The sequence below is a fragment of the Lethenteron reissneri genome, chromosome 8 (assembly GCF_015708825.2).
Source record: "Lethenteron reissneri isolate LAM-NWPU_2019-01 chromosome 8, ASM1570882v1, whole genome shotgun sequence".
Lineage (NCBI taxonomy): Eukaryota > Metazoa > Chordata > Hyperoartia > Petromyzontiformes > Petromyzontidae > Lethenteron > Lethenteron reissneri.
In genome coordinates, this window is record NC_083786.1 from 12,921,827 (window position 1) to 13,186,221 (window position 264,395).

At 45.0% G+C, this 264,395-nt stretch overlaps 2 protein-coding genes across 3 annotated transcripts; both read left to right on the forward strand.

Moving 5' to 3' along the window:
* The first annotated feature begins 14,275 nt into the window (after window positions 1–14,275).
* Window positions 14,276–155,639, forward strand: LOC133339274 (potassium channel subfamily K member 2-like). Its single transcript, XM_061547413.1, is given in 10 exon segments — window positions 14,276–14,542; window positions 16,832–17,365; window positions 26,811–27,061; window positions 27,063–27,131; window positions 36,713–36,830; window positions 72,364–72,524; window positions 95,360–95,546; window positions 104,133–104,275; window positions 150,301–150,573; window positions 154,090–155,639. Coding segments are annotated over 9 exon segments (1,713 nt in total). The 5' UTR covers window positions 14,276–14,542; window positions 16,832–17,298; the 3' UTR covers window positions 154,534–155,639.
* Window positions 155,640–187,518: 31,879 nt separating this feature from the next.
* LOC133361557 (pantothenate kinase 3-like) lies at window positions 187,519–222,331 on the forward strand. 2 transcript variants are annotated; one of them, XM_061580484.1, is made up of 8 exons: window positions 187,519–187,914; window positions 196,214–196,566; window positions 198,036–198,289; window positions 198,834–199,010; window positions 206,574–206,697; window positions 210,750–210,875; window positions 213,852–213,903; window positions 220,846–222,331. In XM_061580484.1, exons 1-7 carry the CDS (start codon window positions 187,611–187,613, stop codon window positions 213,900–213,902), a joined length of 1,389 nt encoding a protein of 462 aa, XP_061436468.1. In that variant the 5' UTR covers window positions 187,519–187,610; the 3' UTR covers window position 213,903; window positions 220,846–222,331. The 2 variants fall into 2 exon arrangements, with proteins under 2 accessions (XP_061436468.1, XP_061436475.1); XM_061580491.1 differs by lacking the exon at window positions 220,846–222,331 and having other exon boundaries at window positions 213,852–214,706.
* The last annotated feature ends 42,064 nt before the right edge of the window (window positions 222,332–264,395 follow it).

Below are 264,395 nucleotides of genomic sequence, written 5' to 3' on the forward strand. Positions count from 1 at the left end.
CCAGAAATATTAACGTGTAAAGTAGGATCTCTAATATGGGATAATTGTAATTTATAATACTACTGTGTAAATGTTTGCAGCTGTGCTGTATATCTCTCTGATGTGTTACCGGGTTGTCCGACTTTTCGTTCCACAAGCTGCGAGCTTCTGCTGAATTCGGTTCCATAAGCCCCGAGCATGTGGGGTGATAGGTCAGGCATGATGCCGAACAAGACGCTGTAAAAACAGAAAACACATCGGAGAACTTTAATTTATAATGGCAATAATCATTGAGGAATTAAACCATGACATGTCAAACTGTAATGAATGTAAAAATAAGACCCAGACAATAAATGTATTCACCTCATCTCTGCTTTAATAATCAAAGGTCGGGCATTATGTTATTTGAGTGTCTGTGAGAAAGCACTGCTGTTGTGGCCGAAACGTCGTGATAATTTTTATTTTATTATGTTTTTTTTTATTTCCCTTCTACGTGACTTTACCGAAAGAACCAAGAAGATAAAACACACAATCAACCAAAATCAATGTCAATTCTAAGTTAAATGCTAAAATGTGCGTAAGAAATAACATTAAATATTTCGAGCATTGATTCTCTTCCAGAATAACTTGTCTGTTGACTGCTCTGATTCTATACTTTTCTAGGAACTGCCCTTGACACCTCGAGACCGAGGCTTCACGAGACATCTCCCACTTGCTCACTAACTCGCCGTTCTTAGCTCACATTCTTTCCACACTGCCTTTAAACTACCACACCGCAGCTCACTATAATACCGCTTCTTCCCTTGCACGGCTCGACTTTGAAATTCCCTCCTATCGCCTCTTTTCCTAATTTCTTAAACCTTGCTCATTCCAAACTTGTATAAACTCTTATTCATTACACCACCAGTCAGTGCTGTTTATTGCTGGCCATTTGGTGTTTTGGGCATGTGCTCAGCAACTGTGATTTAAAACAACCCGACCGGTAGATGCACCATTTCCTTCCCAGCGTGGTCGATAGCTATCGTGATGACAGACCCATGATGCGCGTGTGTGAGTGCCGTCACTGCCAAACTGCCACGAATGGGTACCCATTCATTTCCATAAGTTTATCAGAATGTCTTTATTTATTTATTTTGATGTTGTTCCATTATCATTGCTTGTGGAACAAGATGAGCCAGCAGCTATTAAAGTGGGAGAATGAACATTACTGGGACAACATGCACTCGTCTGAAAATATGGAGCATCACGTCTCCACACTACTTTTTTTAGTTAAATCGTGACCCCAATCACATTTGTGATGGGTTTCCACAAGATTGATGTCAAATTGATGATTATTATGCTGCTAATAATCATGCTCATTAGTGGCATACGAGTCACCAGTGATGGTGGAATTGATGAGCAGGGCTAGTTTAATCACAAGTGCTTGATTCTGATTGGCATAGACATATTAGATTTATGATCATAACGTAAGCTGTGTGGTGACTAATTTTTCAAAGTACTGCAAACAAGTGCACGCACGCTCGCAGTGCACGGGAATGAGACATTAACAGAGTTAGCATCCAAGCTGCTTCTGTCCCAGTTTGACTCGTACCAAACCCTGGGACCGTCCGTATGGTTAAATAACAGGAAACACGGAACAGAAACACAGATTACTGCAGATTACTACAGATTACTACAGATTACTACAGGCGCGCACTGTGGTGGCGCACGCCCTGTAATCCAGCACTTGGAACGCAAGGGTTGGTGGACCGCACAAACGTTGGAGAGCTCCTTCGCCCGGGCGACAAGGAGGTGCCGTGCCTTGGCTCGCCAGGAGACGGCAGTGCGGTGCAACTAAAACGTGGACTCCGTCACAGTGCGGGGCCGTGTTTCTGTTTCCCGCTGGGATGCGTCGGCTGTGTGCCCGCCGGTGCCCTGTGTCAATGCATTCATTAGCCGGAGACGCCTTCGTGTGTAGAAGACGGCCGCTTGGGACATGGTTGGTGTCGACCCATTGTGTGGCTGCCTTCCGGCGTGTCCGTGATTGCTCGTGCCTGTGAGTTGTCCTGTGTTAACGAGAGGGAACGACGCTGCGAGAGTAAACTGCGACTGTGCGTGTTACAACGCCAAAATCATTATTATTGAATGCCAGTTGTGATGAGGTTAAGAGGTCATAGTGCTGCGCTGGTACTGCTGAGATCCTGGGACCCAATCCGGGTGGGTGCCTGTGGACAAAATTATGGTGTCAAGTGTGGTGAGTTGATGGCCTCAGTTCAGTCATCAATGGATGCACAAAACACCCCATCTGAGAATTTTAAACATGGGGTTTATCACATGTGCCACACATTACTCTCAGTCGCAGAGCAGGAAGGAGAGTTCTGAGCCGCACTGCGTGGAACAGGTCTCACAAAGGCATCTCAGATGTAGCGCGAGCGTATCAACTTCCACGGGCCGTTTTTATATAACACAACAGGTGTGCACTGTTCTCTGAGGGGTCTCAATGGGTGTGCTTCCTCTCATGAGATGACACCGATAGCACAACCGGACTGAAACTGTGGAAGATGACCAAAACGAAAAATATATCTATTGGATATCATGGCAACTGAGTTTGGCTGTATCCCTCATGAAGATCCATAGGTTTGGCGTTGGTCAAATTGGCACTAAAACTGCTTAGGTTTTCACTGTGTTATCCAAGTGCACTTCTGTTTCGAGAGCACTTACAATGATGATATTTGTGAAGTCGCTTTAATCTATTTTCACGGAAGGATGAATTCATGTTTTTTTGGGATTACAGTATTTATATGAAAGTATAGTCTTCTTTACAAATGCACAATTTAAATTATGTCATCTGCCTATAGAAAAGGGACTTGCAGATCAAACCAATATATTCATGGCAAAGAGTTTGCATTTGGCACTTATACATTGGAAGGCGTTCCACATATCTCAAGATTAATGTAATTTTGGCCAAAGCCATTGATGCCACCACAACAACGCCTGCTACCCTCCGTCAAAACCCACAGCTGCTGCACAGTCGACATTCCACCTCCCAGACCTGGCCAAACAGTGTCCCACCATGAGGGCGCACTCGTTACACACACAAAGTGCTTGCCACAAATAAACTACAACACCTTGCTGATCTCGTCAAGGAGCATAAACCATCACTCGTACTCGGGTCATCCTCGCAGCTGCTTTTGGCTCGCCATCGAACAAAGACGGTCACTGCATCGCGCGATTTCAGATGCGCTTCTGCGGCCGTCTGGAACACTCTTCCTTCCGAGATGAGGAAGCCACTGGAGTAATGCACTTTTAGATCGAGATTGAAAACTAATTTCTCTAGAACTACTTGTTGTATTTAGTTTGTTTTGCCTTACCCCTCACCTCCGACTAGCACGCTTGGCTACGTATGGTGTGAAAGACGTTCAGCATATACACACACAAGTCTTCCCGTTGGTCACCGGACTTGTGGAGACCAATCTGATGCCTCCCTCTCTTGGTAAGCTGCCCACCTCCATCCAGCACACATGTCCTTCTCAGCGCAATCTGTCTGCCTTATCGTATTTGCAACACTTACCTGGCAAGGTCTCTGCCTAGTTGTCGAATAAATGTGTATTCTATGAAAGAAATTTAACTATCAGTCTCTGCTACAAGCTACAGAACAGTGGCCTCTCTTGCAGCACTGTTGATGTTTTTTTCACTAATGGCTAAGAGTTTTATATACATATCAGCTTGCATGATTGCACTGATAGCATTGCCATTTTCTCATGCTCTCAGTGGGATTAATAGCGTTGCATTACCTGTCGAAGGGAGGATTATCACGCATCGACACGAAATACTGCTTTAAAATCAATACAGTAGTGGCTTGTGCCATTTTCCAGCATTCACCTTCAGCATAATAAAACTGTTTTCCACCATTGTACCACGAGGCACATCCACGGTCTGTCTTAAAATGTGCCGATAGCCAATGCAGTGCCAGAAGCATTGCGCGACAGCTGAAAGCGACGATCTCTGTACTTTCGTCTATTTACCCTGGAGTATATCTCACTGAACAAAAACATATTTTATAATTTTCTCTCTTTTAGTTGTGCACCCAGGAGCTAAGAACCAACATCATGCGGGTACATGACAGGCCAGCCAAACCAAACAGATGATAAAATCTTCTCCTGTGTCAGAACGTATTTATTGCAATAACCATGCTGCATGTATACATTCATACTTAAATATGGTTACACACATACCCCAATACATGTGTATACATAGATGCTTCGTATAATATGTGAAATTATATATATGTGATAATTATATAGAAGGTTAATTATGTTCTCGTATTAGAAATGTGAACATTTGCATAAATATGCTCACACATACAGTATATGCTTGCATCTATGCAAAAGTCTGGGCCTCCAGGAACTATTGTGCAGCGGTTGATTGGTTTCCATCAAAGGGAAGCACTCGTTTCAGGTTTTATATGGCTCTGCCTTAAAGCAAATGTCGACAAGAATCATGATACAAACAATACATGATCCCATCGCTAGTAAACCAAGTAAGTTGTCTACCGTGGAGAATGAACCAGGCCAAGCCAGTTATTTGTGCAGTTTTAAAATAGTTGACTCAACGCTTCACCAAGCTGAACTGACCAGCATGGTGAAGTATGGTCAAATAATCTCCATGCTCAGCACCGCGTGGAGAGGCCCTCGTCCAGCAATGGATGTCCAAAGGAAGGTAAAAGTGCAAGAACAGAGATTCACTGAATTCTGTACTATTGCAATGTTCCCTGTTCTTTTTTAATGACAGTTACCAATCCCCTTTGCAAAAGAATTGACGATTAACAAGCTTTCATCTTTAAACAAACTTAATACGTCAACATTATTGTAGACTCCCCATAACGTGCCTAAAGGCAATTAGAGGGGAAATTGTATTTTATGAAAAAGAGCAATATAGCTCAGTGGGCCTTACCTGGCAAAATAAAAGGTTAAGTTTTTAGTTTGTTTAAAACATAGTCTTTCGCGACCAGTATTATTCATAATAAACGTTATTGGGTTAGATCGCGTTATTTATAAATGTGTCGTAACTCTCCACCACCCGACACGGCCAATCAGTAAAAAAGTGTCACGTTGACAAAAGACAAATTGATAATTGTTTTTTTACCCTTTAATCTGGCAATAAAACTGACACCTTTTTTTTACAAGGAGTCATGTTTGCATTGACTGCAATACCTGCAGTCGGAATGCAAACAAAAACATAACTCTGATAATGTATGGAAAAAAAGGTGTCAGTTTTATTGCCAGATAAAAGGGTAAAAAAACATTATCATATTTTGCTACTGGCAAATGAGGTTCAAATGGTATAAAAGACAAATTAGTTCACTACTTTAGCCCACCGGTGTGTTGAAGAGTGAATCCACAACAGTTACAATTATGAGTTTTTAGTTTGTATGCGTGGGAGGGGTTTCTCTGGGGTTTTCAGCTTCATCCACATGAAGCCAAACTTGAATAGACGTTGATTAGACATCGCGATCCAGGGACATTCCCTCTCTCGGCCTTTCCCACATCCACATAGCCACGCCTATTCAATGACTAGCTCCGTCCGTGCGGTGAGCGGCCCAATGAGTGCGCTCTACCTGATGCCGATTCCACCCACTCCCCTGCCAACCCCGCCTACTACTCTAGTAGCCCCGCCCTTCACCCGTATCGCGAATCTAACGTGAAGTCAGACAATCTCAAACTGGGACAAAACCCCCAATTTTTACAAACGCCTTTCTGAAACTAGGCCATCCAGGCCAAAACTGTATGTGTGCTCGGGTTAGCTGTAAACAAAACTAATCCTTGAAAACTCGGTGTGGCTTTCCAGGATCAATATTTGTTTATTTCTTACAGTCGAACATTCGCTCCGGTGAGGTCTGCCACCACGTAGTTTTTGCACGTTGGCATTTGCTGCAAAGGGCATCTTGGGACATTCACAATAGTAATGCATGGCGCTTAAGGGCGTGCGCAGTCATTCCAGTGGCCCTTTTGTTGCTGGTCTGCGTCGATTTGTTCACAAGAGACCAGGAATTTGTTTCCTGAGTAAGCTTCTAACACGGGGCACATGGGGAGCATCTGAAATAAAATCGCATCATAGCAAACGATGTGTGCCGTGTCAGCCTCATGTGCATGCGCGTTATAACAGTAACCGTGTGTTTTAAATGAAGCGCTGTTCATTGCAGTTATAATAATCCGCCCGTCATCCCTTGAGGTTGATAGAATAAGTTTCACGTTCAACGTGAAGAAGTGCTCCATCGACAAAACCTCACGGGACACAGAGTGACCGCATTCCAGAGAGGTCATTTTGACCTTAACGATATGCCGTGCAGAATGACAGGCGTCTAATTCGCGAGCGTGTACGATAGACGCATAGGTGAGGCACGCGACATCAAAGCGCACCGTCGGCGAGAAGTGCGGCGGCAGGCGACATCCCCAAGGGGTGGATCTCCGTCGAGAGCATCGCGCCCTCCTCTTGTGAGAGGCCTCCAACCCGCTCAGCGCCAGAAACTCCCGCGTCGCAGCAGAGAGATCTGCCGCTCACGCACGAAGAGTCCACGGGAGTGTGGAGACCCTTGTGTGTAGTGACCACACATTACAACCCCAGGACTGCACATCCAAAGTGAGCGATGTGGCCACGGGAAAGCAGCACTGATTGCTCGGACTGTCCCTTCGGTTGAGCTCACGGTGCTTGTCCGTTATTCAAGATCAGAGATAGCACCGCACCAAGTGCGCATGAGCTTTGTTGGTGTCTCATTATTCGCAGGGGACGATGTTGAATCGTGTCTTCAGAACTACCGAGGAGGAATATTTTGTTGAAAAAAAACGCCACAATGAACGCTCCTATCTAAGTAAGCCTTTGATCCCATATTACACATTCTCATTTGAAGTGTGTTTTTTTCTCCTTGACTGTGTTTGGTCACAATAATTCCTGTTTCTGCAGAGGATAATTCATGACGACATTAATCATGCCTTTCACCCGGTTAAAGCTGATTAAGTTTCAAGACTCCTTTTCAGGAGGATCCTTCGTTGGTATGATGTGGCCATGTCTATTAGTGAGTGTTGTTGTGCGTGGGAGGAAACTAAACCCTGGGAATTATCTCGCATCACAGGGGTAATGTAGCAAGCTGTCCACAACGAGTGTGTTCAATTGTGCACATTGCCATGCAATGTACATGTTGTACCAGATGCGGTTGTATGCAAACTTTGTTCATCAGAATGGTGGACCACCAGTAGAGTCAGTACCTAGCACCCTGCAGATGTACCTCACAAGCGACGTGAGGGCATCACAAAGGTTGACCAAAGTCTGTCCCAGCAGCCAGCAAGGAGGCAATGGACAATGGGATGCTGCCGTGGTGATTCGATCTCCTGGCCCGGCAGTTTTAACAATGCCCAGGTATCTTAAATGCCCCCCGTGTCTGCCCCACGAGCAGTATAAATGGGTTACACCACAGGCAGTCGGCAGGTCGCGTGTGAAGGGTGCTCACACCTCTCCCAAACATATCTGGGCAGCATAGAAGAGGAAACCAAAAACACCCTCTAGAGGGGCCCTACAGAGCTCTGGGATTGCAGCGTTCCCTCTCGTGAGTGGAGGCCCTTCTGCCGGAAGTGAGCAAGGGATGTGCCCTAATGCGTTTACGACCATTAAATACCTCGTTTGTTAGTTGTGAAATATTGACGTTTGTGTCTTTGTTTCGTTATTGCTGTGCTCACGCACCACTGATCTCCCTTGTAAAATAGCCAGGCAACTCGCTAAACGGGATGATCCGTGTAACGAATCAAATGAACTCAAACAATGCTGGAGGAAGGAGACGTGGGAGGCGATCCGGTCGCTTCCGGTAAGCTCTGCCGGAGGAAAACGGAAAACGTGGGTAGGATCATACGGAGAGATGTGGAGTGGTGACAAGAGTTGGGGTGTGGGGCTGGACACACCTGGCTGGAGAGAGTGATGAGGTCACGGCAATCGTTGTCTATCGCAACGTTGTACAGCACTGGCGGTGTTCATAGGACACAGTTGAAGCTTCTCTATTGTTAAGGACATTGTTTTACGGGGATTGTTAAAGGCTTCACATTTTATTACATGAGCACTTACAGCTCTACACAGATAGATTCAATAATCTATTGCTGGCCACCTCTGCAACACCCTGCTATGTTTGAGGCCACTCTATGATGCGTGCCAATCAATCAATGTGTATTTGTGGCACGGGAAGTCCCATTTAGCGAGTCACCCAGCGAGTTTGGGAGTGAGAGCCATTGCGCGTGTCATCTCTTTTTACTGATTTATCCACGTTGCAGCAGCACATTGGCCGTGAGCAAAAAAGGGTTACCACCTCCTACCGACATCAAAGCCACGTGAACGTTGTTTTTTTAATTGTTAAAATGTCACGCTGACCCCAAAACATGTACTTTCTTTTAGCTTCCAAATTTTAGTCACGCTTCCTCCTCATAGATATGTACTAATACTCAGCAACTGCCCTGATCTATAATAACCTGATATGCAATGAAATCCTGCTTTAAATTGCTTCTTGTGAGTGTTTTTCAGTTTATTTGTTCTCCAATGTTCCATTTCGGTGAAGTGTTATATGGCTCTGTAAGGTGGGAGTAACGTATTCCATATTTGCCCTTTGATTTATCCAGGAGGTCAAGTTTATTTTGTTTAACCAGTCAAAAACTCAGGAGACCAGGTTAGCCTCCTTTGCAAGAGTGGCAGGTGGCAGAGCGGTTAGCACATAGCAATACGAACACTATGAGTCCAGATCACTTCCCTGTCACAGCTAATATGTGTGTATGGATGCTGCCGTGTGTATGTTGAACTTTTGCACCGTACGCAGCCAACCGTGCTAATAGGAGGTGCAAAATCATTGACGATTGGCATCATGATACGGTCCTGGGCTGACCCTTCAGCAAACCTGCACTGACCAGAGCGGCGAAGTATGGTCACACAACTTGATCTCATTCGCTCTGTCGGGTGGCAGAAGGGAAAACTGAAAATTGGCATTAAACTTCCACGATCTAACCTCAAAAGTTAACTATGAATCATAACAGTGTTCGTGAAAGCCGATGTGTACAAATCGCCCCACTGTTTCAACTGGGAGATATAATCTATCCGGCGACCTTTGAAATGTAAGTTCCAGCGTCGATAATAAAAATGCTTATCGTGACACCACGGCAGCATCCATGCACGCAGGGCCAGACCAAAACATTCCCACAAAGAAGCACGAAGCCCGACTCCATCACACCCAATTAGGGGTCGACAACCAACATGACGACAACAGCCATTTCTCCTTAGTCGGTAAAACAAGAGAGCCACTCAATCGTCCAAAGTGCCGCACAATGCGAGTGGTGAGCACGGGCGGTGGAGGGAGCTTCACGCGGCACCTGCTGGGCAATGCCGCGTCTCGTTTAGACGACCGACTGCGGATGGAACCCCGGGGCACGTGGCCCTCGCGGCGCCTCTGCCGTGCACCTCTCGACCGAGTCCCGCCCCAACATCTCTCTCGGCAGCGGCCTCCTCATCAGAGTCACCGCCGTCGAGGGCTGCGCCGTGGGGGCTCGACCAGACGCGGGCGCCTCCTGCCGCCGGCCGCCCGTCGACCGCGTGGCCGCGGGGCCCCAAGTTGCCCGAGAAGCGCCGGGTTCATGAAATAAAATGCCGACAAAACACCAACTCCCGAAGCGAGCCACGCCGTCACTTCCTTTCAGCAAGACGCGGCATGCTGAGTGGGATCAAACCTCCTCCGTGACAAACACTTAGGTGCGGAGGCTTTCATCCAGCAGTGGATTGACATATCGCCGTTACGTTGTGACCATCACGGGGTTAACAAGACGGCTTCGCCCACGCGCGCGTCTGTCAGCCAGCGACACACTTCTAAACTATACGCGCTATAAATTTGCACGAAGCTAAAATAGCACCTACATGCACAGCCTTTCACACCACTTAATACTGATGTATTATTATTATTCACAGCTCAAATAATACCTATATATATCGCTTTGCTTGATGTGTTTTGCACTGAAATAGTTTGCGCATGTTCCTCCCGACTGTTTCGCCGGACTTCGCCACGAACCATCGCGGCAAAGCGCGGCGATGTAATGCGCCAGAGGAGTGGCATGTACATTATCATCATCACGATATCACGACGACGTCATTTGTATTCATTCCGGGTCTCCACTGCAAAATAAACACAATACCTCGCTGACCTCGTCAAGGAGCTTAAACCACCATCACGCAAACACCGATCGCCCTCACAGCGGCGGCTTTTGGCTGATGGCCATCGAACAAAGGCGGCCACTGCGTCACGCGCTTTCAGATGCGCTGCTGTGTCCGTCTGGAACGCTCTTCCTTCTGATATTAGGAAGCAATTGGAGCTATGCACTTTTACATCATCTAGATTGAAAACTCATTTCTTTAAAACTGCTTTTCGTGGTTAATTTAATGTCCCTCCCCCGCACCTCCAATTCGCACGGTTGGCTGCGTACGGAGCGAAATAAGATCAACACACATGGGATCTCGCTGGCATAAATACAGTGGCTTACGAACTACACTTACCATTCTTGACGCCTCTGATAAACAAACGATGGCCAAGTAAAGTAGCTTAGTAGCAGCCAAGGAGTGGAATACGTCCAAGTTCGTGTCCACCGACGACACGGATCAATCAATCGGCTCGTGTGTGGGTGCGAGGTGGAGTAATACTCCAGGCCGGGGAGCGGTGGTGTAGCGGTTAGAGCGGTGGTGTACCGGTTAGAGCGGTGGGGTAGCGGTTAGCGCGGTGGTGTAGCGGTTAGAGCGGTGGTGTAGCGGCTAGAGCGGTGGTGTAGCGGTTAGAGCGGTGGTGTAGCGGTTAGCGCGGTGGGGTAGCGGTTAGAGCGGTGGTGTAGCGGTTAGAGCGGTGGTGTAGCGGTTAGAGCGGTGGGGTAGCGGTTAGCGCGGTGGTGTAGCGGTTAGAGCGGTGGTGTAGCGGCTAGAGCGGTGGTGTAGCGGTTAGAGCGGTGGTGTAGCGGTTAGAGCGGTGGTGTAGCGGTTAGAGCGGTGGTGTAGCGGTTAGAGCGGTGGTGTAGCGGTTAGAGCGGTGGGGTAGCGGTTAGCGCGGTGGTGTAGCGGTTAGAGCGGTGGTGTAGCGGCTAGAGCGGTGGTGTAGCGGTTAGAGCGGTGGTGTAGCGGTTAGAGCGGTGGTGTAGCGGTTAGAGCGGTGATGTAGCGGTTAGAGCGGTGGTGTAGCGGTTAGCGCGGTGGTGTAGCGGTTAGAGCGGTGGTGTAGCGGTTAGAGCGGTGGTGTAGCGGTTAGCGCGGTGGTGTAGCGGTTAGAGCGGTGGTGTAGCGGTTAGCGCGGTGATGTAGCGGTTAGAGCGGTGGTGTAGCGGTTAGCGCGGTGGTGTAGCGGTTAGAGCGGTGGTGTAGCGGCTAGAGCGGTGGTGTAGCGGTTAGAGCGGTGGTGTAGCGGTTAGTGCGCTACGCTGCGAAACCGGCGAGCCGGGTTCGATTCCCGCTCACGGCCAACACCAGTGACAATTATTTGAATGGGACATGGGCCTCCCCTAGGTCGACTCAGCCTCAAATTAGTATCTGGTGTGGTGTGTTAACATCACCAGTGGGGAGACAAATGCGACCGGTCGTGGTGTTGACCACCCACCCTCTCGTGTGCCGTTTCGGCCTTCATAGGCGCTCGCTAATAGCACTTGCCCCAACAGTCTGTTTAGGCTGTACGGGGGATCTGTGTCTGTCTTATTGCTAGAGGATCATGAGAGATGGCTACTGATGATGGTAACCCAGACAAACATCATTATAACTCCATTCCAAGGACTAACTCACTCTCACCAACACCGCAAGTGACGTGCCAAGATCGGTGCTTTTCGAGGCTACGTGAAGTGTGGACGCCTCTTGCTGCTGACAGATCACGGCACAGACGCAGGTGGGATGGGTTATAGCTGACAGATGCACAAACTTTGCTTCCCACTGTGCTCCCTCTATCCACAGCGCGTCGATTTGTAGCGTTTATTTTCATTTGTTTGCTGGTGACTGTATTTCATATTGAAATCGCCTCCAGTGCTTTTGCTGCTGTCGGCAATAAAAGTTGCTTAAAAGTCAAAGTCTCTTACCAAGACCTCTGGGCAAGTGGAGTGACCAAGCACCCTGATGGGGGTGGTGTGGCAAGATGCATGCCCGATCGCCTTCGTTTCACCAGTTGTGATGTCTGCACGTCGCACGAGGTTGTCATGTCGGGCGTAGTCGACCAAGGGGAGGACCAGGATCGTAGCGCTTTGCGCTCACCGGGACGACATACCTCTGACCACCACTCAATCACTCAAAGACAAAGGTCCCCCGTAATTCTTAACAGACGTTGAAGCAAGTGCTGTTAGCGAAGTCGCATGAAGGCCGGCACGGCACACGAGGGGTGGGTGATCAGCGCCATGCCCGGCCACCTTTGTCTCTCGTGTGGCGATGTTTATACATCGCACATGGTGCTCAGTTTCGAGGGGGCCCAGAACTGGTTGTGAGTGGAAATCGAACTCGGGTCGACAGGTTCGCAGCGCGCTAACTGCTCGACTACCGCTCCGCACTCCCAGCCACTCAACCCACTCAGCCCACCCAGCCACTCACCCACACACTCACCCAGCCACTCACCCACACACTCACCCAGCCACTCACCCACTCAGCCACCCAGCCACTCAACCCACTCAGCCACCCAGCCACTCACCCACACACTCACCCAGCCACTCACCCAGCCACTCACCCACACACTCACCCAGCCACTCACCCACTCAGCCACCCAGCCACTCACCCACACACTCACCCAGCCACTCACCCACACACTCACCCAGCCACTCACCCACTCAGCCACCCAGCCACTCAACCACACACTCACCCAGCCACTCACCCACACACTCACCCAGCCACTCACCCACACACTCACCCAGCCACTCACCCACACACTCACCCAGCCACTCACCCACTCAGCCACCCAGCCACTGACCCACACACTCACCCAGCCACTCACCCACACACTCACCCAGCCACTCAACCCACTCAACCACCCAGTCACTCACCCACACACTCACCCAGCCACTCACCCACACACTCACCCAGCCACTCACCCACTCAGCCACCCAGCCACTCAACCCACTCAACCACCCAGCCACTCACCCACACACTCACCCAGCCACTCACCCAGCCACTCAACCACTCAGCCACCCAGCCACTCACCCACACACTCACCCAGCCACTCACCCACACACTCACCCAGCCACTCACCCACTCAGCCACCCAGCCACTCAACCCACTCAACCAGCCAGCCACTCACCCACACACTCACCCAGCCACTCACCCAGTCACTCAACCACTCAGCCACCCAGCCACTCACCCACACACTCACCCAGCCACTCACCCACACACTCACCCACTCTCTCACACGCACCTTGTCCTGTGCCATCGCACTCCATGTACTCGACAGTACAATCCACAGAGGGTCTCTTTTGCTGTGCGGCTCAGTCCGCTGCGCGTGGAACAACAGCAGCAGTGGCCATCGAGCGGTGCAACTTCTAGAGGGAAGCGAGGCGGGCTCCACCGCGTGAACAACAACAACAGCCGCGTGAACAACAACAACAGCCGCATGAACAACAACAGCCACGTGGCCGCGGTGCACCTCCATTTGTCACGGTTGGCTGCGTGCGGTGCGAAAGAAATTGAACATGCATACATGCACATGCGAACATTAGAAAAACGCATCCAGCGATCGCACTGCATAAGAAGGAAACATAATTGGCAACGTTCCGGGCAATGGGTCTTTTTCACAGCACACATTAAGCAACATTTGTGGTCGTGCTATAGCATGGGCAGTAATGCATGAGGACAAACGAGAGACTCAACGCGTTTGTCAACTAAACTGCCCCAGAGGGGACATCGAACAAGACGCGACGTTTCAGGCAACGGCCTTCCGTCACCACGTTATTATCTCTCTGGTGTGAAGAAGGGCCATAGCCCGAAACGTCGCCTACGCATGCCTTGTATGGGCCGTGGTGTTGATGAATGCGCTGTGCTCTTCATGTTTGTGTTTGCCGAGTTCGTGCGATCACGTCGCTGGGAGCGTGCCCTGCGCACGCCCTGGGGGCTGCGTCACTCTCAGCGCGTGCCACTTGAAGCTGCTGCTGCTGGGGGGGGGGGGGCGCGCTCTCGGTCTTCCCTCCCCATCAGCCCCCTCCTCCCCTCCCTCCCGCCCCTGTCTTCTCCTCCCATCCCTGCCCCCCGATCCGCCACTGGGCACGAATCATCCACCACCACCACCCTCCTCCTCCCATGCTGGGCTCCTCGGTTGCTGCGGGATAAGAGCGCGAGGGACGAGAGGCGCCGCTGCAGTGCAGGCGGCAGCATCACGCGGTGCTGGTGCTGCTGCTGGTGGTGGTGCTGGTGGTGGTGCTGGTGGTGGTGCTGCTGGTGGTGCTGCTGGTGGTGCTGGTGGTGCTGCAGAAGGATGAGGAGTGCTCTCACGTAGACCTCGCGCAAAGACAGCAGCAGCAGCACAGCACCAACAACGCTCTCTCATTTGCAAGCATCTTCATATCTACACGCTCAGGTCGGTACGTGTGTGTGTTTGCAGTATGTTTACTGAGTCAATGTTTGCACGTCTGTTGATGTGCATGTTGTGTTGATGTGGATGTTGTGTTGATGTGCATGTTGTGTTGATGTGCATGTTGTGTTGATGTGCATGTTGTGTGTGATGGGGAACGGCAGTGTGGTGGTTCCCGCGCCACGCCACGAACCGGGTTCGATACCCACTCACAGCCAACACCAGCGACGATTATCTGAACCGATCCTGGGCTGCCCCTAGGTCGACTGAGCCTCAAATGAGTACCTTGTGCGGTATGTAAACATCGCCACTAGGGAGACAAAGGTGGTCGGGCGTGGTGCTGTGCCGTACCGGCCTTCATAGGTCCTCGCTAACAGCACTTGCCCCAAGTGCGTTAAGACTAGACGGGGGATCTTTGTCTTGTTTAGACTCGTGTGGGCACGCGTCGTGCTGAGCGCACTGCGCTACGAACGAAGCAGCCCGAGTTCGATTCGCCAGAGTGGAGCGCGACATCTCAACCGGTCCCGGGTCTCCCCTCGATACTCGGCCTGAAACGAGCGCCTCCCTGTGCATATCAGCAGCGGGGAGACAAACGCGGCGTGGTGCAGTGCACGCGTCACCTGCCCGTGCAGCGCGCCCTTAATAGGTGCTCACTAACAACAGCGTGGAGGGCGTTCAGGCTGGACGGACGATATTTGACGATGTTGTATCGTAACCACACATCACGTACCCATCAAAACGACGGCTGCGGCGATACAGAGCGCGGCAGGAGAGGCCGCATGCCAACAACGATCTCGAGGTGAATGTTGTGGAGGATGAGGAGCGGGCACAGACGACGCACAACACTGCGCCCAGACAGACCGGAGCGTGCCGAGGCTGCCGCTGCTGCTGCTGCTGTTCAGATCGCCGCTTTTGGCGCTGGTGGTGTCTCCAGTGAACGCCAGCGAGAGCTGCCAGCCGCATTCACGAAGCCACTCGCGTTATCTTCGTGTGAACGGGGATTCATTTCTCTCTCGATATTGTTTTCCGGAATGCTGCTCGGCTGGCTTGGTGTATGGAATTATCGGTTGGCAAGGCACTACCACTAGAATACAGAGTGTGTCTAGCCACAATAATCGTGTATTACCTGCATGCTATATCACTACAATCCCTTGAGGACAAACCGAGTATCAAATCAAGCGCAGTCTCCAACCTCGATCCCTGCTGTCTGTGTACTATGAAGAAGGACCATTGCCCAGATCGACGCCGATCACACGATGGACACATTTTATTAATTTAAAACCACTGAGTCTTTCTTGACGAATGAGACTCTCGTGAAGTGTTCAATAGCTCCCGGAACAGCGTTCCAGACTGTGTCCGATCGAGATGAAGAGCTGCGTATGTGTGTCAGTGAGTGAGTGTGTGAGTGTCTGTGAGTGGGTGTGTGGGTGAGTGAGTGTGAGTGAGTGAGTGTCTGCGAGTGTGTGTGAGTGTGCGTGAGTGAGTGAGAGTGTGTGTGTGAGAGTGAGTGTGCGTGTGTGAGTGCGTGAGTGAGTGCGTGTGTGTCTGTGAGTGTGCGTGAGTGAGTGTGTGAGTGCGTGTGTGAGTGTCTGTGAGTGTGTGTGTGAGTATCTGTGAGTGTGTGTGTGAGTGTGCGTGAGTGAGTGAGAGTGTGTGTGTGAGAGTGAGTGTGCGTGCGTGAGTGTGTGTGCGTGAGTGAGTGCGTGTGTGTCTGTGAGTGTGCGTGAATGAGTGTTCGTGAGTGAGTGTGTGAGTGCGTGTCTGTGTGAGTGTGCGTGTGAGTGAGTGTGCGTGCGTGTGTGTGAGTGTACGTGTGATTGCGCGTGTGAGTGTGCGTGTGAGTGAGTGTCTGTGAGTGTGCGTGTGTGAGTGTGTGTGAGTGTGTGCGTGAGTGAGTGTCTGTGAATGTGAGTGCGCGTCAGTGAGTGCGTGTGAGTGTGTGAGTGCGCGTCAGTGAGTGCGCGTGCGTGTGTGTGCATGTGAGTGCGTGTGTGAGTGTGTGAGAGTGAGTGAGTGCGTGTGTGAGTGAGTGCGTGTGTGAGTGTGTGTGAGAGTGAGTGAGTGCGTGAGTGTGTGAGTGCGTGTGTGAGTGTGTGTGAGAGTGAGTGAGTGTGTGTGAGAGTGAGTGAGTGCGTGTGTGAGTGAGTGCGTGTGTGTGAGTGTGCGTGTGAGTGTGCGTGAGTGTGTGTGCGTGAGCGCGTGAGTGTCCGCTCCTTTATCATTACTGGTGCTGTGCTCCTGCTGTGTTTTTAAAACGCCCGTGCTGTGTGCGTCTGGTTGCGTGCTGTCGAGCAGCCTCTGTAGGGGTCATAGACCGTGAAGAAAGCCGGCGACACCAGAGGCGAGGGACATACCCCGAGGAGCTGGGGACAGACAACAAAACGAACAAAAGCCAACACAGCAGCCATCCTGCCCAAGGGCGGTGGGGGAGGGGAAGACACACACGTAATTAGCACAAATCAGCGGCTGCTTTCAATCCTCTCTCACTCCGGGACTGATGGGAGGGACCTTGCAGGGGGAGTAGACCCTCGCGCTGAGATGGATCAATAAGATGTGAGGACGTTCCTCCGACAACACATCGCACGGGCCCATGTCCTTCACGAGCCACGAGCTGCGGCCGGCGTTGGCCCTGGGTGCAGGTCCACCAACTCCGCCGCGCGTCGTCCTTGAGAGGTCTTCTTCTCCTGCTGCTGCTGCCCCATGCGGGCGCGTGGCTCGGGGTGGAGGAGGGCCGCCGTCTCGACACTGAAAGTGGCCTCACCATGGTGTGTCTGGAGACGGCGATGGCCAGCGGAGCGATGGTGTGCAAACCCGACTGCTGCATCAAAGGTGAGAGAGAGCGAGAGGGAGAGAGCTCATTCACTCGATTGGGACCTACAGAACGGAGTCGTCGTAGCCGGCGGACCACTTGGCAAGACGCTCCTGAAACGAGTCCAGGAGACGAGGTGAGGCTTTGCTGGGTTACCGAGCGTGAGGACGAACACGAGAGAGAGAGAGCGAGAGGACGGAGCGAGTCTCTGTGTCCGAGCCCACGACTGGCCGGGTGAGATGGATGTGGGTCTCTACGGTGGGTTCTCGGGGTATTCCGCGGCGACTTTTGTTGTGAACGATTGGGCGGCTGCAGTTCGCCGTGGATGTCTCGAGTCGAGACGAGTCTTTGGAGAAATGTAATTATATATATATATATATACGTGCCTAGTCAATACGCAATAAGTTATTGTTATAGAATCAGGGCTTACATGTTCATCTTCATACATTTTTCCGGCCCCTCCCCTCAACTAAACCCACAACCCCTGGGACTGAAATATTTTCCGGAACTCAGCCCCGGAAAACTCTGGCTGAAATTAAGCCGATTCTGTCATTTACAATAACAACGGCCGGTTTTTATTTTACGTATCAATGAATTCCCAACCGGACCTTCTCAATAATCTTCATCAGAGGGGTTCTGCATTGGAATAGATAGCCAATAGATAGCCAATAGCCAATAGAGAGCCAATCAAACAAGTGCACCTTGTCTCTGCATTGATTGCGATGTTTGGCCAGTTGATGTAACAAGTGGTGTGGCACGTGTGGGGGAAGCGCGGAGAGAACCCACCACTATGCACACAGCAGGTGCGTAACAAACAAGTGCTGCACAGATGGATTCATGACACTCGCTCTACTGTCATCTCCTGGCCACCTCGCAGCGCACAAACCTTGACGTGGTCCACCAACCCTTACATCCAGAGCATAGCGCGGTGCTACTCTCTACTGGTAGAGTCAATGTTGACCACTCCACGTTACCCTGGTGCGAGCCAGTTTATCCACAGGACAAGGGGTTGGTAGATGTATACAGTATACATATACAGTACACATGCCTGTACAATATATCGGTGTCAAGCTTCTGCTGCAGAAATGAGTATTTACATTCGCGGTTTTATTTTATTCAAATGATATGCATGTGTGTTGAACTTCATGCGCACCGTACGTAGCCAACCGTGCTCTGATAATGAAGTTAAACATTGACAGAGGTTACAACTATTAACTTTACGCCCTCTAGTGTAGATATCTGCCAGTCTGAAATTTTAAATGATCATATAATCTTGTTTCTTTCGGTAAAGTCACGTAGATAGAAAACAAAAAATAAAAATAAAAGACAAAAATAATGAAATAAAAATAATGCAAAATTAAAAGAATAAGTTGAAACTAATAAAGCAAAAAAATAGTTCAATAAAACATTTTTTTTACTATTTTTATTGTGGTTTTTTGCTTTTATAATTTTCACTTTTATTTTTATTCTTTTTTATTATTTTAAATTTAAATTAAATTATTTGTATCTTTAATTTTTATTTGTTATATTCTTGGTTCTTTTGGTAAAGTCACGTAGATAAAAACAAATTCAGAGCAAAAAAACCCATGATCGAAACGTTGGGGGTTTTTCGCTCTTTTTAAAATGTTATTATTAATAGGTTTTCCCCTTTTTTACTGGCAACAAAACTGAAACCTTTTTACAAGGAATCATGTCTGCATTAACAACAATACTTGTGGTCAAAATGCAAACAAAAAACATACTCTGATAATAAATGCATTGTCTTTTAAACGGATTGGTCCACACTAGAGACAGCTTTCTTTTGAGCCTCGTCTCAATCGGCGTTAGACCAGAGGACGCCAAAAGGCGAACAGCACAAAGACAATACACTCTCAGAGTAATGCGAGCTCGGGTGATCATCTACATCATGGGACCTCCTTTGCCAGTACCAAAATGTAAAAATAGATTTCGCCCCTTTTTTTCTGGCAACAAAACTGAAAAAAGGGGAAAACCTATTCTTATATTTTGGTACTGGCAAAGGATGTCCCATGATGTTTATTATTATCATTATTTTATTTTCTATCTACGTGACTTTACCGAAAGAACCAAGAATATTAATTTCTGCAGTCACAAAAGTTTTAAGTCAAAAATGTAAATGATCTTATAAACGGCTTACTTTTCACTAAAGCTTGATTTTACTAGCTCGGAGTCAGCGTTTTGTTAATTTACCTATTGTATGTATCTATAGGGCGCCACGGTGGCGAGATGTTAACAACTTCGCTTGGTATACAGGAGATCGTGGGTTCGTGAGTTTGCGTGTCTCTCTCCTCGTGGTCACGTGGATTTTTCTCCAGGTCCTCCGTTTTTTCTCTCCACATTCAGAAACACGAGTATTTGGCTGCTATACATTTCCACATGATAAGCCACTTCATTGGGCTATCATTTGTGGCCAGGTCACTTGTGAACAAGTGCTATATAGCTCAGTGCGCCTTACCTGGTAAAATAAAAAGTAGTACATTTGTTTTACGTTGGTATGTTCAGCCCAGAAGATTAACAGAACAAATGTAGCAGTCTTTTGAAATACGTGGTCAACCAGGTTAGTGTCTGTGTTGTTGGTCGACTGGTTTGCATCGCATTGTGTTTCTAAGGTTTGTTGAGTTGTCGTCTCCTATTTTCTTGCTGTATTTGCCTCCATGCAGTTTGCCGTTCTCTGTGTGCTATGCACGTGCTGTCTCCCTGTGTGTTCCCTCGCTTTGTGTTTTACCCCAATTCCACCTGATCATCAACACTTGTGTTGCGTTCGAAACGTCGTGAATTATTTTAACTTTATATATTTAAATAGTATTTTATTTCTACACACGTGACTTTACCGAAAAAAACAATGAGTATAATTTCTGCAGTCATGAAAGCTTCAATTCTAGTACATTTGTGTACTGTATATCAACGTGTGAATGCATCTGTGCAGAGCTTTGTGTGTGCATGGTGGGGTTTCCTCCCCCTAATGAAGTGAAACATGAATGGAATTGGCAAGCCCTGATAATGCAGGACCCTCCTGAAAAAACCTACATACTCCGTGAGGAATTTCAGGGTAAATCAGGGGGCAGCATTATTGTATTGTAGGCTGTGCGATTGGTGATCAACTAAAAAAAGTTATTTTATTTAAAATGTACCATTACTGTTAATATTTTTGCTGTTTTCCAATTATAAATTCGGCTGACTAGTTGGAAAAAGCCAGCACAATTAAGTGGAAATCAATCAAATAACATTGACTCTTCAATGATCTTGCTGGGACATTATGGCTCCATCCCATGCTTTAGGTACATCCACTCTTAAGTTTGTTTCCAGCTCACTATCCAGACCACGCGTGTGATCCCAAAGAAGAAGACTATACTCGCTGTTGAAATGTAATGATGGTTATTGATGACATCGGTAACGCCTGTTGGCATCAGCATCGCATAGCCCAATATACAATCGAGGATGGATGGACTGCATAATTGGAATGGATTCCCATTTATCAGGTATGAGATGTGTTTTGCCCAAAGTCTGTCAAATTTTGTTTTCACGTTTGACCTCTAAGCAACATTGAAAAAAACGACAATACTGTATTTATAACTGTGAGTTCAAATCCTGGTTGGGTGTTGACTCAGCCCATCATCCCTCTGGGGTCGACAAAATACATACCACTTTACGGAGAAGTCCAACAGTGAGCGTCACATGGATAGACTCTCTCCTGCCGTCGGAATGTGGAATTCCGACCGATGGCTCGGGCCTGTTCACACTTGAGCACAGCCTGAGTACCAATTTCAGCAGGGGGCATCACTTTGACTTTGAGTAGTCGCAACTCTTTATTAACATCAGTGTTGGTATATTGGTGTGTTTGTTGGCACCTGCAGTATATGCAGTACTGTGTCATGTGTGCAATGATTTACTCACGTGGCAACGAATCTTAACGACATCCGGATGATGGAACGTTTGTCATTATGAGTGTAACCCTGCGCAGTCTTGGCCATGTCGATATGGGGATAGAACGCGCTGGTTCTAGAAGCGATTGCCTGTCTGTGCAAGAACCTTTAAAATGCCACATTGCGAAAACTCTCAATGTTGGTCATTATGTGATGCTCCTAAACGCATGCCAGCCCCTTTATCATTGTCAGTCGTTGTCTCTTTAGCTTTTGCCATTTGTATAAACACATATATTGATACTTTGATGTACAGTTTATCAAATGCACATTCTAAGCATGCAATGTTCTACGTTATGTTTAATATTGAAGGCGATAAAGTGCCACGATAAACTAAATGGATACATTCTAAAAATAATGTAAAAATATGCATTCAGTATAAAGCATTTGCTTACAATGTTGACTTAAAACTTTCGTGACTGGAGGAATTCATATTCTTTGGTTCTTTCGGTAAAGTCGCGTAGCTAGAAATTAAATAAATAAACTCACGACGTTTCGATCGCAAGACGAGCGGTCGTCATCAGGCGACCGCCGGATGACGACCGCTCGTGTTTTTGTGTCTACGTGACTTTACCAAAATAATATATCTGCTTAAAAGTTAAACTGCAGATTTTGTCTTAAATTGTCTGATTCTGATATTTTATTGACAATGAGTGTATGGAAACATTCTGCCGGGGACTAATGTTGCTGCCTATGATGCATTAATTTTACACGAAATAGAATTACCAGGGAAACAAAATGTCATGCTGGGGGCATTTTTGTGCTAAATGTTTTTTTTTTGTGGCCAAAGTTAAAGTGCCTAATTGAAATCGCACAAAAACCCAAACACATGACATCAAGTAAAGCATTTAATTAAGTAAGCTTTTAGCTTGGACTTTATTTTAACAAAAAATTTACTCACTGGTCCTTTTTGCATTAATGAAATTCATAGCAGTGAAAGCACTTATTAAGGACAGCCCAGACAGGAGGCAGCAGATTAAAAATTCTGGGCTCAAACATCGTTTAAACAATCAACTGCAGATTAAATACTAAAACTATTAAACTATGTTCTATTTTACCAGGTAAGGCCCACTGAGCTGTATAGCTATTTTTGAGAATCAAACTGGCCACAAATGATAGCTCAACGAAGTGGATCATCACGTGGACATTTATAGCAGCCAAATACTCTAAACGCACGTTGATTCTAACGCGTGTCTGTCTCCCCGTGGTCGCGTGAATGAAAATCCACGTGACCACGGGGAGAGAGACACGCAAACTTCAAATATACAGCAGGCGTCAGGGTTGGGATCGAAGCCACGACCTCCTGTAGATCAAGCGAGGTAGTTGACAACTCTGGTAACGTCATCAGCAAGCCGTTGTGAAATCCCTGGAGTTTAACTTTTGGTGGCGCCTCATGAAGACTGTCAAGGAACGGAACGTATAACACAGAGATGGAGCGATTAATTCGGCTCGCGTGGAGTTGAATAATATCGCAGCATTTCGGCAGATGGTGGCTGCTTGGGGAGGCCTTTATCCAGCAGTGGATTGACCCCATGGCTGATGATGATGGTGACTCTGCAATCTGCTGCGACACTTTGCAACGCGAACATTTACAACTTCTCTTTGTTGGCAACGTGGCTCCTTGTGTGGCATCGAGCAAGGGAAACATCGCTTGACCTGCATCACCAATGGATTTCGCTCTACGTATAACCTCATGTAGCTGCAATTCGGAGCAGGCTTAAACTTCAAAGGTCATTTGTGAAGGAGCTTAACGATCTATAAGTGCTGTCATCCTTCTGCTGAGCATATTATTTATTTAAGAGGTGACGGTAATAGAACTTGGCAGAAAATGACAGGCTGATGCCAGCATTGTGTGTGTGCAGAAAATAGGTCCTGCTGTTGCACACGCATTTTAAGCTGGCGATTGTCAAGTGTTTTAATTCAAAGAAGCACGTGGCCTTTCTCGTGCGCACATTGGCTCGATCCGCCTTCAGGAATGACGGCAGGAAGCATAAAGGAAGGCACTGATCAGAGCCACTGTAACCTCGAGAATGCTTCCACAATGCACGCTAGTCAGATCACGACAATTGTCCCATTGAGTCTGCACACACTGCCTCTGTGGCTGTCATGTCACGCAAAGTTGCGTTAATTCCCTCCATTAAATATTTTCTCACTTCCATTTTCTTATCCCCCCCCCCTCCTAAAGTTACATGACAAGACCCTAGATATACTTTTACATTACATCTGTGAGCTAAAGGTTCCCGATCAGATATATATTTATATTTCAATCACAGAGATGCTAAGAAACAGCTAAAGATGAATGTGATATTCAACGTAAATGAAACGTTGCCGTAATGCAATGGTCAGCACACTGGACTTGCAATCCACCGCTCATCGGTTCCATTCCTTCTGCTGATGTGGCAGCGCAACACCGCGGTGCAAGTTGCTTGGAAGCCGCCGCGTCTGTCCACCCAGCAGCGTGAAGCGGTTCGCCACGGTGGAGTCAGCCGGCAGGTCGCGTGTGATGGGGTCAAGTGGGAGGAGTCCCAGCTCTCACAGAATGTCGGGTCTGTGTGGGAGAGTGAGCCGAGGGAGGAGGGGCTCTCTCGAGCTCCCTCTAGTAGAGCTCCTTCTGACGCGGTGGCGCGAGCAATCGTGCGCGTGGCAGCCCCTCTGCCTTCCGCTGTTCACGTACAACTACGACGGCTCTCAAAGTGCTTGATAAAGAAGCGTGCGACTTACACGATACGGGGAAAAGAGGGTACAGACGATAAGAGAATAGTGGGACTGGAGCAACAGGCACAAAAACTACTTGGTCACCAGACAAAACTTTCGTTAATGAATTAATCGACATCCTGTAGATGTAGCCATTTGTAGAGCTCTCCAGTGCCACTATCAAAAGTTAAATTGCATCCTCACTCGAACGACGAATAGGACAGTGCTCCTCTCTGTTGATGGCACTAGGCCAGTGGTGGAAACTCCACGTTACCATGGTGAAAAGCAAGCAAATCATATTGTAATAACAAATTGCCATCGCACCAATACATTACTTTCATAAAAAAACGTAAACATGCGGGTGATCCTTTTCCATTGTTACTCCCACGTATTAATGCTTTGAAATTTACATTTCCCTGTGTGTTGTTCGCCAGTTTGGCGTCCTCTGGTCTCGCGCTGGTGCTGAGACAAGTCCATAAAGGAGGCTGTCGCTGGTGTAGGCCAATCGGTGTAAAGGACAATGCACACATTAATTATTATTAGAGCATGTTTGTTTGCATGCTTTCCCACAAGCATGTGTGGTTAATGCAGATTTTATGCCTTGCAATAGGTGTGTCTATTTGGTGTTTAAAATATAACACCTCCTGTGTTATGCCGGAAAGGGTAAAGGCTGTTCTTTCTTCATCATCTTGACTGTGTTCTCTAAGTCATAGCACAATTGCATTGTGTCGCTTCAACCCAGTGATGTTGGGATAGTGATTTTTCCATGATATCTGATAACTATAACCCAGTGATGTTGGGATAGTGGTCTTTCCATGATATCTGATAACTATAACCAAGGTTGATTAGGCAATGAGTGGGGCAGTGTTCACGGGAAGACTAAATCGTGATACAAATTAGACGCAGATTATTTTAAATGCTGCCGGGTATATGCCAAGTTGTAACTGAATTTGCAGAAAAACCTCAGCGCAATCAATAGAGGTAATTGAATGATGGATAGTTCTTTATGCAGTTCACATTACATGTATTGATTGTGCCTGACAGGAAACAATCAACAATTAAAAAGCCTAGAAAAGATTCTTCTTTCTTGAGGTTAATTTAAATTTGCACTTTTCTCTCAACGTTATTTCCGAATGTCCTGTTGTCATGATGCCATAAGATGAAAAATCCATTCGAATCTCTTGCAGAGCAGCCCTTCATGTTAGATCGCAGTCCACGGAAGTGGATATTACAGAGCTACCTCTGAGATTTCTTCAAGTGACCCCTGGGCCACACGCAGTAGGGGGCAGCACCCTGCCACGGAGAATAATGTTTGTATGTCTGTTGTATGTCTGTTGTACGTATGTTATATGTATATATGTATGTTGAATTTCCTTTGCACCATATGTAGCCAACCGTGCTAATTGGAGGTGCGGGGGAAGGACAACAAACTAAACGCAAAAAGCAGTTCTCAGGAAATTCGTTTTCAATCTCGATTTAAAAGTGCATAGCTCCAGTTGCTTCGTAATATCGGAAAGAGGAGCATTCCAGACGGCCGCTGAAGCGCATCTGAAAGAATTTGCTGCATGACAGTTAAATCGATATTATTTATTCTCTCCAATTTTGCCAATTGTAAGTACGAAGACAAAGTTAATGCGACTGTTTTTGTGCAGTCATTCGTGGTTGGGCTAAGACCACTAACCCAGTTTAATCACTGCCTCGATTTTTAACCAAGAGTCTCAGTGGTGCCATCTCAGCCATCGTGTCTCCAGGCCAACCAGTGATCAGTTCGATCAAAAGTAGAAACAGTGGAGTTCAGAAGTCGCAGAATAGACGGTAACACCGAAGAGGTGGGAGTAACGCACACAGAGGGCTGACATGGTTCATCACAAACACTGCCCTACCTTCTAGATTTGAAGCTTTCGTGACTGCAAGGATATAAGAATATACTGCCCTACCTTTTCAATTCGTGCTCATATGAATGTACTTCTTTTGCCAGAATATTCTTTAAATCCTAATACATATTATCTTGGCATTTTATTATTTAAACTGTCTGCTTAATTTCAGTGCTCCGACTCAAGGATTGTGAGATGAGCGGCAATGACAGCTGTCTCTTATTTTTTGTTGCCGAGCAACGGGCTCTCTCGTAGCAAGGATAAAAGTGGTATTTATAAAAGTGAGGAAAGCCTCTCCGAGTCTCAACACTATTTCAGGACGGTCCTGCACGTTGCTATATGACCTCTCCTCCATCAGCGAGTTGGTGGCATGTGGGAGAAAACTGTTGTGCTTCCCCATACCTCCGATGAGCACAGTTGGGTTACATACAGTGCCAAAGAACATAAATACGCAGAAACAAAATCCCAAAGTATGAGCGTAAGGCGCCTCACAGATCAAATACGCTTCCTGTACCATCACCTCTTGGCATCCTCGCAGTCCGGCGGGTTTGGGAGTTTCACAATTTCGTTTGATTCACCAATCCGTTCCTCGAAAGCGGTGGATCACAGGTGCGTGCGGTGACAAGTGCCCAGGGCGGGATGAAACCGAAGTGCCGGGAGATGAGTAGCACTCAACAACTTCTGTCCGCCGCAGCGCTCCGATCTGTTTCTGATTTGTGCCACGTGCCGTTCGGCAACTGATGTCCGACGTTTCGCTCCGCATGGCGAGAGCCGAGGAAGTTCCGCAGACGCCACGCGAAACGCGGTAACGATCGCGACGTCGAACGACACGCGGGAACAACCCAAAAAACAAACCGGTCGCCCGCACCGCAAGCGCCTCCGTTTCCCGGCCACCTCGCAGCCACGACCCCAACGCCGTTCCGCTCCCCCCCCCCCCCCTCCCGCGTGTGTCCGCGCAGTTGAGACGCCACAGCGGGGCCAGCCCAAGCGGCGGCTGGGCGTGGCCTCCAAGGTGCGAGTGATGGGTGTGGCGGCGGCCGCGGCGGCCGCGACCACGACGGAGGAGCAGGAGATGGGGGCGCGGCGCAGGATGAAGTGGAAGACGCTGCTGGGCATCTTCGTGCTGGTGCTGGGCTACCTGGTGCTGGGCGGCGCTGTGTTCCGGGCCCTGGAGCAGGGCAACGAGAGCGCCCAGCGGGACGCCATCACCAGCGCACAAGGCGACCTTCCTGGTGCGCCACCCGTGCGTGCCGCCCGACGAGCTGGAGAAGCTCATACAGGTGAACGAGACTCGGCGGGCTCGGCTCAGGCTCGGGGGTCGCCGGCGTAAATGCGACGTCGACCCCGAGTTGCGTTCGCGGTTCGTGTGACAATTTCGGTTCGTTGCGATGGGGTTGGCGGAGGGGCGATGCACGGTGGCGGGTGTGGTGATACAGAACCTCTCGTTCAAATGTGCCAGCCCAGGGACAATGTCGAGTTGCAGCCCTGCAATTGCTGGCTTGTGCTCAGGTATTTTGGTGCTTTGCGGCAAGGGTACCATCCTTGCACCCGCTCTGGTTAAATGATGAATTGGACAGCGCTCATCTTCTGTCCGTGGCCTTAAGCTAGTGGTGGAATTTCCACATCGCCATGGTGAGGGTGATGTTATTCGTAGAATGACCATAATTGGCATAGCACCAATGGAATAAAGAGATGTCCTGCTCATGTGAACATTAAGGCCTTGCTCATTTCCCATTTACAGCCCTGAACCAGTGGTGGCAATGCCACAGTTTGATGGTGGTGGCGAGACACCTGTTGTTGGCTTCCCCACAAAGTGGTACTTATTTTTATCAACCCTGAAGAGGATGATGCGCTGAGGCAACCTCTCCCCCCCCCCCTCCCATCGAAAAAGGATTTGAACTCTCGACCTTCCGACTGTGAGCCACTCGCTCGACCTGTCGAGCCCCTTGGCGGTTTGGTGCCAGACTATTTTAGTAGCGCTGAGCATCGTCACTCAGCGCAGCGGCGGCGGTGGTCGGATCCTCGCCGTCATCACCGCCGTGGGGCCTCTGGCGGCTGTTGGTTTTTCTGGCTCACGACCCGATGGGAAGAGCCGCGTGAAGGCGCGGCAAATGCGGTTCGATGTTGATGTTGCGATTGCTGACACGGTTTAAACTTTCCGCGGCGCGGACAAGGAGGAATGTTACGGAAAATAAGTTCTCTATGCTTTCAAAACCATCCGATGTTATCGCGCGGGAATTAGAAATTCCTTTCGTGCTCCCTACATTTTTGGAGTGGGTCTAGAAGAATCGCAGTTACGTGGTTTTATCTCCTGTCTGTGCGTAGTATAAATTAACATACACACATTACACGGTATAACGGAATAATACCTTGGTGTAATGGTTGCCCGTTCAACTCGATCTCCTCGTGCGGAAGTTGAAACAATGGCGGCAAGTTTCTTGAATCCCCGCCCGCCCGCCCGCCTCAGTCCACCGAGCAGTGCAAATGGCACACCACCACGACCAGCCGATCGGCAAGTCGCGCGCAGTGGGGTGAAGTGTGGGTACCGCCACTTCTTCCGAGACGCCTCTGGCCAGCGTGGAAGCGTCGACCAAAATACCCACGAGAGGGACTCTCTTGGGCTCTCTCGAGTTCTGCCAGGAGTGGCCTGAGCATGAACTTTGCACAGCCGCACCGCCGACGAGCGCGGTTGGCTACGGAGGGTGCGATAGAAGTTCAGCATGCACACGTGCATCTCGCCGTACCCTGGTCGGAAGTCAAAGTGCTGCGCTGCTCAATGGAGCGTGCGGTGGGCGCTTCTCCCTTTGTCGCCCCGAGCCAGTGGGGGAATTTCACATTGCACGTTAGGGGCAATTGTCTCCCGAGGGCAAACACTCGCGGTCGATGATAACCTCCAAATATCCCATTTCGAGTACTAAACCTGAGGTGATGTGCGACGTATATCCGCTGACATTAACCTCACCCAATGGCTCGGCTTAGTTTAAATTGTGAAGAAACATAAAAGGGCCTCACCATTTTGCAAAATATAGGACATAAATAGAACGTTATGTTCTTTTTTAGCAATTCTCACACTTGTAATAAAGACTTGCACGGAACTATCCGGTAAACGTGCGAGGCATTTACCCCCTGGCTAGGCAGATCGCGAGTAAGTGTTCCTTCTAACGACCGAACACTTTATCCATTAGGCTTCTTTAGCGCAATGAGTTTGGAGCTTGCGCATAAATCGCTTGCAGGTGGTCATAAAGCTGCAACAACATCTGGTGTTACCACGGTGAACTGCAAAGGTCAGGAGGTCGCACTATTTGAAACTTAACTGCTTCCAATTCTTTCCAAAGAGGTAATGGTTAAACCAATGTAAGTTTCTTCTTTTGAAAAAAAATCACGGCACCATGCCCCGCAAGGCGAACCTTTCTGCCGATATCGACATTTGACGTGACCCCCTCGCGAATCGCCGAGTTGGCACGCACGGCGAGAACCGCGGCCGGGTGACAGACGTGGAGCTGAGAGGAGCTCACCGCGGTGAATGCAGCGCTCGCCACCTCACTGCCTTGGCCTACACCGTGCCATTTACAGCCCTTTGGCAACCTTTACTCGGCATGAAACAGTCCGGTTGAGTGACGATCAAGCACCCACTGATTCACTCCACTCGCTCACTCATTCGCTCACTCATTCGCTCACTCGCTCATTCAGTCCTGTCCTTCGCTCATTCATTCACTGCAGTCGCTCGCTCACTGATTCACTCCACTCACTCACTCATTCACTCCACTCACTCATTCACTGCAGTCGCTCGCTCACTGATTCACTCCACTCACTCATTCAGTCCACTCGCTCGTTCACTCATTCACTGCAGTTGCTCGCTCACTGGCTGGTGGTGGTCAGTCGCGCCCTTATTTATCACTCTTCATCATCGCTGTCGTTGCTGTTCCCACGAACTTCACTCAACAGTTGCTCCACCCATGCTGCCCCCATCACCCACACTGCTGTGGCATCGCCCACACTGCTGCCCCATCACCCACACTGCTGCCACCATCACCCACACTGCTGCCCCCATCGCCCACACTGCTGCCCCATCACCCACACTGCTGCCCCATCACCCACACTCCGTCGCACCATCACCCACACTGCTGCTGCACCATCACCCACACTGCTGCCCCATCACCCACACTGCTGTGTCATCACCCACACTGCTGCCCCATCACCCACACTGCTGCGTCATCACCCACACTGCTGCCCCATCACCCACACTGCTGCCCCCATCACCCACACTGCTGCCCCCATCACCCACACTGCTGCCACCATCACCCACACTGCTGCCCCATCACCCACACTGCTGTGTCATCACCCACACTGCTGCGTCATCACCCACACTGCTGCCTCCATCACCCACACTGCTGCCCCCATCACCCACACTGCTGTGTCATCACCCACACTGCTGCCCCATCACCCACACTGCTGCGTCATCACCCACACTGCTGGGTCATCCACCCCCACACTGCTGCCACCATTCACCATCACCACTGCTGTGTCATCACCCACACTGCTGTGTCATCACCCACACTGCTGCCACCATCACCCACACTGCTGCCTCCATCACCCACACTGCTGCCCCCATCACCCACACTGCTGTGTCATCACCCACACTGCTGTGTCATCACCCACACTGCTGCCCCCATCACCCCACACTCGGTGTCATCACCCACACTGCTGCCCCCATCACCCACACTGCTGCCCCATCACCCACACTGCTGCCCCATCACCCACACTGCTGCCCCATCACCCACACTACTGCCCCATCACCCACACTGCTGCCCCATCACCCTCACTGCTGCCCCATCACCCACACTGCTGCCCCATCACCCACACTGCTGCCCCATCACCCTCACTGCTGCCCCATCACCCACACTGCTGCCCCATCACCCACACTACTGCGCCATCACCCACACTGCTGTGGCATCGCTCACACTGCTGCCCCCATCACCCACACTGCTGCCCCCATCACCCACACTGCTGCCCCCATCACCCACACTGCTGCCCCCATCACCCACACTGCTGTGTCATCACCCACACTGCTGCCCCCATCACCCACACTGCTGTGTCATCACCCACACTGCTGTGGCATCGCCCACACTGCTGCCCCATCACCCACACTGCTGCCCCCATCACCCACACTGCTGCCCCCATCACCCACACTGCTGCCCCTTCACCCACACTGCTGCCCCATCACCCACACTGCTGCCCCATCACCCACACTGCTGCCCCATCACCCACACTGCTGTGTCATCACCTGGACTGTCTTCAAGAGGTCTAAAGACTTCTCATTTCTTCTCCTTACCTCGCACTATTCGACTTTGGAATTCCCTCCCAACACATGTTTGTTTTTCCCCAAACGATTATAACAACATTGCTCAATTCAAGACCCGTGTTAACTCTGATCTATTTCGCCTTGAATGGTGGTGCTTGTTGCTAGCTGTTTAGCCATTTTGGCCATTGCCTGTTGCTCTGCAACTGTGAACAAGACAACATCTACTGCCGTGGCCCTCTCCGAGGGTGTGTAGCCACTCAACCAAACGAGAGTTTCATTTGGCGTGATCTCCAGTGCGAGGATTCGCCGTCGAGCATCTCGGCTGCCAGGGCAACGTCGTCTGCGTAGTCGAGGTGAACGAACGCCTCGGGTTCTCCTCCCAGCACTCCTTGTGAACTGTGGGATGCACGCTCCAGTACATCGGGGCAAGGGACAGCCATCCGAGTGGAATTGCCATTGAAATGGTTTACATAGGCACAGGCCATGTACTTCATTGGTGATTTCGGTCAGTAGTGGAATCGAACCCCGATAGCAGCTGGCCGTGAGCAGTGTCATAGTCATCACGAGGTCATCAACAGTGTCATAGTCATCACGAGGTCAACAACAGTGTCATAGTCATCACGAGGTCAACAACAGTGTCATAGTCATCACGAGGTCATCTTGGCTGGGCAGCGACATTGGCAGAGTTCCACATGTGACGTCAGGTCCAAATATCCTGTAGACTTTGAGGGAGGTTTGCTTCGTACCGCTTTGGTAAGGCGTTGTAAATTACTCTCTTTTGTGCATGTAAACATTGTCCCAACGACATTGATACTGCTGAAGCTAGATATGGGCTCATTCACAGTTTCGCAACGAAACACGCTGTTGTCTTACTCGCATTGGGTTTAACGTTGCACTTGGCTCAACTGAACGTGCCGCTGGTGACAACTAAAACGCATGCCAGAGCATGAGGCCGTGCTGTGAATCTACCTGCACGGGGGAGAATGTCATCGGTGCTTTAGTGCAGATTGTATCACATTGGTGTATCATGGGTGATGCAATGGATCCGACTATAATTCATTTGCACCAGCAACCGTTTGCTGAAATGTATAAAATAGCCGCAATACACGAAGCCCCGTGTATCTGTTTTGAAGCATTCCCAAGAAACAAATATATTAAAAGTTTAACATTCTATTGAGACTTTAATTTTACTTGTCGCAGTTGTATGAATGGAAACCGTGGTGATTTGGTTGTCCACTCTCTCTGTGTAACAAAATATGGTCATCATTGGGAAATGTAAATTGGTGTCTTGTTGGGGGAGGGGGATATTTTTTGAAGTGGTTTAGAAATTTACAATGCCAGCTAACTTATATAATTGGAAAGGACATTTTGTTATTTCATCCACACATGTTATAAGTTGAACATAGGAAAAAATGTGAGTGAGAAAAAGTAAAGACATGCAACATATTTGGATATGAAATCGCATCCAAGTATGTTTAAGCGAGTGTACGAGCTGCTACGTTCACAATGGGCCGCTCTGTTTTCAGCATCCACCCCGGCTTGTGCTGCCTGGGATGATTCGTCCGGATAATTGAGGCTGGGAGTGGTGGTGGGGGAGACGATGGTGCTTGTCGGTGCTCTGTCTGTGCTCCTCAGTTCAGATTATATGAGCAGTCCCTGAACAGACTCAACATAAAAAATGAAATAGTACGATTCTTACAGATGAACCGTGTGCAATTTAAAGCAATTTGGGAAAAAAAAGTGGACATTGTAATAGAGCTGCCCACGTCTTCCAATTGTAGCGTCTGTACATTGCTCTTCATCTCTGCCTGCATGTGCAACAACGATGATACTATCTCTAATAATAATAATACCTTGTTTGCCGATCTGGAAAATGATCCCCAATTCTTGAGAATATTTTCCAGGAGAGTCTTGGGATATTTGACCAATGTTCCGTGCCAGAGAACATCTCAATGCAATGGGGGTCTCACCCACAATATGAGAACATTCAAACTCGAATCGTAAACATTACACAATGCAGTACAATGCAATTTCCATTTATACAAAATCCAAATGCAATCCCGTCTGAAGACGCCATACAAAGTAGCAGTACCTGTATCAGGGGGACCTGCCAGCAAAGGGAGGTTTATCTATAAATATATATTTACATATATTTAGAGATGTGTCCGTGGTGTAATAGTTAGCACATTGGTTTGCAATGCAGAGGTCGATCTCCTGGCGCGGCAGTTGAAGCATTGGGCGCAAGTTTCTTGAATCCCCTTCCACCTCTAGCCACCGCAGTGCACATGGCTACACCGCGGTGATTCGAAAGGCGAGTTGCATGTGGTGGGGCAAAGCGTGGGTACTGTCATCTCTTCTGGCGAACGTGGAAGGGCAGGCAAATATTCTTAGGTTTTTTCGGTAAAGTCACGTAGGTAAAACATCAAAATTAATAAAAATAAAATAAAACAAAAATCACCGTGATTTTTGTTTTATTTTATTTTTATTAATTTTGATGTTTTACCTACGTGACTTTACCGAAAAAACCTAAGAATATGAATCCTTGCAGTCACGAAAGCTTCACATCTAGAATGGGCAGGCAAATGTTGTGTCTAGAGGAGCTCTCGGGAGCCATGTCTGCAGTAGTGGGGTGAGAGCAATACATCGCAGGCCTGCACCTTTGTCTTTTACCATTTTTAAAATTCCATTTACTTCGAAGTGCCGACTGCGTGGAGGCAGCTTGCACACATCTTTGCATGATCCACCAACCCCCTGCTGAAGTTCTCAGTGAGGCATCTTATGATTTGGCGACTGCAGTTGCTTGTCATGAAGTAGCTGTGATGAATTAGAGTCTTGGCATTACAATAATAGAAAACATGGCATTACCTCGATGGAAAACAATCACGAAACGGCAAAGGTAATGTAAAAACAATGCCAAGCCAGATTTGAAGTTTTCGTGACTGCAGGGGGATCCATACTCGCTGGTTGTTTCTGTGAAGTCACGTAGGTGGGAAAAAAAGCAACCGTGTTTATTTATTTATTTTTATTCTATTTTTTCACCTACGTGACTTTACCGAAAGAACCAAAGAGTATAATGCCAAGCCTTTACCTCTGTCAGCATGTTCTTATGAAATTGTAAAAATCTGCTTGCCCGATTGCTTCATCAGCAGTAAAATCTGACGAAGCTGCAGACACTGCGGATCCATCGCTCACCTCTCTGCCGTTGAGTGCCTCTAACGCAATAACAACAGAGACGACCAAATACTTATCTCGCATTTTAAACTTCCACAAAGGGAAACAAATGCTATTAACATTTAATCACGTGCAATAGATACATTACTACATGAAGCTGATTTTGTGGCGTTAATAGTCCACGTGATGTATAAAACCTTGGCCGCTGATCGTAGCAAAGGAATCGATTTTCAGCGAAACCTTTAAACATTTGTACGCCTGCGTTCGGACGATTGCGTTTCAAGTTGTGCAAAGGCGCTGACACAACGACGAGAAAAAGAACCCACAGCCAGACGTCCTCCCCCCTTCGCAGTGACTCGCACATCCACTCGGCAGTTGCGTCATGACGTCTCGCACGCACACAGACGCCTGGCACGGACAGCCAATGCAGCCAACATTTAGAATTTGAGCTCCCTTATCCATCTCTAACCCATAGTCATGCGTTGAATTAAGGTGCTTTAGACGAGCTCAGATTGACCAAATGGCTTTTGTAACATGCTTTCGTTTTTAGGATACAATATTTGTCCCGCACTCCTCTTGATCATGGTAATAATCAGGGATATAATCTCCCACTTGATATTTTAGCGGAATGCTGTTGGGTCTGCTTGCAGTAGGGATTATCGGCATCAGGCCGCTATCGCCATGAGTGTACGAGGTATGCCTATCCGTAATATTCCTGTCAATGTACTCGATGTCCCTGTAATCCTAGTGAGGACACACCGAGTATCGTGTGAGCAAATAAGGTGAGATGGGTACCGTGTGCCATGTTAATTCCTCGTCTGATCAGGCTGAAATTCAATCACTGGTAATCAGAATAATAATAATGATGGGAACAATGTTTTTTGCGATGCTTTCCCTTAAAAGGCGTGACTTGTTTTGAGTGAATCGCAGCTTCCACTGATTGTTACTTCTCGGCTGCCACCATGAACACACGGGGATTGTGTTTTGCCATCCAGTGCTCTAGATAGCTGGAGGGGATATTACAATAATCTTGAGAGCAAAGCAAGGGGCTGGATTAGGCAGTCATTTATTTGTGTGACTCATCACCATCATCATCCATCCCTTGTTTATCCACTGCTGGATGAAGGCTTCTCCCACGCCGTCGCCATCCTTCACATTCATTCGATGTCACGAGTCGTCATCTCCCTCCTGCACGGATCTCGTCGGCGGAGTCCGGACAAATGTTTAAAACCATTCAATAACGAGGCGTGTATCGTTTGCTCCAACATAGATCAGAAAGCCTCGCACGTAGAATTAATACTCGCACGTAGATGTCATACTCACACGTAGATGTCATACTCACACGTAGATGTCATACTCACACGTAGATTTAATACTCACACGTAGATTCAATACTCGCACGTAGATTTAATACAGCTAATAAGAGGCATCAATTGATTTGGATTTGGGTGAGGCGATGTAATGATCTGGCCAGGTTTAAGTCATAAGCCCTCCACCCCTGACATAGCCAAAGAGATTAAAATGCTTGTTTAACGCGTAGTAGGCTTTCCTGACCAATATCATCTATAATACAGGTTTTTTTGGGTTGGATCGTGTAAATATAAATGTGTTGTTAACCCAAATCTGGCTGTCTGCCTGATGATGCTAGCCGTGTTTACTCGGATGGTAAATGTTGTGGATTTACTCTCCAGCACACCGTCGTGCTGTACTAGTAACGAATTTGCTCGTTCTGTTTACGTGACAAACATTACTAATTGGCTGTGTCGGGTGGTTGTGGGTTTAACGACACATTCATATTTACGCGATCTAACCCAAAAAAACTTGCGTTATGGAAAATAAAAATGTTACTTGCTGAAGTGTTTTTCTGCACCAATCATTATTGCTTCAGCTCACCAGTAGTACGTTGGTATCGGAGATGTGGAAGAGTCAATGTATTGTTGCATCGCAGAGCCACGAGAGATGGCAGTGGCTGAGAGAGGCCATCGTCCACCACTGATAGATGATGGCTGATCATGAAGATAATAATGGCCGTACTGAATTAGCGGAATTCCACCAAATAATTTATCGTCGTGTATTTGGGTTGTGCCGCGTGTTGTCCGGCACGATGTCTGACGTTTCGCTCCGCGCGCTGGGAGCTTCTCTCTGTCCAATTCCCGAAGAAGCTTGGCAGGCGTGAAGCAAAACGTCGAACATCGCACGGTACGAGCCAAAAATAAATTGGAGAAATAACATAGTTATTAATTTAGCTGGCGCGCGCTGGCTCAAGCTGAAGTCCGTTGTTGTTAGCGAGATGTTAATTTCCTGTCATTTATTTATATTTGTATCCCCATGGGCGGATGTCGCAAGAGATCACGTGTAGTCGTAATTGATTGTGTCTCTCGCTGGCAGAATGTGGCGGCTGCCCTCAGTGCCGGTGTGAACCCCTCGGGTAACGCCACGAGCCAGAACAGCCACTGGGACCTGGGGAGTGCCTTCTTCTTCGCCGGCACAGTCATCACCACCATTGGTACGAACACGCGCACGCACGCACGCCTAACGAACACGCATGCGCGTAACGAACACACGCGCACATGTACGCACGCACCACTCGCTCGCACCAGCAGCCCAGCTGCTTTGCGTGCCGTGGGCATGAGGACGCCCCAAACACTGCAGTAGACATGGCCACGAAGTGTTTAATATGCCGAAGAGACACACATGGACATTGACAAATATATATTTTTTTCCCTTCAGCAAAGTGACATCATTGCGGATTATGCCGATGACGAAACCTGTAAATACACAGTTGCACGCAAACAGCAGGCTCAGCACCGAGTCGGTAGCCAGTAGTTGCACAGAGTTCATTTCATTCTCGTGCAGCAGAACTGCTTTCATCCGCGATGACGTGGAGGAAGGGAGGCTGCACTTCACAGATCCTATCCGTAATGTTACCAATAATTCAACGTGAGCCATTCCCTTAAAGGTCACCCAGAACTTGACACACGCACACAAACACACGCACACACAAACACACGCACACGCACGCGCTCTAATTATGACCGTGAGCGTGGACCGAAACGCAAGCACTCGCGCACACACGTATGGACAGACGCCCACACGCACGCAGAGATAAAGATCCCCGTACAGCCATGCGGACTGTTGGGGCAAGTGCTGGGGAGTGAGCCCCTATTAAGGCCGGGGCATGAGGGTTGGTATAGCCGGCACCACGCCTGTTCACCGCGCTGGTGAGTGAGCACCTATTAAGGCCGGGGCATGAGGCTTGGTGTTGCCAGCACCACGCCTGTTCACTTTGTGTCTCCCCAGTGCTGAAGTTGTGCAAACTGGGCAGGGGAGACTCATGACAGGCTCTGTTACCACTTTCCATGGTTTGGGAACAATATCCTTGTAGTCGGGTCCGTAGGCAATGCAGTAACTGCTGTGCCACTTTTCCCCACACATGAACTCGCAGACAAAGATTCCCCGTATAGCCTTAACAGACTGTTGGGGCAAGTGCTGTTAGTGAGCACCTATGAAGGCCGGCACAGCACACGAGGGGATGAGTGGCCAGCACCACGCCTGACCGCCTTTGTCTCCCTAGTGGCAATGTTTAGTCACCGCACCAGGTACTCATTTGAGGCTGAGTCGATCTAGCGGAGGCCCAGAACCAATTCAGATAATTGTCACTGGCAGTGGCATGAGCAAAAAACAAACTCGGGTTGCTGGGTTCGTAGCACAGCGCGCTGACCACGATATTACCCCTCCCGCCCCATGTGCACACACATTCACACAGTACAATCATCAAACCGTCGGTGTGAATAAACCCATTTAATAAACTTTGTTGAGATGGTATCACTGATATCCAGTATCTATTCAAATATATCTTATTCCATCTAATTTGCATTTAAGAATCGTGACAGACGAACTCTGTTATCATCAGAACCAATGGTGCGAATCATCACGCGTGCATTGCAAATACCCAGAGGCACCCACACGCCATACCACCTCGCACACACAACACAGATACGCACCGTCTCGTCGGCCATCGTCAACCCACGGAGGCCTTGTCAAGCCCTCACCGTCCACCTAGCGGACGTCCTCCTCTGGGATTGCGTGCCATTATACAGCACAACAAGAATACGTCAACGTGACTTTCTGCTCAAATGAGTGTTGGGGCGGTGCTCTGAGCCGGTGGTTATAGCGGGGATGAGTCTACTCGCATGACACCCGCTGCTTGGCTTCCCAACACATTTTTATTGACATCGGAGGGATGGTGGTCCGAGACAACCCCAAGACGGGATTCTAACGCCGAACCTTCCGACATGGAGCTGCTCGCTGTACCGCCCAGCCACGGCCAGATTGCATCACGTGGGCCGCTGATGCTCTCTTGTTTTCCGTGCAGCTTGGCCAGACGGAGCGCAGCGCGGCACGCTGGTGCATAAACGCACTCTGCACATAAAACGGCATTAGCGTGTTTGCGTACACAGCGGTCGTGCGTACACACACGTGCACGGTGCCGTGCCATTACTGACGCTCCTCTCAGAGCGCTGTTGTGGACCGCATCGGAGACCACGGAACCCCGAGTATAAAACCACAAAACAAAGCGCAGTGTCTCTTAAAAACCTTTCTGCGGCCACCTACATACACTGATTTACCACTTATTGGTACTCTACACACAAAGACAAGGACACGAGCATTCGCAATAAGCCACTCGGTATACACGCAACGCACGATAGACTCGCTGCAATGAAGTGTGCTGGTTTCTCTGTTTGTTTTATGTGCTCTTAAACGAGATGCACTTTCCAGCACAAAGCATCGTCTCCGATTGTCGCATTTGCTCACGAGGAGAGGACGCCACGTGCATGCCGGCGATCGTTCGCGCGACGGTGTTGCCCGTAACGCACCCCCTGCGCAAGCCAGAAGCATGCTAATGGGGGTGTCGTCAGCACACAACCTACTGGCGATGTGCGCTTTCTGAAGTGCTTCTGTGGCCGTCTGGAATGCTCTTCGGATATTAGGAAGCCACCGGAGCTCTGCACTTTTAGATCGTCTCGATTGAAAACTCTTTTTTTCGTGTGTTTAGTTTGTTGTTCTTCCCCCGCACCTCTGATTAGCAGCATGGTTGTCTACGTACGGTGCGAAAGAAGTTCGACATACATACATTATGATTAGGGGCTGCTTCGTGCTTGACACATGTAAGCAACATAGAGAAAACGTCTCCAAAGATTCTGGCTTTTAGACGATTATTGAGACTTTGTCTTTAACTGCTACTCCTGGTATGACATTAATGTCATTACTCTGCTTGTTTACCTAGGAAAGCCTCACCGAGTCTCGTGACTCTTTTCAGGAGGGACCCATCACGTTTCCCCAGTAGCAGGGGGGAGGGCGGGGGGGGGCAGCGGGGGGGGTCTTCGAGGGCGGTGGCAGGGGACGGGGGGTTTCAGGGGAGGGGGCGACGATTGGTGCGTGCATTCCAATCGAGTTACCTTGCAGGTAATTTGTACATTTTTTGTGGCAGATTTAGACCGTGACGCGGCCCCACAGCGCCCTCCTCTCGAGAAAGACGTCACAGGATCTTTAACGTCCACTGTGGAGCAGATAGCACGTCATGTTACGGGTCATCCATTCCGCATTGTTAATCTGGGCAGCCACTGGATGTGAACACTGAACCTCTGCAGCAAGCGGTGAACAGGTGCCCGCCGAGCCGTGCCAGCGCGGTGGCTCTGTGTGCGTGGGAAGCCCGCAGGGCACCACAGGGCACCAGCAGGGCACCGCAGGCCGAGCATGGGAGAGTAGTCCCACTGTGGTGTACAACAGCCTGGGCACTTTATTTACAGTTTAAATGTCTTGCACGGAATTGAACATCATTTGTCTGTTTCTAGAACCCAATTTGCAATCCACAGAGAGAAATCACCAGTGTCTAATATAATCTCTGCTGGTGTGTAATATATGGCCCTTTCTAGTTGAAAGAAATTTCCAAACTTGGACAATAGGATTTATTTTTAGCCAACTGAAAATTATTAGAAGTTTCTGGACTTAGATTTATGCAGCTGCCTTGGGTTCTCTGCTATGAAGGCATTTGTATTTGAAAACCATAATAACTTAGAAGATGCCACGTGGCTTATTTTGCAAAGGGACTCTGCTTCTGAGAACAATGCCAGTCTGAAGCACTTATGTCTGGTGTGAGAAACTCCCAAGTCCACAATGCAAACGCTTAATATAATTGGATAAAATGGGCTTTCACGTTTCCAATTAAATCCAAACAGTGAAGAGTGGTGTTTATTATGTTTTTTACAAAATCAGTGATGGAAATATAAATAAATTTAGAGTTTTTTGTTTTGTTTTATCTTGTCAACGATGACTTTGACTTGATGAAAATTGTCAGTCTTGCTGGTGACTATGACCGCCCACCAAAGGCCTAAGACTGACTGACTCTGAGACAAATCAATGAGTCTTAACAAAGACCCAGATTAAATCATTTTAAATTAAACACTTCATAACTAAGAGTGGAATAAATGTTTGACTGGGATCGTCAATTAGACGAAGAGAATGACTGAAACATACCTCGACAGACAAAGACTGGACAAACATTGCATTGGTTGTCATCAGCTGGACTCGTGCTATGAGTAAATGGAATTTTAAAAAATTCTGGCTAAATTTACGGCAGTGAAAGCCGAACTAATGAGTGCCAGGGTCAATGACAACGCAACACAACACTCGCAACACAATAATCGCAACACAACACACCGCTGTTCCTCCCGTCCATACAAACGATCCTAGCGTCCATCTGTGCCCTGAGGTTAGACGCACGTCCGCCTCTCACCCGCTGCTGAGCAGCACCAAGCTGTACCCTGCTGCAGGTCGAGGTGCCACTCCACTGGCCTTCAGGGTCCACGGGTATCAGATGTTTCCTGAAAATCACGCGGCGCTCGCTGCATTTGTGCGGTCGCAGCAGCGCTTCATCTCGGTATTTGAATCGGGGACCCACTGATCCCTTTGTGCAGCGAGACCGCAAAGGCGAATTAATGGTCACGGCAGAGTGGACGTGGGGGTCTTGTTGCTGCAGTCAATCAGAAAAGCTAATGGAGAGCTTACAAGTGAAATGCGTTCGTTTAGTAAGGGTCACGTGCTCGCGCGATCGGTCTCTTAGAGTATACGTTATTGCATTTTATATTTCCAATGAATATGGTTTCTAGAATATATATTACTGTATTGCTTTGCTTCTTTCTTGGATGTAGTGGTGGCGCAGTGATTAGTGTGTTATACCATGAACCTAGCCACCTGTGTTCGATTCCGGGCTGCTGCTAACATCAGCGGCGAGTTCTCTAAACTGGTCCTGGGCCCACTCTTCACCAATCCGCACTGACCAGTGTGGTGAAGTATAGTCAAACCACCACCGAGACCGTCATGTCACAGGCAGGCCTTCATCCAACAGCGAATTTACAACAGGCCCTAAATTATGACAGTTTTGTTAATTATTTACACATACAAACCTTCGTTTGTGTCACGACTTCCTCAAGTGAGTCCAGGATGCTTATTACATTCCAGACTCCTGGGAGGAAATCGAGGTGTATGAGATGAGAACACTCAAACAGCACAGCACAGATAGCCTGCCAGAAGCCTCCTTGCTGTGCTGCTCCATATGGGCACCTTGCCACCATCCACACGGCTGCACGGTGCATGCTTGATATGAACGATCCATCAACCCTACCTCCAGCTGTGTTGTACCCATTACTGTTTGACCATACTTCACCAAGATGGTAAAGTGCGACTTGTCAAGGTGGGAGCATAGACTTTGGAGCATAGATGTACAGTACAACGATCGATTTTGCTGCACTGCTCTCTGCTGCCCACAATGTAGCCCCTTCGTTTAAACTTGCTGCTCACCCATCCAAACACCGTCCAGGCACAACCCTGCTTAACTTCCCGAGATCTGACGAGATCGGTCACATTCCTCGTGATTCGGCCAATACAAGATCTCACATTGCGAAATAATGATGCGTGGAATATACTTAATATCGTCATCAATGTGAAAGCCCTATTTTTCCCATTCTGAATGTTCGGCATTGCTAATAGATTATCTAAATTCAAGGTCACACTGGTAATAGAAAGTTGGCATGGGTAATTGCCTGGGAGACGTGCTCCCCATAATTGCTGCCGCTATATTTAAATGTGGTGGCTCAATTATCGTAATGTTGTGATGTCATAATTTACCTCGCAGCGCTTGTGAACCCACTTAAGATCACAATTGTGTCGCCATGTGGATTTTGGAAAGCACGATCAGACATACAAGTAGTGTGTGTTTTATTTATTGTTTAGTTATACTGCCCTTCCATGGTGTTTTCAAAAGGCCGAGTGGCAATTGCACCACCGATTGCGATGGCGCAATTGATGACGTGTTTCTGACACTGTGTTTTGTTGAACATTGAAATTGGTTGCAGGGTTCCAAATAAGAAAACGTCTAAACTCATGTCTATCAGCAAGGCCCACGGGGTAACGTGGGGGGCTTTTGGCCCCCTCCCTCCCCAAAAGCCACTTCTTTGTCGTGGTTGATGATACTGGAGCACTGATACATTCTGTAGATAATTTAAATAATTTAGATAATTTGGTATTTGATCAATTAAAGCCGTAGCTACCTCGCTGTTGAAGCAGACACACCCACTGTGGACTTTTACTTTTGATGCCTGACGTTCATTTATGAAACTGGTTATTGAAGGATTTTCATCAATTCAAATCCGTGCAAAAGTTATCCACAACCACGAATGATGAATGTATTCATGCATACTCATGAATATGAGTGAAAGGGCGTATTTTCGCTCATTGGAATACAAATGCCTTAATTAGATTTATATCGAGGTAAAGCCGTAGCTTTAGCCATCACTTTACCTTGGCATAGGGCATGGTAATATTAAAGCCATATATTTAATTAATTAGTTATCTATATGGCCTTCAGGGGTGTATGGCAGTAATACACATCACTATGTATAAACTACCTCCATCGAAATTATATAGTTTTGTGAATGTTTTTGTTTGATTTAGTTTTACAGTTTGTATGTCATGTTTAATGTCATATTAAAATAAATATGATTAGGGCATTAAAAACAGGTCAACTGGGATGTTGAGTGCAATTTGTATTCCTTTTGAGCTATGATATGTCATATCCATGAGCATCGATGAATACATTAAGTACTCTTTTGTGTTTGTGGATAACTTCTGCACGGATTTTAATTGATTAAAACCCTTCAATGACCAATTTCTAAAGTTAATGTTAGACTTCAAAGTGACAATCTAAAGCATGTGTCTGCTCAAACAAGTCTGATGCGTATTCGGGTTGTAACGGCATAATCTGTGACATTTCACTCCATGAGCTGAGAGCTTCTCATCCTGGAAGAACATTTCTGTTCCGCACAAGGAGTGAATCGCTGGACATGAGGCCCAAGAACCGGCAGTACAACTCGAAAACAGCGGAGAGTGGTGTTGATTTGCGCAATCACAACAACCTACGCGATAGTCGTACTCCTTGCGTTGATCGGCCTGTGCCAGTGGTGTTGATCTGCTATGCTTGTGGTTGCAAGCCAGTCGCTCTGTATGAATAGTACTGTTTACTTCCCTCGAATTGGTGCGGAAGTCATTTAATCAATCCTCAAGGGATGCTAGGCAAAGTGCACAGTCTGTCTGACATTATCTGTACGTCTCAATTTGGCTGTGCAACATTTGTTTTGCATGCGCAGGCAGAATAAGGAATTGAACTTCGTAAATACCGTTGGATAGATAGGGCCCTATTTAGCTCTAGATTTACCATGTTTACATTTGTTTATCACCTCATGGCCCAATGTGACCTAAATAAAATGTCACGTTGTCTTAATGAGCTGAGGTTATACTATTTTAAACTGAAGAATGTTGATCTTAAAATGTGTAATTTATCATGTGAGCATTTATGAATGTTTATCAGAAATCCTTAACTTTAATTTTCTATACCAATAATTTATGAATGGGTCATAAAATATAATGGTAATAATTACAGACCACACTTTTAACAGTCCACTGCCTTAGTCAGTGGGGTTGTTTGACCATACTTCACCATTCAGATATCACTGACCACTGACGTTAGCCGTGGCCATGAATTGAAGTTGGATCGCTGGGTTCATTGCACAGTGCACTAACCACTGCACCACATCTCTACCCCTGGTCAGGAACTAGGAAAGGAATATAAAATGTGAATACAAACGAATCTCAAATAACTGAGGAATGGGTGTTTATTATGTAAATGTAATGGGTGAGTGAATGCGATTGGAATAATGCGTCTCTGTGGAGAGTGAATGGTAATGATTTCTAAAAGGCGCTAATGTAATGGAAGCTTGCCAAAATGATCAACTTGAGAACACAAACGTATTTTGCTCAGTTTTGAACTTAATAAATATATACTCAAGCAGTTAACATGTGGCAAATTAATATGTTGCAGTCTCTAATACAACTTTATATTTCCTTTTGGTATAATCACAAGTCAAAATAAACATTTCGAATACTTTAATGTAATTTGTATAATTACAGAAGTTTAAAACTGTTACAAAAACATTCGAATGCTTTTCGATGAGAAATGCTGACCGAGGAAAGTAAACAGAAAAGTCCATGTCTCGATATAAGTTGACCTTGTCCAAATGGAAAATTCGTGAAATGACGTTCACACAACTATCGTTTGGCTATTCTATTGTGTAGGGTTTAGCGGTCGCGCTGAAGCAATACGGAACGTCGGACATCATTCCAAACGATATGCGGTACAAGTATAAAACGGGATGGATACAATGTTGTTCGTTCCTAGAAAGGTCTTGGTGACATTATCCAATGTATTCATTTCACTTAATCCCAAGAATCCAAATATGAAAATGTCCTCTTTAGTATTTACTTGGCTGTTTTAATAAGATAATATTTACACATTTTGGCAGTATTGGCATAGGTTTCGTTTATGCACAAGTTTTTTTAATTGTTGTATTTGTTGTTAAAGATCTCATTACTTAGCAAGTTTTCTCTCATCCTGTTAATAATTAAAAAGGCAAGTTTCAACACATACACCCTAAAATAGCAATAGTTGCATAAAAAGTACAGCTTGGAAAGAACATTTAAACCCAGAGATGATATCTTTAAAGTGGTTATATTGCCAGCCACAATGTCTAAGCCAAACAAAAGCGTGGAGTGTTAAATTGCTCACAAAGATTCCGCAAATTTAGCATCCGAGCCCAAATTCCGTATTGACACGGAATGATAAATGTCTTAAAACGACGCCAAGAAATGTTTACAATCTCCAATTAAGGCATAATAAAAAAAATCATAACAAGTGGAGAAAAAATCCAGTGAGCACAACTCAATATCGGTATCGAAACGTATCTTTGAGCAAGTTCTCGATATTATTTAGTGGTTTAATTAATGCGATGACCGTTGACTCCCCCCCCCACCCATCGACCCCACAGTACAGAGCAGTGTGTGGTGGTGTTGAAGTGTGCGTCCTCCCGCCTCTTACACATTTATAGCCAGCGTGGAAGAGTAGGCCAAATACCTTTTAGAGGGGCTCTCTTAAGCTTCCTGTATAGGAGGCCCTTCCACCAGCCAGTTGCATGAGCATGACATTGCAGGGAAGCACTTTTGCCTTCTTAAACTAATTAGAACTCTGGAATTTTGTTCAATTTAAGTTTCCATTGCATTTCCACGAGACATACGTTTTTAGAGTGAATACAAATGTGGCACGCATGGACGGTTATTTTAATTTGTTCTATTAATCATCTGGTTCAGCTTTGAAAGCTGAACAAGTCAAAGGAACAAATAACATTACATGTAAACCAACAGTTCGGTGGGTTGGTAAATGAGTGGCAATTGTCTCGATGGCAACACTTTGAAATTGTCTGCACGTGTGAAATCGTGGCTAATGATCGGCTTTCAGGTGGGACCTGTGGAGAACAAATTTTGATTGCGTAAATAGGCCACCACCTTTCAGTGTGATTTAGATTAAGATTCGTGCCCAATAACAGTAATTTACATGAAAGTTAATCAGCCTATTTGTCATCTGCATAAGGATGAAACAGCGTGTGTATGGACAATCCACGATGACTCATCGTCTACAACACCAGGATGTGGCACAACTGGGAGAGCCTCTTTCTTACAGGAATTGCCAGCAATTTGGCATATAAGCATCATCGTAACAGTGATGATAGTGATGCTGCATTTTCTTTACATAAAAAAAGCCTCACTGGGTCTGAAAACTCGTTTTCAGGAAAGTCCTGCATTGTAATCATTTGTCCATTTCCATTCATTGGTGTTTGGTGATCCAGAAATATTGTGTGCTACATATCATCAGCCTTTTTTTACCGATACTTTAAAATGTAGGAAATAAAGAAATGGCTCCGTAGATTTTCGCGGTATGGCTTTAGAGTACTGCTCTCTGATGTGCATTCAGGTTGTACTTCGTTTTGTTTGGCATGAAGTCCGACGTTTCACTGCACCTGCCGGGAGCCTCTCCAAGGAACGCAATGGAGTAGCTCACATTCTCCCTCGCTTATTGAAAGTTGATGAAGAAAATCATGAACATTGGCTGGCTAATGTAGAACAGCAGCATCCGGATTTTTTTTATAATTGATGGGGCCCATAAACCACTCTGCAGTTGCTGAAGAATGTCCCAGGACGTGGAGTGAAATGTCGGACCGCAGGGCTGTGTGTTGTTGTGCCATACTTGTATGCTCCCCACTCTATGTTTGCCACCTTCACCAACCTGAACTGACCAGCATGGTGAATAATAGTTAAACAACCTCCCCATGACGAATATATTGTGGATGGGTCCTTGCCCCCCAGTGGATTGACAAAGGGCTGTACACGTACAAAGCAGATTGCAGAAGAGGTTTGGAATTGTGGTGGAAGCTCTGGTTGTCCTTTGAATGGTCAGGCTGTTGTGGGTCTACAGGCCTAGGTGCTATCCGGCATACTGCCAGTATGTATCGCATTCATCTTGCCTGTTGTTTGAGTGTGGTGCCTATGAATGTGTTGATTCCTGAATAATGAGTGTGTTATTATTTTCGTGGGTGTTGGGCAATCAATTTGATTTGCCACTCAAGCTGTTTGGTTAATACATGAGAAGGCCATCATCTGGTCAACTGACGAACATCAGTATCTGCGTGCATTAGTAAGGTGGCTTTTTAACAATAACAAACCAGTGGCCTCATTTAGAGAGCGGGTTTAACTCTATTCGTCTGATTTCACTTGCTAGTGAAACTCGTTTATCTGAAATTCGTTTTATCTGATAACGTGTGTGCCTCCTTTTCAAAACTTTGGAGAACAGACAATACATTTTGTCAAGATGTGAACGGGGTCTTATATTGTTGTTCAGAGTGGTATATGAAGAAATTTTAAAGGAATGTTCAAAGAATAAGAACAGATCTAATTATTAAATCGCCACTTACTAGCTATTTATTGAAGCATCGTAACTGTGGTTCGCATTCGTCTATTTAGATAAATAGAATTACAACAGGGTGGATGCTCCCATGGTGTCATGGTTAGCATGGTAGACTTGCAATCCAGGGGTCATCGCTTCGATCTTCCGTCATCGGGAAAGTTGCTTAATTCTCCCCATCTATCTGTGCACACAGCAGGACGGATGGGTACATAGTAGTTCGTCGTATGCACGTTCAACTTCTTTCGCACCGTGCATAGCCAACCGCGCTAATCGGAGGTGCGGGGAGATTAGAGGTGTGGGTCGATCAGCAGCTCACGAGTGTGGAGTCAAGTGTGGGGACTCCCACGGCTTTCGAGACCAGCTTGGACAAGAAGGCTAAATACCCCCCTGAAGGGCTTTTCAGCGGCTCTCCATGTCGAAGTCTTTCAGCCAGCAGTGACATGAACAAGCAATTGCAGGGCTGCATCTTTAACCTCTTAATCGAAGTAGTTCGCTTTTGTCTATTGTTATGACAATGTGCAGAAATGTCAACAGATTAAATATTTAGAGATGCGTTTAGTAAGAATATCCCTTTGTCTGGGTTTATAGAGAGCTAATTAGGCTATATGTAAGGGATAATGAAAAGGTCCGTCACCCATGGAGCTGGTATGATATGCAAATGATCATATTAACAAACTTAAGTAAAAAGTTAACTTTTGCAATGGGAGCCGCATTTCATTGAGCTTTCATTTCCCATCAGTTCTGTAAACACCGTGCTCTTTGTGAGAATGAATGGATCATTTGAGAGAAACATTGCATCCACTGGGGAGAGGGGTTATCCACCATGCGCATGCTATCGTGTGTCAGCCTGGCTGAATCACAGGCATAGATCTCAAGGCCAATAAATGAATGTACAGCATCGAATGACCATCATGGGATTTTTATCCTTCGAAATGATGAATGTGAGAACTGGGGGTTGTTGAACTCCCCGCACCCCGGGAGCTTAACATTCCCTTGGGCTCGAAACTGAATTCTGGAAATGGATGACCCTGATGGCTTTGCTTACCCATCTTAGGCGTGCACCTGTGTGTGAAAAAACACGTCTTTATATAATGTTTTTCTTCTGAATATTAAACGTGTCTGGTTTGTATAATACTGTCAGAATTCCCGAATCAGAATTGGCTGGTTGTACGTTAAATTCCTGGTTCCAGGTCGACTCGATCCATCATCCTTCTCGGGCCAATACACCGGTTACTCCTTCGGAGGTGACGAGTCATCAGTCATCTTCTTGTAGAGATACAGACCTCTACCATTGAATTGTGGAGTGTACGCCACTGTTTCAGGGCCATGTATCGCTATGGATGTGAGAACCACCCACTGCATGTTTGAGCAGAGAGATACTCTGACCTGGCTTTGATCCATATTAAAACTTTGTAGGTCTCAGTAAAAGTTTAATTCGCTGAACTATTCCTTTGTATCCAATTTTTCTACCACAATTTTTATATTGCTTTGGTTCTGGCAACTCTGTTGGATGACTTCTTGTATTTGCCGAGTGTTAATATTCTAACAAAATTATGGTGAAAATATTCAAAGTGTTTTTATTCAATTTTAGTGGGTCAGTGGATTAGCATCATCAAGCGTGATGATGACTACTGCCCACCAAAAACCAAAGTGTGAATAATTAATGCTGAGATTAATTAATTTGAGTGAATGGATATCAATACTGAGATACTTTAGTAACATACTGGTAGGAACCTCCTGGTTACACCAGCCCACACGGGATTATTGTGTCCGTCCGTCGTGCAGGGAGGAGCTGGGAGGGGAGGGAGGGGCTAGGTGGGGAGGGGAGGGTGGGGAGTGACTGGGTGGGGAGGGACTGGGTGGGGAGGGACTGGGTGGGGAGGGTGGGGCTGGGTTGGGGGTGGGAGGGGTGGAGCTGGGTGGGGAGCGGCTGGTCACGCCCTTACAAAACTCAACGTTTCACCTACTCACGCCGGCTTGTGCCCGCCCTCACAGTCGGCCATACTTGCGGAATACACCACGCCGCCGTTGACCCTGGCCATTGACCGAGCAACCCAACGTTCCTACCAGCTCCCTCCGCAGGAATGTGTTTAAAAGAGACTGCAGGGCACTTAGGAAGATGATGAATGGTAATTGGCTATATATATGTGTTTTACTGATTTCACTGTTTGGTAGTCAAGATAACTTCACGTAAACAGAAAGCAAAAAAATAAATAAACAACTGAGAACCAAGAATATTAATTTCTGCAGTCACGAAAGTATTAAGTCAAAATTTAAGTCTTGATAACATTGAGCTTGGGGGCAAGGGAGGATTGGGAAAGTTTACCCCCCCCCCCCTGCCTCTCACACCGACTTTTAATAACTAAGACCAGACTCAATGTTGTACTCCTACAGACGACTCAACTAAGAGGATGATTCAAATAAAATAGAACCGCTGACTCGAGGAGTGCTGGCGTTGCCCTGCTGGAGAGAGGACTGAGTGACATGGCGCCCTCGCCCCACCGAGTAGTGGCTTTGGTGACTCGGTGACTCTGGCGACGGGACAGGCGGCTTGCTGAACCCTTCACTTCCAAATTCCAATCACGGCCGGCACGTCCCACGGGGTCGCTGCCCTGGGGTGGGGGTCACAGCGGCACGTCCCACGGGGTCGCTGCCCTGGGGTGGGGGTCACAGCGGCACGTCCCACGGGGTCGCTGCCCTGGGGTGGGGGTCACAGCGGCACGTCTCACGGGGTCGCTGCCCTGGGGTGGGGGTCACAGCGCCGTGGACTTGCGCTGCGCTGCTCGCCGCTCCGCTTAACTCTCCCGGTGCAGCAGTTTATACAACGGGGAACTTCATTCAATCTAACCACCCCTCCCACTCTCACCCCCTCGCCTTTGTACACTCAGAAGTATAAATAAGTACGGCACATTTAGGCGATCTGCAGGTAGTATCTGGTGGGGTAAAATGTGGGTAAGCCTATCTCTTCCTAGACGTCTGGCCAGCGTGAAAGAGTAGGCCAAATACCCTCTGGAGGGGCTCTTTACATATAACTCTATTGGGGGCCCTTATGCCAGCGTTGGTGTGAACAACCAATTTCAGGGCTGTACCTTTACATTTTATGATTTTATCATAGTTTACATAGTATATCATGGGTTTCAGCTTTGTGCTGTCAGTTGACTTTAAGAATTCTGTTAATAATAGACTTGTGAGTTTGTCGAACTGCACGCCCCACAGTCTAACTTTCCCATGGGTTCGGACTGCAGCAGGTTAATGGTTAATCCACTTGGTTTTGATGTTCCTAAGTATATGAACCTTATATGGCGGGACCCCGGGGTCCCATAAGCCCCCGGCTCTCGCATCAACATATTATAATTATAACAAAAACTTTTCTCTTTTTCACCAATGGGTTTGAAGGATGGTGGCAAGTGTTGTCTTGTTAAACTTTGCCTTTAAAACTGAAAACTACTTACCTGCAGTGCCTCTTTAAATACACTATCGAAAAAATAATTTAAACCCCTCTGTCAATCATCGTGTTTCTCAGTGTGGATTTGTGAACACACTTTGTAAACGGTACGTAAAATAGCACGCGTTTTCAATGCGCTCTTCATATGTAACTCTACAGAGTAGTGGGTCGCCGCTCCTCTTATCCACATTGATACGAGCGGTATGTGGGGACTATGGCTTAACCGCAAAAACAACCTATCTGCACAAATGCATACGGACAAGAGAAGTATTATCAAACAGGAGGAACTAACGGTGCAACGCATATCATCTGTTAATTATCTGCAGGTAATAGGATTGCCATCGATTGATCCTGGCTGCAGACATTGGTAGGTCACCGTGATGACAAATAAAGGACTCAAGTGGTGTAGGCAGCTTGAGCAGCGTTGGATAAGACTCATGATCCTGCCCGTACCCGAGCATGGAGTGCAGCATTCGCTTGTTCAGCTCTTCGTCCTCGCTGCTGCGCTTGGACGACACGACAACAGAACGATCCGCGCCAGACGGGTCGCAACGTTCGTGTTTGCGGTTGGACGGAGTCGCCACAAATAAAATAATTAATTACGAGATTGACTTCCGTTTATTCAGGACCCGGGGTCCCACCATAAGGTTCATTTGTGGGGAGTTAATGCTCTGCACCCTACAAACCCAGCGACCTGAGTTTAAATTACAGCTCCAGTGGGAAGGGACATCTGATGTGGCCCTGTCTGGGAACCTCTACTTCACCAACCCTTTCTCAGCCAAGTGGTGAAGTATGGTCAAACAACGCACGTGATCAATATAGGGTGGGAAGGTCTTGGTCCAGGAGCGGACCGACAAAGAGCTGCTTTGAAGAAGGTGCCCCTTAAACGTCTCTGATAGCTGCACTGGAAGTGAATTGTAACTCCGCAGTATGTGCTTACGAGGTTGTGTCATGGGCCTGAATGAAGATACGCGCCTCCGCCTGCAACACGAGGATGTCACCGTGTTATTTGGTCGCTGCTTTCCGACTGTCTTGCACAACAGCACCTTTGGCAGACGGACAACAGAGTCGCATGAGACACGACGCAGCATCTCTTCTTTGTCTCGATCCAGGCGTGTGTGTTGTCGTCACGTGCTGTTAAGCGGTAGGTTGTGGACATTGCTGAAAGAACAATATTGTTTTCTCATCAAGTTTTTATTTATAATTTCAAGTAGCCATTTAACGAAACTTTCTCGTTGATTTAAAATGTGTATTATGCTCACAATACATGCATTATATTAAAGTATTACATTTTTGGCAGACAAATACGCAGTCGTATGCATAGAGAGCATGCTGCCATGCAGTAATGGTTCGCACACTGGGACTTGCGATTCGGAGGTTTAATCACCCAGCTTCTGTCCAGCCAGGAGTTCGAATGGGTGCACCACAGTTTGTCGATAGGGCAGGTCGGGTGTTGGTGGAGTAAAGTGTGGATACTCCCAATTATTCCCAGATGTCTGGGCAGTGTGGAAGAGTAGGCCAAAGCTTCTTCGAGTGGAGGTCCTTCTGCCAGCAGTGATGCGAGCAAGGTATTTCAGGACAGCTCCTTTATCTTACCGTTTCACTATGCACAGACAGAGAAATCTTGGATCACAATAAATGAGTATCGCACATTTGTATTACTTGGAAGCCTCGGATAAGTTTGCTTCGCTAAAAATAAAGCACGCTTGACAGATTCACAGCTTACCTGGGCACTTGGCCAGGAATCTGAAAGCCAATGTCACCCTTGAGGCCTACGGTGATAGAACGCTGAAATCGAAAGGGTTCGTTCACGTGAACGTTTTGTACCTCTGTGTACCACACACGGGCGGCTGAATAAGATCACTGATAAGGCCCAAAATTGTGAGCTTCCCCTCCCCCCCCCCCAAAGTTTATTTCTCTCACCACAACATAGCCCACAATACCTCCCTCTGCCTCTGCGGTTTTGAGTCCCGAAGTGGTGCACTTTGAATGGAAAATAGAGTGGGAGGTCCGCGTGGCCTTTGTGGTTCACCGGTGGCTCACCCAGGGATGGTGTCCCCGCTGGCGGCGTTCACGGCGCGAGAGGCGCGAGCCGAACGTCCACGGCTCGTCGCTGCCGCACGCCACCGCTGCCGGCAGCTTCACAGATGGTGCCCCACCTCGAGGTGTCACCGCCTTGAGGTGTTAAACAACCCAGGAATGTGTCATGGTTATACAAAAAAGAGCTCACAATGACGAGAGAAGAGAGAACTGCATGTAAATGCATTGTCTTGAGAGGTTTATTGTCATTACTGGGGAACGGTGGTGCAGCAGTTAGCTCGCAGCCATCCGAACCAGGCCACCGGGGTTCTATTCCCGCTCGTGGTCAGCACCGGTGACGATTATTTCAACCGGTCTTGGGCCTTTCCTAGGTAGACTCGTCCTCAAATGAGTACCTGGTGAGGTGTGTAAACATCGCCACTAGGGAGACAAAGGCGGTCGGGCGTGGTGCTGGCCACCTACCCCCTCGTGTGCTGTCCTGGCCTTCATAGGTGCTCGCTAACAGCACTTGCCCCAACAGTCCTTTAAGGCTACACCGGTGATCTTTGTCTTTATTGTTATTATCATTAAGAAAACGACAATATCGAGAATGTTTACTGTCCTGGGAAGTCTTATGGAGCTCCCAGGATGGCCGGCTCAAAATGAGGATGATCCTGGGAAAACCAGGACAGGTGGCAACCCGAGGTGTGTACCTCGCCACGGTGAGTGAGCTTCGCGACGAGCGGCTTCACCGGCTTAAGCCTCTTTTACGGCCCAATGAAAGTGAGGGCAGGAAACCGGCCGGGCGAGAAAAGGCCGTTTCATCGGCATTGATTTTTTTGTGTGAATCTCGTGGCTTAAATTCTAGACACTTTCTTGGCAACGTGGCGTGAATGTGAAGGGGACCTGCACGAGTACTCGGAGGTATTGTGCTTCTCTTCGTGCCCCTTGTCATCGGCATATGCTGTCAATATTCCACTGAAAAGGCCTGCGATTATGTTAAAGATAAATGTATCCGCAGTTAGAGGGCTTTGTCAACGCTACCCATTGCTGGAGAAAGGCCTCTTCCCCTTGCCGTGTTGGTCATGATAATTGTTTAACCATAATTCGCCGTCCCGGTCTGTGCGGGTGGGTGATGGAGCGGGTCCCCTAACAGGATCGATTCTGATTTCCCCGTCACCCTGGGCGGGAATTGAACTCGGACGCTGGATTCGTAGTCGAGTGCTCGAACCACGGCACCACCACTCCACTCTACAATCACGTTGCTTACACCGCAGTGCCCTTGGCGTGTTGAGCAAGGTCTCGCTGCGTCGCAGGGGGTTTGTCCAAGAGCAGAAGGAGAAGTTTTATTGTGGCAATAACCAGGCCACCAGGACAGAACCCGCACATCATTAACGCCAATGAATTGGAGAAAAATATCGAGCAGTCTCCAGAACAGTTGAGCTTTTAAATTGCATTTATTCTGGTGTGTCGTGTTTATTGTCGATACAGTACTCTATTGTTTTTGAACATTCGTAATTAGTCAGCAGTTTCTTCCTTACTGAGCCATTCTAAAGAGCCCAATGTTCTGGCTCTCAGAGCTGTAGTCTGCATGGGAGGTGCGGTCTAAATAATAAACGACCATGCACATGAAGACCGAGTGCCCAATAACCCGCTCACTGCTCGCGAGAGTGGTACCCGATCACGGCGCCACGCAGCCTCCACCTACTTCCACTCGGGGACTGAAACATGCTTCGCACCACGGCCGCATGGATAGTTTAGATGACTCATTATCAAAAGTTTCTCCCCGACTCCTTTTTCACGAGGGATTAAGAAACGATTGTCACAATTAATCTCACCTTATTAAGTATCCATCGCGTTCATTTGTCTCTTATTCGATTGTATGCTTATTTATTTGTTACACAGAAAATCCCATTTATCCAGTTATCCAGCGAGTTTGCAAGGGAATTCCGTGGTGCATCGGCACAGAACAGGAATGACAAAGTGATCCGTGCGGAGGAACAGCAACCAACAGAAAACCAACTCCGGTCACCCTCGCAGCGGCGGCTTGTGGCTCGCCGCTGCGCTTTCAGAAGCGGCCGTCAGGAACGCTCTTCCTTCCGATATTAGGAAGCCGCTGGAGCTATGGACTTTAACATTTAGATTGAAAACTCATGTCTTTAGAACTGCTTTTTGTGTTTAGTTTGTTATCCTTTCACCGCACCTCCAATTAGCACGGTTGGCTACGTACGGTGCAAAATAAATTCAATTTGCATACAGCCAAAAATACTACTTAAAGAACAAAACGTGAACAATCCAAACAACATAAAGAGGCACATTGCATCAAAGCAAGGACGGGGCAATGAGTGGTTGGAGAGGAGGTGAGCGCGAAGTGAACGAGAGAGAGCGATTATCACGGTTGACTACGCACCGTGCGCAAGAGGTTTAACGTACACACAAAGCAACAGCAGCAGCAGCAGCCATCACGGGAGCGGGAAACGTAACAGCGGACGGATTGGGTGCAGCAGCCCAACTGTGGCACTCTGAGCCGGCAGTCGATTTGAAGCGGGGGGGGGGGGGCGAGAGGGAGCTGAGCCTCAGCTGTGAGGCATGGCAGTGCTGCGCGTCTTGTGCGCAATCGCAGGACGAGAAGTGCAGTTGCCGATGCTGGTTGTTGCTGTGCTGACGGTCGGCGTTAAAGAACAGCAATTAACGTCTGATTTAATGGTCAGTTCCTAGTAGTTGACATTTGAAAGGACTGCTCTGGAAGAAGGCCCATGTTGTAACAATGTATACAATGAACTTGTTATCGATGTTCTTGGTTCTTTCGGTAAAGTCACGTAGAATGGAAATAATAAAATAATAAAAATAGAACATAATAAAATTATTCTCACGACGTTTCGGCCACAACGCAAGCAGCCGTCCTCAGGTGAAGAACAGGTCTGTTGGACGTTGTGAGAATTATTTTTATTATCTTCTTGGTTCTTTCGGTAAAGTCACGTAGAAGGAAAGTAATAAAATAATAAAAATAAAACATTATTTTATTATGTCATGAAAGCTTTAAATCGAAATTATTTTATTATGTTTTATTTTTATTATTTTACTATTTCCATTCTACGTGACTTTACCGAAAGAACCAAGAAGATGAATCCCTGCAGTCACGAAAGCTTTAAATCACAATTGTTATCGATGGTCTTGCAAAACTTCTCTTGACACGAGATTCATAACATTACTGCCTCTTGCTTAATTATCTGTCTTTTGTGCTTTGTACCTTCGTCACGGCCAATACCCTGGTCTGAATAATCAAATTAATGTATGCATCATCATATGCCTAGCTCTAGGCATATGACGATACATACATGAATTGATTTCATGGATGGGTACGTTCGTGATGCACACCGAATGATGCGTGTCAGAATGCAGTATCTACGATTCATGCAAATTACATGTATATTAAATGTTAGTTTTACATTTCAGCAAATGTAACTAACCAAAATATTTTCAGATGAGACTTTAAACAAGAATAAATAGAAAAGGTTATACAAAATACAGTTGACTTTAATTGAATTGCGACCTTGAAATGTGACAATTCATCAAAGCCCGTGGGTTATGAGTAGGCCAGTAGGCATGTGGACTTCACCAATGTAATGAATTCACCATCTTGCATAATTCTCTCACCTACCGAGTTGCCTGAATGGGGCTGTATGCAAGTCGGGCTCTGCAGTGTTTTCTCTCAATGAGTCGATTTTTGTGGAGGGGGACGCTGGGTATTTTTTTAGCAAAGCATAAATACCCACAAATAAACTGGGTAAGCATCCTAAGCAGGCCTCTCCAGAACGTAAGGCGTAATATTCACGAAGGCATCTACATGTGCAAGATTTCCCCCAATATGGTGCACCCATTTATACTGCTGGGTGTGAGGGGAGGAGGGTGGTGGATTTAATGAACTTGCCATTTAATGAACATTACACGAACTGCCACCCCGAATAAAGCGGGGACTGGTGAGCCCTGCAATGCAAGGCCGCAGTGCGAACCATTACATGGCAGCATCCATTCTTTGTAATACTGTAATTAATTACACCCATGCGGGCTGTGAGATACCTAATGAAGCAGCTGACAACACGTGTTGGGAATTATCTGGGGAGACTTCAAGGTTCATGAGGGTGATGGGTGATTCAGCAATTAGCCCATCACCTGGCACTGTTAATGTTTCCACACTAAAATAGATTTTTTTTTCCCTGTCCCTCCCGAGGGCTTAAGTACAGATTCACGCCAGCAGAAGCTGGCTCAGTATCGTGATCCATTTGTAACCATCTGCCCAAAGACACAAAGCGAATGCGACCAAGTGGATTTTTTTTTGTTGCAAACAAACTGGAAGGTCACTGACACAAGGCACGACAGTAAATGGGTAACGATTCATTTTGTGGGTCATCCTCAGTCGCGATGGATATCGGTCAGCCGGCAACATTTATCTAATGTGCAAACTTTATCTTTCATGGACCCATTCCGTGCTCCGTATTGTGGTGGAAGTTTACCCTGTTTCTAAGTGCCCAAAATGGTCCAGAGAAGCATTCCCAGTCGGAATTGAGTGTCAGTGCATATTACGTTCATGAGTTTCAACAAAATGTATTCAATACAAACACGCTTAAAAATCATCCTGCATTTTGCTGGCAGAATATCATAAAACATTAATAATAGCGATCTACCTTTTCTTAAACATTCACACACACACATTGTCGTATGCAGTGCGTATGTGAGTTGTACGATCCAAATTTTCATTATAGCAATTGACCCGACACAAACAAAAGTGTGTACTATGAGCCTGGGGCCTAAAGTCAACATGCAAATGTATCGCTATGTTCCAACAGTTGCATAGCAGAGTTGAGAGAGCTTACCCGAGAAAGCCTGACTAATGATCGTGGCTTTCCTGTTCACAAGGTGGTCTTTGATAATTATCCCCACGTTCTTGGCATATGGGTCACTAGGTAGAGGACACCTTGTTTGAAGCACCGACATTGCACTCACTCAAGAGACATTTTAAAATGCTTAACAGTAGCATCTATCAAGGGCTGAAAGTGGCTATTGCCTCACCGCACTGCGTCTGTGGTGTGAATCTGTACATCTGAAGAACATGTGGGACGCAGCAAGTTCGAGTCACGCTCGCGGCCAACATCGGCGATGAATATCTGAACCTGTTCCTGGCCTCGCCTAGGTTGACTCCGCCTTAAATGAGTACCTGGTGCAGTGTGTCAAGGTCACCGCAGTGGGGAGACCAACGCGGCTGGACGTGATGCTCGCCGCACCCTCGTGTGCTGCCCGTCTTCACGGGGGCTCGCTGACAGCACTTGCACCAGAGGTTAATCAAGGCTGTAGGGGAATCTTGGTCTTGGCTTTTTTGCATAATTTCTATTAAAATTTACTCTCAAGGAGAGAAAAGCCAGTGCCCACCATTTTTCTGGAAATTTTTGGGGTTAATTTGGGCATAAAATGTTAAGATCTTTTTCAATTAAAAAAAAGAACGCTTTCCACAGTTTACACTCAATAGTGAAATGTGAGTGCTCATTTCAAAAGTTTAGATTTGGCTGCAGTGTTATGGAGAATTCATGTGTGGAAATGTAATTACACTTATGCAGGGTCACTTATTTAATGACCGTAATCTGCAATACATTTATTATGGATAAACGAATCGGGAGCACAAAGCTATTTCATAATTTGTTTGCTTGAGAAAATAACGGAGTCTTTTTATGTCACTCAATTTAATAAGATCAACAATACATATAAAAATTGAAATAGCATTTACACATGTCCCGATGATCAAATAAAAGGAGGGTAAATCATGTTTGGGCAAGGTTTTTTTCAGAGGTAGGTTTGAAAAGGATGATGATGACGACAATGAGTAACCTTGTCACGTACCAAATTGCAAAATGTGTTCGTTATCTTTCTCATCATCACCACCATCGTCATCAGCCATGGTCAATCCACTGCTCATTGAAGGCCTTCCCATGCGCCGCCACCTCTCACCATCTTGCCAAGTAACACTGCGCCCAGGACCTGCCACGCTGCACACTTCGCTGCTCCATCTCCTCGGTGGGCGTCGTCTCGGACGCGCTGCGCCACTGGCTGCCGCTCCTCCGCTCCTCTTGACCGCCGGGCGATCTTCCTTTGCAGTGACGCCCCCTGCCCATGCTCTCGGCCTCGTCTTCTTAACAGTTTGATGATAAATTACAACAAACTATTTCCAAAACTAAAACTCACCAGGTAAGGCCCACTGAGCTATGTTGCTATTCTTCAGAAGCGACCTGGCCACAAATGATAGCCAAGTGAAGTGGCCTATCATGTGGAAATTTATAGCAGCCAAATACTCGTGTTTCTAAATGTGGAGGGAAAAACGGAGGACCCGGAGAAAATCCACGTGACCACGGGGGGAGAGACACGCAAACTCCAAATATACAGCAGGCATCAGAGTCGGGAACGAAATGACGAACCCACGACCTCCTGTACACCAGGCGAGGTAGTTAACATCTTGCCACCGTGGTGCCTGCGTACGTTCTCAAGTCCATATCTTTGTTTGTCAGTGTTCATTCCATGTATGGGCTTCACCATGCTCGGTTGGGCACTTTTATATTGGTAGGGTGTCAGTACCTGTGAGATATCAGTTTCTGTGCAAATCTAGTGATGCTGTTGCATATGATTAATAGCAAAACTCTTGCGGGTGATGCTGTTACTCATAAAGGGTGTCTCTGGGTTGAGGGAGACAAAGCTCTGTGCTTCCATCCCGCTGATTTTCTCTTTCGACTTCAACCTCGCAGCGCTGCAGTTTTATTCGTATCGATCTGCTGCTGTGCTGGTCAGAGGTTTCGCTCGAACGACCCCGGAAGATCAATGCTAAGGAATTATCATATACTAAACAGATTGCTGCATTTCACCCTGTAGTCATTGATTGTTCGCACCTGTTTTGCCAGAACGTGGGGCAATATTTATGAAGCAAGGACAGCTGCTAGAAGTCAACCGGGGTCATAATCCCGTGCCACCTGCGTGACACATTTGTGCAAGCGGTGGTAGTCTATGAAGGAGGAGCTCCGAATACTACACTGCGAGAATTCATCATGAGTGTCTGTATTATTTATATGCGGGAAATTCCTTGCAACAGGGCAGCTCCTGTCATTATTAAGCTCTAATATTATATGACATTCATCTGCCTGTACAGCATCGATGGATATGTTTGCACAAATTAACTCTGAAGCAGAATAAGGTGAAGGTAAAGGTGCAGCCCTGCATTGCTTACTCACATCACTGCTGACAGAAGGGCCTCCACCAGACAGAGCTCCAGATACCCCCCTGCAGAAGGTATTTGGCCTACTCTTTCACATTGGGCAGATATCCTGGAAGAGGTGGGAGAATATCCACCGTTTACCCTGCTAGACACGAGCTGCCGATCAAATTGTTGTGACAACTCCACCTTAATTCTGCTGGGTGGGCAGAGGTGGGGGTGGGTGGGGGTTTAAGAAACGTGCCCCCTCTGTTTCAAACTTCCTTTCCAGGAGATGGAATGGAACCGGGTGACTTTTGAAAAAATGGAAAAGTCTTGAGCCTGGACTTTGAATAGAGGGGAGAGGAGATGAGTACGTGTGTACGTGGAACTTCTTTCGCACCACCACACGTAGCCAACCGTGCTCGCCAGAGGGGACCGTAGCTCACATCGTGGCGCCTCATGGCCACCGCGATGTTGCACGTTCAGACCTGGCCAGGGTAACTCAGTCCATCTCACCTGGCCAGGGTAACTCAGTCCATCTCACCTGGCAAGGGTAACTCAGTCCATCTCACCTGCCCAGGGTAACTCAGTCCATCTCACCTGGCTAGGGTAACTCAGTCCATCTCACCTGGCAAGGGTAACTCAGTCCATCTCACCTGGCTAGGGTAACTCAGTCCATCTCACCTGCCCAGGGTAACTCAGTCCCTCACACCTGGCAAGGGTAACTCAGTCCATCACCAGGGTAACTCAGTCCCTCACACCTGGCCAGGGTAACTCAGTCCATCACTAGGGTAACTCAGTCCATCTCACCTGGCCAGGGTAACTCAGTCCATCTCACCTGCCCAGGGTAACTCAGTCCCTCACACCTGGCAAGGGTAACTCAGTCCATCACCAGGGTAACTCAGTCCCTCACACCTGGCCAGGGTAACTCAGTCCATCACTAGGGTAACTCAGTCCCTCACACCTGGCCGGGTAACTCAGTCCATCACTAGGGTAACTCAGTCCATCACTAGGGTAACTCAGTCCCTCACACCTGGCCAGGGTAACTCAGTCCATCATCAGGGTAACTCAGTCCATCTCACCTGGCCAGGGTAACTCAGTCCATCACAAGAGTAACTCAGTCCATCTCACCTGGCCAGGGTAAAATGCGCACCTGTCTGGTTCCATGGAGTGATTCGCCCAAGCCAGGGGTCAATCACTATTGTCATTGTGTCATTCATGATGAGTTAACATCACTGTGTAATTGTTATTGCAATTTCAGTTGACAACGCTACTGTGCTGGTGATTATAACTGACCCCAGGTTTTGCCCCAGCTAGGGGAATATGGAATTTCCACCAATGTCTCGGGGACCATCAAACGAGCATGGGCACTGGCCCATGCTCGTTTGAGCGTGAGGACACTTTGAATGTTTTAAAATGTATGAATATCCGGAACATGTGCAAAAACTACATTACTGCACCAATGCATTTATAAACTACCTGCCTTAAATTCAAATTTAAGTTGATACTACATTTGCACAAATAGCATCCGATGGCTTGCTTCCATCCTTTGGGTTATTCAGTTTTTCAGTTCAATTACCGGAGGCAGCGAGGCATGATGTGGGCTTGTCCCTTGCGCTGCAGGTGAGTTATTGCAGCATTCCACATGGCCCTGCGCTGGGCTCGCGTGTTTTCACTCTCGTGTAAATGCCCCATATATACAATTCCAAACGGTCCCTGTAGCATATAAGGTAAAAGTGCAGCCCTGAAATGTCTTGCTAATGCCACTACAGGCAGAAGAGTATCGACTAGAGGGAGTTCTGGAGAGCCACTGTAGAAGGCGTAAGGCATACTCTTCTACTCAGGGGCACCGCGGTGGTCAGATGTTCTCTCACTCACCTGGTATGCAGAAGGTCGTGGGTTCCGTCCCAATCCTTCCTCCTGTATGTTTGGCATTTGCCTGTTCTCTCTCCAGGTACTCCGGTTTTTTCCTCCACATATAGAAACATACTTTTAGATTATTTGGCTGCTAACGTAAATTCCCGCATTAGACGACAAGGAATTTCGTTGAGCTATCATTTGTGGCCGGGTCGCTTCTGAAAAAGTGCTAATAGCTCCGCGAGCTTTACCTGGGAAATAAAATAGTTTACTTCGGTTTTCGTTTGGATGTCTTGGAAGAGGTGGGAGTACCTTCGCTCTATTGTTATCGGCTATGCCGCAACCGATGACCGCGGCGCACCTATTTATATTCATGCTGCTGGTGGACAGAGGTGGGGGGACTGGGTGAAGTCAAACTGGCAACGTCTGGATGGTGAGCGCCGTGTGCTTGCCGTTTCACCGTGGCAGCGTCCTATCGTAGTGCAGTCCTGTACGACAATGAACATCGAGCGTGGCGCTATAGATGGATTCCCTGCAGGTAATTGGCACGTGGGAATGATGCGAGGTGAACAACAGCAATATGTTTTGCTGCTGAGCAGGAGACGAATTACGTGTCTCTGCTTTCACAAGTTTTCAAGGAGAAAAGTGATTCATAATTATTCTCAAAGGGTTGCTTGTAAATCGTTAAGTAGGAGTGCAGACATGGTAGCTAACAGATGTCTTTGCTTGCTCACTGTCATACTAATTGCAGAATTTTTGCTTCTCTTCCAGGTAGTTTCGCATGCGATGGTTGAATGGAAAGCACCCAATATTCACACAGGGCAATACTCACTTCCTAGCACTGCAGCATAATTTAAACACTTCATAAAAATGTCGGACACGATATGAATCCAAATTGTTTTGTGTAGTTTTGGTGATTTTAAATCAGATTGTGGGATGCCACTCATCTCAACGATTGGCTGTGAGCCTGCCGTGGAGACTCCACTCTCCATGGTGAGGACCAGCCCTTCCGTGAGACAGCCACAGCTGATGGCCCTCCAAGTGTTCGATGGCCATCACTCTGGCTTTTGGCTTGCCATCGAACAAAGACGGTCACTGCATCACACGTTTTCAGATGTGCTTCTACAGTCGTCTGGAACGCTCTTCATTCTGATATTATGAAGCCACTGGAGCTATGCCCTTTGAAATCTAGATTAAAGACTCATTTCTTTAGAACTGCTTTTTGCGTTATGTTTGCTGTCCTTCCCCCAAACCTCCGATTAGCACGTTTGGCTACGTTCGGAGCGAGAGAAGTTCAACCTACACACACATGAGAGAGCATGAGTGAGTCAACCACCTGACTGGGACCTGAACTTGTGACCCTTCCAATTGCGAGTCAAGTGCTGTGACCGCCGTGCAGCTCCATTGGCTCCTTCAGCAGCATTGCATTTGTGAGGATCCATGTCCAGTGAGCGGTGTGACTTGCATGCTGTCAACTACACGTGCACAGAGAGTTCATCGGATCAAGTAAGATGTTTTAGCGAATTGCATCACGAGAGATGGCGGTGACTTGGGGAGGCTTTCCTCTCCCAGTGGATAGATTGTGGCTGCTGATGATGAGGGGCATGCATCTTGATGACATCACCATTTACGTTAACTTGCACTCCTGCAGTCAGCTGTCGGCGACACAACAACGCTGCTGCCAATGAGCGCAGCAGCACAATTTACTTTCCTGGTCTCTTGGGTCTCATCTGGTAGAAAACAAGCAAACAACAACACAACAAGAACTGGAAACTTGAACCATCACTGTGCTGACTGCCAACAGATTGATGATCATCACTGTGCTGACTGCCAACAGATTGATGATCATCACTGTGCTGACTGTCAACAGATTGATGATCATCCGACGTGCTCCTTACGTTCACCGGAGCACAATGCCCTTCCCAGCTGTAGCCCTGCAGATAAGCACACATCTGGGCATGCGCATCCCGCGTGTCCCCTTGTACACAATTGAATTCTCCGAATAACATTGCACAGCCCATAAAATAAAGTTAGTAGCCAAGACAACCTCGAATGCAATTATGCTCCTACGGGGGACTTGTATTGGAGACACGAAGGGAGTGAATCGGCTTCCAGGGTAGGTGTCGGGGCTGCATCATTGTCACCCCGGTGTGTTCAGCATTCGGCGCTAAAATAGTTCCATGAATCGCATTTGCTGTTCCCATAACCGCTGTGCTGAAGGTGCCTTCTCCAAACCAGATGTGCTCGCTCAAGCTAAGTGGAATACAAGAGCCACACACTTGGGTGTCTGTACCCGATCTGCTCTTGGGGTTTTGGGCAGAGCTGGGGAAGAGGAAGGCGAGGAAGGGAGAATGTGTCCCCTCGTCTTGCAGCCGTGTTAGACGAGGTCATGGTCTCATTCCCGCACTCTGTGACAGCTGGCGCCAAACTGCCACGCGCCCTCCTGCACGGCCTTGTTACAGCCTCGGTACCAATAAAGTTAATTCTATTTTCATTCCGATTCCGTTCCGATGACGAAATCGGACGTACATCATTGGTATGGGAAAGGGTTAACATCTTTAAGATGAGCATGTAAGTGGTGTTCACGAGTGGGGTCGAGCCACATGGTTCCCAAATGGTGAGCTGCCACTGATGTGATGGATGCCTCGGAGAGTGCCTTGGACGGGCTTGCTGCATGCTCTTAGCTTGCGTGGCACTCTCTCTCTCTCTCTCCCTCCGTCATGGCAATACGAAGCGAGCGTCCATAATACCCAAGCACAGAGGCCCTTCACTTTGTTTATTGCTTCTCAGGTGTCCCGTACTTTGACCTTTATGGTTTAATTTTGATCCCGGCCCTCACGCTTGTATATTTGGAGTTTGCGTGTCTCTCTTCCCATTGGTCATGTGGTATTTTTCTGCAGCTCCTCTGGTTTTCCCTCCACACTTAGAAACGTGCGCTTAGAGTATTTGGCTGCTAAACATTTCCACATGATAAGCCACGTCGTTGAGCTATCTTTTGTGGGCAGGTCGCTTCTGAAAAAGAGCTGTTTAGCTCAGTGGGCCCTTGGTAAAATACAACGTTTGGTTTAGCTTCGGCTCCACAGCCATGATATGTATTTCCCTGCTCATTCTATCGCCTAACCCTTCCCCCACAGTGCTTCTGCCAACAGCCCTTTCGGTTGAATTGGGAGCTGGGGAGTCTCATCGTTGTGTAGTTTTTTTATAGCTTTAACATATTTCAGCATAAACTGTCTAGGGGGATTGCACGGCAGGCAGTGTTATGGTTAGCACACTGAACTTGCAGTCCAGAGGTTGCCGATCCGATTCAATTTCCTGGCACGGGAGCTGAGATAATGGCCAAGTTTCTTAACCCCTGCCTCTGTTCACTCAAGAGTATAAACGGACACTCTAAGGCTCCCATTAGTGGAGGCCTTTCTGCCAGCAGTGGTGTGAGCAAGCAATTGCAGGGCTGCACCTTTATGAAACCTCAACATTACAAGAGCCGCAATGCACTTGGTGAATACGAGACTGTGGTGGTCCTGAATAAACAACGTCGCGAAGTGGCAGCCCTGACAGAGCCACCGCATGCGGCTCCGGAGCCGCAGGTCGCCCACCCCTGACCTAAACTGTTCATACTCTCAACTTGTAAGAGGAAGCTATAATTAATACATAAAAATCTTAAAATTTTATAAGTGAATATCCAACACCTGGCGGTGCACAGTTATGTTTCCTGTCTTGTACTGACCTCAGAAAGTGAAACAAATGTTGCTCGTGAATGTTGTTTACAGGCCTCCTGCATGTGCTCCTGTGTTTTATCAGATGTAATGATTTTTCGGTGAGCATTAGACCCTGAATTGTCGAGCAATTTTGACATGTTATGGGTGGAAGAACGGAACTAGATTTATCCGTTTGTCCTTACAGACCGGATCCAAGATACAAATGGGATTTGTGATGCGATATGCTGCTGAGAATGTGCCTTTTGGAGGCTATGTCTAGTCCCCTCGTCCCATTTTGTGTCCGCTTGTCAAATAAAATAGCGGCGATGAACCGAAAGGGGAAACCTTAAACTAGGTCACATTCTAAAAATACGGAAAGCATTTCGTTCGTGAATTTTTAATTCAATATCGTGCCGTATCTCTTGTGAAGGTTGCTTTATGAATATGCTAGAGTGGGGGGGTTTTTACAAGCATGTGCTTTTTCGATTTTTCGTCATGCCTGGCCACCTTTGTTTCCCTCGAATCATTCTCTAACAAGGGGCTATGCACTGCTGTGTAAGAATTCTGAATGAATTTTTCAGTTTTACAATTTGACCGAAAACACCATTTGGATAGGATTGGGGAAAATTACAGAAAAAACGATGGTGCATTTAGAATTATAACATCATTAAAAAGCAATTGAAGTGGCCCACTCGCAATATCTCTCATAAATTGACTACCGATGGTCATAAAACATGGCCACTAATTATAAAAGGTTATTTTATATTGCAATTCCCTTTGCTGTATGGCTGTGTTTTTGTTATAAAATGTACAAGGTTACTAAGCATGTAATGATTCATGAATCAAAAGTGAATTTGTGCTAACGATTTATCGATTCGTGTCAGAATTGTTTCCAAATTTTTGCAAATGGTCTGCTTATGCTGCGTGAAGGCTTAGAGGGAACAAACTGTACAGCGATAATCAACAACGGAGACGAACGTGAATTGTTTCTAGATTTGAATCGCAACCCCAAATCATGAAAAACTATTAATTAATTTACTGTGGTGAGGCAGAGGCAATGAATGATTATACTGGTAGGAACCACCTGGTTCCACCAGCCCACAGGGGATTATTGTGTCCGTCCGTCGTGCATGCAAAAATTGGAGGGGTCGGGCTGGGTGGAGAGGGGAGGGTGGGGATGGGCTGGGTGGGGAGGGTGGGGAGGGGAGGGTGGGGAGGAGCTAGGTGGGGAAGGTGGGGCTGGGTGGGGGGTGGGAGGGGTGGGGCTGGGTGGGGAGGGGCTGGTCACCCCGTGGTGCCCTTATAAAACTCAACGTTTAACCTACTCACGCCGGCTTGTGCCCGCCCTCAGTCGGCCATATTTGCGGAATACACCACGCCACCGTTGACCCTGGCCATTGACCGAGCAACGCAACGTTCCTACCAGCTCCTTCCGCAGGAATGTGTTATACCTGATGGTTGCTTTAATACACCATAAAACATTTACCCGAATTAAGGTGGATCCTTTACATATTGTAAACCATGGGCACTACATTGTCAACAAATATTATTTGAAGCAAAATGCAAATACAGTATAAACCAAATTTAACATATAGAATTTTATCGATCCTCTGCTGGATTAAGGCCTTCCCATGTCATGCCAGTCACGCGAGTTGTTTGAGCGTAGTTCACCATTCTGGTCAGTGCAGGTTTGTGAAGGTGAGCGAGCAGAACCCAGGACCGGTTCAGGCGTCACTCACCACTGATGTTATACCCATGGCTGGGAATCAATCTTGGCTCTTTAGGATTTTAGCACTGGGCGCTGTCCGCTGGAGTGTGGCTACACACCGGTCGAGATGGTGCTAAGTCCATGAATTATTTAAGATTTCCGATATCAATGCTTTGGCAGAAGAAACACAATCTGTAAAAAAAAGAAGATGAGTACTCTTGTGCAGAAGAGTTTAAACGATGGCCTCCAGAAACCCAGCTCTCCTGGGGCTTTTAATCCGGTCTGAATGGGATAACGCAGTGTGACTGCCACAGACGGCATACGGCTGCATTGAGATGCGCGTCAAGAGCCAATGTCACCCACTGCCCCGAAGCTCACCCGCTCGCTCAGAGACGTCCGATTGCACATTTTCCTTTCGCTCTTCCTTCACTCTCACGGAGCCCCTCGAGTTATTCGCGAGCAGCAGCAGACGCCCACCCGAGCCGTACTCAAACACTTTTGGTGTGAGTGGTGGAAATGCGACATTGCGGTCCTATTGTGGTGGGCAGACTCGCCATCGCATGATCACTGTTGAGTTCCCAAACAGTGGCGCCGATTCATCTTCTTGGTTCTTTCGGTAAAGTCACATAGAATGGAAATAATAAAATAATAAAAAGAAAACATAAAATAATTTTCACGAAGTTTCGGCCACAACGTAAGCAGCCGTCCTCAGGTGGAGAACAGGTCTGTCGAGACGTCTGAATGAGACTCTGTCTTCTCGACAGACCTGTTCTCCACCTGATGACGGCTGCTTGCGTTGTGACCGAAACGTCGTGAAAATTATTTTGTTTTATTTTTTTTATTTTATTATTTCCATTCTACGTGACTTTACCGAAAGAACCGAAAAGATGAATCCATGCTGCAGTCACGAAAGCTTTAAATCGAAATTTAGTGGCGCCGATTTCGTCATCCTTTATCGTCCTCAGTCGCCTCCTTGTTACCCTTCTATGGCTACTGCCATGGTTACCGTTACCATGAACGTTACTCATTGATTCCTCCAAACATGCTGAGGAGCCGGTCTAGGGTCGTGACTGTTCCGTCTCATCCACACTGCGCTCCTCAAGCCCTGCAGGCCCCAGCACTCCTATTGCTGCTTCTCTCCGCTCACTGCTCAACTTTGGAATCCCCCCCCCCCCCTAAATTCTAACTCCCTTATGAAAATGTGTCAACTCTTGTCCGTTTACACCTTCGGCCGTGCTTTTTGCTGCTGACCACTTAGATGTTTGGGCCTGTCCTCAGCAACTCTGATTTATATGTGTGTGTGTATACTTTAATAAAACTCATTAGAGGGATGATTGGCTGAGTCATGCTGCCCCGATGAGACTTGAGCACACTGCTGTGGTGCCAACTGGCCGGACATAGTCATCATCTCGGTGACCAAGTTTCCATGAGCTCTGCATATATTGAGAAAGTTTTAGTGTTTATTTACGTTGTCAGACAGGTATAAGGTATATCCGCAAACGCAACTACAACCCAATGCATGCTTGACCAGTGCCAAGCTTTTGTTAGCACAGCCGGGCAGCCAGGCAAGGGCTGAGTTTGGAGCTTATCTCAGAGTCAATTTGAACTATTTCACACCCAACAGAACCCTTTTGAACTTAGAACCACAGGCAAATGTTTTTTCTGCCCGATCTCTCGCTTGGCAAGCAAAATGTGTGTGTTTAAGCCGCATGAGCTTGGCTGATCATATCGTTGCCTGGACAGTCGCTGTTTGTTCACCAGCTTTTCATATAACCTGTCTGTCATGTCTGGTGTAATTGTGCACACACATTGGCGAGCAATATTTGAAAATAACTACACTATTCTCTGATCAAATAACTTTTCTAAATGTAGTGTTAATGGAAGTATTGCTGTTAAGTCAGACGGTATAGTAATGGACGTTCCCTGAAAAAAAAAGTTATCACGAGACCGGATATTTAAATTAAAAGCAATTTTCTTTAAAGCTTAAAGTTTCTTGATAAATCTCCACACATTGTCCCCTTCAAAATTAACTCTACACTGGCACCAACCCGTAAGAGTGGGGTTATCCGAGTTCAAACCTGTGTTTAAAATCAATTAAAATTACATATTTACAGTAGATATTTCAATCGGGGAGTCACGGTTAAGAAACCTCCAAAAATAACTTGTCCCTGTGTAATAAAGGACTCTCTCTCAGATGTCGATCTCCGTTATCCTTTATTGGGTTCGTTGTATCTCGATACCGCGGCGTCTCGCTCGGGCCCGCGTCCCGCTCGACGACCTCTCCACAGCCCTCGGCTGCTCTCGTTATACAGTCTCCCTGCTGCTCCAATATGCAGTCTCACTGCTGCCCCGTCAGGCAATCATTGCAGCCACACCGCTGCCCGCTATCTAGCGTCACTGCTGCCCCTTTCACAGCTAGCCTCTCACTGCTCCCGTTAGCTCTCTCCGTCTGACACCGATGGCTGACGGTGTCGACGTCTCCCACCGCGTGGCGACCGCGCCACTCTCTCCGTCTTGCCCAGCGTGGCCTCCTCGTGTTTCACTCCGTCTCAACTCCCCCTTCCCCTTCCGGTTCTCTCCCTAAATCCTCTCCCCCACGTGACCCTAACTCCACCCACTCCCCACGTGACCCAGACTCCGCCCCCCCTCAATCCTTGCTCGCATTACACCTGTGACACAAAATGAAGCAGTGAACACACACGCTCCAGAACACAGCTGTAGAACACACGCTCTATATAGAACAGTGAGCACATGCCCCGTCTAGAACACACACTCTATATAGAACAGTGAGCTCATGCCCCGTCCAGAACACACACTTAATCTAGAACAGCCCGCGCAATGTTAATTAAAGACCTGTATTATAATTGTTATTGATGTTCTCTAGAGGTGCGTGCAAGCCCTTTGGTCAATGCACCTCTGACGAGGTCCTCCCCAGACCGTGTGTGACGTGAAGGGTCGCGTCTAACCAGACTTCACCCCATCGCTGCCATGTCGGGTGGTGAATGCGAGGAGTGCAAACGTGAGAACATTTAAGTGGCATACCTCTGCTGGAATAGATTGTGTTGTCCTGCCTTTTTGCTGCCCACAACAACCCCATCGCCTATAACACCTTGTATGCATGGCAGTCACCCATCCCTACTCTTTCCTAGCCTCCATCCTGCTTAGCTTCTGAGATCTGACAAAATCGGACACTTTCCGGGTGATTTGGTTCTTTGGAAATACCGTGACAGTAACAAAAAACTGCGATCGCATTAGCAGTGATTACATTAACCTTTCCAATTAAGTGTACGGTATGTTAATCTAAAAAGTTTCCTTCAAGTTCATTTATTAGGTATAGCCCTGTGAGCCATTCGGCTCTTGAATCGGGTGCAACCGCAACAAACAAAAACATGAACAAAACACATCTTAAAGTGTGAGTGTGAGTGATGCCCATAAAAATTGTGTCAAAATTAACGTGAAATTATCAGCCGTGCAATTAACACCGACTTAAACTAATACCTGCTGTGACCATTGTAAAACTCAGGAGCTCACATTTTTTATTTATTTCGAAAGAAGTAAAAAAAAACCCTACTTGCATTGAATAGAAGATGAAATTTCATGCATAATAGGGATTTCGAAATTATTGTTACTTTTGATAAAACATTAATGAGTTCCCGTCACCCACCCTATTCAGTTGAACAATCTCAGCCATGCGTAGCTGATAGCGTTGAGAGAAAAATAATTAAAACGTGGAGACCGCTCGTCAAAATGATACTGCACATTTAACGTGCAGCTAGCCGCACAGTATCCGCTCGCTCTCAGAGAGAGAGAGAATGAATCGGAGGTGCACCGAGGAATCACAGACAAGCGGGAAGACGACGACGACACAGAGTGACACGGTCACCCAAGCTCTGCGGTATCTATGTGATGTGAAGGAGTTGTTTTTGCCAATGAATGAGTGATGACATGTGGAAGGAAAGTGGAACACCCGGAGAAAGCCCACGCGTGTGGGTGGGGGCACGGGGTGTGGGGGTAGGGGGGGTTGAGGCAGCTCCTCTCTGCCCCATACAGACGGAACACCTGCGGTCCACATTTGCTGTACTGCCTTCTGGCAGTACAGCAAATGGATATGGCACCTCGAAGTGACACCCCCTTGCCCACGACGTCTGCATGATCCACCAACCCTCGCCGCCTCCACAGTTCTGGATGTCAGGCGTGCGCCACCACCGCTCAGACAAGTGAGGGGAGTTTAGTTTTTGGTAAATGTCCAAATGTCAACTCGGGATCTCGGTAGCCCTGGCTTCGGGTCGATGTTTCCGACACCAGCACTCGTCCCTGAAGCCACCCAGCTACCTCGTACACTTTAGCAGCAACAAGCCGTGTTCGATCCACTGTTGGATGAAGTCATTGCCACCACACCCCCCCATGGTCCCCGCAATGCAATAATCCATGATGGGCCTGCACATAATATACTCTCGATCACGATCCCTCTCCTGACTGCCATTCCATCACCAGTCTCGTAGATTGGCCATCATCATCATCCCTTCCTGTCCATGCCCACCCTACTCCTGGTGTTCGCTAGTCCTCCTGGTGTTCGCTAGTGCTCTGCTTCACGTGCTCCTCTTTCTGTCTCTCGGACACTTTGTTTTTCTCAATCGTGGCACGTGATTCGTACTTTGTTCCCGTGTCGCCCTCAGGGTTCGGGAACATTGCTCCCAGCACCAAGGGCGGCCGCATATTCTGCGTCGTGTACGCTCTGCTCGGGATCCCCCTCTTCGGCTTCCTGCTGGCTGGCGTGGGCGACCAGCTGGGAACCATATTTGGCAAGAGTGTGGCCAACATGGAGAAGAACAACACGGTGAGTTGGCTGGAGATGGAGACACTGAAACAAAAAGATGGAGTCTCTCTCCCAGGGGCATCCTGCGAGAGCAGCGGTGGCCAACTGGCATCCCCCGAGCTGCTTGCGGCTCTTTAATCCACAACATGACGTAGAACACGTGACATAGAACACGTGACGTAGAACACGTGGCGTAGAGCACGTGGCGTAGAACACGTGACGTAGAACACGTGGCGTAGAACACGCCATCGCAGTCGTAGCAATGTATGTCTCCCGTGTTGGGCCGAAACTGTCAATATGTAAACACACACATATGCATGTACACACACACACACATATACATGTCCACACACACATATACATGTCCACACACACATATACATGTACACACATATATACATGTGCACACACACACGTTACAGGTTGTCCACCCCTGCACTCGAGATGGGTTCTCGGTGGTTGTTGGTTGGATCACAGACGCATGAAATGTTCCTCCCTGTTTTGTCAGAAATCAGAGTGGCTCTGCTTTGCTATAGTTCACAACTGTATCTATCTGTGAAGAACGCTGCACTTTACGTCGTTTTCATGCAGGGGGCGCTGCAAACCTACGCGCCCCCTGCATGAGCGACGGAGGCGCAGTGACAGATGTTCGATCACGTTGGAATCGATCTGCAGACGGCGGTCTTCTCGCACGGCCAGCAGCTCCGTGTCGCCTTATCTCGATCCCACAATCCCATGAAGGTGAAAGTCCGCATCGGACCGAACCCCCAGCAAGGCCATCTACTTAATGTCGAGAGAAAATTCTCACGAAATGTCATTTTCAATTAAGTCTTCCAGATGTAAAATAATATAAGCTTTTAATGAAGAAATACAATTATCTAATTCAAAACAAAATACAATTCAAAGATGTTTAATTTTAAAACTTCAAAACAGAGCATCGGGTGCTTGAGTGAATGCGTCGTTCGCGTGCAAATCTTTCTCGTGACTTTCCTGGTCGAAGGCCGTAAACGGTTGTGAGGGGCACCGCAGGCGCCCCCAACAACCCCGAGTATATTAGAGTTACTCTGTGCTGTGTCACCACGTACACATTCACTTGTTTTCAGTCCATCGGCCTACTGGCTTCAAAGACAAGATCATCCAGCAGAATTTAAATACCCTTTACCCATAATGCTGTACAGCAACTAGCAATAGGTTTGTGTAAATGTATTACATTTAAGCAACGACTGGATACCAACAAAGGACTGATGCTGTTGTTTGTGCACTACAACTGTCTGGACTTAAATGTTCCGTCCTCAAGATACTCGGTGTTCGCGTCACCTTGCTGGAGAAGGAGAAAATCACAGACACAAAGAATTAAATGACTCTGTGATTTTGGTCTAAAATGTAGTGGGTGTCTCTTAGCCCCCCGCCTCCATTGCCCCTCCCCCCGCCCAGCTTCATGGAGCAGTGCAACATCGACTAATTAACTTTGTCGCTGTTTATAGGACGATCAATTCAATAATTGTCTGGTTATTTCTTCCATTAATCATGAAGCTTTCGATGGCGATCAGAGACTTGTGTGCAAAAGCGTTGTGTCTGCGTGTGCGTGATGTGAATTTTAATAGCTAACCAATATCAACTCTGCTCAGTGCATCGTGTGACACTAAAAACAGCTACTCAAGATGTTTGTTTATTAATAGTTTTTTCTGCTACATTACTGTTTTGTTAGCAAATAAAACCCTTTTGAAGAGTATTACTCTTCATTTATGCGTAATGAATTTCCATCCAGCAATTCACTAAACAATGAATCATCCATTACCTCGCATCACACGTGGCCCCTAACCAAGTGAAACGAGGATGTAAGGATTCGCGCTAAAACAACATTGTGCATGTGAGGTGTCGCCATGACTCAGAGGTCGGAGCACTGCGTTGACGTAGCTGACATCCTGGGCTTGAATCCGGGCAGCCCTCTCTGACTAAGCCACGCTCCTCAAGTTTACTCTGTTGATGGTCTCACGATTTGTTGCACGAGAAAACCTTAATATCACATTTTGGATTTCCCTTAATTTGGCTCAATGATAGCTCCCGTGACTAAAATACCGGTTTTCCTGTCATGCAACAAACACCACAGTCTACGAGCAGGGTGTGTGGGGACGTGCGCTGCCTGTTGTTCGGTAATAGAGCACATGGGTTAGCAGTGCTGTGTGAGATGTCCGATTGGATTCTAAATCTCATGACGTGACACCGACAATGCACCGGGAACACAAGACGACAATAAGCTCGGGTAGAAGCAGGGTGGCATTCTGTTAAAAGGCTGCGTATTGATGTGAACACACAAGTGCATTTCATAATTATTCGACAAGCAATGCGGAAACAAACAATTTGTGCCATTTGCGAGGTCAGGACCCACAAGTGACCAACCGTCTGTGTAAGAACGTCTCGGCTCTAGGATTTGTGCATTTTATTTTCAAATTAAATTCCTGCAGAGAACAGGGATCCGTTTCCGCCTGATGCTAGTGTGCGCACACTTCACAAGCCTATTAATTTCATAATTACAGGAAGTGGTTAAGTAGTTTGGTTTATTGAAAAACAAATTGGTTAACTCGGAAAAGTGGCTCCACTAATATTTACTAAATATCTGTGTGAGGAATTTCAAATACCTTTGGCGGGCAACACAAGAGCACACTCTTCCATTGTCACTGCAAGAGATTCATGCAGGGACAGGAGTGACTGAGTGGACTAAAATCATAAACACATGGTCGCCTGGTCAAAATATGTCCCTCTAGTACCCGATTAGTGCGACTGAGATGCTTGTAGTGACGGGATAAATAGCGGGTGTGAGCCTTTTAGAATTGGTTCGCCTCATGTGGCCATAGGTCATCAGACATTAAGTCGTGGGGGCCAGATCCACTCCGTGGGGGCCACAGATTTCCCAGGCTGCTTTTGGGGACATGGGGGTCATAAGAGTAGAATTGGTCACTGGTGCTGAGCTCTCCCTCATGGTTCATAGGTAGGGTGGCTGCTACCTCTTGGGTACAAAAAGCGAGGAAACATCATGGGGAGAAGAATATCTCACAATTCCGGAAGAGGGGAGCACTACGCACGAATGCATTGTCTGGTTTGGTGGACTATTACGCAACTGACAACAACTGGGACTCTTACTGTCCCGGGAAGACTTGCATATTTCCCAGGACAGCAGCTACCTCAAAACGAGGATGATCCTGGGAACACCAGGACAGGTGTAAATTCTAAATGTTAGCCACAAAATGTTATTGTGTGAGCTTAGGGCCCACTCTGGCCATCATTATCGCTTGGAAAGTTTGCTCTCGGCAATGAGGCTCTTTGATATGGATTGCAGTGGTAAAGAAAATAAGTGCCTTTGGTTAATAACACTCGTGAAAAGTGTGAAAATTACTTGGCATTTTCTACAACATCACATTAAACGGTCTCTCCGGAGTTGGTCCCATTTGCTATTATCTGTTGTCAGACGTGTCCAGAGTCGCAAATGGCATCGCATTAATGGTCTGCCCGTGACGTAGAAGCGTGATGAAGTTGTGTCTGAAACATTGACTGCACGTGTGCATGTATGCCACATTATATCCTGATAAAAAAAAATTGTTGAAGACGCGTGCCTTCTGTGGCAATGCAGCCACGATTACAGATTAGAGTAGCCTTGTATAATGGCGTCTCGTACAAGAGTATTAGATGTGGCGTCATCGTTGGCACTGTCTTGGAATGCCAAGACATTGGCCAGGAGACATTGCAACAGCAGTGATTCTTGAAACCATCTGTGCAGAGCCTTGAGTGTTACTTCCTTGTATGCATGTGTGGGGTGTCTCCAGGTTCATGACTGGAATTGGCCAAACATCTCGATGCAGGATCCTCATGAAAAGGATTCTTATGATTCTGTGAGGCTTTTCTGGATAGGCATTTGTCTGTAGATGTATCGTTAAAATCAAGTCAATATGTCTCCCAGCTTGGATGCATTCCCATGAGAGGGCGCTAGCTTATCGATAGCACGACTGCTGTTTACTTCCCACAAAATTGTCGTCATTTTAATCAACCCAGAAGACGTGAAGAATACGTCAACTTTCGACTGTGATTTGGATTCTCCCCTTGTGTAATCGTCGGGGTCAAAGTATTATGCATTGCACTTGCAATGGAGAGACGGGGCAGGCACTGCAGTGTGAACAGATATATTTCTACTGCACTGAACAAACATCGTCAAGAAATGATCACGTGCAATCAATACGAGGAGCACCCTGGAGTTTTATGCCCGAGTTTGGATAATGGAATGTTTTTCACGAGTGAGCTTGATGACCACATCACAGTTGGTTGGGTATCGTGGGGAATATATTGTCAATAAGTACAAGTGTAGATCGAGTTGGCCAGTGGGGGTTTGTTTAACACGTAGGCTTTATATAGTCGCCAAATATCTTACTGCGAACGCCTCTCAAACTGTGAGATCCATGCCTGACGTGCGTTGCCAGATTAGCAAGAAAATGTGGATTTTTTTACGAGTGTGGGTGTAACTGAAGAAGAGGCAATATGTCGGCCAACGTTTGACCCGGCTGAGAGCAGCAAGGGCCCCTGGTGAGGACGAATGTGATGGAGCCCAACATCGGTGTCAGCCGGAGCATTCATCAGGTGCTCACAGAGTCGCATCTCGCATGGCGACAAATTCCCGTGATCGACCTCTTAGACAAAGCTCGCCTGGTGGGCCCCTGCGTCCATCATGCTGACTAAGTCTTGCAGGAACATTGCTAATAAAGTGTATTTGTCCTCAATGCAATGTTGCCCCTGCCGCTGCAATGGTTCGCGCACTGGAGAGGTCGCCACTTCCATTCGATCTGCTGGAACAGCGGCGTGCGTTTCTTAAACCCTCCACAAGCCGCCCTCAGTCGCTGTCCACTCGGCAGTCGAAATGGATTCGTGACAGTCGATCAGCAGATTGCGCGGGTAGTGGCGCTATTCTTGGCACTCCAACGTCTCCCAAAGGTGTCACACCAACGTGGAATAGTCGGCCAATAATATCCTCGAGAAAAGCTCTCTAAAGCTGCCTCCAGTGTAGGGGCCTTCCGCCTCAGTGGCGTGAGCCAGCAGCTGCAGGGCTGCACCTTGAGGTTCACTTCAGTGGAGACGTCAAGCTTGATGCCCTGTCCGAAAGAAAAATAAATCCCAAGACTCCTTTTGTAGAAATGAGAAATTGTATAGCAGGCCATGGTCACGTATTATTATTATTCTACACAGTCCAGGCTCTCTGGTAGGTTTCAAGGGGTCCCCTTCTTAACAGGATTTATGGCGTTGCCCTCTATAGAGATGCAATCACGCGCATGATGATATGTGTTTATGGATATCTTCGCGTGCTTGACTGCTATTTACGCTGTGCGTATGTATTTGTGTGTATGCTAACATTCCTATATGTGGGGAGTGGTTGTGTAGTGGTTAGCACATTCATTTCGATGATCTGCTCACAGCCAACATCAGTGGTGAATATCTGAATTGGTCCTGGGCCTTCCCTAGGTTGACTCAGGCTAAACGGTGGCAGTTAATAAACACAAGCACTGGGGGAGACAAAGTTGACCAGGCGTGGTGCTGTCCACACAACACAGTCGCATAAGTGCACCGTGTTGGCCTTCATAGGTGCTCGCTAACAGCACTTGCCGCACAGGCTGTATAGCCATATGGGCGATCTCTGTCTTTGTGTATGCTAATATACACTGCTCCTGGACACTTTTTTTAGTTAGACACAGGAATAGTTCACCGTCATAGTGACTTTGTAAAGATGTACAGTGTATGTAATCCATTCAAAAGACCATAATGTTCGTGCAATTGGTGTCTGTGTAATCAGTGTGTTCTACAAAGCTATTGGATCAAACACAATAGAGCAGAGAGGGTCATGCATCTGTCTGGCACTCGACCAGTTGGTGTGCATTTTATATTTTCCGTTATCTCTGGCATAAGTAAGATGCGTGCGTGTGACGTAGTTTTTCCCCCTGCTCGATCGTGGTCACTACGTGAGCGGTTTGAGATGACAAACACTTCAAGACTGGCTGAGCAGAATGTGTGACTCATTTCTCGTGGGTGGCTCTTCCGTCATCCCCTTCCTGCCCGCGTAGGTCGTGCAGTGCTGCGTTTATCTGCGTCTGCTTTAAGCAAAGCAGTAGAATCTCGGCACCAATCCGCGGCGTGAACGTGTTCTATGGTAGTATTCACATTCAACGCTTCCCTTGACTTTGAGCTGGATAAATACAATTAAAGTTTTGGAAAATTACGCTTTTGTTTATAGATACCCTTTCTTACGACATAAACTACTGGACATCTATGAATAGGAGCTGCATCGCTCATCAGATTTCTCAAGTATAAATACATTTTATGATTCTGAGATGTTTAAAACACTGATGTAATAATAAATTATATCACTTTTTTAAAATCAAATATTTGGCTAATTGTCCATGAAAGCCAATATATTTTATTGCATGTGTATTGGTTTAGTTTATACTTAAATTGTATTCTGGATTCAAAAGACATTCAAAGTGAATTAAGTTCCATGAAATAAATATGAATAGAGGTGGCTGGTTGGGCCTAGAGCTGGTACCGCTCAGATCCCGGTTTTAAATCCAGATTGTTTTCGCCGCTTGTAATGAAACTGGGTTCTCAACTGTGCCGTTGATCATGTCAGCTTGGTCACTAATGGCGTCACGAAAAAAAACATCATGTCAAATGTGGTCTTTTATTTGGTGAAATGTCTATTCTGAGATTTCTTAAAATACATAAATGAAATGTTTTGACAATGGCCGATCTTTGGGAGAGAACATAATATATATCGTAAGGTAGAAAAATACCTCAGAAGCACTTGATCTTTTTATTTTTTAAATCCAATACTTTATGTTGATCGATGTGATGATGAAACTGACATTTGTTGTCCAGAGAATCAAGATTTTAACTTGTAATGCTCCATCACACCACCCCCGTATCAATAGGCGATTCCTATTAGAATGCATGACTTGTTCTCTAGAGCATGTCAGGATTTTATAACAAACACTTGATTGACAGTCGAGCTTGAAATAAATAGATTGAGAATTATAGTCTGTCCTCCAAAGATAGGCAATACACACAGGCATCTTCTAAAAAAAAGCTTTTGATGGGTATTACCAGTGGCTCAAGTGAAGCATTTACATTCTTTTGTGTGAGCGCGTGTGTGCACACACAAACACACACACACTGATACGTTTGTATATTTGTTTGTGCTTGCCTGAGTGGGGGGGCATCCTTGTAATGGTTTTGTTGTTAGTGCACTCCGCTACAATCTCGGTGACCTAGATTTGTCTCTGTGTCAGTGTACAACGGCACATGGTAGACAGACCTTGGGTCATCTTGACCTGAAAATCAGTCGATTTCCCCATCGGTAGTGCTGGGAGAGGGTGGTGGGTTACCATTGAAACTAAACCTATTGCCTCTCTCCACAGTCTCAATGTGTGCCACACTGGACACAAAAGGGTTTCCGTGAAGAGCGCTTGCATGAAGCACACTACTCGTAGCTCTCCGGTGTGTCTCGGGTTGTGAGGCGCCGTGCTCGGCAGGATGTCTGATGTGATCCCCACGGGCTGGGAGCTGCATCAGAAGAGCAGAAAGATGCCCAGTTCAGCGGCACTGTGGCTGTGGCACGAGACACACATCTGGACAGTCGCTGTGGTGCATATTCTAACTTGGGGTCCACTCAGTCAATCACGCTTTTTGGTCCAATAACATTTGTACTACTTCGTGGGAAGTTAAAAGTGGTCATTCCTCTGTAGGAATTGATGCATGCCATGAGAATGTGGAATTTTCACCATAGGCTCAGGCACCTCAGCAGAGCGAGGAGCGCCAGCCGTTGCACATCTGAGTATATTGGCACTTTAACGGTTTAAAATAAAAAAGTTTTTGCACACCTGTGTGTGTTTGCGCAGGCATTCATTAGGTAAGCATTAGGATGCAGAAATAGAACCGCACATTTTAGTCCTGACAGTGGAGAGTCCCCCCAGGACTGTTGAGCTCTATTCAGCAGCCAGCAGTGGGGTGAAGCTTTTACATGAGAGGGCGCCACTAATGGAAACCCAAAGGCATTGGTGTAGTTTTGCAATAGGCAGGGATAACACTACTAATGAGCCTAAAGGTGTCCCAATACAGCCCAGCACATATCAGATATACGAATTGTGACCCAATTTATTTGTAAATAAACGTTTTTTTCCTGCCACAATAAACCATTTTGGATGGAAACCTAGGGTACAGTGCATGCCATCTCCTCCACATCTTTATTTCTTTCAACGCATCACATTTTGACTTGCATACTTTTCAGAATAAGAAATCTATATTTTTTAAGTCAAGGTCTCAGGTGCATGATTGTCAGTGAACTGTGCACTGAATGCACTATAGTGTTGTGCTCAAATCATGGGTTTCTGTACAAGATAAATATTGACCTATTCTCACTATTGTTGTCACGTTCACCAAGGTTGTGAAACATATCTGCCAGGAGGCCGAATGGCGGTGTTCTTTATGTGAAGTGAAAATGAACAAATAAATAAAAAATCAAGTCTAGCCATTCTGAGTCCAACAACGGATGAAGTCATCCCCATGGTATATCGGTCATGGGGTTTGTTTACCATACTTCTCCACATTGGTAAGTGTCGGTTGGTAAAGGGGGGTGAGGGGAGCAGTGGTGTAGTGGTTAGCGCTACGCTACACTACAAACCCGGTGTCCCCAATTCGATTCCCGCTTACGACCAACACCAGTGACGATTATCTTAACCGGTCCTGGGCCTCCTCTAGGTCCACTCAGCCTCACATGAGTACCTGGTGCGTTGTGTAAACATCGCCACTGGGGAGACAAAGGGTGTGGTGCTGGCCACCGACCCCCTTGTGTCCCGCGCTGGACTTCATAGGTGCTGCTCCCTAACAGCACTTGCTCCAACAGTCTGTTATAAGGCGACATGGGGGCTCTTTGTCTGCTGGGAGTGGTAGAGGAGGGGCACAAGGCCAATTTTGAGTTCACTTTCCACTCATGTCAGCCATGGCCAGGAATCGAACTCAGGTCGCAGCACAATAACCACTGCACCACTACACCGTCCCTTTTTATTTGACTTTATTAACATGAAAATACAAGTTTAATGAAATTATAGTGCTGCTTGCTAACTATGTGTATGGTATTTACATATAGATGATCTGACCTGCATGTCATTGAAATTGTGGAAACGCCCTATTCGGAAACTTTAATTTAATAATCAAGTGAAAATGTATTTTCGTTTAAGTCACTAATATAAATGGTATGAGAACCGTAAAGTCCTCTGGTTGTAAGAAAACAATACATGGTAGCATCAGTGAGCAGCATATGCATGCTTGTTGAAGGTCTTCATTTCAAGGTATAATTTGCATACTATAATGCCGTAGACAATTTTACAGTGACAGTGCCACACATGAATGGGCAATTTCTAAGCGTGTTAAGTGATCCTTGCTTTAGACGGAAATGCATTTATCTTCCAAACCATAGTGAGTGTTGTGATTAAGTGTTAGCAGCCTATCACCAAAACATTTTAAGAGTGGGATGGCTACACAACAGCCCATCCAGTAAACTATGACATGCAAGAAAGCCAGGAGGCTGGACTTCCAGATGATTCTTCATATGTGGAGATTCAAAATGGAATTCTGTCTATAGATGGTTTTACCCATTATACTCCACAGCAACACGTAATGAGTTAGTATACAATTGTTTTTGTTCTATTGAACATTGCCCAATCGTTTCGATGGCATGCTCCTGCTAATGATATCTGGCAACCCAGCAGCATTTGTTTTACAAGCCTGACTGCTGCTGATGTGACTGATAAGGTCGAAATCGGTGAAAGGTTTTCTTGCTTAAACAAATGTTGCTTGATAATATTGGTCTAAAAGGCCAATGGGCTGATTGATTTAAAGACATGTTTCATTTATATTTGGAGACACAGAATGCTGTATTACTTGTATATGCGTTCATCACTTCCAAGAATTACCCAGTTGCATTTGAGAAAAATACTAATTATACACTAACAATGACAAAAAGCAGGCGATGAATTATATACCACGAATCGAGCAGTGGATTTTTTTTTATTCAAAGGGTTTTCTTACCCAAAAGAGTGAGGGCAATGCTCATCCCCCATTGGTGGGTTTCGACAAGAGTTGTCAACTCTCTACAACAACAAAAGTTGTCAACTCTCTACAACAATAACAAGAGTTGTGACTCTCCACAACAACAACAAGAGTTATCAACAACTCTCTACAACAATAACAAGAGTTGTCAACAATTCTCCACAACAACAACAAGAGTTGTCAACAACTCTCCACAACAACAACAAGAGTTGTGACTCTCTACAACAACAAGAGTTGTGAACTCTCCACATCCCCGTGGTGGACACCAGTGGCTCCAGAAGTTGACCACTTTCTGAAATGCCAGAAAAACACAACGCTTATCTCTCTTCAAAATGGTGAAGAGTTGCCAGCATAATGCGTAGATTTGATCTTTGACAAAAACTTCAACTATGACTGTGTCTTGTGCTCTCATCACAATACTTCCCCGACCCACGTGGATATTATAACAATGCCACTGTCCCAGAATGCAGAATACACATTTGCTTCAGAAATGCAAGGTGTCTGGGAATTGTTGGCCTTCACAAAAGGTTGAGGTTGTTGAAATTTGTACGTAGTCCACTTTACGCACATGAGAGTCACCAGATTGAATTGGGGGATGGGCTTTGTCATCAATTCGGGGACCAACGCAACCCCCGCGCCCCCAGACGTCACTACGGTGGCAGTGTTGTTGGATGCTGATTTCATCCCCGGTTTTCATTTCACACTCGGCGGTGTGTGCAGCACGGGGCACGCATCCAAGAGCGAGAGAAGGAAACCACAACCCCCACCCCCAGTCCCCGTCGTCCAGTCAAAGTTGTTTGTTTGGTTTATTAAGGAAATAACCAAACAAACATTATCATTTTTATTGCCGTGCGATCTTCTTTAAAATGCCGACGTGCACCATTTACAGCTGGGGTTTGTGCTGGAGGGCTGATTGTCGGGTGCACGGTGACTGATGAAGTGTCAATCGCGCAACACCAATGGGTATGATGACAGAGGCCAGAACATGGGGTAAAACCAATTATTGTGCTTTTTTTAAAAAGAGAAATACGTAACTTTTCTCTTTTCTTTGACTCACAGATATATCCATCTCAAGTGTTCGGACTTGCTTTCTGTAGGTCATGGTAATGTACACTAGAAATAACAACAAACCAAAGTTAAACGCTCATAAGACTACATTGCATGTTTGCTACCGTTTGTGTATGAAAAGTGGGAATGTCGATCTGAATGAAAGCCTCATTATAATAGTCTCCTCTGAAGGAATAGCATGCCTCGTTTTTTTATTAATAATAATTATTAACTAAATAATAATTATTAATAAAAAATGATTATAATAAAAACTGAGAAAAAAATCAATTTCAATTCACGGGTGGGAGCTCTCTGATATTGCACTGCTTACTTACGTGGAATTTTAATCAGTTAACTCAAGGTATTATTCTAAATATACAGTATATGTAACTTGGATATATATGGATAGTCTTGGTTAGAAAAACATCTCCCAGTTGGGTTTTAACAAGTGCGCCATTGTGCTGACGTCAGAACTGACTACTAAGTCGAGACATAAATGGGTGGCACTGACCTCTGATTGAGAGGCCAAGGCCTATTCAGCTGAGGGGCATCCTCTGTCACCAGATTCCATCTTCACTTGGAAAATGTCACCTCCCATCTGTCCTACTCGCACCCACTCACCTCTGCGGAATGTGCCTGGCTCTGCGTGCTTAACCGTGTTTGTGGACCAATGCATTATCTTGGCTTTACAGACACTGTGATCGTAGTGATGATGCCATCATGCCCAGATGAAAGTTGTTCATTTCATTTCTAGTGAAATGACACCGACGACTGTATACCAAGAGCCTCTTTATTTCAGACACAACAACAACAACACGAGGCCTGGGCTTCGTTCTTCATCTTGAAGCTCCTCGTCCCTCGCCTCGATCATCCCCTCTGCTCAGGCTCTTCCCTTTTGTCCTTCTCTAGCCCCCTTTCTCCAACTTTCCCTCACTGTTTCTCCCGCAGCCAATCCCTGTCCTTCTCCTCCAACGGTTCCCAACCATCGCCTCCGATTTACACTCTCTGTTTCCCGCTTTTTCCCGTTTAAATCTTTCCTCTAATCTTTTCGAACCCTGCCTCCCGACCAATCCTCGTGGAGGCCTTTTCCTGCCAATAGAAGGCCTTGGCCTACTTTTTGAAATACAGTTTGGCTGCACATTGACTTGGGGTGAGTACCCCTTACTTTCGGTAATTACACTAGCATTGAATGCTCTAGAATCTGTATCACATGAGGCAGGACTGTTGATATCAGCATTGATTTCTGATTATGTAACGCAACTTTAAAAGACTGAGTCCAAGAGATGGAAACAAATTCTGCTAGATGCCTTTAAGGAAAACTAAACTAAACTATTTATATTTTACCTGGTAAGGCCCAATGAGCTCCATAGATCTTTTCAGAAGCAACCTGGCTATCACAAATGACAGGTCAACGAAGTGGCTCATCACGTGGACGTTTATAGCAGCCACATACTCTAAACGCGTGTTTCTAAGCGTGGAGGGAAAAATGGGAGCACTAGGAGGAAAACCCACGCGACCATGGGGAGAACATGCAAACTTAAATATACATACATCAGGGTCGGGATTGAATCCGCGACCTCCTGTATACCAGGCAGGGCAGATAACATCTCACCACCGTGGTACTCCTTATGAAGTAGTACAGTGAAATGAAGGTGAAAGCTCAATATGGAACAAAATGTAAGGATGTAATAAGTTGTTATTATACTATGGAATTGTCAGCTTAAAAGATGGAGTATTTTGTTACCTGATATTTCAATACCATACAGTGAACATTTCTGGATCCAGATTGGATGATTTTTTCAACATCCTGATGGTGAATGGCCATCAAACGTTAACCACTCCGCTTCAGAAAAAAGTTTGACTCGTTTCCCCAATGTGATTTCAATTGTACTATCAGCATCCGGTCATGAGATTAAGACATTTTCATTTGTAACTAACAACAAGCAGTGCCAATGCCTTGTCAGGGAAGATATCCACATAACTACGACAGAACTACACTGAAGGCACTTCAATAGGCCTCTTTAGTTTTCGATGAAAGGAAAAAAATAGAAATCATGATGGGGTTTTTTGTGTGCATTCATTGAGCTGACCTCACTCTAAAACCGAGGTGAATATCTTGTGGCTGAATCCTGGGGCAATCCCAGGATGTCATCAGTGATGGCTCAGGGCTCTGGCCTCCTGGCCGCCTGGCCACCTCGACCATTGTTTTTGACTCAAATAGTTAAAACTTCACATTTTCTCCAAAATGTTTAAATAAATAAATAAGCAAAAGAACTTGCCCATCTTATCTATCCTGTTTCTGTAAAGGGCATGAGTCTGAATTTGTTTCTGGATGGTAATAACTTTTTAATCTCACGCTCTGATGCAATGGAGTAACCGATGGAAATATAGTCACCGGGAGTTATTGCTTTCATCACATCAAAGCGTTTATGTGTTTAAGCAGATTGGGGCGAGCCGTGTAATAGTCGCATTCTGCTCCACTTGAACGTTGTATTTCACACTGTGGCGCCAATAAACATTTAATGACCTTCATGTGTAATTGGTAAATCTTGAGCGTTGGCAGGATGTCAGGATGTCTAAACATCTTATGTCGAGGTGACTGTAGAATAATAAACAGATGTGGATTGATTGGAAGCTCAAATGAACAAGTTTTCCAGGTAATGTTTTGCATATATGTTGAACTTCTTTCGCAGCGTGCGTAGCCAACTGATTTATCGGAGGTGCGAGATGCGTAAGATCACTGTAGAAATGCCACTTTAAAGTGTGAATTCTACCACTCAAAAGTCTTCCAAATGGGGTTTTGCATGTCCGTGGATTGGAGCCCATCAATACATACACTTCTCATGCACTTGTTCAAATGCCAAAGTGGGAGATGATTTGAAAGTAAAAAAGTGGCTTATGTAATCGAACAAAGTGTTTTGCTAATTGTTGTTACAGTTTGAATATGGCCATGCCTCTAAACACTCCACTACCACATGCTGTTCAACAACTGCAAGTAAAGATGTGATCCTGACAACTGAAATTGTATGACCCAAAGTAGTGGTGCTAAATTCGCCCTTTCTGGCACCATTAATTTTGAAACTGCCATTGTCACCTACCTCCTCTAGTCACCTACCTCCTCTAGTCACCTACCTCCTCTAGTCACCTACCTCCTCTAGTCACCTACCTACACTAGTCACCTACCTCCTCTAGTCACCTACCTCCTCTAGTCACCTACCTCCTCTAGTCACCTACCTCCTCTAGTCACCTACCTCCTCGAGTCACCTACCTCCTCGAGTCACCTACCTCCTCTAGTCACCTACCTCCTCTAGTCACCTACCTACACTAGTCACCTACCTCCTCTAGTCACCTACCTCCTCTAGTCACCTACCTCCTCTAGTCACCTACCTCCTCGAGTCACCTACCTCCTCGAGTCACCTACCTCCTCTAGTCACCTACCTCCTCTAGTCACCTACCTCCTATAGTCACCTACCTCCTCTAGTCACCTACCTCCTCGAGTCACCTACCTCCTCGAGTCACCTACCTCCTCGAGTCACCTACCTCCTCTAGTCACCTACCTCCTCTAGTCACCTACCTCCTCTAATCACCTACCTCCTCTAGTCACCTACCTCCTCGAGTCACCTACCTCCTCGAGTCACCTACCTCCTCTAGTCACCTACCTCCTCTAGTCACCTACCTCCTCTAGTCACCTACCTCCTCTAGTCACCTACCTCCTATAGTCACCTACCTCCTCTAGTCACCTACCTCCTCTAGTCACCTACCTACACTAGTCACCTACCTCCTCTAGTCACCTACCTACACTAGTCACCTACCTCCTCTAGTCACCTACCTCCTCTAGTCACCTACCTCCTCTAGTCACCTACCTCCTCTAGTCACCTACCTCCTCTAGTCACCTACCTACACTAGTCACCTACCTCCTCTAGTCACCTACCTCCTCTAGTCACCTACCTCCTCGAGTCACCTACCTCCTCTAGTCACCTACCTCCTCTAGTCACCTACCTCCTCTAGTCACCTACCTCCTCTAATCACCTACCTCCTCTAGTCACCTACCTCCTCGAGTCACCTACCTCCTATAGTCACCTACCTCCTATAGTCACCTACCTCCTCGAGTCACCTACCTCCTATAGTCACCTACCTCCTCTAGTCACCTACCTCCTCTAGTCACCTACCTACACTAGTCACCTACCTCCTCTAGTCACCTACCTCCTCTAGTCACCTACCTCCTCTAATCACCTACCTCCTCTAGTCACCTACCTCCTCGAGTCACCTACCTCCTATAGTCACCTACCTCCTCTAGTCACCTACCTCCTCGAGTCACCTACCTCCTATAGTCACCTACCTCCTCTAGTCACCTACCTCCTCTAGTCACCTACCTACACTAGTCACCTACCTCCTCTAGTCACCTACCTCCTCGAGTCACCTACCTCCTCGAGTCACCTACCTCCTCTAGTCACCTACCTCCCTAGTCACCTACCTCCTCTAGTCACCTACCTCCTCTAGTCACCTACCTCCTCTAGTCACCTACCTCCTCTAGTCACCTACCTACACTAGTCACCTACCTCCTCTAGTCACCTACCTCCCTAGTCACCTACCTCCTCTAGTCACCTACCTCCTCTAGTCACCTACCTCCTCTAGTCACCTACCTCCTCTAGTCACCTACCTCCTCTAGTCACCTACCTCCTCTAGTCATCTACCTCCTCTAGTCACCTACCTACACTAGTCACCTACCTCCTCTAGTCACCTACCTCCTCTAGTCACCTACCTCCTCTAGTCACCTACCTCCTCTAGTCACCTACCTCCTCTAGTCACCTACCTCCTCTAGTCACTTACCTCCTCTAGTCACCTACCTCCTCTAGTCACCTACCTCCTCTAGTCACCTACCTCCTCTAGTCACATACCTCCTCTAGTCACCTACCTCCTCTAGTCACCTACCTCCTCTAGTCACCTACCTCCTCTAGTCACCTACCTCCTCTAGTCACCTACCTACACTAGTCACCTACCTCCTCTAGTCACCTACCTCCTCTAGTCATCTACCTCCTCTAGTCACCTACCTCCTCTAGTCACCTACCTACACTAGTCACCTACCTCCTCTAGTCACCTACCTACACTAGTCATCTACCTCCTCTAGTCACCTACCTACACTAGTCACCTACCTCCTCTAGTCACCTACCTCCTCTAGTCACCTACCTCCTCTAGTCACCTACCTACACTAGTCATCTACCTCCTCTAGTCACCTACCTACACTAGTCACCTACCTCCTCTAGTCACCTACCTACACTAGTCACCTACCTCCTCTACTCACCTACCTCCTCTAGTCACCTACCTCCTCTAGTCACATACCTCTTCTAGTCACCTACCTCCTCTAGTCACCTACCTCCTCTAGTCACCTACCTACACTAGTCACCTACCTCCTCTAGTCACCTACCTCCTCTAGTCACCTACCTCCTCTAGTCACCTACCTCCTCTAGTCACCTACCTCCTCTAGTCACCTACCTACACTAGTCACCTACCTCCTCTAGTCACCTACCTCCTCTAGTCACCTACCTACACTAGTCACCTACCTCCTATAGTCACCTACCTCCTCTAGTCACATACCTCCTATAGTCACCTACCTCCTCTAGTCACCTACCTACACTAGTCACCTACCTCCTCTAGTCACCTACCTCCTCTAGTCACCTACCTCCTCTAGTCACCTACCTCCTCTAGTCACCTACCTACACTAGTCACCTACCTCCTCTAGTCACCTACCTCCTCTAGTCACCTACCTCCTCGAATCACCTACCTCCTCTAGTCACCTACCTCCGCTAGTCACCTACCTCCTCTAGTCACCTACCTACACTAGTCACTTACCTCCTCTAGTCACCTACCTCCTCTAGTCACCTACCTCCTCTAGTCACCTACCTCCTCTAGTCACCTACCTCCTCTAGTCACCTACCTCCTCGAATCACCTACCTCCTCTAGTCACCTACCTCCTCTAGTCACCTACCTCCTCTAGTCACCTACCTACACTAGTCACCTACCTCCTCTAGTCACCTACCTCCTCTAGTCACCTACCTCCTCTAGTCACCTACCTCCTCTAGTCACCTACCTCCTATACTCATCTACCTCCTCTAATCACCTACCTCCTCTAGTCACCTACCTCCTCTAATCACCTACCTCCTCGAATCACATACCTACACTAGTCACCTACCTCCTCTAATCCATGGCAGCATTTATTTGCCTTGGACACTTTTTGTCAGCCTGTGCTAAATGACAGGATTTGGTTATACTCTTATAAGTATACATGGATATGGGAATATATTCCACGATTTTAACAAAGTGTCAAGTTCTCAATAAACGTTTAAAGTGAGTAGCCTCATCCTTCCACACACGTGATGTGCTGATGACCTCAACATAAATACACGTCACCAAAATAGAACATTCTGACATAGGCACTTATTCATATAATTCCGAAATAGAATGTATTAGAATTCATGCTTTGACGTTGCACCATATTTTAATTGCCATATGGGCGAGTACAATATCGTCTTTTTTAGGAAAGTCACTGCACTCTCTTGCCCCAACACGCTCATCTTCAGTTCCGCCACCCACCGGGTTTCTTGCACAAGCAGGATAAGCGTGCTGAGCAATACAAAGTACGCGTCAATAAGCCAATAGACTCCAGATGTAATGCACTGGGATGTACTTAATATTCTCCTGGGAGCTGAATGAATGCATTAGGAGGCACGAGAGCACATGTCTCATACTTTATAAGTTGATCGTGCAGTGGCTTGAAAAACAGTTAACGGGGGGCATGGTTTTTTTACAGCTGGCAAATTGTTTTAGGGGGGGGGGCGGGGGGTTTATGGCTTTATGTCATTGTGTTTATGTTATTACGTTATTGTGTTTGTGTTATTGTGTTTATGTTATTTGTTATTGTGTTTAAGATGCGTGTTGACAATTATGGGTACAGTGGGATTGCAATCCAGAGACCATTGCTTCAATCTCTCGGTGTGGCAATTTAAACAATTATGCAAATGTACGTATGTACATTGCTTATCTCCAGTGGCTTCCTAACATCAGAAGGAAAAGTGTTCCAGAATCTCCTAGCCTCTGTTCACGCGGCACAAAGTGTGCGAGTACCTCCAGTGGAGGTCCTTCTGTCAGCAGTGGCGTGATCAAGTAATTGCAGGGTTGCACCTTTACCTATTACTGTAAAATTAATTCATAATGAGATGTCGAACTTGTGTACAAATATAATAACGTGTATTTATTCTGTTAAGAATAAATAAACTATAATGCTTCCAAGAGGAATCCAACGAGATACCATTGTAATTCAACATGGCGTACATATATTTTAATCTGCCATGGAGACTGCCTTGGATTGTTTTACTTAAGGATCTATAAAACAGAATCAGAATATGTATTGATACTGGAGGATCTATATTGCACTAATGTATTTACTGTAAAAAAATGTAATCAGATTTTTTTGTAAAAATTGGATCCATTTTAATTCCGAATTAAGCACGCAATCATGAATACAGTGTATCATAGTTATTTCAGTTAATTAGGGCATTAAAACATCTGCGTGTCACTTCTTGCTGTAAGATAATGGCAGTGGGTGCTGTATATGCACACGTTACAGTGCAGTTATTTTTTCAGCACAATATACTGATGACGTTTTAAGTTTTGATATCCAGTCGAGCTTCTTCAGCAGATGTGGAGTGAATTTCAGAGATATTTCTAGGGAATCGCTGGAGTGGACGGATTTTCGATACAAGTTCCACTGCTTCCTGATAGATTTTTGCTTTCGGTCACACAATGATCTGGCCAAATTTGTGTGGTTGAAGATGCCTTCTCAAACCGACAGAGCAAATCATATAATGTTGGCATGTGTACATGTAAACGTGCGCTGTGGCCGAGGGGTGCGGAGCCGCGAGGCTCCAGCATCGGCTCTCCTCTGGGGCTCTTATTCTCACCTCAATGTCCACTCGGTAAACTTCCCCGCATCTCTTCTGCGTATGTCAATACGTACGTGTGTTGAACTTCTTTCGCGCCGTATGTAACCAACCGTGATAATCGGGGGTGCTGTGGAACGACAACAAACTGAACACAAAAAGTAGTTCTTCAGAAATTAGTTTTCAATATAGATAGCTCCAGTGGCTTCCTAATATCGGAAGGAAGAGCGTTCCAGACGGCCGCAGAAGCGCATGTGAAAGCACACGATGCGGTGACCATCTTTGTTCGATGGCCAGCAGCCAAAAGCCGCTACTGCTGTAAGGTGGCGTTCCTCGTCGGAGCTTCACAAAATGGTCTCGGCAACTTTGAAGCAAGTTGCTGGTGGGTGACTATCGAGATCTTTAGTGGGTGTGCAGATAATGCTCGATTATAATAATTTTTCATCGCCATACCATGAAAGTCTCAACGAGTCTCGAGACTATTTTTCTCAAGGAGGGTTCTGTCAGATTTTCTCACTCGGGGGACGATGTCGCTCCGTGTAATCCCAGTCGAGTAATTTGCAGGATCTTGTCGTACGCTCGTACTCTTGACCTACTTTGGCATATGGCAAGAGTCGGGTTGTTGTGTGCAAGTGTTTGCAGTGATATGTTAGAGTCACACAGTGTCCGTAAAAATCTCCTTGTGTCACTGTATAATCTTGGAACACTTCGTGGGTACAATATGAGTTTTGTTCAGTTTATGGAGGATATGTCTCTCGCATTTACAAGACTGAATATTTGCAATAATATTGAAAACATGGCACTTTCATCAAATGCATTTTTAGTACTATTATTTTTTTTGAAAATACTTCTGAAAACATGAATACAGATTAAAAGAACATGAACAACAATAGGCATTGACAATGTGGAATAACAAATTTCCAACACAGCAACATTGGTATTATTCAAATTGAGTGTGAATTTCAGCTGGCATTATTTATAAAAGAAAAAACTTTGTTGGTAAAAAAAAATCATGAAAAAATTTGAAAATTGGTTTATTCAGGCGAAAGGGGACTTTGTGTATAATTAGGGCTGTCTTGTTGTTGTTTTCCTCAACTTTTCTACATTTTGTATGCATGGTTTGGGAAATTGTGTTAATCTGGACTTTTTTGGCACATTTTACCAGCCAGCCGCTATCAAATAAAAAAGTTATTTTTGCAAATATCCCTGTGGGTATAAAGTCAAAGGAGTGTCATTCATGGCAGCTTAATTTACATTCCACAGTGTGAAACAAAAAAAGGCCTCTACTGTTCTGTTTTAAAATGATACGTGTTGGGCACATTGAAGAAGATTATACGAGATCAGTATTTAAATTCCTCATGGTCTTTGCTAAAGGGAATTTGAATAAGCCATGTAACCATAGACAGCCAGTAATACACATTACCGAATAACAGCACTTTGCAAATAGATGTACCTTCAAAGTTAAAAGCAACAACAAAATTACATAGCACTGGGATGATGCTATTTGTAGATTGGAATCAATATTTGTGCTCAAGCCAAGCTATATATAAACTGGTTATAAATTGGTGTCATAGACGTTCAAACCTCGGGCAGTATTCCATTGTGCATTCCAGACAATCCAAGACACCTTAGCCAAATTACCAAATTACCGCTCTACTTAACATTCTAACAGCGCACAGGGTGGCCACTATTATTTATACGTTTCCTTCCACTGTCTGGTAACAATTAGCGCTCTAAACGTGCTGTTGTTGTTGTTGGGCAGTTGAGTTTTGTATTTTCCAAAAAAAAATCACGTTCCAGGTCTTCCGGTGCAAATAATGAAAGTGATTTTTAAATATAAATAGATGGTGTTTAAAACGAGTTTTGACCGTTCAAGATGCCTCTCCTTTTTCAGAACCTTGAACACATACTAATGAAACTCTAAACGCATCTTATCATACATTTTTTAAAATAAATTCATATTGTCGTGTGGCAGCTGAAGAACCGGGCAAATGTTTAAAATCCCCCTGCATCTGTCCATCCAGCAGTATAATTGGAATATAATTAGGTTCACTGCAGTTAGTTATTCTGCAGATTGCGTGCAGTGAGATGCAAGTGTGGTTACTCTCACAGCTTACTCGACAGTTGGCCATTGTGGAAGACTAGGCCACATACCTTATGCCCGATAGAGGGCCTCTCTAAAGCTGCCTCGAGTGGATGCCGTTCTGCCAGCAGTGGAGTGAGCAAGGAATTGCAGGACTGCACCTTTACTTTATATAACAGCGCAAAGTGCAGACTTATGGGAAAGTACAACAACTAAATCTACCTCTTGCAGTGGATAAAGCCTGGTAAGGGAGGATAAGCAGGGAGGAGAGGGATTGTTAAGCCCTCAGAAGCTACAGACATCTGTCCAACACGAGATGTCCCAAACTGGCAATCTGGTGAGGGATTTTTAGGTTTCTATAAGCAGGTGTGGTCATTAGAATTAATGTGAATTTAAAGGCATGCGATCAGTCATTCAATTAACTGTTTTAGCCACAGTCGACAATGGGAATTTGAAATTCTGAAAACGCTGCACGGTGCTAGCCACTCGCACAGGCATCATCGTGAGCCTGATGAGTGCACTGCTAATGAGTGCACTGCTGATGAGCGCACTGCTGATGACCGCACTGCTGATGAGCGCACTGCTGATGAGCGCACTGCTGATGAGCGCACTGCTGATGAGCGCACTGCTGATGAGTGCACTGCTGATGAGCGCACTGCTGATGAGTGCACTGCTGATGAGCGGGGCACCGTGGTGGCAAGATGCGTCCGGCTGCTCTACATCTTCATGAGCCACCTTCGTTGTGCTGCAATCTGTCACCAGGTCGCTTCTGAAAAAGAGCTGTGTAGCTCAGTGGGCCTTACTTGTTAAAAATCTAAATAGCTTACATAGTTACACAATCGTTTTCCGAAGTAAAAAATTCATGAAAACCGTGATGTTAATGGTGTGTTCCATTTGTTGGGAATTCGTACAGGGCACGCCAACGTGAAGACATTTGTCACGTGTTTTATAACGCATCCTCCCAAATGACAACAATCGATATGGAATGTCGCGAAACATCGCCAAGCGTGATCGTTTTATGAAAATGTTTCGAACTCCTTGACACTTGGGGCAAATGGAGGGCCGATTATAATTCTCGCAAGCGAGACGGTGGAAGAGGAACACCGCGTCGATGAAGACGGCGATGTTTTCTCTTCCATATACCGTTGCAGGAAGTGAGCAGATCATCGTTCTTCTCGCGTAAAAAGTCAAATACCTATTGGGATATTTACATCCGTTGATGACATTTGTAGATCCTGTGTTTTGCTCCTTCGTTTCTCCATTGAACGATCGCTTGGGGCAGTGGTTTAGGATACGGTCTATGGTCATTGTTCTGTGCAGACTTCTCTAGAGATGAGGGCTGCACCATTGCTTCTTGCTTTGTTTTTCAGCACTGCAGGGATCTTCAGCAGTTGGAAATTATGCCTCCTGAAAATGGCCACAGCCGTGGTGCGTGGTGGGAAAATCTTGAGAGAAGAAACGCACAACGCACGGCCTAACCCTGTAGATCGCACTTACCAGGCATTGTATTTATCGTTCCGTTTATAGCTCGTTGTAGTAGTGGTTGTAATTACCACCACGCCACATCACTGTAATGGTAGTGCTCCGCCTATCTCTGTTCATGATCTCTCTGTGTGTGTCTCCACCCCCACCCCCATTGCTGCACGGCGCAGCACAAGCACCTGAGCCAGACCAAGTTCCGCGTCATATCAACGGTGCTATTTCTGCTGGCCGGCTGCCTCTTCTTCGTGGTCATCCCCACCGTGATCTTCATGCACGTGGAGGGCTGGACGACACTCGAAGCCATTTACTTTGTGGTGGTCACCCTCACCACCATCGGCTTTGGGGACTACGTGGCGGGTGAGAGCATGGACGCGACCTGGCGGGTGGCACGGCTCGCGCTCGTTGCCGGAGGTGTTCGCGGTTCCATTCCACCGGCCACGCTTGGTTAACGCTGCGGGTGTGGTGGTGGTGGTGGCCGCCATAAAATACGCTCGCCGTCTGCTTTACAGTGGACGTTATTAAAGATCACGTGACATTAAGAATGATTTTGCGTTGTTAAAGATCACATGAAGTTGTTAAAGGTCACGTCACGTTGTTAAAGATCACGTCACGTTATTGAAGATCAGGTGACGTTATTCGAAAGAGGGTAGGGGCACATATGCTGGCGTGTAACCACTTCGCAGCATCATCTCCCTACTTACAGACCAATTCCCGCTTTGCTGGCCAGCGCTGTGGTGACCTAGTGTTGACCTTGTTGACCTTGTGTTGACCTGGTTGACCTTGTGCTACACAGGTGCAGCCACCGCCAGGGTGCCTCAAAGTGTACTGCATGGGAGGTGCAGTATTAATAGTCAGCGAAAATAATTATTAAAAAATTTCCAATGTTATTGTACAATTGTTTGGGAGCCAAATTTAAATAATTTCATACGTTTAGGGTTAACGAAGTAGGCACTCATGTTTATATGCACAGTCCTCTGTCAGTCCACTGCTGGATGAGGGCCTCCTCATGTTGAGCAAGTTGTGAGCGTGATTGGATCATACCTCACCACGCTGATCAGTGACGGTCAGATTAAATATTCAGGTTACGTCCTGCTTGGCTTCTGAGATATGCTGAGATTGGGTGCATTCTGGGTTATTGGGTCATGGACAGAAAGTGAGAATTTCCCATCTCTCTCTTTGGTGCCTGGGTGGTCTTGCGGTCAGTGTGCCCGCCACTGAACTCAGTCTTGTTCGACCATAGTTTTAAATTGCCCACCAAGAGCTCAGAATTTGTGGGAAATGACCAATTTACCTAAATCGCTTTCAAAGTGGGCATTACCACGTTAACCAATAGAACATGAAACATGTGTTCCACAACCTTTTCTCCAGAAACCCCAAACTCATCAAATAGAGGTTGGTTTTCAAATATGCTCTTAAAATAGAACCCTTATGGTCTAAATAAATGTGACTTGCAGCATGAGCCACAACCTTATTAAATTAAATAGAACACTTTAAGGAGTGTGCAATGAAAGTGCCGGAGAATAATGAAATGTTTGGTCGTTGAATGTCTGCAGACTGCTTAATGCCTCTCGAGTCTGTATGCATGTTGAATTTCCTTTACACCATATGTAGTCAACTGTGCAAATTGAAAGTACCTCCCCATACCATGTGGGTCTTGGGGGTTATTTGAGCATACTTCACGACGCTGGTCAAGGCTGGTGGCATAGATGATGGAGCATGATACAGTACAGACATTTTTGCTGTACTGCCTTCTGCTGATATTGTAGCATCCAATGAGTTGTTGGTGCATTTGAGGTCATTTGTTTATTTGCAGAGTTGAAGTGATCAGATGTAATAATAATGTAAATGTATTTATGTATTCATCAAGCAGTCAGAGTAAATGCTTCAATGTGTTTAGTCATCATCATCCTTATTATTATTGCCAGCCACACTCTATCCACTGCTGAATGAAGGCCTACCCAAGTCATCAACATCTCTTCATGTATTATTTTTGTACTTCTACCACACTGTAGCATATTATTTCCTGCACCAAACATTCTGATGTGTTCTTGAGTAAATACAACAACAGCAACAACAAAAACAGGCAAGTAACAAGTGTTCTTTCTAGTTTACACAGCGCAAAGTACGTTGTGTGTGTTTATTGCTTAGAAAGCCTTGCCATATGATAGAACCTACCGTTCACAGTAATTTCCTCTGCACTGTGAGAACATTACATTTCCTTCTTGTTTTTATGAAAAATGGCCCCTTTGGATCGCTGTGACATGGGTTAAATTATTCCACTACAAGGAGTATTTTTTAATCAAATCAATTGCTCCAGCTTCTAGTTACCATTTTAACTCTGTCAAGGTTTGCAGGTAGGTTGATATTTCTATTACATACGATGGTTTGGGAATATATTTTTTCTTCCAAATTACAGTGTGTAAGTGTGCTGTATTACATTTGATAGCACGTACAAATGTTATCAATCATTTATTTAGTACAGCTTCCAGGATTGCTTGGGTAGCATTTTCCATTTAAAACCCCTAAAGTGTGTGCAGTGCAAAATGCTCTGACGCATGTCTTTAATCATCCAGCATTGCGGTGGTGAGGGTTGGCGGATGATACAAATTTAGCGAAACTCCCTGCCTGCGGACACTGACCTGCCACACCACTGACGTGGCGTACTATGAACTGGATCTGCTCTATCTGTGTGGGATAGAGTGTGTTCCCCTCCAGGTGCTCTAAATTCCTCCCACATTAATGGAGTTGGCCAAATATTGTGTGAACGTGCGCGTGTTGAACTTGTTTCGCACCGCACGTAGCCAACCGTGCTAATCGGAGGTGCGGGGGAAGGGCATCAAATTAAACACGCACACAAAATGTCGGTCCACAGCTTGGCCAATTGTTGTCACGGGTTCTGGCTGCCCGTCACTTGTCTGTGGTTTCCTGCGCCTCTGAATGTCTAGAAACCATGCACGTGACAAATGTATAACTTGAGTTTTTACATTTATCAGTTCCACCTCATTGCTTGTTTGAGATGGAAGACACTTTGGTTTTGACCATGACGATGCCCTTATATGGGATATCATCAATATAACTTACAACCCCTTTTGTTAGTCTGCGTGCATGAGGAAAGCCTCCCTGGACCGTGTTGGTCTTGGGCGTTGTTTGACCATATTTCACCGTGAGAGTCAGTGTGGGTTGGGGAAGGGGGTGGAAGAAGCATCCAGGACCGTTTGAGTTATCACTCGCCACTGATGTCAGCTGTGGCCAGGAATCAAACTCGGATCACTGATTTCAGAGTGCAAAGTGAGGACCACTGCACCGCAGCCCCACCCCATCATCATTATTTCAGGTTCAAATATTTGCTGGCACTAAAGATCGCCCGACACTGATTGGGAAGAAGTGACCCGCACATAATTGTTGCCAGAATCAGCTTGGTTGAGTGCAATACATCACACAAGTGCCACACAGGACTAGGAAAGAGTGTTGTTAAATCGAATGCCTTACTCGGTTACGCTCGGCGAGCTAAACTTATACAATTGAATAACCGTTGCTGTGTGTTTTAAATCAACACCACAAAATTGAAGTGCAGTGATGTAGGGAGGAAATACATACCGCAGTTTGAAAATCGGAGCTGTTGTTGACATAGATTTCCCATAAATTGCCTGGATTCTCTTGTCTCTCCATCCTCCCTACGTCTGCTAATCACGTTTGTTTCAAACTCGCCTGTGTTCTCATTAGTTGAATGAAAGTGATCAATTTCCCGCCATTTTTGGTGCTTTGCAATTAAGGATGAAGGGCATTCATGAATTGACTGTCCTGCCCAGCCGTCTATATTGGGTATGGGGGAGGTGGGGGCATCGAAACGCTTGTTAAAGTGATTGAAACTGCAGTATAAAGTTGTCTCGCTGCTGGAACTTTACCTATAAATAAAATCTGGTGAAATTGATCAAAGCAACGCGAAAAAACTTTCAGACACAAACCAGAACAAAAAACACTGGAAGTAAAGACGCAAAACGCATTCTGCCCCTGACGACTCCCCGTCGACTTCTGTACTCATAGATAATTCCAGGGACAAATGCATGTTGCAATGCATGCACATGCACAACTTGTTTAAATATCTATCTGCTGATTGCCACAGGTGTTAAGATAATGGTACGGTCTCACTGTGTACTGTTAAGCCACGCTTGCGAATTAAAGTTGACTACATTATTTAACGAGTGAGTAATAAGAGAACTCTCAATGAATGCCCTATGTAAAATGGCACCGCACAGCATTCGTACTAACCTTCGCTGTAGTGTCTAGATTCAGGCATGAAACGAACAAAAAACAAATGTACAAAGCAATTCAAAATAATCATCATAACGTTTTTATAGTTGAAAACGTAATAAAGATAATTGTACGCGTGAGAACTTCTTTGTCAACTCATTGCTGGATGAAGGCCTCCTCACTCCATGTCGGTCATGGGGGTGTTTGACCATACTTCATCTCACTGGTCAGTGCGGGATGGTGAACGGTGGTGCAGGACCCGTTTAGATATCACCCGTCACTTGGTAGAGCTTTGGCCAGGAATCAAACTCAGGTTGCTGGGTTCTTCGGGTGTGACGCGCGAGCCGCTGCACCACCGTAGTAATGCACATGGAAGAGGTTGCATGACTTAGCACAAGGGTCGCTCTAAACCACTAACATCCACTTGATTGCTTGATCTCAGACACATGTTCCTTACACAGTTGTTATCTGTATTGCATTATCACTTTTATTCATATTAATTGTGTTTTTCTCTATGTGCATATTTATCATAGTTTCTTTGATCTGCTTGTTCCAGTGTTAATATTGTTTTATCCGAGTGGTTGTGTTTGGGACAAAAGGGTTCATGAGATCTCTTTCCAGTCCGAGACTGACTGTGTTACCATTAAAATCCCTGCCCAAGTGTGTTGTATTCGTGGCACGTGAGCACATGGCCTCAGCCATCCGCCTGGCGAGTGAATGTTCTGGATCCCAGGTAAATACTTGTTATGCTAATGTGATGGCCATATTGTGATGACCATCGTGAAACACACGAGCTTTTTTAAAATAATCGTCAATCATCATTGCGATCCATTAGTACATGTGTGGACTTGGGGGTTTCTTTCTTTTATTATCATACTTCACTGTGCTGCTCAGTGCAGGTTGATGAAGGGACAGTGGGCTCATGACCGGTTCAAATATCACTCGCCACTTATGGTAGCCATGGCTGGGAATCGAACACAGGTCTATCAATTTCACAGCACAGTGCATTAACCACTGAACCAACCGGCCATCCTGTTGTTGATTGTGGATTATAGACTATGATGATGATGGTGGTAGTGGTTCCAATGTAGTTACAATGAAGTGGTTACGATGATGATGGTAGTGGTTACAATGAAGGGCTGTAATTGGAAGGCGAGGCTGAATTTACATTGACTCCAGGTTGAACTCATGGCGGTATTATTGGGGAGCCTGACAACCACTCCACCAACTGAGATGTCTCAACTTTTTAAACGTAATTTCTGTGACGGCACAGGATGGAAAATGATACGCACACCACTTAGTCGTGCAGCATTATGCAAGAACCATTACAAAACTCTACCGCAACAGAGTCGTCAACAGTCATCCACAGAGTCGTCAACAGAGTCGTCAAATGTGTAAAATTAATTGGAAGCAAAACATATGTGAACCATAAAAAATTGACAAATGCTATTTGTATTGTGTTGTGCATTGTAATTTGAAACCTATTCAGATCTCTGGCATCAGCATGTTACACTCTAGGGACTTAGCATATTATACCATTGACAGACGAGTGGTGTGGATTGACTTATGTGTGGCTGCCAAAACTAACCTGCCACTTGCTTGGACAGGAAGCTTTCTGTTACAGGATTCAGTTTGATGTAAAATCTATTGACAATGACACGAACGCTAATGCCGTCACTTTGTTCGTGTTTCAGCAAAGATTTCTCTATTGATTGCTGTTTAACCGACGTTCGTGCCCAGCACATTTGTCAAACACTGCTGGATAAGGGCCTCCCCATGCTGTGCCTCCCCACATACTGCACATGCTGGTCAGTGTGGGTCAGTGAAGGTTGGCACCTTATCCACAGGATCACAGAAGTACAGTACAACGTTGTATTTTGCTGCACCACCCTCTGCTGCTAACCACGCAGTCCCATAGCAGCCTATAGCAACCTGTTTGTGCGTGGTGGTCGTCCATCCATCTAACCAATGACTTGCGCTCAATAATCCTCAACACCCAGGTCATTTTGAATGCCCATGATGCATGTGTAGTGCAGTCCAACCACGCGGAGACGGGGAATTCTATAAGGGCTGGCAGCCGTTTATTAATACATGCCCTCACACTGAATCCTACACTCACACCAGTGTAGATGCACTCTGTCCTTCACTTGGACCTGGGATAACTATATACATCGGGATCTCTTCAACTACCCCCGGCCCTCTCACCCCTCTCCCCGGGGCGGGGAATCGGCCAACACCGCCCCGCGACGAGGAGAGAGACCTCTTCCAGCCATCCTCACCCTGGCTCCCCACGACGACCACGTGTCCCTCACGTGGTCCCCCTTAGGAACCCTCTCGGTAATTCCTCCCCCTTAGCTCGGCCCCGCCCACTTTCTGGAAAGTGCTTTCCCCTCCGTGGCTCGTGACGTTCCGTCATCCTTGGCCTCCATAGCTCTCCATCCACTCGGCCTTCCTTACGCTCATCCCTCATTGGCTACTCACAGTACTCCTCTGCACGTGCTTTACTTTAAGTTATGAAAAAGTGAGAGTAATATGGCATTTTGTTGTCATACGAAATACGCATTGTTTTTGTTTGGATTACGCTGACTATTTTCATAATTTTACAATGTGTGTGATGCGAGTGAGAGTGTTAAAGTAACTGTGCATCTATTTTTTGTCAACTTTATCATTTTTTATCAAGGCCGTAGCCATGGAGCCAACATTGGGGGGATCCAAATCTTCCAGGGGGTCTGGGGGTGTCCCCCCCAGAAAAACATTCTAAATTTGAAAGCTAATTTCCTGCCTAAAATATAAAAATTTGTACTAATATCCAAAGTCACTGTTAACCCAATAAGGTGAACTTGTTTTTCGAGTTATATTGTAAGATGTCTTCGAGAATGTGTAAATATTGCATTTTTATAGAAACATTCACGAGACTTGCATGTATATATAACGATTCCATCTGGGTGGTGGTGACTAGTCACGGGGCCTGTGATCCAGCATTGTGGAGGAAGCGAGAGTTGGTGGATCTGAAAAATGACAAATCTTGTGAAACTCCCAACTTCGCGAGTTTAGAGTATTTGGCTGCCATACACTTCCGCATGATGCGCCACTTCGTTGAGCTATCATTTGTGGTCAGGTCGCTTCTGAGAAATAGCTCCATAGCTCAGTTGTTTATAGTCAACACCCTGGCTTACAAGCAGAATGCAGTGTAGCAGAGTGTGGACTGACATCATCTATCTCGTCTTTGATGGGATTGATTGTTTCCCCCTCTAACGCACGGGGTTTCTCCGAGTGCTACGGCAGTTTCCTCCCACGTGTATAATAGACACTCGCTAAGTGGCTGAAAACATCTTAATATCGAGAGAACTGCAGAGCTTTTGTTGGCGCTGGCCCACCATCTGGCAGCCTTCCAGCTCGTATCTGCGGTTCCTCAGCGATTGTGAGATGCAATTTGCATGAACGATGGTATGTAAAACGAATCATTGTGTTTTTATTTTCCAGAGTAAACATATCTACATAACATAGTTCTCTGATGTGTGTTCGAGTTGTTACCGAACAACACCGGGTATACAACCAGAAAGCGCATCGGAGAGCTGCACAGCATTGCCGTAGAAACCGAGACGGTGGTATGTACAAACTGAAGGAAAACTTATGCAATGCCATGGTCACCGTCCACGTAAAATTCCTGGCTGTAAAACTTACTGGTCGTGTGTGTCTTTGGAGTCCATTAAAAAGAATGGGAAATAACTAAGCGTATTTAAATAAATATTTACGAAGAGTAAGTTAAGTAGCGTGCATGATTCCACGATAAATATTTTTCTAAAACATTAACTCTTTACTTGGGGTACTGGCATTTCCATGTTGCGTTTGCAGTAGCATCCTGATTGTAACTGCCTACAAAAGGATGAAATCCATCACATGCAGCATATATCTATCGCCTTAACACTTGGACCTGTTTAATGTGGCTATGTTGGCTGCTGTTCTTTGAGGAATGAAATTCACATGGGGCAGATTTTGCACAAATTACTCACCCATTCCACCGTTGTTCGTTCTTCACAGCCAGCGTGTCCCATGGCGTTTGGGGTTAGGAGCAGGGTTAGAGCACAACCACCAATGGGGATGAACAAAAATATTTCCCAGGAGCAGAAACTTTCTACCAATGTGCAGAATGGTGTCGATCAATTCACTTAAAACTAATTCCATGATATGGTCAATGTCAGGCTGCTTTGTTTTGTATGATGCTGGCTGGGGTGCCACAGTGACGAGATGTTAAGTACCTCGCCTGGTATGCAGGAGGTCGTGGATGCGATTCTGACCCTGATGCCTGTATTATTGGAGTTTGCATGTTTTTCCCGTAGTCGCGTGGATTTATCTCCGGGTCCTCCAGTTTTTACCGCCGCATTTAGAAAGATGCATTTAGAGTATTTGGCTGATATACATTTCCATGTGATAAGGCAATTCGTTGAGCTATAATTTGTGGCCAGGTCGCTTCTGAAAAATAATTTATAGCTCAGTGAGCCTTATCCGGTAAAATAAAAAGTTTGGTTTAGTTTCGGCTCCACAGCCATGTTATGTATTTCCCTGCTCATTCTATCGCCTAACCCTTCCCCCACAGTGCTTCTGCCAACAGCCCTTTAGGTTGACTTGGGAGCTGGGGAGTCTCATCGTTGTGTGTCTGCATTTGTGCGTGTGATATTGCACGATGGCCAGGTGGGAACTTGCAGATGCAGTACAAGGAGTGGTACAAGCCGCTCGTCTGGTTCTGGATCCTCGTTGGCCTGGCCTACTTCGCCGCCATCCTCAGCATGATTGGGGACTGGCTGCGTGTGCTCTCCCGCAAGACCAAAGAGGAGGTACCCGCTCGATTTGTTTGGCTTCACAGTCGCTACTCACTGAAACTATTTTTTAAACTCAACTTTTGTTTCACTTTACCATGTAAGGCTCACTGAGCTACATAGCTCTTTCTCAGAAGCGACCTGGCCACAAATGACAGCTAAACAAAGTGGCTTATCACGTGGAAATGTATAGCAGCTAAATGCTCTAAATGCACATAAGATTCTAAATGTGGAGGGAAAAACTGAAAGACCCGGAGAAAATTCCATGCGATCACGGGGAGAACATCCAAACTCCAAATAAACACGCATCAGGGTCAGGATCGAACCCACGACTTTCGGTACACCAGGCGAGGTAGTTAACATCTCACCACCATGGCAGCCACTTGTTTTTTTGTGCTGATATCTCTTTACTTCATGGCTGTACTTTATTTCGATTGTTTTGCATTTGTCAATTTGGTGATGCAGGTCACTCTCTATCCTGGTCTCTTGAGTTCACACCTGGTTAAACAAAATAAACTTTAAACTTTACATAAATTGGTTAATTAACACTTGAAATAAATAAATAAAAAACACAGTGAAATCGGAATGCATACCTCCTTATTAAGCATAGACCTTGTCTGTGTTTGCAGCCATAGCCCTGGGTTTTTTGTTAGTCGATGTATCATTGTGAGGCTATGGATCTCTATGTGAGTCAGTGGGTCTCTGTATGAGTTCATTGTTTTAAGGGAATCCGTCTGATTCTGTGAGATTTTTGTGAGTCATTGTGATTATGTGAAGTCTCTATCTGAGTCTATGGGAGTCTATGTGAGTTTATGAGTCGATGTGCATATCAGCCCAAAATGGCCAGGTCTGTAATCATTTTGTCTTGGCGATTTGAAAAGCTTGAATAATAGACCACATTTTCTGGTGGATTATTTTGTCAGTCCCAGCAGATGACATGTAGGTTATTCTGGAGCTGTCTTACTGTTGGGCGAAGGTGGAATAATGAGGCTACATATTCTTTTTAAGAAGTTTTTGAAGTGTCTGAATTGTGTTTAAATGCACGAGTCTCTGAACTAATACAGAGGTCAACTCACAATCCGATGGTCTGAGTTCAAAACCTGGTTGCGAATTTATTCACATTGATCAGACCGCCGCCGCTGTCTGAAGTTAACAGTCATGGCTACGAGGATTAACAGGTCCCTACCATAGGAACGTGACATTTCCACTACTGACTCAGGTTCTCCAATGGATACGAGCACAGCCTCCACGCTCGTTGGAGCAGGACAAAAACACTCAGACTTTTTGGCTCAGATTCTGTGGTGGAATTGATCTTGCCATTACTTTTAATATTTATACCAATAAAATCGCACTCGCACCTTTCAAACCGACAGTAGAAGTTGCACAAAGGCCGCTCGTTTCAAAGTTCAGTGACCACTTTGTCGCGTTTACAGGCTCTGTGTGTCAGGGTGGAGAGTGAGAGCTCAAGTCTGCGGATCCCACGTCTACCGCATACCAATGGCGCTGACCTTTCCCAGACTTGGGGGGGGGGCAGATGCCAGATGTGCTAAAAGGCATTTATTTTCTAAAGCCTCGATTATCATACAAACCAAATGCCCCGTGGCTGCCATCGGTGCAATGTGAAGGTCTGCTTGACGTTGATGTTCCAAATTGAGGTGAACGAGTGGCGATGCCATATTAGTGAGAGGTCCATTAATAATGAGGCGGGAGGCTGCCTCATCTTCTGTTGACACGGAATGAGTATCCTCATTACGGGGTCCTTCTTGACCTCCGATGTATAATGTTTACGCGCCGGCAAGAACACAGATACATCTGGCAAAACACGTTACCCTTAGTTGTGTTTATTGTCCTCTTTATGAGATTATACATTGCGTATTATGGATCTAATTTTTTTATATTATAAGCACACATCGATTTACACTGCTTTACTGGTAGGTAATATATTCCATAATTTAATCGATAAATGTGGATCATCAAGTTTATCTCATTTTTTTCTCCTGTTCTGAATTTGTTAATAACAGCTAAATGTGCAGAAAGTCCAAAACTATTAATTGCTTCTGGAGATAATTAATATTTAATTCTGAATGTTTTTTTACATGTGCTTTTGATATACTTTCATGAAATAGTATAACACAGATGTAGCATGACTACTCTAAAAGTGCAGCAATACAAATTCACGTGTTTCAGGTTCACAGTCCAATACTGCAGGATTCATAATCTTCTAGATATGCGCTCTCCACTTCACAGTGTATCCCTTTATGTCATTCACAAGAGGAGGGGGTCAGTGCGTGCCTGAGCGTCATGGTCCAAATTTGCCAAATAACAAAAAATCACACGCAAAATTATTCAATTGGAATGTACATCGCAATTATTGCCATCGACTGAAAAAAACTACATTGGCAGGAGCCACTCCTCAAAGTGTCAGGAGACTCAGTGGGGCTTTTCTGTGTATACAATTATCATAATGATACTAATTAAATAATAATAATTTGGCAGATTTCCATTTCATTCTCAAGCAGACTTAAGCACATTGAGGTCCTTTATCCTTTTCGTTCCTGTTGAGCGTAATGTGAAAAGATGTTTTCCCTTGTATCGAGTGTTTATGTTGAATAAGGCCGTTGTGCGTGAACAAACAGCATGCAGCAATATCGGTTGTGTGATTGCTGTCAGGACATTTAAATGTTTGATCCAAATTTTTTTTAATTCCCACACCTAGATTGTCTCATACTGTAAGGTTGTCTGTTTTGTTTGTATGTTCCTACGAAGCTCGATTCATGTTTGTATATTGGCAAAGCGGCACATTAATCTCAATCGATTGACATATATCCAGGCTGAGCTATGTATAGATACCCAATAATGTATAATGACCTTGTTTCTAATGACTTCAACTTTACGCATCATTCAATGTTGGATGCAAATCCAACTGGCTATTTTAGACAAACGGCATGAGGAGTGTGTTTAAATATTTAAATGTTTACTCAATGACACTATAATTTAGTGGGGTATCTATAAGACATAACGCCTTTGTGTAGTTTCTGTTTCAATATTCCAGTTTGTGTGTGTCACTATTTTTAGGTGTGCATTTACTTTAAAAATGTTATCACACCTAAACATATAAATATACATACTTTTTAAATTGTTGCTGGAATCCAACCACAATGCACAACCTTGCTGCCTTATACTGGAACTTTGAGACGTATATCGCTTCTGTAAATGGTCTCAAGACAACACTTGAAACACACTTCACTGGATTTGTGTCTTGGCAGGAAGTTATGAAAGAAATAAAAGTATTCCTTCACAGCCTCCCTCCCAGTGTGAATTTGGCATGGTCCATGCGGTTTCGTCGCATGACGCACACAAACTGTTTCTGACCCGGGGCACGGGTTTGGGAAGTTTTACACGATTAATCTGAGTTTCCGGTTCCTCTGGCAAATGAAGACGTTTCACCTGCGGGCTTGTGGTCCCTGGTTTCTGTATTTTGCTTTCCAGAATTCATTGTCCTTTGAAGTAGTTGCTATTTATTTATTAATGCGTTATACTTGAGTAAGTGGCCAAGTTAATTATGGATGCATGACTCCATCCCTATGGTGATATTTTATTACAGTAAAAATCCATTGAATTCTGACGAGCTGTTTTAGAATGACTTACACCTAATTATAGAAGAAACTCCTTTCCTGCAGCTCATGCAAGCAGCATTGATTTATTGCCCTTTCTTTAGCCCCAGAATAGCTGCAGAATGCCCCATCCCCCTCTGCAGTTTCCATCTGTGATGGAGGCATTCCTCCTCGACTTTTTTACCAAGGCATGAATCAGCCCTGTGATGTTGTTCACTCGTAGGGCTTATAAAAGGTGCAATTCCAGATTGCTGTGACCAGCACGGTGATTTGTCTCTCTGCAAGTGCACGTCCTATTTGGAGATCACTGTATTCCTCCAAAATGGATCTACAGAGTGCAGATTACAACGGTCTCCATGAATCTGTCGACCCAGGGGAAGACCTAAGACCAGATGGTGAGACACTGTTAGGGCAGATATTGAAGGTCATGCATCTCCTGCTGCAGGATCTGGCAGTAGGTAGAAGGGTGCCGCTTGGCACTAGAGGCTGTAATATCAACTAGACCTTCTTGTGAGCAGCCCAGTGAATGCTGTGTCTGGAAATGCAAGGCTTCATCTAGAGTCCATTGTGTTACTTCCAAAGGAACCTGTACTCTGACCATCGAAGATATTCCGATTTTGCTAATAAATCAAATTAATTGGCATCCACGTGTCCACGTGACAACTTGATTGGATTGTCTTTGTCATGTGGTAGAGGGATATAGTTAAACATTGGCATTATACCTACATGATGATCTAACGCAAGATAAACTAATTGTGAATCATTGCAGTAGTTGTGCATGTTAGCCCTGCCACTATTTCATGACTCTTCACCACCAAGCCTTGTTACTATGACGGACGCGAATGTACATTTATGTGGAGGGGAGAAGATAAAGTTTTACACTTGCAAGTTTAAAAAATTAGTTTTGCATGTCAGCCACACTGTGAACACCATGACTGTAAACAATCTTAAATTCACAGCCGTATCATGGCCCTGAAGGCAGTGGTGTATCAGCAATAGGGACAGACAAAACAATAGTAAATATATAAATAAAATCGCAGCCAAACACAAGCTCCACAATAAATAATGTATGCACAACTAAATGCACACTGGCTGATGCCTATGTGTTCTTTAAAAAGTAGAGGTTCAGCCCTGCAAGTACTTGCCCATGCCACTGCTGGTGGAAGGGCCTCCACTAGAGGGAGCGCTACAGAGCCCCTTGCTTCGGGTACGTGCACCACTCTTTCAGTGGTGACCAGATGTATCGGAAGAGGTGGGGGGCAGTTTGTGACAATTCAGTATATATTATATATTTTAAAAAATGCATCCGATCACTCAGATATGCCAAATCTAATCAGTGCTTCAATGAACCTGAAGAATCTCTGTCCATGTGGTGCTGCAGTAATCTGATATCATATATTGCATTCACTTTCCCAGACCATGGGAAATGTTGATGTATTGAAGTGCAGCGATTTGAGAGTATGAGGCAGCTCGAGGAAATGCCGACTCTACTACCAGACGACAGCTAAACACAGTCCTTCTGTGAACACGTTAATCTCGCCGCACTGCCAGCCAACAAATCCTTACGATGAGATAAGAGTGTTTTTATTTCATTTTAACAAGATCTAGTAAAAGACGGGATGGTGTTATAGAGTGTGGAAAAAACAATCACATTATCTCTTGTGTGTAGCGACAGTTTTCACATCAGGCATAAGAGAGCACGGGACTCTTTGCATTACTTGCGCAAGCTGATCTGACAGCTGCAATTGAGTTGCTCTGTCTCTCTGGACGGAAAGGAACATCATTGCAAGAAGCTCTATTAATGGAGGCAACTTTATCTTGTGAAATAACGGTTATTGCTGGCCTGGAAGGTACAATATGGTTCTGTATTCCTTCTCCAAGGACAGGCGAGAAACGAAAAGCCCTGCATCGCCCAGGTGGTATGGATACGGTCACCGTAACGAATCATAAAGTGAATGGAGAATCACAGCCCCATAGTTCACATGCTGCTTGGCGAAGGCCGCCGCCCACACGCCGTGCCGGCCCTGGAGGCTGCCCGAGTCTCTACCACGTTCCGGGTTTGTTGATGGGAGCATTCCCAGGACTAGTTCAGATATCACCAGGAGTCAAACTCAGGTCGTCAAGTTCATGGCACAATATGTGAACCTTTGTGCCACCTATCCCGCAGTTGTATTTATTTGTTTATCATTTAGCATTACATGTGCATGATTTTACATTATTCAGAGTCCGAATCACAATATATATTTATACTGGAGGAATCCGACGTGCAGTAGATAAAATACTTGCTATAGCTATGGGACCATCTGCAATGTCTACCAAGTCAGTTGTCCTCGATCTTTACTCAGCGCTACTTCCACTGCCCAAAGTTTGTTTTCCTCTGAATCATTGAGCAAAACCAAATGAATTGGTTACTTGATAGCCATTTCCTATTGCGAAAGCTCCTGTTTCCGGCAAGCTGTCTTGCATTCGATTAGTTTACTGACTTCCATGCTCACGGTGTAATATGCCACAATCATACAAGAAGGGCCCATTTCACTTGTGAGCACACGGGATTTGTACCTGCTAAAAAAATTTATTTCGGTGCAATTAAATATTTTCTAGGAACCTTTGGCTATGATTTTGTGATGAATAATGTGGCTGAAGACGACAGGTCGATAATCCTCACCGAAATTAGTGGATGAAATTAAAACAATATTTTACGTGCAAAAATACACAAACACTATAATAATGATCATGTAATTGTCTAAATGCTACCGCGTTTCAGGACTGTACAGAAATCAAGGGACAAAAGGGGAGAAACAGTGGAAGCAGAGGGAAGTGTGTGGCAAAGTCTGGACAAAGATTTGGACAAAGTCCCATCGGTGAGCTCCTCCAGCAGACAAGGCTGCGTTCGCTGGGTCATGTAGCCCGCATGCCCAGCCACCGCATGCCGAAACAGCTTTTGTTCGGCGGAATAGAGGTTGCTAAATGGGCACGGCACGGGCTAGAGAAGCGATGCAGTGATGTGGTACAAGAGAATGTAGAGCTGAGTGGACTTGCCGATGACTGGTACCAGAGGTACCAGTCATCGGCAAGCCTCTGTGAAGGAGGAGACTCGTGAAGGACGTTACTGGGCAGTTTGAGGCAGTCGCCCTCCAATAACAACGGAGGGCAGAGGAGCGATGCTCACAACAATGAGCGGAGCACCGGGCGGCTCAAACAGAGCAAGTTAGCACAGTAGGGGGCACTAGCACCTGGGTCTGCCCTCTGACCTCCTGCCAGTGGGTGTTAGACACTTCACGTGGCCTCAACGTGAATACAGCCTGTCACAAGCGCTGTGGTGATGTCACCGCCACTTAGTGGTGAATGGCGGTTGTTGTTGTTATGGCTAAACAACACTTGGGCAACAGCTGCCAGTGGAGGGAGACTGTGGGGGCCTGAACATTGGCAGCGAGCAAGGGGACAGCATTCTGGACCCATGCCATCTCCAAAATTCAGCAGCAGCAGCAGCATAGGTTTTCCATCTCCTGAGGTACAAGTAACCGGGACACATCATGGGAAGAAGTAAATATCTCACAATACCAGAAGAGGGAGCACTACGTGTCATGCATTGTGTGAAGCTGTATATTAGAATACTGCTAATCAACTGAAAAATGCCAGGATTGTTAATTCTTTGGGAAGACTTGCAGTATTCCCAGCATGGATGACTCAAAAAGAAGAAAATCTTGGTGCAATCCAGTGCTCAGCGGTTCATTCTCCCCGAGCAGCAGTTTAAATCCATCCCACCTCTGTCCATGCAGCAGTATAAATTAGGTACACCACAGTTAGCCGACCGGATGGTCGTGTGTGGGGGATTAAAGTGTGGATACTCCCACCTCTACCAAGATGTCTGAGCAGCGTGGAAGAGTAGGCCAAATGCCTTCTATCAGGGTTCTCTAGAGTTCCCTCTAGCGGAGGCCCTTCTGCCTGCAGTGGCATTAGCAAGTAATTGCAGGGCTGCACCGTTGCCTTTTTTAACATGATGATCGGAAAGGGAATCGCGGTTTGGCAGTGGTAATATATGAGCACTTAGCTGCTTCAACACTGGTGGAGAGGTCACGCGGGGAAGCAGGCTCACCCGAGCAGCGGGCAACTTCCCACGCCGCACTCTAATCAAGTGCAGCCCGAGGTCAATCCACTGCTGAACGATGAAGGCCTTCCCACACCATGTCACTCACTGGCCTTGTTTATCCATACTTCAGTTTGGGGGTTGGTAAAAGGGGACCTCAGGGCTGGTTCAGAGATCACCTGCCACTGATGTTAACCGTCACCACGAATCAAATGCGGGGGTCGCCGGGTTCACATCACCGTGCGCTCACCGCTTTGTCACTGCTCTAGCAATTAGGACATTACATTAGCATTAGGCTGCAGGGAAATCTTGCAGGCTGGAAATTGTAATAATGTCCTAATAAGAGTATGGGGTTGTAGCTTGAGAATGTGTCATCAAGGGTTAAAGAGAGAGGGGATAATGGTGATGAAAGATTTAGAGAGTGGGTCATTTGAGTTGAAGGGCAGGTCATGGGACAGAAACTGTCGTATTGAAAACACTCAATATTAACACGTCATATTGAGTAGTAAAATAAAGCGCCTCTCCGTGTATATGCATAATGCACAAGCATGCAGTGCAGTACACTCACTGGTATTGGACTCTATTTCACTGTTGTCCTGAACACGGCACATCATTTCATTGTTCCTTTCTTCCCTTAGCTAGAGCAGTCAATCTATTAAAAAAATAAGATGAGAATATCATTGTAAAAACACACACACGCCTACATATAATATGCCCTGGCATGCCTGGACCAGAGGCTAATGGAAAATTGCCACCACAAACGTGAAAATTCCGTGCACCTCTAAGCTCAGTATATGTGCATGCACAAGGATACAAAGGCTGTCACTGAATGTGCAAAAGTAATCCCTGTTTACAGATCACGCCAGGTGATACAGTGACTCAACACCTACAGCTATGTACACGTTATATATTCTACAAGCCATTGCTCGTATCTTGTATAAATATACCCAGCGTTACCTGCGAGCAGAGATGGCCTTTACCCATGGTAAACACGACAATACTGAGGGCAAGATGAGAACAATGATAATTAACAATGATAATTAACAATGATAATTAATGAGTCTGGGGACTCCCACGTCTTCCAAGTGTGTATGGGCCACGACACCCTCCAGATGGGCTCGCTGGAGCTCCCTCTAGGGCAGCCCCTTGCACGAGCAGTGGCGTGAGAATGCCATTGCAGGACTGATAATTAACTTTTATTTCTGCGAACATGATAGGCGGTGGCAGTCTTACGCTGTGGGCTGCATTTTCTGTGACACGCAGTGGCTGAATAATTGTTCTGTATTTTGTCTGTGAGTAAAAAAAATGTGCATCTTTTCTGGTACATGGTGCCTGAGCAGGGCTCCCCAGTGTCACTAAGCCAGATCAACTAAGAGGCAATCCTAAAATCAATTTTTTTATTTTTCAAGTGAAAGTGGTAACAGTGCCAAACAGGTCAATGGCTGTGGTGGCCCCATCAGCATTTACCACGGGAGATCTCAAGAGCCCCCTCCCCCATCCCCCCTTCCCCACAGTGGGCGCTATAGTCTTAGACTGCATAATGCATAAAACCCTTCCAAACATGCTACCCACACCTTAACTGCCGTGTGAAAGGTTAATGAAGCAAGGGGAACGGGACCTATTGTTGAGAGGCCTCTGTGGAGATTGCTAACACAGTGTGAGACTCTCACGTGGACACTGCCCGAGGGAAGCAGAGATGTAATCATCCTGAACACCTGGTCACGCTTGATAACGACTCGAGTCCTTCACTGTGAAAGGTGTTTAAAGCCACCGCCTATCATGTGTTGGGCCAGTCAGAGAATCTGTAGTTCTCTGCTGGTTTTTCGGGTCGTGCTGCTTGCTCGGCATGATGTCCAACGTTTCACTCCATGGCTCTACATGCCGATTGCTTCTTCACTTCTTCAGTTCCTTGAATTCAGTTCCTAAAGTGGCTCCCAGCATGTGGAGCGAAACGTCGGACGTCATGCTGACCACAGCACGCGGCACAGCCTGGGAAACACAGCGGAGAGTTGTCCAGCGGGAGCTCCGATGAGCACGGGTGGCTGCGTAGGGAACGTCTGCAGGGAGATGGAGCAAAGAAATCAGCTCGTGTGCAATAGCTCGGTGGAGTGTTGCATCACACGATATGAGAGATGGTGGTTGCTTGGGAAGGCCTTCATCCAGCAGTGGATTGATCATGGCTGATGATGACATATCGGTGTCGTGAATGATTGCCAGAGAGCATTGTGTATGTTAGCCCCGTGTGAATGTCTTATAAATGAATGCACCAGCTTGTTAGCCGAGCGAAGGATCGAATGGCCGATATTTCCGAAAATGCCGTGCTTGTGTGGTCATCCTTGTCAAACTAGAAATTCCATTCGATTGCGTACATGTGAGATGACTGCTTCGCGCATTACCTTGTGATATCCACTTTATACATTTGTATTCTATTTTATTGGGAGATGTAATAAAATGAAAATTTATTTGAAGGTTTGCTGATGAAAAAAAATCAGACGATTAAATTCAAATCCTGGAAAAAGCAGAGGGGCTTGCTTGAGGCAAGGTCAGATCGTGATCTTATTATTTCACAGCAGACGGCTCGCAGTGCGAGAGATTGTCTGTCATTTGTGTAAACAACAGGTGTGCGTTTTGAAATTCCCGTCAAATATTTATTTAAAGGCCATTTATTAAAATTACATTTCACTCTTTAATTACGTACAAATACTTAATGTGTTCACACCGGTGAACATTAGTTACGGTTAGGTTCTAGGCTCATGGTTAGTTTGTAACAAAAAATAAATGAAGGGGTATAAATACATATTGTTGTGGGAACAAGCATGTGGAAGAAACCTTCTCTGATAGCAGGGTAACTGAATAGAGGCATTTAAGAGGATAACACTGGAAAGTTCTGCACAGATGGGTTCATCAATCCCTGTACTGGTCCTGCTCAGTGGCTGTTTGGGACCCAAGCTACAGGGGGGGGGGGCAGGAGGGAAAGGTTGGGGGGGGGGCGTTTAATTATTCTTACCGGGGCCCACATCCCACAAGGCAATCACACTGCACCGTTGTGTGCTGCTATCTTCTGGCTGCCTCGCAAGCCAGCGGGTTTGGGATTCCCACAAATGCACAGATCTGGTTGGATTCATTAAATGCATCTGCCACGAGGCCTGGTTAAAACCAGCACCTACAATTATAGCACATCTATTGATGTGCAATGAAATACACCAAATAAACATTATGTTGACGTACTCTCACACGAGCCATATCTTTCTGCCTTTGAGTGCATCCGTATTAAATTAAGTTTCAATGGTCATAAAACAATGTCCTCTGTTGATTACTAAGGGACTTACATAACCGACTTAGGGCTGCAGAGACAGACAAACAATACCACCATGACTATCGCACAAAGTGGCTGCTCCTGATTCAAATGTAAATGATCTGAATGTTGTCTGGCATTTGCTTGCTTCACACTAACAAAGGCAGAATGTGGTGGTTGGTCTCTAGAGATGCAATGGAATTTTTTTTTTATGTTTTGGGGCTCTTACAGTAACCACTTCTTCCTGCCAATTCAGTTGCCTGGCTTTCAATTAAGCCCATTTTGTGCAACTTGATTGATTACCATTAAATCAATATGTGACTTCCTGTATTGATATTGATTAAGCATAGGACTTATAAGAGTAGGGGTCTTGCCAAAATCAGTTATAAACAACCTTGGTATACTGTCTGTGACGGTATACTGTCTGTGACGGTATACTGTCTATGACGGCTCACTTATTCACAGTTAATAAGGCACATCTATGTTCTCGATTTCATTATTTGAACCTTATGGCGGTACCCCGAGGTACCGTAGTACCCCGGCTCTCGCATAATGTCCGTGATATAGTAATTTTTAGTCTGGTGATGGTCGGCGATGCGGCAATCGACTCATCTGGACGAGCTATGCACGATGCACCACCACCACGGTGCGTACTGCGAGCGTTCAGGGTTTCAGCGCAATCGTCCTCGCTGCGTTTTGACATCACGGAGTAGCACCGATTCCGGATTGATTGGTATCCGAGTTAAGTACACCCCTGGAAAAAAATAATGTCCCAGAAATAAATGAATAAATTGCCTCGCCCATTTGGTATTATTTGGTACTCCGGGTACCACCGTAAGGATAATTTACCCACTTTCAATGAAACGCTGCGTTGCTGTAAAGATTGTCTCACTGCAATCCTATGGACTGCAATCCAAAGGTCGCTGGTTTTATCTCCAATGTTGTGCAGTCGAGACAATGGTGCAAGTTTCATTGATGCCACTCGCCTCTGTCCACTCTGCAGCATAAATGGGTTCACCACAGTTGATCGGCGTGTTGCATGTGGTGGGGTAAAGTGTGGGTTCTCCCACCGATTCCAAGATGTCTGGCAGGATGAGCAGTCGTCCGAAAGCCCTCTCGAGGGGCTCTCCAGAGCTCCCCATAGTGGAGGCCCTTCCACACGTGGCGATTTGCGCAGGCAGCTGCACCTTCACCTCGCACCGTCTTCAAGGACGGTGCGAGGCCCCACGGGTGCGAGGTGTTAACTACCACGCCTGGTATACAGGAGGTCGTGGGTTCGATCCCAACAACCCACGCCTGTATATTTGGAGTTTGCCTGTTCTCCAACGTGGTCGCGTGATTTTTGCTCCGGGTCATCTGGTTTCTCCCTGCACTTTTAGAATCAATGTGAATATAGCCGATATAAATCTCCACTTGAAAAGCCACTTCATTGAACTATCACTTGTGGCCAGGCAAGTGGGCCTTAGCTGGTAAAATAAAGATAGTCGAATACATTTTGTTTATTGTTCACATCCATACGCTTGCCTTGAGAGTCGTGAGAGTGGAGGGGAATTGGGTTCGTGTGTACGCTCCCTCCCAGGACTAATAATGTGCTGAAAACGCAAGAGCCAGGAAGCACGCTGCTAAGCATGTAGAGTGCACGTCACCATGCACAATGCACTCATGCACTCATGCACCATGCACTCATGCACCATGCACTCATGCACCATGCACTCATGCACCATGCACTCATGCACTCATGCACCATGCACTCATGCACCATGCACCATGCACTCATGCACCATGCACTCATGCACCATGCACTCATGCACCATGCACTCATGCACCATGCACTCATGCACCATGCACCATGCCGCGTTCCCTCGCGGTGCCAAAGTGTAGGGGCAGCAACCACTCAGGGTCCATCTCCCCTCTTGCCCCCTCTGAACTCGTGTGGTTTTACTGCTCTGCTGGTGCGTGCGTGTGGGACGACAGGCGTACTGGGCTTATTGCAAAGAAGCCCGCCTCAGAGTAAGGGCTGGGAGGGTTTAACGTGTCTTGGGGAATTGTGTTTAGGAATCTGCGCAAGCAAATAAATTATTCAAGTACAATGTAAGAGTACAACAAGAGAGTGCCTGTTCATTACAGATGCGTGTACTTTGTAGCTCTTCTTCAACGAGTTCAATTTCGCTCCAGATTCTCTCAAGTCCAAAGTAGTCCAAGTTTTCCTTATTTAAAATGCGTTTTCATCCTGATACATTGGTCTGCAATGTTTATTTTTCAATAGATTAAGCGGTCTTCCTTTTCCTTTCAGGGAATAAACAAGCTGTATTATTTTACACTGATAAGTTCCACTTTTAAACTTGGCTGAAACCCCATAATGGATACAATTCCAATGATCTTGCCTCTCACTTTCTACACTTCGACATCAGCCGGACGGCAGAATCCTGAAACTTTTTTCGTGCGAGACATTGACCTGACAAACGATGGCGTTGCATTTATTAACAGATGTGTGCAGTGTCTCCATTCGCCAATGCTCTCACGATGCTCGCAGTATCTCCATTCGCCAATGCTCTCACGATGCTCGCAGTGTCTCCATTCGCCAATGCTCTCACGATGCTCGCAGTGTCTCCATTCGCCAATGCTCTCACGATGCTCGCAGTGTCTCCATTCGCCATTGCTCTCACGATGCTCGCAGTGTCTCCATTCGCCAATGCTCTCACGATGCTCGCAGTATCTCCATTCGTCAATGCTCTCACGATGCTCGCAGTGTCTCCATTCGCCAATGCTCTCACGATGCTCGCAGTGTCTCCATTCGCCAATGCTCTCAGGATGCTCGCAGTATCTCCATTCGCTAATGCTCTCACGATGCTCGCAGTGTCTCCATTCGCCAATGCTCTCACGATGCTCGCAGTATCTCCATTCGCTAATGCTCTCACGATGCGAGCAGTATCTCCATTCGCCAATGCTCTCACGATGCTCGCAGTGTCTCCATTCGTCAATGCTCTCAGGATGCTCGCAGTATCTCCATTCGCTAATGCTCTCACGATGCGAGCAGTATCTCCATTCGCCAATGCTCTCACGATGCTCGCAGTGTCTCCATTCGTCAATGCTCTCAGGATGCTCGCAGTGTCTCCATTCGTCAATGCTCTCAGGATGCTCGCAGTGTCTCCATTCGCCAATGCTCTCAGGATGCTCGCAGTATCTCCATTCGTCAATGCTCTCACGATGCGAGCAGTATCTCCATTCGCCAATGCTCTCAGGATGCTCGCAGTATCTCCATTCGCTAATGCTCTCACGATGCTCGCAGTGTCTCCATTCGCCAATGCTCTCAGGATGCTCGCAGTATCTCCATTCGCTAATGCTCTCACGATGCGAGCAGTATCTCCATTCGCCAATGCTCTCAGGATGCTCGCAGATGCACAAACAAAAGGTTTTGCCGTTAATGATCTCAGCGATACAGCGCGCTTGAGGCTTGATGATTTGGCACGGCGAATAGCAGTGGGCCCTTGGTAAAATAAATATAGCAACAGTAAATAATGAGCCTCTCCATCTCATAGGAATAGCAGAGAACTTTAGACAATGATCCTAAGTTGCCAAATAAGCAGAGCAAAAGACTTCAGAATGAGTCCATGCCAACCAGTAGACAGAGCATGCATGTGTGATGCAGTGAGGAGTGTTTCATTTGATCGTGCACAATGATTGCTGGGCAACACATCGTGAGCATAATATTGATGACAGCCACGAGTCTGGTAAATGTGCAGCCCTGCAACTGCCTGCTTATGCCGCTGCTGCGAGAAGGGCCTCCACTCGAGGGGGCTCTAGATAGCCTCTTGAGAGGGCTCCTCTCTGGTCTCCTGCTCCTCCACGCTGGCGAGAGTCCCCACACTTTACCCCACCACACGGGACCCGCCAATTAACGAACTATTCTCCGTGGGTAGTGATGAATAGCAGCAGTCTGTCCACTGCCCAGCGGCTGTTGACTTTTCACATATTATTATTAACAAGGCGGTGCTAAATTTATCAACCCTGGAAGGATGATGGGCTGAGTTAACCTTAGGCTGGGATTGGAATATATGATCTCATCATTGGGAGCCCTGCTGATTTGGCGACTGAGCTACGCCTTGGCTATAAGCAACTTAATTTGCTGTACTTATTTTGTGAATGTCTGTTAAATGTTTTATTACATTTCACTATACATTTCTTTGAGTACATCAACATAAAACTTGGAAGGATTACTTTGACCATACTCTTTTATGAACCACCACTTTCGAAATTCATACAAGTCTCAAATTGCTTGGTTAAAATCTAATTTAGGTTTACACTAAGAAGTCCTCAACTCTGTACAATGTCAAAGGATCGTAAACACAAATGTGTTCAAAGCATTTGGGAAGGATAATGCACAAGTTTTTTTTTTAAAAAGATGCTTAACAGCACTCGCACGGCCATTGTGACATTACATGTATTACCACATTGGGACGTTGAGGCTTTCAAGCACGCATCAAATGTGATTACACGTAAATACACTACTGTATCAGCTTAATGCACCGTCTTTGATGGGTGTACATGGACCTGGTGCAGCTGCTGACGTGCACAGCCCTTGTGTCAATCCACTGCTGGCTGGACGAGGGGCCTGTCCATACCTCCCCATGCTGGTCAGTGTGGGTTGGTGAAGGTGGGGAGCGTAGACACGGGAGCACAGACGTGTACGTGCAGTGCGACAATATACTTTGCTGCACTCAAACTCCATTGTTATCCACATCTCTTCAGTCACCGTGACAACCTGGGGGACGTGGCAGTCACACATCCAGGCACCATCCAGGCACCATCCAGGGCATGGCAGTCACACATCCAGTCACCGTCCAAGCTCAGTGATGAGATTGGAGTCTTTGTGGGTATTTTGGTTGTGGCCTGCCTGGTTTATGCAGCATAAAATACGTTACCCGGCGCATTAAACATCAGCAGATAACAGCGGCCAGATCAGATGTGGTGCTAGACACATCGCTCCTCTGTGAGCGATGTCAGACTTAATAGTACACGCCCTAACCCAAAATAAACTAACTATTAACCACAAGCTCATGCCGTGCAAGAGGTGGGAGTAACAAGTACAGAATGCTAACGCAGTTAATCTCAAATGTCTCTAGAGTTTCCTTTTGTGCTCCTATTAGTGTCTTTTTTCGCAATAATATTATTTAACTCTGAGAGAATATAAAACAAATCTCACAATAGCTACTATTTGGCATTTCATTGATGTAAAAAGCCAATACATTCAGTGCTTCGAGTCGAGGATTGTGAGAATGGCAACTCTCTCCTCTTTTTTGTTGCATAGCAATGGAGTTGCTCCTCGTATCTACATTTAAAATATAATTATTTATAATATCTACATTTATAATATCTACAATTATATCTACATTTATAATATAATTATTTAGAATATCTACATTGATAATATCTACATTTATAATATAATTATTTATATCTACATTTAATATATCAACATTTATAATATCTACATTTATAATATCATCATCTTCATTTCGAGTGTCTGCTGCTGCTGTGTCCTGTACAGCGCTTTGAGATCCTTGATGAAAAGCGATGAATTAAATGGAAATTTGAAACATTTATATTCACGTACAACTGACACATTTTTCACGAAGTTAAATGCCCCCCAGGCAAAAGTTACATTAACCATGTGCCATGTCTTCTTGGTTCTTTCGGTAAAGTCACGTAGAAGGGAAGTAATAAAATAATAAAAATAAAACATAATAAAACAATTCTCACGACGTTTCGGCCACAACGCAAGCAGCCGTCCTCAGGTGAAAACCAGGTCCGTCGAGGCGACAGAGTCTGAATGAAACAGCACACGAGCTTGGAGCATATATATAAGCTGGGCGCATTGACAACGGAATTTGCATATCAAAAGGAATTTAGCATATTTATGGGAAATGCAGGAATGTGATTAGTACTGCATATGCATGTGCATTATGCAGGATTAACAGCATCAAGGGGAGCTGCAGTTACTGCTGCTGCAGCAGTTGCTGCTGCTGCTGCACTTGCTGCTGCTGCTGCAGTTACTGCCTTATCCATTTTAATATAACACTATGTATTATTCTACCCACCCTAATGTGTATCATACTGCTATATGTTTACTGTACAATTACGACACCATACATTACTCTGCACACTGCACCATGCCAGTGAGTGGAACGCGGTCTGAAAGTCACCGTAAACGTGAACACAATCAGTTAAGATCCGAAATGGTTTATTACGTCCTTCCAATGATTGCTAAGCCAGAATCCATCTTCTCGGTTGAAATTGTCTCTGTGTTTGTATATGTGGATGGCCTCATGAACGAATCTCTCATGATAGCCAGATGGCTTGCAGAGAACCTCTGTCTTGGAGAAGTCAATGTCATGTGAGCCCACTGAATTGTAACAGTGATCTGCCACGGCTGAGGTGTTTGTCCTACCGTGTTTCAGGTCTGCCTTATGTTCACGGATGCGGTCTGAGACATGTCGTTTGGTTTCTCCAATGTAACTGCTACCACAGAGGCAACTTAGTTTGTAGACGCCAGGGTACTGTATGTCTGGAACCACATCTTTTACAGACGGGACCAGATCACGGATTTTATGTACTGTGTTGAATCGGACCTGGATCTTGTGTTTAATCAGGATTTTGGAGATCTTTTTTGTGACCCCAGCAATGTAGGGTAAGGTGATGGTCTTGAAAGGCTCCTCAACAGGATCCTTCTTGATGGTTGGAGTGATGGCTTTGCGGATTGTGTAGTCGGAGTAACCATTAGCCTTAAGAGCTTGGCGTACGTGTTTGAGTTCACTGGAAATGTGTTCATGGTCGGAGATGCATTGGGCTCTATGATATAGAGTCTTGATGAGGGAATTCTTCTGGGATGGATGGTGGTGGGAATCCGGTTTTAGATAAGCATCCGTGTGGGTGGCTTTCCTGTAGACAGAGTGGCTCATTGAACCATCAGGTCTCCTTTTGATTATGACATCCAAAAAGGGTAGCTTGCCATCATTTTCGACTTCCATGGTGAATCTGATGGCTGGGTGTATGGAATTGATGTGGTCGAGAAATTGGTCTAGAGCAGGCCGGCCATGTGGCCAGATGACAAAAGTGTCGTCTACGTACCTCTTCCATAAGGTCGGGCGTAGAGTGGCAGTCTGGATGGCGTCCGTCTCAAATTTCTCCATGAAGATGTTGGCTACAACCGGAGATAGTTTCAACCGAGAAGATGGATTCTGGCTTAGCAATCATTGGAAGGACGTAATAAACCATTTCGGATCTTAACTGATTGTGTTCACGTTTACGGTGACTTTCAGACCGCGTTCCACTCACTGGCATGGTGCAGTGTGCAGAGTAATGTATGGTGTCGTAATTGTACAGTAAACATATAGCAGTATGATACACATTAGGGTGGGTAGAATAATACATAGTGTTATATTAAAATGGATAAGGCAGTAACTGCAGCAGCAGCAGCAAGTGCAGCAGCAGCAGCAACTGCTGCAGCAGCAGTAACTGCAGCTCCCCTTGATGCTGTTAATCCTGCATAATGCACATGCATATGCAGTACTAATCACATTCCTGCATTTCCCATAAATATGCTAAATTCCTTTTGATATGCAAATTCCTTTGTCAATGCGCCCAGCTTATATATATGCTCCAAGCTCGTGTGCTGTTTCATTCAGACTCTGTCGCCTCGACGGACCTGGTTTTCACCTGAGGACGGCTGCTTGCGTTGTGGCCGAAACGTCGTGAGAATTGTTTTATTATGTTTTATTTTTATTATTTTATTACTTCCCTTCTACGTGACTTTACCGAAAGAACCAAGAAGATGAATCCCTGCAGTCACGAAAGCTTTAAATCGAAACATGTGCCATGTATTTCACTCCACTGTCATCCTGGTGTTTATAGACAATGTAATGTGTGCACATGTGCCATGGCGCATTAGTGCTTTCTTGCGTGCTTTTATATATGAATGCATGTACGAATTCATACAAAGTGCCAGTGTTCACGAGTGTGAGAGTCGATTTGAATAAGCCGGCTTGATCACACGTATGTATGTACATATGTTTAACTTCTTTTGCACCGTACTTAGCCAACCGTGCTAATCAGAGGTGTGGGTGATGGACAACAGACTAAACACAAAAATCCGTTCCAAAGAAATTACTTTTTAAGTCTAGAGTTAAAAGTGCATAGCTTAAGTGGCTTCCGAATGCAATGTTTGGACGTGGAGCGGTGGCGACGTGGTTACCAAGCTGGAGGACTCTTCAGACCCGAGTTTGATTCCCGGTCACGGCTAAGATCAGTGGCCAGTGACATCCGATCTCGTCAAGCTCCTCCCAACCGCCCTCCTCCCCAATCACCTTTTAAGTTTTTTTGAAGTTTTATTTTACGTGCATATTTAAATAAATTACGTGTGCAAGACGTACTCATGTTTGCACCTGTGCTAAAGTGCCTGATAATGTTGTATCAGGACACGATAAGCAAACACATATAATTGTGTCAGCTGAAAGCATAATTAACATTTAATATGGTTGTGTTGGAACACTGCCGTTCTAGAGTTTCTCACAGTAGCAGTTCCCGGTGGCTGTGTGGGCTTTGCCTCGAGCCGGTGATGCTGTCTGAAGGAACGCAACACTCGAGCCCGCAGTCTAAACAGAGCTGACGCTCTGACACACTGACTCCCACTATCCGTACTCAGGCTGACAACTGCCAGATCTATCTTAGGCAGGCTAAAGTAGTCTCTTTCTCTCATCCATTACTCTTTAATTGGGTTTCCCTGTTGTTAGGCAGTGTGGAATCCCGCTGCTCGGATATTCGTTTAAGCACTGACGTTCGGTCTTTGATTGGGGGGGTTAGTTTATTTTGAAAGCTATTTGACATGATGCATGTCAGTTGCAAACATTAGAGCCGTCTCTGTTTTAGCTTTTTGTTGTGTTTTTCAAGGCAAACTATTTTTGCGTGGGGGGAGAAAAAAACCCTTTGGTGTCCATTTGTCTTTCCAGCTGCCACCAACCACACTCAACCCAATTTTTGTAAACGCCACAGACAATTCTCTCTGGCTGGATGCTGTCTGGCTGGTTTTACATCGTTGCTCCTCGGCTGGTTCTGTTTAATTATTTTGGATCCAGTCTCTTTAGCTGTAGATGACTTGTTGACTTTTGAAGGCCGTGAGAAGGGCAAAAAGGAATTGCCGGAGCATGATAAAAGTTTAAAAATGTATATTTCAATCCTAAGTAGTTTGTGTTTGTGTGGGATGTCACCAGTAAAATAGTAGTACACATGCTTCTTAGATTGACTGCGCACGTGATACCCTTTCATTATAGACACAGGCCAGAGGGATTAAATTCCCATTCTATTTTGAACATAGAGAAAGTCCATTGAGCAAAGTACTTTTACTTTTGCCTCCCTCCATTATCTGGAGGATTGGACACTTTGGTAGCCATTTACAGAGTGCCCGTTCTGCTGTCACTCCTGCACCGCGCTCATCACTTCAGCTGGACGTACGTCCCACCATGCCACCCTCTCGTGCCATCTCGCCATGGCCTTTCTTCCACAAGCTCGACCTTTTGTTTCCCTTTGGCCAACTTCTCTCGATTATAATTGGAGTCAAGTTGCCGGTGCTTCGCCATGCTTTAATGTCCCTAGAAACCAGTCTTGGGTCCTCAGGCCGGAGGTTGTCACGGGATCACTTTCTCAGCTCTCATCCTTGACCTTAGCCTCCGATGTTCTTGGACTGAGGGTTTTGAGACTTGGGTCCTCCTTCAAACTGGTCGCTTGTAATTTCTCATCACTATTCATACAATGTTTGTATTCATGTCACTGTGTGTTTTCTATGTATGCATCAATTGACACCCTGGATACCCTTTGCAAATGAGATGTGACACGTAAAGGGATTATCCAGGTGAAATATTTTAATTAAGAAGTTAAATATAAATGTAAAAAATACCGATCACTTTTATAAAGTTTCCAAATATTAACTGATTGATAATTTGTGGTAAAATTTAGTTTTTTCACGAAAATAAAATTGCGAGGAAGTTAATTTGGTGTAATTCATCAGTTTTGTTACGAAGTGTTTGGCAATGTCTGTACTGTGGACATGAGCTGCAGCAAGCTAATGGACTAGTCGAGAGGACCAGGCCTGGACCCAAAAGGCTCAACAGCAAATACCCAGAGCTGCTCTCAACGATATCACCACAACATCACTGGGCGGATATAAAAACTGAACCGATGACCTCTTGTAAACTGGTTGAGCAGTGAGGATGCTGAATATTGCAATATCTGGCTGCCTCGACAGCTGTATCGTTTATTAAGGCTTACATACTTTGCAGTCCATTCCTTTCACTGGCTTTTTGTAGGATTTAATCCCAAGAGGCATACGATGTGGTAGTGCTCTTTGAGAGTGGTTTGTTAACGCCCCTGAGTCGAGGTAGAATGTCTCTTCAGCAGTAAAACATAGCAGGAATCGGCAGTGTGCTTTTTATGTGAAGATATCTCAACATTCTTGCACACATTCTAAACACAGAATTGTGATGGCAGCAACTCATACAGCTGAGATTGTGACTTTTAAAATGAAAAAAATATTTATTGTAATTTTCCTCCAATTATATACCGACTGTGGTATTGGCATCATGTCAAGATCAGAAGATTTCATGCCGATGTTTTTGTAGAGGTGCAACTCTTCATGTCAGACAATGGTCCATGGAAGCAGATAGCACAGAGATACCTCTGAGCTCCCTTCAAACGGCCTCTGGTCCACACAAAAGGGGGCAGCACCTTCCTAGCCGCTCTGCATGTGAGGTTAACGTTCATCAAATGAAAGCCAAACAAATATCTGCCTAGAATTCACCAAATTAAACGTTGAACCAAATATTTAACGTGCTGGATCTTCATGCAGCCATTGGCGAGCAGCCTCATACAAACTAGATTCGAAGCTTTCGTGACTGCAGGAATTACTCTTTGGTTCTTTCGGTAAAGTCACTTAGAAATAAATAAAATTAAATAATAATTGAATACGACGTTTTGATTGCAACACAAGCAACCATCATCAGGTACGAATGAATGAGAAGACAAAGCATGAATGAGAAAGCAGCCTCATATAGCTTAAATAGACACTCCAAGCCTAAGACGTGTCATTTAGACTCTGTCTTATCGACAGACATGTTCTTCACCTGAGGACGGCTGCTTTTGTTGTGGCCGAAACGTCGTGAGAATTATTTTATTATGTTTTATTTTTATTATTTTATTACTTCCCTTCTACGTGACTTTACCGAAAGAACCAAGAAGATCAGCCTCATATAATTGAGAAAACAGAATTTAATCGCAGGCTGCTGCCTGGATTCGAATCCAGGATCTCAGCGGTGCGAGCTCAGACTGTCATTTCTAATTTAGGCAGCGAAATTACCTTGTCAATACCCATCGGTGCATTATACATCTAATGAGAGTTAAAGGTAATGAAGTCCATGTACTGTGTTGTCTTTCTGCTGCCTCGATCAACAACACCACGATCATGGTGATCTTTCGATCTGGTGACCACCACGAGGAAGTACCCACACTCTACCCCACGACACATGACATGAATGTGGAACACAATCATTGCTGTTGGCTCTAACGGGTATTGAATAAGCATGGGTGACATTGCCTTGACGTCACATCTTTTTCCAACACTAACCCGTGGTTATTATGAAACACGTTAATTATTAATTTTGCCAAATATATGTTTCGTCTTCAGCTCTGGATTCATTGCCATGTTCTAGAAAACACTTAGCACTCAGGAATGAGGAACATGTGGAGTTTTAACCATTGGCTTAGGGCTTCCAAGAGAGCTGATTGCCACACAATTGAATGTTTTTAGGGAGACACCTTGACTTTGATTAATTTCACCTCTGGTATTTTCATCACCATCGTTGCCAAGCAAAATCTATCCACTGCGGGTCAGTGGGGGCTGGTGAGGGGGGAACCAAGGATCAGTTTAGATATCGCTCGCCACTGATGTTAGCCATGACCCGAAATCAAACTCGGGTTATCAGGTTCGTAGTGTGTTGCGCGAACCGCTGCGCCACCACTCCACCAAAAGCTAGCAGAGTTATTAACGCCCTTTAACAAGCACTGATCCTGTCCACGTTTACCTCATTTAATGAATGCACGAGAGTAGAATGGAGTTACTGGCCATGCTTAGAAGAAGGGAGGGCACAACACTTGTATTTCATATGCATTAAATATAAAATAATGTTTACATTCCAGTCACACTTGGTGACATCAATTATTAATTCCAACCTTTGTGATACTCGCTACTAATGCAGATATGCATAAGATCACGAGGATTGATGGGCTTTTTTTCTTATTCATCAAACATTATGAATATGACTTTGAAATTAACAAGGTTTGAGTGATTACGAGATCGAAAGGATGTTCTAAGAAATGACAGCTTGGCTATGAAATAAGTATTTGTCATGGATTGGCAAATACATTTGATGTGGACATTCAACCAGAGTGCTGAGAGTTTGAAATGATAAACCAGTAAGCCGATGGGTAACAAGAATGTTGTCTATTTTGGTATTTAATTTAGACATGTTGGGCGTTTCGTTTTTAATGATTGGATTTCCTTAAACGATTCTACACCTCTCTGATGCCTTCACCACAAAGTACTTTTCAATTGACCCATTTAACCAGTCAAGTAGACAGCACTGTCAAGTTGTGCAGATTGAGTGCACGCGTTGTTCCATTCTACATTAGTAGTGCACAAAGAAGCATGAAGACATGCACGCCCGGAATCACCCTGCGAGACAGAACGAACAACACGTAGACGGGAAAAACGTGCGCAAGTTAGAGATCATCTTATCGGTGTGGGGTGGGCTTGGACAGGAGATGTCACGAGATCATCATATCGGTGTGGGGTGGGCTTGGACAGGAGATGTCACGAGATCATCTTATCGGTGTGGGGTGGGCTTGGACAGGAGATGTCACGAGATCATCATATCGGTGTGGGGTGGGCTTGGACAGGAGATGTCACGAGACGGAGTGTTTGCCGGTAGTTGAGACTAACCATGGAGTGGTCGTCAAAGCATGGAACACCAAGGCATCCTACAGCCCATTGGCGGCATTCCACTGCTCGATGAGGGTCTCCCCACACTGTGCAGATTGTTGTGGTTATTTGACCATACTTCACCATGCTGGTTAGTGCGGGTTGGGGAAGATAGAGAAAAGATATGGGAGCAAATAAGTGCACGACTACAACACATTGTGGTGCGTTGGGGCCTCTGGCCACCACTTAGCCTCTCATCATAGAACATCTGTTTTGCATGATGGTCAGCCATACAAGCATTATCCAACCAAAAAATCCTGCTCATCGTCTGAGATCTGATTATACTGGGCTGATGGTGATTTGTTCATAGACCCTTAATGCTGTCTATCTCACTACATATGTTAATATTTATATAGTATTCTAACTTTGTGGTATTTCAGCAGTGGAAAACAACATCCTTCATTTGATACAATTAGCAACATTGTTCATTATTACAAATCATAAGGTATTCCACATTCAGGTGTGTTGGACGATGCTATTGGTTCCCAATATTTGTTTTGCTAATCTTTCCTAATGTAATTATTTGATTGATGAAGGCTTCCCTATAGAGTGTCTGTCATGGTGGTCACTATGTTGGTCAGTGTAGGATGGTGACGGGGCGACCTAAGACCAATTCAGACGTCACTCGCCACTGTTGTTAGCTGTGGCCAGGTATCGAACTCTTTTCGACACGTTTTCTGGCATAGTGCATGAACCACCGCAGGCTCCAGAGCAGATTGAAATGATTCGCTGATTATTTACACAACACATTCTCGACAGTGGACAATGGACCAACGCATTCACGAGAGAATATTAAGCATGTGGGTGTATGGAAGTGATGCACTCAGGGTGTTGCAAGGAAATGAGTCACATTGCGGAGCTTCACAAAGGCTAATAGACGTGTCCCTTTCAAATACTTTCAGCTGGAAACTCCAATCAATTAGTTCACCTTCAGCAGTCTTCATCCATGAAAATCTGACAGATGTGCGGAAAATACGGAGCGGGCGTTTGGTGAGTCATGCTATTCAAATAAATAACAAACGGCAACTTGGAAAATCAGCAATTAACTCAGACTGAAGCGGTATCTAAAGTGGCAAAGGCAACAGTGTATGTGTGCGATGGGAATTTAAATTTAAAAACAAGGTCTGTTTCACAAGCATTGTATATCTTTTTAGACATATAAGGAAGCAATGGGCAACTTCTCTGCCCAAATCTTACCCTGCACAAAACTGAAAGTGTGGGAGGAACATCACGAGATATTGTGATGTTGGCCAGGATAAAGTTGCTTTGATTTGTGCTGCAATATCGTTTGGGAACGGTAAAGAGGACATGTGTGAAAGCCCTACCTCCTTTGCCCGTGTTGTTGTGGTGCTTCCCAAGTGGAATACCTGAGCAAGTGAGTCATACAGGTGTCAGTTGTGTTGATGCCACATTAAGCATTGCATGTGCGTACCCATTCACATGGTGGTAACCACGGCAGATATGTTAACGTACACTACTACTGTATAGGCTTTCGTGGTTGTGCAGCATGATGTTCGGCATGATGTCCGACGTTTCGCTCCACTTACTAGGTGGGAGCTTGCCCTAAAATGTCTATGTGTGTATGTTGAACTTATTTTGCACCATACGTAGCCAACCACTCTAATGAAAGGTGTGGGGGAAGGACAACAAACTAAACACAAAAAACAGTTCTAAAGAAATGAGTTTTCAATATTGATTTTAAAACGCATAGATCCAGACGGTCGTAGAACCGCATCTGAAAGCACGTGATGCATTGACCGTCTTTGTACGATGGCCAGCCATAAGCCACTGCGAGGATAACCGAAGTTCATGTAATGGTTTATGCTCCTTGACGATGCTCCATAACGTCTCCTTCTGCAGACGTAATGCCGAACAACACGTGCCACAACCTGAAAACACAACAGATCGCTGTGTTAAAGCATAGTTTGATCAATTAAGTGAAGATGGGGGTTTCTTAAACGGTGACATTTTTTAAATAAAAATTAGTCTACTTGTTAAACAGTCATCAACCTCATGGGACCTCCTTTGCTGGTATCAAAATAGAAGAATGGGTTTTCTCCTTTTTTCTGGCAGCAAAACAGGTGTTAAGATTTTGATTTAAAGCTTTCGTGACTGCAGGGATTCATATTCTTGGTTCTTTCGGTAAAGTCACGTAGAAATAAAAAAAAATGTAACAATACAATTCTCAAGACTTTACCGAAAGAACCAAGAATATAGGTGTTAAGATGTTAAAACACCAAACTGAAACCTTTTGCAAGGAATCATGTCTGCATTAACCACATATACTTCTGGTGAAAATACAAACAAAAGGAGGTCCCATGATGTAGCTGCTAACCCCTGGCTCTCATTGTCCTTATAGTGGCATTGTCTTTGTGCTGTTCGCCTATTGGCGTCCTCTGGTCTGACACTGTTTGAGACGAGGCTCTAAAGAAAGCTGTCTCTGGTGTGGACCAATCAGTTTAAAAGAAAATGCATATACCGTCAGAGCATATTTTTGTTTGTATTTTCACCACAAGTGCAGGGTGTTTAAAAAAGATGGACCCAGTTTCAAAGCAGTATATTTCACGATGGCAACATGTTACAATTACACTTACAAAAGGTTTAATGAGTTATCAAGTTTTACTAACCATTTTATAAATGCTCTATGTGCCCTCTACCTGCTGTACGGACAACATCGAGACGGTAGTTCAATTCGTCCCAAATGCCTCTCTTCTCACGTTTTCCTCTGAGGTGCCTGGTCGCCCTGTGCTCTTCCCCTTACATCAACAGCCTGTTTCCTCGAATTGTCGGTACCAATGACGAATGCTTTTTGACATTGGCGGATCAATGCCAAAACGCCGTTGAAACGCACGCTGCACCACAATTACGGATTCAGTCTTGCTGACCTGCAGAACGCAAAACGCCTCGTGTTGCGGGGTCACCGTCTTGCGAATGACTGAGGCTAGGAGCTGTTTATGCGCTGGGAGAGGATTCTAGCGGTAACCATTTGAAACTCTGCGCCTCGCCTTCTCTATGCCCCGCCCTCTATGCCCCGCCCTCTCTATGCCACGTCCTCTCTATGCCGCGCCCTTTCAAGTGGTAAGAGTTTCATTCATGGGCGGTTCGTGGTTGCAGAGATATCGCAATTTCAAATCGGGTCCATCTTTTTAAACATCCTGTGGTTAATGCAGACATGATTCCTTGCAAAAGGTTTCAGTTTGGTGTTTTAACATCTGAACACCTGTTTTGTTGCCAGAGAAAAAGGGGAAAACCTATTCTTATAGTCATCAACCTGTCATTAAAACAAACTTCACCACGATTAGGCGAATGTAACCCTTGGTGGCTTTCAAGGGAGTGTACCAATGCATTTAAATTAAACGGTCGTCTCTTGACCACATGGTATCAAATAAAATTGTGGGATAACACGGTTCGACACTTGTGATGTGGGCACCAGGCAATCCCTGAAAGCTGTCGAGAGGCATGCCTTCTTTCTGATGCTCTATAATTACCTGCCATGGCAGTAAAGAAAGATGCTTTCAATTTGCAACTGATTTTCAGTAACACATTGCTGCTGATGCATTCCGTAATTTTCATGTTATTTCACTGAACATCTTTTTTCTGAGATTAATGGAGCTGGATGTAATTACATGAACTGATACATTTGAAAGGTTTAAAATGCTATGTGTTTTGTTGATGTTGTTGTAGGGTTCTGAGTAAATGCTTAATGGAAAGTTTGCAATAACAATTTTACTCCGAAGAATTTAATATGAGATTGCAACATTTGCAAATAATGATGTTAATGCAAGGTTGCGTACGCCTTTTTTTAGCGGTGGGTGGAAAGCCCATAAAGACATTACGGTGATATATTTTTAAAATATCCCATCAAATTTAGATATGCACTTTAATAATTTAAAGATACCATCTGTTCCATTAACAGGTGCATTTGTGCATGCACATGCCCAAACACGCACGTGCGCGCACACATAAGCAATATAGTGCGCACATATAAAATACAATTGAAGGCATACATTTGTGGTATCTATAATAGCGTGACCGTCAGGCTTGCATGCAGTCTGCCACGTCTACCACCTCGGATTGCTTTCTTCAGAGACATTTACCGCAGGAATGGAATGCATAATTCGGTCGATTCAAATTTATTGTGAAATAATTTAACAGCACAGAGCAGTTAAGTTCTGACACCTGTTATTTATATTGTACATGTTTATATAAAATGCTCGTCATCATAGACTATTGATTATGATGAAAGTTAATACGTTTGTGAGCAGAATTTAAACTTTTCTTTATAGCAAGCAGTTTTTTTTACAGGTGAAAATAAGATGTGTAAACCACATTGGGACACCAAAATAGTAATGGACCTAAACAGAAGAATGTGTTAACAGGAGGGCTGAAGACAGTAGCAGAGGGAGATCGATAAAACAAAGGGACATTAGCCCTGCTGGGCCGAGTTGTCGCATCATAACTCCGAACGAAGAGCACATCTCCCGATATAAATTGGGTTTGAGAATGACCGAGGGAGAGAGATGATTACGGATGCAATTCCAAAGAGGAGATGCCGCTCTTGACTTTGTACGTTAGTCGATGTTAATGTGCCACTGTATTGAGGGACGACTGTGTGGCGTTATCTTGGTGTGGTCTGGGACTGTGCTGCTGTTGTTGCTTGTTCTGCCTTACCCAACCTTGATACTGTGAATGGGACTTATATAATCATCAATTAATTGATGATATTTAGTCACTTGCTCTTTGGTTCTTTCGGTAAAGTCACGTAGGTATAAAATAAAATAAATCACGACGTTTCGATTGCAACACAAGCAATCATCATCAGGTGGGAAAACCACAGCAAGAAATGTTTTTTTGCTGAAGTGGGCGAGAGAGTTGCCGTGGTAAGAGGTTATATAGGTAAGAAAGGGGGAGGGGCAAGGGGGGAGAGGGAGGGGGTGCTGCGTGGATGCTGGGAGAGGAACGTGCGGCTGGGGGGGGGGGGGGGAAGTGGGCGGGGCTGGAAGTGGGAGGCCGAGAGAGCTGGGGATGCGGGGGGGGGTAACTCGGCAAAATAGACCAGTACCCGGCAGATGTGATAGACAACAACCACTATAAAGCAGTTAGGGTTTTACCTGGTTAATAACATCCTTCCAATGATTGCTCAATTTGTATCCATCTTCTCGGTTGAAGTTATGTCAATGTTTATTATATATCTGGAAGGCTTCATGAACAAACCTTTGATAGTAGCCCGAAGGTTTGCAGAGTATCTTGGTCTCGGAAAAAAACAATATCATGCGAGCCCACAACGTTATAACAATGGTCAGCTACGGTAGAGGTATTGGTTCTGCCGTGTTTCAGATCTGCCTTGTGTTCGCGAACACGGTCCGAGACATGTCGTTTCCCCAATGTAACTGGTACCGCAGGTACAACTCAGTTTGTAGACTCCAGGATATTGTATGTCAGGAATGGCATCCTTCGCATGGGATTATATCACGGATTTTGTGTACTGTATTGAATTGGACCTGGATCTTGTGTTTGTTTAAGATTTTGGAAATATTTTTGGTAACACCTGCTATGTATAGTAACATGATGGTTTTGATTAGCTTCTCAGGGTGTTGTTTCTCCATGGTTGGAGAAACAGCTTTGTGAATAATGCGGTCCGAGTACCCATTCATCTTGAGGGCCTGGTGTACGTGTTCCAGTTCACAGCCTGTGACTAGAGACCACAGCCTGTGACTGGAAACCACAGCCTGTGACTAGAAACCACGGCCTGTGACTGGAGGCCACGGCCTGTGACTAGAAACCACAGCCTGTGACTGGAGGCCACAGCCTGTGACTAGAAACCACAGCCTGTGACTGGAGGCCACAGCTTTAGCAACAGCTAAACTGGATTTCCTGAGGCAAGAGGATAGACCCGGTTAAAATGAACCCTCGTTTTATTCATATTTGTTTTATAATAATCATAACGCATTTATGTTTAAGGTGGCTGGTTGATTCTGTAGCGAGAATGCGTTTCACTTCATGGGAAGTCAACAGTTTTTACCGAATGAACGAACTCACCCTGCCCCTTGGAATGTGGAATTTACACTCCAGGCTGGGGGCTGTTAGCAAGAGAAGATAATGGTCACAAGTTCCATTGAACAAGAAATGTCTCCTGTTATTTGTGAGAATTAAATTTTGTAATTATAAATTAATCACTAAATGGAAATTCACACACTGTGTGGGTCATTTTAAATGTAGCGCAGAGCTAAGCTCCTTATTCTACGTTATTTAACATAATTTGATTGAGGATTAGCTTTAAATAACATGCAAACTAAGAGGTGTAAATTATGAAGACAAACTGATGAGCAGTGAGATGGATTGTCTGGCTGAGCCACAATGGGACGCAGCTGGAACTCCCCACGATTTGCTCGCGCCCTCTGACGAGCTGGCGCAGGGCATGCGTTTGAACCGTTGGGCAATAATCCACAATGCGCTTGCATGGCAAACTTCTCCCGCGTACTCACAATGTCCATGTGCACCGTATATACATTGATTTAGCCTTTATCCTTCGTATTAGCAGGTAAGTCTTGGATACATGGAGGAGTTCACAGTTCATTCTGAATGCAGCAGTAATGCTGGGGATGATGCTGTGGTGTCATGGCCAGGACACACGCACACACATGCATGTCTCCGGTTTGATCTCCCGGCATGGCAGTGAAATGGCTCCCCCCCCACCTTAGCCACCCCCACCTCTGTCCACCCAGCACTATAAATGAGCGCACCGCAGTCAGTCGATGGGCAGGTCGTGCGTGGCAAGTGTGGGGGTACTCCCACCTCCTATAGGATAGATCTTGCCCAGGGTGGGAGAGTCGGGCCAGAATGTCCTCCAGGGCAGTGGCTCTCAGAGCGGTCCCCGTCCCAACACCGCTGAGTGGTCTGTGACGTACTCTGGTCTGTGACGCTTACCCCACGTGGTCCGCGGGCTGTGACGCAATGGTCTGTGACGTACTCTGGTCTGTGACGTACTCTGGTCTGTGACGTACTCTGGTCTGTGACGCTTACCCCACGTGGTCCGCGGGCTGTGATGCAAACGCAGCTGATCCGGGATAATGGCAACGGTCATGACTTTTGTTACGGACTTTTATTAATATTTTACTCGTGATATTACATTTTTTAAAGTTAGGTAAACTACCCTGATTAAATACACTGACCCTAACTTCTAAATGCCCCCCCCCCCCCAGAGTAAAAAAAAAACGGTAATACGATTAATTTCGTCTTGCTGGCATTTAGAGTGAATGCGTTCCGTCGTCACCAGAGGTAGGGGTTATGTACATCGGCTCTGTGGGCCAAACAAGAAGTTTGAGAAGCAGCGAGTGAGTGGGGCTCCCGCGAGCTCCCTCCAGCGGGGAGCCCTTCTGCCAGCAGCGGCGTTGGCAAGCAGTTGCAGGGCTGCAGCTCTACCCGTTTTACAGTTCTGCTAAAACCACGAGCTGTATGCAGCAGTCATTATACATTGCATGTTGACACTAAGCTGCGAAAGAGCAAGCTAACTCTGATTGCATTCCTTAACGTTGCAACAAGTTAATCATTAAACTTTAAACTGATTTAAAAAGTGTCTACTTAAAGAGCGGTGTTTTTACCAGACAAAATGAAGCAAATATGTATTTGTTGACAGTGTGTACATAGAAAGAATCAATCACCACATAAACATTGACAATAAGTCTCTTTACCAGTCGGAACGAATGCCCCCAGCCTGGCGTTTGCTCCGCGAGGTTTCATTCGATGTTTGATTCGATGTTTCTGTGGTGACGGCTCACTCTGTAGTGGGAGTGCTCTTGCCAATAACAGCTGGTGAGGCGGCAGTGTTCACTCAGCACCATTCACTGTTGACAAGCACCCAGAAGAGTTTGTATGCTTGAATACATTCTGCTGGTTGACATGCTTGTGGAAGTCCAGTAGTCCAATATAATAATAGATACTGTCCAATATAATATATACTGTCCAAATATAGTTGGTGTGATAATATGCAAGGAAAACTAAGTTATTTAGTTAATTGGTTATAATGCGGCTGTTTTTGAACAAATACCAAATGGGTTTGATGCAGTGTTTTAAGTGTGACTATAAACTGTATATATAGTGAGCTACAGACTGTATACGTTATATATAGTGAGCTACAGACTGTATACTTTATATATATAGTGAGCTACAGATGAAGGGATATGAATCCTATACAAATTGAGGTGTAGCCAGGCAGTGCTGCATGCAGCAATAAGGATTAAGTGTCATAAGAGAGTTTGTTTATTGTATCGCTGTTTGTGACATCTGCTCCTGCTGTGGAATCTGGCACCCTTTCAGTGGCTACTCAATAAAAAACGGAGTTGCCGCATTTCCAGCATTACTCACTTTCTTTCCAGTATGTCTTCTAAATTAGTTTTCTTTTAAAAGCTTAAAACTTAAAAAGTATCAGTGCAGTTCACCTTCTTTACTTAGCTATTCGCCTCTGTGTAAAGTGATTGTCAAATATAAAATGTTTTTTTAATATATTATATTATTTTCTAAATGAGTCGATGCAATCCAGGTTGCCCTTGCAAAATAGGCCATTTATCAATGTGCCCGTATTTGATCTATTGGGTATATAAAGGATACTAACCAACCCAAGGAAATGTATAATACATTGCAGGATCTCTAGAATTGGCAGCAGTTTGGGGAGGCCTTCATTCAGCAGTTGATTGACCGTGGCTTCTTTTGATATTAACAATAAAAAAGCAATACAAATAGTCCATGTTTATGCTTAAATTAATACACGTTTGAAAACATGACCGTTAATATTATATTTCAAGCTTGCATTCCATTATAGCAAAACAAGGTGTCCCATTTAATTACGAGACATTTTCCCATTACACCGTTACATTAGTGAAGCACAAGACGTTTCTTGACGTTGAACCTACGCACAGAACAAAATGTGGTCTGCATCTCTCTAGCCACTGGGTACCTGTACGCGTGGCGAGCTAGGAAAGTATTTAAAGGCAGCCTGGGTACACACGGCTACGATATTCGGCAGCCTTCTGCTACTGGGGTCCTGGGCCTTGAAAATTGTTGAACTAAGAAGGGATTTATTATGATTACCATTCTGACTGCCGGAGCATGAGATCGCAATAGTAGGGGTGTTGTGGTGGTTTTGTGCTCTGTCAGCGTTCAGCATGTTACGATGTTGGATTATTATAAGCAAAACAGACACACACATACTGCATATATATACACATCTGTGCGCCTATCTAATATTTCATTTTAACACGTAGGCTTTCGCGACCAATATTATTCATAACGTTGATTATGAATAATATTTCATTATTTTGCCTTTCTTCTCAGAAGCTATCCGAATTGTACCGTGATACATTTGCAGGGAAGGCAACGCTTGTATTGTGCATCTTATAGGAAGTCTATAACGCAACTGCCACACAGAGGAATTATATCAAAAGCACTGTAATACATTTCCCATGCGAGTGAAATTTGTATTTTGTGTTGTGACGTGAAAATAACCAGCCTTCACATTGTGCAGCTGTTCACTGTTATTTCCCGTGTTGGATGTTCTCTCACTTTTAGCCACGTTCAGAGAAACGTGAAAATGAGATGAAACAATAAATGTAATCGGAGCGAGGTGCTCAGGTGTGACGGGAGCATCGTCACTTCCATTTGAGGCCTATATTTCCGCGTGTGGCGTTGAGTCTCAGATTGTGCTGAGAGGTGGTGGGAGGTTGGCAGGGTCACAGCGGGGCTTTCATTTGCATTTAATAACAAAGCAATAATCACCGGCGCTTCCCAGTGGCATCGATAATGTAATCACACCCACAGCTGTTCAGGTGCATGCATGGTTCTGCAGTATTTGAGAATGCCGGGGTCTTTTAGCTCGGGTTGCGCGAGTGTTGTTAAGCGGTCGGGTTAGCTATGGGGCGGTGACATGGCCGAGGGGCAGTGCTAATGCCACTCATTGCAGCGGTTTGCGGTGTGAGCCCGGCGGCCTTCCTGGATAATACAGCAGATGGTGTTAGCCAATGGTACGCCCCACCTGCTTCATGCGTCGTCAAAGACCCCGCGATGTTATTCGTTAAAATTAGGCCACGTTTGCCAATGGTACGGTCCAAATTAACCATATTTGAAGAATTACCCACAAAATATTTAATTTGCTAAAACTACATAGCACATTGCCTCTTACTGGACGACTTAACCATTTGCCAAACATAACGCCTCCGTCATACTGTAGGTTAATGGTATGCCAATGACACAGGCATTAAATGTATGAATACAGTCATTATAGACAGCCTTGGTGCCTGTAAGTGAATGGTCAATGGACCAAGTCACTTAATTTATTAATGTAAAATAATAATACGTAATTGTCAACCTTAAATCGCATAATTGCAGAAATAAAACCTGAATATGTAATTCCTATTATTTTTTAGTGGATAGAAAATATGTGAAAAATGTGTTCAATCGTGAGTGCTGTACTCGCATTTCCTGAGTTGTTTCCTGGGACATCACCTGCTTCGCCACTCTCTGCCGACATTTATCATTTTGCGAAACTCGTTAAGTTCGGCTGGGGGAAGCTGCCCTGCTGTGATGGTTAGCGCAGCAGACTTGCAACTCGGAGGTTGGCAGTTCCATTCGATGGCCCTGCACAGTAGCAGGTTTTTCATTTCAAACCAGGCAAAGCCCACGGAGCTATACGGTGTTTTTCAGAGGCAACCTGGTCACACATTATAGCTTATCAAAGAAACTATTTTTATTTTACCAGGTAAGACCCACTTAGCTATGTAACGCTTTTTCAGAGCGACTTGGCCACAAATGATTGCCCAATGAAGTGGCTTATCATGTGGGAATGTATAGTTGCTGCCATATAGTCTAATGCATGTTTCTCAATGTGGAGTGCAATACTAGAGGACCCGGAGAAAATGTGTGTGAATCAATGCTGCACGTTTATTAAATCCTCCCGCTTCCATCGAACCAGTAGAATAAATTGTTCACCTCGATGGACAACATACGCGTGGTGGGGTAAAGAGTGGGTAACTTCCTCCTCTTGTAGGTGGAAGTAGACAGTTTTCCTTTTGAAAGTCTAATCACCTATTTACGTATAAAATATAGACCTTAAGGTTATTCATGATCATTAACCAATCGTTAAGATTTGGTGAAAAATGTCCTGCGTGATTACAGATGCGATTAAGAAATGCTACTTAGGGTGAACAGCTAACGTCTACGCCAATGATCATTTCGCAAATTGCGTCCAAAAAGTAATTTTGCTTAACTTAATATTCTGACGACATACTGGCAACAGATTAGCATAATTGACGTTCGAGCAGTTTTGTGAGGAGTGCTGGAAGGAGCCCCAGAGAGACGTCAATCAAGGATGACGCTCGGCAGCTAAACCCAAATCGATATTCTCTTCTGCGGAGGTGACGGCGAGAGTGCTTCACTGTTGTGTCACTTGTGAGCTGTTGAAAAACACATTTACTGTTTGTTGTGATGCCTTGTATTGTGTCACCACCAGCAGTGATATATCCTCTGCTGAGTGAAAGTGTGCCCAAGCCGTTGCCATACCTCGCTGTTGCGCGATTGTAATGCTCCAGCTCGCCTCTGCACACAACTTGATTTCATTGCTCCATGTTTTTTTATTTGTATTGTGTAAAATTTTATTTTATTAATCTCGCTCGAAAATGTATATTTTGTCAGAGACTTGAATTTATGCACGCGAGAAGGAAAGTTAAGGAGCTCCGCTTCATACAGATGTCCTATTTGTAGATAACGTGTTGGTGATGAAGATAAACGTGTGATCCCCTACTGAATGCATAAGTATTTCACTCTGTGAGGGAGGAACTAGAAATGTATTTAGCAGCTGTTGTAAATTAGTAATTTGTGAATATTAGCAGAGATGAGTGCTAACTTGATTAGTCGCTTCCTAACAACTAGATAGCCAATCTACGCTTGCACACAATGGCCTGGGTGAGAGTCAATAACGCAATTTCCCACGCTTCAGCAGATGCTCAACTTGCAGGGATGTGTCCCTGACCTTACCTGTTAGATCATCAAACCTTCAGCTCCGAGGCCTGCACACCACCACCTCAGTCACAATTAGCAGCTAATAAGTCGACCAAAGAGCATATTACAATTACGCAACCTATTACAATTGTATTTCTTTCTTGCATATGACAATATGTTTCGGAGCTAAATGCCAATGTTGAGGTATGATAGCCACAAGAGAGCTTTAGGAGAAAGTTTGTGTCGTTTTGCCTTTCCTCCATTGAAGGATCGCAGACGACATTTATTTACGATATGGTCCATCATTGGGGTTTCAGGGCCACAGTCGCACTTTGGCTAGTCTCTAATTCCCCATTTATAAGATGTGTGCATCGGTCTGTTGATGTTCTAATGTAGTTGATCATTACACCACTAGTATCTTCAGGGAATTTCAAAGCTGAAAGGTGCGATGTTTGGGTCTCGAATGAGGTGTTTATTCTGGACATCTGCATTGTTCCTCTCTGTCCGCCAGCATTCTTCCAGATCTGGTTGGGATTTTATGATGGTCACAGCGTGAAGCCAGAGGGGGAATCGGGACTTGAGTGGGCAGCGAGGTACATTGTTGAGGTCTTGGTTGATGGGTATTTTGTTGTCGTGGGAAACAAAACGTGTAGACTCCCTTGCAGTTTGCATCGCATTATTTAACGTTACATCTGGCCGTTTTGTGTATGAGCTACCGGACCAGGCTGCAGCGCGATGACTCTGCCACTGAGGAGATCGGTGAGAGAGAGGGAGGCAGTTCGCAGAACATCAGCTGAGGTGCCCCCACGTCATTCCTGCAAGTGTTTTTACGCAGGGTGATTCTTGATTTGTTATAATTGTATTAGTAGTAGTTTAAGCACAGTTTCATTTTTATATTTAGTTTATTCCTGTTTGTCAGTGTATATTGTCTATACTGCTATATTCTTGAACATTGTATTTGGTCCACAATTACTTTCACACAGAGTGATTCTCTTGTTATTATCTCAAATACCCTCTACTATTCCAGTACAGTATAGTATTTCACGAGTTTACCCAGGAAAGCCTCACCGGGGCTGATGATTATTTTTCCCAGGAGGGGACAATGTTGAATGTGTCATCTCAACTGAGTCCTTTTCAGCTAATTTCACAGGATTGAGATGTTTGGTCCATATCAGTGAAATTCTGTTTTGTTTTTAACTTTGGGACAAAACTGGAGAACCCAGAAGAAGCCCGCGCAGGACAGGGGGAGAACACACAAACGCCACACGGAAAGGCGCCCAAGTTGGCAATGTAACCCCCGGGGCCCTTGTTGCTGTGAGGCGCGAGTGTGACCACTGCGCCACCCCTGCCGCCCCGACACCTTTTGCTCCAGTGCCTCGAGCTGCCCTGTGGGAGGTATGGTATAAATAATAATAAACGATGATAATATAATCGGTGGTGGCACACGCCTGTGATCCATCACTGTGGAAACGAGGGTTGCTGGATCATTAACATTTTGTAAAATCTAAAACCCGCTGGGCTGTGAGGGTAGCTAAGAGATGGCAGTGCAGCCAAGGGGGTTTGTTAACCCATCTGTGCAGACATTTCAATGTTTTCTGACTGTTCTCTGGTTTCCTGCCATATGCTAGAAATACACTTACGAAAATGAAATCGACCAAACTTCTAAATACAAAACCCTCCTTAAAATGTCATGAGAGTTACGATCTCCTGCTTAAATAAATATAATCACTACCCATCCTGCATTATGCATGACAACACACCGCCTACTGTATATGCATATACTACCAGAGCATGTGTTTTGTTTGCATGGTCACCACAAGTAAGTATATGTGGTTAATGCAGACATGATTTCTTGCAAAAGGTTTCAGTTTGGTGTTTTAACATACCTGTTTTATTGCCAGAAAGGGTAAAATCTATTCATATAGCCTACTGTAACATCACTTAACATTTTCTTTGGTCTTTTTAAAATTCATTGGGATTGCTGGAGGGTCATGTGTTGAACTTGGGCGTTATACAGACTCTCTAGGTACCTATTCTAGGATTTGACCCTCAATGCACTTATTCCAGTTTTGTCAACCTTCGTTCATTGCAGAACTCAGAATAATGAATGGAATAACTTACCGGGATCAGGGTCCAAACCGAAGTTCAGCCCTTAACCCCCCCCCCCCATCCTATCAGCTGCATACGCTGCCAGCCACTGGGAACAGCAGGAGCAGGAGAGGCTGCATGCACAACGGCATGCCCCCGTATAGATTCTATCGTGCTCACTCCCACTCAGCTCTCCTCTGTCCACCTGAGCCTTCCGCCACACGGGACGCTCGGCCAGCGTGCAGCACGGGGTCGGCCCACTTGGCATGCCGCTCGTGATTTGGGGCTTTCGGCTGCCTTCCTGCTTAAAGGCACAATTACTCAATGCAACCCTGCTTTTTTTGTACGTGTGAAACACAGCAGCAGTATATGTGAAGACAAATGTTCCATTGTTGCCACGCAGGCTTGAACAAAGCATTGGTTGCGTTCATCTGCAAAGATTTTCGGAATCATGCTGCATGGCTCTCCGAGGTTTTTTCACATTTAACCCAATTTAGCTCCTGAGGAAACTGGACAGCCATGGCCCATGAATTTCCTTTAAGAAAGCTTGCACAATGCAACATTCACATGCTACACCAAGACATGTAATACATGCCCTACAATGCTAGAATCTTTATTCTAGCTCTGCCAGGTATATTAGCGTGTGTACATTTGTGTAGATGCCAGTAAAACACTCTGTATGCATCATATGCCATCACTCTGGACGTCAAACAGTAAAGTGGTAAATAGAGCACCGCAGTGTTAACTGTTGACCTGATTGTTGCTGGTATTGCGCGGGTGCATACTTTGTTACAACGGCAGCACCTTCAAAGAACGCCCCACGTGGACATTATCTGACATACAAAAGAGGACACCTTCTCATTCCAATTTCCCTCACCTCTCTCTAGTAGAGGCTCTTCTGCCAGCTATGGCCGAACAGGAATTTGCATGACTGCACCACCGATGAGCATGATTGGTTATGTACGGTGCGAAAGAAATCCAACATACACACGTACATGTTCTTGGCATGGGTCACCTGCCTTGAGTCCGAATAATGAAAGCAGTATGTTTTATGATGCGCCAACATCCGCACTACGAATTGCACTGGGACCGCCCCCCTCCCCCCACAGTCTCTCATCCTAACCCTAAATAGAACTTGCTGCGGCTGCCTCAGCATTAGAGCACACTCAACGGTGTCGGTATTTGTGCATGCGCTTATAACCGCCATTGTGTATATTGCAGAACATGATGATAAATACATAAAGATACATTTCAGCCTTTGTCAATCCATCAATGGATGCAAGCCTCCCCATGTCATGATGGTTATTTATCTATTTGTGTTTCCTTGCTTCATCAAGGTGGTCAGTGTGGGGTTGGTGAATGGCAAGGGATGGCAGGACCCATTCTGATCTCACTCGCCATTGACATTAGCCGTGGCCAGGTATTAAACTTGGGTCACCGGTTTCACAATGTGGCATTATGTACTGCACCTTCACCACAGATGTAGCCCATGTGGCGGTGTGACTTTTATAATGTCTGGCCAATAATAATAAAAACAAACAACACGCGGTTCTCTTTCGAGTTTGTGACTTGAATGTAGCTAATACAGAATATTTGGCTTTCCTTGATCCTCTTGTTTTAACGTTCACTTTCAATTCATCATTGTACATATTATGCTGTGTTGGCATAGGCAATGCAAAGGAATATTGACATAGAAAAAAACTCCAGTATTATACAAACGTGTGTGGGTTTTTGTTATCCTGCTATGCTAATAACAGTCTTTAAGGCTCGCGTGGTAGTGGCCTCCGATTGGCTCACAATTGTTGCATTGAGACTGGTGAGCAGATAATTGGAGGCATTTCAAATCAGCGGTCTCATGAGTGATGGCTTCATCTTAGGTGTGCATATTGAGGTTTTTACTAGACCGCTTGGTAATGTGTTAATAGAAAGATTGTAGTCGGTCCGAGTTAGCCAACCGCTTATCTAAAATTACGTTTTTAATTGCTTCCTCGGGCTATATGTGGGGAAAGAAATTGTTGGAATATGTGTGTAGGATTTTTTAATGGTAGTTTTATTTTTTTAATTCGTCAGCTTGAGTCGTAGGCTGCATTGATTGTTACACATGAATTAAGACTTGGACAGGGGTTCGTGAGATGAGACAATTTACATTCCACGCCGGGATAGACGCTGGCCCAGCCAGATGCGGTTATTTGATTAACTGTCTCCCTTACATACTTGGCGCAGACAATATAAAATTCACTGCAATCTAAGACTACACTATTTTATCAGAAGCACTTTAACAATACGCATTTAGAAAAAAAATATTGTGTTTACAAATGGAAAGCTTTTTACCCAAAATACATTTTGGGATTACATTTAAACTAGTGACGGAAACAACACATGACTGAGTAATTATCACGGCTGTCTTGTAAGTTGACAATAATCCATACGTGAAAACAATGCAGTGGATGTTGAAAATATCACCATTGCTCTAAACATAAACAGCAAAATCTCCATCATCGTATGTGCATGTCGGTATTGTTGTATTCTTCACAGGAGCACATTTGATCCTTAGGTACCCCGGGGTACCAAATAACACAAAACGCAATTAAATATTTTATTTCTGGGACACTATTTTTCCCAAGGGGTGTACTTAACTCCGCGACTGGGGTACCAATCAATCCGAAATCAGTGCTACTCCGCGATGTTGAAAGGCAGCGAGGACGATTGCGTTGAAACCCTGAACGCTCGCGGTACGCACCGTGGTGGTGCAGCATCGTGTACAGCTCGTCGAGACGAGTCGATTGCTGCATCACCGACCATCAACAGACAAAAAATTACTGCATCACGGACATTATGTGAGAGCCGGGGTACCGCCATAAGGTTAATTTACAAAAGCTATACCTTACCGATAAAACAATTTATACATAAAAGATACTGCTGGAAATATAAATTTTAGAAAAAATAACCTGAATAATGGATTTGTTGTAAAGTAATGTCTCAGACAGTGTAAATTATTAAATCCCCTCCAACTTCTCTCTCCCCGGCAGTATAAATGGGTTCACCGCAGTTCATTGGCAAGTCACCTGTGGTGGAATACAGCAAAGTCCTCCCACCTCTTACAAGATGTCTCGCTGTGGTGGGAGAATGTCAAAATATCCTCTCGACACCTTGTCTGGAGCTCCTGCTAGTGGAGGCTTTTCTGCCGGCAGTGGCGTGAGGGATAATTACAGGGCCGCGCATATATTTTGATCTTTTATATTGCAAAAACTACTAATATGTTATGGTTAAGACGATTCTTGGATATGACATAACCAGAGTGGCTTCTACAAGTTAATATTCTAGCAGATGCTGGTCTGGTTAGATCTACAAATGCACCTTTGCTCTACTCATTGCTTCACATGTTTGTGTGAAGGAGGATATTTGCTCCAGATTTATATAGGCTCTTGTGATTGCCTCGTAATTACACGCTATTTACATCACATTGATGCCTTCACACTTAAAATAGGGTCCCCTTGTGCCGAATTAGTGGATACCCATAAATCTAGGAGTTTCTGAATAACGTTTATCAGACTGAATAAATTACCATCAGATGGGTGACCCTGGAAACAAGCTGTTAATTACCACGACATGCATAGTGGTTTCACTGAGAGACACACACTAACTCGGGAGGCAACACATTTATTCTATGGACCACAACGGGATGACGACATAAACCGGACAGGACAGTCCGCACACTGCCTGGCCCACTCTGCCGAGCACGAAGACGGAAGACCCAGGGGGCGACGCAGCACGGAGGACTCCACTCCAGCAGACAGCCCCGACCCAGCCTCAGGACCTCCCTTTTATGCCCCCCAGCGTGGCCTGGCTCCGCCCTCGGCCACGCCCCCTTCTGGAACCTACCAGAAGGTTCTGGGCCATAGCCCACGTGTCGCTTCTATCACCGTTGGCCCACATTCTTACCCTGGCCTATCACGTGCCCTTACCAGCCACCCGGGCTGCATCCCCTCGTGTTTGTGGGTTTTCTTTGAATACCCCTAGTGTCCTCCCACATGTCGATACCTCGATGTAAACTCATATTGGCCCATTTGCTCAGCGCAGAGCCCTCCTTGAAAAAGAGTGAGATTCTGTCTGGCTTTTTGGGGTAAATAATTAGCAGTGTTCTGAGTTGATGATATATTTTTTTCATTGTAGTTTGGCCATTATTGAATTCACAAAGCGCAGCACAGAGTTTTCTCATGGCTCGTATTGTGGTGTAGCAGTTAGTGTTATACGTTAACTGATATTGGTGAAGGGTGGGCACAGTGGTTTGCACAATGTACTATTTATTCAGATACCTAAGTTTGATTCAAGGCCATGGCTAACAGTGACGAGTGATATCTGAACTGGCCCCCTGAGCCTTCCCACCTACACCAACCCACACTTACTAACATGATGAAGTATGTTAGTCATGCCACGTTGACTAACGTTGACTAACGTGGCATGGGGAGGCCTTCATCCAGCAGTGGATTGACGAAGTGCTGTACATTTTTGTTGCTTGATATTGGCTGCATGTATATGGCATGAAATAGCAAGCTCTGGGCACGTGTTTGACTTGATACATTGAGACCTCTAAGCAAGCGATCCAAACCTCCAGACCCTATCCCACTCCAGCCCAATTTGCACACAATTGCTCTGATTCATTACGGTTATATACTGGGGGAACACAAGTAAATTACAATGGTGTAACTTCCGTTTAGGCTGACGTTTTAGTAGATTTGGCTACTCTATAATGAACATTTTCTATACATAAGTCAGGCAGAGGAATATTTCCACCTTTTTAAACCTCGTAACAAAAACAAATTGCGATAAGGAGTTTGCTGTTCATAAAAATAAGTGTGCAAGCCTGATCACGCGGTGCTTAATTTGCTTATCATCAGGAGATCAAAAACGACACGGCTCTGCGCTGCACTGGAAATCACCGCTGCACCTTCCGTCGTGTTGATGTTTCCCATTGTAGGGGTCACCCTCCACTTTGCAATTGTCCAGCGAACGCATCAGAATAACGGGTCTCCCGGCAGTGTGACGTGACTCACATCCAGCTCTGAGAAGTGCTTCTGCGTCCAAAAAGCATTTGCGCTTTTGCGTTTGGGACACTCACTGTTGGGAAACGCAATTACCTGCTCACGTTTAAGATGATTAATTTTTCACAGTTTAACTAAGCTTGTGCTTGCACCTGTTTGTTTGTTTGCCATGTATGTAAAGTTGCAAGTAAGGTAAAGGTAACACAGATAAAGGTACAGCGCTGCAATTGCTGCCCACAGCACTGCCGACAGAAGGGCCTCTACTCGAGGAGCCACTCTAAACGGTATATTGGCCTACTCTTCCATACTGCCCAGACAGCTTGGAAGTGGGTGGGATGACCCACACTTTGCCCCACCACAAGTGACCAGCCCGTCAACTAACAGCGGTCTATCCGTTTATAACCGTCAGAGGCGGGGGTAATTTAAGAAGGTTGCACCATTGTTTCAACTGGCGTGCTAGGAGATTCGAGTCGAACCGGTGACCTCTGGATTGCAAGTCCAGAGGTCGCACCATGACAACAAAGTATGAATGTGCGGCCATTGTATTCAGGTTTTCTATTGGCACAATTTTCTTAAAATAAACATATGTTTGTGTCTAGTTTGTTGTCCTTCCACCGTACCTCCGATTAGCACGGATGGCTATATACGGTGTGAAAGAAGTTCACCTTTCTACATCATGACTGCATGTAGGTAAATACTTTTTGATGGTGAGTAATTTTTTCCTGCTTGGAAAGTTATTAATTAAAAAGCTATTTATTGCGAAATAAATAATATCCCGTTATATCCAACAAATTATTGCGTATTTGGTCTCAACTGTTAGGTATGGGATCAAGTATACACGAGTGCTCATTAGGGCCTATGGTTGACTGTTGCAGGGAGAGCAGTCTTTGTGCGATTGGCCTCAAACACATCAAAGGTCCTGGGTGATGTTTTTCTACCAAGGAACATAGCATCACATACTACTCTGGGTATGCATAGTCAATCTCGTACATGTACACTTAATTGTAAGACCTTTGTTTTACAATATTTACAAGAAAAATATATTTTGACATGTTGTAAAAAATGTACATGTCATTTCACTCATTTGACATCGGAATTATCGCTTTTCTTTTTGGATAAATAATAATTTTATTAACAGTATTCATGCTGTCCTACCAAACAACTTTTTTATACAGTTGGAAAAGATCACAATTTACGTACGTTTCTATATAGATGTTCTCGTTACAAGGGGACATTTTAAAACTCTTTTGAGAAAACGAGTTGTGCAGTGTGTGGTCAATTTGCCTGGAATGTGCCCTATCACATCGTATCCTGTAAGCTAAGCTGAGTTTGAGCCTGGAGAGTGCTTGTATGAGCTATCACCACGCATTAAGCAGGAGTTCCTTGGCTACTTGCGGCGCTGTTAGAGCAGCAGGGGGAAGTGCATAAAACAATCCATCACAGTGCTGCACTTGCTGTATTGTCTACACTCAGTGCTGCACCAGGCTGCACTGTCTACACACACAGTGCTGCACTATGATGTATTGTCTACACAGTGTTGTACCAGGCTGCACTGTCTACACACACAGTGCTGCACTATGATGTATTGTCTACATTGTCGACATTTCCTCGCACCGTGAACAACCCGCACTGCGGGCAGGGGGATTGGTCCTCATCGAGCAATGGATAGTGGCCATGCTCCGTTGCTCACGTAAGGGAACGGTGGCAAGAGGAGACCACAACAACAACAACAAGGAAATATTTCCGTGTCCATTAGTTTGTACATCCAGTGATCCAGGCCAAGCAGCTGCTAGTGGAAAGTGGACGTTCCATTTAGCCACGCTTCAATGAATCCTGGTAATGCAACTGGAAAACATGGATTGTAATTATTGTACATTTATATGCAGATTGAGTCTTAAAAAGGGAAAATGGCAAAAATTCTCCGTCAAGCAAATGAGTAATGTAGGGTGTGATCAACAATGTTCCAAGCATTGAAAGACACAAACGCATGCGCGTGCGAGTTGCATTTTATTTTAAGCACCTCTCGTAGTAATGAGCTCCTGTTTCATTTGTGGCCAAAATTCGTCATTTAAAACAAACATAGCACGAGGTCACGATGCTCTTATTTGCGAAGAATTAGTAAAGAGATATAGAACTGCATTTTATCTTAAATTTTACGGGAAATTAGCTGATGTGTCGGATGCCTTCTGACAGAGGCACACGTTACAATCAGAAGCCTGGAAGCTCGTCCTTTTATCATCGAGAATAACTATGTCTGCCTTCCTGGCGAAGCTGACATCGCACCCTGTAAATGATGACAACTGCAAGAACAGACATTGTATATGCTATCGTATTTTATCTTAATTCTTGTATGTTTCACGACTGGTGCGGTGGTGTCAGACCTATGATCAAATCACCCAGAATGCACCCGATCTCATAAGACCTCGCAATCCAAGCCGGTCGGAGCTTGGAGAGTGCTCGGTGGGGTGGCCACCACGCGCAACAGATCGGTGCAGTAGGCGTTGTGTGCAGTAGAGGGCAGTATTCTATACTCTCCCTCACCTTCACCAAACCCTATTGACAAGCGCAGTGAAGTATGGTCAAATATCTCTCATGGCCCACATGGAATCTGGATGATGATGATAACCCCCGGTGGATTCAAATAAAGATGACAAACGAATGGTTATCGATGACGGGCGACGATCTGTGACGATCTCAACGACCGCGATTCGAACCCGCGACCTTCCTGTCACAAAAACTACGACCGCACCAGAGGCCCCCACGACGCCCACCTCTCGTTTCCCTCTCTCTCCACTCTCTTTGCTCTCTCACCTCTCTCCGCTCTCTCCACGCTCCGGCGCGACAGGTGGGGGAGATCCGGGCGCAGGCCGCCGAGTGGAAGGCCAACGTGACGGCCGAGCTGAAGGTGACGCGGCGGCGCCTGAGCGTGGAGATCCACGACAAGCTGCAGCGTGCCGCCTCCATCCGCAACCTGGAGCGGCGGCACCGGCTGGGCCCGCACGAGCCTCGCCGCCACTCCATGGACGTGCTGACGGCCGAGCGACGCACGCCCTCGCGCGCGTCCTTCCTGGCGCTCGCCAACAAGGCTGAATCCGTCGACCGGATCGTACCTCCCTCGGTGAGTCGAAGCTAAACTCTTTACGGATAACTATTTTTTATTTTACCAGGTAAAGGCCCACTGAGCTGTATGGCTCTTTTTCAGAAGCAGCCAAACACTGTCGACTGCGTGACGTTGGTTCTAAACGTGGAGGGGAAAACCGGAGAACCCAGAGAAGAATCTACTGGACCACAGGGAGAGAGACATGCAAACTCCAAAAATACAGCAGCAGGCATCAGGGTCGGAATCGTGCCCACGACCTCCTGTATACCAGGCGAGGGAGTCAACATCTCCGAGACACTGTGGCCCCCCCTACTCCCCGTACCACTGACACCCGAGCGATGCATCGGTCTTCTCGAGCGATGCCTCATTCTTCCCTGCTGGAGCGTCGGAGCCGCACGCCGGCGCTGCGGCTCGCAGCATCGGCCCTGAGCCAGTGAGGCAACCTCGTCCAGGAGGCCCCACGTTGGTTTGTTCCACTGTGGGGAAGCCGAGCCAGGCAGGCTGGTGTCGCTCGATGCAGTTGAGTGGGGAGTCGTGTCTAGACGGTGCAGTGAGATTAGGTAATGAAGAGAATATCCGCGTATAGAATCAGTGTGTGGTTGATAGTATTAATAACGACAATTAAGATTAAACGCAGTGAGCAACTGAGCTTTAATTCGATTGCAAATTGCAGTGAATTGATTCATTAATCAATACACACACTTGCATTTCCTGAATCAAGCATAGGCCAACACTGGGAATCTATTCTACCAACAATTTCACCCAATACCAATTCCCGTTCATGTTGCTGAGTAGACCTGTCCTATTGCAGAACGTAGCATTGACTCAGATTAGTTTAAGGAATTGATGGCTAAGCAGCTCCTAGCGATACGGTGTGGATTAAATAGATTCCCAGTTAAGGGGATGCAATGATAATTATCCCTGCCCGTCGCCTTGCTAGGCCTCGAGCCAGATTTGGAAGTCTTGTGCTGGCCCACATATCACGGTTTTGTTCCAGCTGAACCTGGCAGATATCCACTAGAAAATCACCTGTACCGTGAGGGCTCCTCGCTGGCTCAGCTCAGATCTGACAGTGAATCTGCCTTGACTCGAACGTGGGGGCTGGTGGATCAAGCCGAGATGGTTCTTGCAAAAGAGACCCTCTTGTTACAGCACGGTGCAATGCGCATGTAGGAAGCGGGACGCCAATTATGGTTCTTTGCAGTGCGAGTGTTTTCTCTGGGCATGTCTATTTTATTACTTATGCAAAGACACATCAAAGAGGACAACCAGTGCGGAGATGGAGCATTGAGATCAGTTCACGTGTAGGAGTCAAACTAAACTCAAACGGGTTTTATTTTACCAGGTAAGGCCCACTGAGCTACATAGCTTTTTTCAGAAGCGACCTGGCCACAAATAATAGCTGATACTCCTTAGTGGACAGAGGCAGGGGGATGCAAGAAACCAGCACAATTGTTTCAACGGCCGTGCCTGGAGGTCCAATCCAACCAGTGATCTCTGCATTCCAAGTGCAATGTGTTCACCACCACCCCTAACTAATTGCATACTGTCGTGTAAATGGAAGATCAATGGTTCAGGGAAGTACTTTGGCATCAGAGAGCCAGATAATCCAGTTCCATGCACCAACGCACAAGACTAGCGAATCCGTTTTCATATTCCGTCAATACTTGGCTTGACTTTGCAGGCTTGGCTTGCAGCTTCTACTTGTTTTTGTGCTCTTACACTGGCAATGAACAAGGGACGTGGGACACGCTGCCATGAAGAAGCCAATGGATGTGTGGCGCGCCAATCAATAATAAACATTTATCTGCACGGCTAGAAATGTCTTGGGTAACCCCACAAATACCGAGTGTATGCCTCGTTTAGTAACCTAATTGCATAAAAGGCAAAATTGGTTTAGAGATGTGGTCTGTTGGTCCCTTGGATAAGGGCACAGAAACATCTGGAGTCATTAACAAAAGCAATGCATTTTTGAGTGCTATTGGGGACCAAGAATAAAGCTCTGGGAGAGGAAAGGATTTTCTTTTTTTAGAATATCTTACAAAAAAATACATAAATTCACCTCTTTCATACATCATATCAAACGTGCCCACATTGGGAAGTGCCCTTGTCCATTGGTGGTGTTGGTCCACGTGCGGAAATAAAAAATGACTCAAATTAAGTGAACAAGAGAGCAGTCTCGAGTAGAGTTGACTTCTTCAATCTCATTTATTTTTTTATTCTCGTTTTCTGTGGATGTATCATTTACACTGCATTGTATTTGAGCATCGTAATTGGTCCGTAATCACTTCCTTACACTGAGTGATTATCTTGCTATTACCTTAATCACTCCTTTGTTCTGGTGCCTCGGGACGGGCTGCATGAAAGGCAACGTATAAATAATAGATGACAACGATAATCAAATATCTGTGGCATGGAGCAGTCTCGCTGTACAGCAACCAGAGCTGGCGTCCCAGTGAGCGGCGGTGCGTGCATGCTCCACAGGGTGGATGAACTCTCGCCCGGAGGATGAACTTGGCGCAATGCCACTTGGCGAGATTCTCTAATTCGTGAATCCCACATTGAAACCTTCAGCGTAAGAACACCTCCATTTTATTTAAACGAATATTGTAACTGCAATGCGCTCGTTTGGAACTATACATTATTTTTAGAAGGCAATATTGTTTTGCACAGCCCTTGGTCAATCCACTGCTGGATGAGAGCTTTCCCACACCATGAGTCTTCAAGTTGTATACAGGTTGAAGACTTCCTCCCATATATGTTTGGTACACTTGTAGATTTGTTTACGTGTCTTCAATCGCATGAACGTGAATGGCTGTGCGCCCTGCGGAGCAGTCCACAATAATGGGCTTGCTCCCCTGCCTGTGTGTGTCTGTCTGCGTGCTGTGTGTGTGTGCGTGCTATGTGTGTGTGTGTGCTATGTGTGTGTGCGTGCTATGTGTGTGTCTCTGTGCGTGCTATGTGTTCTATGTGTGCTATGTGTGTGTCTGTGTGCGTGCTATGTGTGTGTGTGTGCGTGTGTACGCGTGCTATCTGTGCTATGTGTGTGTGCGTACTATGTGTGTTATTTGTGTGTCTGTCTGCGTGCTATGTGTGCTATGTGTGTCTGTCTACGCATGCTATCTGTGCTATGTGTGTGCTATGTGTGTTATTTGTGTGTCTGCATGCTATGTGTGTGTGCGTACTGTGTGTGCTATGTGTGTGTCTGTCTGCGTGCTATAGGGAGCAGTAGTGTAGCGGTTAGCGTGCTGTGCTAAAATCCCAGCAATCCGAGTTCGATTCCTGCTCACGGCCACCAACACCAGTAACGAATATCTGAACTCGTCCTGGGCCTCCCCTAGGTTGACTCAACCTCAAATGAGTACCTGGTTCGGTGTGTAAACATTGCCACTAGGGCGACAAAGGTGGCCGGGCGTGGTGATGACCACCCACCCCCTCGCTGGCCGTGCCGGCCTTCATAGGTGCTCGCTAACAGCACTTGCCCCAAAAGTCTGTTAAGGCTATATGGAGGATCGTTGTCTTTGCCTTGTACAGGAGCTACAGAATGGCGAGGTGCTGCATAAGCCGGCGTCGGGAGAGTCGGTTAACTTCGCCGAGAGCTGCAACGCAGGAGGGAGCGGAGGCAGCATGGGCAGCGGCGACATGAAGCCGTACAGCATCAGGTCGGCGTTCTCACGACGCAGCGATCACCGCGGCATCCTGAAGCATACCCGGTGGCAACTGCAGCAGCAGCAGCAACACCAGCAGCAGCAGCAGCTGCAGCAACAGCAGCAACACCAGCAGCAGCAACAGCAGCAGCAGCAGCAGAGGAATCAGCAGCAGCAAAGTCAGCGTAATGTGGACAACAGTTTAGAGAGGGAGAGCGATAGTCAGCAACAGCTGGAGAAACAGCCGACGCCAGACACTGCGCATGGATCCTGCGACAGCTTTGGGATTGGAAACAGCCAGGCCCATGCTGATGCTGTCAACCAGGGATGATGAAGCCACACGTGCATTTGGACAACAACAAAATCAAAACGATACAATGGAAGCATTGAGGATTGTGACACCCAGCTTTGACGACTTGCTTGAGGCTAAAAAACAATTGTGGTGGCTTCTTGAAGCGATGACGATGACCAAACTGCAAATCGTAAAATGTGCCCGGAAAGTGCAAATGAGAAGAATAGAAACGTTTAGTTGCAAGGGTGGCATGTTATCTTGCCAAAGCATCGTTTAAATCGGGAACGTATGTTCCACTGAAGACTCATCAAATTGAATACATTTGATTTTTTTTTCAAACGCCTCCTAACGCGAATAAAAATGCCGCTATGCACAATGGCAAAAACCCTGAAGAGTTTTAAATAGGTAGACAAGCGAGGACTTTGCTAATACCTACACCGAATGGTGAATGGGAGAAAATTTGCCAAAATACTATGATACATTTTTAAATAAATAATATGAAATGAGCATGTCAGCATTGTGCCTCCATGCTGCGTACGAGGTCAACTGTTTGTCTTCAGTTATGAAAATGTGTCGTGTCGTTATCTGGACAACTGGAATATGTTGTAATCCATTATTCAAATATATGTTGAACAAATATTGTGCCTGCTTACAAAACAATGAGATTTAAACATGTATGTCAAAAATATACTTATTTTATTATAAACCCCTGTGTCAATAAATAATCGTGAACCAAATCAAATGTAGGCTGCCTCTGAGCTCCTTACTGGGCCTCATGGAAGGGAGCGGAGTAGCCCTGCAACCGCACTCCGTGCCACTGCTGGTGTGGGGCATCCGCCAGAGGCAACGCTTGGGACTCGCCGCTCCCCCAGTGTATTTTGCCTACTCTTCCATGCATCGCAAGCGTCTTGGGAGAGGTGAGAGTAACCGCACTTTACCCCACTACACGCGACCAGCCGATGGACTGTGGTGAACCCATTTACACTGCTGCTGGGGCCGGGGGGAGGAGTTGTTTCTGAAACGTACTCATTGGTGTGCTGGAAAAGAGGCATTTCAGAAGGAAAACGTTAAACATTGACGTCCTTTGCTTCGTAATATGAAGCAGAGCAGAACACACATACTCTTTGGTTCTTTCGGTAAAGTCACGTAGGTATAAAATAAAATAAATCACGACGTTTCGGTCGCAACACAAGCATCCGTCATCAGGTGAGAAAGCATTTATTTTATTTTATACCTATGTGACTTTACCGAAGGAACCAAAGAGTATGGATTCCTGCAGTCACGAAAGCTTAAAATCAAGACAGAACACACATCTCAAAGTTTAACTGTCATCCATTTATGCAAGGAGAAGGCTAAATCTGGAATCAGAGACATTTTCATGAGATGACCTGCAAGATTATTTTAGTGGCTACCTTACTTTTTAAATCTAAAATAGCTATAAATCTTATTGAAAACTCAAGAAGCCTTGTGCAATTCCTTCATCGATCTTTCAGGTACTTAAATGAATTTGGGTCACAAAGACCACAACTGATGTAGGTGCACGCCTAGGCGCTTTGTTCCTGGGAGCGGGACATCCGTACGAAGCTTTGTGAATGGAGTAAGAGGGCTGCTGCCACGGTGTAATGGATAGCAGTACACCGTGCACTTGCAATGCAGAGGTCGCCAGATTATTTCGATCTCCAGGCACGGCACTGGAAACAAATTGATACATTTTGTAATTCCCCCCAAATCTTTGCCCCAAACGGTACAAATGGGTAAACATCACAGTTGATCGGCAGGTCGCGTGTGGTGGGGTAAAGTGTGAGTACTCCCACCTCTCCCAGGCCGTCTGTCCAGCGTGGCTGAGTAGGCCAAATAGCACCTGGAGAGGCTCTGTAAAGTTCCCTCGAATGGGGAGATCTGACCGCTAGCGGTGGCATGAGCAAGCAATTGCAGGACTGCACCTTTATCTGATGAGAAGAAAATACTTTCGTCTGGAGCACACTGAACTGATGTCTGCAGCATCACCTCTCGAACGTCGCTGCATACTGTCACTGCGGTGACTGTGGCTGCAATGCTTACTTTCTCAAAATAGAGCGTTGGACTCTTGCCAGAGAGCCTGTGGCTCATAGCCTAAGCGTGTATCTATAAGGAAGAGTGCACTTGTTTCCCGTGTTGAAACTTCATTTAAATGTAGTTCTTCTAACATCTTGTCGAATACGGTATTTTCTTCATTGAGGAGAACTAGCAAGAGTCATCATCCTGCAGAGTGGCCAACCAAAATCGGCAATGCACCACGCACATTAAATAGTTTTTTCCCCCCTGGGAGAGATAGGTCGCCGTGAATTTGGTCGTATTTTTTTCCAAACGCTCATTAATTATGTTCACAAAGACACAGCCCGGGTTGTCATTTATGAGTAGATACACTCAGGCTTGTGATTATCAGGGGAAGTCGCCGCCGCCGTTGCTCACATTGTTAATGTATTTCGCCTCTACAATTAATTTCACTTTGGAGCCACTCCAATGTTTACCGTGTGGGTTATCAATCATCACGTTGTCTGGACAAGCCGTGACCACACACCAGTTTCCTGGAAAACGACCCACGCACATCCTAAAACCACAATTGTAAAGCATGCCATTTACAATCATTAATTCAAGTTCATTTAAACAAAAATGTGAGTTACATTGATCCACTGCAGAGTTAAAATAATGTGAAGGATGGATTTTGGACCTGACAGAATGTGTGGGGAGCAGGTTGCTTTTCTGAGAGACACCACCTGTGCCCATAATGCACCTCTGTGTACCACGAAACAAATGTTGTGGTTTAATTAAATGAACGCATTCTGTATTACCTGGATTATAAGACGAATATAGTATCCCTGTCTTTTAGTTGGGGGATACATCTTATAATCCAAAGAATACACGCACCTTCGAGCAGATGTGTTTTAATATAGTTGCTCAGAATCGTTTGCCAGAAGACGGTTCTCCCCAGAAAAACATCACCACCTCGAGGGCAGAAGACCAACCACACGCAGAATCATTTTCCAGAAGCCATTTTAAAGCAGCTCATTCAGAATGATCTTCTGGAAGACGGCACTCCATTGCAATACCGTATTTTCCTGATAATTAAACGCACTTTTTTTTGTTCAAAATAACCCCACAGTTTGGAGTGCATCTTGGTGTGTGCATCTCACTACTCTCCGGTGCGTTTTATAATCCAAAGAATGCGGTACGTGCAAAAAACATTCCAGTTTAAAATTGTAGGGCATTTGCCATAGCAAGCCAGTCCACACTGGTCACGTGTGTGGTTGTTTGTTGCTCTAAATGTCTCGGTGTTTTCCACTCAGTAATACAACAAACGGAAAGTTGCGTTTTGATGTACGTGCGGCCCACTGGAGGATTTTCATAATATTGGGATCTTAAAATACAATTTCAGCACTGCTGAAAACCCATCAGCCGAGTCCAACCAAGGTGGTGGAGCAATGCAAAAGTGTTTATTATGTTAATGGCCGCCAGGCTGAATGCGCCCTAGGGTGGAGTGAAGCGCTTTGGAGAAGAGATACAGGACAAGGTACAACGTCGCTTATCTGACTTGATGGACACCAATGTCTAGGAAGATATGTGTGTCGAATTTGTGAATATTGGCAGACAATTATTTGTTATTCCATGCACAGATATTGAATTGCGTGTGGGCGGTTAAATGGTCAGGGCGGATATGTGATGGTCAGATATGTGACACTGTAATAGGAGGCTGCTGTAAATTTTAAGAAAATAGGTTTTATTTTTGTTATTGAAGGAACAAAAATATTGATACAGCAAACATTTAAACCAAAATACAAATAGAAAAGTACGTATTTAAATTAATTACCCGGTGATTATTTTCCAAAGAATCTGCATCGCATGTATCCAGTGTAGCGTTCAACGTTTGTGAGCTTTCTATTCGTTTCACTTGCGCTCTCTTGGATGCACTCTGCTTGACCACATTCACCAATACTTGCAAAGCTCATCTCATGTTCTGTGCATAAGCGTTTGACCAGAAAGACACTCCTGGAGTTGGACCACCTGGACGCACAGCCCAATTATAATAATAATCAACGCCGATTGGCCGGAGAATGATTCAAATTGTGTGGCAGCAGTCCATCTCTACGAACGGCTTACTCAGCGAATGTAAATGTATTTCTAGTTGCCTTTTGCATCTGGGTAGAGAATAACTCTGTGCTGTGTGACTCCGTAAAGCAGGGACAGCAAGGTTAGAGTTTGGTGATGCTGGCCTGAGTGGAAGAAGTGAGGCTCCTAAAGTTGTATTCGAGTGACTTGCCTATGAATGAAATCTGCCGGAATGCCGCCCGATCTCGTCAGGTTTCAGAAGCTAAACAGGTTTGAGCCTGGATGGATAACCACTATGCATACCAGGTAATATAGACTGTGGGGATACATAACGGGCAGTAGAGGATACTGCAACAAAATACATTGTTGTACTGTACTTCTGTGCTTCCACATCTATGCTCCACGCCCTGACCAACCCGCACCGGCCAGCGGGGTGAAGTATGATCAAATAACCCCCCATGACTCGCTTGGCAAGAGGAAGCGCCCTCATCCAGTCGTGGATCGACAAAGGGCTGTACATGTCCGAGTGACCGATTCTAAAATCATTAATACTGATGATTTTGACATGAAAATGTGATAAATGTGCGTTATAAGTCATGGTATAATTATATTCTTGCTTTTTATACATGTGTTGAGTGCCTCATTTTAATGGGAGGGGACGTGGTTTGGGAAGGATGCTGTACACTTTAAAACACTTTTATGCAAGTGTAAGGACTCATTTCCACGTTAGCATAACATCACGATGCTGCAGAGACCGTTGGACCAAAACTCTTGCCACAACCATTGCCAGGCATTGCTCGGGGCAACGCACGGTTGGACTGGGTCAGCAGGCCACCAAAGCATTTGCCCAGTTTTTCAGTTCTGGAGTGGTTGGCCACCACTCGCAGTTTCACAGCCCAAATAAAAGCTCCACTTCAATCGGCTGAAGAATGAATTGTTCACATTGGGTCGAGCGCGTGGCGAGCCCAACTCCAGGACCGGCTTTAGCTTGGCACATGTAAACGAAGCTTAATTTTTCTTTTGCATCGAGATAAATAGGTACGAGAAAATGTGAATTATGGTCGATAAAGCTCCCATGATCGTCGTGGTGTTAGATTGGCCTTCATCCAGCTGTGGCTTTAAAAAGGGCTATACTTTACACATATAGATGTGTTTGATCATCTAAAACGGACACCTGAGTGGAAGTGGAAGTGGATGGATGTTGGCCCAAGCCCATAGGATTGTCTTTGGTCTTTGACATTTCAGATACCATCTCATATATAGCCAATAAAGAGTAAGTGTGGTTGTATATAATTGAAATTTTATTTATTTAACAACTTAAGCAAAAAAACATGGAGATGTCTAAAGCACATCACTCTGCTGTCTCAAACTGTCGTTTGTAACTTCTACTCGGTTGTGCTGTATAGTTGTGTTGATGTGGTTTTGGGTTGTACCCTGTGCAGTTTGGCTTGATGTCTGACGTTTCCCTCCGCGTTTTGAGAGCTTTAGGAACTCGGCACGTGGAGCGAAACGGTCAAAATTGTGCCAAACAGCACACGCATTGGAGAGCTGCCATTCAGAATGATTCCTGGGTAGTGAACTGCATCTCTAGGTTTGGAAGGAAGAGGGGAGTACTAAGCTCTATTCCAAATCCCCTTGTGTAATGTTCGTGAACAGCACTGCTTAACATGAGTAAAGTCAACCATTAACAACAACTCGATCTCTTGGTTGCACCCACGTGATTAAGAGGGGGGGGGGCAGGTGGCTTTCTGACTGCCAATGAGAGGGAAGGAGGATGAGAGGGTGTGGGGAGAGGGTCGAGGCAATGCTCCACCTTTCTTGGTCACATTAAATAGGACAACACACTCATTCATGTGTAAGTGATGGCTGTAGCTGAGGTCAGAGGGCAACTAGGGATGCGAATTTAACATGCAAATCCCCAGCTCAAAGTTTTTATTAATGAAAAACATCCATTAATTATCAAGGAAATACAGTAATATGTACATTTAAACTCAGTTATATTAACTGTAAAAAACGTGGTACCATAATATTTACAAACTCTACATTTTTCGAGCGTGATGTAAGGAGAGGGTCCCTCGATCTTGGCTTCAAGGTCTCTGCTGCGTGATGCTGTTTTTAAATAAATAAAATCTACAATTAATGAACCGTTTAAGATGCAACAGATATTTTAAAAGTCAAATGTTCGTTTAATAATAATGTTTGCTGTACTTAAATGTCATTAGCTACTACCCACAATCGGTTTACCAGCACTGCATATATCCACATACCTTTATTTTGGTGAGATATTTATTTTGCCTCTTTAATCACGGAACTACACGGTGATATATTGTGCACCCACTGAAATGCCCCACCAATATTGCCACGTTTCCAAAAGTAATTAGTTTAACCACAGGAAGTTATGTGTGTCTTTAGATACAATGCTGACAATGTTGGCATCTCATTTGAATCGATTGCCTCACATTCTGTGAATGTTATTCCAATGAATTCCAAAGTATAATGTGTACGTGTCTTGAGAGACATCGTGCTTACAAACTTTAATTGCGTCACTGGGCTTTTGCTAATACTGAACAAGCGCATGGTACTCGGGTTGCAAGGCTGATTTTCGTGGATGAAAAAAGTCAACATTTCAAATGTTGCCTGCTAGAGTAGCTATTCAGAATACAATCACTACCATAGTTAAGTGTGAATGCGATGATGGGCTAGCAACAATAATAGTTTAACTGTCAAACCATGCATCTGCAAGCACCCTCAATCCACTCTGCTCTTATATGCTGATGCCTTTAATTTAATCAGTTAACTTGTGTGTGTGTTTTAACATAAGTAGCAGAAGAGCTGCTGGTACCACAAAGAAAGAACAAAACTGTTGGAATGTTGAACAAAACGATAATTTAAAGGTAAAGATAACACTCAGATTGACCTACCAACTATAGCAGATGATGTGATGAACATTGAGTTGACATGTCAATTATGAATGTAAATTATTGATGTTTGTGAAGGCCACTTTATGCGAGGGATAATACCTAGCGAGGTTGATAAGTAAATTAAGATTTGTTATACACATGAGGCACTTTAAATGATAATCATTACATTTGAAATGCTCTGAAATCAAGCTACATTTGTTTTGTCTATATTTTATACGACATGTTTGAATTGCATCAATAAAATGTTTGCTTTTTGCATCTGTACAATTTTTTTTCTTCAGAGTTATTTCTCATGAATTTAAAACATGACAATTTCATTGTACTGTAAGAGTTGTCCTCAGATAAAGATTCAAATAGAATAACGTTAGGTTTAAACATTACAACTTGGCAATAGAAAATGTAAGCAATTTCAGGTGAAGAATAGAAGTAAATTGTTCACATTTAAAATATTTATTTTAGTGCAAAACATATTCCCATTTGCTTAATTTATTATGTATTACGGTATGTTTTAAATTAAAAATAAAGCATTTGAATGTTTTGGATTCATCTCATAATTTTGAACATCATTGTGGATAACAGAGGACCTCGACAACACATTTTAAATGATCACTGAGTCACTGCCAGTGGGTCACATTTGCTCGAATGTATTTTCATGGTAATCTAAGACCACAATGCCGGTTTTCAACAAATTATGATGGAGTATTTTCACACACGTATGTGTCTTGTTTGAAGCTTACAGTTTCACAGACTGCATTATTATTCAATTATGATTGTGGGTTTTTTTAAATTGTCGTTTACAGATTTGATTTGAAGGGAAATAGGCGCTATTTCAATACCGAGGAGAAGAGGACGATGAATTTCGCTTGTGTATGGGAGCTGGGTGGATTGTTACACTGCAGAACCATAAGACATGGCAATGGCTTGTGGAGGTCTTCATTCAGCAGTGGATTATGGCTGATGCTGATATTGAAAAGGGCCTCTAAATTTTATGTTATCATTTCATTTGGGGTTTTGCAGTGACAAATCGCCCAATGGTATATTACAGAAAAATACTATCCCCAAAGGTTTGACATTGAAGTAATGCTGTTATACGTGGTGTCTCTAGAGCCTGGTATATATTTCAATTGTCAATATTCCTAACATTTGGGGACAATTTTGCCAAGATGTGTGTCATAATTTGATGTCATTTCCATTATGATGGCAGTGCAACTACACCCACATTGCTTTCTATTTCCAAAATAGCATGAACACAAAATTGGCTATATATTTTTATACCAATGGTTTTACTGTGGGATATGACAACTTTGATTAAATAGTGAGAAAATTAATGTATCCATAGTCTAACATTTATTTTTAAGCGTTGTATACACCGTATATACATATGGCACTACTTTATAAATATACACCCATCTTAACAAATTGAACATACTTGCATATATTTTGATGCTTTCATACATTTTTACCTATTGGAATGCCTGTGTATCTTTTTTATTGATATGGTGGCATCATTGTAACTGCTACCGAAATACTGGCATCAAATGAAAACTGGAAATCTTGTCATCTCTCATCTTCTCTGCAGTGTGAATGATGAGACACAGCATACGTATTCGCACAGTGTATGCTGCCTGACTGAGGAGGGCTATACGAACAAACCAGTTTGTTGGGCAAGGCTCATATACTTGATACATTCACTTGCTATAGCTGTTAGAAATGTTCTGCTATGCATAACAGGAATGATCTGTACCCTGTTCATGCATCACGTAAATAGATGGCAGTTAGATTTCATATCGAAATAAAGGCCCCCTCATTCTCACATTCAAGGTCCTGAATGATCTCGCTCCCCAGTATGATTGGGAGCTGCTGCTGCACCCCTTCGTTTCAACAATAACCGACCGACCTGGATCTCCTCTGCATCCCCAGAACGAAGCTCAAGTCCATCATGGGCAGAGCACGGCAACCTGCGACTCTGGAGCCGAATGCGGTGGCTCTTTAACAACTTCTTCGTGGCGTTATTTATTAAGGATCACCACAGTCTCGTATTCATGTGCACTGCGGATTTTGAAAATTTGCATTTTTTTATTACAGAATTCGAAAAAAATGGTTCTATCTTGTCATTTTGGTTGCCGATGCCTGACCATGGGAGATCGGGCATTCACTTTCATGCTGGACTGTGGAACTCTCTGCCCTAGGCCGTCAGGGGGAAGTCGATTTCGATGAAGACTTTCAAGTTCTGCCTGAAATCAGTTATTTTATATAAGAAAGAATTTCCTCTTTAACTTCTTACCCATCCCTCCCATTGCAATTGATATATCGCACCTTGAGATATTATGATATAAGCTGAAATTAGGATTAATGTGAGAGCAGGGTGGGAGTGATTGTCAAAACGGACTGCCCTATTAACCTGGGGACTATTTTGATTTCCCGCCATAACCAACATCAATTGCAAATGTGACACCCTTAAAATTATTACCTGGTTCACTTTGTAAACATTAGTGCTAGTGGAAGCACACGCGATGTGAGACCTCATCACCACTTAGTGGCAAATAGTGGCTATTATTGCTGTTGTGTACAGATGGTTGAGTATAATCCCAATGGGAGATAATATATCAGGCGTTTGAACCACTGTAGTAATATTTTCTGATTGTCGAAAGTCGTGAAAATGGACATATTACAGTGTATATATACTCATTTTATACGTCGGCTTTCCCGACCAACATAATTCATAATTGGTTCCCTTTATGTAAGGGCAATGCCACTGTCATCATGGACAAACCCACACACAATAACAACATTCAGGACCTACTAAATGATGGCAGCTAGACCAAAATCAATAGAGATCCTACCAACCACCTGGTTACGAAAACCAAGAATATCATCACTGATTCGACATCTTTAATCGAACCAACCAACTGCTAGATCGCCCAGATTTTATGGCTTACCAAACATCTATAAAGAAGGTACACCACTCCATCCTATCGTCTCCACCATTGACTCACCCACCTACAAACTGGCCCGATTTCTGTCTGAGACCTTACAACCATTCACTGGTAAGACCTCCTCAGCTGTACTTAAACTCAGCTCACTTGGTATCATTAATTAAGGACTTCTCACTATCTCCAGGTGATTTGCTTGTCAGTTTCGATGTAGTCTCTTTGTTTACCAAAATTCCTCTGCCTGACACCATTGCAATCATTGAAGATTTGGTCCAACAAGCACTGAATGCGGATGTACCGGCCCTGGTGAGACACTGCCTCACCAACACTTACTTCACCTGGAATGGGGCATTCTACAAACAAGTTGAAAGTATCCCAATGGGTTCTCCCTTACCTCCAGTTGTAGCCAATGTTTTCATGGAAAATTTTTGAGACAGATGCCATTCAGGCATCCACCCTACGTCCTTCCTTGTGGAAGAGATACGCAGATGAAACTTTCGTTATCTGGCCACATGGCCTACCAGCGCAGGGCCAATTTTTCAACTATATAAATTCCATACACCCAGCCATCAAATTAAGCATGGAGGTGGAAAAGGATGGCAAGTTACCATTCTTTGATGTGTTCATCGAAAAGAGACCAGATGGCTCAATGGGACATTGTCTACAGGAAAGCCACCCATACAGATGCCTAACTAAAACCTGATTCCCACCACCATCCATCCCAGAAGAATTCTTCATGAAAACTCTACACCATAGAGCTCGTATTTCCGACCATCACCACCTAGCCAGTGAACTGGAGCACGTACACCAAGCCCTCAAGATGAATGGATATTCGGACAACACAATCCGTAAAGCCATCACCCCAACAGTTGGGAAAGAACCATCTGAGGACCCAATCAAAACCATCACCTTGCCATACATAGCAGGTGTTACTCTTTGGTTCTTTCGGTAAAGTCACGTATAAAGACAATAACTTAAATTATAATAGAATACGACGTTTTGATTGCAACACAAGCAACCATCATCAGGTGAGAATGAATGAGAAAACAAACAGTAAACTTACAAATATAATGCAATACAACACAGAGAGTCGGCTAACATTACAGTCAACACCCTACCTGGTTGATTACGTTCTTCCAAAGATTGCTAAATTTGAGAGAGAGACAAAACACAGACACAAAGACAAATAGACAAACAGAGAGAGAGACACACACACCGAGACACAGAGAGCCCACTGGCTATCAACAAAGATTCGTTCATGAAGCCATCCAGATATATAAACACAGACACAATTTCAATCGAGAGGATGGATACAAACTGAGCAATCATTGGAAGGACGTTATTTGCATGTCAATGTAGTTTAGGTCATAACTGGCTGTGATGTTTCCATCCTACCTGCCGATGCTAGCAGTTATTTCCGTCTCTCTGAGTTACATACACGCTAAATGTATCACTAACACAGCCACTGTTGCTCCTTTTCCTCGATGTGGTGTTGTCCCTCGTTTTTTAACGAGCTGGATGTCTCACGAGCACAGCCACCGTTGCGTTGGTTTGTTTACATTGACATGCGAATCTCTCGCAGTACAATGGCCACCTCCACATTGACATGCAAATTCCACCTCTAGCCCCGCCCACTTACCCTTGGGCTGAGCCCATCTCAAGCCTATATCACTTCGTGTTTCAGCAGCTCTCACGCTGTATTTTCTCCTGCCTCGGCAAGCTCTCTCGCTATATTTTTTTCACCTGATGACGATTGCTTGTGTATTCTTTTTCTATCTACGTGGCTTTACTGAAAGACCCAAAGAATATAGGTCATAGAAGTAATGCGTGTCATAAACCCTCCTTGACCCGACAAAGCTGATTATAATCTGAGCTTCTATTAACCTGAAGATGCTGGATGTAATCTCCAGCAATATGTCATTACCCATTTAAATGTTGTGAGGTTGCTCTCCAGCACAGTAACAAATGTAGCACGTTTGAATCACGTGACACGTTTATTCATTGGCTGTGCCATGTGGAGGAGGGTTTACGACACACGTTTTTAAGAGACACGTTTTTACATGACCTACCCAAAAGAAACTAATTATAAATTATAATATTTATCGGGAATGCCTGCGTACAAAATTAGTATATACACACTAGTGGTTGTCCAAAGAAGTTGCAACATGGGCAGGTCCATCTGGTTACCACCATTGCAGGCCTGACTGGAACTGTCAACACCTCATATACTCATTTTTAAGGCTACAATTTCTCCAGTGAAACGCGTTTCATTTTCTCCATAACGTTCTCGGTGTTGACGCTGCAATACAAATCCACAGGAAAATCATTTCAGGCGGTCAGGTTAGGGTTGACTCAATTTCAATTGTTGTGTTTCCTTAATATTTTGACAATGAAAAGCCAGAAAAATACCTGATTATTTCGTCAGTAAATAGCATGCAGTATTTTGAATGTTATTTTCTAACCATTTCCATAATTTTATTCCAAAGTATTGCTATGATGCCAGTGAACTATGCCAAGAAAAGTTATTTTAATGATTAGTCTCAATTTTTGTTGACAGGAATTCTCTCATGGAAAAAAACTCCTTACGTGACATCTACTGCACCAATAATAATGCTTTATTTATTTTAAATGCACAGACAGTCAATGCACTTTTACTTTTAAGATGCGCATCATTACCACCAATGATCAAGTCACTACTGAATGAAGGTGTCCTTAGGTGTTGCCATCTCTTATGATCATGCGTTGTAGGAATCCACATAGCACCTATACAACAACTGATTTAATAACTCTATCTCCTCGCTGGATGTCTATTGGATGTGTTCCCCTACTTAGCTGTAACTTCGTCACTATTCCTGACCATCATCCATTATCCCATCTACTGCTGTAGTCTGACCATGTCTCTGAAACATAATATTATAGCAAGTAGTATACACGTCTTGCTTATACTGGCCAATATGACTATATATTTAATTTACATTGAGGAAAAGGTTATATTTCCATTACTGGCTAAACAAAACAAATCCTTCATGATGCCACAGTGAACACAAATTACTGGGAGTTGTGTGTGAATTGGTAAACACTTACTCTATGGTGAAGGAAACTCTTGCACAGCAATAAAATCATGCGTTTGTAGCAGGAGTTGCGATAATTACTTTCAAATCATACAATTTAATAGCCTGGCTTTTATTGGACCATGCTGTAAAGCACAGGTGAAGCAGCAGAGACACAGTCACAGCAAGTCATCAACAAACTGCCCAGATGTCAGCAAAATGTCATGACAAAATTATTTCCATTAATATTTTACTTGTAACGTTTAATTATAAGATTATAATACCCAATCACATGTATGTTATCTGAATTATCAAAATAAGTAAAGGTGCAGTCCTGCAGTTGCTTGCCCAACCCACTGCTGATGGAAGGGCCTCCACTATAGGGCGCTCTAGAGAGCCCCTTAATATGGTATTTGGCCTACTCTTCCACCCTGGCCAGGCATGTTGGACATCTTTGAAGAGGTGGGAGTACCTACTTCTTTACCCCAACACATACAACCTGCCGATCAGAGAGTTGTGGTGTACCCATCGATACTGCTTTTTGAGTCTTGCCTGAAATTAAATTAGTGACTGACAGAGAGGGGAATTCAAGCAACCTGCCGATTGCTTAATCGACCGCACTGGGAGATATAAGAGGCGACCTCTAGCCTTGTGTCAAAATACTTCCCATAAAAAATTAAATGTTGGATTTACAAGACACAAAGTGTGGCTTTTGGAGATATTCAAAGTCGGAAGCTTCATTGTCATCCATTGTTAAATGTACGATTAATGGGTGCCGAAGTGGGGGAGCTCATATTTCTAAAGGCAGTCTCAAAGATGTAGAGTTTTCGTTTCCTCTCTGTGGTCGACAATCGTTTAAATGCTGCCGAATAACCAATTTCCTGCGCCGTCACTCAAGTCTGCACTGAACCACGTGTGACCTTCATGAGTCAATTTCACTTTGATGACTGTTTTGATAAATGAGCGCAGTAGATTCCCTCTGCAAAATATGTATCAATTAAAAATCATATGCGCCAGAATGGTTTGCATTTTCAGAAGTATGATCATTTAGAGAGATTGTTTAAGATGTACGTTTAGAGCTGTCTAAAATGTAAAGTAACATTGGTCATTTTGGAAGTAAAATAATAGATGCATTGTATACCGATGTATTTTTATATTTTTATAATAATTCACGAAAGTAAGCAATCAAAAGCAAAGCGATTTACGCACAAATGAATTACACATTTTGCAATACAGTACGTCACATATTCGCCCAACCAATTAACCTCCCATGCCCAGTGCAGTGTTTGTGTATCATACACCTGTCCATTTCTATACATTTTCACAAATCTAACCGTTTCACGCGTGATATGTCTTCTTAATCTCGCACACAACCGCTTATTTATAAAGCACAGGAAAACATATCCGTACTTACTGAGCAGTTTTCACATTATTTTGTCTTGTAACCGACATGTGCATGATATAACTACAATTTGTTCTAGTTATGTATACATATCTCACATTTTCACATATTCATCCATACCTCAGTGTCCAGTGAGTAGGATACGAGACATGCTGCATGAATGTATAAGCAAGCTCAGTGCACACAACGGGTGCTCCAGACTGAGCCACACAATAAAGCTGTCCTCATGTCGCAGCGCGAGACCCATTCTTGGCTCACGAAATCACGGCGGATGGTGACGACATTGTGAAGGCGTTCATCAAGCAGTGGCTAGATCATGGCTGCTGATGAACATATTTATTAATTGTTACCATTTTTAAATGTACGCTGTCATTTTATGTCATTGGCATTCCCTTCGGGAGTATATTATTTTATTATTGTTTACGGAGCCACCAGAACATATTTTGTCCATAATTAACGTTTTTGGGTTAGATCGCGTTATTTATAAGTGTGTCGCGAAAGCCTACGTGTTAAACAAACATATTTTGTCCGACTGTTCAAAACCGGCCAGAAGTCTTGGAAAAGGTGGAAGTACCCCGCACTTTATCCCAACACATTCAACTTGCTGGTCGACTACCGTTGGCAATCCCATGTATACTGTTGGGTGTACAGAGGCAGGGGATGCCACCCTGGGATATCAAACGTGGATTGCAAGTGCAGTGCGACAACGATGACACGATGGCAGCGTCACACATAACGAGGAGTAAATTGAGAGGGTATATATCTGCGAAATTCACTGGAGTCAAATGCAAATTGTAAGTGTAAGAATATTGGCATAAATCATGTGACCTGAAATCAAAAGTCTAATTACCGTCTGCAATTTACACAAACAGTTGACATGCAGACCATTAAACAAGAGAAAACGTAAACATTTGGCATCTTTCAACGGTCCAGCATTCGTGGTTTAAACGTCCGATATCAAAACCATGTGTTCAATGATGAGCTCTACGGTGTAGAGGTCACAACAAACCCCACCACTTAGTGTAAGAGTCAGCAAATAGCCTGGGACAGCCACGTCTAGAATTCCAAATAAGGCGGCACGAGAAGGTCACAGTCAATGGACCTTAAGGAAAACCAAATCGGGGCAGACCTCAGCATAAAAATATCTCATTAATCCATAGCGTTTGTATATGTGGTGTATATAGAAATACTGTCATGTTCACAACACATGGCCGTGTTCAATTGCTCGAGAATACTAAAGGATTGCTTTTACTAGCATAGTTGTATTCCAATACATTATAAAGCGACATCACATTACGGTGTAACACCTTAAACACAGTGCTCTGGGGTGTTGGTAGAGGCGAAAATATGAAAAGGTCTGATTTGTGACCATAGCTTTAAAAGTACAAAATGCACAATTTCTGCACTGGGTGTGGGCTGTTCACTTGTCAGGGTGGATATGTGGCGGTCAGATATGCGACGTTGTACTGTTCTCACGATGGTCATTTGTGCTACGTTGTATACTGTACCCGTGTTAATTAAGCAGTGACGAGAACGCTGTGCTTATTTGACTCACTCACACCAGGTGGTCAATATTTCAATAAGTTCCCGAGTGATGTTCGAGATACAATTCACGAACAAACACTCCACGTGTAGTGGACGTTGTCACGCACTCCCCACAGGCCAGATGAGGTTTGGTATGAAACTAAATTCCTATCCCACACTGAACGTGTTCACAAGCACTGGTTCACATATTACATGCCCCTGATGCTAGCCATGATTTGGAATTAAACTGGGGTCATAGGGTTCATAGCGCAGTTTGCTACCTCCTGCGTGAAATTACTGAAATAAAATCAGATTGTCCTGTACTGTAAATTCCAGGATATTTTGTAACAAAAAGGGTTGGCCCCAGCCATAGGGTATTTGATGGTAAAATAGGTCATACTGCACTGTGATTTATAGCGAAATGCGTTGAGTCATTGAATTCCACTTATCAGCTGTTTTATCTCAACCAGTGATGAACTGTCTCCTGACCCTCCCCATTCCGTTACCCTTCTCACCCTCCCTCCAATCCCCCGATAAACCAGCAATTGGTTAGGGTAAATAATGCGCCATTGCATCGCACTCCTCTTAATGATGCTCCACTAGATCACTTCATACATTGGTGGGTTTGTGTTTCCCCTCACCTGTCTGGTAGAACGCTGTGTGTCCATTGATCAGATTAGCTTCCAGCACATCCATTTGTCTTTGTTGCTGCCACGTTGCAACGGTCAGCGCAGTGGAATTACAATGCAGGGGTCACCGGTTCAGTTCGACCTCCCGGTGCGGTAGTTGAAACAATGGGGCAGGTTTCTTAACTCCCCCCGCCCCGCCTCTGTCCACCGGCAGTGTAAAGGGACCCACCACACACAGTGAGTCCTTCGTCAGATCGTGCGTGTCGGGGCAAAGTGTGTGGGCTCCCACCTCGTCAAAGACGCCCGGTCGGTAAGGAAGAGGAGGCCGCATACCTGCGAGATGCATGTCTCGAGCTCCCGATAGTGAAGGCCCTTCCAGCAGCAGTGGTCTGGACAAAAAGTCTTGCAGATGTATGTTCTATACCCCTTTTGTGAAGAAGAGCGATGTATGTGTTCTAGCTAAGCGAATGTAAATAAAACCTTTAACAGGTATAGTTGCCACACCTGAATGGCTTCACGATCCCCGGGAGAGACACCAATGCGGTGCGTTACAACCTCCCAATGCGTTTTACCGTTGGTCACTCCATTTTGCCAATGAATTGCTTATAAATACACCAGGGCGTATACATTTGCACCTTTAGAGCATGTTAGTGAAATTAAACTGTCCATGGTATGTTGGCAGCAGTCTCCTGGTTACTTGCATAACCCAAATCGCTTTCATGACACCAGAGCAACCACAGTGTGAGAGCCTTGACGTTGGGGGTCTCATCGAATACTTAGTTCGAGTCCCTTAGCCAGTGTGGCGTTTGATATGAGCATGGGAAAGATTGAAGATGGGTGGGAGAAGGGGCAGATTGTCCATGCTTGAAATGGGATACAGCAATACATCACTTTTGTCCTGGTTATTTCCCTGTGATTGCAGGGTCACGCTTCGGAGATGACTTTACTCATTTCCTGTTGAAATCACTCTTTTTTTGTATTCACGCAAAACTAAACTGCAAAATTATTGCGTCCTGCAAGAATGTTGACACTCAAAATAAACATTTATTAAACAAACAAGTAAACTAATCTTGCGATTTATAGTCAAAAAAAACAATGCAGCCAGCCTTGGCTTCAGATAGATTTTTCTTCTTATCTATATTACTTGCTCTTACAAAAAATAAAGGGAATTCATTAAATGGGCTCTACTAAACTGAATCTAATGTAAGCAGATTAGCATATATTTCATCTATTGTATGCAAATTATCTGTGCCTTGCGGCATGTTTAACAAAGATAATACTAACGTGTGTGCAATTTATCTAAGTTTTGTAATGCAGTTGAAAGCAATACTGTATATTACTGTCGCCTTTCATTATATTTTATTTTTTGAATGGGGATTGAATTTCGTGTGGGTACCCCCCCCCCCCCACCTCTGGCTATCGTGGAGGACGAGTCCCATCGTAGCGCCCAGAGTGAGGCCCCCTTCGCTCCCTGCAGCTGTCACTCCTGCAGTGATGTGAGCAAGGGTCGTCACCGCTGCACCTTCACCTTCTGTTTATGCAGACCTCAGTATGTGTGGTCATGTTGGAGGAAACGATATATATCACGTGAATAGTTTAAATGTAAAATGTTTCATTTTTATCCTTTTGTACTTTTTGACTGTTGCTTAAGAATGCAAATATACCAATGAAGAGTCACAATGAAGCATGTCTCTTCTGTCAGGTCGTTTAAAAGTAGTTCTTGACATTCTGATTGAGTTACCTCTTCAAGGAAGACTGAATCAAATTTTTTGACTTAAAATTTTCGTGACTGCAGGAATTCATATTCTTTGGTTATTTCGGTAGAGTCACGTAGCTAGAAAAATAAGAATAAATAAAGTGAATAAAAAATAAATAAATACAATAAAAATAATCTTTTTTATTCACTTTCTTTTTTATTCTTCTTCTTCTACGTGACTTTACCAAAAGAACCCAAGAATATGAAGACTGAATAACTACAATTCAATGATGACACTGTACAGCAGTGTATTTTTTTATTCGAATAACAAAAAAGATACTGTTTTATCCTGATGCGTTCACCTATTTGACTCCAATGTTAACACTTACGGTAATGATATACTGTACTAAAAATGGTAAACAGAAAATTACAATGTGGTTCAACCATATACAGACTTGAATTATGTGCTTAATCGTATGGCCCATTTGTCTATTGGACATAGTGCAACACTTATGTTTGGTGGTACAATAATTGCCGATTCGAATTTGCAGTTTTCTAGCTCCGAATCTAAAAGTTATCACTGAGCATGGCCTCACCCTGCTGGTGTGTGTGACTCACACGTGTTCACGCATGCTGGAAATGAACATCAATTAGAAATACCCGGACATGTTTGGAATGTATTATGTACTTATATAGCATTAGAAATGCTATTTATGATGAAATATAAGTACTGCATAATGCCCATCGTTGCTATATTTATAAACTGTCAGATTATACTTAAAGTGGGTTTGATCACTTAATTATCGTCTCTTGTCAAGCCACTGCTGGATGAATCCCTCCATATCCCATGCCATTCTCGTGGGCTTAATAGAGCATAAAAAACTGTTTATGCCAATGGGAGAATATGTTTGTAGTGTTAAGAAAATGCTTCATGATATCGTGTAGTTTAACATGTATAACTAACAGCAGTGAGCAGTAAAAACAAGCCCTTGTGTCATGCATCTGTGATTATTTTCCGGAAAAAATCACCTTTTGGTAAAGCCACGTACATAGAAAAAAAAATATCACGACGTTTCGATCGGAAATATATCATGTATTTTTCCTGCCTCAGCAGCTCTCCCGCTACATTTTTCACCTGATGACGATTGCTTGTGTTGCGATCGAAACGTAGTGATATTTTTGTGGCCCAAAGAATATGAATTCCTACAGTCACGAAAGCTTTAAGTCAAGATTTCACCTTTTTAACTATGCAAAGAAAGAATGTGCACACAATTATTTTAATTATAATCTGCTGACATATTTTGCTTTAAAATGTAAATGTATTTAATTAAAATTAAATTTTCTCAGATTTAGAGGCTCGGTAAATTGCTTAATGATGTGCTATTTGAATATAATTGTATACGTGTTCTGAAAACAGTAGTGGGCACACTTTCCTGCAGAATAATTGCTGCACATCGTGCTTATGGCACAACAGTGCTGATGTGTGCATTTACAAACCTGATAATGCTTGAATACTCGGTTTAAAACTCATTTGCTAAATTATGAACCATTGCATTCATGGTCAGCTCACAAGTAAATAAAGTCGTGTCTGTGCAGTGAACTATGCATCTAGTAAAGTTTATCATTTCACTTTACTAATGATAACTTGCAAGCAGCTGAATATGCCTCTCTCTCCAACACAATAGTCCAGCCGTGGTGGCTTGGTCAGGGCGTCCGACTCGGAATTTAAATATTATTTTGATCGTAAGCCATGCGCTTCTATTCCATGCCTCTTCTCTCGCCCCACGCACTGCCCTCACGTCTCACTCCACCGCATCACCCCATCCCACCCGAGGTCTCCCCTCGACTCCCACCGCACGGCACTGGTGGCATCTCCATAGCACTTCTCTCATAGCACCATCGTTGTCTCTTCTGTACACGTGCATCAATCATCTAAGGTTAGCCTCCCTGGCCTCGTGAATATTTAGTAACCACTGCTTAGAGTCTAACTTCTTCATTCCTATTCATTTCCCTGGGAGACTATCCCAATATCCATCCTCCATTGGGGCTGGCCAACGACGCTTAAAGGAAAGACCAATGACAATCAATTGGAAGTTTGTAAGTGCAACAGCTGTGATGTCTAGTATGAGTTACACGTACAATATCATTTCGTTACGTCTTTGTTCCATGTTTGCTGTGGTGTTGGGTGCCTGAGGCAGGTTCACAACCTTGCAACTGTCCTCGCAGCTCGCTTGTCTTCACTTTAGAATGAAACTCATAATGGGGATTCTGCAGAACTTTCTCGAAGCTTCTGCGCCCTGCCCACCAAGAAAAGTAGTTGAGACAAAGTTAATTAAAATGTGGAAATAGAGTATTCTGATCAGCTGTTCAATTGTGGCTGTTGAAATGTGCAGTACACTCTGCATCTAATGTCGTATTATAATATCAGCAAGCGGGCATCATTAAGCTAATTCTGCCCGAGGCTCATGGAGGACTGAAACATCATCTCGCATGCGAGGACTTGGGGACATGTTGCATGATTGTGAATGTTGATGGTCGCTAAAAAGAGCCTCATCGTTGGAACGTGGCGTGTCGGCTCCCTCTGGAGAGTGTGTGGGCAGAGTTTCAGCGTCAAGAATACATCTGCAATCCAATAAAACACACTTCATCATCTACACAGAGTGTCGCCAAGTGTTCTTGCACACATGTTGTGGCATTTCATTGTTAGCTGTCTGTGTGTGAGTGTTGGGTGGGAGACAGTGGTGCCTGCCCAACGTGACGCGACAGCCCCACCAACATTAACGTAACCCCAGTTTGGAGTCAATTCAGCCGATGATGCTTCTGGGGTAGACAGAACAATCTCCCACTATTCTCAAGTCTGCCAACAGTGATAGGTTGAAACTTTGAAATGTAATCTACATGCATATGTAGCATTTGTAATTCCTGAGTAGTCTAAGAGGCTGAGCGCTACCTGCTGAGACCAATGTTGGTGTTTGGAGATTCAGACATATAATAATCGGTTTTAATGTGCGTTACCAATTTTTGTCTCCATATCCTGGCGATTATAAGCCTGTCAAGAAATTACTAAAGCATGCCACACTGTGTCCTATTTTGGACAATTTTCTCTGCATTGTTTTTTAATACAGGGAGGGACGGACACGCACAATGTGGTGCCCGTAGATGAACGGTTTTCCCTTAACTCTCACCTCTGCCTATTCATTGAGCAAAATAACAAAAATGTATCCTCTACTGTGAAGTGGACACTTAATACCCTGTGACATCATTGTCAAGGTCAGGGCAGTACTTGACTGGTAGCTTGGATAAAATCAGAAAATGCATTGTTTTTATTTTCACTCATACTAAACGGAGCCGCCTTCTATAGTTAGTTAATACATCATTTTAAATGTCTGCCCTTGGTCAATCCATTGCTGGATAAAGGCCACAGATATTAGACATCGCCAGCAATCAAACAAAAGTCACCCCATTTATAGCGATATGCACGAACCATTGCACCATCCCCCCCCCCCCCCCCACATTCTATAATTATGCCTATGGTTTCAATAAATCAAAGTCCTGCATATTCCATTGCATATGTGAATATTCTATTGCAGTTTTTTGGGTTAGATCGTGTAAGTATAAATGTGTCGTAACACTCCACCACCCGACACAGCCGGTAAGGTTTGTCACGTAAACAACGTGCCAATTAGTGGCTACTTCAACCCACCGGTGTCTTGGACAGTAAATCCACAACATTTACAATTTGATCATTTACACCCAGCAACATCGGGCGATTTGCCAGAAGCATGAAGCAATCCACCTGGTTCCGGTCTGAAAGAGCCGCAGGGCAACGTCATCACGGAACCCAATCAGGTGCAGAGATCAGAGGCGGAGGAGGGGGGTATTGTAATTACATAATAGATTAGTAATCCGTTAATTAGCATGTGTTTCCTCTATAAGGAATGCAATTGTAAGCTGCATTACTGAAAAATACGCTTCCAGGCCGCACGAAGCCTGCAGCCGTCAGAGCGGTTAAAGTTGTTTGTATTTCTTTACATTTCAATGGATTATCGAATTAGTCTCGGCTTGTAATAATTGGTTTTACACAACACTTCAACGTTATCAAAATCAATTGAGTGTCCTTGTTGGCAAGCATGTTCTGCAACTGCCGACAGTTGTGTTTGAGAGTATTTAATATTTATTTTGTGTCCTCTTAGTCTTACGCTAATGTTACGTCCCGTCTATCCAATATTACATCTGCCACATAAGCAATTAATCCAATGCACACCTTCTGTTGATAACTTAGGCAATTAATCTTTAGTACAAAATACTTGTTTTTTTATGTTGTGTACCGTGCCAAATAAACAGAACGTGCCAAGTCGTCACTAGTACAGCACTAACCGGTTGTGTGTTGGAGAGCCAAGCCACAACATGGCTGTCGGGTGGTAGCGGCTTTTAACGACACATTCATATATTTACGCGATCTAACCAAAACATATCTATTATGGGTTTAACGACCCTTTGCCAAAATCAGAACCACAGTCTTCGATAGTTATATCTATGCTATTGTAGTAAAACCCAAAATTGCATGACAACAAATAACATGTGCATCAACGGTTAGTGGTTCAGTAAGTCTATTATCTGGTTGCGTGTGGTGGGGATAGGTGTGGGTACTCAAATCTCTTGCAAGGCATCAGGTGAGTGGCATGGAAGAGCGGCCAAAATAAGATTTGGAGGTATTCTCTAGAGCTCCCTCTAGTGGAGGAGACATTTTAAATTACTGTACCTTTAATAAAACAATATAAAAGTATACAAACATTGTAATTAAGATCCGTCAAGGCATTTCCCTGTAAAATAATTAATACATTCAAGTTATAAAATCTCCCTCCAGATTGTATAAATATTGCATTGAGCAGAATTGTAATGAAGCTTCAAAACAGTTGCTTATTTTGATTTACTTATACATGAGGAAGCTCGTATACTGTCATGGAAAACGATATTGTAACTTTATATCCAGCAGATACATTACATTTAAACTTTAACTCTTATTAAATGCCATGGTTTATACCGTGTTCCCATCAAATACAAATCCTTACAATACAGTCAGCCTGTGGACAATATCTACCTTAATCCCACATGTAATTTATTGACTTGCGCGCATGCCGCGTAAGAATATTTATTTTAAAATAGCAAAGCAATCTTGTTTGCAGTGTTCATTAGCTTGTCTTTGAACGTACATGTGTTACACATGCATTGTATTTGTATACCTGTTATAAACTATAAGCATGCTATTGTCTGATGCACACCCACGCTTTCTAAAGGTCACAGCTTATTGCTTTTATGTCTGATTAGATGTATGCATTTACAGACCTGTTATTTTCAAATGTATTTGCCATCACTGAGGTTAATCTCCCACTCCCCATTGCACGTACTCTCAGAACAAAATATACCTCATCATCAACAGCGTCAACCTATCCACTGCTGGACGGAGGGCTTCCTAAGCTGTCGCCATCTCTCATGCTTTCACAATACAACACTCATAATGCAAGTCATCAATCTCCACAGTGAACATCCTCTTGGGCGGGCTCCCTTTTTTGGCTACCACTGCATGATTAGTCTTGACCACTAGCCATTATCCCGTAGAGCAACATGTCCTGCCCAAGCCCAATTACTTTTCTTAGCTTTCAATGTCTCTAATTTGTGTTTGGTTTCTGCCTCAGTGTAATCCCAGGCATGCACATTGCCATGCCTCTTAGCACTATTATCAGTTTTTGTTGCATTTTCTTTGTGAATGTCATACTATCCTGCTATGTCATTGCAGGGTAGTATGCATTCGTAAATTTTGTTAAATAATAGTTATGAGGATAAAGTATTGGCAGAATACATGCATATGTGGACAATATACTGCTAGATAAACTTAGCGTACTCCTCTTCGCTCCCTGTGGAGCATAAGGCCACAACAAGCCCACGCCACGCCGGACGGTCTTTAGCAGCTTTCTCTGTTTCACCCCAAGACAGGCCCCCCCCATGGTCTTTAGTTGGTGTTGAATGGTGTGTCGCCAGGTGGTCTTTGGCCTGCCTCGTGGTATTTTCCCTTGTGGTGTCCACCATAGGGCAGTTTTCGCTATGGACTTGGATTCCATTCTCAGCACATGTCCCAGCCACCGGAGCCTTTTCTCTGTTATGTCCCCCTCCCCGCGTTATGCATCTTGAATTGGTCTTGATGTACAGGTTCCGGTTTTAAATCTTGTTTGTTCAGAATATACGACATATTTTCCTCAGGGAGTTGTTGTGGAAGTTTGATAGGGAGTTCACGTCCATCTTGGTGGTTCTCCAACTTTCACTATTGTATAGTAACACTGAATTTACATTGTTGTTATATATTCGTCCCTTTGTCTTTAAACTCTATTGGCCAGACTTCCAGATATTTTTCAGTTGTAAGGTGTCTTGCCTTGTTTAGCCTGGACTTGTAACTCTTGAGGTGGAGTTTTCTTTGCTTATTACAGCGTCAATGTATGTAAAACTATCAACCTGTTCCAGTGGTGTTCTCTTGATTGTTGTATTTGTTGTTGTTGTTGTGTTGATATTCATTTCTTGGGTCTTTTTTACATGTATCTAGTGGCCTAGTTAGAAGAGAGCAGAGCTATGTCATCTGTGAAATCAAGATCTTCGAGCACTGAGAAGGGGATCCACTGGCTTCCCCTTGGGAAGTCTCTTGTGGTGCGTATCATAACCCAGTCAATGATAACCAGGAAGATAATCGGGGAAAGAATGCATATTTGGTGTGCCCCTGACGTAACGAGGAACCAGTCTGAGGTAGCGTTGTTGACCAGGATGGCACATTCAAATTCTTCAAAGAAGCTCTTGATCAGCTCAATGAGTTTTAGTGGGATGTCATATGTCAGTAAGATCTTCCAAAGACTGTCTCGGTGTATGCTATGAAAAACTTTCTTAAAGTCGATTAAATTTAGGTATCGTGGGGCTTTCCATTGCAGGCACTGCTCTATGATAATGCGTAGAGTGAATATGTGGTCCATGCAGCCTCTCCCTTTTCTAAGACCAGCTTGCTCGTTCCGCATGGTCTGGTCAAGGGCACTGTTAATCCTGTTGAACAGGATTTTGCAGAAGGCCTTATCTAGGAAGCGAAAGGAGTGTAATTCCTCGCCAGTTGTCGCAGTTTCCAAGCTCTCCTTTTTGGGAAGTCTCACGATTAGGCCTTTTGTGAAGTCCTTGGGAATGCTGTCACTCTCCAATGTGCGTTGGAACAGGTCTGTAAGTGAATATGCCGTGGTCTGTGAATCAGCTTTGAGCATCTCAGCATGGATGGTGTCAATGCCTGGAGCCTTTCCTGATTTCATTGTGGATATGGCCTTGTTGACCTCCTTCGTTGGTTGCGGGGGTCTGAATTAATTTGTAGTGGTGGGCCATATATAACATAGAAAAACATATGTAACATCTTGTAATGAAGAAGTTGGTTGAGGTCTATTTAAGACGGTGTTAAAATGCTCAACGCATCTTTCTGCCTGGGCTTTCTCAGTGGCGATGGTCTTGCCTTTGACTGGTGGAGTTGACTTCTTGTTCCGCAAAGTTATTTTGTCATTTTGTAGACTGTGCTCATGTCCCCTACAGCCACTGCCTCCTCAACAAGTTTAGCTTTGTTTTCAATGTGAGCTCTTTTATCAGCTCTTGATTTCATTTTGACTACTTTGTCCAATGTTTTGTATGCAATTTTCGTTTTTTCCTTTAACCGAGAAGATTGAGTGTTGAGCAGGTTTCCTTTTTCCTTAGATCTTTCTTCAATTGCATTCCAGGTGGAGTAGGTCAACCATGGCTTTGAGTTCTTCTTTTTGTATCCTATAGTTTCCTTGCTTGACTCTTTGTAGGCTTTCTTGATGTCAAATTTATCCTACACTAGGTTTTCCTCTGTGATGTTGAGATCTTGAAGTGCTTTGAACCAGTTCCTGAGTTCTAGCTTGAACTTCTGTTTTAGTTCTGGGTTTTTAAGTCTTTTGCTGTCCAATCTCTTTCGTACTGGTTTTTAGTCTTGTGTTTTCTTCAGCTTAAGTCTGATCCTTGCGATGATGAGATGGTGGTCGCTATACACGTTTTCCCCCCTATGTGCTCTCATATCCAAAAGTGACTTCCTCCACTTGCCATTTATGAGAATGTGATCAATTTTATTTTGATCTCTTCCATTGGAGATGTCCATGTTAACTTGTGATTGTTTTTATGTTGAAAAATAGTCCCTCCAATTACCAGACCGTTTAATGAGCAAAAGTTGGCAAGTCTTTCGCCGTTTTCATTCGTTTATCCATATCCGTGTTTGCCCATGTTCTGTTTGTGGTTTGAGTTGTCATTCCCCACTTTGGTCTCCAGTAATAAGTAGCATGTCATGATGTGGTGTCCGGAAGGGCAGTGTTTTCAAGGCTTTATAGTATGCATCCTGTTTTTTCTTCTGCGTCATTTGTTTGTGCATAGCACTGAATAATTGTTAGTTTGCAGAAATTAGAGTTGAAGCGTGCTCTGATGAGTCTCTTGCTAACTGGTTCCCATTCTATGAGTGATTTTGCATGGTTCTTGGATATGATAATGGCCACTTCCCTCTGTGTGTTTGTCGTCCTTCCTGCCAGAGTGAAGGATGATGTATCCACTCTGATGCAATTATCCTACCTGATCCAGTCCAGTGACACTCGCTCACTTCGAAGACGTCAATTTGGTAGTGTATCATCTCGTGGACAACTTGGGCCATCTTGCACGTCTGGTACATGAAAAGTACGTTCCAGGCTCCAGCCTTGATGTTGTGCTTTGGATCTAGGAGGCCCCCTTTCACCTTTCCAACATCCCTCTGAGGGTTTTGATTGGAAAGGGTCATCTTGCCAGTTCCGTGGCTTGGTGCTTCCTAGTGGTCCTGTATTGAATATGTTCTTGCTGCAGTTTACATTACAATTCAGTTTTTTTCCGGGGTGGGGTTGTTAGCCCCACACCAAACCCCCAACCTGGAGGACCAGGGATTGTCCATTTCCTCTGTCCTCTACCATTTGACCAGTCCGGCATGGTTGGACCTGCTGGGAGCCTAAAGCTCCTGCCAGCTTTGCTCTCTGGGTCATGGAGGCATACAAGCTTCTCTACCACGACAAGGCGACAACCCATGAGAGAAGACTGCTAGATGAAGGTTTTCCCAAACTGTCGCGTTCCTTCAAGGTCCCACAAAATGCCACACAGCCAATCTAGCTCCTGCAAATAATATGATCTCATCACTCAATCTCTGCGGTGGACACATTCCGTGCATGTAAAAAAGTGTATTGATAAGTATATAACAATACTTACCTAAGGCATTTCAAAATATAATTATACAAATGTCATAATAGTAAGGGTTCTCAATTCTTAAACTTATACTAGCTGTACTACCCGGCTTCGCCCGGGACTTGTATCCACGACGGCCGGCCGCCTTTGTCTCCCCAGTGGCGATGTTAATACGCCACACCAGTTACTCGTTTTGCGGCTGAGTCCCTCCCTCACCACTCTCCCTCCCTCACCACTGTCCCTCCCTCACCACTCTCCATCCCTCACCACTCTCCCTCCCTCACCACTCTCCCTCCCTCACCACTCACGCACGGCCGCCTTTGTCTCCCCAGTGGCGATGTTAATACGCCACACCAGTTACTCGTTTGAGGCTGAGTCGACCTAGGGGAGGTTCAAATAATCGTCACCGGTGGTGGCCGTGAGCGGGAATCGAACTCGGTTCGCCGGGTTGGTAGCGCAGCGTAGCGTTAAGCACTACACCCACCGCTCCTCACACACCACACACGCACAGACACACACAGACACACACAGACACACACACAGACAGACACAGACAGACACACACAGACACAGACAGCACGCTAAGCACTACACTACCGCTCCCCACACACCACACACAGACACACACAGACACACACAGACACACACACACAGACACAGACAGCACGCTAAGCACTACACTACCGTTCCCCCTACACAACACACGCGCGCGCGTCCATAGGTACACATACACGCGCTTGCTGCAGACACACACGACTTTCAGGGTGCGCACGGCAGTAAACGACTGCAATAATAAAGCGGCAATGCTGCGCGAGGAAGGCCTTAGACCTGCAACACATTTGTGTAATGCGAGCGTAAACACACAAACACATACAAACACATACACACACATACATACACACACATACACACAAACACATACACACACATACACACACATACATACACACAGACATACACATACACACAAACACACACATACATACACACAAACACATACACAATACACACAGACATACATGCAGACACACAGAGACACACATAACACACATACATACACAGAAACACATACACACACATACATACACACAAACACATACACACACGAACATACACACATACATACAGACACACAGACATAGACATAAACACATAAAAAAAACCCACATACATACACACACAGACATACACACAAACACATACACACACATACACACATACATACACAGAAACAAACACATACGCACAAACACACACATACATACACACAAACACATACACAATACACACACACATACATGCAGACACACAGACACACACATAACACACATACATACACACGCATACATACACAGAAACACATACACACACATACATACACACACACATACATGCACACAAACACATGCACACACGTACATACACACATACATACAGACACGCAGACATACACATAAAGACATACAAAAAAACCGACATACATACACACACACATACACACAAACACATACACATACATACATACACACATACATAGAGACACACAGACATACACATAAACACATACACACATACACATGACCCGGCTTCGCCCGGGACTTGGATCCACGATGGCCGGCCGCCTTTGTCTCCCCAGTGACGATGTTCACACACGACAGCAGTTACGCGCTTGAGGCTGAGTCGACCTAGGGGAGTCCCAGGTCCTTTTCAAATAATCGTCAGCGGTGGTGGGCATGAGTTGGAATGGAACTGGGGTCGCTCAACCAGCTTAATGACTATTTGTACAAAGAACATATAAAGAATCGATTATAATAACCAGGCTACAGTCCACATTATATACTGGCAGTACACGCACTCAGCTTCATAAGCAGGCTAGAGTGTACATGATAGAGTGGCAGTACGCTCACCGAGTTTAATAAGCAGGCTACAGTCTACATGATAGACTGGCAGTACGCTGACCCAGCTTAATGACTATTTGTACAGTGAACATTTAAGTAATCGATTGTTGGCGCGTTGGGTTTAAAAGTAATATAAATTGCACACATTGTGGTGGGGGTGGAGTGAAGAGTAGGAAAAACTTTGATGAATTTACCTCAGAGTGGCGTGGTGGGTGTCGAGGCCTAGTAGCGTGCAGAGCCTGCGGCCTCGCCAAAATTGTCCAGCCGGCAGAGGCAGGGTACGGGTGGCGTGCCTTCCCCCCCCCCCCCCAGCGCTCGAACAATACTGTGTAATGGCTATTATTTAATTATTTACGGAGCCTATGAAAGTGGCGAAGGCGTGGCTAGCCGTTGGCAGGGGCAACCGCCGTCCAATGAAACTGCAGCCCTTGGCGAAGGCGTCGCTAGCCGTTTCCAGGTCCAATTAAAGCGGCGAAGGCGTAGCTAGCCGTTGCCAGGGGCAACCGCCGTCCAATGAAAGTGCGTATGGTCCGAAATCCACACACACAGACAGACAGACATGCACGATTTTATATATATAGATTTCCCATCATTTCGAAAGTACATGTTTATTATGATACACTGCTAATTATTCACAATACTGTAATTGTACATTTGCAGATATCTGCTGATTGTTGAATGTGGAAATCTGGGCCAAATGAGGTTTAAAGGCTGGAGTCTAAGAACCGCCGATTTTTACTAAAGGTTCTACACAAATGGCAAGCACAGCATGTCATGCCAGTGAGATAAATTGGGATTACAACGGTTGGTGAAAAGGACGTTTCTCTGCTAAACGGCGCAGGTGTCATGTTTTGACATATAGTGATGGTTTAAAATATAAGGTCGGTGCTTTTTCTGTAACATTTTATTATGAGGAGTATTTTTAGCTCTCAGCTTGACATCCATCCGATCTAGGAAGGTTGCCATATGACTACACATAAATGACCAATCTTCTAAGAAATCACTTAGCCTTTTAAAACATGCGTGCAACGGAGCTCATCTGTATTAAGAAGACAAATGTTGCCTAGATTTACTATAACATGTGTCATTTATAATAAATATTCCATAAAATATGTATAAGTATGATTGTTCTGCTTGTCTCATATTCATTTGAGACAGCAGAGCGCAGCACCTATTTACAGGAAGGTGCCACCTAGAAAACAAATATTGAGCACAGACACTGTTTTCCTTAAAAGTCAGAGATCTATTTTTTTATATATTTAGCTCAAGTATCACCTATTGGTATGGGAATGGTGCAGTGGTTAGCACAGTGGTGCAATTAATTTATTTACCAACCTGCAGTGATCAGCGTGGCAACTATTTCTATCTGGCCATTCCAATTTTTTGCCAGCACAATACACAATAAATATTTGCCAATGAGGCGAACTAGTTAACCGAGCAGAGTTGTACACTATATGACAGTGTATTGAAGACCTGCTCTTTAGTTGTCTCAGCGTGAAGTGTTCTGAGAAAGTGTAATAAAAGATCACCGTGATGCTGTTTCAGACAAGCGACAGAGGAAGGTGCTGCCTGTTTGTGTATTGAGTATAGTGAAATATAATGCAGGATACAATAAATATACCACTATTTATTATCCACCCTTTCCCGGTCAAGTGAAGCAATTTAGATTAAATATATACTACCGAATGCAGTGATCGTAAACGTTAAACATTTTTTGACACATTCAATGCGTGAACACTGCCATCTTGTGGTTGCAAGACGAATATTTAAAGATGGTTGTGGTTTAAGCAATAATTAAAGTGAATGTGCTGATGAGTATTGAGAGATTTTTGATTGACAAAGCTTGTGAGATGACAATAGTAATAATGACATTACACCACTTTGTGATTGGGAACATGTTTCCATTTTCACGAATAGCATTTATCGTGACTTGTGCATCCAGAAGTGGATTTGCAAAGAGCTGCAAATTGTTAAATATGTAGTGTACACACGAGTTGAGTTGGCAGGCATCAGAATTGACAAGTGATGCAATTAAAAGATTTGGCCATATGTAAGCACAGCTTTCAATGCAAGGTTATAGAGGGGTGTTAAGGGGATGCATAACGTCATGTGCACACTTTTGTTGATATTGAGGTTACCGTAATTGCAAATATATTTGCAAATTATTGTTGTTTACTAGTCATACTACCTGTTTTACTGCCATATTAGGTGGTCAATATTTACTTGAAGACTAACACGATTCTCACTGTACAGTATTTTAAAATTCTATAGCAGTGTAAGCAAGTCTCAAACGAGTCACTGTATACCATTTTTTATTTCTATACTTTATTTATTATGGCAACTGTATTTCGTTTAGCTGTATTAAAGTAGAATACATTCACATTTTAATAACCGTGCATATTAATTCTCAATATTACTCTGTGAATGAATATTTGTTGGTATGGCCTCGTAAATGTTTAGGCATATAGTGCATAACTATTCACCACTAGAGTTGGGACGGTGAGTCGCCCAAGGTAATGACTCGACTAACATTTGTAACATTTGTAACAGACTAATTGTGTGTGCTTAACTAGGGTTTCTTCGTAGCAGTGACGTGCGGTGAGGTCAATGGCTGAGTAGGAGGCACTGGCTAGTGTTAGAGCCAGATTCACACACTGAGGGGGGCGTTGCCTCACCGAGACCAGCGAACTTAAATATCTTAATACACATATGTGAAATAAGTCACCTGGAGTATGGAAGGCGAGGACATGAAATTAAGGGGTCTACAAACATCACATTGGTGACATACTGAGATAGTAACAGGCACGCGCTTATTGCCCGCGCTCCATCCAGTTACTGAGGGGTTGCGCAATCAGAGGGGAGGCAGAGCTCGTCGCTGCCTCACCTCTCGCCTCTTTCTGTTTGCAGCGGAGCTCCGCAAATTTGGCGATTTTGACTATAAAAATGATTTGAATCGTACAGAAATGACATTTATAACACAGATCAGTGGGAAATCTTCATATTTATTTCATTAGATTATTCTTTTTTATTTTTCGTAACAGCAATTTTTAATTGTAGTATGGCAGGGGAGGCAGAAGCAGAGCCTCCCCTGCTGCTTTAAATGTCCACGTGATAAGCCACTTCGTTGAGCTATCATTTGTGGCCAGGTCGTTTCTAAAATAAGACTTATACATCTCAGTAGACATTACCTGGTAAAACAATATATATATTACGTACATGGAAAAATCGATATACCATTAGAATCTTTAAAATTGAGATTAAAATTGAAATCTTTAAAATTGTAAACTATTTAATTAAGGACCGCCCCCATCCCTTTCCTCAGTGCACGCGGTCCATCACCACGGAGACCGCAGTCCGCGCCGCTGATTGGCCGAACTACGAAACCAATCACAGCACGGCCTAATTTCCGCAACATAACTTTTTTTTCATTTTCACTTAAAATATAAATCTTTGAACTAATAAATCAAAACACTTACAAAAACTATACCGTAAGGGCACACATAATACTTAATAAAAATGCGTTTAAAACTAATTATATTTTAAGATCTTGTTTGGTGATGACGTCACCCGCGCGCATTCATTCCGCGTACAGTGCGCGCACTGTCCGCACGTCCCCATCGGAGGCGACGCGCGCTCCGCCTCAGGAGGGCCGCCTGCAAATTAACGCAAAATCCTCCACAAACGGAATAGAATTCAACATGCAGCAGCCGTCGGAGCACGACATGGGGGAGCAGAGCGGGCGAACGGACCTGCCAAATGGGCTGCACCGCTGCCGCAGTCACCGCCTGCCGAGCGTCAGCTTGGAGGACGCGGCGGCGGCGGCGACGGCGGCGGCGACCGCCGGGAGCAGCACCGACGATGCGGGCGCGGCGCGGGAGGCTCCGGGATCCCCTCTCGCCTCGCCGCGCTCCCCCCTCGCCTCGCCCTGCTCGCCCAGCAAGATCCCGCGCTGCTGCGCCGCCACGCGCAAGCGCCTCGACTCGCTGCGCCGTGGGAGGCCGCGTAAGTGGTGGAGCGAAAGTGAGGTGGTGGAGCGAGAGTGGTGGTGAGGTGCTCACGGTGGAGCGAGAGTGGTGGTGAGGTGCTCACGGTGGAGCGAGAGTGGTGGTGAGGTGCTCATGGTGGAGCGAGAGTGGTGGTGAGGTGCTCACGGTGGAGCGAGAGTGGTGGTGAGGTGGTGAATGGGGTGCTGAAGAGAAATGCAGTCGTGATGGGGTGGGCATCGGGTGACTTGGGGTGGCAATGGAGTATTAATTGGCAATTTAGTGGCACTGGAGGGGATGATTTGAGTGGAGGCAACGGTGTTGGGTGGTCAATTGCGTTTTGTGGATAGTGGAAGGATTTGTTGGGCTGGTGGGGAAGGGAGTGGGTGTGTTTTTGCTTTAGTATCTTCATCACAAATGCTGACATACTGTATAACTGAAAACAACGTATAAATCACAGTGTCTCCATGCTCAAAATGAGCAAAGGAGTTGGCACTAATCTTCATTAGGTTATGGAAAGTATTCCCATATCGCTCCGAGTGTGTGGGGGTGTGTCTTGACGTCCCATCAAGTACGAATATCAACCCATGAAAGGTGATGCGCCAAGGTGACCCTTGGCAGATATTTGAAAACGTGACCTTTCGATTGAGGACTAACCGCAGGGCCCCGCTGCCGAATATAAACAATGCATTGGTAAGTACGTTAAGCGGTAAGAGTCAATGTTTGCAAAATCAATGTATAAGCCCAGATTCATATTATTGGGTCTTTCGGTAAAGTCACGTAGATAGGTTCAAAGAAAATAACAAAAAACTAAGACGTTTCGATCGCAACACAAGCGGTCGTCTTCAGGAAGAACCTGGGCTTAGACATTGATTTTGCAAATAGTGACTCTTACCCCTTAACAAGCGGTCGTCTTCCTGAAGACGTTGCGATGTGTTGCGATCGAAACGTCGTAGTTTTTTAGTTATTTTTTTGTTCTTTTATTTGAACCTATCTACGTGACTTTACCGAAAGACCCAATAATATGAAATCCTGCAGTCACGAAAGCTTTAAGTCAAGATTGTGTTTGCATTCTGACCACAAGTATTGTGGTTAATGCAGACATGATTCCTTGTAAAAGGTTTCAGTTTGGTGTTTTAACATCTTAACACCTGTTTAAAGCTTTCTTGACTGCAGGGATTCATCTTCTTGGTTCTTTCGGTAAAGTCACATAATAATGCATTTTATTATGTTTTATTTTTATTATTTTATTATTTCCCTTTTACGTGACTTTACCGAAAGAACCAAGAATATCTTAACACCTGTCTTGTTTCCATAAAAAAGGGGAAAACGTATTCTCATACTGCTTAAGGGTTTAGATATTTTGTCTGCGTATACTGCATATGCACTCTGTAAAGCTTTTCCATATAATACAGTGCAGCTCCAAATGCTTGTTTATGGATTACGTGATGGATTATCAATTGGTAATACATCGTCGTTTAGTGTTCTTTCTTCATCAATGTTGTAATTTGCCGATGGACGGACTTTGTAGCCTATTGATGAAGTGACTCAATATTGAGCCATACATTATAAACACACACCAGGCTCTTTATCCTCAAAAGTATACAATTACATTTAGTTCATTGGCCTCTTGGCCCTCTTAGTCAATATTTTCCAGCATCATTTGTGTCTCAACTTTCCAATGTTTATTATTTACCACAGATATCCCAAGTAAGCATTTAATATTATTCATAATTGAGCCAGTTTCACAGTTCGATAGCTATAGACATTTGCACGTGGATTCAATTCAAGCGTGCAGACTGTTATGCACTTAAAGTAATCAAAATGTCCATGAGTTGATTATTTAGTATTTTTCATGGAGTATGTTTCATGGGTTAACCTTAACCACCCCTTCCACCTTGGTTTTTAATGCAACTGTCATTGCTTTCGTTGCCTTTTTCGCCATCGTATGTTTTAATAGTGATACTACTAAAGCACAGCATTTCTCTGATTTTGAAGGACCTTGCACGGGGTGGTGGTGTGCACATTCAAGTGTATTGAACAATCCTCGGCTTCATTCACAGTTGATCAAACTTGGCAATGCAATACATTTCCCCCCGTGTATAAGGATTAATTTATATCTATCATTGTTTATGCTGAGTGTACTGTCTGGATGATTACCTTTGTGCTGACATCAACAATAACAACCCGTTTTTCTGCTCTCGAGTTTTTGCCGTGATGGCAGACATTGACCTCATATCAAATTGACTTTCCTTTTAATAATATTTTTAAGGCAGCATTTATGGAATTGCCATTATGTTCTGTTCTTTAAATAACCATCAGATCACCCTTTGTACATGTATGTGTGTTGAACTTCTTTCGAACCGTACCTAGACACCCATGCTAATTGGAGGTACATGTGTGTATGTAGTCTGCTGTACTCCATTCCAGATATTCACGAGAGTGTCTCTCAGAAAGCATATAGGCCAGAGTAATAATTTTCAAAGAAAATACATGAAAACATTGTTATTTGTAAAAACCCACATTATTCTAAACTCTGCTATATAATGAGGGATGGAGAGGTGGCGCAGTCGGTAGGACACTGCGATATGAACTCTGCTACCTGTTAGCTAAGACTAACGATAGGAAGGGGTGAGTAGAATATCTGAACTGGTGCTGAGTGCCTTCTCTACCAGCCCAAAGTGGCCTGCATGGTGAATATTGGTCAAACAAGTCCCACAACAAACACTGTTCTAGTACCTGACTCTATGATATTGTATTTTATTAGCAATATCATTGCTATAGCTTTTGAGTACTTATGTATGCAATTATAATTGTTTTTACCGATTTCAACAAGTTTTGAAAAGTAAATTGGCCAAATGTATTGATGTACGCAGAAGCCTTCTTGTGGTGGATATTGGATTATTAAAATGGTTTCAAAATTAAACAATGAATCTATTGTTTTTTGCAGAAAACCTTAATACTTATGTAATGAGCGACTTCCGAGACACAACGTGTAGAGGGCTTCCTATTTATTTCTCACACTTGGACACAAACACTGGGCGATATATATAAAAATAGCTCCACACAGCCGACCTTTTTACACAGCCCCATCGTCGGCATCTAACTACATAGCAGGTTGACTAATGTAGCGATGACGACGATGGGAGCCGTGCAGAGGATCGGCCATGCGGCCGGACGACGAAGCGAGATGACGGCGAGCAGCGACGCAGCCAGGAGCCGGGACACCGTGACAGCCCCGAACCTTCGGTTATGTCCCCCCTATACACTTCCCGGCGTGGCCAGGCCACACCTCCGGCCACGCCCCGTTCTAGAGCCTTTGAGCAGGTTCCCGGAGCTTCCTGACTGACACCGCCCTTGACCTTTAACCCAGGCACGCCCCCTTCGAGTTTGTTATTATATAACGCGGCCATACCCGTGATTACCCCTCCTGGCCGACAGGTGGCATCCTGTCGTTACACTTACATACCAGCTGAAAACTGAAACATGTCACTTGAGCAGTTCTAAGTCTTTTGATGTTACTTCGTACACAAAATCATGATGTTGTGCAGTACATGTGTATTTGTCAAGACCACTACCATTTACAAAGTAGTTTGATCAAAATTTCAAAGCCATTTGTGCTCATTTGAATACGGTAGTCTTGAGTTTGTGCATAAAGAGCATCAGTGATGCTAGCGTTTTGGCAGTGAGTGATCAAAGCTTATTGGTATTGCCGATGTCTGAATTAAGATACATTTTCTTTACAGATTTCACATTTTTGCGCATAAATATTTCAATACAAGTTACATTGACCATTTTTACAGTCCAAGATCTTTCACTTAAAAGGTTTATTTATGTTTACTTGTGATGCCTATAAAATATATAATACTATAAACGTTTCATATGTATTGCACCCAGGTCAACCAAAAAAAAACAGAAACCACTACCACAAAGATGTAGTTAATGGTGCATTGCACATCAACCTAATGCTTGCATCATTTACATAAATAATTTACGTGTGATGGAGCATGTTTTTTGAGTGTTAACGCTTGTATAAAATTGCTTACGAAAGCTAAAATGAGCACTGCCTGAGAATATCTTGTTGTATACAGACTGTAATAAGGAGTTTGTGGTACACAGGACTGTATTTAACTGCCCTGTCATGTCTAGAATGAAATTAATTCTCAATGCCATAATTTTACTGCTGCAAACCCAAGCAAGCTATGTCTGTAAGTGTGACCTTTAAACTATGATTACTACAAGTGGGCCTTTTTCCAGCATGCAGGTATAAACCTCCATGTAAGTGTAATGTCATAACAACAATACCCTGTTAAATTTTGTTTTACGCTGATAGAATTAATGTATCCACAGAGACTCTTGAAGCCTTTGTGTAGAGTTGATGATTATGAAAAAACTAAAGTTTTGACTCACAGCAGCGGTGGTGTCCTTGAAAACTCGCGTAACCTTGACCGATAAATGTTGCCATATCATGTCACCCTTTAGTTGGATAAATACTTTAATAACTTACACACTCAAACCAAACAAGCACTTTTCCCCATCATATATAATACTGTAACTTAATTCTAAACAAAATTGTACATATATTACAAAAAGTATTTTATCGTTCTTTTCATCCCTTTGTCGATTCACTGCTGGATGAAGAACTCACATCATGGGGGGGTTTTGACCATATTTCACCACATTGGTCATTGCAGGTTGGTGAAAGGGTGGAAACTCAGAACCATATTCTTGGTTCTTTCGGTAAAGTCACGTAGAAGGGAAATAATAAAATAATAAAAATATTAAACAGTAAAATTCTCACGACGTTTCGATTTGCTGTGGATTTCACACCTGATGATGATTGCTTGTGTTGCAGTCGAAACGTTGTGAGAATTGAATTGTTTTATATTTTTATTATTTTATGATTTCCCTTCTACGTGACTTTACCGAAAGAACCAAGAATATGAATCCCTGCAGTCACGAAAACTTTAAATCAAAATTTAACTCAAGTCTTTAGGATAATTGTGCAGTGTATGAATACACTGCTCTGGCACTCCACCTTTATGTATTGTATTGGTTGATAAAGACATTGCATCAAGCTATCATAATGGTTATTTGTCTAAATTAGATCAATTTATAAATAGATGCATGTGTGCAACAAAGGCTAAACTTCCAGTTCAAACAATGCGAGTTAACCTTTGGTCCAGAAGACTGTTATGTTGGATGATGTATTGCATGGCAGCATAGCTTGCCTATAAGTAGTGCCTGTACTTAAATTCAAGGTTATCTGGTCAGAAACCTAATACTGACTCTCATGGCCATTTGATGGGCACAACAGCACAGAGTACAAAGCGTCCTATGCTTGAAAAGAGAGGCCTCTGCAATGGCTGCTTCCCAATTATACATGCTAACGGTCCCAGAATATGTACAACTTTTAAATACTGTTGAAGTTTACCTGCATATTGGTTCAAACTGCGTTTTGCTGAGTGACTGGTGATGCCAGTTTAACTATTGCTTGCCATGTAGGTGAAGATAGAGTCTAGCTGACACGCAATTTTAATGGCAATGATTTAACAATGTTACGCTGCATTCCCACAGCGACTAGATACCAGACCCAAGCCATGTTTTGCCTCTTCCTGGAATGGCGAGATGTTAAATACCTCCGCTGGTATACAGGAGGTGGTATGTTCGATCTCGACCTTGACGCCTGTATATTTGGAGTTTGGATATTTTCCCTTAGGCTGCGTGGATTTTCCATCTTGACCCCTAAACTTCATTACTGTTTCTAAGGGTGGCCAGGCTGAAAATCAGGTACAGTGAGGGAAAAAGTATTTGATCCCCTGCTGATTTTGTACGTTTGCCCACTGACAAAGAAATGATCAGTCTATAATTTTAATGGTAGGTTTATTTGAACAGTGAGAGACAGAATAACAACAACAAAATCCAGAAAAACGCATGTCAAAAATGTTGTAAATTGATTTGCATTTTAATGAGGGAAATAAGTATTTGACCCCTCTGCAAAACATGACTTAGTACTTGGTGGCAAAACCCTTTTTGGCAATCACAGAGGTCAGACGTTTCTTGTAGTTGGCCACCAGGTTTGCACACATCTCAGGAGGGATTTTGTCCCACTCCTCTTTGCAGATCTTCTCCAAGTCATTAAGGTTTCGAGGCTGACGTTTGGCAACTCGAACCTTCGGCTCCCTCCACAGATTTTCTATGGGATTAAGGTCTGGAGACTGGCTAGGCCACTCCAGGACCTTAATGTGCTTCTTCTTGAGCCACTCCTTTGTTGCCTTGGCCGTGTGTTTTGGGTCATTGTCATGCTGGAATACCCATCCACGACCCATTTTCAATGCCCTGGCTGAGGGAAGGAGGTTCTCACCCAAGATTTGACGGTACATGGCCCCGTCCATCGTCCCTTTGATGTGGTGAAGTTGTCCTGTCCCCTTAGCAGAAAAACACCCCCAAAGCATAATGTTTCCACCTCCATGTTTGACGGTGGGGATGGTGTTCTTGGGGTCATAGGTAGCATTCCTCCTCCAAACACGGCAAGTTGAGTTGATGCCAAAGAGCTCCATTTTGGTCTCATCTGACCACAACACTTTCACCCAGTTGTCCTCTGAATCATTCAGATGTTCATTGGCAAACTGCAGACGGGCATGTATATGTGCTTTCTTGAGCAGGGGGACCTTGCGGGCACTGCAGGATTTAATTCCTTCACGGCATAGTGTGTTACCAACTGTTTTCTTGGTGACTATGGTCCCAGCTGCCTTGAGATCATTGACAAGATCCTCCCGTGTAGTTCTGGGCTGATTCCTCACCATTCTCATGATCATTGCAACTCCACGAGGTGAGATCTTGCATGGAGCCCCAGGCCGTGGGAGATTGACAGTTCTTTTGTGTTTCTTCCATTTGCGAATAATCGCACCAACTGTTGTCACCTTCTCACCAAGCTGCTTGGCGATGGTCTTGTAGCCCATTCCAGCCTTGTGTAGGTCTACAATCTTGTCCCTGACATCCTTGGAGAGCTCTTTGGTCTTGGCCATGGTGGAGAGTTAGGAATCTGATTGATTGATTTCTTCTGTGAACAGGTGTCTTTTATACATGTAACAAGCTGAGATTAGGAGCACTCCCTTTAAGAGTGTGCTCCTAATCTCAGCTCGTTACCTGTATTATAGACTGATCGTTTCTTTGTCAGTGGGCAAACGTACAAAATCAGCAGGGGATCAAATACTTCTTTCCCTCACTGTAACTCCTATAACCAAATAAGCCACTCGGCACAGGTAATGCGAGGCATATGATCCCTTGTACAGCTCACAGGCTGCCATGTGAATCCTGAAGCAGTGGAATGGATATCAAATATCGTCATCATTTTGTTATCTGTTGCAATCCCCCAAAATGCCATACGAAAAAAGAATAGTTGATGAAACGACATAGAAACAATGTAATGCTACATTGAAACAATATATTTAGCCCATGTTTTACATTCGTAAGCATTTACATATTTATGTTCATTTAATCTGTACCCAACTAACAAACTTGTTTTTCAAATTATTGTTGGTAAACATGCCCATTCTATAATTAGTTTTATGCTTTTTTGAGATAATTTCGCATTGAGTCGAGCACGTGTATAAATCGAGGGGGGTTTCCTTCTCCAGTGAGTTGTTGGGCAACATCCTAATCACTTGCAGAGTAGATATGCTAATAACTACCTTGTGTCTGTTCTCGTGTCATGGTTCGACGACTTTTTCTCACAAGAGTAGCACTTTATTGGTATCTCAAGTGATCTCGATGGTGGAGGATGGCCATCTATACATCGCCTGAAGTTACGCTTGGCGTAAAACGTATTATTTACTGGTCAAGATGTCAATCAGCTTGTTGGACAAAAGGCATTTTAATGTAAAACATCACTGGAAGGATTTATGTCAGGTGCTTTCACGTTTTAAATTTGTAATGTAGCATATATGACATTGCAGTAAATAAAATAAAGACGTTTTAATGGGTTAAATGAGTCATGAGCATATATATTAAAAGGCTATATTACTAATGCACACAGCAGCTGGGTGGCAACTGATTTTGACAGGGACGCTGGATTGTTGGTAGGCAGTGGACTGCTGAAAACTCTGGAGAGCTTACCCTTCACAGGATTGCTTCCAGTCTATTTCACCTAATACTTGCCACGAGCATTTGTTGCAACTCAAATAAAAACTCTCGCTTTGTGTAAAATAGAACATATTATCAGTGGTATTGCCAAATTTCACGTAGTCTTTGGGCAACTATGGCATCGCTCGCTTGTTAAGTCGCACATGGTGAAGTGACCACCCTGTTGTCGGCAGCGTTCCCCTGGTTTGGCCTGGACATTGGTGGCACGCTTGTCAAGCTGGTGTACTTTGAGCCGAAGGACATCACGGCCGAGGAGGAAGAGGAGGAGGTGGAGAGCCTGAAGAGTATCCGGCACTACCTGACATCGCACGTTGCCTACGGCCAGACGGGCGTACGCGACGTGCATCTGGAGTTGCATGGCCTTACCATGTGCGGCCGGACGGGTAGCCTGCACTTCATCCGTTTCCCAACGGTTGACATGCCGGCCTTCCTGGCCATGGGTCGGGACAAGCACTTCTCCAGCCTGCACACCGCACTCTGCGCCACGGGAGGGGGCGCCTACAAGTTTGAGCTTGACTTCCGCACGGTATGAGCAATGCAGGGGACTGGCTGTGTGGGAGAGTGTGTTTTTTACAGATACATTTTACAAGTCTTACCCAGACAAATAGGGATGTCACGATGCATCGATTTATAATTGACATGAATTCTTCCAGCTCGTGATCCATACATCACTTTTGTAAAATCAACATTTATCAATTGTGTATGTTGAATGAAATCAGAGTATCTGATCCCTTCCAGCCACTGGAGGCTGCTATATTCACTACAATACTGAAATAAATGTGATTCTTAAAGTGAATCACGACTCTTAATTATGGATATTCAGCGATTGACCTCTTAAATATTAATTGTACAGACACCGTTTGGGAAAACTCAATTGTAAACAAGTAGATGTGAAGTTCAATAAAAACACACTTTTTTCATAAATGTTTAATGTAAGAAAAAATATTTTAGCTCAGTAGTGTGCATGTGTATATATTACTTAGGATGTTTTGTACATATTTAAAATGTCTTGCATACCAGTGAGCACTCAACAACAGGGGGATGTTGCAAAATTGGTCAAACCTAAAGAAGTTTTGCAGCAACCAATAAATTGCGTGAAAAACACCTTTAAAAAAAATCATAACTTTATGTTGAACATCATGCAACAAAAGCAGGACATAATATAACAAAATATGGAGAATGTTGCTAAAACTTCAAAAAAAATATTCCTATATGTGTAATCCCTAAAGTAGAATGATTAGGAATAGGAGTGCAAATACCATACAGAAATAAATAGTGCAATTAATGTCCATAAACTGTCGAGCATTTCCGTAACCTTCCCTATTGGTTCCTACTCCCATGTTGAGGACTCGGCCTGCCAAACTGACCAATTCATCCCATTCATGTTGTGTGCCGCCACCAAACTGCACTTTCCCTTACTACTTAATTCCTCTCACTGCTCGACTTTGGAATTCCCTCCCATAATTTTGTTCCCAAATCCTTATAACCTTACTAAATGCAAAGAATGTCGTAACTGCCATCTATTATAGTTTAATATGTCATGTGTGTTGCTGCTGGCGTTTTTTTGAGCCTTTGGGCTCATCTCCAGAGAATGTGGTAAAAAACAAAAATTTGATGCAAGAATAGTGGGGCTCTTGCAATGCCACGCTGGCGTGATGTTATTATTCCTCGTTTGGTATGCAAGAAGTTGTGGGTTTGATCCCGACCCGGACGCCTGTATATTTGGAGTTTGCACGTCTCTCTCCCCATTGGTCATATGGATTTTTCTTTGGGTCCTCCGGTTTTTCCCTCACTTTAGAATCAACATACATTTAGTATTTGGCTGCAACAAATGTCCACATAAGCGCCTTAGTTGAGATGTCATTTGTGGCCAGATTTCTTGTGAAAAATATCTATATAGCTGAGTGGGTCTTACCTGGTCAAATAAAAATAGTTTATGGTTCCAAACAGCACTGGCAGCAGCAGCAGTAAGCACTGGGCTCTCGCTTCCACTAGATGGCCGAGCTGCAGCTGCGCAAGCTGGACGAGCTCGACTGCCTCATCCAGGGCGTGCACTACATCGACTCGGTGGGCTTCAATGGCGTAGCCGAGTGCTACTACTTCTCAAACCCCACGGAGCGCGAGCGCTGCCAAAAGACCCCCTTTGTGCTGGGGGACCTGTACCCCCTGCTGCTCGTGAACATCGGCTCGGGCGTCAGCATCCTGGCCGTGCATTCGCCCAACAATTACAAGCGCGTCACCGGCACGAGGTGCATCCCCTTGTCCTGTGCTATCATATCCAAGGTCTTGGTACGTGGTATGGTTGGTTTTTCCAATCCGCTGCTGGATGAGGGGCCTCCCCTTGCGTCATGAGTCGTGATGGATATTTAGCCATGCTTCACCACGCTGGTCAGTGTGACTTAATGGGAGTAGTGGGAGTGCAGTGCGAGTGATTCTGCTGCACTGCTGTTTACCGCTTTTGGACATTGTGGTCACTCATCCAAGCAGTGTGCAGATGACTCGACCTGACTTAGTGTCTCTATTCTGGGTGATTTGGTCATAGGTCCAGGTATTTCATAGGTGGTAGTTATTGAGTGAATACACATAGGGCAGTTGGAAATATGGATATTCACGAGAAGGATATCACTTGGATGAGTGGCCCTCATGCATAGAACAGGTATTATAGGCTGCTGCAGGTCTACATTGTCATCAGAAATGAGTGCAAAATCCATTGTACTTATTATTCTCCAATCGTCTATAGCGATCCTTTAAACATGACTGCTTTTGTTGTTGCTGCCCTTTTCGCTCTTGCAGCCTGGGAGGCGGCACGTTCCTGGGGCTCAGCTGCCTGCTGACGGGGTGCAAAACGTTTGAGGAGGCACTGTCCCTTGCCGAGAGAGGGGACAGCACCAACGTGGACAAGCTCGTGCGAGACATCTATGGAGGCGACTACGGTCGCTTTGGCCTTCCCGGCTCTACTGTAGCTTCCAGGTGGGTTCATTGGCTGCCCTGGGTAAGTCTAATTGTCGTAGCAATGTCTTGTGTTAGCGGTGTACAACTGGAGCCATGAAGGGGTGCCATCCTGCAGGTTTTATTGATAACTTGAAATCTCCAAATGCTTGACCACCTGCGTTGAGGGTTTTGATTAAGTAATTCAGACCTCAGTCGGACCAAAATACCAGAAGGCAATTGTGGCCCTCGATAAGTGTAATTGTACACTCCTGGTTTCGTGTGCAGAGTCTGGGATATCAATACGGTTTTAAAAAATCAGGACATTGGGGGATATTAGCCATGACTTTTTATAAGCTACATAGTCTCGGGTATTTTCTCTGCAATCTCATGGTTCAATTACCAACAACCACTCTCGATATATATTAATTGGACTCCAGTGTACAGGTTTCACTTGATGACTTGGTTCAGGTCAGGGATATTGACTAGCAGTGTGAAAGACCTATAAGAGTGTGAGCACATTGGGGTCTTATTCTATTGGACAATTCAGTCTTGCTCATCTGCAGGTCTGTATGATACAAACCGACTAGGTTCAATTTGCATTTCCCATAATCTATAAGTAACCATTGTGGTGACTGCATACAACCAAGGTAAGTTTGTGGGTATGCCGCTATCTTAAGTGATGGTTCTGACAATAGATCACAGTTACGCCTGTAATGCTTATGGGGTCCCAAGACCATTTTCAGATTGTATATTTGATATATGGTGCTCACACATTTGGCATATATAACAGTAAATAATAATGTATAGCCTATTACCAGTCGACTGGTAAATGTGTTTCAAGTTGAGGGATTTTCAAATGTGATGCCCATAAAAAATAGACCAAGTACAGTAGTTGGAACTTTCTGACCCGCCCCTACTGGAAATCTGTGAAAAAGAGCTGCATGGCTCATCGGATTTCTCCTGGATAAAAAAATAGTCTGATTCTGAATGCTGCTTAGCATTAGCAATGTTTATATCCATTAATGTCAAATCTTCACAAAATTCATTTTTTTTATTTTACTGTCTTTCATCAATGCAGTTAAAATGGCACATTAATTTGATCTTTGTACATTTATAGTAGCAGCGCCTGTAGATGGCAGCATGTGCAAGGAGTATAACGTGATTTTTCAATGTCACAGCAAGACAAAACCTATCATTAAAAAAGCTAATAAAGTTTTATTTTACTTTGTCAGAGCCATTAAGGTGTGAGAACTATTTTGCAATGCTTGCCTGACCAGGATAATATTAACAGCAGTTACCAAGTGAGTATAGAAGATTTATTGCCTGTCTTCAGTGACACATTAATGCTTTGCCGAAACATTGTGAATTCTTATAAACATTTAGAACAAAATGTGGCTTTCTAACAGAGTGAAGAAAAACCAGATGTTAGGACAATATGTTTGTCGTTTTTATCCATATACTAGCTTGTTATTCCATCCTAGGACGGAAGCTGTAATATTTAATATGTAAATTAACGTTTTATTGTGTGATTGATAATTTTATTAGGAAATGTATCACATAAAGAACATTTTCTTAACTTATTACCGTAAATGAAATTTAGGACTGTGGAAGATTTCTCGGTATACGATATTTGGACTAGTAAAGTAGACTTACCTTTTGTGGGACGTGCCGAAGAAATAAATTAAGGCACCAAATGCACTGTGATACGGCGTAGAATATATTTATTTCCTTAACTTTCTATAAGATACGTAAAATCAAAAGCGAATTTGCGTAAAAAATTATCATAGCCACTCGACCTTCTGCTTTAGTAAAACAATCCAGGCACACATAAATAATAGCGAGGGGGGTGGGGGCGCATGTGGAGTGACGTCACATGCGGGACTCGCACACACAGCCTTTTTTGGCTTATATTAGTTGCTGTGTAGATTTAGTTATTAGCTTTACTTTCCATAAAGAAAGCTCAACATAATGAGGGAGCTGGTCGATGTGTAGTGACGTCACGTGCATTACATACAGACATTCTTGGCTCATATTATTAAATGGATTACTTTTATAAGATTCATACATTTTCTAAGAATCAGTGGCAGTACAGAAACTGAAAAGATCAGTCTTGTGCATGTAATATAATTTAGATATCATATAGCGTTTTTTAATATTATAATTAGGATTATAACAATGCTTTGATTGTGATGAAATAAAAAAAAGATGTAGCCTAAAATTACATATGTAAAATATTACTTGTTATTTCTATATACTACACATAATCCCTGTAGCCATAAGTGGCCACTTCATTCATCACATTGTAAAAAAAATTTATTGAATCCAAGCGTGAACCTAAATAACTAGGGGATATGAATATTGGATGTACAATAAACACTACACATTTTAGACAATTAAGTATAGCTAATTATCAGAATCAGAAACGGTTTTAATCGCCATGTAAGTTTGCACAAACAAGGAATTCACTATGGCGGGACGGTGCATACATTGAACAAGTAGGAATCTTAACTTATATAAACGTTATACACTCTAACTATACTAACGTTACAAAGTATAAGTAATACCAAAGGGCTAAAATCTTTAAAATTATGAATAAGTAGACCTTATAAAATGCGAATGTAAAATGTTAATTAGCCGTATTAAACAATCTTAAAATACAAAAATACAAATAAGATTACACGTAAGTATGGAAAGGTGTAATTATGTAGATAAAATGTTATAGTAAGTGTAACAGTCATTTTAAGTGTAAAAGTCATTTTAAGCCCTTGGCCTTGTTGAGGAGGCCAACAGCAGATGGGAAAAAACTGTTTTTATGACGTGAGGTTTTGGTCTTGATGGACCGCAGCCTTCTGCCGGAGGGGAGTAGCTGGAACAGAGAGTATCCAGGGTGCGAGGAATCGTCCGCAATCTTCCTCGCTCGCTTCAGGGTCCTCAAAGTGTGCAGGTCCTCAAGGGTTGGTAGATTACAGCCAATCACCTTCTCAGCAGTGCGGATGATACGCTGCAGTCTGCTCTTGTCCTTGGCAGTTGCAGCAGCGTACCAGACGGTGATGGAGGAGGTGAGGATGGACTGAATGATAGCTGTATAGAAGCACACCATCATTGTCTTTGGCAGATTAAATTTCTTCAGCTGCCGTAGGAAGTACATTCTCTGTTGAGCTCTCTTGATAAGGGAGCTGATGTTCAGTTCCCACTTGAGGTCCTGGGAAAGAATAGTGCCCAGGAAGCGGAAGGACTCAACATTGGTGACTGGGGAGTCGCACAGGGTGATGGGGGTGAGTGGGGCTGTATTCTTCCTGAAGTCCACAACCATCTCCACGGTCTTAAGAGCATTAAGCTCCAGGTTGTTCTCGGCTTACATTTAAGCCATGTATTTTTACTAAGCTTATAATATAATGAGTTCTGTAATGCAAAGGGTGACTGCAGTTTGTTTAAAATAATTCTATGTGTAAGTCACTAAATATATCTAATTACATGTTCCCAAAAATATTTTGAACATCCCTGATATATTACATTGTATATCATGAATCGGAATAGTATTTTAATTCACTGCCTGTACTGTTCAGCTTAAGCAAAGCTCTTAATCATCATGTTCTGTGTATATGCTTAAAGAACACCCTTCTCAGCTACACTCAACCAGATTTGTAACCGGTATCCACTTTGGACACGATTAGTTGATTTTCATATAGTCCAAGGGTCGGCTACCTGCGGCTCCGAAGCAGGGCTGCTGCTTCGTGACGTTGTTTATTAAGGACCACCACAGTGTCATATTCACAACGTGCATTGCGGCTCTTGAAATATTTTTTTTACTGAATTCGATCTAGTCTCTATTGTGATTGATTGAAAGTGGAGTGAGCTTTAAATGTTCGTGTAAGTAGTGCACAGTAAACAACTACGGAATGTCACTTCCATTACGGTAGTGGGGCAAAGTTGCGTGCCTGTGACCCGGGTCCTTAGGCAGAACATGGTGACACCCTTGAAAAATGACACTGCATCACAACGCTTATGATTTGCCATGCCAGTGCTGTCACATGATGCGGCTTTCTGTCACGCCAACGCTGCAATTCGTCCGATCGCTACGTTTTTGGCACATGGAGAACTTGAATAACTTGGTGGGCACTTTGCTTTCACAAGTCAATTAAATGATTATCAAGGTGCACGCTAAATACAGGCTCTGGTTTATCCCTAGGTCATTAAATAGGTAGCTGGGTGGTCGAATGGGCATCATCCTCCATTAATAGAGATTGAGGATCTGCAATTTCTTTTTTCATCTCTGCTATCTCGATGATGTGTTGTGAATTACAAATTACTGTTTTTGTCTGTCCACGAAGAAAACATTGAGCCTTCTGCTTTTTGTTCCTTTTCACAGATATATGTAATGATAATAATCTTTAAAAAAAAATCCAAACTTCCAGTGTGTGCCCGTGCTGTGGCCAAATTTGTGAATAAAGTATGTGTCCACCAGGGGGAGAATGTTGCCACTTTTAGACAGCACTTCATATGCAGTCAAACAACTACCCAGTTGAGTATAAAGGTATTTAGTACATGAATGTGGTTATGACATTTGTTATGAGCTTTCAGAAGTAGAGCAGATATGCAGTGGTTAGCACACTACACTAAGAACTGCCTTAGTTCGATTCCCAGCCACTGCTAATATCATTGGTAATGCCTGAACCAGTTTTGGGTCCCACCCTTCACCAACCCACACTAACTAGCATGGTGGAGTACATAAAACATCTTACATGACTAACTTCAGCATCCATAATTTGCTAAGAGATATTTGAGTAAGCCTATAAAACCTGCAGTTTAGCATTTTTATTTTACCAGTTTGGCCACTGCTTAGAGAAAGCTGTTTTTCTTGCTTTACGAGTATTATCTTTCATATGAACATACTGAAATATATGCTTGAAACAATAAACCATTGCTGTTAAGGAGGTGACCAGGTGGCTCTCCGATGTCAGGGTGCCAAGCTGGCGCTGCTGAGAATCCACGGTTTGATCGGGCAGCGGCTCACGAGTCAACCAGGGTCTCTGCCGCCAGCAATTAAACCGGGGTCTCTACCCTCGTGAGTTGTTGGTCTCTGCCCGGACACAATGACCGTACAAAATACGTACAAATAAATATGGTTTTGCACTTAATCAGGCTAAAATCCAGGTCTATTACTTTATATGTATATTGGTGTTTCTGTCATGCGACAAATATAGCCGGGCAGGTGAGGAAGTGTTGCCCCTGAGTTGCACTTGAGATTTTAAAAGCAGTTTTGTGATATCTCCTTCTGTGGACTGTTCTCTAGCATGGGATACCAATAGCACAAGTGGGATAAAATATCGGAAAAGACAACAAAACATGGTCATGACTCTGTGGTTGCCAGGCCCCCCACGTTTGCATTATTAGTGTTTTTTATGTATTTTCTTTCCACTAAGTTACACCATTTGTATTTATACTTGAAATGCTAACGTATGAATGATGCATATAAATTATTGCCCGTTATAATCGTACATTTATTGGTTTTATGACAAAGGGAAATATTATTTAACATGTAAATGTATGGATTAGTTGTGTATTTGTGTACCATTAATTTAACACTTTAAAAAATAACCGGGTACTGTACTGTAATCATTAACGCTCAGCAATTCCTGCAGGAATCGTCTTAGAATCCTACAATGTTTTGGTTGGAAATGCATCCAGGAAACTCAACATCTCTGCTATGGGGGAATCCCATGCTATCTCCATTCTCTTGACTCATTTGTGCTCAGTTATAACTCTATCTTGTGGTTATCCTTAGAATCGCCTCAATGATTGCATTCATTTGAATAGAGATTCAGGAATCTCCATTGAATTTAATCGGTATTATTTGACAACCTAGCAGTTATATATAGGACCCCAAATAATTTCAGTGGTAACTCCGATCGTTTTTTGTATGTATGTTCAACTTATTTCGCAGAGAAGTCCAACATACATTATGCACCATTCTTAGGCGGTCGAAGAATCCCATTCTTTTGGATCGAAATTCAGTAATCACTTTTGAATGAGACCCTTGGACTGCCTTGGAATTTTTCACAGCATTTCTATTTTGAATATCAATTCCTTGGTATCCACTCAAATGATTCAATTCTTGATTATGAGATTCACCACTAGATGGCATACTTTGGCAATTTCTTATCGAAATCCTGGCAATTCCGCCCATCTCAGGAACCTATTCAGAGTCGCATGATAATTTGTTGGGATCGCTCAGAACTAATAATCATATTAGTTGTATGGTTTTATTCTGTTACCCCATTACATTCCTAAGTTATGTTTGCAGTGCATTCTTTTGACTGCCAAAGTACGACACAATCGGTTTACGTGTAGACTGCGTTGGGAATGCCTCTTTCTCTCGCCTTAGCGAAATTCCAACAGAAAGTAATTTTCAAAGCTCGCAGCCCACGTACTTTTTTTACTTGATTAATCCCCATTTAATTTGGATTTTTCTATAAATCCTTCACTCAGACATGTAAGAATGTACTCCAGTGTTCTGCTATTCGGTACGACATGCACAAAGTGGGTGAAGTTTAAGTAAGTTACGTTTTGTTCCAAGGTTACCATGGATGCAGAGTTACACTCATATGTCTAACAAGTATCGAATTAGCTATGAAGAAACTTCGGTTTTACTGGGAATTGTTATTTTTTCAGTAAATCATGGTATGAGTTTGGTGTATCACAGTGTTGTAGGAAGTATAATATAGGCGTATCGATACTTGATGGTTAAATGAACTAGTTTACGTTTTAAATTCCTTATGCCATGTTGAACTTCTTTCACACCGTATGTAGCTAACCATGCTAATTGGAGGTGCGAATTACATGTATATTCATAAATATCTAAACAACAACTTAATATACAATACTTTGAGAACCTTTTTTCCTGAACGTGCCATCAATTATATGTTCAAATCTATTCACCTTTTAATAAATGTGAATTGCCATTCTCACTGAAAATGTTAGTTCTAATGGTGTGGCATGTTGGTGAGCCCCTTTGAAGGCAAAACACATCCACGGATTTAGGCTCATGAATGTCCGGTGCTTTTTTTGTACACTTGTCAACAGAACATCTAAGCCACATTTGTCAGCTCATAAAAAATATCTTTCTCTTTTTAAATGTTTTGTTTTGACTTCATAAGTAGTATTAACTTATAGTAGTATAAACTTACACTACTTATACAAGTAGTATAAACATGTTTTTTATAATTACATACAGTTCTAAACCAAGTAACAAGGTTTTCTTGTGCAGTATACTTCAACTTAAAAAATAATAGCAAATTAGGTAATGCGGATCATTTAAAAACTTTGTATTTTGAAATGCATTGCACAAGCAACGTGATAAATTGCTGTCTAAAAAGAGAAAGTGGTTAGGGAAAATGATCATGGAAAGTATCCTTTTGATCAACTTGTTCGATAACAATTTTCATTATTCTATACACGCCAATGTGTTTTTTTTAAAGGACAGTGTGTATGGTTGACTCCCATCCCCAGAGAAATCCACTTCAAGTGCTCCACTGTTTAGATTTCTGACCTCCGAGTGAATGCTTGACATGATTGCCGATGCACCACGATGTTTGCGGACAGCTTCGGGAACATGATGTGCAAGGAGAGGAGGGAGGCGGTGAGCCGGGAGGACCTGGCCAGGGCCACTCTCGTCACCATCACCAACAACATCGGCTCTATCGCACGCATGTGCGCCCTCAACGAGGTAAACCCTGACCTTAAAACGTGGCTTTTCGTGGTCAGTACAAAGATCTCTATTTGCTTTTGGGTTGAAGTATTACTATTTAAATAAATGAAATATTTTACCAGGTAAGGCTCACTGAGCTGTATAGCTCATTTTCAGAAGTGACCTGGCCACAAATGTGGAGGGAAACACCGGAGAACCCGGAGAAAAAATTACATGATCACGGGCAGAACATTTAAACTGCAAATATACAGGCGTCAGGGTCGGGATCGAACCCATGACCTGTATACCAGGCGAGGTAGTTAACATCTCGCCATCACAGATTAGGCGTCGTGGTAGTTTTATGCCTAAAATCTTGTCATATTTAACCCTCCACCATCCAAAAAGATTGTCACGTGCGAATGTATGATATCATTTTGACCAATAAAGCTCCTCATCGGTGGCTTAAGACACTTTGTGACTGAAAAACCCTTCACAGAGTTTAGATTTTTACATGAAACTTGAGTAATCTTTATTTCAATTATGACCATCCTTGAGCAATAAATTAGGCCTTTTTTCATTCTTCTGTCAACCTCTTCTCAATGGAAGGTGACTCTTTCTATACTGCTATTCCTGCTGTTTGCTCGGTGATCCCCGCCATCAGACTGCTCAATTTTGGTCTTCAACGGAAACAGTGGGCAGCACTTGGCCGGATCTATTCCATCCACAGAAGATGTGGATACCTAATGCACAAGTGCAAAATCTAAGTCTTTCTTGTGTGCAACTGCAGCTATACGAACTACAACCCATGGGCCGTGTAGCTTTGACTCAGCCTGAATGTAAATTTTAAGGCGGTGTATCTGCACTCCTCCAGCTCCCAAACAAAGAAATGAAATGGATAAATCATTGACAACTGAGTATCTATTAGTTGCCCTTCATAGGCCACGTGAAAAAAAGAAGACCCCCATTGTCTGGAACTCACTCCCTCTGTTCATACACAATGCTGACTTGACCACCCCCTGTTGAATTCCAGACTTAGTACTTTATAACTCTAACTATAACTGACCATTTTCTTAATTTCCACCTTCTCAGCACTAAAATCTTATTTCCCTGTAGCCTACTCTTCCTAACCTCCCCTTTTCAAAAAAGTTGAACCATAGACTTTCTTACTTAATGATTAGCTGCTGTAGATAATTAACATTGTATTGTTAGTTTTCACATAAACAGATGCCACAGATGCCAAACACAGTGTGCAGAGTGTGTTGTACTCATAGTTTATAGGAGGCAAGAGCACTGACCGGTAAGCTACTCAGCCACTCGAAAACAACTACAAATAAAAACAAATAACAAGTTTGCAGCAAAGTTACATTTGTAACATGAAGACCTTGTTTCTCATGCAGCCTGCTCTGGCTAGCCACTTCAATGAAGTTCTCTTTTAACATGTGTTTATATAACCTCTTGACATAACTGCCAATAATTAACATTGGTCATAAAAAATCAGACCATAAGCATATTCCAGATCCATTGTGGAACATAATACACCGGTACAGACTATTTGTGTGTGCACCGTTTCTTTTGGATATTCTCAATGTCAGCATGATGTCATATTACAACACACTGGGGTGACGTTCCATGTGCTTTGTAATGCTGTCCTACAGGTTAATACACTCAGTATCAGCTGAGGCTGCAAATGCAATCTGTGTTTCTACATCATTGTCAATACAGTCTCTGAAGTTTCACGGTGTAAATCTAGCAGGCCATTGCATCATACTTTTGGTAAGCAGTGTCGAACAGGAATAATTCATTTGCAGTTGGAAAGAAATTATCCATCTATTTTCGACCCAAGATAACATGTATCGAATAGCTTACCCAAAAGTATATTTTTTAATGCGGTATATATGCTGCATTTAATATACACTTTTTAATTGACTGAAGGCCATAATTCCAGGGTGTGGGGGAGGTGTTGGAAGGGGGGGTTTGGGTTTAAAGGGGGTATACGGGGGGGTGAGGGGGGGGGGGCACTCCAGGGATGGGGAGGTGGGGATGTTGGGGGTGGGTGACCATCGTTCTACGATGAATACTTCCACGCGCACAAGACATAACAAGAATACAAAATTAACTCGCATTTACTACAATGGAAATAACACTGTTCAACAATGTATTCGCCACGCATTATCGATACTATGCATTGAATTATCAGAGGCTTGAATCATTTCAGACTGTATTTTTCAGGTCTCTCACAGTGAGCTGGGCAGTTTACCCTGTTCTCTCGGCCTCTTTACAGTGCTATCTTGTCACCTCAATCAAGCAGCATTGTACAGGGCTATGAGAGAGCAAGGAGAGCTCTTCAAATCATTAAAGGCTTCAGCTCGTAAAATGCATCTCCACATCCATATGTACATCTTCGTAGACCTTGTATCCTGCTTTAAGAAGCATTCTATTCTACAAATACTGTGTGTATAAGAATGTTTCATTGCATGTGTTGCACTGACCCCCATGTAAAACACCACCATGTGCAATATAGCGAGGTTTACATGGTCAGTTCTGCACATGCACATTGATAACAAAATACATACTCCAGTTTTTCCCTTTTGTTAAGCATTACTCAGGGTGTGCATTTAAATCCAACTTATTTCCTATTCCTACCACGTAGGTTTTCACGGTTGTGCTGTGTTGTTCAGCAGTCCATAGAGAAAAACGTTGGACATTTTGCAGTACAACGTGAAAACACATCGGAGAGAGAGCTGTTGCTGTGCTGCTGGTTTCCCATTGTTACTGCCCAGTTAATTAGCTTGCTTCATTCAACAATTTGTGTAACACTTGAAAAAGGAAAAAAAAACGATTCATCAGGCTGCATTGTGTTTTTTACTTCACAAAACAACTTGATCATTCGATCTGGCCATGGTATTAATAAACATTTTTAACACTGAACCTATTTCAATCGCAAATCAGCTTTGCCTTCCAACAGAGCGACACAAAAATGTGATGTGTTTTGAAAACGTAAGATTGCTGCGCATTTTTTTTATAAATGTGCCACAATTATTTTGCTAAGTTTTAAAATAATTTGAGATTAGCCATCTGGATGTAATTTGGTCATACTGATGACCATACTCTGATATGTTAATCGAGATGCCAGCATTGTTGCCCTTGCTATTCATCAAAGAGTTTAATGGGATGAATAATAATAATAATGATGTCAAGATGGCATGCACAGCATATGTCTTATTGATTTCATCCCAAGGTAGCAGTGTCTCCAAAAACCTCAATGCAATGTTTTTAGAAGTCTGGCCAAAACATTAACTTAAGCTAAAGATCTAAAGTTTAAAAGGCATGTTTATTGTAGAAATTGTAATAATTAATGTTCCAAAAATGTCCGTATTCTGAGCAGCAAGCTGGCTGGGATCATTGTTTATGATAAAATTGCTATTGGACAAACAAAACGAATCAATGTGGTTGATTTGGAAAAAGTGCAAGGTGGGTTAGATGACACTTGGAAGCTAGCTGTTCAGAGGGTGGTGTGAAATACAGTATGCATTCAAATGGATGTTTCAAACTCTTTAACTCTATGCTCATATCTGAGGTATGCTATTGTGCAGTTCTTACTCTAAGAAGTACATCTATAGTCCTACTCGTGTTCATTGTCTGCATAATTTGTGTCTGCAATCGGAATATCCTTCCACCTAATGAAATGTCCTGCTGAGTGCAGGAAGTGTACTTGTCCTCGTTCCAAGAATGGAGGCATTGAATCACGAGCCCCTTTGGTTTCACCGGATGCTAACTTTGGTAGTGGTATTGGCTCGCCAAACTGTTTTGACCAATTATACTTGTGTAACACTGCCACATTAGTGTAAGGAAGTTGAACATTGGGACTATTTCTTCCAGTTTTGATGGTTAACATTACAGACTAAATAAATATGTATTCCCATTCGAATGTACACAGTAAATAATTGCGCCATTGTAGTTGAATTTCTTATTTTCTTATAAAACAATTACGTAATTTTGTTGATCTTTCCTTTGCTTATCGTCACAATAAACCGAGCTCCTTGGCGTGCCATTTTTCTCCCCTTGACGTTGGGCGTGTGGAATGCGAACAGAAAATCGATCGGGTGGTGTTTGTCGGAAACTTCCTGCGAGTGAACACGCTGTCCATGAAGCTCCTGGCCTATGCCATGGACTACTGGTCCAAGGGCCAGCTCAAAGCACTGTTCCTGGAGCATGAGGTGAGTGCCTTCATCCTACATTCATAAACAGGGCAATGGCTTTCTTTAAAGATGTTTTAAGTCATTCCCGTTAAAAGTAGACAGGACCAAAGTACGAAAAATGCCAATGACACCCACATCCTTTGATAGTTGGTGATGTCACGGCAGGTAGTTAAAGCGCAGAGTCAGATGAAGCAGCCTCACTCACTTGTTGAGTTCTCACTACCTGATAAAGCTCGAAGCAGAGCGAACCAGGAAATTTTGATGTTAAATTCAGTCATGAAAAGTCTCAAGCCTCCGGTTCGCTTTATTGGTCAGAATATGATCAACACATTGACATGTCTAAATATTGCATTTGTGAACAACATGGCAACCTTGTAAGGTGGTGGAGGGTTAGTGACAATAATTTTTGCATAAAACTACCATGTGGCCAAACCCCAAAAAAACATGGATCAAGACAAGTCAAGCAGGGAACTTCACATGGGTGACAGCAAAAAGCAGTGAAATTAAATCTCCTGTCATCTTTCCCTAATGGGATACATACGTTTGATATACCAATAAATATAACTCAATATTTTTTATTCTTTGTGCCTTAACATTTTAACACGTTAATCATTCTAAACACATCCAAATTGTCCTTTGGGAATTGTAATTTTGTTGAAAAATTTGGCCAATGTTTTGAGAATACTTTGCAATAATTTTAATCGCCATTCAGTTTTGATCAATATAATAACCAGGGGAGATCTACGCATGAAGTATCAGCAACAGCCCTAAATGGATCCCTGGCATACTTCCAGATCACCGCTCACCATGGTCATATGCTTGACTCCACCTACCGTGTCTCTTAGCCAAGAGCTTATGTCACTTATGCCATTTTTTAAATGGGTTCCCTGATTTTAAATTTTAATATCAATGCATACCTTTGGCATGGATGAATAGATATCGGGATAAAGTATTTAGCATCCAGTCGAGGCAATACTGCCAGCAGTGGCATTAACGCAAGGAAACTTCACGTGAAATATTAAATTGTCACGATTCTCACATTCACCCATCACACAGGCGGCAATGTAGCAGATTTGGTATTTGCAGATAACCGGCTTAAATGAGCATTGTACTATAAGACTACATAGTGGATAGTTTTGTAAATTGTAATTACCGACCTACCTTGTGAATCTGAACACAACATTTCTTTTTCAGAGTTAATATGTCTAAATATAAATGCATTTTAATCATGTTATTATGTTAAAGCCAGGGAAAATGTGTTATTTTATAATTATTTTCAGAATATTGTGTTTTGTTTATTAATCAAGCATTACGTAAAATGGTTACCTATTCGGTGTTGTTGCAGCTGCTGTAAAGGGCAGTCTTGTCATTAAAACAACAGCATGTAATGTCGGTATTCAGTCAATCCCACATGTGCCATGTTTATTTAGTTAAACATATTCTCAAGTTACTTTAAATAAAGGTCAGCATTCATACATTTTTTTTCTGGTTATTGTGTTTTTTTCGTCATGGTAAATTCAAAGGGAATTTATGGCAGCATGATTCATACATCCAGTGATATTTTTATATTAAAATGCATGACTAATGTGCACCAATACAGTGAACATCACAAAGCGAATCTAATTGTCATACGATATTGCGTTTTTTGTAAAAAATATCAATTAGACGGTAGTTTGAATTTGTATTCTTAGGTTTTTCGGTTAAGTCACGTAAGTTAAACATCAAAATAAAAATAAAATTAAAATAAAAATCACGACGTTTCGGAGGCAACACAAGTCTCCGTCATCAGGTGGGACCGTCACAGCCGAATTAGCTGCATCAAGTGAAGCAATGATTCAAGATGTAATCCCTTATAAGCAAGTTGAAGGGAGGTGGAGAGGGGGGGGTTGGAGAGCTTATCAGACTGTGGTAGCCAATGAATGGAAACGTATCGGGAGGGAGGAGGAGCGGTGATCAAAGACTGCACGCACTGCTCAACACAATGAATGGAAACGTATCGGGAGGGAGGAGGAGCGGCGATCAAAGACTGCACGCAGTGCTCAACACAATGAATGGAAACGTGTCGGGACGGAGGGTGAGCGGCGATCAAAGACGCACGCAGCGCTCAGCACAATGAATGGAGACGTGTCGGGACGGAGGGTGAGCGGGTGACACGTCTCCATTCATTGTGTTGAGCGCTGCGTGCAGTCTTTGATCGCCGCTCACCCTCCGTCCCGACACGTTTCCATTCATTGTGTTGAGCACTGCGTGCAGTCTTTGATCGCCGCTCCTCCTCCCTCCCGATACGTTTCCATTCATTGTGTTGAGCACTGCGTGCAGTCTTTGATCACCGCTCCTCCTCCCTCCCGATACGTTTCCATTCATTGGCTACCACAGTCTGATAAGCTCTCCAACCCCCCCCTCCACCTCCCTTCAACTTGCTTATAAGGGATTACATCTTGAATCATTGCTTCACTTGATGCAGCTAATTCGGCTGTGACGGTCCCACCTGATGACGGAGACTTGTGTTGCCTCCGAAACGTCGTGATTTTTATTTTTATTTTATTTTTATTTTGATGTTTTACTTACGTGACTTAACCGAAAAACCTAAGAATATGAATCTTTGCAGTCACGAAAGCTTCAAATCTAGAATTAGTTTGAATTTGGTCAATAAAACGTTACGCACGCAACTCGAACTTGGTGCCGTAGTGTGAATAGTTATCCTGTGAGTTGAATCTCTCTCTAGACGGCTTCATGTCTGCCGTGGCCTTGGCATCACATCACGGTTTCAGAGTCTGAGGTGTTTCCTAACATCTCAGGTGTGATTGCTTTAAATGCTTATGTCAAACTTTTTCTCTTAAGCAGTTCAAACTGCTTTCCATAATTCATTAATAATGGATGATGGCCTCTTTGGATAACTTGTACATTATATAGTGGCAGTAGAGCAGTCTTCTTATAACCATGATGGTAGCAGTGTTTCTCATTATGTTCCTTGCTGCTGTTCTGTGTTGGCAGGGATATTTTGGTGCTGTGGGAGCTCTACTCGAACTACTGAAATCCAACTAAGGTGCAAGTCCCTTCACAGACTGCACCCACTCTGACCTGTACTGAGACCTCACTGTTCATAATCTGAGCAAACACCGGTGCTCAATGTGCTACCACTCTTATCGGGAAAATATGCGAAAACAAAGCCGACACAAGGTTGCACTAAACGATGGCTGACCTTACAGCCGTGAGTATGCAGCAGTGGTCAGAGAACAGCCATTGCTGTGTTCACACTCGAGTTCCAGACTGTCTGGGCCAGGCTGTGGCCACCCTTTGCATGTTGTTGTCAAGCGTCTAATTTGAATGCAGTGGTCATTGTTTAAGTTGTGTATATTATCGTTAATGTGTAATGGCTGCTGTTACTCGGACAATTCAAGAAGGGCGGCCAGGCATTCACATGCATGAAAGTGAAAGCACCACCTTAAATCTCTGCCACAAAATCTGAGAGAAATATTTTCCCCTCAGTTGGTTGATGGTATATAAGGCCTGTATGAGCTGTAACGTCGAGTTTATTTTATAGCCTTTTAAGCCCTCGCATTTATTGTTGTATATTTTTGTGTGAAAATTAGTTTCAGTGCACACTTTGCCAATCTACTTAAATCGTCACATGTTAGGTTACATGTGCCTTCAATTTAAAGACAACCTTTCCAAACTTAACTGCTAAAATTATGATAATTGTTTTTTTACCCTTCTATCTGGCAACAAAACTGACACCTTTTTACAAGGAGTCATGTTTGCATAGACCGCAATACCTGCAGTTATAATACAAGCAAAAGACATAACTCTGATAATATGCACTGTCCTTGAAGTTGATTGGTCCACACCCGAGACAGCTTTCCTTAGAGCCGAGTCTCACATGGGTTGGACCAGATGACGCCTTTAAGGAAAGCTGTCTCGGGTGTGGACCAATAAACTTCATGGACAGTGCATATTATCAGAGTTATGTCTTTTGTTTGTATTATGACTGCAGGTATTGCGGTCTATGCAAACATGGCTCCTTGTAAAAAGGTGTCAGTTTTGTTGCCAGATAGAAGGGTAAAAAACCAATTATCATATTTTTACTGGTAAATGAGGTTCCCATAGTGCTAAAATTATATTACAAAAGAATACATTGCAAAGCACCCATACATTACAGTTACCAATACTGAAAAACACAAAATTGGCATCTCATACAAATTACAGAACTCGACCACTTGGAATACAGATGAATGATAGTCACCCAATGATCATCTGCTAACGTATGTTTTAGGATCAGGACACCAGGGTAGGGTGATAAAAATTCCCAGCCACAGTCACGAGCCTTCACTTATGAGGTTTGAATTACCAAATCAATGCATGTCTGAAACATAGTTATAAATACTTAATTTCCTTAAAGCCCTTCCTTTTATGTTTAGTGATACGTAAATAACTTAGGCCTGATTTTGATATTTCAGCTTGGATTTTTTTGTTTAAAATAACTTTTGTTGTCTTTTTTCCTCAATTGCCAATGTGATATGAGCTTCATGTGATGAGATGAACAGTGTATTAGTTAGTCTCAGAGTAGCGACGGCCGTGTGCCATAGAACGGCCCACAAGCAATCCTTCACAGGACTTCTGAAAAATCCTTCAAGTGGCCTTTCATTTACAAAGTAGGGGGAGAACACTTTCCCAAAAGCTCTGCTATGAGATTGAAACATGACAGTGATAAATATATTAATTTTCAGAGCTCGACTTTATCAAAGCAAGAGCTTTATTGATCACCAGGCTGATGAGGGTTTAAATAGTTATTCAGTGGCCTTCCATGTAAGAGTACTCCATACGTATTTCTATGGATATTTAGGAGTTGGATTATATTAAGTTACTCTAGTTCACTTAAAACATCGCTGTCATGTTATATAATCTTAACGTTTTGGTTATACAGAGCAAAGGAGTAGGCAATGAAGTTAACAAAAAGACATTCCCACAACCGTTCTGCAACATACTGTTGTTATCCTTGAGCAATCTAAAGTTGATCATCTCCACCAAAAGCATTGCTGAACATTGACTTCCATTTATTTTGGTTAAGGAAAGGAATTGTGAGTGTGATGTCACAAAGGAAACAAATGCATGCTTTCGTGTTAGCACGAGTCAGTTTCTCCCAACATCCCCTTCTAAGTACTTTGACTCATCTGTTTAACTTTTTATACATGTTTTTTCATTTACTACTATAATGAGCTAAGAATGTCTGTGTGTCCGACGCGTGACATCATGTCGACCAGCCCCCCTCATTAATAATCATGAGCAGGTGACATCCTCCACATGGACCCCCCCTCATTAATAATCATGAGCAGGTGACGTCACTCCGCATGGGGGGGGCGAGGCGCCTCCTCACCCCTCAGCGTCAACTTACAATCCTCACTACAAAGGCAGAACCCTCACGTCACGCGATCTCCGTCACGCTTTTGAGACGTAGAAGTAAAAAGGACGTCATGATGAACAAGGAATAACCTTAAAATGAAATAGGTCTGTGTCACCGCGGCCTTACAAATTGCACATGCATTGATGCAATGAATATCACGTCGCGGTCTTCTTTTCGCTTGCAAGTTTCAAATTTACTGAAATACACGTGTCCTTGGACAGGCAAAGGGCTAGTAGATAGTATTAGCCTGACTTATATTCCGTGGGTCTTTTGGTAAAGTCACGTAGATAGGTTTCAAATAAAATAACAAATAACTACGACGTTTAGATCTCAACACAATCGGTCGTCATCAGGAAAAAAGTTTTTTACTTTATTTGAACCTATCTACGTGACTTTACCGAAAGACACAAAGAATATGAATTCCTGCAGTCACAAAAGCTTTAAATCAGGATTAAGCCTGACTTGGTTTAGTAACTGGCATTCTACTGGTGAAAGTGTGGCTGGACCACCTATGGCGTGCTGCAAGTCATTATTAACTATTATTTACAGTTGGCTCGGTGAGTCAGAGTACGTCTTCAAGGTACTTTTGTAATACCATGCAACAATTGACGTGGAAATTGAGCACCTGTGCACCCCGATGTTCGTCTGAAAATAATGTGAGAGACAAATTGACGAATGAGGACAAATAGCGTGCATCGACTGATGTGTTCCCTGCACACCGAATTTGGCTTTTTATGCAGCATATCTGTGATGTGCGGTGTGTTGTGCTCCAGTATTTCCACATTTCATTGTTATAATGCCGGTTCAGAAAATGTGTAAAGCTGCTTGTTCAGGATAAACATGTCAAGGTCATTTACTTTTTTACCTCCTCTCTTGTTTATAGCCCTGAACCAGCTGTGAAGATTCCCCATTCGAAATTTTACATCAACATGGAGCAGTTAATGCACGTTTTTGAGCATGCCTCTTTATTGTGTAAATGGCATCAAACTACGAGTCATTACAGTGCTTTTAAACAATAATATTACTATTTAGCATGTGCATTTGAGTTCAGTATTCGTAGAGTTGGAGCACGCAGAATTTGGTCATTGCTAGTTGTAGTATTTGCTTCCCTGGGGGGGGAAGGGGATACTGACGAAGGGCGTGACGTGAACACTGAATCATTGTCCCCAAAAGAAAATAATAAAGCAGTATAATCTCTGCGTAGGTTCTAATAGTTAATATTTTGAGATTTGTAATCATCTTCATATTCTTTAGCTTGTTTTTACCCTGCCAATGTCTCAGAAGCGTAGTTTCCAATCATAACACATCTGAAAGGCAATTTCAGTTATTTTAACTTGACTTTGAGATGTTCGCCCATGATTGGAGCCTCTGTGTGGAAATTGTCAACATCATCATGGTTCATTTTACTATCGGTTTTGCTAATTTGGTTAATATTTTATCAGTGATTGTGTATGATGCAGATCTTTTTTAAAGTGACTTGAACATGTATGCTTACTATTGTGTTTGTTAAATTTTGATTTTAAACTTTCATGACTGCAGGAGTTAATATTCTTTGGTTCTTTCGGTAAAGTCGCGTAGATAGAAAACAACAAAAAACAAAAACCCACGACGTTTCGATCGCAACACAAGCGGTCGTCACAAGCGGATCATCATTAGGTTGTCTTGCGATCGACACGTCGTGTGTTTTTTTTATTTTTTTGTTTTCTATCTACGTGACTTTACTGAAAGAACCAAAGAATATTGTGTTTGTTGTTTTGTTTTAAAGAAAGCATTTGGATAAAGTTAATATTTCATCATCCAATGGTTGAAAGCAGAGCAGTCTTTTCAGGTTTAAGATGCTTCATAAAGTTACAATGTAATATTCTATCTATCATGTTCTTTCATTTCCCACAGACTGCATTATTATGTGGTAATAGTTATTGTAAAGGATTAGGGTTGATCCAATATTACAGTGTTAAATATACGATTTTGTTTAACTTGAACAGCAATACAGTAATACATTTTTGTATTATAATAAATCTCTAATTTTGCATAGCATCAATTATGGTAACAAATACTGAAATATTCACATGCATTAAATCATGATATTGCTTCATACTTGGATATTTAGCATTATATTAAAACATGTAAGGTTTGCTAGAAAGTTTTGCAACAATACAGTATTTGTAAACAGTCATGTATATTTTTAGTATTTATATTGAGCCTGTATGCAAAGTACAATATCCGGATATTAAGGTAACTCTTACTACGGCATTCATATATCATATTAGAGTCAGCATATCAGATATGCCCATTCATTGTTTTACAAGGTAATTTTTATTCCACACTTTTAAGAGTACATATTATTCAACATCATCAACATGAATTACAGATATACAAACAATATTCTCGGCCAGTGGTTTTCATCCCATGGGTCGCTCCCCCAGGGAGGTCACAGAAGCCTTGTGGGGTGGGTGGGAGGTATAGGCTGCAGTATGGATACCTTGGAGGAGAAGGGAATATCAGCGTAGCGTTGTGGCTTCAGGACAGACTTGTACACAACATGAAACAGATGGCTTACTGATCCCCACGTTGACTCGAGGCTTGGACATCTTATCCTGCTTTTTTGTATTTACTTTGTTGTTTTCCCCTCGCACTTCTGATGACTACGTACTATACGAAAGAAGTTCAACATTCGTCCTGGGGGGATGTGGCACGGGGGCTTGGAAGAGGCAGGGACCAGTGGGTTTAACAATTATTGGCCCACCTTTCTAAAAAGGCTGGGAACCACTGCTCGAGTGGGCAGGTCAGTCATGAGCAATTATTAAAACACTGAAATATTTATTACACTCCTAATAGCTACATTTTAACGCACTGTTTTTGAAATGTGTAGGGGATATAGGAAAAAAATGTTTGTACACTTTTGAAAAATGTTGGTAATATTGAGATATGTTCTATTAATTAGTTCTAAAAATGTAAGTTACCCATGACTGAGGCTCTTTGCTATGAGCCATGCCTGTACATGATACATTGTACAGCCCATTTTCTCAATCTACTGCTGAATGAATGCCTCCCCGTGCCTTACAGGGGATGTGGGATAATGACAAAACTTTACCATGCTGGTCGGTGCGGGTTGGTGAAGGCAGAAGGGGGGGGGGGTTGCAGAATAACAGTGGATTTTTCTGCACTGCCCTCTACTGCGAACAACGCTTATTACATTGCATTTTATGCATGGTGGTCACCCATTCAAGTACTATCCAGGCTCAATCCTACAAATATTAGATAATGCACACAAATTTCATTACATCATTAACATGCCAGAAGTCTGTAAATTGCACATTAACAATGTTATTTTTTTACTTTCTTGCAATTTAATCGGCTTTTGTGCACACCTTAATCGACTCACCAAGATATTTTTCAGTGATTGATTTTCAAACACGCAGATACATTTCCTGTAAGGCACACAATAGGTATGTTCTTTCTTAAGTTGATCATAATGAGCTCACCAAAGCACTTGTGTTGCTCGTGATATCAGCCTTGGCACTGGATTAATACCAAAAGATTGGATTTGTAATTCCTATTAAATGTGAGGATGAAGTGAACACTGGCTAATATCCATATGGTAACCTCTTCTTCACATGACTAATTTTTTTAATAAATAAAAATTTCAAGAGTCCTGTGAAATGGATTTCACTGTGATGTTAAGTGTTCCCACCAGACACTCGTGATTTCACGCCTGTGAAAAATATGTTTCAGGTTCTTTCTCGTTATCTGTCACGAGTGCATGCCTCTTCTTGGTTATTTCGGTAAAGTCACGTAGAAGGGAAGTAATAAAATAATAAAAATAAAACATAATAAAATAAAATAATTCTCACGACGTTTCGGCTGCTTGCATTGTAGCCGAAACGTCGTGAGAATTATTTTATTTTATTATGTTTTATTTTTATTATTTTATTACTTCCCTTCTACGTGACTTTACCGAAAGAACCAAGAAGATGAATCCCTGCAGTCACGAAAGCTTTAAATCGAGTGCATGCATTTTAACATTTTTCTGATTTGAATGAACAGTCAACACAATGGTTATATACAAATTATTCTAGCCCTCTGTCAATTTACTGTTGCATGAAACCCATCCAGATACTGTGTTGGTCATGAGCGTTTGACCATTTGTTATTTTAATTCGTGCTGGTTGGTGAAGTTGTGGCCCATAAATGATTCGGATATCAATCGCAACATATGATGCGTATCCTTGGCTGGGAATCAAACTCAGGCAGCCGGGTTCATAGTGCAGTGGTTCAAAGTTGGTCAAGTATTGACTTATGCGTAGTGCTTATTGAGTACAAGTGGTACATTTATCTGCATGAACTACATCCGATCAGAGTTGGTAAGCTGCAATTGGGGCTGAGCCGTTTGCAATCCACGTAGTTGGTAAAAAAAGTGCTACGTTTTTTCATTTCAAAATTAGTCATTCGAAGTGAAGGAAAATTGGTCAGGATTGAATATATTGATACAGATTTCTTACTTGCTTGAACATCATTTGTATCAAATTCAAATAACATCGCATGATGACCTGTTTCATTCACCAATACATTTATGTCCACATTTCAGATTGTTCAGATTGGGCCGTTGAAGGCACAGGTAAACCCATGCATGTGGATCGATCACAATTCAAGAAACTGCACTAATTATTATTTCTGCTCAAACAGTTCAACATCAGTGAGCACCTGTGCCATACGTTTACATTTTCTAAGCTGTGAAAATATTGTACCCATAGCAAATTAATAGCTGCCCTGAGTGTGCGAACCATAGGTGTAAATCATCAAGATTGGTTTCTGGTATGTGTATGTCACGTAAGTGCCACTCGTTTAAATATTTTCATAGCTCTCGGTCGCTAAGAACAACTGTTTGGTTGGGTGAAAATGCATTAAAGTTTGAATGGAGGTTATCCAGAAGTTGCTGGCATGACCACCTCCAAGCCTCTGGATTGTGCCCCACCTAATGAATACCTCTTCTGTAAAGGAACACCATTCTACCAACACGTAATACCGGTCTTCTGGGTGTTTCCCTTTCTATGAACCTCGATGCAGAAGTGTAGTGTAACAGTTAAGCGTTGTACAGAAACAAAACTCTTTTATGTACAGCATACTCTTACAGGCAATTATTTGCAATGCATCGTCATTCATAAAAAAAAAATGTAATGTGCTTCTAAAAATGTAAAACATACCCATGATATATTTTCCTGTTTATTCCAATGTTCTAACAATTTGTGTTTATATATGTATTTAAAGCTACGTAGAATGTGTTGTTGTTGTTGCTGTTGCAGTGTTGTCATTGTCTATACATTCATATTGTGATTTCACACTTACATTGGACCCCAAATTAGCCACTGTCCAGAAATGAATCAGCCAATGATCAATATATGTTTTTGATCGCTGAACACATTTTGCATCATTTTGTAAGACAAGTCTCTTTGCTGGAGACTCTTAGAGCACTGCATGTACTTTATTTGGTTTACCTTAAGGGAAACATTCAGGAGTTCAGTGTTTCTACAGCGATATGAAATACCTATACACTCCCTGTAAGACACGTGCACCACCAAATGGTAAATGCAACTTTAGATGGGATTGAATTTAGATGTTTTAGACATCCACATTTGTTACAGCTGTAAATGTCTTTGAAATGTATTAATTAATATCAGTTCTCAATAATTTGATCATTTCTGTGGGGACCATATTGGAGACTTTGAGAACAGTTTGCTATACTGATGTCTAATATGGTTAATTGCATGCTTTGTATTTAAACCTTAAAGGTAAAAAAAATGTTATTTTATCAACCCACATGTTGCCTTTTTATTTAGTTTAGTCAGATTAACTGTAAACAAAACAACTCAATATCTTTTAAAATAGCAAAGTAATGTAATAATGTTCATGCTGTATATGATTAATGTTACAAGGCAGTGTGTGTGTGTCCTTTGAAATCCTGTATTTTAGATTTCCATTGTGTGCAGCGTTGTCAAATTCAATGGATGTGTAATTTAGGTATTATGTTAACTAAAAATAAATTAATGCAACCGGGTTGGCCTCTGCTTCTTCTGTTTGCATGGTAACAAGTGGAGTTTCTGGTATGAAATGTACTTACATATACTCCGATACATCTTATGTAAAATAGGCCACTTGTATTGTGCGTAATAGGCCACTGCTATTCATTGCTATTGTAAAAAATATTTTTTTTATGTATTCATGGCCATGCCTGGTATGTCTCTTGAAAAGTAAGAAATAATATATTTGCGTAATAAAAATTAATTATATTGGTATAATGACATTTGGCCAACGTTAGAAATACTTCCATACGCTATTGAAGTTAATTAACTTTCAGTTAAGTTGTCCAACTTATACAGTATTAGTTGTATCTGATGTATTAATAGATTGCAAAGTGTTTTTCAGCATAAAAGAAATATCACATTTAGAATCTAGCACATTAACAGATGTTGATTAGCGAATGTTAATAGGTGCTGTCTTGGTGTTTTATGGTTAAAAAGTCGACTGGTGTTTTTCATGACCACATGAACGACTGAGTTGATGTAATGCTCTGCACAGAGTAACAATTGCTATACTTCATAGGAAGTAACAATGGCCACTATGCTAGAATTCCGTGTCAAGCATGGCAAGCTCGATCCCATTCACTTGTACGGTATTGTATTTGGTTTCATTTTCAGGATGCTGCTGTAAAGAATTCTTCAAGCACATTTTTTGCATAGTTATCCTCTGCTATACTCTTCACGTTTAATTGATATATCATCTGATTAGTTTTCGCTGTTGCATGTTTTTAAAAGGAATAACATCACTTGTTTACTCCAATAGTTTTGCCATCTTTATAGTCACCAAACTACCACACCACCACGTGATTGGACAGTCGTGCTTATAAACAATTTTAAACCTTTGTTCTTTTTAAAATATAGAGATTACTGTACACTGGTATGGAATGCTGCATGGTACGATGTTTAACACACGGGACGCTGGTTCCATCTCCCAGGTTCTTGAATCCCCTCTGCCTCTGTCCACCCACCAGTATAAGTAAGTAGACCACAGTCGATTGGCAGGTCTTGTGCGATGGGGTCAAGTGTGGGTACTCCCATCTCTTCCGAGACGGCTGGTCATGGTGAAAGAGTAGTCCAAAATACCTTCGTTGGAGGGGTTCTCAAGAGTTGTTTTGTGGAGGCCATTCTGCCAGCAGTGGCGTGAGGAAGAAATTGCAGGGCTGCACCTTTACCCACCGTAGAACTCTGATTAACAACAAGTGCTGTAGAGCAGAAGGCGTTGTTCTGAATCCGTTAACAAGAACGTGGGTGAGCTTATGCACCAATTTATGTTAAGGTTTACTCTATAAGCAATGGATTGTTGTCATTTTCCCTGTTTGCAACTATTCTAAAGTAAACCGTTTTTATCGTTAATATAAAACATAACATGCTCCATGAGTTGTTCAGAGCCATGACGTATATTTGAACGTGATTGTGTGTGAGGAAGTGCATGACCATTATGCAGATGTATCATTGAAACGTTTCAAGAGTAACAATGTAGAAACATTTGTTGGAAACAATGAAGTCACAACTGGTAATAAATCACATTGCATATTTGTTTGAGAGGAATGGACAGGTTACATGGGTATTAAGTTGTAGGTAATCGTACACCATTGTTATAGACAAGGCAGTTCACAAAGAGCATCTTGGTTGTCTAAGCTGTGTGTCTTTCCTTTGAAGTTAAACCACTGGTAAAGCCTGGTCAGGTCGGAAGGTGTCTTGTTTCTCATTGGGCGCTGCTTTCATTAACAACACATCAGATTACGAGCTGTGCTGTTTGTGTGGCTCATTCAGTTTCTATTGAACATGTGTGATACATCCTATGCGGCAATGTCGGATGCTGTAGTGGTGTGATGATTAGCCAACTGGGCTGGCAATGCAAAGGTCGCCAGTCCGGTTTGATCTCCCCGCCCGGCAGTTGAAACAATGGACACGTTTTTGAAAATTGGGTACTTAATGTTGCAACCTTGATTCAGGAACTTCCTGGTGGGTTAAAGGGAATTTTCAACAGCCGTGTGCCACAATTTACCACGCACTTCCACGAGCGAATGTTATATGTATTTGCCATTAAATGTCAGTGTGACCTGGAATTGCGTATGCTATCGCTTGACTAAGAATGTCGCGGTCATAATTGACGTCCTCGTAAACTGCAACACGTTACAAATGTTACCAAGACATGTGTTTCTGGACACACTCCGTGCCTTGGTCCTCTTTTCAGCTAATGAGCCCTCGGCTCGCTTTGTTGACAACAACCAAGCCACCATCAACCGGAACGACCTCGGTCACCGTTTGAAGCAACCTCACACACATTATGGGATGCTGCCGTGGTCTCATGATTAATACGCTGGATTTTCAATGCAGAAGATGTAGGTTCGATCTCCCGGTGGGGCATTTTAAAACAATGGTAAAGTGTTTTGTTTAACTCCCCGCGCATCTGTGACCCAAAGAGTACAAATCGGTACGGCACAGTCGACCAACGGGCAAGTCGTACATGGCGGGGTAACGTGCGTGTCCTCTCGCGTCTTCTAAGACGTCGAACCGGCATGGAAGATGAGGCCAAATACCCTCGAGTGGGTCTTTCTCGAGCTCCTCGTGGATGCCACCCTGCGAGGAGTAGCATAAGCAATCCATTTCAGAGCTGCACCTTTGCCTAGCATTGTAAACCGGAGAGTTTTTGTACGTAAAATGTTGTCTCTGCAATGAAGGGATGTCAGGAATCAGGATATGTATTTATACTGCAGGAGGAATCCGATGAGCTATAAAGCTTTATTTCACCGATGTCCAGTAGAGCCGAGGAATGGGCACACACGGGGGGCGGGGGAGGGGGTCATGGAAGGGATCTCGGGTAGGGAGGGGACGGAGTGGAGGGAAGAGGAAGGGAGTGGAGGTGAGGCTGAGAGAGGGGACCGGATGGAGGTTAAGGAAGGGGACTGTGAGTTTGGGAGGCTTTCACCCAGCAGTGGATTGACCACGGCTGATGATGGTGGTGGTGATGGTGATGATGGTGGTGATGATGGCAATGACGATGATGGTGATGATGGCGACGATGGTGATGATGATGACGGTGGTGACGATTATGATCGCCACACCGAATGGAACGTGACGTGAGGGAGCGGCCTGTGAGATCCGTGCCGATGACCTCTGGGCCACGCACGGTCGAGCCTTACTCTCCACCCTGCCGTGGAGAGTAACGTTCGTCAGCGCAGGCGGCAATGGAGCCCAGATTGTTGGGGATGAAATTTGGCCGATGGGAGCGAAGATCCACGTGGGACGTGATATTATTTTGAGAGATCTAAACTAACACTAAAAATAACGTTTTATTTTACCAGGTTAGGCCCCACTGAGCTGTGAAGCTTCTTTTTTCAGAAGCGACCTGGCTATCACAAATGATAGCGCAACGAAGTGGCTTATCACGTGGAAATTTATAGGATCTAAAAACTGGAGGACCCAGAGAAAAATAAATGCGACCACGGGAAGAACACAAACTCCAAATACAGTGAGGGAAAAAAGTATTTGATCCCCTGCTGATTTTGTACGTTTGCCCACTGACAAAGAAATGATCAGTCTATAATTTTAATGGTAGGTTTATTTGAACAGTGAGAGACAGAATAACAACAACAAAAATCCAGAAAAACGCATGTCAAAAATGTTATAAATTGATTTGCATTTTAATGAGAGAAATAAGTATTTGACCCCTCTGCAAAACATGACTTAGTACTTGGTGGCAAAACCCTTTTTGGCAATCACAGAGGTCAGACGTTTCTTGTAGTTGGCCACCAAGTTTGCACACATCTCAGGAGGGATTTTGTCCCACTCCTCTTTGCAGATCTTCTCCAAGTCATTAAGGTTTCGAGGCTGACGTTTGTATACAGCAGGCATCCGGGTCGAAAATCGAACCCACGACCCCCTGCATACCACGCGAGGTAGCCAACATCTCGCCATCGTGGTGCCCTGGTGACCAGCCTGAGACTATCAACTCATGACACCAGAGACCCTTGCGTGATCACCATCCCGTCTAAGTGAGTCCATGGGTCTCCGTGTAATATTCAGAAAAGCATATATACTAAACCTGACGCCTGTAGGCTGTTGGTTCCCTGGTAACTAACTTTTATCGCTGATAGCAAAGAAAACATCATCAGGGGTGTACTCATCAGGTGGGACAACCACAGCAAGAAACAATTGCTGAAGTGGCCAAAAGGGCTGCCGTGACAAGAGGCTATATGGATAAGAGAGGGGGGAGGAGCAAGGGAGGAGAGATAGAGAGGGGGTGTGGGGTAGGGGAAGTAGAGCGCTGCTTCGAGGGATTAAAAGACGAGCAAGGCAAAATGCCGGGGTGGGGGGGGGAAGTGAGCGGGGCTGGGAGTGGGAAGCTGAAGAAACTGGAGATGCAGATATGAAGGCAACACCGTAAAGCATGTTAAGGTTTTACCTGGTTAATAACATCCTTCCAATGATTGCTCCATTTGTATCCATCTTCTCGGTTGAAGGTATGTCTATGTGTATATATCTGGATGGCTTCATGAACAAACCTTTGATGAACAAAGGGGTGCACTCTTCACATTTGCCTCTGCATGGTATCCTTCATGAGGCATTAACGAGGTCTAGACAGGCGCCCACATCCCCATGCCAGCAAAGCAACACGTGGATTTCGCATTTAGCCTCCGTTCAAATATAAAGTGAAAGAGCAGAAAAATATAGTGTTGAAATAAACAGTTATTGCTCGATGGCACCCTTATTACGAGATCCGTATACAGGGTGCTTAAACGTTTTTTTTTACACTTCTGAGAATTTGCAAAAATACACAAGAAATGTGCCTCCGGGCCCTGGAGACCACCTGAAGAAGATTCCAGGCACGTGTTGACAATGATGGCGAACAAGTGGAGACCCTTTGACTTTTGAAACGATTAACATACATTTGTTATCATGTTACAGTGTATTATCTGTTCTTTTTCCATTAAAAAAAGATAGTCCCATTATAAGTGTTAGTATTGTTTTGAAGCACCCTGTATAATGCATATATAAGCGATAACGTTTCGGGTGCTGCTGTTTTGTGTAACGGTGAGCACTGTGGGCTTGCAATCCAGAGGTCGCTGGTTAAATCTCCTGGCGCGGCAGTCAAATAAATGGCACACGTTTCTTACATTTCCCTCTACCCCTGTCCACCCATCATGTGGAGGGGTTAAATGTGAGTACTCTTCTGAGACGTCTGGCCAGCATGGAAGAATAGGCCAAACACCATAAAGAGACGCTCGCTAGCACGCCCTCCAGTTGGAGGCCCTTCGACCAGCAGTGGCGAAAGCAAGCAATTGGAGGGTTGCACATTATCCAGCATCTTTTAGATTAAAAAAAGGTTACAATTGATACAAATTAACTTTGTGATATTGACCATGCATCGGAATTCAGGGTACAAACTCAAAGTCCTTGGGTTGATGTGGACAGCAACAAGAACGGCCCTGTGCAACAAGGTGACGTCATGGATAGGTTTCATTCTGCATGGAAGGTGCACGTTTTTGTTTGACTTGCTCTCTCAATCTTATAATGCACGGTTATGCAACTTTCGAAATGGGCATTATTAAACAATCTTTATTTTCTACAGGTATGTATTTTACATCACATTGTAGTACTGTCATTGTTTAAATTAAGTGCATTGGTTGATATTTGTAATTTCTTCTGGGCAGCATTCCACATTGTGCCAGCATTCGCCTAAGAGTGCCCCCCAACCTTTTAGAAATAACAAGAGATGACCAATTCGTGCGTACATGCTGTTCTGGTACACTTTATGTCACCGATTCTAAGCAAAATTTGTAAAAAAAAAAGTTCAGCTCTGCAATTTATTGGCCACTGAGGGAGTCTAGGAGGTGATTGGTCTACTCTTCCATGCTGGACAGACATCTTGTAAGAGGTGGGAGTACCCACACTTTACTCCACTGCACACTATCTCCTGATGAACTGTGGTGTAGCCACGTATATACCTACTGGGGACGGATGGGGCGATATAAGAAACCTACCCATTATTTAAACAGCCACGAAGGGCAATAGAATAGAGCCAATGACCATGTAAAGTGTATTTTTATCTCCTTCGTGCAACAATTTCGGGAGCTCGTGGTGATGTTAGGCACGGTAAAAGCTGCTGAAGGGGTGCTGCAAGTACCTCTGGGGGAAGCGGGGTGGCCGCCTAAGACCAAGAGCTCCGCGGCCGAGCCCGCTCGGTCATCGGCCGCCATTTCGCGGGAAGCAGCGCAGCCGACGGCCGCCATTTTGCGCAGGATGCGCGAGGCAGCACAGGTGACGGCGGCTCCCGTAGCAGAAACAAAGACGGAGGAGGCGGTGGTAACCTAGGCGGTGGGATGCAAGGCAGCCGATCGACCCCGCAGACTGCCCCCCCGTGAGAGAATTAATGGTGCGGGAGGTGATTGGGCTGCTTTCACCCGCAGATTTAAGGCTGCATACCTGTCCGTGGACTGGACAGAGGGGGAGGCTTTGAGAGCACTGCTGACTGCATTGCATGATGACGTTCTTGTAGTGTTCCTGGCTATTCCCGACGAGAGGCGAGCAACGCTCCGGGATGCATACAAGGAGATGGTGGTAGTCTACGACCTATCCTTGACCACGTGAAAAAAAATCCTGCAGCGGAGGCGGGGGGAGGCCGAAATGGCCCTTACTTACCGCAGCGCATTGATGGCGCTAGGGCAGGCGGCGTACCCGCTTTTGAATCAGGCGGCACTCGACTCCCTCATCATGGACAAGATGTTGGGGATAGTAATGGAGGGGGTAATTCTGCTGGTGACGGAGGAGGATGCGCAGACAGCCTTATGGGCTGCCAGGTGCCTGGAGGCACACAAAAATATGCGACGGTGCTCTCGGGTGGCCGCATGGACCGGGGAGCCCAGCCCGGGTAACAGCTCGGTCACCCGGTCAACGACGACCGCCGCGGGGCTGACAGAGGAGAGCCCGGAGCCAGAGGGAGAGGTGGCAGCAGCGGTGCGTGGATGGGACCGGAGACTAGGAGAGGCGTCTCAACGGCCCCGGGAGTGGAGGCCGTGGCAGGAGCCGACTCCTGCGCTCCGGCGATCAGCAGTCACCTGCTTCCGCTGTAGACAGCTCGGACACTTTGCGCAGGAGTGCTCGAACGATGCCAGGACATCGACAACGTCGCCTGCATCCACCGTCCCGCCGACGGCTACAGCCTAGCCCCGACAGGCGAATCGCGACACATCAGACACCCGGCCCCACGTACCACATCACGCACCTAGGCCATTACACATTTCGGAGGTCATCTCCACCCCTCATCTTCCGGTCATAGCGCGCAGCCGACAGAGCGGGTCGGTAAAGGGGTGGCCAAGTTCGGGCATGCAATGGCGAAAACTGGCGCGCCAAGTAATAGCAGCCGCAGTAGGGTCTTCGGCAGTCGCCGGCTCCATTCAGGGGGTAGAGGTGTGGATCTTAGTGGACAAAGGAGCCTTGGCCACTATCATTTCCGACGTAATTTTAAGTTGTTACTACTGAGAGACCACTAAGTCAGGACTGTGGTCAATGCATGTGTGGCAGCTAACAGTGGGAGCTTGGGAATTGTGGGGCAAATAGAGGCTTGTATCAAAATTGGGGAGATTGAGATGTCGGGACCGGTGCTGGTCTCAAAAACACGCTGGCGGTGCCTTGCCTTTTGGGTACTGATTTTTTTGTATAGGATGGCCCCACATGCCTCCATAGGTGTTTCCCCGTTTTTTTACGTATGACCAGGAAAATTAACCACCCACTGAGACTCAATTGGGTATAGTATCAGGGAAAAAGAGGTCGACCATGCCTGTTCCCCTGCAGGTCACGCTAGAGCGGATATCGGAAGCACGTGAGGCAGCCAAAAAGAACACTGCTAGGGCCACAGGCCGCTAACGAAAAAGAGCGCTGCCCGCCTTGAGCACATGCTCCCGTGGGCTGTAAGGGACAGAGCATGGTGTCACTGCCCGCAAGTGTCACTACATACATCTCCTAAGTTGCACCATCCGTGGCACGGTCCGGTGGAGGTGATAGAGATTAAGCAGACGCAGTGTGTGCGTGTGCAGGCAGGACGTCGCCGGTGGTGTATTAACCCGTCGCGCCTGAAGCCTTATGTACATCCCCAGCCACAATAATCCCCAATGTCTATGTGGCCGGTGTCTGGTGTGTCCGATGAGTCAGGGCGGTGGGCTGGAATAGCCAAGGAAAATGCGTTGTGCCGGCCGCAGTTCACGAGACCCTGAAGTCAGGGGAAACCTCGAATTCCGTCACGGGCGAGGAGCCACCGACAGGAGATTGGTCGATGTCTTCAGGGAAGACTGGGGATGAGCCTTCCCCTCCATGGCTTGTGGGAAAGCCCCCGCCACCCAACGAGGCACGATAACCCACCAAGATTGATGGTGCAGCGTCCAGGACCCGGTCAAAGAATGGAACATTCCGTTAATTTGCGATCGGTTGTTTGGGAAGGTCTGTTGGTTTTTGTGGGGTTCGGGTTGGTTCGTGCCGCGTGCGTTATGCGAGTTTTTTTGGTTCCTCGGGTGAGTCGGATTTTACCGCTCATCTGTCATCGGATGGTTGTTGTTACGCAGATGGTTCTGCCCTAAAAAAGGCTACGTTAGGATTGTGTTTGCCGGGATGGCTATATTTTTAAGAGGGGGGGGGGGGGTGATGTAAGGGCAGTACGTGGCCTAGTGGCCGCAAATAATGATTGCAGAAATGAGGACAGGCAGGGTCAAATGAGGTAACTGGGTGAGGAGTCACCGCGGGGGGAGGAGTGGAATCCACGAGGTGTTAGTAAGGCTAAAGAAATCTCCGACAGGAGAGAGTTAGGGAAAAGGAGCGTGGCGGAGCCGAGGTGAGATCAAAGGCAGCACAGAGCAGGGCTCGGGGCTGCCGTGGGGGATTCGGGGTCCGGACCGTCGTCGCTGTCATCTCTGTGGATAGCCCTCATCGTCTTGGAAGGCTAGCGAAGGGAGTTATCTACGCCGTAGCTACTACGCCGACAGCTCCTATATAGTCAGTCCGTTATGTAATGAGCGTCATGTAGCAGTTACATAGAAGTCACCCAGTTGTAAATTAGTCAACCTGCGTCCATCTGATGACCTGTCATCAAGTCGGGTGGACTGTATTGTATAATAAAAATATATATCTTCAGCAAGACAGCGTCTCTGAGTGCTACACTACACATGCATCAGTGGAGAAGAAGTAAAGGCTTTGCGAGTCTCGAGTCCTGCAATTAGACATTTTGGTTAATTCATTATTGATTTCATAGTTATAGGTCACCATCATCCTTGTTTTACTGCCATTTACAGGTCACCTTGTAGCCTAGTAGGTGGGTGGTTCTTGAAGTCTGCATGAACCGCCGCACCCATCTCTAAAACCCTGTTGACAGCGCCAGGCCAGGTGACTTCTAATCATCCGTAACTTTTACCCTGCAACAATGTGCATGTCTAATTAAAAATCTGTGGTTGTAAATTGCATACGCATTGCTTTTAGAGAAGCACGGGCATGCTTCGTAGATTTACGAATTCTTTCATATAGTGGAGAGTTGACAAGAACGTGTATATGGTCCTGAGGTTGGTGGGTGCGACAGTGAATGGCTTCATAAGTAGCCGCATGGTGAATATCTGAAACTGTGCAAGCAGTGGTGTCGCTATGGTGTTCAGAGTGATGACTGCCATTTCAGTAAGCACTCTGAATCGCAGGTGTTAACTGTAAGCCCTACCCGATGGCCAGCAGGTATGAGCTCGAAGATGTAACTTGACATCAGCGCTTGCAGTAGCGATGAATTCTGCTTGGCATCAATCCAACACTGCTATCCAGGGCCTACCATTCTGAGAATGCAATGTGAGAAGTCACACGGCCCGACTCGTCCGTTTAAACACGTATGTGAGATTCTTTCCTCACTCCAAAAAAAATTACAGCAGCTTCTTCCTCTATCAACGTGCTGCTGAATCTGAGCTACTGTCTCATCAGCTATTCAAGGTGAGTACAGTTTTGGATAAATATGTATTTTTTATAGTTATAGCAATATTCCCTTTATCAGTTCACCACTTGGATGAAGGCCTCCCCCACACCCTGTTGGTCCAACGGTTTGTTTGATCATACTTCACCACGCTGGTCAGTAGCAGGTTCATTGGTTTGACTCGGGACCGGTTTATCAATCACTCGCCACTGTTAGCTGTGATTAGGAATCAAACTCAGGTAACCACGTTCACATTGCAGTGCGTTTAGCACGTCACCACCGCTCGAGGCCAGTTGTTTCATAGTCACTAATTGTACACGAGTCACTAATTGTACACGAGTCACTCTTCCAACCCAAGCTGGTTCGGTGCCAGTAGCAGACTAATTTCTCTGAACATTCTAACCAGCTTCAACTGGTTGTGGACTCCAGAACGCGATGAGGCAGCTGGCCCACGTGGTGTGTGGCGTTTCTGTAGACTGGGCAAATGCTTTTACGTTCTGTTTAAACTTGCAAAATGATGTTTGTTCAAGCTGCCTGCTGTTGCAGTACTGTCCCGCGTGCGCTTCACATCAGTGTGTGTAATATTTTATACATACGTACATCAGAAGTCATCTTACCGAAACTATCTTAGCTCAGTCACTATTTAGGCAAGTTTCAAAGCCTGATTTATTTTTATTCCTTTTCCACCCGTTATAATGATGCTACTAGAGTGTAATGGTTAGCAGACTGCACTTTCAATCCAGAGGTCGCCAGTTCAATCAACCAGCATGGCCATTTAAACAATGGGCACGCTTATTAATTCCCTCAGCCTCTGTTCAATCAGCAGTATAAATGGGTAGACGAGCGTTCGTTTATTGGCATGTCGCATGTGACATCTGACCAGCATGGAAGAGTCGACCAAATACCCTCTAGAGGGGCTCTCGAGCTCCCTCTAGTGGAGGTCCTTGCGCCAGCAATGGCGTGAGTGAACAGTTACAGGGCTGCGCCTTGACCTACTCGTGTTCTGTGACGACTTGGCACACTTGTCTTGAGATGGTTTCTTTATTGAGGAGACACCTTCACTCAAACAGGCGGAGACCCCACTGCAACAGCCCCGAGTCTCCCGCGCATCTCTCTTATATACGGACCGAGGCCACGCCCCCCTTCCCGAACCTTCTCGCTGGCTCTGGACGCTTGCTCCACCAGCAGACCGTACCATCCTCTTCCGTCACCTGGCCACGCTCCCATTCTCAATCATTCCCGGAGCCACCAGTCCATTTGCACTGCAGGCTGACTCCCCTGTCATTACCTCCCGTGGCCACTAGTAAACTCACACCGCAGGTTGACTCTACTGTCATTACAGATGTATCACGCAATCCCACCAACTGACATTTGAATGTTCATCTTGTGCGAGTGACTGTGTGGGTTAGTTAATCAGCTGGTGGCATGTGGTAGGGTAAAGTGTGGGGACTTCCACCTCGCTTGAGTCGAGGCGCTTCCGTCAGCAGTGGCGCGAGAGAGGGATTGCAGGGCTGCACCTTTATCATCCTTTTATATTATTATCGTCAACATAGACTATTCACAATTCACGAAAGCTATTTCAAACCTGCATGGACAAGATGAGTCACGTTTTCCATGCACCATAAAGCATATATTTTAGTAATGCATTACATACCGTGTGTATACAGTAGTTTGACTCGGATAAGGAGATTTTTAACATCTCTCATACAGCAAATCTCAAATAATGGAAATGCATTATGGCTACAAATGCTAGCTGTTAAATGTATTTACGTTCAAACTTGATTAGAAGCTTTCGTGACTGCAGGAATTACTCTGGTTCTTTCGGTAAAGTCATGTAGAAATAAAATAATAGAATACGACGTTTCGATTGAATGAGAAAACAAACCTGTCTCCGTGTCTGTGTTTGTCTCTCTCTCAAATTTAGCAATCTTTGGAATAACGTAATTAACCAGGTAAAGTGTTAACTGTTGTGTTAGCCGACTCTGTGTTGCATTGCATTACATTTCTAAGTTTACTAGGTTTGTTTTCTCATTCATTAATACCTGATGACAGTTGCTTGTGTTGCAATCGAAGCGTCGTATTCTATTATTTATTTTATTATTTCTACGTGACTTTACCGAAATAACCAGAGTCTATTTATGTTCTTAATGCTTTTTGCTTAAATTCATTATTATTTACTTGAAGACAATATATTTCGTATTTTGTCTGTGCAATGGCAGAGCCAATACCCATTTGAACATTGACATTTGTTAGAAAAGCCTCTGCAAACTTAAAATGAAGTTATATTATTCTGAAACAGACTTCAATAGATCAGGAAGGGCCACCTAATTTTTGCCAAATTTCCACAGCAGTGCCGGCCGCAGTTCACGAGACCCTGAAGTCAGGGGAAACCTCGAATTCCGTCACGGGCGAGGAGCCACCGACAGGAGATTGGTCGATGTCTTCAGGGAAGACTGGGGATGAGCCTTCCCCTCCATGGCTTGTGGGAAAGCCCCCGCCACCCAACGAGGCACGATAACCCACCAAGATTGATGGTGCAGCGTCCAGGACCCGGTCAAAGAATGGAACATTCCGTTAATTTGCGATCGGTTGTTTGGGAAGGTCTGTTGGTTTTTGTGGGGTTCGGGTTGGTTCGTGCCGCGTGCGTTATGCGAGTTTTTTTGGTTCCTCGGGTGAGTCGGATTTTACCGCTCATCTGTCATCGGATGGTTGTTGTTACGCAGATGGTTCTGCCCTAAAAAAGGCTACGTTAGGATTGTGTTTGCCGGGATGGCTATATTTTTAAGAGGGGGGGGGGGTGATGTAAGGGCAGTACGTGGCCTAGTGGCCGCAAATAATGATTGCAGAAATGAGGACAGGCAGGGTCAAATGAGGTAACTGGGTGAGGAGTCACCGCGGGGGGAGGAGTGGAATCCACGAGGTGTTAGTAAGGCTAAAGAAATCTCCGACAGGAGAGAGTTAGGGAAAAGGAGCGTGGCGGAGCCGAGGTGAGATCAAAGGCAGCACAGAGCAGGGCTCGGGGCTGCCGTGGGGGATTCGGGGTCCGGACCGTCGTCGCTGTCATCTCTGTGGATAGCCCTCATCGTCTTGGAAGGCTAGCGAAGGGAGTTATCTACGCCGTAGCTACTACGCCGACAGCTCCTATATAGTCAGTCCGTTATGTAATGAGCGTCATGTAGCAGTTACATAGAAGTCACCCAGTTGTAAATTAGTCAACCTGCGTCCATCTGATGACCTGTCATCAAGTCGGGTGGACTGTATTGTATAATAAAAATATATATCTTCAGCAAGACAGCGTCTCTGAGTGCTACACTACACATGCATCAGTGGAGAAGAAGTAAAGGCTTTGCGAGTCTCGAGTCCTGCAATTAGACATTTTGGTTAATTCATTATTGATTTCATAGTTATAGGTCACCATCATCCTTGTTTTACTGCCATTTACAGGTCACCTTGTAGCCTAGTAGGTGGGTGGTTCTTGAACTCTGCATGAACCGCCGCACCCATCTCTAAAACCCTGTTGACAGCGCCAGGCCAAGTGACTTCTAATCATCCGTAACTTTTACCCTGCAACAATGTGCATGTCTAATTAAAAATCTGTGGTTGTAAATTGCATACGCATTGCTTTTAGAGAAGCACGGGCATGCTTCGTAGATTTACGAATTCTTTCATATAGTGGAGAGTTGACAAGAACGTGTATATGGTCCTGAGGTTGGTGGGTGCGACAGTGAATGGCTTCATAAGTAGCCGCATGGTGAATATCTGAAACTGTGCAAGCAGTGGTGTCGCTATGGTGTTCAGAGTGATGACTGCCATTTCAGTAAGCACTCTGAATCGCAGGTGTTAACTGTAAGCCCTACCCGATGGCCAGCAGGTATGAGCTCGAAGATGTAACTTGACATCAGCGCTTGCAGTAGCGATGAATACTGCTTGGCATCAATCCAACACTGCTATCCAGGGCCTACCATTCTGAGAATGCAATGTGAGAAGTCACACGGCCCGACTCGTCCGTTTAAACACGTATGTGAGATTCTTTCCTCACTCCAAAAAAAATTACAGCAGCTTCTTCCTCTATCAACGTGCTGCTGAATCTGAGCTACTGTCTCATCAGCTATTCAAGGTGAGTACAGTTTTGGATAAATATGTATTTTTTATAGTTATAGCAATATTCCCTTTATCAGTTCACCACTTGGATGAAGGCCTCCCCCACACCCTGTTGGTCCAACGGTTTGTTTGATCATACTTCACCACGCTGGTCAGTAGCAGGTTCATTGGTTTGACTCGGGACCGGTTTATCAATCACTCGCCACTGTTAGCTGTGATTAGGAATCAAACTCAGGTAACCACGTTCACATTGCAGTGCGTTTAGCACGTCGCCACCGCTCGAGGCCAGTTGTTTCATAGTCACTAATTGTACACGAGTCACTAATTGTACACGAGTCACTCTTCCAACCCAAGCTGGTTCGGTGCCAGTAGCAGACTAATTTCTCTGAACATTCTAACCAGCTTCAACTGGTTGTGGACTCCAGAACGCGATGAGGCAGCTGGCCCACGTGGTGTGTGGCGTTTCTGTAGACTGGGCAAATGCTTTTACGTTCTGTTTAAACTTGCAAAATGATGTTTGTTCAAGCTGCCTGCTGTTGCAGTACTGTCCCGCGTGCGCTTCACATCAGTGTGTGTAATATTTTATACATACGTACATCAGAAGTCATCTTACCGAAACTATCTTAGCTCAGTCACTATTTAGGCAAGTTTCAAAGCCTGATTTATTTTTATTCCTTTTCCACCTGTTATAATGATGCTACTAGAGTGTAATGGTTAGCAGACTGCACTTTCAATCCAGAGGTCGCCAGTTCAATCAACCAGCATGGCCATTTAAACAATGGGCACGCTTATTAATTCCCTCAGCCTCTGTTCAATCAGCAGTATAAATGGGTAGACGAGCGTTCGTTTATTGGCATGTCGCATGTGACATCTGACCAGCATGGAAGAGTCGACCAAATACCCTCTAGAGGGGCTCTCGAGCTCCCTCTAGTGGAGGTCCTTGCGCCAGCAATGGCGTGAGTGAACAGTTACAGGGCTGCGCCTTGACCTACTCGTGTTCTGTGACGACTTGGCACACTTGTCTTGAGATGGTTTCTTTATTGAGGAGACACCTTCACTCAAACAGGCGGAGACCCCACTGCAACAGCCCCGAGTCTCCCGCGCATCTCTCTTATATACGGACCGAGGCCACGCCCCCCTTCCCGAACCTTCTCGCTGGCTCTGGACGCTTGCTCCACCAGCAGACCGTACCATCCTCTTCCGTCACCTGGCCACGCTCCCATTCTCAATCATTCCCGGAGCCACCAGTCCATTTGCACTGCAGGCTGACTCCCCTGTCATTACCTCCCGTGGCCACTAGTAAACTCACACCGCAGGTTGACTCTACTGTCATTACAGATGTATCACGCAATCCCACCAACTGACATTTGAATGTTCATCTTGTGCGAGTGACTGTGTGGGTTAGTTAATCAGCTGGTGGCATGTGGTAGGGTAAAGTGTGGGGACTTCCACCTCGCTTGAGTCGAGGCGCTTCCGTCAGCAGTGGCGCGAGAGAGGGATTGCAGGGCTGCACCTTTATCATCCTTTTATATTATTATCGTCAACATAGACTATTCACAATTCACGAAAGCTATTTCAAACCTGCATGGACAAGATGAGTCACGTTTTCCATGCACCATAAAGCATATATTTTAGTCATGCATTACATACCGTGTGTATACAGTAGTTTGACTCGGATAAGGAGATTTTTAACATCTCTCATACAGCAAATCTCAAATAATGGAAATGCATTATGGCTACAAATGCTAGCTGTTAAATGTATTTACGTTCAAACTTGATTAGAAGCTTTCGTGACTGCAGGAATTACTCTGGTTCTTTCGGTAAAGTCATGTAGAAATAAAATAATAGAATACGACGTTTCGATTGAATGAGAAAACAAACCTGTCTCCGTGTCTGTGTTTGTCTCTCTCTCAAATTTAGCAATCTTTGGAATAACGTAATTAACCAGGTAAAGTGTTAACTGTTGTGTTAGCCGACTCTGTGTTGCATTGCATTACATTTCTAAGTTTACTAGGTTTGTTTTCTCATTCATTAATACCTGATGACAGTTGCTTGTGTTGCAATCGAAGCGTCGTATTCTATTATTTATTTTATTATTTCTACGTGACTTTACCGAAATAACCAGAGTCTATTTATGTTCTTAATGCTTTTTGCTTAAATTCATTATTATTTACTTGAAGACAATATATTTCGTATTTTGTCTGTGCAATGGCAGAGCCAATACCCATTTGAACATTGACATTTGTTAGAAAAGCCTCTGCAAACTTAAAATGAAGTTATATTATTCTGAAACAGACTTCAATAGATCAGGAAGGGCCACCTAATTTTTGCCAAATTTCCACAGCAGTGCCGGCCGCAGTTCACGAGACCCTGAAGTCAGGGGAAACCTCGAATTCCGTCACGGGCGAGGAGCCACCGACAGGAGATTGGTCGATGTCTTCAGGGAAGACTGGGGATGAGCCTTCCCCTCCATGGCTTGTGGGAAAGCCCCCGCCACCCAACGAGGCACGATAACCCACCAAGATTGATGGTGCAGCGTCCAGGACCCGGTCAAAGAATGGAACATTCCGTTAATTTGCGATCGGTTGTTTGGGAAGGTCTGTTGGTTTTTGTGGGGTTCGGGTTGGTTCGTGCCGCGTGCGTTATGCGAGTTTTTTTGGTTCCTCGGGTGAGTCGGATTTTACCGCTCATCTGTCATCGGATGGTTGTTGTTACGCAGATGGTTCTGCCCTAAAAAAGGCTACGTTAGGATTGTGTTTGCCGGGATGGCTATATTTTTAAGAGGGGGGGGGGGGTGATGTAAGGGCAGTACGTGGCCTAGTGGCCGCAAATAATGATTGCAGAAATGAGGACAGGCAGGGTCAAATGAGGTAACTGGGTGAGGAGTCACCGCGGGGGGAGGAGTGGAATCCACGAGGTGTTAGTAAGGCTAAAGAAATCTCCGACAGGAGAGAGTTAGGGAAAAGGAGCGTGGCGGAGCCGAGGTGAGATCAAAGGCAGCACAGAGCAGGGCTCGGGGCTGCCGTGGGGGATTCGGGGTCCGGACCGTCGTCGCTGTCATCTCTGTGGATAGCCCTCATCGTCTTGGAAGGCTAGCGAAGGGAGTTATCTACGCCGTAGCTACTACGCCGACAGCTCCTATATAGTCAGTCCGTTATGTAATGAGCGTCATGTAGCAGTTACATAGAAGTCACCCAGTTGTAAATTAGTCAACCTGCGTCCATCTGATGACCTGTCATCAAGTCGGGTGGACTGTATTGTATAATAAAAATATATATCTTCAGCAAGACAGCGTCTCTGAGTGCTACACTACACATGCATCAGTGGAGAAGAAGTAAAGGCTTTGCGAGTCTCGAGTCCTGCAATTAGACATTTTGGTTAATTCATTATTGATTTCATAGTTATAGGTCACCATCATCCTTGTTTTACTGCCATTTACAGGTCACCTTGTAGCCTAGTAGGTGGGTGGTTCTTGAAGTCTGCATGAACCGCCGCACCCATCTCTAAAACCCTGTTGACAGCGCCAGGCCAGTGACTTCTAATCATCCGTAACTTTTACCCTGCAACAATGTGCATGTCTAATTAAAAATCTGTGGTTGTAAATTGCATACGCATTGCTTTTAGAGAAGCACGGGCATGCTTCGTAGATTTACGAATTCTTTCATATAGTGGAGAGTTGACAAGAACGTGTATATGGTCCTGAGGTTGGTGGGTGCGACAGTGAATGGCTTCATAAGTAGCCGCATGGTGAATATCTGAAACTGTGCAAGCAGTGGTGTCGCTATGGTGTTCAGAGTGATGACTGCCATTTCAGTAAGCACTCTGAATCGCAGGTGTTAACTGTAAGCCCTACCCGATGGCCAGCAGGTATGAGCTCGAAGATGTAACTTGACATCAGCGCTTGCAGTAGCGATGAATACTGCTTGGCATCAATCCAACACTGCTATCCAGGGCCTACCATTCTGAGAATGCAATGTGAGAAGTCACACGGCCCGACTCGTCCGTTTAAACACGTATGTGAGATTCTTTCCTCACTCCAAAAAAAATTACAGCAGCTTCTTCCTCTATCAACGTGCTGCTGAATCTGAGCTACTGTCTCATCAGCTATTCAAGGTGAGTACAGTTTTGGATAAATATGTATTTTTTATAGTTATAGCAATATTCCCTTTATCAGTTCACCACTTGGATGAAGGCCTCCCCCACACCCTGTTGGTCCAACGGTTTGTTTGATCATACTTCACCACGCTGGTCAGTAGCAGGTTCATTGGTTTGACTCGGGACCGGTTTATCAATCACTCGCCACTGTTAGCTGTGATTAGGAATCAAACTCAGGTAACCACGTTCACATTGCAGTGCGTTTAGCACGTCGCCACCGCTCGAGGCCAGTTGTTTCATAGTCACTAATTGTACACGAGTCACTAATTGTACACGAGTCACTCTTCCAACCCAAGCTGGTTCGGTGCCAGTAGCAGACTAATTTCTCTGAACATTCTAACCAGCTTCAACTGGTTGTGGACTCCAGAACGCGATGAGGCAGCTGGCCCACGTGGTGTGTGGCGTTTCTGTAGACTGGGCAAATGCTTTTACGTTCTGTTTAAACTTGCAAAATGATGTTTGTTCAAGCTGCCTGCTGTTGCAGTACTGTCCCGCGTGCGCTTCACATCAGTGTGTGTAATATTTTATACATACGTACATCAGAAGTCATCTTACCGAAACTATCTTAGCTCAGTCACTATTTAGGCAAGTTTCAAAGCCTGATTTATTTTTATTCCTTTTCCACCCGTTATAATGATGCTACTAGAGTGTAATGGTTAGCAGACTGCACTTTCAATCCAGAGGTCGCCAGTTCAATCAACCAGCATGGCCATTTAAACAATGGGCACGCTTATTAATTCCCTCAGCCTCTGTTCAATCAGCAGTATAAATGGGTAGACGAGCGTTCGTTTATTGGCATGTCGCATGTGACATCTGACCAGCATGGAAGAGTCGACCAAATACCCTCTAGAGGGGCTCTCGAGCTCCCTCTAGTGGAGGTCCTTGCGCCAGCAATGGCGTGAGTGAACAGTTACAGGGCTGCGCCTTGACCTACTCGTGTTCTGTGACGACTTGGCACACTTGTCTTGAGATGGTTTCTTTATTGAGGAGACACCTTCACTCAAACAGGCGGAGACCCCACTGCAACAGCCCCGAGTCTCCCGCGCATCTCTCTTATATACGGACCGAGGCCACGCCCCCCTTCCCGAACCTTCTCGCTGGCTCTGGACGCTTGCTCCACCAGCAGACCGTACCATCCTCTTCCGTCACCTGGCCACGCTCCCATTCTCAATCATTCCCGGAGCCACCAGTCCATTTGCACTGCAGGCTGACTCCCCTGTCATTACCTCCCGTGGCCACTAGTAAACTCACACCGCAGGTTGACTCTACTGTCATTACAGATGTATCACGCAATCCCACCAACTGACATTTGAATGTTCATCTTGTGCGAGTGACTGTGTGGGTTAGTTAATCAGCTGGTGGCATGTGGTAGGGTAAAGTGTGGGGACTTCCACCTCGCTTGAGTCGAGGCGCTTCCGTCAGCAGTGGCGCGAGAGAGGGATTGCAGGGCTGCACCTTTATCATCCTTTTATATTATTATCGTCAACATAGACTATTCACAATTCACGAAAGCTATTTCAAACCTGCATGGACAAGATGAGTCACGTTTTCCATGCACCATAAAGCATATATTTTAGTAATGCATTACATACCGTGTGTATACAGTAGTTTGACTCGGATAAGGAGATTTTTAACATCTCTCATACAGCAAATCTCAAATAATGGAACTGCATTATGGCTACAAATGCTAGCTGTTAAATGTATTTACGTTCAAACTTGATTAGAAGCTTTCGTGACTGCAGGAATTACTCTGGTTCTTTCGGTAAAGTCATGTAGAAATAAAATAATAGAATACGACGTTTCGATTGAATGAGAAAACAAACCTGTCTCCGTGTCTGTGTTTGTCTCTCTCTCAAATTTAGCAATCTTTGGAATAACGTAATTAACCAGGTAAAGTGTTAACTGTTGTGTTAGCCGACTCTGTGTTGCATTGCATTACATTTCTAAGTTTACTAGGTTTGTTTTCTCATTCATTAATACCTGATGACAGTTGCTTGTGTTGCAATCGAAGCGTCGTATTCTATTATTTATTTTATTATTTCTACGTGACTTTACCGAAATAACCAGAGTCTATTTATGTTCTTAATGCTTTTTGCTTAAATTCATTATTATTTACTTGAAGACAATATATTTCGTATTTTGTCTGTGCAATGGCAGAGCCAATACCCATTTGAACATTGACATTTGTTAGAAAAGCCTCTGCAAACTTAAAATGAAGTTATATTATTCTGAAACAGACTTCAATAGATTAGGAAGGGCCACCTAATTTTTGCCAAATTTCCACAGCAGCTTGGAGGGGAGGGGGTCGGAGAGGGGTGGGGGGTCACGCCTTGTGCCGGGTGTGAAAATATCTTGTGGGGGCCGTCGGCCCCCGGGGTCCCTCCCGCCTGCATCCCCTATTCCGTTTACGTTACCCCACCTCCCTATTACCCGCTACGGTTTCGCCGGCATTCGACCGCGACACCCCTACTATTACAGCCTCGCGCCGCGCTCCCACGCTGCGAGCATACGTGCGCACATCATCATCAATCAAACGCCGTGCTCGCAGTATAGCCCTGTGCGGCACGTTACCAATGCGCATCCGTATCCGACACGTAACGAACGTATGCGCACTCCCACACACAGCTCTGCGCGGCACTCACTCAACACTGACCACTCGCGTTAGGATCGCGCACCTGGGTTATACACGTCGTGAACGTGCGCGCACACACATACAGCTCCACACGCGATACCCACTCTTGCGCCGCTCTGCGCCGCGCTGGCCGCTCACGTTATGATCGCGCACCTGGGGGACGCCGATTACGCACGCCGAGAGCTTACACATACACCGTACCACACGCGTTCACACTTATAACACGAGATCACACGAGGCCACGATCAGCTATTAATGATTTATTACCCGCTACCTGGAACTAGATGTTAAATCAGTGAGTCGACGAGGCTGGCCTACGCTGATACCTCTATACCTATTCCCGATTTATCTGCTATGATTCTAATTCACCTTCTTACTCACTGTTAAGTGTCCACGGCGGTCCGCTGATCCTTGTGCTAACCGCGTGCCTCGGTGCGTCACACGGACGTCCGGGTCGCTGGCTGCAGCTGCGTCTGGTCGCCTGGCGCTGGAGTAAGAGAGCGATTTCCCCTCTGCGCCCCTCTATTTATCCTCCCTACCTCAAAGGGGATGCTGCGCTGAACAATGGGCTCGCGCACCCCGAGCCCGCGCACGGCGGTTCCGGGCGCTGTTGATATGCTAATCAGTGAGCGACGTTGGCGGCGTACATCCTAATTAACCCCTTACCCTCCCTAACAATGGGGCCTGCGCGCTCAAGCGCAATTATCCCAACCCTCCATGACTATGCGCCACAGCCCCTGTGATCCCGCTATTCATGCTGTCCCGTGCCTCCCCTGCTTGCCCCGTCGACTCGTGGGGGTGTGTGTGGGGGGAAATGCGCCTCAACCGCGGTGGCCGAATTCCCCACGCCGTGACCACACCATATTAAGGCTGGTCGCAGCGCCGCGGTGCCACGTAGCACGGGGGAGGTCATCCAATTCCCTGATCGCCGGAAACCGTGAGAATTAATCCCGATAAGGGTCTCTCGGATAAAAACCGGTCGGCCAGGCGACCTCCCCTCGGAGCTCTATGGGGGGGGGGGGGGGAAATGAGTGCGGGTGTGTTCATGTGAGGTGAGGTGAGGGGGACGCGGGGTCGGCTCCGTTGCTTGGTGGTGGCGAGGTCGGGGATTTGGTGCCTGCCGAACGGCTTCGCGGCGGCGGCATCACATAGCCCCCTGAGGTGCCAGTCCCTGTCCCGGGTTGACTGGAGCACCTCGCTTGGGCCGCGCCCACGAGGAAATGTTGCGGGGTCCGGGGGATCCGTCCGCACCTGGTGGCTGGCCTCGGGGCGGGTGGTTCCGTCCTCTGTAGCTCCTGCGGCGGTCTCCTCCTCTACTCCAGCAGCTCTCCCCGTCCTCCGGCACCTGTGGGCTGGGGCACAAACTCAGCCGCGGAAGGGTTTAGCGGTCGTCGTCCGCGCCGTCTCCGGACTGGATCGGGGCGTCTCGGGGGCCCGGCGGGGCCCATGTAGTGCGCGAGGCCCCCCAACACGAGGGGTGCGGGTACTCCGGAATTTCGGGGCCTTCGGGTGACGGGGTTCTCTCTCGCCGGGGCCGCTTTCCACGGTTTTAAGCGGCGGACATTGACCACCATCTCTCGACCCCTCTCCCCGCCATCAATTAGTACCGTCCAGGGGGAGATCTGTCGCACCACGGTCCAGCGTCCCCGCCAGTAGGTCGTCAGTTTCCCCACCTGCCCGGCCCCGACGCGAGGGGTGTGTAGCCACACCTTAGCGCCTGTCAGGAATAAGGGGGGTTCCATGCGGGGTCGGGTGCCCTGTTCCTGCCGCCGATGCGCGGCTTCCCCTTGCGGGTATGCTCGGCCTCGGGCTTCTCGTAGGGTCTCCAACAGGTGTTCCACGGGGCGGCTTCCCTCCTCCGGCTGGGGGGAAGGGACGCCGAATAGCAGATCTGCGGGTAAACGAGACTCACGGCCGAACATCATTAAAAACGGGGTTTGTCCCGTCGACGTGTGTACGGTGGTGGCGTAGGCGAAAAGGGCGTAGGGGAGGTGTTCATCCCAATCCCGTTGATTTGCGGCCGCCATACGTTTGAGTTTCCTCGCTAAGGTCTGATTCATGCGCTCCACCATACCGTTCGCCTGGGGGTGGTACGCTGTGGCTCGGTCCTTCTGGATTCCGAACTCTCGGCACAGTGCCTGGAACAACTCGGCCTCGAACTCGCTACCCTGGTCGGTGAGGACTCGTTCTGGGATCCCGTGCTTAAGTACGTAGTGTTCCACAAATGCCCGGGCCACCACCAAGGCCGTTTTATCAGGGATGGCCACTGCCACGGGGTAGCGGGTGAAATACTCTACTGCGACTAGGATATATCGGTTGCCTCGATGGGATCGTGGGAATGGCCCCTGTAGATCGATCCCGACCAGCTGATTCGTGCGGCTGACGCGGAACGGCCTTAGGGGTACCTGGTATCGTGCCGGTTTCGGCCCGCACTGCTGACAGGCGCGGCAGCCCTGTACCCAGGCCGCCACGTCTTGTGCCAATTTGGGCCAGAGATACTGGCGACGCAGGGTCTCTCGAGTGCGTCGTTCCCCATCGTGGCCCCCGAGTGGGTGGTCATGCACCAGCCGTAGCAGCTGGGGTCGCACCTGGGCAGGAACACAGATGCACCCCGGCTGGCCGGCCTCGGTTAACTCCCGTACCACTCCGTTCTGCACACACAACCGGGCATACAAACCGCTCCAGGGTCCTGGTAGGGCGCTCTTTTCCTCCCGCAGTGCCGCCTCCACTGCCGCCAGATCTGGATCTCGCTGCTGGGTCTGTCTCAGCTGCTCGTCGTTTAGGCCCGGAAAGGCGCAGCCGACGTCCTCCTGGATCCGTCCGATCGGGTCCCGGGCTGTGGGTCCCACGCTTACCGGGCGGTCGACGGGATCCTCGGTGCCACCTGTGAGGGTCTCTGTGGCGCACACAGCACTCTCTCTCGCTGGGGGGGGGTCAGTGGCCGCGGCCTCTCGGGGGTCCGTTGCGTGCCGGCAGCGTCCCCCCGTGAAACACGGGCAGGCCTCCTCCGCCCTTGTCTCGGCGTACACCGTGGGCCGCCTCGACAAGGCGTCCGCATTTGCATGCGTCCGGCCAGCCCGATACTCGATTTGCAGGTTGTACTCCTGCAACTGCGCCAACCAACGGGCCATCTGCCCCCGCGGCTCCTTGAATGTAAGAAGGAACTGAAGAGCATAATGGTCAGTGCGTACGCGACATCTCCTGCCGTACAAATACGGCCGGAACTGCTTACATGCGAAAATCACGGCGTACAACTCTTGGCGGGTCACGCAATAGTTCAGCTCGGCCCCACTCAGGGTCCGGCTGGCGTACGCGATGACTCGTTCCGTCCCATCCTGTACCTGTGACAACACCGCGCCCAGCCCGCTGCTGCAGGCGTTGGTGTCCAAAATAAAATCGGTGGTAAAATCGGGGAAAGCGAGGGTGGGGGCGTGGGTGAGGTGGTCTTTGAGAGTGGTGAAGGCCGTCTGGCAGGCCCCCGTCCACTGATAGGGGTGCTTAGGGGAGGTGAGTTGGGTGAGGGGGCGTGCAATCTCGCTGAATCCCTTTACAAATCGACGATAATAGGTGGCGAGCCCCAAAAATGATCTGATCTCCGTCAGATTCCTTGGCCGTGGCCACTCCACTACGGCGCGTACCTTCTCCGGATCGGTGCGCACGCCTGCCTCGCTGACGCGATGCCCGAGGTACCCCACCTCGCGTTGTGCGATGTAACACTTACGTGGCTTGAGCTTGAGATGAGCCGCTCGCAGTCGCTGGAACACCTCTCGTAGCCTGGACCAATGCTCAGACAAAGATCTACTGAACACGATCACATCGTCCAAGTAAATCAGGCACTGTTCCCATTGCAAACCCCGCATCACCAACTCCATCAGCCGCTGGAACGTCGCGGGTGCATTGGTGAGTCCGAACGGGAGTACTCGAAACTCGAATAGTCCCATCGGGGTGGTGAATGCGGTTTTCGGCCGATCCTCCTTCGCCATCTCCACCTGCCAGTACCCGGACGCGAGATCGAGGGTGGAAAAATATCGCGCTCCGGCGAGGCTGTCAAAAGTGTCGTCGACGCGGGGTATGGGGAAGGCGTCGCCGAGCGTGACTGCGTTCAGTTTACGGTAATCGACGCAGAACCGGGTTGACCCATCCTTTTTCGTTACTAGTACCACCGGGGCTGACCAGGGGCTCGCCGAGGGCTGAATTATGTTATCGCGAAGCATGTCCCCAACCGCCTCTTTGATCTGGGTGCGTTCGGGTGCGCCCACTCGGTACGCAGGGAGTTTGATGGGTCGGGCTGCACCGGTGTCAATTTGGTGCTTAACAAGGTCGGTCCGACCTACGTCCGAGTCGTGTTCGCTGAACACGTCGGCATACTCCCGCAGTAACTCGCGCAGCCGATCGGCCTCTCCCCTAGGTAAATCTGCCCATGATACATGTAATGCATCGAGCAGGGGAACGACCTCGGCTCGGGGAGTCGGGCCGACTCGCCAGGCCAGGGCCTGCTCACCCTCAGGACGACCGGGGTCCTCAGCCCAGAGTGCGAACACCGAGTCGTTAGAGTGGCGTGCGTGCAGGGGGTGTACTGTGGCTATCGGGGTGCGCCGTCGCAGTATCGCTGGGGTATTGTGGGGGTTAAACATCCGCATAAACAATCGGTCCCCATCTGCGTTTACCAACGTGGCGGATCCCACAACCCCATACCGTTTTGCCAACTCCGGGTGAGGAGTTAGCATTACCTCCCCTGATGGTCGGAGCGCGGGATCGGTGGGGGATGTTGCCACCGGCACCAGCATCTCGGTGAGCGGGCCGATGGTGACTGCCGTCGCCAGGATAGCGGCCACAGGTGCAAAGCGGAGGCGCGTTGGTTCTCGTCCCAGGAACGGTATCCGCTCGCCGTTGCTCTCCATGGTGGCGCATCGCTGGCGGGGTTGCACGTTGAGTCCCAACCGTTCTAGGAGGTCGGTACCTGCGATACACTCGTGACACAACGCACTCGACACGTAGAACTCCTGGGTGCACACCTGACTGCCTATGCGGACCTCTAGGGTTGCTCTCCCCAGCAACCCCATTCCGGCTCCGCTCGCCGTGTGCAGCGCGCGGTCCGGGGCCTGCAGGTGACGCACGTCGACCCCGATCGCGCTGCAGTGCGCTGCGCTCACGAGCGAGGCCACCGCCCCCGTGTCCAGCAGGATTCGGGTACGCACTCCGTTTACCTCCCCTTCCACCAGCGACGTGGCCCCCGTGATCCCCGCCACCAGCTCCCGTAGCCAGTCGCCAGGAGTCACCGTTTCCGGGGGCGTTGTTGCTGGAACCTGTGTGGAGATCACTCGCTCGCCATTATCACTACAGCTTGTTCGTGTCGGGGCTACGTCGATTTCACCCCCCGGTGGTCCCCTCTCTAGGGGGGCCTTAGTGTTTGACCTTAGCTCTTGTCTAGCTCGGGCGACCTGAGGACAGTCCCTCCTGAGATGCCCTCGCCGATCGCAAACATAACACGTCCGGGGAGGGGTGGCGGCTCCGTAGTGGGTCCCCTGCCCGCTCCCTCTCCCTGTACGCAGTTGTTCCAACTCGGACTCTAATTGGGATACCTTCCCGGCCAGCCCCCCTACTGTGGAGTGTAGCTCACCCATCTCAGACTGGATGGTCTTCACATTTCTATTCGCTTCCTCGCGTATCTGGGTTACCCTCTCGCCTACGTGGGTTACCCTCTCACCTACTTGGTTTATCATATCTCCCATTCCGGCCTGTAACCCAGCTACCCACCCCGGGGTTTTCTCGCTGGGTCTCTGGGGCTCCCTTGCCCGTCCCCTCCCTGCGATGGCGAGCTCCTCCTCCTCGTCCGAGAGTAGGCTCGCTACGGCGCACTCTCGTCCCCTCCCTCGAGGCTGCGCGCGCTCACCAGAGAGCTTCTCGCATTTACGCGCGCGCTCGACAAGTGCGTTAAAGGAGAGGCGTGCACCGTCTATATTTGGCTGCCACCACGGGGTGCATGCCAAATATCGCTGGACCTTCCCGGCGGCGAGGCTCTCAATTACTTTTGCCTCGTGCTCCGGGTACGCGAGCTGGGTCAACATGCGTACGTCCTCGGCGTAATCTCGCAGATCCTCGCCGGGCTGGCGGCGGCGTGCCTCTAAGGCCGCCTGCGCATCCTCCTCGTCATAGGCGCCGAAGCGCCGTTCGAGTTCGCACATTAATTTTTCCCACTGAGTTTGTGCGCTTGCGGGCAAAGCTTCCACAAAGTCGGCTGCCCGTCCATCTAAATGTAGTTCTAACTGCTGCAACGCCTCTTCCTCTGACCACCCATTAACCTTTTTAGCCCCCTTGATGCTGCGGGCAAACGATTTCCATGATGGAATCCCTTTGCCCGTAAATGTGCATTTTACTTTAACTTGGGTTGGGGGGCCTCTCTCCCTTGGGGGCGCGGGGAATCGTCCCGCTTCTGACACCAATATGTGGGGGCCGTCGGCCCCCGGGGTCCCTCCCGCCTGCATCCCCTATTCCGTTTACGTTACCCCACCTCCCTATTACCCGCTACGGTTTCGCCGGCATTCGACCGCGACACCCCTACTATTACAGCCTCGCGCCGCGCTCCCACGCTGCGAGCATACGTGCGCACATCATCATCAATCAAACGCCGTGCTCGCAGTATAGCCCTGTGCGGCACGTTACCAATGCGCATCCGTATCCGACACGTAACGAACGTATGCGCACTCCCACACACAGCTCTGCGCGGCACTCACTCAACACTGACCACTCGCGTTAGGATCGCGCACCTGGGTTATACACGTCGTGAACGTGCGCGCACACACATACAGCTCCACACGCGATACCCACTCTTGCGCCGCTCTGCGCCGCGCTGGCCGCTCACGTTATGATCGCGCACCTGGGGGACGCCGATTACGCACGCCGAGAGCTTACACATACACCGTACCACACGCGTTCACACTTATAACACGAGATCACACGAGGCCACGATCAGCTATTAATGATTTATTACCCGCTACCTGGAACTAGATGTTAAATCAGTGAGTCGACGAGGCTGGCCTACGCTGATACCTCTATACCTATTCCCGATGTATCTGCTATGATTCTAATTCACCTTCTTACTCACTGTTAAGTGTCCACGGCGGTCCGCTGATCCTTGTGCTAACCGCGTGCCTCGGTGCGTCACACGGACGTCCGGGTCGCTGGCTGCAGCTGCGTCTGGTCGCCTGGCGCTGGAGTAAGAGAGCGATTTCCCCTCTGCGCCCCTCTATTTATCCTCCCTACCTCAAAGGGGATGCTGCGCTGAACAATGGGCTCGCGCACCCCGAGCCCGCGCACGGCGGTTCCGGGCGCTGTTGATATGCTAATCAGTGAGCGACGTTGGCGGCGTACATCCTAATTAACCCCTTACCCTCCCTAACAATGGGGCCTGCGCGCTCAAGCGCAATTATCCCAACCCTCCATGACTATGCGCCACAGCCCCTGTGATCCCGCTATTCATGCTGTCCCGTGCCTCCCCTGCTTGCCCCGTCGACTCGTGGGGGTGTGTGTGGGGGGAAATGCGCCTCAACCGCGGTGGCCGAATGCCCCACGCCGCGACCACACCATATTAAGGCTGGTCGCAGCGCCGCGGTGCCACGTAGCACGGGGGAGGTCATCCAATTCCCTGATCGCCGGAAACCGTGAGAATTAATCCCGATAAGGGTCTCTCGGATAAAAACCGGTCGGCCAGGCGACCTCCCCTCGGAGCTCTATGGGGGGGGGGGGGGGGGAACGAGTGCGGGTGTGTTCATGTGAGGTGAGGTGAGGGGGACGCGGGGTCGGCTCCGTTGCTTGGTGGTGGCGAGGTCGGGGATTTGGTGCCTGCCGAACGGCTTCGCGGCGGCGGCATCACAATCTCGCCACAGCTCTGTGTATTGTGGTATATGTGCGGATGTATGAGGCTTGGTTACGAGGCTTGTTTTTTTGCCAAACGAATATACCAGGTCGCACTCATTACACACAAAGTGCTCGCCACAAATGAACCACAACACCACCTTGCTGATCTCGTCAAGGAACACAAACCATCACGCGAACTTCGATCATCCTCGCAGCGGCTCTTGGCGAATCAGTTGCACTTCTGCAGCCGTCTGGAACGCTCTTCCTTCCGATTCTTGGAAGCTCCTGGAACTGTTATCTATTGATTTTCTATCTACGTGACTTTTTCGAAAGAACCAACGAGTATGGATTCCTGCAGTCACGAAAGCTTCAAATCAAGATTTAAAACTTTTCGTGGTTAGTTTTTTGTCCTTCCTCCGCATGTCGAATTGGCACGGTTGGCGACGTACGCTTCGGAAGAAGTGCAACATGCACAAGTAAAACCCCACAACAGGGATTTTGGGCTCTTTTTTAATGAATAACTTTCTGCCGACACGTAAAAAAATGACTGCAACTGGTAAACACTGCTGATTCGTCAGCACAAAGGTCAGCGGGTAAAATGTCAAGATGTTCATTATTTACTCTCATTGGAAGAAACAACCCTTCATCCAGTGTTACTTAAACGATGTCTGATCATGAAAACAGCAACACTTAAAATACCATTGAACTAATTATAATGTGAAGTATGCATTCCAGACATAAATTGTGATAATGTACAGACATTTGCGAATCATACTGCTTGATGAAAGCTTCCCCACACCATGAGTGTCATGAGGATTGTTTGACCATACTTCATCATGCTCGACAGTGTGGACTGGTATAGGGTGGGGACCCAGAACCAAAACAGATACCAATTGACACTGATGTTAGCTGTGGTAAAAACAATTGGTTACCGAATATATAACCCAGCGATGCTAAACACTGCGCCACCACTCCCCCAAACATACATATTTCACTATTACATCTGTAGATCTTTTCAAAAGGTGATTGTCTTCTTATAATAATGAATACAACTTCTCAAAGTATGTGTTACTTTAAGTTTCAGTTAAAACATGAACATTAAAAAAAATCTTTTCAGTGAGGTATGAGGTTTTTTTATCATGATAAATTTTTGCAAAGGTATTTTTATCAAACATAGTTTTAAAAAAACAGGAATATTGCACGCACCTGTGTTATTGGACTGCAGCGTCTCCGAATTATCTGGTCTTTTGTCAGTATATTGCATTTCCATCATTCTAAATCTGTTCCATGTATTTCTTGAAGTGTCATTTGTTTCAATTTTAATGCTTGGCAGATCACGATATTTGGATTTTAATTAGATCGACAAATTCATAAGAGTTGTAGTCACCGAACGTGCTCCCGTTTTCAGCGGTTTCAAGTGACATTACATATTGTACTTCACGTGAAACACACTTCACTCGTGCGGTTTTATGAAAATAAATTAGCATTAAAAACTGCACGTGGTGCTCATTTTCACTGCGGAATGCCAGTAAACGCTCAATGCTGCGTCTGAATTTGAGTACCGCTTTGATTGCTTTCCAACTTTCCGACGGGATGTCGCCTCGAGTTGGCCTCCTTCATTGGGAGTTCCAGAAATAAACGCGCTTAAACATAGCACTTGTTTACAAGATCGCAAAGCTAATTTAAACATAGGCATTTGAAGACTTTTATATGAAAATTATCAGAAGTGCATCGTGAATGTTTATCAACACCAACGTATACAAACTACCGCTTGGGTTTATCGCCACGTGGAGAGAATTCAACTCCTGAAGAAGCTCCCAGTCCACGGAGCGGAACTTCAGACAATGCAGAACAAAATGTTGACACCTTAAACTCAGCTGTGGGGATATATTTTGTTTTTAAAGAGAAAGCCATACAAATGAGGAAAAGCGTGGTCCAGGCGATTCGTCATCGGGATTCGTTATGTGTAGTGGGTTCCACAGAGGCGCACACTCTTAACACATTTATTCTTAATACAACGGGGGAACCATAGAACCACTTGATGGGATAACGATATAGGGTGGTGACCACCACGGTTAGCTACGTAACCACTCGACGGGATAACGACATACTGGGACCAGGTCAGCTAACTCCCTGCCTGGTCCACGATACTGTGCGTGAAGCCTGAAGACTGAGCCAGTGGGTTCCATTCCCAGAGACGAAGAGCCCAGCTCGCTGTCGCGACTCGCCCTTGACGGCTGCCGTGTGGCCACGCCCCCTTCCAGATCCTTCTTGCAGACTCTGGGCCCACACCACGTGTCCCTCTCGCCTCCTCATTGGCCCTCGTTACGACCTCATCCGGTCACGTGCCCGCTCGGGATCACCCAGACTCCCGTGTCCTCACCCGACCTCTCGCTGCCACCCGAACTATGCCCCCTCGGGGCCCTTCCGTCCCGTGCTCATCCCGGTGCTCGAGAGAGACTCCACACCGACAGTGACCGCCCTTCTCTCGGTACCGGCGCTCCACCACAGAGACACGATACACGCCACGACGTTTGTATGCGTGTGGAGCAGGTTTTACACCGTACATCGTGCTCATCGGAGGTTATGTAATTGTCAGGCCTCACTTTACCCGTCCTGATACACAGATTTTGTTTTTACACACAAGTGAAGTGTTTGTGGGATGGAATCAAAGAGTTAATTGCCCATCTATGGAGATTATTAATGGGTGGAGTTATTTATAAGCAAATGAAAAAGGGATTGTGGGTTCAGTCAGGGAGAAGGAGCGGAGGGGATAGCAGATCTTGAGGTAAGCTTATTTGTGTTCATCTCAAGTGTATAGTTAATATATGCAGTCTTGTCTCTTAAGTGAATTTGAGTTATACTATCCACGAAGTTGTTATTTATCAATGGGGTTGGTCGTGCTAACCATGTCCATTGCTTTCCCAGGATCATCCTGTAAATTATACATTAGGATCTAAAGATTGCAGGTATAAACGCATTCAATAATCATTTTAAAATAAAAAGCAGCTCTCTCATATGGTTAAGTTAACAGGTAAAATGTTAATTTTGTAATAAGAGAAGTTCATAATGATTTGTGTCAGCAATATTTATGGAACGTCTTGCTTACCAGCCTTAGAGCATCATGAAGAGATTGTATGATTTGAGTTTGTCTCTGGTCAAGTGTGTTGCATATGTAAATTGTAACCAAGTTATATTGAGGGGTGCATGGTGACTTGGTGAAGGGGATAATGCACACTGGCTTTGCAATCCAGAGGTTGCCGGTTTGATCTTCCGGAAATGTTTCTAAAATCTCTCAGCCTCTGTCCACCCAGCAGTATAAACGGGTTCACCAGTTAGTCGATGATGGGGTAAAGTGTGGGTACTCTGATACGTCTGGTCGGTGGGGGGAAGTAGGTAAATACCCTCTAGGGAGGCTCTCTAGCAGTTGTGACAGTTGTTTTTTGTTCCACATTTCCGTCCACTCTCTCTATTAAAGTCGGTATACCTAAACACGTTGTAAAAAGTATCTGAAGGCAGTCTGGCGTGTTGATGAACAATTACCTGCGACGATGTTTGTTACTAGTAAGTCCTTTATTACATGTGAAATAAAATCACAGGACATGGTCTGCAAGAAGCAAGATACTGAAGCTGTGTTTATAGAGACAGCCTCGTGTCTTCATATACATGCACACAACAGATCCCATTCATAACTTTAATGGAAAATGGGAAAGGAAATCATGGTGGAATAAACAGCACCACTGTGTGTGAAAGAAAAAGTTACATTTCAAAGGGTGGGTGTATCAACAGCGTTTGGAAACGGGCTCATTGTACGGCCTGCGTGACATCACACTTATTCTTGGTGTCGGCTGTAATTCGTATTTTCAGCTGCATAATTTTCTTCTTTGGTGCCGGTTGACACATGTGAAAGATGAAACAACGATTGAGCAGAAAGAAAGTAAATGCTTTAATGACTTTATCCTAGATTTAATGAATGCGGTCTATTGGGACATTTAAAACGACGTTGAAGGGATTACAGTGCATGGAAACTGCTGTAGTCAGAGCTCCGTGTAAGTTTGACATTTCTCAACAAAGGCGATGTGCACCTGGCAGGCAATCCACTTACAGGAAATGTTATGTAATTAGGAAATCACAGGGATGTGTAAGAACGGCTTTCCAAGAAAAGCTCAAGCATTATTGCTGGTGAAATACTACCGGTGAGCTAAAAAGAGCATTGTTGTAAGTACATCGAGTAAAGGTGAAAGTGAAGCATCTGCATTTGCTTGGTCACGCGACTACTCGCAGAAGGGCCTCCTCTCGAGGGAGCTCTAAAGAGCGCCCTCTACAGTGGTGGTTCTCGACACGTGCTCTGCAATATTTTTCACTGCACACCGCACAATGAGCAGCATCAGCCACCTCAAAAACGTGAGTCAATAAAAGCAAATTGATTAACATTTTACAGCGCTTTAGAGTACAGGGTTTCCTCGCTTTATGCGCTAGTAGTAGATGCGTTCCAAAAAAACTGCGCACAAAGCGAACCCGCTCGAGACAGCTGCCTGCTGCGAAGCGCACGCAGTGCACACACAGTACACACGCAGTGCACACAGTACACACGCAGTGCACACACAGTACACACGCAGTACACACAGCACACACGCAGTGCACACACAGTACACACGCAGTGCACACAGTACACACGCAGTGCACACACAGTACACACGCAGTACACACAGCACACACGCAGTGCACACACAGTACACACGCAGTGCACACAGTACACACGCAGTGCACACACAGTACACACGCAGTGCACACACAGTACACACGCAGTGCACACAGTACACACGCAGTGCACACACAGTACACACGCAGTACACACAGCACACACGCAGTACACATACACAGTACACACACAGTACACATAGTACACACGCAGTACATACACAGTGCACACGCAGTACACACAGTACACACGCAGTACACAGTGCACACACAGTACACACACAGTACACACACTACACACAGTATACACACAGTGCACACACAGTACACACACAGTACATACAGTACACACAGTACACACACACAGTACACACACAGTACACACACAGTACACACACAGTACACACACAGTACACACACAATACACAACACAGTACACAATACACACGCAGTACACACACACAGCACACACAGTACACACGCAGTACACACACAATGTTGTCCCACGTCTGACCACATCGTCGCGTATGAGTCAATTAAATTGAATTTTGGGTAGAAATCGGTTTAGCCGCATATACGCGAAATCGCACAAACCAAACCCGCACAACGAGAGGGAAATGTAGGAGTGTTTTTTACTCTGTTGTTGGTGCATGGTGGTCGGTGAAAGCTTGTTGAGTGTTGACAGTAGTCCATACAAGTGTTGGCCCACTTTTCCATGCTCGTCATACGTACTGGAAAAGTTGGGAGTCTCGTCCTGCCACTTGTTTTACCCCACTGCACATGACTGAGGCGTGCCCATTTATCCTGCTGGGTGAACAGAGGTGGTGGGATTTTAAAAAAACTTGCTCAATGTTTCAAATGTTTTTTTAGGGAGATCGAACCCGGGCCTCGGTAAGTCCAGAATCCTATTATTGCAAGTATAAGTATTTATTTAGCCACGAAAGCATTTCTGAGGCTCTGCGTGAAAAAAAAATTGGGATCACTATTACAAAGCAAAAAAAGCCAGAACAAATGTGTCAATAAGACTTCCGAAATAAAACATGTAATCGGTGACGTTTTGGGCAATGACCTTCTTGTTCGCACGTTCAGACAAAGATGCCGGAGAGACGGACTTGATACTCGGGGTTGAGGACTGCACTGAACACACCGTGGTGCCTGATGAAAATTTAATTTTTTAATTATTTTCCGATGACCAGTTTTTAAATAGGCATCTGATTTGTTACCTAATAGTAACTATTGAGTCAAACAATCCCTTCCATTTTAAAAAGTATTACTAAATAAACACCTTTATATTAAAAGTAAAACTTGTGCAGCATCGCCAAATTATTTGCGTAACAAAGCAGTTCTTTAGATTTTGGTTTCCCTTGATCGGCGGTTATGTAGCACGTTTTGCAGTATTTCAGTTTTAGTCCTCTCAAATTTCCTTTACAAGAAGCCCTTTGTCAGTGTTGGTACGAATAAGCAGTTGAAAGTACCTTGTTAGTGATGTCAGATGAGTTGCAACACATTTATTGTGAGCAGTCTCTCCTGCACAGAAAGATGCACAACAATTAATGTGCACATTTGCGAAAATTCGCAAGAGTGTAAATTGACTATGTGAATGTCTATCTCCAGTTCAATTCAGTGTTGACCAGAGAAAATATATTGAATGTGTTTTTGTCTTACGACTGTAGGACCATATTTAGCTAAACCATGAAATGCCACGACCCGCCCGCACTCTTCTCATCATGAAATGTTTCTCGATCCGCCTCGGGGCTTTACAACTCGGCTTGAAATGAGATTTCCACTGATGCCCAATAGTTCTGTTCTGAAGAATGATACTGTTTGTGTCGTGGGGTTATAGTCGGCACACCGGACTTGCAATCCAGTGGTCGTTGTCACAATGGGCTATGGATGTAGATTCAAACTCTTTATGAACGTCCGCAGCCCAACCCGGCTCATCGGAGGTGCAGCAATCGGCGGTGTTCACACTTCTCTACGCCTCTGTCCACTCTGCAGTACAGAACATGTACTGCATACGGAAAATTAGTCCACCACAGTGAGTCTATGATCGGCAAGTGGGGAAAGTGCGGGTACTCCTGAAGAGGGAAGAGTAGGCCGATATACCGTCTCTCGGAGCTTTACAGAACTCCCTCTAGTGGAGGCCCTTTTGCCAGCAGTGCCGTGAACGAGCGCTTGCAAGGGCTGCTGCACCTTTCCCTACCAAATGCCCCTCGGTGTTTAAAGCCGCTGGTCTGGCTTTTCAACTCCCTCGACGCTTGCACGAGTCACGATGAAAGATGACGCGTTATTGTTCTCTCTTTAATAATTACAATCACATTGACATGTGGTTGTTTGGGTTGTTTTCCATTGAATCGTACTCTTTCCATTAGAGTACTTGCACAAGTTTCTATGATTACATATATTATTTGAGAATGTAACTGGACATTCCAGCCTATCCTGTGAACCTGCATACTCACAGTTACACCGGCACTCGGATACAATGGTGGTACGGACATTCAGTGTCGTTTTAGAGTTGAATACGCTTGATGCAATCGAGGTCTATATGCAATGCAAATGTACATTTAATGGATGTTTATACAAATTTGTAAATGTATCATGATGCAATGACGCATGACTGTGGTAATAAAAAGTGGTGCTTTGCTCAGTGAGGTAGAACACAGTAAACGTTTAATTGATTGGGTGTCTGTCATTGGTCTCAGTCTGATGAAAAACAAAACAAAGTGTAACGTCTGCCATCTGCAATTCAAAAACAAATTATTCTACGCAGTACAATAACAAAACGGCTGTGCTAGCAGGGTTGTTAGGGCGTATATTGCTTGATAGATATTTTCCGAAACACTTCTATGCTAGCATAAGGCATTACCACGAGATGTATACATATCTATATATTTGGAAAAAAAATGTTGTACCCGATAATCTTATAATCCTATGAACTGGTTTATGACAAGTAATGTGAGATCGAAGTAGCTTTCCAATATAATTCCTGGAGCAGCATTCCAGTCTCAAGTTAAGCTCGGCATGCCGATTGAAAGATAAAAGCTTGAAAAAGCAGTGGGCGATGTATGTGATAGATCACTTTATGAGTAGAGTTATGGTGGCGCTATTTATTTTCACAATAGAATACAATATAAATGTTGACGATATTATACTTATTGTGATATCAGTTGTCTGTAACTTTGTCATCGGACTTTTAATTAATCCTGTATTGCTCGTGTACTTTGCTGTACTTTCAGCACGAAGCTCTACACAACTTAAGGTCTTCTGATCATTCTACCCTACAAAATATAATGCTCATACACCACATCCTTTCAGTTAAATTATACATAATTAACTACATCTACAAACGATGAAAATTATATATCACCGCCCAAATGACAATTACTTTGGAACATATTTTGTAAAGCACTCATTTAATGGTTAATATCCGCAGCACGTATCAATGGCATTACTGATAACGATAATTACGATGCAGAAATAATTCAAGATCGTGGATCCGATAATGTAACATCGTATATAAAATGTATACTACTTTATTACCAATTAAATACTAGAAGTCACCCCTTTATGATCATTCACTCGGAGAGCTCCGTCAAAATTGTACCGTGTGCCCCTTGCACCAACAGCCTGTAGAGATGCATGGGGGGGGGCTGTCTCCGTGTCTGTTGTCATGTCAACAATGATGCATCCACTGCTGGACCAAGCCCCCCCCCCCCCCCGCATTGGGAGTTGTCTGACGCTCCCACGCTGGTCAGTGGGTGTTGGTGAAGAGCGTGGGGGGCAGCCAAGGCCGGTCGGTGGTGTTCGCCGCGGCTCACCACTGCGCAGTGGAGCGTGTGTGGGATCTCAGATACATGGCGTGCTGCACTTTGATCGCTCGTCCAGTCCCACTTGGGGACTCAAGAGGGCACACAGATGATTGTCTTCAAGGTCCTGGGGCTCCTGAGCCTCTGATGGTGGCTGTGGCTTACAAATATTAGCCTGAAGAAAAGGGACTGTACATGTTAGCGCCTTTGCGTAATGTTATGGGCAATGACACGGGAACGGAAACAGAGCGGGGTACAAAACCTCATGATCGCGCAATGTCACGCAAGGGCCACGTGACCCTTTGTGTTTTAACTCTATAAATGTTATTACACAGCACAATTGGTACGATACACAAACGTCTACTCTTACCGCCATTTATATTATGCCTAAGGGAAGTAAATGGGAGAAGCACTTACCCAGGTGTGGGAAGTTACAGGCCGACAACAACAACAGGAAGAGGAGTAAACCTGCATTATTCTTGCGCAGTTATTCTGTTACCGTGGCATCGCCCAAACGCAGTGCTCACTGCATCTTGGCGTGCATTGTCGTGTTGCCTGCCACCCCCCGCGGTTTCCCCAGGATTGTCCTCTTGTTGAGATGGCTGCTGTTGTGGCAAATCTGTAAGTCTGCCCGGGACATTAAAACTCTTCTTTGATGTCAGTATTAAAACGCACACCATTCCAGACAGTGCGTTCACGTGCAGCGAGATGTTCATCGTTATGTGATATTTCCCGTTTTTCTGCACCTGAGAGGTGGCAACCCTCGTGTGTTGTTGACGCCTTTGCGCTCTGACCGCGCACCGCACGGCAGGCAATGTCCCCAGGCACCGAGCTGCTGCTGCGAGCGCAACCCCCAGAACGCGACGTGGGCACAGTGTCTCCCAGGAAACTGAACAGGCGCCACGGTGGCGAGATGTTAACTCGCTCGCCTGGTATACAGGAGGTCGTGGGCTCGATCCCTGATGTCTGTATATTTGGAGTTTGCATGATCTCCCCGTGATCACGTGGATTTTTTTCCGGGTCCTCCGGTTTTTCCCTCCACATTTAGAAACATACGTTTAGAGTATTTGGCTGCTATACATTTCCACGTGGTAAGCCGCTTCTTTGAGCTATCATTTGTGGCCAGGTCGCTTCTGAAAAAGAGCTACACAGCTCAGTTTGCGGTTGTTGGCGGGGGCGCCTGTCTTTTATGGGTTTGAGTGGCACGTTAATTTATTTTGCTAAGACTTCGCTGAGCTGTACTGCCTTGTTTTGGTAACGCTTGAAAAACATCTGAGGACACGGTCAGATAAAAGTTGCGGTTTGAACAAACTGCAGGGCTATTGAAGAGAGGGCCATAGCTCGAAACGTGCCCATGATATAGTTTTCATCTTAAAGCCACAGTGTTAATGATGAACGCGTTGAATCTTTTGGGCCCATTTAAGTCCAGCAGACATCATTGCGAGTTTCAAACGAAAAATGTGCATCTTTTTGTCAAATCCACTGTTGGATGAAGGCCTCCCCACTCTGTCAGCCATGGGGGTGGGGTGGGGGGCGGTGGGGTTGTCTGACCATATTTCACCAAACTGGTTCCCTTCAAGTTGCTGAATGGGAGCCCAGGACCAATTCAGATATTGCTCACCATTGATGTTATAGCTGTGGCTAGGAAACAAAGTCAGGACGATGGGTTCAATAGGCAGTGCACTGACCACAATGCCACTGCTCCACCCAGTATTAGTTGCACACTGACATAAAAACATATGTACATAGAATGCTTAGGACACTGTTGTATATTCAAATTAAACTCAAAGCTCACTACCACGAGCTCTGTTAATTACGTGTATTAATTTACAAAGTCAAAATGATAACAATTTGGAAGCATCATCATCAGGTACTGTCTTCAATCTGAAGGTTGGCAATCACCTCCTAAACATCCCAATGTTTTGTGATTCTTGTAATATCTTTATTTGACGTCATCTACAAATTTGTCCGGGCCGACCTCTTGCATTGCTCCACATGTTCTCCTGTCCATTATACAGGGTGATGCATTTATAGATGGCCCCACTGATTTTATAATGACCCTCTTACTGTCTCTCCACAGTTGATTGAATATTGTGCAAGTGATGGTTGTATATCTTACAGAGGAGACTTAACAGATTTAATAAGTGTATTGAGAATGTTGGCAGATGTGCAGAGGTATTTGGATTAAATGTTTCTCTATATTTTCTCCATATTACTTTAGTGGTCTATATGTAAATGGATCACCCTATATAAAGGATAATTTCCCCACCTGAGTCTCTCAGGACTTATCCTGCAGACGCAATTCTTCTCTGTGCTATAGTTATTGAATGCCGATTATTTCATTAGCCATTCTTAAAAAAAAACTTTCGATATTAACGTTGTCTTTCCAGGGAATAATTTTCAGTACTCTCTTATAAAACCACAAATCAAGATATTTTTTTGTTTCAATTATCCATTTAGATTTGTAATGCTTCTAAATGCAACTGCATTTCCAGACACTCTACAAATAGGGGCGGAGACATGCACAGCTTTAGGATTTTTTTTATGTTTTTGTGTTGTTGTGGAGAGGCAGATTGCGGGAATCAAGAGATGATGTTGGAGTCGAAAGCAAATGAAGCCCGGGAGTCATGTGCAGTAAAGTCAAAACTTGTAAATGTTTACATGCTCACGCTTGCGCAGTTCTCATTTTCGTTGGTAGCCCTAAAACATTGAAAAATAAATTAATTCTACATTCTTATGATGGGCAAGGCTACCCATAGTATAACAGCTGCTATAGTGCAGTGGCAGGTTATAATGAGTAGGGTCAGGTAAGTTGATGAGTGTGATCTACTGGTGTGACTCAAGCACACAATTATTCTGCCTGTGGGGCCACTTAATGACCTGTTATTTTTAAAACCTTTCCCATGTGACGCATGTGCAAAAGTAATCCGGGTTATTCTGTGGGGGCAGAAACGCCAAATTCGTACTCGACCACTTCTGGTTATGAATCCCCTTACGAGATGTTTTCCAGAAGCGAATCAACGTCCGCCTAGTTTACGAATGTTTTCTCAAGTAAGCATTGCACTTGGGGTGTGCGATTTTCAGCCCAAAATGTCACATGTGCTCCCCATTAAATCCAGTGGGCACCACTGGAAGTGGCCTGCAGCTCTCAGAACAAAGACCACAGAAACAAACTGTGAAACAAAGAAAAGCATTAGCGTTACACTACGCCACAGCTAACATCAGTGGCGAGTAAGATCCGAGCCAGTGCTAGGTCCCACTGACCAGCATGGTAAAGTGTCATCAAATAACCCCCACGATGAGCGCGGTGTGGGGAGGCCTTCATCCAGCAGTGGAATATGCGTTTTTACTCTAATACTTTCATTTTCTATAACCTCATTCATGTTAATAGCATGCCATAACGCTGTGCATTAATTATATATTAGGACCAAATCCCATACACAGCCACTACTAAGCAGATGAAAACCTTACGACCAAGCAAAACCAAAAGTGAATCAACAAAGAAATGGCACTACCTTGCAACAATGTGTTTTTACAACGTATTCCTGGACACTCCGATATAAAGTAACACAACACATCCCTTATACAAATGTAAATTACTGCTGCATAGGACGTTACACATACACACCATTACACAGATGAATGAAACAATACAATGACTGCTGAAATACCGTTTCGAATTGTCAAAACACATCTGAACATAACCAGGTGAAATCCCACTGAAGCCTAAATTGGCCACAGAATAAAAATGTCAGCTTAACAAACTCTAGAACGAATGCAACAGAGGCCAGGTTTAAGTTTTAAATAGCTCTACTGCTGCGTAGGTTCGCACAGATGTGCTGTATAGCTCTCAGCATGTGGGGAGAAATGTTGGACATCATACCAAACAACATGTGGCACAACCCAAACACACATGAGAGAGCGAGAAAGAGTTATGTTTGTATGTACAACAGCAGTACGCATGTCACATATACTGGGTTTAAAGTTACATGTTTTAAAAATGTAAATGAGTGCCGTTTATTTTAATCAAAGTCTGGAAAATCGATAGTACAATTCCAAATGCATTGGTCGTTCCATAACAAAAATATACGAATGCCTTTATTTTTGATGAAAAAATATGTAAATGTATTTTGTATGCAGTGAATGGGTTTTAATTCCATATCAGCCACACGTTACAGATTCCATCAAATCACAGCTTTTAATAATCAAGCGTAAACTGTAAAACAATACACAAATCACAGGGTCAGCAGTGGACTTTAAAGACGAACAATTCAGATTCGGAACATGGTCAGTTACTCAACTTTAATACGAAAACATTTGGGTTAAACATTATTTGAGTTATTCCTCCTACTCCTTGGAAATCCAGTGATATTGAGGCACGTGGATGAACATCTACACACGTGAGAACTTCCAGAGACAAATAAGGTTAACGCGTCGTGGGTACAACAAAAAACAACAACACGTATCATGAAGAGGAATATCTCACAATACTGGAATAAGGGATAACTGCATGTGAATGTGTGAGGCTGGGTGGTGTATTATCATGCAATTGACAAAAAACAAGACTTAATGCCATGAGAGGACTTACAGTTTTCCCAGGACAAGATGATCCTGGCAACCGGGACAAGTAGCAACCATGGAGACGAGCGATGATCATGTTAAAGCAAATGTACCGTACACCTGTACGCAGTGCTTCGTTAAAGTCGGAACAGTCCAGAACGCTGTACTGGGAATGAATTCATCTCACCTGTTTTTGTTCATCCATATATCTCATTATTAGAAACCCTCTTCATAGGATTATAGGAATATAGGTTGTATTATACAGGATGTGCTATGGATAGGTGTTCTTTGTACTTTAGTGGTAGTGCCGTG

Coding starts and splice junctions, on each gene's coding strand:
- LOC133361557 (XM_061580484.1), top strand. CDS start 187,611: ATGCAGCAGCCGTCGGAGCACGACATGGGGGAGCAGAGCGGGCGAACG. Junction 196,567..198,035: donor TTGAGCTTGACTTCCGCACG/GTATGAGCAATG, acceptor CGCTTCCACTAG/ATGGCCGAGCTGCAGCTGCG. Junction 198,290..198,833: donor AAGCGCGTCACCGGCACGAG/GTGCATCCCCTT, acceptor TCGCTCTTGCAG/CCTGGGAGGCGGCACGTTCC.